Genomic DNA, 252,112 nt, shown 5'->3' with positions numbered 1-252,112 from the left:
AATCTATCCTGGGATTTGGAATTGTCCCAAAGTACAAGGGGCTTCCTGGCTTAGTGGATTTCCCTTCTGGAAATCTTCAAATCCCTGGCTTGATGGCCCCTTGTCAAGAATGTTGTGTAAGGGATGCACACTTAGGTACAGGTCAGCCTAGATGACCTTTGTCCTAACTTCCCATTCTAGTAGAATACCTTTCACATAGCATATTTTTAACTCTTTTTAGTTTTGTTCAGTCTTTTTCAGTTGTGTCTCCCTATTTGAGGCTTTCTTGGTAAAGGACAGGAGTAGTTTACTATTTCCTTTTCCAGTTCATTTTACAGATGAGGAAAATGAGGCAAGCAGGGTTATGTAACTTGCCCAGGGTCACACAGCTAGTAAGTGACTGCAGCCTGGTACTCTATCTACTTTACTAGCTAGTTGCCAGGCTGCTTATTGACTTTGAAGGGTTTAAGTTCTATGGCAACCATGATTCCAATGGACAGATGATAATTGTGTTATCCACGTGTTGGATTCAAGAAACAGATAGGAAAATACATTATTGAACATGAACATTATGAAAATGTATTTTGCTTGCCTAAGCATTTTTATTCTAAGAGTTTTGTTTTCCTTTTTTCCAATGGGAGGGAGATGAGAGGGAAAAATATCAGTGCTTACTAATTAAACAATTCAATTTAAAGTTAAATATAAAAAAAGTCTGTTGAATGACTGGATTGACTATAATAAGATTCTGTGATTCTGTGATTTCTGTGTTTCTTTGATACAACAGGATAAAACTCTTCTGGAATATACTCAAGCCATTTTCCTAAGTTCCATTGGAACCGTTGCTAATACTTGAGTAGCAGTGGCCTAAATATGTGAATTGTAGGGACAAGAGAGTATTTGCTTTGTGGAAGTCACCCAATTTTGTTAATTCATCCCTGGATATTACTAACAATGATAATTGTTAATTCATGTCTCCCAGGAACACATCTATCCTTTCCTCACTCTAATCTGGAGAAAATTATTTCCCCCTCTTTAGTAATTGAAAGTTAGGGACCTCTTTTTGATCTCTCTCATTTGGGAAGGAGTTACCTCAGAAGGTCATTCTCTCCTGAAATCCTCAATGGAATAAAGAAAATCTTTTTTTATGGGTAGGTTGAGCTAAATAAAAGTCTGAAATCACTTCCACGCTGTAACTCTCAGGAAATCTCTAGAGCTAAGGTCAGTACAAAAGAGAAATTATTCTAAAAGTCAGATTATTGAGATATGGAAGGCAAGGTCCAATGAAATATAGTTTTTTTAAAACTGGATCTAAAAAAACAAAAAAAAGCTATGATAGATGGAGCTCTTCTCAGCAGTTCAGAGATCTAAGACAGCCCTGGGAGACCTGTTATGGACAATGCCATCTACATCCGGAGGAAAAAACAACAATAAATTGGACCTGTGATTTCAGATCAGCAACTGTTCTGCCATTTATCATCGTGCATACAAGGTAAGTGATTTACAAATGGTCTGACTGGCTGTGTCAGATGCTTTTCCAAGAAAAAAGTATTACATCTAAAAAGAACCAGTAATTCAATGAATATAGTCAGAGGTGAAAGTTCACTTTCTGTGAACTGTATAAGGAAAAGAAGAAATGAGACTATAACACTCACTGTTTTAAGAGTGATAAAAAGAAAGAAGTCCCAGAACAAAGGACATTCAGGTCCAGGACAGTGGGGGTCAAAGGACATAGAAAGAAGTGTTACATTAGCTGATTGTTTAAAATAAGGATATTAAACCTATATATATGAAGTTGGGTCAGTTAGCTAGGCACAATAAAGCATGGAAAATGTGATCCTAAACTCCATTATGAATGTTAAACTTCTTCACCCACAGAGTGTTTCCCCAAGTGATGAACAGCCTAAGAGGATGTATAAAGGATTGGCAAGTGTGGACTTGGTTGGCATCTGTGGCTAGGGAAATTAATATTAATCAGTTAATTAATGAACAATTATCAAGTACCAACTGTGTGCCAGATGCTATACAAGATGCTGGGGATACAAAGAAATGAAACAATCCCTACCCTCAAGGAATTTTTTAACAATCTATTATGAAGGGCAACTAGGTTGGGCAGTAGATAGAGCACTGGCCCTGGAGTCAGGAGGACCTGAGTTCAAATATGACCTCAGACACTGAATTACCTAGTTGTGTGACTTGGAGCACAACCTCATTACCTTGCAAAAACAAAAAAAATCTATGATGAGTATATGGTATGCAAGGTATGCTATATTGGGGATACAATGACAAAAAAAAAATGACCCTGTCCATCTGGGTACAGTGAAGGGAAGAAAGCTTTTGCATACATACATATGCATACATGTCATTTAGGTGTGTTAAATATGAGCATATATGTCATAATATAATAAATGAAGAAGATAGGTCTAAGAACAACTTGGAAGAACTCAAGAATTCTGATCAATGAATGTAATGACCAACCATGGATCTGGAGAATCAATGACAACACATGATACCGTACTTCCCAACAGAGAGGCAATAGATTCAGGATGCATGGTCAGTGTGGGGATGTGTTTTGTTTGACTATGAATATTTGTTACAAGAGGTACGACTCAAACCCTATATGACATTGAGCAAGTCATCTAATTCTTCTGAATCTCTTATAGAACAGAGAAATAAAGACAGCTCCTCTCTCCCAGGGTTGTGAAGATCAAATGAGATAATCCATAATGCTATTTGCAAGCTTTCAGTGCTCATAATCAGGAGATGGCTCAGCCAGATTATGTGTGACTGACTTCATACTGATCAAAGGCACAGTCAAAAGCTACCTGTTGAGGCAGAACTTCGTTATAAGTTATCTTATATGACATTGGGAGCTGCTCATTTTTTTATATTGGCAATTTAATGAATAATATGTGAATATTGGAGTTCTCCATCTACAGTGGGATGTAGACCTGTCAAATTGTTTACTGAAGATGTAATTCTGCTAACAAAGGACTTCTATGAAAAAAAAATGATGACTTGGAGATGGGGAGAGACTGGAAGCAGGAAAAATCAATTAAAGGCTTTCAGACCAGACCAGATGAGAGGGGTTAGGGTTTAATGGTTCCAATGGAAATAGAAATGATAAAATAGATTGAAGAGAAACTGTAGAGAAAGGAGCAATTAGACTTGATACTAGATTGGATATAGAGGTTAAAATAGGACATAGTCAAAGATGGATTTGAGGTATTAATAGTAGAATCATCAATAGAAGTAGGGATGTTAGAAAGAAGGGCAGGTTTCGGGGAGGAAGATAATGAGTTTAGCTTCCAGGTTGAGTTAGAGGTGGATCTTTCAAATATGGATATCCAGCAAGAAATTTGGGAATGTGGGAATGGTGTTCAGTGGAAAGATTAAGTTTGAAGGTGTGGACCTGAACGTCATTTGTGTAGACTTGGTAATTAAAGGCATGATAGTGGACAGGGTCATCAAGGGAGGATAGAGAAAAGGGCTCGACTGACATTTGAGAGATAGGAGAAAGAAGAGTAACAGGTGAGGAAGGAAAAATAAGACAGATGAAGGAAACAATATGAGAATATCACGGAAATCTAGGGAGGAAAAAATATCAAAGAAGAATATTCCCTCACACATTCTTCAATGTGAGGGGAACCCTAGGGTTGTTGCCAGCTAAGGTGCTAGCATCTAATGTCCAGGAATATTAGAGGAAAACAACAAATCTGAAAAAGGAGGGAAACAGTAACTGACTGTGGCAAGTCACTTCTAATGACATCATAGTCTGTGTTCCTTTTATCCATTGTTTTCTTTCTTTAGGATGAATATTTCATTAGGGATCTGTACTGAATTGTAAAGCAATAGAATGATGGAATGCTCAGAGATAACCTCAGATCTCATCTAATCCAAGCCTTTTATTTTACAAATGAGAAAACTAAGGTCTCATTAACTATAAGTCAATATCATTATTATCTCATGTCCTAAATTTAAATAAAAATTATAGAAATGTACCTTTTGAGAAATCACGACACCAAGAAATTGTAAAAACTAATATAGATCTGTGAGAACAGATATATCTCTCCAAATAAAAGAGGGATGGGGTTAGAATATAATATACTTAATTAGATGAGGTCACCTACCATCTTAGGTTTTTGTTTAAATATTTAAAAACTACAATAACAAACAAAAGCAAAGGAGGGTTCAATCCTGGGGTGGGGTGATTGTGGGGGGGGTGATTTTGTGGGGAAAGTTTTTTCATTCTAGAAATGACTGTGACATAGAAATAAAAGACTACTGTCTGCTATGTGAAAACTTCAATTATTTGGGGTGATTTCTCAATAGCATGGGAATCCAATAAGGGCTAGGCCTGAAATGTGCTCCTACTCCCCTTTTACCTCAAAGAATGTTTAACTTTCTTCTAAGATAGGTTCAAGTTCCCCTTCAAGATGCTTTTCCTGACCACCCCCCATCATACCCCAGGCTACCAACTGCTAGTGTTCTCCCCTCCCCCAATGACTTTGCATTTACTTATCTATAGATGAAGTGAATGATAGCTCTTCATCTGGAGACGGTAATGCCATGCAGTCTGCCGTATTATTGTATGAAATGTGTAATCTAGCAGTTCCTGGTTGGCCCTTTGGTCTGTCCATGTATCTTGTTGGTTTCTGATTAACACCTTGGCTCCAAGTCCCAGTATCCTTGTCTGTGATATCCCTTTCATCCTTTTTGACACAATCACAGGGACCAAAGTACTAAAAAGGAGTTTCTGGGTCACAAGTGTTTTTTATGGTTTATATCTACCTCCAAGAGGAGTGCTCAAATTCACTCCTGCTCTGTGAATATTTTGTATGCTCTTATTTATGTGTTATTGATATATTGTTCAAACCCCCAAAGTTGAACCCCTTGAAAGTGGAGACTTATTTTTTATTTCAATGGGCAGCTAAGTGGTCCAGTTGATAGAGCACTGGCCTTGGGGTTAGGAAGCAGGTGTTTGAATCTGGCCTCAGACACTTGACACTAACTGTGTGACCTTGGGCAAGTCACTTAACCCTGATTGCCTTGTATCAGAGTCATCTCCAGTCATCCTGATTCATATCTGGTCACTGGTCCCAGATGGTTCTAGAGGAGAGAGTGAGGTTGGTGACTTGGCACAGTACCCTTTCACTCAACTCTAATTTACAAGCTTGTCATGGCATAACCTTCCTGGAGTCATGGTCTTCTTTGAAAATGAAGGACAGAGGGGTGACTAGGTGGCATAGTGGATAAAGCACCAGCCCTGGAGTCAGGAGTACCTGGGTTCAAATCTGGTCTCAGACACTTAATAATTACCTAGCTCTGTGGCCTTGGGCAAGCCACTTAAACCCGTTTGCCTTACAAAAAAAAAAACAAAAATGAAGGACAGGGGTGGCTAGATGGCACCGTGGATGGAGCACTGGCCCTGGAGTCAGGAGTACCTGAGTTCAAATCCAGCCTCAGACACTTAATAATTACCTAGCTGTGTAGCCTTGGGCAAGCCACTTAACCCCATTTGCCTTGCAAAAACCTTATCAAAAAAAAAAAGAAAAGAAAATGAAGGACAAAAAATATTATATCCATAACATAAGCATTTTTATAGCTACCATAAGACTTGGTATCTGAGGGGTACTTTATAAATGTTGTTGATTTATTGAAGAATTAATTTCAAATCCTGTCCTGACATTTGCTAGTATTGTAAGATAATTCACATTTATATAGAAATTAAGAATTACAAAAAAGCATTTTAAAATATTATCTAATTTGATCTTTACAACAATCCTGGGAAGTAAATATTATTATTCCCAATTTATAGTTGAAGTAACTGAGGCTGAGAAAGGATTGGTGACTTGCCCAGGGTCATGTAGCTAGGGTCATCATCCCAATTATAAGTCTAATACTCTGTCCACTGGGTCACTTAGCTTTGGTCATGGTTTGAGAATTGGAAAGGGCTTTTGAAGTCATCTAGATCAATACTCTACTTTTTATAGATAAGGAAACTGAGTCTGAGGGCATTAGAAGAATTCAAACCCAAGTCTTCTGAGAGCAGAATCAGAGCTCTTTCTACTTGCTAGTACTTCACTACTGGCTCTGCAATTCCCTCAACCTCTCTTTGAGCCTTAGTCTTCTCATATAAAAATCATCATTATCCTACAATTCTACTGATTTTGTGAGGCTCAAATGATAAAATGCCCATAAAATACTTTGCAGGCCTTGGAGGGCTAAATAAATGTCAGTTTTAATTATGATGATGATGATGTCAGGCCCTCTGGTTCAGAACATTCTGATTCTCCAAAGGATGCCTCTTTGCCTTCTGGTTGTGTCCAGTGCCGCTCCTGGCCCCTCATTAGAGAGGAGGGCCTCTGGAGAGTTGTAATCCCAAGATCTCTCTAAATGGATACTCTGGAATGAGAATCCCTGTTTATGAGGAGGAAATGTGAGACAGTAATAATTATTGCTCTTTGAATTGCAGTTTGACTCTGGGGTCAAAGGTAAATGAAGCTATATGCTTTACTTTTGATTATGGGAAGTAAAGAGTCCTTGGGGGCTCATTCCCAATTACAGTATATAAATGTTCAGTCTTTGTTCTGCCTCTCTAAACAGACTAGCCTAATGTTCATAGATTTGAATGGCTCTGATCATTTAAATAATTACTCTGAGGATTTGTGATCTCCTCATTGTGGATGCTTTCTCCACTGGTGCAGGTCATAACCCCTGTGCTGGATAGTTGGTCTTAAAAGGAGAATTTGAAGGGATCTCACAGCACATCTTGTTCATCACTCTCATCCTCCATGGGACAGAGTCTAGCATAAATGCAGAAAGCCTGGGGCAGCATCTCTCCATTCGGAAAACTGCAAACCTTTCTTCTATAGAACTGTAATTATTTTCTAAGGGACGTGTCTTAGAAAAACAGACTATGGAGTGTGGTTCTAGTCAGTCAATGACGGGTTAACAAAGAGACTCTATGATTGGCTGTGGAGGCACTTGAACAGGCTTATCATCTTCAGCTAGGATCTCTTTGCTTCATTTGATTCTGAGCAATCTCAGTGACAACTGTGTTCATAATATCAAATGAAAGTAATACTCAGAATTTTAAAATGTTGGGAGAGAAAATTGGGAGTCAGGGCCAAGGTCAATATTGCAGCATCCCAGAATCAATGTCCTGAAAAGATCTTTTAGAGGGGTTTGGGGTTCCCCTTCCAGTGAAAAACTAAGAGGAGAATTGATTCATCAGGGATGCTGCCTTTAGACATGAACTTGGTGGAACTAATACTATGTAGGAACCAAATTAAGTTGAGTCTACTCTACCCTAGAGACCAAAGTAGAATGGAGGAGAATATGCCCTGGAGATGTAGGGAGAAATATTTCTAATGTTTGTTCTGGCTAAGCAAATTGACTTTTGCAAAAACCAATTGATGTTCAGTGGTTTATTGAAATTGAGGAATAAATTAATTTCCTCTTACAATGGGGGTGGCAAAAACCTCTGGGTTCTCTGGTGATGGTACCAAGTACCCTATTTGACCTTGAGAGTGTGACACCAGAATACAAAAACTATTTATGATGAGGAAACCAACCTTATCATTGGTTCATCATTGCTTTGTTCAAAGTTCTTGAGTTGTTATTGTGCAAATTGTTCTCCTGATTCTGTGTTCTTCATTAGTGTATAGAAGCCTTCTCAGATTTCTCTGAACCCATTCCTTTCATTTTTCCTTGTATTATCATAGGCCATTGCAGTCATGACTATTATTTATTACTATAGCGTTCATTGTTATTAGTTCAGTGTCAGCATAGTACTTAAATCTAGAAGCTTAAAAAATAGCGACTGATTAAGCCATTCATTTGATACTACAAAAGAACTGCTTTAAATATTTTTTTATAGATGGGTCCTTTTCCTTTCTTTGATCTCTTTGGATTAGAGATTCAATAGTATCATTGAACCGAAATGTATGCATAATTTGAGCATGTTTCCAATTTATTTTCTGGAATGATCAGACCAGTTCATAGTTCTACCAATATTGTATTAACATGCCTGTTTTCTTATAGCTTCTCCAATATTTGCCATTTGCCTTTTCTGTCATCTTGTCAATGTAGTGGGTATGAAATAGAATTTCAGTGTTGCTTCAATTTAAATTTCTTTAATTAATGATTTGGAGAATTTTTCATTTTGAAAGTTTGGATTTCTTTGAAAACTGCTGTTTCTGCTTTTTTGGTCATTAGTAAATTGGGGAAAATTCTTAGGTACTTGCAGATGAGATCTTTATTAGAGATACTTGCTGCAAATCCCCCCTTAACCATTTCCTTTCTTAATTTTAGCTATATTGGTTTTATATGTGCAAAAATCTTTTTAAATTTTATATAATAAAAGTTGACTATTATATCTTCTGTGATCCTAAATATAATTTTCATCCTCACCTGCAATTCCCCCAACTTTTTTTTTTTTTTTTTTGCCAAACTATCACCATTGCTCTAGTTACACTCTTCACCCCATAAAGGAAAAAACTCCTAGGGAAATTCAAATCTTCTGAGTTACCCTATCACAATAAGGCCTGAGTTAATGGTTGAAAGGCCCTTTTCTCAGCAGTGGGACAGTTTGGATTAGAGAGTTAATTGACCTCAATTCCTCAAGCATTTCCAATCAGGATGCATCAATACTAGCCCCCATGTCCAGGTTCTCTGCTTTTTCTCTCTTCACAATTCTTAGTCCTTCTTGACCCAGATAAGAACCTGATATAAAAAAACATTAGATTTTACTGGTTTTGGTACAGTCACTTGTGGCTCTGTTGACCTATTTCCACTTTCCTGACAGTCCCTTCTTGTATGTATGGATTGATGGGCTTTCTCTATACTGAATCTGATTTGGTTTTCTCTCTGCTTCCTCTCACTGAAACTTGGAATCCAGAACCTGACCAAAAGCATTAAGAATCCTTCTCATTTTAACCCTTTGGTGAACCAGTTCAACTCTGCTCTGTCCTCTACTCTCAAACTCCTTGCTTCTCTTGTTACTTAGACCTTGTCCAACCTTAACTCAGACTTACCTCATCATCCACCTTCTCTACTCCTCATAAGGTCTGAAGGAGGTTATGTACCTTTGTTGACTGATCAACTAAAAATGTATCTCATCTGCTCTCAACTGGGCCCACATTGCATCAAGGTAATCCTTTTAACCACTACCTAATTGACTCTCCAACAAAAGTTATCCCAAACCTTCTCTTCTCTCCTTAACTCTCCCATAGAACCCCTCCCACTATCTTCTCAGTGATGTTGATTTTTGTCAAGATATAATGAGAGATGAACAAGGAATAAAGATATAAACCATTTTGAAGCCTAGAAAGAAAACTGAGCTGCTGAGATACCAGAAGCTCAAGAACTAGAGCTGGAGCCACCGTTGTAAATAAGCAACATATTATGAAAGAAGTGCCAATCTATAGAGTAGGGGTGGAGAAACTTTTTTTCTGCCAAGGGTCATTTGGATATTTATAACATCATTCTGGAGCAGCTAGATGGTGCAGTGGATAGAGCACTGACCCTGTGTCAGGAGGACCTGAGTTCAAATCCAACCTCAGACAGTAATTGCCTAGCTGTGTGACCTTGGGCAAGTCATTCAACCCCATTACCTTAAGTAAGTAAAAAATTTAAAAAAATTCATTTGAGGGCCATATAAAATTATCAACTTAAAAATTAGCCTACTATAATTGATCAAATATTGAATTAATTCTCTCCCCCAAAGCTCCTAGATTTATTGAGTTTCCATTCCCACCTTGCTGTGGTAAGGCCAGACAATCCCTGCTGTAGAGCAAGGAGAACAGGACTCTATGAGTAAACTCTAGAGTTCACTATCTTCCTCCTACATCCGGGTATTTACTGTTCTCCCACTCATCAAAGCTTGAAATTTTGGTGTCATCTCCTCACTAGCACTCAATAAGCAGATCCAATCTGATGTCATTTGTTTCTACCATCAAATATATTTTGTTTTTGGCTTCATAGCTTCACTTACACAACAACCACCTTGCTTTAGGACCTCACATCTCACACCTAGGCTATTATAACAGCTTTCTGCTCTCAAGTCTTTCCTCATATTCTACTCATCTGACAAAATGATTTTCCTAAAGCACAGTTTGACCAAATGAGATAAAATATAAGTGCTTTGAAAATCTTAAATAGTAAATAAATATTAGCTATGATTATGATGTCATTCTTAACAGCAGTAACTCCTTATTACTTCTAAAATCAAATAAAATCTACTATGTTTAGAATTTATAGCCCTTTAGAATCTTATCCTTTCCCACCATTTGAGTATTATTATACTTTATTTCCTCCTCTCCTACTCTTGCCCTACAATCCAGCTACAATAATATTATTGCTGTTCTTCATACAGGATACTTTATCATTTCCCTACTTTGCATCTTTTCACAGGCTTCCCCCCAACCTGGAATGTTCTCCCTTCCCACTTCTGCCTCTTAGATTCCATAACCTTCTTCAATGGAGATCTAAATAAAATCCTAACCTCTGCAAGAAAGCATTCTTTTCCCCTCCTAACTAGTTGAATTTTCCTTCTGAAATTAACTTCTACCTATTCTATGTATTCTATTTTATATATTCTATTTATATATATTTGTATATATTACTGAATTATTTACATGTTGCCTTCTCCATGTGAGTTTCTTAAGGTGACAGAAACCTTGTTTTTGCTTTTCTTTATATCTTCAATGTTTAGATTATGTAGATTATGACACATAGTGCTTAATACAGCTTTTTGACTGACTGAATGAATGAATTAGTGAATGACTTGGCCTAGGCAGAAACCAGTTGATAAAAAGTCTTGTGTTTTTGTTATGGAATTATTTATCGTTCTCCCATCCTTTGCTTCCATTCAATCTTCTCATTTTCTCAAGAGGAGAGATAAACTTGCTCTCCCTGTCTTTGTCTTTGAATTTGCCTTACTTTTTGTTCCAAAAGAAACTAGTTTCAGGGCAGCTAGGTGGCATAGTGGATCAAGCACCAGCCTTGGAGTCAGGAGTACCTGGGTTCAAAAATGGTCTCACACTTAATAATTACCTAGCTGTGTGGCCTTGGGCAAGCCACTTAACCCCATTTGCCTTGCAAAAACCTAAAAAAAAAAAAAGAAATTAGTTTCTTCAAGATAACATGGCTATTCATTGTGTTCCTGATTTGTGTGAGTAAATATAGTTGAGAAAGAAGCCGAAGATGAGAAAAGTAGGTTTTATATTGATATATGTGTGTATATACCTATATGTGTTTATGTATTTATACATGTAAGTATATATTGATTTTGAGCAAAAACCTTTAAGTTTTATGTAAACACAATTATTCTATCATATAATCCTTTTCTTTCCTCCTCTGATCATGAACTCCTTCCCTATACGATTCAGAAATGTATTTTCTTCCTTTCTCCTCTAATCTGTTTCCTGATATGATCTCCTGAAATTTCTCTCTCTGATCCTCTATCTCAAATAAATATTCATTATATATGTATATATGTAATTATATATATATATATATTTATATATATATATATATCCCTGTGCATATGTTGTTCCCCTTTCACACTAAGCCCTTACTTTCAAGAATATAAACTCCTTGAAAATAGCAATGATTTTGTTTTTGTGCCAGAATTCACAGCACAGTATCTGGCACATGAAAATTACTTAATAAATGATTGTGGAACAAAAGGAGTTAATTGGCTGTTCTGTTTGCTCTAAGGTTAGTGATGGTGGAGAGAACTTTCAACTCAACACAAATACTAATTGATCCTTTATAACCCTTTATGAAACTCCTTGGTTTTCCTTACATCATGCTTGTGGCAGTAAACAAGGCAACTTTATTATCCCATTTTACAGATGAGGAAACCAGACCTGAAAGGTTTAGTAACATAACCCCAGCTACATAGCTAGATGAGCCAGATCTGAGGAGCAAAATCGCTCCTGACACTCCATCCATCACCCCAACCATCTTTTCTTCATCAGAACATTATGGAGAAGTGACCAAGTTTTGTCTAAGCTTTATCAAGTCTCTGTCCCAATGAAGTTTACAATTTAGAAGAAGACTAAGAAACAAATGCTGTGATTTTGTTGCAAAAGAATAATTAAATAAAAAAAAGATGAAAAAAAGGTGTGCTTCCTGAAGTCCAAGGGGAGAAGAAGTTCTAAGGGGGTTGACTTCCAGTTGGGCTCTGCTGGTGCTCTTAACCTTTTTTGTGTCATGAACCCCTTTGAGAGTTTGGTGAAACCTAGCTTTGGGGAACCAGGTGGCACAGTGGATAGAATACAGGACTCTGGAGTCAGGAAGGTTCAGAAACTTACTAATTGTGTGACCCTGGGAAAGTCACTTATTCCAGTTTTCCTCATTTCCTCATCTGTAAAATGAGCTGGCGTAAGAAGGGATGGTACCTAAGTCTTGTCCTTGAGCCTTCTGTCCTTCCCCACCCCCTTGGAGGAAAGGATGGGTCAGTCTATCCTCTTGACTCTACTCACCAACCGTGTAACTTTCCAGTCACAATATCTCTTCCCATTTCATCCCCTATTTGAACATAAACTCCCTGAGAACAGGCCCTGTCTTGGCCTTTGTATTTCCAACCAGCACTCACTACACTGCTTGACCCCTGTAACATTTTAATAAATGTTTTTTATTCCTTGATTCTGAAGGTTAAAGCAAGAAACACAGTATTTCTGACAGACAGAGTAGGCTTTAATTAATGGTTGTTCGAATAAAATGTTTGTTGAGTCATGATTAGCCTGGGAAAGATTTCCTGGAAGATGTGGGTTGTCCTTTGTATTTTTCTTTCTCCAGGTGGTAGAAATGGGTAATAACAAGATAAGTTTATATATGACTTAATTCTCTCTCTCATTATTGCACTCCAGATCCTCCTACCCACCTCCAGCTACAAAAATAGCCCTGTTGAATCAGAAATAGATGGCAGGGCCTGCTCCTGTCCTTGGCTTGGTGATGCTAGGGCGCCATCTCGTGGGATAATACATTTTGATTCGACAAATTCATTTAAGAAACATATTTATCCAAAGTTCTATTCAGAGTGTAGTGAGTCCTCCTCAAGAAACTTATGGCTCAAAAGACGATAAGATACAAACAAAAATAACCATGAGATACACTTATTATTTGACTTAAGTCTCAAATACGCAAGACAAAGTGCTGTATGATTCTGAAAAGGAAGGCTATCACTGAGGAAAGAAGGGAGCAGAGAAGACAAAGGAGTAGGACTTTGAAAAACTAAGCAAAAATTTAGTAGGCAAAAATGGGAGGTGGGGAAAGGAAAGAGGGAGAGCAAAAGGAAAAGTGCATCTGATGGAAGGGGTAGTTGGAGTTCTGGGACATATTGGCTGGAGTATGGAGTTGGCAAAGGTAGAAAGGTAGGCTGTGTCTGGATTAAGGAGACCGTGAATATACAAGATGCAAAGTAGGAGGCAGGAATTACATATAGTGCAACCAAGTTTACAAAATACCACAGGTTGATGCTATTATTATATCCATTTTAAAGATAAATAACTGAGTCCAATGAGGTTAAGTGCTCCAGGTCACAGAACTTGTCTGAGACAGGATTTTAACTCAAGTCTTTCAGACTCAAAGTCTAGCACTTGCTATATTTCTCTTTTTGGCTGCAAAAAAGGGAAACAATGGAGATTTTTTAGTGTAGGAATGTTTCAGTATGACCAGATCTATGTTTATGAAAAAAAAAAGAGGGGAAAGGGAAAGCTTAACGTACAGAATGAAAGAATGAAATTTTATTAAAATCTGACTGGATGTAAAGCATTGTATATTTGAGCGTGTGTGTGTGTGTGTGTGTGTGTGTGTGTGTGTTTGTATGTGTGAGACGTGGCAGTTACATATGAATGTTAAAAGAAAACAAAAGTCACAGTTAATCTCAAAATTAGAAACTTGGGAGTCTGGAAAACTGATTTATGATCCCAAATAGTGAAGTTAATAGCAGGAAGTGGTTTAGGGACAAAGAAAAAAATGTGATTTTGTATGTTGTTTAGTTTTAGTTTCAAGTGAAATATCTAAGTAGATATAGGAGTTCTGAAGAAATCTAGAGAATTGTGAATCATCTGCATGGAGGTGGTAATTAGGTTTGTGGGAGTGAATGAGAGGATTAAGAAAGAAAGTTGTAAGAAATGCATTAGTTTCCTCAAACTGCTAAGGAAGAAAAGAGGAAGTTTAAAAAAACCGATTTAGAAAGCTATCATCCAGTCTTAGCATGGCCAGCTGTGATGACATACAGCTGAACCTTTTTTCTGATGTTAAGGACCTCTAACTCCCCAGGAGTCTTTCTTTCTTCCCATTACCATGAATCAGCACCAGTCCTCTTGGCCAGGCTCCTTCCTCCCTAACCCCTATGTCTGGTCCTGCTAGACATAGATAAGAATCCTATAAAAAGCCACCGATCTTCACATGTTTACTGAGGTGGTGCCCAATTCCACCAGGGCCCCAGAAGCCTATTTCCATCATTCTCCCAAACTGCCCTTTGTTTTGTGAATGTATCCTCTCAATAAACTGGATTGCTTTATTTTCTTGTTGTAAGTTCCACATTTCCTTGTCCCGAGTTTTGATATTTCAAATCTTCCTCGTTTGGCATTAAGACAAGAGTGATAGAGAAAAGAAGGTAGACAAGAGTCTTAATGAATAATCACATTAAGGAGCAAGATAGAGGATAAGTACACAACAAAGAAGAAAAAGGATTGTTGGAGAAGAACCAAGAAACTATGGACGATCTGAAGTCAAGGAAAAAGAATATTCAACAGTGGTCAACAGTGTCAAAACTATAGAGTATTTAAAGTAGAAGACTGAAAAATACCCACTAGATTTGATGATTAAGCTAAAGGAAATTTGAGATAACTATTTCAATACCATAGAATAGAGAAGAAGACTAGAGGCCAAAATGTTAGAGGTTAAAGAGTGGATAGTGAAGTTGAGGAAGTATTAAAAGCTAGGTAGTACAGTGGATAGAGCACCAGCCCTGGAAGTCAGGAGGACCCGAGTTCAAATTTGATCTCAGACACCTGATACTTACCCAGCTGTGTGACCTTAGGCAAGTCACTTAACCCCACTGCCATAAATAAAAAAAATTTTGAAGAAAGTTATAGTTCTTTATAGAAGTTTAGCAGTAAAGGAGAAAAGAAACAGGATTGTAGGTGGCTGGATGTGACTATGCAAAAAAAATGCAAGGGAATCCTTTTTTAAGGACTGAGAAGACCACATTATGTCTGTGGATAGAGAAGGAAAAAACCAGTGGAGAGAGAGAAAGGAAAGATGCATAAGAGAGAGCTAAACTCTGGATAAGGCAGAAGGCAATGAATTTAAGAATACAGGTAGAGAGGTTAGTCTTAGGGAAAGGGACATTTTTTTCTTTTGTGACTAGGGAAAAAGAGGAGAAAATGTGATATCATCTGTGAATTCAATCTGGTCCCCTGGAAACCAGACTTTCTTTTTCCTTTCTTTCTTTCTTTCTTTCTTTTTTTAGCAAGGCAATGGGGTAAAGTGATTTGCCCAAGGTCAGACAGCTAGGCAATTATTAAGTGTCTGAGGTCAAATTTGAACTCAGGTCCTCCTGACTCCAGGCCTGGTACTCTATCCACTATGCCACCTAGCTGCCCTGGAATCCAGACTTTCAACCTGAACTCTCCCTTTTCCCCAATTCCCACTCCTTTCTGTTTAGAGAGGGGAATAGTTATCAATCAACAATGCCTGGGCAGATAGGTGGCATAGTGGATAGAGCACTGGCCTTGGAGTCAGGAGGACAGGAGTTTAAATCCAGCCTCAAACACTTGGCGCTTACTAGCTGTGTGACCCTGGACAAGTCACTTAACCCTGACTGCCCCACATCCAGGGCCATCTCCAGTTATCCTAATTCATGTCTGACCACTGGACTCAGATGATTCTGGAGAAGAAATTGAGGCTGGTGACTTAGCACAGCCCCCCTCATTCAGATTCAATTCATATGCTTGTCATGGTATCAGTTCCCTGATGTGGTCTTCTTTGAAAATGAAGTACAAGGGGGGCGGCTAGGTGGTGTAGTGGATAAAGCACCGGCCTTGGAGTCAGGAGTACCTGGGTTCAAATATGGTCTCAGACATTTAATAATTACCTAGCTGTGTGGCCTTGGGCAAGCCACTTAACCCCATTTGCCTTGCAAAAACCTAAAAAAAAAAAAAATGAAGTACAAACATTATTATTAAATGCCTTTTATGTCCTGGGCAATGTGAAGGTAAAAGCAGGAAAAGACTTTGCCATCTAGAAAATTACCTTCTAGTTGGAGGAAACAATATGAACATACTGTACGTGAGTAGGTATATAGAGAAGAGAAATGAGGTGATTTGGGGAGGAAAGCTCATGAAAGGTTGTATCTAGAGGACAGCAATTGAGACTTGAAGAAGAGAAATAGAGGTTCTTAGAAAAGGAATGCATTTCAGACATGAGGGACAACTAATGCAAAGGTCCTGAGTTTGGAGACTGAATACTTCACAGGAGCACTAGGAAAAAAAGATCATTTTGCCTGAACTACAACTAAGAACATTCAGCAAATTTTAGCAATTAAATCGGGGGGGGGGGGGGGGGGGGGAAGCATGCTTTAACCTACTTTATTTATTTACTTATTTACTTATTTGGAGTTTTTGCAAGACAATGGAATTAACTGACTTGTCCAAGGTCACATAGCTAGGTAATTATTTAGTGTCTGAGGCCTGATTTGAACTTAGATGCTCCAGTCCAGGGCCAGTGCTCTATCCATTCGCCACCTAGCTTCCCCTTTAACATACTTTTAAAGTTTAATCTGTAATGTTAAAATTTTCTTCATAGTTTTCTTAAGTCCAGACACTCAACAAAGCAATAAATAAAACCCTGATTTGTAACATTTGCCAATTTCTGAGGTATAAATATCATACTGAAAATCTAACAACGTTTTTTCCTCAATTCCAGCTTAATCCAATTTGCCTCTAATCATTTAACATGCATGAAAGGAAGTAATGTGCAATAATGCTGGAAAGATTGGGTGGTTGGCTAGTATGTTGATTTGCATTGCTTATCTATACAACAGTTTATAATTTACCTAAGTGGACCTTTCAGTAGTCCTCTATGTAAAGTGATTTTTACATAACGAATTTGCCCCATCCAGTCATTTCACTTAGCTTATACACAAAAGCAAACATAAGATATACCTTTATCCAAGTCATAAAATGTGCTAAGATGCAGACATATTAAATATTGTACCATGATAATAAACAGAATTATGAAATGACAGGTAAATTTGATTTTAAATAATGCATGACACTGCAGTAAATTTAACATAAGTGTGCAGGATGTGGCCCCTTCCCTAAGCATTGCACCTAGCCTTTACTGCTGGTAGTTGACTTCAAGACTTTTTTTCTTAATGAAGCTTCTGTGGGAATGATGATGAGTGTTTGGTTTCCACAGGATGGTTAGTTAAAAATCTTACAGGAAGGGGCGGCTAGGTGGCATAGTGGATAGAACACCAGCCCTGGAGTCAGGAGTACCTGAGGTCAAATCCAGCCTCAGACACTTAATAATTACCTAGCTGTGTGGGCTTGGGCAAGCCACTTAACCTCATTTACCTTGCAAAAACCTAAAATATATATATTACAGGTATTCACCAGAACAAAGTTCTAGAGTTCTGAGTTATTGATTAGGCTAAAAGATATCAACCTATGTGCAGAAATGTGGGAGTAAAACAAAAGGGGAGATAAAAGAATTAACTCAGACCAATCACTAAGCTGGGAGAGGTCTTCTAACCTATATAAAGATGCCAGACCTGAGAATAGATCAAAGCCTGTTCTAACTAGTCACTGACCTAACACAAGTATTGACCTAGGGTCCCTAACCTTGCACAAGTGTGTTTGCATAATGAAGCCATTTCCATACACTCCCCCTTCTATGATTGAGACTTATCAGTATAACTTTTTTTTTTTTTAGATTGTACCTCCAATGATAAGGACCTATTAGGATGCAGCAGGGAAGGAAACCAAAGCCCTCCTCTATAAGACTGGACATTTTCAGAATTTGGGGCTTTTATCCACCAGGGGAAACTGTCTGTTCCTGGAGGAATGTAAATTAATTAATAAAAACTATTCAAGGGAAGCTAGGTGGCGTAGTGGATAAAGCACTGGCCTTGGAGGCAGGAGCACCTGGGTTCAAATCTGGTCTCAGACATTTAATAATTACCTAGCTGTGTGGTCTTGGGCAAAGCCACTTAACCCCATTTGCCTTGCAAAAACCTAAAAAAAAACCAAAACTATTCAATCACTCCAGGCTAAGTTTTTATTATTATCGACCATTTATAACACTTTTGAGAGATATTTGAATAGTGCCTATAATATTATCCTCAACTAGTCTTTGTTAAAATTCTTGGAGTATTTGGATCCATTTTTTCAATATAAGAACAAAATTCATTCAAATGATGAAATATTTCTGTTAATTCTCTACTATAGAGAGTGTGACTCCCATGGGCTGACTAAGATGTTCAAATATCAAATGTATGCTTGTTAAAAAGATTGTTTTATGGAGAACCACACAGGGCAAGTGCTCCTGGTGGTCAGAAAAAGCAATAAAAGAGTGATCTCAAGCAATCTTTTAAGAATTTTGAAATTTATTGTGTAACATGGGAGACACTGACATGGGACTGCTCAGTATGGTATGACCTTATCAGAGAAGGTTCTGTGCTCTATGAGCAAAGCAAAATTGAAGTAGCTCAAATGAAATGTGAGAATGAAAATTTAGAGAATTCACCCCAAATGTGCATGGACTATGTTAACCATAATTTCCTTAAGCTAAAGAAAATTAAACAGCAAAGTTCATTTTATAAATGAAGTTTAATTCTCTAGAATCTTACGAAAACCCATGGGTGGATAGCATCCTTGGAAATGCCAACAGCAACACTAAATGAATGATCAATATTTATAGAATTTTAACAAAGGATTATAAAATTTTGGTGGCCAACCAATCAGGTTACACATTTGTATATAAAGGCATCATTGATTATTATTCTCTAACCCATCCATAAGGTCTATTCCATATCAGAACTGACATAGATTCAATTAGCCCCAAACTACCGCCTGTTCTTCTGACATTATATTTTATGTTGTTATTAGATATGGTATGGACATATGAAATATTGGAGTTTCTTCCTTTCTAAAATGTCATAAGTATTTGTATTAATGTACTTAAAATTTATTCAGTTCTCATTTAGATAACCAGAGCAGATTCCTTCCTTCTCAGGATGGTCCTTAATTGCTTGTTTACACAGTTTTTGCAGTAAAACTTGGAGATGCAATTAGAGGGGCATTAGACTATTTCACACAGAAAGAGCCTCCTTTCAGATTTATAACTAGAGATACAGACTTTGTGGAGGGACAGAGGTGAACATTCCAAACTTACAGAACTCAGTTAGAGGTTGATAGAATAACTTTTGATCAGAAATATAGATCAGAAATATTTAATTCTAAATTAAAGAAAATCAGATTAGACAACTATTTATACCCCACATGTGGCTGGGCATTCCTAACTCCTATTGTTCTGATCAATCACAGATTGGACTGATTAGACACAGTGTAACATAGTGATGTTGAAGTAGGGGAAATATTGGACAGATATTTATAATCTATTCCCTCTGCACTGACCATTTTACATAATTGATCCTCCCCTCCCCTTTCACATTGTCCAAGTTATGAGATGAAGTCAATGTACATTTTGCCTCTTAGCAAGGACTCCATTCATCCTTGCCCAGACACAAAACCAGCCCCAATCAATAAAATAAGGGATCTCTGATTAGCCTTAAAGGATTAAGTCTTTGACCTACCTCCCTTCATCTACATATCCCTAATTATCTCATCTCTGCTCTCTGAGTTACTGTCCTCATCAATATACACCTAAATTACTCATCTTCCTGCCCCTTTAAAAGCTCACACATTCCTCAGCAGAGTTGCTCTTCTTCCTTTGGAGGGCAGCCCACTCTAGAAGAGCAAGCTTCCTCAAATAACATCTCACACTCTTATTACTACTTCTTTTTACTTTTTACTACTTCTCACCTGATCTTCCTTTGGGAGGTCAGTCTCCTCTAGGGGAATGTGATTCCCCAAGTAACTTTTCTTGCTTCCACACTTTTCCTTATTGTTCATTCTCTCCTGGTGGGTTATGTTGTCCATGCAGTGGTTGCTGCTGCTGCTGCCTTCCAACAGCCTTTACTTTTTTTTTCATCTTATGCACACACACACACACACACACATACACACACACACACTGATGATGATGATGTTTGTCTTTCATTTTTTAAAAATTTTTTAAAATTTAAGGCAATAGAGGGGGCAGCTAGATGGCACAGTGGATAGAGCACCAGTCCTGGAGTCAGAAGTATCTGAGTTCAAATCTGACCTCAGACACTTAATAATTACCTAGCTGTGTGGCCTTGAGCAAGCCACTTAACCCCATTTGCCTTGCAAAAAAAAAAAAAACCTAAAAAAAATTTAAGGCAATATAGGGTTAAGTGACTTGCCCAAGGTCATACAGCTAGGTAAATGTTAAGTGTCCAAGGCTGGATTTAAACTCAGGATCTCCTGACTTCAGGGCTGGCACCTAGCTGCCCCTTGTCCTTCATTCTTGAAGAATGCCATGATATCAGGGAAGTGATGCCATGATAAGTGCATGAATTGGATTTGAGTGAGGGGGTGCTGTGCTAAGTCACCAGCCTCACTTTCTCCTCAGGAGCCACATATGAATCAGGACAACTGGAGATGACCCTGGATCCAAGGTAATCAGAGTTAAGTGACTTGCCCAAGGTCCCACAGTTAGAGTCAAGTATCTGAGGCTGGATTTGAACTCCTGTCCTCCTGACTCCAACACCAGCTCTCTATCCACTGCATCATCTAACTGTCCATATATATCTCTCCAGTGACTCAATATATAACCACCCCCCCCAGCATCAGTGACATTTTGGTCCTCCTTGAGATGAAGTACAACAATCAACAACCAATTACTGGGGGTGGCTAGGTGGTACAGTGGATAGAGCACTGGCCTTGGAGTCAGGAGTAACTGGGTTCAAATCCAACCTCAGACACTTAATAATTACCTAGCCATATGGCCTTGGGCAAGCCACTTAACCCCATTGCCTTGAAAAATCTAAAAAAACAGAAAAACAAAAAACAACCAATTACTGTCACATTAGGAGTGAGTAATAATCAACTCCTCCACATAATTCTTATTGACTTCTAGCTCTAATTATTATGTTAATTTTACAGTATTATTACTCACCTCTAATGTTTCATCTTTGTCAAATCCACAGGAATGAACTATGGGCATTTTTTTTTCCAAATTCTTCATACATGTTTATGTTATATCTCCCCTTGCCTTAGCAATAATCTGGATTACATGGTAAATATTATAGGACTTCCAGAAATCTCTCAATGTTAAATCCTTATCTGTATCCATAGCTGCAATTGTCTGGGCATATGTAATGCTAGTGTCAGGGGGAAGGTTCACCATTTTTACATTGGAGAAGGTGGCCTGGAGCATTATCCAAAATAAGTAAAATCTAGAAAGGAATTCTGTTATCATTATAAAACTTCTTGACTTTGATTTCAGGAAGGAAGCAGGGCATAAAGCATTGTTCAAAGGTGATAAGGCTTATCTTTGTTTTAGGATTAGTGAAATAATATACAGATATCTCTTGCTGATTGCTTCCAATGATCTAGGATTTTCTAAGTGGTATATTAAGAACTGTTTTAATTTTCAAGTCCCAGTTGCATTTCCTCCAAGCAAAAGAGTAACTATTTTTTGAAGCTTTATGCCCTGGCACAGTTTTTTCCACCACTAAGATGTAGGTTCAAGATGGTATTATATGATAAAATAGGTCAGTTGTGTCTATATTAAAGCAAGTAGGAACTTTCATCTATTATTTTTTGCAGAAACTCTGGGAACTTCTTTACTATTTCAATTTCTGTAGCCTCTCCAGCTTGAAAATTGCACATTATGGAATCCTGCACAATATGGGATTCTGCACAATTTTAAAGTTGAAATTGGAATTAGAATTTCTTTCAGAATTCTTAGTTAAATTTATGTAATGTGAATTTACATAAAGCAAGAATTATGTATATATACACATACACACATATGGAGTATGTGTGTGTGTATATATATATATATATATATATACATACACATAAATATATGTGTATGCATAATTGGTTCTGGTCTGCTAATCATAATATAATGGAAAGACTGCCAATTGGCTTGGTAACCAGGACTGTGGTACCTCCAAAAAGACTTTAACCAATCCAAGTGAATCCCTTGCTCTAATGCTTCTTCTTTTCCAGGCTAGCTACCTATGAGGAGAGATGTGCCATAAAAAACTCTGGATGGGGAGACCCTCTAGGGTCTATTTTCTCAAGATAAGATCAAGGTGATCTATGAATACAGGCCTCCATTCTTTGCCTTCAGTCTTTCCTAGTTCAGATGAAGTGGGTATTGAAGGTAGCTATGTTGTGGGCATCTAAAATAAAAGCTTGTCCTTTATTTTTGAAGAAGGTCATGACAATCAGGGAGGTGTTCCCATGACAAACGTGAATTGGATTTAAGTGAGGGCCTCAGTTTCTCCTTCAGAACCATCTGGATTCAGTGGCCAGATATGAATCAGGATGACTAGAGATGGCTCTGAATGAGAGGCAGTCAAGGTTCCACAGCTAGTAAGAGTCACATGTCTGAAATCAATTCAAACTCTCTTCCTCCTGAATCCAAGACCAGTACTCTATAGTGAACAAGTTTATGCTGAGATTTGTTGGAAATCAATTGGTAAGGAGCAAAGTTCTGAATGATTTATTTGACTTAGACTAAATGGAAAGCAATCAAGGAGTTACAACTCATCTAATGGCCATGCCCCAACTCTGCTGTCAAGTCCTGTCAATTCAAACTTTAATTCTGCCTTCATAATATCTCTTATACATACATGCCTTTTCTCCTTTTATAAGCCCTCCTTGCCTCACTAAAGGACTATTACAATAGATGATTGTTTATTCTCTCTGCCTCAAGTCTCTCTATCTTTCACTGGGCTGTCAAATTGATATTCATAAAATCACAAAATACAAGTCTGTCCCCCCACCAATTACTCTATGATCCAGTGATATTTGTCTCTTTGCTCTTCCTCCCACAAAACTTCTGATTCTCAGCATTTTCATTGTCAGCATGTCCCCCCATGCCTTGAATTCTATTCCTTCTCATTTAGCTGTAAGTCCTGGTTAAAATTCCATGTTCTACAAGGTCTTTCACAAACCCCCTTAATGCTAAGACCTCCTTACCGATGATTATATCCAAACTTATCCTGTACATATTTTATTTGTACAGAGCTGTTTGTATGTTGACTTTCTCATTAGATTGTGACCTCCTTCCAGAGAACTCTCTTTTGTTTTTCCGTGTCTCTCCAGTGCTTAGTATAGTACTTTTTGTTTTGATTCTTGGGTGTGACCTTGGTGGGGCCAGTGCTTTGTAATTTGAGCCCACTCTCCTCCAGGACCAAGTGTGCACTGAAATGCTGAAGGGCAGATGTACTTCTGTTTTTATTACATCTGTGAAATTAGTATTCCTTTGTAAAAGTTAACTGATATTCATTTTAAAAAATGTAACTAGGGCACCACTCATTGGTTAACAGTCTGGAATGAGAATTTGAACCAATGAAAGTAAAATACTACCCTGATGCCTCAAGAATATCCTTAGAGCTCTGAGGCTGGAAGTATATAGCCAGCTCATGCTTCAAAAGTAAGTTCAAGAATGGGTACATAGATCTGTAGCAAGAGAGGGCTTCTCTTCAAGAGGTGGGATAGAAGTGGTTATAGAGGTAAAAAAAAGAAAATCAACAAAACTTTTTTTTTAATGCTCAGAAGAAAAAAGGTACAGAAGGGATACAAATAGAACAGTTTTATTATTACCTTATTTATTCATATGTATGTATGTATGCAGATATATATGTTACATACATGATTTCATTGTTCAGGCCATAGATGAAAGTTCTGGAAAAGGCAGTGAGAAGGCTGTCTTTGTACAACACTCCCCTCACAATAATAAACATAATGTTCAAGTCATGCTATCATGTATTTGATGATATAGTATTCTTCAATTACAAAGGACAACTTACCTATTTAGATAAATATACTTGTAGAAAATCATATACATAACAGTTCAGTTTCATTAAATACATATTTCTGTTCTTTGTATTCTGAAAGTGTTTTTTTGTTATGTGTGTGTGTGTGTGTGTGTGTTTGTGATTATCCAATAAAAAAGAAAAAAGTAAGACCAGGTTCTGAAGGAGTTTAAATGCCAACAGGGAGTTTATATTTAATCTTGGAGTTATTAGAATTTATCAAGTAAGACAGTGACATGCTCAGATTTCTGCTTTAGGAAAATCAATTTGGCAGTCATGTGAAACATAGATTGGAGAGGGGGAAAGCAAGAAGATCAAGTCAGAGTTGTCCCAATAATCCAGATAAGAGTGTTGAAGTTCTGAAGTAGGGTTGTATGTGAGTAGATAAAAAGGGACATAGAAGAATTATGTTGGGAGGCATTAATTTTTGTTTTGTTTTCTGAGGCAATGAGATTAAATGACTTGCTCAGAGTCTCACAGCTATTAATTATCAAGTGTCTAAGGCATATTTGAACTCAGGTCCTCCTGACTCCATGTCTGGTGCTCTAGTCACTGTACCACCTAACTACCTCTGAGACATTAATTTTTTAAACAATTTTATTTTCTGTTTCAAATTTTTTCTCTCCCTCCCCCTACACCCACAACCACTGAGGAGAGAAATTCAATACTCATTACACATATGAAATCATGGAAAACATTCTGAAAAAGAAAAATATATTTTAATTTGTATTGTAATTCCATCAGTTCTAAATCTAGGGGTGTATAGCATTTTTTTATCCCAAGTTCTTTGGAATTGTGATAGGTCAACTCTATTGATCAGTTACTAAGTCTTTCACTGTTGATTATCTTTACAATAATGCAAATACTTTGAATATTGTTCTCCTGGTTCTTCTGACTTCATTTTGTGTCAGGTAATATGTCTTCTAGGTTTTTCTCAATCCATGTTGAGGAAGTATTAATGAAAATTTGACAACTGAGTGTCTATGTGATGTGACTGAGATTGAGGAACTGAGTGTGACACTTAACTCCATCATTATAGTACACTTAGACAATTCAGGCTTTTACCATCTGCTAAAAGTTCCAAGGCTAGCCAGTTCAGAACTACTGCCTCATCTGTGATTCGATTGCCATTTCTTAAGTGAAAACCTCACTTTTTGTGTGTGTGTGTGTGTGTGTGTGTGTGTGTGTGTGAATATATTTCTGATTTTTAATCTTTTTAAAAAATGTATTTTATTTTTAAATTCCCCCCCCACCCCCGGCTTCATGCAGAAGCAAGTTTCAACATCTACTTCCAAAACCTTGAGTTCCAAATTCTCTCCCTTCCTCCAAGCTCACTTCCCCCACTGAAAAAAAAACAAGTTACTTGGTGTAGGTTAAAAATGAGTAGCCAGGGTGGCTAGCTAGGTGGAGCAGTGGATAGAGCACTGGCCCTGGAATCAGGTCCTGAGTTCAAATCTGACCTCAGACAATAATTACCTAGCTGTGTGGCCTTGGGCAAGATACTTAACCCCAATGCCTTGCAAAAAAAAAAAAACCTAAGAAAAATGAGTAGCCATGAAAAACATTACTACAATAGGCATGTTATAAAAGTAAACATAGCCTAACCACCCCCCCAACTCACAGAAAATGAGAAACCGCAAGAAAAATAAAGTGAGAAAAAAAGTTTGCTTCAGTCTGTATTAAGACACCACCAGCTCTGTCTTTGGGATGGAAATATTCTTTATCATAAATCCATCAGAGAAATCGCTTCAATATTTTTTTCCTGCCAGCTGATAGTGCTAGCTGTATTTTCCTCCATCCTATTCTCCTCCACCCTAATTTATTTTATTCTCTCTCTCTCCTTTCACTCTATCCCTCCTCAAAAGTGAGTTGTATCTGACTACCCTCTCTAACTCTTCCATCACCTACACCCTCCTTCCTCTCCCCCTGTCTCCTTTCTCTCATCCCTTTCCTTTCCCATTTTCCTTTAGGGTAAGATAGATTTCTATATCCAAAAGTGTGTGTATATTATTTCCTCTCTGAGCCACTTTTTTTTTAAGAAAGATTTTATTTATTTTGAGTTTTACAATTTTCCTCCCATTCTTACTTCCCTCCCCCCACTCCCCACAGAAGGCATTCTGTTAGTCTTTACATTGTTTCCATGGTATATATTGATCTAAGTTGAATGTGATGAGAAAGAAATCATATCCTTAAGAAAAGTAAAGTATGAGATAGTAACATTACATAATAAGATAACTCCCCCCCCCCAATTTAAAGGTAATAGTCTTTGGTCTTTGTTCAAAGTCCATAATTCTTTCTCTGGATACAGATGGTATTCTCCATTGCAGATAGCCCAAAATTGTGCCTGATTGTTGCACTGATGGAATGAGCAAGTCCATCAAGGTTGCTCATCACCCCCATGTTGCCGTTAGGTTGTATAATGTTTTTCTGGTTCTGCTTGTCTCACTCTGAGCCACTTCTAAGGAGAGTAAGCTCACTCATTCCTTCTCACCTTTCCCCTCTTCTACTCCAGTGCAAAAGTTTTTTCTTGCCTCTTTTTATGTGAAATAACTTATCCTATTCTACCTCTCTTTTCCCATTCTTATCCATTAACTCCATCTTTTTAATTATTATACCTTCAAATTCAAGTCCTTCCTGTGCCTTGTCTATATATGCTACTTCTAATTGCCCTTAGAAGTGAGAAGGTTCTCTCAATTAACAGAGCAGGTAGAAGGAGCTTTTATAGATGAAGCACAGTAGAAAGCTGAATTTGAAGATAAAATATGGTGTAAAAATGGAGTCAATAGAAAAATGGGAAATGTAATGGGAGAAAGAAAAAGGAGAGGGGGGAATAGGCCAAAATATTTCATATTATAAGATTTTTCTTTATTACAATGAGCTATTGCAATGATATGGAAGGGGGTAAGACAAGGGGGAATGAGGGAATCTTTGCTCTCATCAGAGGTGGCTAGGAGAGGAAACAGCATATATACTCAATGGGGTATAGACATCTGGAGTAAGAAGGAGAGGGGGGGATGGGGGAAGGGGTGGGGATGTGAATGATGGAGGAGAGGATGGACCATGGGGGGAGAGTGGTCAGATATAACATTTTATTTTTTACTTCTTGTAAGGGGCTGGGCTTGGAAGGCCTGTCCAGGACCATAGGGCCAGGTGGATTCTGGGCCTAAGGGGCAGTAGGGGGGCTCAGGGCCTCTTGGCCCCAGGACCAGGGATCTGTCTGTTGCGCCACTCAGCTACCCTACAGCAGAGTCAGAGTGAGAGGAGAGAGAAAATATAGTACATGGTAGTGGAGAAATATGAAAGGAGGGTGTTGCGATCAGCAATGGCAACGGTGGAAAAATATGGAAGTAACTTTTGTGAAGGACTTATCATAAAGAATGTTATCCACCCATGACAGAGTTGGTGGTGTTGGAACACAGACTGAAGCACATTTTTTATTATTATTATTATTTGGGGGGGTGCAGGGAAAATGGGCCTGGGTGGCCGGCCTAGGGCTGCAGAGCAGGGTGATCATTGGGTGTCTGAGACCGGATTTGGACCCGCAGGGTGATCCTTGGGTTTCTGAGACTGGATTTGGACCCCGGTGCTCCTGGCTCAAGGGCCAGTGCTCTGTCCGCCACCCGGACTCCCCTATTATTACTATTTTATTTTATTTGGGGTCTTTTTTTTCTTTTTTTGGTTTTTGCAGGGCAGTGGGGTTGGGGTGGCTTGCATGTCACACAGCTGGGTGATTGTTGGTTGTATGGGGCCAGATTTGGGCTCCAGTGCTCCTGGCCCCAGGGATGGTGCTCTGTCCACTGTGCCACCTGGCCAGACCTACAATTCTTTCTATTATTTTTTTTATTTTAATTTTAATTTTTTTCTCTCCCCTTTATCACTTAAGCGAGCCTATATTTTTTTGGGGGGAGGGGGTATTTTGTTTACTCTTAAACAAGAATATTTTATTAATGTGTAAAAACATTATTTGTACTAAATGAGAACCAATAAATATTAAATAAAAAAAGTGAGAAGGTTCATATGAGTTATCAGTATCATCTTCCCATGTAGGAATATAAGCAGTTTAACATCAAGTTCCTCCTGATTTGCCCTTTCCTTCCACCCTCTCTATGGTTCACCTGAGTCCTGTATTTGCAGGTCAAACTTTGTGTTCAGGTTTGGTCATTTCATCAGGAAATTTTGAAAGTCCTTTTTTCATTGAATGGCCATCTTTTGCCCTAAAAGAGTATGTTCGGTTTACTGGATGGTTGATTCTTGGTTGTAATCCAAGCTTTTTTGCCTTCCAGAATATCACATTGCAAGTCCTTATGAACACTTAAAGTAGAAGCTTCTAAATCTTAGATTATTCTGAATGTAGCTCCGTGATATTTTAATTGCTTCTTTTGGGCTGCTGATAATATTTTCCTTTTTTTAATTTTAATTTTTTATTTATTTAAGGCAATGGGGTTAAGTGACTTGCTCGAGATCACACAGCTAGGCAATTTTTTAGTGTCTGAGGTTGGATTTGAACTCACGTCCTCCTGACTCCTGGGCTGGTGCTCTAACCACTGCACCACATAGCTGCTCTGCTTACAATATTTTCTCCTAGACTTGGAAGTTCTGAAATTTGGCTATAATACTCCTGGTAGTTTTTATTTTGGGATCTCTTTCAGGAGGTGATTAGTGGATTCTTTCAATATCTACTTTGCACTCTGCTTTTAGGATATCAGGGTAATTTTCCTCGAGGATTTCTTGAAATAAGATGTTTAGGCTATTTTTTTGATCAAGACTTTCAGGTAGACCAATAATTTTAAAATTATGGTTTCTGGATCTGTTTTCTAGGTCAGTTGATTTTCCAATAAGATATTTCACATTTTCTTCTAGTTTTTCCATTTTTTTCACTTTTGTTTTACTGTTTCTTGATTTCTCCCAAAATCATTAGCTTCCCTTAGCTCCATTCTACATTTTAAGGAATTATTTTCTTCAGAGAGCTTTTGTATCTCCTTTTCTGTCTGGTCAATTTTGCTTTTTAAGGAATTCTTCTCCTCACTGGTTTTTTGGACTACTTTTTCCCTTTGACCCAAACTGGTCTTTAAGATATTATTTTCTTCAGTATTTTTTGTATCTCCTTCACCAAGCTCCTGACTTACTTTTCATGACTTTCCTGCACAGCTCTCATTCTCTTCCCAATTTTTCTTTTACTTCCCTTACTTGGTTTTCATAATCTGTTTTGAGCTCTTCTAAAGCCAGTTCATATTTTTCTTGGAGGCTTTGGATGAAAGAGCTTTGACTTTTATCTTCTGAGTGTGTAGTTTGATCCTCCATAGGACAAAGTAATTATCTATGGCTAAATTTTTTTTTCTTCGCTTGTTTGCTCATTTCCCCAGCCTATGACTTGATTTTAGCTCTTTGTTAAGGTGGGGCTCCACTTCCAGGGTGGGTGACAGTGTCTCAAATTTTTGAGGGTTTTTGCCGCTGTTTTCAGGTATACCACTCCCTCAGTCCTCCCAGGGATCTGCAAGTTCTGATTCCCTCCAGGGTCTTAGGATGACTCTCTTACCCTGTATTCTGGTCTGTGGATGACCACAAGCACTCCTTTCTGTCCTGGAACTGTGAGGAGAGTTCTGGCTCTGCTGTAGGCAGTATGCTGTATTGTGCAGCTCTGTTCCTTTTCCTTGGGACTGGGGCCCCAGAGTGATCTGGATCTGAGTATGGGTAAAGCAACAGACTCCTGCCTTAGCAATAGCAAAGAGACCTTTGTAATCTCACTGAAATCCCTTACTATCATGGGCTGAGCATTCTGGAAGTAGTGGCAGGTAGACTCCCTAGGACTGTTCCTGGTCTCCTGGTGCTGAGTCTGCACTGAGGTCTGAGCTGGATTGGGCTGTCCTCTCACTCTGATGTGGCAAGGTTTTCCTGCTGAGCTTCCCAATTGTCCTTAGCAATCCCTGGGCTAAGAGGTCTGGAAACCCCCCCCATTGACATGGACTCATGTGCCCCCCATGGACCTAGGTGCCCCATGGTCTGTTCCTGGATGGCCAGGGCTGGCTCACTCCAGCATGGCCTATGCTACAGGCCCTTTCTAATCTCAATGTAGTAGACCCTTCCCACTGATCTTCCCAGTTGTCTTGGACTGGAAAATTGTTTTATTCAAGTCTTTTTTTAGGGTTCTGCCACTCTAGTTAGAGACATTATTTAGAGGTATTTGGAGTGGCTTGGGCAAGAGCTCTGGTGAGTTCCTTTCTTTACTCCGTCAACTTGGTTCCACCTCTCCGATGCCAAACCTTACTTGTTTTGCAATCTCTCTTCATAGCCTCAGCCTCATCCAACTGAATCTCATTACTCCCTTATGGCTTTTCTTCCAGTTACCTAGGCTTGAAATTGAGGTATCATGCTTGACTCCTCAATTCCTCTCATCTTCCATATTCAATCTACTGCCAAGTCCTGTCATCCCTATAAAGGGATGTCACTTCAACAGTATACCTCTTTGTTCTACTCTTGGAAATTGAATTAGTCCTTGTGCAGACACCAATTCTTTTACTTTGCATTCTAGATCACAAACCTTTCTGGCAGACAGACTTTTGATCATTTCCTTCTCTCCGTTAACACTTTCACCAACTTGATGCAGGTTCTTCTTACCTTGAGCCTGGACAATTGTAACAGCATGCTGGTTGTTCTTCTTGCTTCAAGTCTCTCTAAGTTTCCTTGTATCCTCTACTCAGCTATCTTGCTAAAGCATAGGTCTGACTATGGCACTTCCCCCGGCCAGTAGCTACTTATTACTTCCAGAATCAAATATAAACTCTTATTTGTCCTTTAAAATCCTTTATGACCTGGCCCCTTCCTACCTTTTTAGTGTTCTAAATACTCTGGTCCCCTCTATATGCTCTATGAGTACTTTTTGCTGTTCTTGGAACAAAGTATTCCCATATCCCAGCTCTAGGCATCTTCACTAGCTGTCCTCCATGTGCAGAATTCTTTCTTTCCTTATCTCAGCATCCCAATTTCCTTTGCTTCCTTCAAGCCTTAGTTAAAATCTCACTTGCTATAAGATGCCTTTCCCTATCCCCTTAATATTTTTGTCCTTATGATTAGCTCCAATTTATCTTGTATATATCTTATTTATAGTTGTTTGTATGTTGTGTCTCACATCTCCTTGAGAGTAGGAACTATTCTTGCCTTTTGCTGTATACCCAGCACTAAGTAACTTGCCTACTACATAGGTTAATAAATGTTCATTGACTTGTCTTGCTTTTGCCTTCTGAAATTCAATCCCATTTCCTAAAATTAAAAATTTTAGCCTTCAATTTCTTCCTTTCATCCTTTTGTACTCAAGAACATCTAACCTTAAGGTTCTATCTGGGTTCTCTTTCCTCTTTAAAGCTCTCTAGGTGATTTCATTAACTTCCATACATTCAACTATCTCTAAGCAAATGATTCCCCACTACCCGTTCTTTCTTCTGAATTCTAATTCATTAATTGCCTGCCTATTATTTCCTCATCAATATCAACCTGCAAAATCAAACTCTACCTGTTCAAAACAAAATTTATTATAGTTTCCTCTCAACCCATCCTGCTCCCACATTCCCCCCTTTCTAGTGGGGGGTTATCATTTAGTCTTATTCACATGAGTTTGTACACTTGATTTCCTTGCCTTCTCAACTCATTATATGCCTACTATACATACAAGTTTTGGTTGTTACAAGGTCAAAACAAAAATAAGTTCTGCCTTGTTTACTTTCTACTAAGGGATATAAAATGTACATGGATAAGTAAATATAAGATAATTTGAGAAGAGAAAAAAAGATATGACATCTAAAGTGAGCCTTGAAGCTGAGAATTTTAAAAAAGGAGACAAGGGAATGCATTTCAGAAATGGATCCATAGATGGTGCAAAGTATGGCCTTTTCTCTCTCCTATACCTCCTCCCATCTAAGCAACTGCCTAAATTTCCTTTGTAATGAAGCACTTTTAAAAACCCATTATGTTTTATTATATTTCATTTATTTTGTTAAATATTTCCTAATTACATATGAATCTGATTGAATACATGCTCAGGATTATTGTGGATGGTGCCCATGGGTAGAATGTTTGATGCTTTTTTCAAAACCTTTCCATTTACTATAAATGATAGCTTAACAAATGGATGTGGTATTGGTTTTTGGAATATCTGTTTTTGGAAATTAACAGTTAAAACTGAAGAAAAGCTAGTAGTCTTTAGTTGGATGTTGGACCATATATAGAGTAAATGAGATAAGGGTCAAGGGTGACTCTGAATTTGTAAATTTAGATGCACTAGGAGGATTACTTAGCCTCAGCAGAATACATTTGATAAACATCAGGCTCCTATATGTGCAAAGCATTGTACTAGGCCTCTGGCAAAAATAAAAATCCCTTATTCTACTAGGGATGAGGGCCTATTGGGTTCCTCACTCAAACGGCCACCATTTTATTTAGGCCTAGATCACCTATTCTAACTATTTCAACATTTCTTCCCTCAAAAATATACCTTTCTCAGGTCTGAGCATGTCACTTCCTTGTTCAAAATAGTTCAGTATCCCTTGCTTCTAATATCACATATAAACTCCTTTGATTAGCTTTTTTTTTAGGTTTTTGCAAGGCAGTGGGGTTAAAGTGACTTGCCCAAGGCCACACAGCTAGGTAATTATTAAGTGTCTGAGACCAAATTTGAACCCAGGTACTCCTGACTCCAGGGCTGGTGCTTTATCCACTGTGCCATCTAGCTGCCCCTTGATTGGCTTTTAAAGTACTTTTAGGATCTAGGATTTATGATTCACCTACCCTTCCAGACCTATTAAACATTACTCTCCTTCTCTGGAATCCAGCCAAAGTGCTCTTTTTTCTTTATTCTGAATATTCTGAATCTTATTTCTGTACATCTTCCTTGGGGATCTCTGCTTTATTGAATACCTAGCTTCCAACAAGGCTCAGCTTATTTTTTTACCATACAAGACTTTTCTATAATCTTCTCTACCTCCTTCTTCCCCCAGTTACTTTTCCTTTATTTTGTATAAATTTTACATCTACTTCTATGTAGGGGACAAGCAATTTCATTTAAGTCTTTTCATCCCCAATAGTTAACATATGGTAGGCACTGAATGCTTGAATTGACTTACATACAAGTACACAGAGAAGCAAATAATCTCAAGATCAATTCTTTGAAGATTTCCATGAAGTGAGATGGAATTTTATTTCATATATAGTAGAAAGTCTGTGAATCAAGTCATTCAATATCAGTATGTTTTGGTTGTTGAGTCCTGTCCAGCTCTGTGACTCTATGGTCTTCTGTCCTTGAGGTTCGCTTGGCCTAGATATGGTAATTTACCATTCCTTTCTCCAGTTTTATGCAGGAAAGGGTTAAGTGATTTTTCCAGGGTCATACAGCTCTCATCTAAAGCTTAATTTGAACTTTTCCTGCCTCCCGCTTAGGGCTCTATCCACAGCACCACCTAGCTGCCTCCAGCACCAAAATGGCAAGCCTCTTTTTAGGCAGGTAGGATTCAAGTACAAAGAGTGACGTAATTCCTACTTCCAATTAAGCTATTAGAAATGCCACAAGTCTACTGGGCCACATCTTTCTATCTATCCATCCGTGCGTATAAACATATATATATATATATATATATATATTTATATACACATATCACATATACATATGACATATATTTATCATATATACATATGTATATACATATCATATATATATATATATACACAAATATACATGTGTGATGTCTCTCTGTAGCAGAGATACAAGCTGAATCAAATGAGGCCGGGAGGAGGCGGGGTGTGGGCGGGGCGGACGAGGAAGCGGCTGGGGGGGGGATGACGCGGGTTGGGGAGGAGGAAGATCACGAGTCCGGAAGCGAGGAGGGGGCGGTTGTAAGAGCGACCGCTGCGGGCCGGGCCAGGAATGATGACGTCATACCAGCGCCGGGAGTTTGAGTAGGAGGGAGGCAACTGGGGGGCGGAGCTTACTAAAGAGTTGCGGCGGAAGCCCCACCCTTTTCTAGTATCTGGCCGGAACAGGAAGTTTGACCTCCGCCAGGCGAGCATCAAAAAATGGCGTCCTCTTACACAGAGAACACTAAGGGAGCGGGGAGTAAGTGAAACTGTACGGTGTTCATCCGAATCGGCTCCCCGGATCCCTAAATCTAAGCGGAAGCGTTCCGCGCGCCGTGGACCACGTGGGGTCGTGACCGTGGCCGTTTCCGGCCTGGTGGAACCAGGGTGCGGTTGCAGACTGCGGGTTCAGGTGAGGGGGCGCTCCAGGGGTGCGAAGGTCAAAGGTTAGTCAGCCCTTGTTGGCGGGGACTCCTCAGACACACCATGACCCTCACCCCGGTTCCCCTCCGGTCTGTTCCCCGCATTATAGAACCGCACTGCGCACATTTTGATCCCGAGCCGGGGCTGAGATTCGGGTGCCCCTAAAACTGAGCCTTGGATTTCCCCAGGGGTCATAGTTACCCGAGGATGGAACCGGATGGGCCTTAGGGTCCGGCTGACTCGCCACTATCATTTTACAGACGGAGAAAGTGAAAGGGAAGTGACTGGCCCAAGGTCACCTGGGCCTCCACCTGCTTCCTTTCTATGCTAGTCAGGATCCTTTTTTCTCTTAAGGTTTCTTTTATTTATATGAACTTTATACAAACACGAACATTTCCATATAAGAGTACACAAAAAGGTTTGTATATTGCACTTCAAAATGTATTTTTAAAAAAAATCTATTAAGATGCTTTACGATTATATTATCTTCACAACAACCTTGGAAAGTAGCTATCATTTTTTCCATTTCTCACATGGAGAAATGGAGGAATACAGAGGTTAAGTTATTTGACTCAAGATTATATTAATAATTACCTGAGGCTGCATTCGAATTCACTTTTCTGTCTTCATTTGCAATGCTTTCATCATTGGGTCACTTAACTATCTTAAATATGATCTATTATTTTTTAAGTATATATTGAATTTTACTCAGACCGTTCATCATCACTGCTTCACTTGTCTGTGGTCCATTCTGAATTTGCTTTTGCCCCTTCTCTGTGGATATCCTTCCCCCCCCTTTTTTTTTTCAGGTTTTTGCAAGGCAACATTTGGGTTAAGTGACTTGCCCAAGACCACACAGCTAGGTAATAAGTGTCTGAGGCTGGATGAACTCAGGTCCTCCCTGACTCCAGGGTCTATCCACCTAGCTGACCCCCCCCCCCTTTTTAAATTACTAGTACTGCCTTTTTAATTTTTTCCTCTGCTGCATTCTATGAAAGTAAAATAAGTATAGCCAAGCAAAAAGGAACCATAAATTGACTGTTTGAAAATGTCTCAGTCTTTTGGAGTAAAGATTAGAAATTGTATTGATCATAGTTTTTAACTCATTTACATTTGTTTTTCTTTGCTATATTGTTACTGGACAAATTGTTTCCTTGGTGCTACTCTTCATCAATTTACATTGTTTAATATAATTCTTTCCAGCTTTATCCAGCTTTTATCTTTTCTTATGGTATAATAATATTCTGTTACCTTATGTTGTAGTATGTTCAGCCATTTCCCATTTGATTTGACACTTTATTTACAGTTTAATGCAACAATAAAAATGTATTACTATAAATACACACATGGGTTCCTTCCAATTTCTTTGATGTCTTTGGAATATATATATATGTGTGTGTGTGTATACAAATATGCATATACATATATATATATATACACATACATACAACATATACATATATTCCTGGAATTGGAATTACTGAGTCAAAAAGTCTTGATTTCCACACTAAAACTAGACAATGACAACCTTTTCTTTTGTTCTAAGGCAGGGTTGGGGAACCTTTTTTTCTGCCAAAGGGCAAAGCTTAAAAACTAGCCTGCTATTTTGATCAAACTTTTAATTACCCCCCCCCCCAAAAAAAGCTCCTAGATTTATTGAATTTTGAGTTTTGCTTGTGGTTGCCTTGGCAGTACCAGATCAAATTATTTTATGGGCCTTATCCAGACATTCCAGCCCCTGTAAGGAAAAGAAGGATAGATTTGGAGGAAGAAGATATAGGTTTTGGACCTGACTGCTACCAACCAGCTTTGTGATGTGTGGCAAGTCCCTTTGACTGTTTGGCTTCATTTTCTACATCTGTAAAAACGAACAGTTTTTGGGGCTTCTAGGTGGTGAAGTGGATAGAGCACTGGCCCTGGAGTCAGGAGGACCTGATTCAAATATGGCCTCAGACACATAATTACCAAGATGTGTGACCCTCGGCAAGTCATGTAACCCCATTGCCTTGCAAAATCAAAAAACAAACAAAAATGAACAGTTTGAATTTGAACTCTGGTCTCTGATCTCTAAATTTTTTGGGAGAGATATAGAATAGAATCTATTTTAGGTCTGCAATTCTATCTTGTCTGTCTCCCTCCTTCTCCCATCATACAGCTAGCAAGTCTTAAAATGCATCACCTGTTGGCTAGCCTCCTTGGTAATGAGCCATTCTACACTTGGCTACTATGGTTCCAAGGGGACGACAAATAATTAACACTTGTACTCAGAGCTATTCCAACTTGGTCAGTCATGTCATATCTTGTTCTCCCTCAGGCATAGCACTCAGGGTCACTTCTGCATCATGAGACATCATCATAGAATTTGAATGGAGCACCACAACTCACCTGTTGTTTCGTACTACCTTACACTGTCTTCTGGTTCAGTGTCATCTACATATTAGTATAATTTAAGGATAGGTAGTTTATATAAAATCAGGGCAAAGATGATCTGTTACTACTTTTATATTCTTTCTCATAGTTAAGCACTGAGTGTTTGAAAAATACATGTTGAATTAAATAGGAAAGGAGAGGAATCCAAGAGTTTAGGTGAAATGTTATATTCCTTTATTTAGACTGATATTTAAGCTAGCAGATTTAGGGAAGAGGGTTTGTAATCAAAAAGCTTTGAGTTTCTATGACAGATTTAAATCGGCTTTACTATGTAATCTACTTGGGAAAGAGGATGATACAAACAGGACACTTACAACCTCATTCCTCCTACCACTTTATATCTAGGATCATGGCTAACTGCGAACGTACTTTTATTGCCATCAAGCCAGATGGGGTCCAGAGGGGCCTGGTTGGAGAGATTGTTAAGCGCTTTGAACAGAAAGGATTCCATCTTGTTGGCTTAAAATTCATGAAAGTAAGTAGATCATTTCTTCTTTTAAGCAAAGGTACTGCTCTCTCATTTGGCATGTTGGATGGAACACTTTCCTCTGGAACAGGGGATGTTGGAGGGAATAAAGATTTGGACACAGGGTGAAGGGAGGCAGTGCAGATTATTTTTCACTTTTTGTGCTCTTATGGGAAAGGAACATTAGTTTCTTTGAGGTAGTGCTAGAAAGTGTTTGATAGCCTAATGTAATATCATGGTGTTTTAGGGTTGCCAAATAAAGATTGAGAGTTAGTGAAAGTGAATGAATTCATGTATATCCCTGGGATTTAAAACTGCTCAGTATTTGTTATAGAAGGCGTACAGATTAAATTTTTTCTCTTCCTAGAAAAATAGCAAGCATTGAGAGAGAGAGAGAGAGAGAGAGAGAGAGAGAGAAAGAGAGAGAGAGAGAGAGAGAGAGAGAGAGAGAGAGAGAGAGAGAGAGAGAGAGAGAGGATGGATAGACAGCCATAAGGGCTGGTTTAGTCTGGCCACATGGTACAAGGTCCCATGGTCCTAGGCTGGGAGCACATAGTCTAAGAAAGAGAGAGAGACAGAGACATAGACATCTTTGCAAGGTGAAGTTAGGGTCAAGAAGAGAAGAAGCAGGGCAGCTAGGTAGGAAAGTGGATAGAGCACCAGCCCTCGAATCAGGAGGAACTGAGCAGACACTTAAAAATTGCCTAGTTGTGTGACCTTGGGCAAGTCACTTAATCCTATTACCTTAAATAAATAAAATTAAAAAAAAAAAAAGAGAAAAGGGCAGCACTTGTCTTCCAGACAATTTAAATCCTTTTCTGTAGTGGGTGGTTCTTGGGGAACCAATAGCAAGCTTCCTACTGGTCCTTCCTGTCCCAAGGTGCCAGTATAAGCTTGACCAATCAAGGAGGTAGTACAAATTTTACATTTAACAGTGGAACAATAGGAATCAATTTACATCCTAGGAGCAGATCAGTTTCACTTTTGCAAAGTTTAACATTATAAAGGATTACAAAATTTGTTTCTTAATAGAAATACAAATTTCCTATATTTATAATTCCCTGCATCAATGGTGTGACACATATCTGGGAGCTTTTTTCCTAGTTGGTATCTGAATCTTTTTACCTTTGAAAAAAGTCCCGATAAGGTTGAAGGTTTCTTAATAAATCTCTCATTCTTCTAATCCCACATCCCCTGGCATGTTTGAGCTTATAATTTTTCTTTCAGAGGCAGAGTCCTGAATTATAGCCATAGTTGGGACTACAAAGAGGACATGGGTTCTGCCCTTAGGGAGCATCCACCCGTGAAAGTGAGATTTTTCAGCTTCGGTCTCCTCTATTTATTCTTTGGTGCAGATAAGTTGAGAAAGCATCATACCTCAAAAATATTCCAGTTATGACCCACCCATTCTAAAAATATGGAAGGAGAGAGACAAGGAGCTTGGAGCATCCACAAAGCAGGTTGGCAGCTTGATTGCTTAGGAGTTGACCATAACAGTCAATCCTAGATTTTATTCGATTACAAAATCTTTCTGGCTTTGTCTCTGGCTATTCCTCTTTGCTGTTGACAAATGATCAAGGAAATCAAATTAATTATAATATTGGTTTCTTCCTATAAAATAGTGATTTCTTTTCTGTCTCTAAAACTCTCTAGAACTTTTCTATGATTAACTCAATCTGGCAGTATTAAGTAGGAAGGAAAAAAAGAAGAAATGGCACTATATGCAACAATTCAATTCAATAAACATTGATTAAGCACTATGCTAAGGCTTAAATTACAAAACTAAAAAGAAATGAATAACCATTCCCTTCCATTAGCAACTGTATTTGGGACTTGACCTCATCTCTGAATCCTAAAATATCTGCCACGATTTTAAGGTGGGAATATTTTTAAGGTGCTTTGGATCACTTCAGGGCTTTGGTTCTCCTACTCTGTTCTTTGGTTCAGGCTTCTGAAGACCTTCTCAGAGAGCATTACATTGACTTGAAGGAACGCCCCTTCTATGCAGGCTTGATAAAGTACATGCACTCCGGGCCTGTGGTAGCCATGGTGAGTATTTGTAGGGACCGTTTGTGTAAACTGGGGATATCGGGAATAGATTGGGATGAACGAGGGTAAATTCTCACTCTTGGGACAACTTCCTATGGTGGACCAAATGCTGGACTTGGAGTCAGTGAAACTTGGGTTTGAATAACCCCTCTGACCCCCTGACATGTCTCTTGAGCATCAGTTTCTTCAGAGGATGGTGGTGATGTTAGTGGTGAAGGAGAAGGAATATTTTCTTTAGAGTCAGAACATCTTGGATTGAAATCCTAATTCTTCAAATCAAATGAGTGTCCTTGGGCCAAGTGACTTGACCCCTCCATATCTTTGTTTTCTTATCTGTAAAGATAGTTTTGGACTAGGGAACAAATATGTTCCCTTTTAGCCCTAAATCCATAGATTTGGTGCCACTATCACAGGGCTAAAATGAATGGAAATGTATGGCAAAATTGAAAGTTGGTTGTTATTTACCACCCTCACTTATAAATAGGGAACTCAATGGTCTTGAAGGATTCTCAGAGTTGGAGAGGAGCTGAATCCTTTAACCTGTTTCAGAGAATGCAGATCTGTCTGGAACTGAAAGCCTAGGATTTGAAGTCGAGAGGACACCTAAACTATGCTACAATATCCTGGTTGAACTCCACTTAGGTTTTCCTAAACATTTTTGAAACTTGTGTTTTTGGAGTCCTCTCTTCAGAGGAAGAGTGTTCTTGGAATTAGCAATCAGTGGGTCTTCCCCACTTAGTAATTTTCTCCCTTGACTTCTTCCTCTTTTTTTTCTCTGTGGAGGTCTGGGAAGGCCTGAATGTGGTAAAGACAGGTCGAATGATGCTAGGAGAGACCAACCCGGCAGATTCCAAACCAGGGACAATCCGAGGGGACTTCTGTATTCAAGTTGGCAGGTAGGTCTTGGTGCTTGTTGATCTTGTTAATCAGAGGGATTTGTGCTCCTTCAGCACCATTACAGCACCTGTACCCTTGTTGTATATTTAACTCTGTATTAGGTATTGGGTAGTAGATGTGGTAGCTGTGCAGAAAATAAAAGACCCTATTGTCAGCACCACAGAAAGCTCCCCAAACTCATCTGTTGTCCCATTGTAGTGATGATGTTTGAACCAGTCTTGTGGAAGTTTGTGATTTTAAAAAATAATAGTTGATAACTTTTATTTTTGGACTTTGGATCAGCTTAAATGGCTAGGTAAGTTTTAAATTACTAAAGAAAAAAAGAGTAATCTGACAATTTTCATAGCTTTGGAGGTGGGAGCCACTTGGAGTCATTTCTCAGTGACTTCTCCTAATACCCTGCCTTTTAACAAAGAAGTATGGTTATAGAAAACATGGCCCATTCTTGCCACACTATCATCTACTGCCTCTCCCCTGCAAGATTGCAGGCCTACTTCACAGCTGACCATTTTCTTTTGCATCTTGCTGGTAAAGGAATGAAGGGGCTGCAGGAATGAAATTCTGTGCTTTTTAATCCTTTTTTCATTACGAATATGACTGATTTCTTTCTTTCATGTCCTTTCCTTCCCAGGAATATTATTCATGGCAGTGATTCAGTGGAGAGTGCTGAGAAGGAGATCGGCTTATGGTTTCATCCTGATGAATTGGTTGATTACAAGAGCTGTGCCCAGCTGTGGATCTATGAATGATGTGGAGGAGGCATGTTGTGCTTTCTCCATTCCTGTAGGTGGGGAGGGGCAGGCTTTGGCTCTGCTTATTTCCAAGGGCTTCCATATGGACTGTGGAGACTTCTATGCTTGCTATTAACTTTGGTTGTACAATGTTTTATCCATCTGATCATATTAAAAGGTTTTTGGAGCTATTGTGTGTCATCTGTGGTTCTGAGAGAAAGGGGTGGGAGGATATTGATGTTTTTCAGCTTTCTTTTCTTTTAGTGTATTATTGGATTGGGTGAATTAATGGAGTGGTAGAAAGAATTGAGTAATCATTGATATTTAGCTTTGCTGCAATGGGGATATACAGAGATAATGGGGAATAAAGGTTGTGAGGGAGGGCCAATCTTTATCTTCTTTCATATGGTTGTGATGAAGATATAATTGTTTGATATAGGGAGGATATTTGCTGAAGTGATAGATGTTTCCCAAGAAGTTCTATTTTTCCCTGCTGGAGTAGGCAGGTTCTGTCAAGCTGAACCCTAATTACATTACAGCTTTGATGGTGCCAGTTATGACCTACCCACCTCTAAGAACTCAAGACTTTTCTCTGTTGTGACCAGTAAAATTATCTTTCTCAAGTAACTGTTCAAGTATAAGTCTGCATAAGATCTTTAGATCTTGAGCTGGAAGGGGTCTTAGGGGTCCCATCTAGCCCACTTTTTTTTGCAAGGCAGTGGGGTTAAGTGACTTGTCCAAGGTCACACAGCTAGGTAAGGATTGTGTATTGAGTCCTCCTGACTTCAGGGCTGATGCTTTATCCACTGGGCCACCTAGCTGCTCCTCAGGACAGTAACTGTATTTCTTTGTTAAAGTGACAGCACTGAGATTCAAACTCAGGTCTTATGACTTAGAAGTTGGCTCATTATTGCACCATGATGCTTCTTGGAGCAGGGGGAAGAGTGAATTTTAATTTTATCACTTTACTCCCTTACTGGACTTCTAGAGCTGGGGAGTGATGGAGTGATTTCTAAATGAGATTGCTCCCCCCTCCCCCCACCATCCTATCATTCTGTCTATAGTGGCATTTTGCCTGGTTTTAAACATAATATATATGCTCATAACTGATCATACACTAATGAAAATAAGCTTTAGCCAGTTACTGGTTGGCATTCATATTAACTGGTATGTCTAGTACTGAAAATTGTGCCAATTAGAACCTTTTTTTTTTTCTGTTAATGATAACCAGAATCCCTTTGATCCGTCCCCCCTTAGCTTAGCTGATGAATCTTTTTTTTGTGTATTTCTCTGTCCCTTGAATTTTGGAGCCCACTGGGGCTCCCCAGTGAATATCCCTTGTGCTTTGTTGTTCTTAGCTCTCACCCTTTCATTCCTGGTAGCTTCTATTGCTGTTCCTTTCCCCCTTTGTAACTTTGGAGAGTTGGCTGGGAAACAAGTTCAGGTAAACAGCTTAGGAGGCAGAAATGATGACCCCTCTCCATTTTGTCTGCCTGGCATATTTCAACAATCGAAGGTGCTTTTTGCATTGTAATTTGATATGATATTCAATTTATATATGATTTATATATTATAATTTGTATATATGATAATTTATCAAGGAAATACTGAGCAATATAATGTGGCATTCTCAAAGGTTGAGGCTTATTTTTTTATGTGTGCTATTTTGTTACTATCCCAAGTATACAGAAGGCACTTAAAATGCTTCTTGAGTAAATGAATGAAGGAGCATGTGCTATGAGGCTTGGTCTGGTGCTATAACTGAAGGAAGGAACATCAAAGGACAATAGGAGACCTGTCTCAATTGTATGTTACAACAATGCAAATGTTGTAATAATTTCTACCACAATGTAAACAACCTATAAATATAAACAAGATATACAATTGCATCAGTGTAAATACAACCCATACTGTGAAACGATGTGTATGTGCAGATGCATACATAAGCGTGTGTATCCCTATGTATATATTACTTTGCTAACTCATTTAGCATCATTTATCTTTTTGTGCTCTTTGTCATTTTTTATCGCATGCTAATCATCCACAGGTTTATTTATTCATTCCTCAGCAGAAGCAGACTTCCACTTATATACAAAATAATCCCTATTTTGAATCACTGAACCAGTCAGTAAACATCACCTGCCCATTGTGCCAGGCAGCATTATGCTAAGCCTTGTGACAGAGGTGCCCTTGAGAAACCCAGGTTTTCCTTTGGTGGCTATACCTGCTTCTAAGGAGCCTGGCAATAGGAGTAGTTTTAAGGAAGGACTCTGCATCAGTCTTTGTGGCCTAGCTTCTGAAGTTGGCTCAGTTTTAGAAAAAGTACAGGTGAAACTCCTTTCTTGATCCCTAGGAAAGCTATTGGGGCTCTTTCAGTGACCCTGTGGTTTCTCTGGGCTCCAAGCAGGAATCTCTCTGAAGGTGGGCTCAGACTTCCAGGAACTGGGAACAATGATCAAAAAATGTAGATCTGTGCTTAGAACTAGAAGAGGCCTCAGAATTTTAGCTCAAACCTCATTTTAAAGAGGAGCAAAACGACACGACAATCCCACCACTCTCTCCCCGTAGCTCCCCTTCTTTTTGGCAGGTTGTGATGTGGTGAAAAGTGATCTGGGTCTCTCTCTCTGCCTTGGGCCCAGTTATGAATTGTAGGGGAGACTCTCCTCAGAGACTTAGTTCCATGTGGGAAGTGAAGGAACTTTTAATTCTTTCCCACTCTACCTACCAATATTCAGCCGATCAATCAACAGGCATTTAACTCTTACCCCCAGCTGGGAATCCAAATGCTGGAGATCCAAAGGGGAAAGGAACAGAATTTAAGCGTTCTGAGGCGAGGATGGCTTTAATCACCATCCATCTGCTGACGATTTTCAAATCTACCTTGGTATCGCAGCCTCTCTGATGACCTCCCACCTCGCATCTCTAGCTGCTTTTCGGACATCTGGAACAGGATGTTTAGCTTAAATTCATTGGATCCAAAATGGACCACGGCTTTCCCCTCAACACTGCCCCTTCCTGCCTTCCCTGGTGCGTCCCCCAGCCCGCTGCCAACCTTAGGAGGCGCTTTCAGCCAGAACTCTCCGGGTCCTCATGGCCATGCGGGGCCCGGGCCCTCCTTCCCTCGGACGCCGCCACCCCCGGCCCCGGGACGAAAGCCCGCTCCTCGTGCGGAGGTCTCCGCAGCCCAGCCCAGCCCCTTCCTGCCCTCGGTCTTTGCCTGACTTTCGGGGCTTTTTTGGCAAGGCCACGAGAGCGGAGCGCGGCTCGCCTCTGCCGGAGCTGGGTCTGTCCCAGGACGGCTGCGGGGCTGGAGCCGCGCAGCCCCGGGTGCGTCGCTCCCCTCCCCCGGCCCGGCCCGGCCCGGCCCCGCCCCTGGGCGCGGCGGGGGCGGGCTCTGGGCTCCGGGCTCCGGGCTCCCCGCTGCGGCCTCTCTTCCCCCGCTCGGCTGCGAGGAGCAGACTCCGGACTCCGCCGCCGCCTTCTCTCCTGCTCTAGGCCGAGCTTCCCTGGTGAGCAGGGCCGGGCCCCGCGGCTGCGCCGCTCCTTCCCCCGGCCCGGCCCGGCCCGGCCCGGCCCGGGCGGCCCGCGGGAGCCGGGCGGGGGGAGGGAGGAAGGCCGGCCGAGCGCTCCGGGACAGCCACGTGGAGCCTGGCTGGGGGCCGGGAAGGCGGGGGGCGGGGGAGGGCGGCTGCGACCCCCCAGGGCCGGGCCCTCCTGACGCCCGCTCCCCCACGCAGGGCCATGGCCAACGCGGAGCGCACCTTCATCGCCATCAAGCCGGACGGCGTCCAGCGCGGCCTGGTCGGGGACATCATCAAACGTTTTGAGCAGAAGGGCTTCCGCCTCGTGGGCATGAAGCTGCTGAGGGTAAGGCCGCGCCGAGCCCCGGGCCTCCGTGCCACCGTGCCACCGCGGGGGGCCCCGGGCCTCCGTGCCACCGCGGGGGGCCCCGGGCGGGGCAGCGTCTCGGGAGGCCCCGGCCCCAGCGCCATCTTTCTGCCCCTCCGAGCGCCGGTTCTCGTCCCGGGGGGGGGGGGGGGCTCCCGCCCTGAATGGCGAACGCCCTTGGCCGAGGTGGCTGGCCACGAGGACCCCCCACCTCCAGCCTCCCCCCACCCTGGGCCTAGCCCCGGGTCCCAGGTGGGGCGAGTATGCCGAAGTAGTCGAATCCTTTGGGGTCTGGCCCGAGGTATGCGCTGGAAATGGCGCTGTGGAGAGCGTGCTGCCCGCGGCCACAAGCACCCGGGAGCTTGGCCCGGCCTTACAGAAGTTCGGGACTAGTCCAGATTGAACAAACTTGAGGCAATCTGTTACCACCTATACATAGCCGAACAGCTGTCCCACCTCTATCTCTGAAAGATTTAGGGAGAGGAATCTGGGCAGATCATTCCACTTTGATTTTCTTAACTTTCCAGATTTTCTTCCTTGGCAGTGATAAAATCTGCTTCTCTGTAATTTGCTTCTACTCAGGGATCAGGAGAGAAAGTTTAATCCAATACTCTTCCAAATGATAGCCCTTTAGATACTTAAAAGCAGTTAGGACCTAGTTCCTTGAATGAAATACATTTTTATTCATCTTGTTTAATGTTTACCAATTTCATGTAAAAATTTTTTAACATTCCTTTAAAAAAATTTTTGAATTTCAAATATTACCCTTCCCCTCCCCAAACCTTGAGAAGGCAAGCATTTTGATATTAATACTAGTGTGAACTCATGTAAAAAATTTCATTTTAGTCATGTTGCCTTGAATGATTTTTGGATGACCCCTTACAATCCTGGTTGTTTTTTGAACTACCAGATTTTGTCATGAAGAGTCACCTCTTCCTCTTTCCCCAGCTGATTTCAGAGTATAATAAAGGTAATTTGCTTACGTGCAAATGTTGAATTTGCCTGTTTTTAGAAAACACCTTATTGCTAAGCTTTCCATCTCCTTTTTTTCTCCCCTCTCAAACTTGGATAGAGAGACTTCAAGTTCTTCCTCTAGTAATCCCCCTCTCATGTACCCACAGGCTTCAGAGGAACATCTGAAACAGCACTATGTTGACCTGAAAGACAGACCATTTTTCCCTGGGCTTGTGAAATACATGAACTCAGGGCCTGTTGTAGCCATGGTAAGTATCTATTGTTTGGAGCCAAGTGTTACTGGATTACCATTTAGTTCCTAGGAATTTTGCTTCAGAACTCAATTTAGAATCTCTTGCTCTATGTTACTCCTCATTTGATTCAGTTACATTAATGAAGACTTAACAAGCACTTGATGGGGTGCAAAGACACTGGGGATTTAAGGCTACCAAGGATTGCTATTATTTAAATTTTTATATTTTTATTTTACAAGTGCTTATTCCCTTCCCAGTTGAACAATTAAAACTAAAATCATCTTTAAAAAATACATAAAGCAGTATAGCAAATTCACACATTGGCCATATCCAGCAATCCAACAATCCTTACATTTTAATAGCTAGTTAGCATTTCTGTAGTCCTTTAATGTTGGCAGACCACTTTAAAAATATTATTGCATTTGATCCTCAAAACAGCCCTGGGAGATGGGTGGTATCATTATAATTGAAGAAACTGAAGTACACAAGTTAAACAACTTGCCCAAGGACACATAGCTAGTGTCTGAGGCTGGATTAGAACTGGTATTTCTGACAATAGGACCAGCCCTCTGACCCACAATGCCACCTAGCTGTATTTGTTTACACTAATTTGGCAGTATGGGGGAAGCATGCTTCATCTTCTGGCCTCTGGAATCAAGTAAGGGATTGATAATTGAATCTTATTTTAGAAGGAAATACAAAGTTCCAGTAAGATCCATTTCCTGATGAAATAGAGCTTACAGTTAATTAGTAATATTTATCATTTTAGGGATGTAGCTAGTAAGGGTAATTGAATCTTAGGGAACCTTAGAGAAAGGGGAGAAGATGACAAAAAAGATCCAGTATTTTTCCTTGATAATTTTGAGTTTTAATTAAAACATCCTCTTGGGATGGCTAGGTGGCGCAGTGGATAGAGCACTGGCCCTGGAGTCAGGAGTACTTGAGTTCAAATGTGGCTTCAGACCCTTAATTAACTAGCTGTGTGGCCTTGGGTAAGCCACTTAGCCCCATTGCCTTGCAAAAACCTAAAAACAAAAAAACCCCACCAAAAATTATAGTCTTAAGAGGTACTAGTTAGGAAGGAAGAGAAAATGGAGGGCATAGTATGGAAGACTGCTTTTTCATCAGTTACTTCCCTCAAATGTGGGTCATGGAGTGAAAGGAAAAAGCAAAATGACATCTAGAGTGAAGGTTGTTACAGATTGGCCAAAGGTGGCACCTGCCTTACCCACAGAAATCAACCTAAGAAGACAGTTGGACTGAGCCAATCATATTTATGTTTTCTGAAGGTCTTGGACAGGGAAGTCTCTTGGATTGGGAGTTGGAACACCTGGATTCAGTTCCTAGTTTTCTGTATTTGTCATTTTATAATTCTCCTTTTCCCAAACTAGATAGAGAACTCATTGAGATAAGGAATTGGGAATTGTTTTAGTTTTCTTCTTTATAATTGTAATGTTGGAACAGGGTTGTTTACGCCAGGGACCACTCTGAATCATAACCAGTCAGAATATAAACTTAATGTGCATTTTTGCCTTGTCATGAAGGTCTGGGAGGGCTTGAATGTGGTGAAGACAGGCAGAGTGATGCTGGGGGAGACCAACCCAGCTGATTCCAAGCCAGGTACCATTCGTGGGGACTTCTGCATTCAAGTTGGCAGGTGAGTCCGAGGGAATTTTAAGGCCTTTGCTGAGGAGTAAAAGAATTCCATTGCCTTGCTTACATTTCTGTGAGAGAATGTATGTCCTTGGTGAAATCTGAAGGATGAAAACCTTTATAAAAAGCTGACAAAGCAGGCAGTGAATCCTTTTCCTCAGAGGCTGGGTAGAGTGATGGATAGAGCTGGCTTTGAAGCCTAAAATAGGTTTGAGTCCTATCTCTGACACAGATTGGTTTTATGACACTGGACCATTGCCCTGGTCAACAGAGTACTTAATAAGATTAAAAATTTGCAGAGGAGTTAGCAATTTACATTGAAAAAGAGGGAATTCTCTGTACTAATATAAAGTAAGTCCAGTCTATATCCCATCATCATTAAAAATTAATTGACATTTAAAAACCCCCAAAGATTTCCTTTAAGTAGTAACCTTTCCTGCTGCATTTAAAATAATCTAGTTTATAAAATTGAATTATGCAAAGGAACTGCTTAAACAGCAGTATGTTGGTTCTATTCTCTTAAGTGATAAGGGAGTTGGTGAGGATTCATATCCTGCTAGCTAGATCTGTGTCAAGGTAGGCCTTGCACTCCATAGATTCAGGGTTAGAAGGTCTGAGATAACATCCCTTCATTTATTAAGATTTGAGAAGGAGGAGTTTACTTGCATTGAGAATTTGGGGAGGGGAGAAGATTTAATTAGAGCAGTAAGGATGTTGTGGTAAGTATTATTGACAACCCAGGTAATCTAATCTGTACAGTTACCTGGGTGAACACACTTTAGTGTTGGTCACTACTTCTCCACTAAGCCATATGACTTCCCTGAATCATCAGGTCTTATTTGAGGGGTTCTGGAAAGAGTTGGTATTTTAAAACAGATTTTAATTGCTTGTTTACACATAGTAACATCTATTACTATTTCTTTAGGAACATCATTCATGGCAGTGATTCTGTAAAAAGTGCTGAGAAGGAGATCAGCTTGTGGTTTAAGCCTGAAGAGCTGGTTGATTATAAGTCTTGTGCTCATGACTGGATCTATGAATAAGGATTTTAAAAGTGGATGTAAACTGGACCTACTCCTTTTAGTAGATGTGGTATGCCTGTGAATATTGTTGTCACTGAGTGTGAGTGTGTATATGTATGTCTCCATCCCTGAATACAACATTTCATGCCAGGGAATTGAAAGGAATTGGAACCGTCATTTTCTACCCCTGTAACCTTGTTCAATAAAGCCTTGGAAATAAGGGGCAATTGTGTGGTTATTGAGTTAAAAACTTCTGGGATTTAAAGAAGTGAATTGAAACCATGAAACACTGCTTTCATGATAAAATAGTTGATTAAATCTATATAATTTAGAAAAATGTTTCATCTAGTGATTGCCGAAAATCTTTTGTAAAATAAAAATGAGGTAATAAGTTCTGTAAAGCTAATAGAGTTTATATTTTAACTAGCCTTGTTATAACTCTAATGTGAATGTTACCATTCATATCACAGACTTAAAGCAAGAGAAGAACTTAATAGTTTTACATATAGTAGTCTTCAAATTTTATAAGGAACAGGCCCAGTAAGTCAAGAAGCTTGTCACATAATAGGTTGGATTCACATGTGGGTCTTGCCATTTACTCTCCTAGGTTGTTTTCTTTTAACTTCAATTTGTACAATTAATATAGAGGTGCTCATCTATCACCTTCCTCCACTCACCTTTTAAGTATTTCTTTCATATTAAACTTGTTTTATTGCTCATCATACTTCACATATACAATGGTTTTCCAGTCTCACTCCTACTGTATTCTGGATAGGTTCCTTTCCTGATTACTGCTGCTATTGTGGTTCAGGCTCCCATTTATCTGGATTATTATAGTAGCTTGACTGGTCTGTTTCTAGGCTCTGCTCTTTGCAATCCATTGTTCACATAGCTACCAAATCACCTAAGTGATCATATCACCCACTAGTCAGTGATCTTAATTTACCTGCATTGATTTTTGTAGGGTCAGATGTAAAGTCTTTTTGTGTAATCGTAAGTTTGCTATTCAGTTGTACTGGCTGACTTGCTGTTGTTCCTTGCATGTGATATTTGCATTGGCTGTCCTATTTCTTATAATTTCTGGCTTTCTTCAAGATTGTTTAAATGCCCACTCATACACAGAAAGTTCCTATCCAGGGCTCCCTCTACTTCTCCATCTGTGGCTGCCAGAACCAAGCTGTTTGATTGGCTTGTGTGGAGATAGAAGAGCATCTGCCTGGCTGACTAATGATTTGATCTAGCACCTTCTGTGTCTTCTCATTTATTCTGGTTGGAATTTTATTTTTCCCTGATCTGAGCTCTTTGAGAGCAGAGATGGCCTTTTCTATTTGTATTCCCAAACTTAGTATAGGCACGCAATATTTTTTGGCATTTATGGATCTTGATTTATATGTCAATTTTAAATGACTAGAATGTAGTCTTGAGGATAGGGGCTGTTTTTTACTCTTTACAGTTACAATATTTAGCTTAATGCCTATGTTTAATTCACTAATAGCTAAGTGCAAAAGTCAAATAATCATTGTTAGCCAGAACATATGAGTTTAGAGAGCTTCACACAAAAAGATAAAATGAATTTGGATAAAGGGCCCACTCTAGGATAGTGGAAAGGGTAGTAAACAGGAGCTTCAACATCAGGAACCTGGCATAGAATCAAGACAGGCCTTACTGGGTTTAAACACCATCTCTTACAGTGGCTGATTGACTAGGCTGAGTGTAGCATGTGGGGGCTGACCACATGGCCTCTCTAGTTTCCCTTCTGCACACCTAGGATCAGGTGAACCGTTTTTCGATTCTTTCCCTTGTCAGAAGATGGGACTTTTCTCATGGGATTGTGAGGGTTGTGATATTTGTTAAGTGATGCAAATCTTAAAGGCCTACCAGAGTGTTTCCCAAGTTGGGTCTACTCCTAAATAACTGTAAATTACTGAGCAGAACCAGAGCAAGTTTTGGTGGCTTAGTATTTCTACAAAGATCCAACATTCTTTACAGGCTAATAGGATGAATGAGAACGAACACTCTTGAGACAGTAAACCCAGTCTGGCAGACAATTCATCAGGGGAACAGTTCAAAAACCAATTAAGATATATATAGGAAGCAGAAGTGGCTAATTAAATTTAAGTTATTATGTGGTAAAGCACTGCATTCTCTCTTCCCCATTATCAGAGATGAAAATATAACAGTGGAGAGATACTTATTTGCCATCATATCTTCAGCACACTGAGGTGGTCCATTTGGTACAAAGCATTAAAGCACTGTCATGTTCTGAAAATATTTCTGGGGGGAAAAATGCAACAAAAAAAGCCCAGTCCTCTGCCCTCAAGAAGCTTACATTCTACTGGGAATATAGAGAAGAAAGTACTTGAGCTAAGTCTTGAAAATTCTAGAATAGACTTGACTAGTAGGTAAGAAATTTCAATGATGAGGAAAGAAAGGGACATAGAGATGTTTGGAAACAGGAATTTTTTAAATGGGAGACATGAAGAAATGGTGATATTTTAAGGTAAAGAAAATTCCTAAGGGAGTTATGTGGAGTTTGAAATCTGGGAATCTCTAGTGGTCTAGAGAAACCAAAACACAGCAACCTCCCTCTGTACACTGAAGGAAGAGGGGCACTAGGTATGGAAGATACTGCATACACACAGGCATTGCTTAGTTTTAAGTTTAAAAAAAAATTATCTTCTCCCTATCTTGCCTCTTTCACTCACTTGAGAAAAAAATGCCTTTTTATAATCAAGACAAATTCCTGTGGGCATAGGAGCCCCCCCCCCCCCATCATTGGCCTTGTCCCAAAGTGTCTCATTTTTTTTTTTAGGTTTTTGCAAGGCAATAGGGTAAGTGGCTTGCCCAAGGTCATACAACTAGGTAATTATTAAGTGAGGCCAGATTTGAACTCGGGTACTCCTGACTGGGTCAAAGGGTATGCATAATTTGGTAACTAAGTATAGCTCTAATACATTGTTTTTTTAAAATGTTAAAAAACAGATCAAAATTCACTTCTCCATTACAAAAGAAAAATACAAGTTTGTAACCAAAGTTTTAAGCCAAATAACTTCCCTAATTTGGCCATATCAAAAATATCTTAATCTGCCCCCTGAGAAGAGGCCTTTTTGGTCAAGAGCTGGGTAGCCTGTTTCATCATGAGTTCTCTGGAATCTTGTTTGATTATTGTGTTGCTCAGAGTTCTTAAGACTTTCAAAGCTATTTGTCTTTAAAAAGTTGATACTAATCCATTTTACATGGCATCAATTTGGTTGTCTCCTCAGGTTTCCCTGAAACTGTTCCCTTTAATATATTTTATAACACAATAGTACTCTATCTCATGCAGCTATCATAATTTGTTCTGCCATTTCCCAACTGGGAGACACCTTTTAGATCTCTTTAGGGTATGCACAATTTGGTAATTTTTAGCATAGTTCCAGATTGCTTTCCAATTAACAATTATTTTATCTCTTCAACCACTCCTCCAATTAAGGGTGGGGGAGGGAATTAGAATTAGCATTTATAGAGCATTTTGCAATGGACCAGGCACTATTTTAGGTGCTTTACAGATAACTCATTTGAACCTGAAAACAATCTTGAGGGTAGGTGCTACTATGACCCACATTTTGTACTGATAATAATGTTTGTCTTTTGTTCTTGAAGACCACCATGACATCAGGAAGGTGATGCCATGACAAGAACATGAATTGGATTTGGGTGAAGGGGTGCTGTGCTAAGTCACCAACCTCAATTTTTCCTCCAGAGCCATTTGGATCCAGTGGCCAGATATGAAAGACAAAATATTTTGCATTGAGAAAACTGAGGAAGATAGGTCACAGTAACTTGCTTAAGGGTCATACAATTAAGCATCTGAGACTAGAATTGAAAAAAAAAACCCCAACCCTTACACAGCAAATTTACAAAGCCAAGAAAAACAAATTCATAATGTTCAAAAATTCATGTCTAATTCTGTCTTGGATGCCTCACCCCTCAGTAGCTCAGAGAGATGTTGATCATTGCTTTGATCAAGAGATTTCAGTTGTCTTATACTATGTGACTGTTATGGTTCTCTTGGTGCTGTTTATCTCATTGCCTCAGTTCACTCCTTTCCAGTTTTTCCTTAATCTATCCCTTTCATAATTTCCAATGGCACAGTAAGCATTCCTATTATATCCACACATAATCTTTTTTCTTTTCTAGGTTTTTGCAAGGCAAACGGGGTTAAGTGGCTTGCCCAAGGCCACACAGCTAGGTAATTATTAAGTGTCTGAGACTAGATTTGAACCCAGGTACTCCTGATTCCAGGGCTGGTGCTTTATCCAGTACGCCACCTTAGCCACCCCTCACACAATCTTTTGACCCCAATGATGTATACTCCCTTATTTGCCACAACAAAAAGAGCTGCTATAAATATTTTTGTATGGATCGAGTTTTTCTGTTTTTCTTCATTTTGGAATATAGCTCTAATAATTATTGCTTGGTCAAACATTTAATAACATTTCAGAAATTGTTTTAAATTGCACCTGTTTTGCCATAGTTTTTCTAAAATGTTATTCTCTTTTTGGTTATCTTTGAGGAACTGATGTGAGGTGGAATCTTGAAATTGCTTTAATTAGCATTTTTCTTAAAATTAGTGATTTGGAACACTTTTCATCTGTGATGGCTTGGTTTGGAATGCCTGTTCATATCCTTTGAATATCTGATTTGTATTCTTAGAAATCTGAATCAGTTTCTTATAAATCTTTTATCAGAGAAACTTGCTGCAAAGATTTGTTATTTTCCTTCTAGTTTAGCCCTATTGTGCCAAAGCTTTTCAATTTTAAATAATCAAAATCATCCATTTTTCTTTCTCTACTCGTTGGTTTTGAATGATTCACCTATCAACAGATCTTCAATTAAAATTCCTTCCTTGCTTCTATAATTTGTTTCTGATGTGAACTTTTATAATAATATAAGTAATGTGTCTCTTTAGTTATCGTGTATGGTGTATATGTGTGAAGTATTAACTTAAAATGAATTTTTGCCACAATCTTTTAAAAAAAACTAAAAATTTTTATTAGCAAATATCTGCTTTCTACCTACTAACTGCCCCCCCAGCCAGAATTGAGAACAACAATAAAATTCCCCCCAAATCTGTCCTAACATGTAGATAAAGCAAATTTTTGAAGTAGCCATGTCCAACTATATGTATGTTTTATTTTGCACTGTGTTCTTCCCTTCTCTTACCAGAAAGTGGGTAGCATATTTCATCATTGGTCTTCTGAAACCATGGTTGGTCTTTATGTTGATTAGAATTCCTAAACTTTCAAAGGTTTTATCTTTAAAATATTTTTACTGTATAAATTTTTCTCCTTGTTCTGATCACTTCACATCAGTTCATACAAATCTTCCTAGATGGTTTCTTTGAAAGCTTTGTAACCTCAAAGGTTTTCACCTCAAAAAAACAAAAACAAAAAAACTTGTAAATATTTTTTGTACATTCTTTTTCAGAGCTTTTTTTTGTACATTCTTAATTTGTTTTGCTAAGGAATAATCCCTCTCTTACTCTAATTTCCCCTAATCCTCTTTCCCTATTGAGTGAAATATTTCTATACCCAATTATGTGTATGCAAATTTTTCCCTCTGACCAGTTCAGATGAAGACTATCTCAGTTGCTCTGGCTTGCATTTATTTGTATATATGGATGTCAACTTGAAAACTCTTACTTAGGTGAAATAAATTTGCTTTCTGGTTGTGTTTCCTCTTTCCTAAGATTATCAAGGAAAAAAAAACAGCATCACTCTCAAACTCTAGATAATTAGACTCCCTCTATGACCCCAGGATAATCATCTTTTCCTTAAGCCCACCCTCCTGAAGTAATGCCAAGACTGCTGTTTCTACCTCAGTGCCATCTCTCATCCTTCTACTTGCACAATCACTATCATAGGACAGGTTTTTCATTGCTTCTCCCCTAGACTACCGCAAAGGTCTCCTACTTGGTCTTTTGTGCTTCAAGTTTTCTGCCACTCCAATCTAATCTCCACATAGTCACCAAGGTGGTTTTCTTCAAACCTAGATTTGATGATGCCACTTTTGTATTCAAATTCCAGGAGTTTGTTTTTCAGAGCCCTTCACACCCAGATTTTCCCACATTATGCATTGCTCCTTATCCTGCACACTATGGTCCAGGTGAATTGGCCTCCTTTGTTCCTCATATATTTCTTCATCTATCTTTTCTGAGTCTTTTTTACACTGACTATTCCCTGTGTTTGGAATGTATTCCCTAATTGCCTCCTCAAAAAAATTCTTTACTTTCTTAAAGACATAGGTCAAGCACCACCTTCTATAAGAAACCTTTTTTGATCTCAATTGCTAGTGCTGTCCATAATTACCTTCTATTTAGAATTCTGTATTCTCTTTAAATGTTTGTCAACTGACTGAACAGCCCTCTCTCTTAAACAAGGTAAAGGAATGAGATGTCTCAAAGCTGGGTTAAATAACTAAACATCTGCTGAGCTGGGGTAGTTGGTTTGGAGCATTGAGGATCAATACCGCCCCCCCACCATACAAATTGGTTTTGCCACATCCTTGGAAGTTCTTAAAATTTCCTGATACAATGAGTGATATATGGCTTTGAAAAGAACAAAAAAAATGGAAGTGCAAATAAATCACCTCTTGACAAAACTGTTGGGACAATGTGACACTGCTGTCCAAAGCTACATGAAACCAGAAACTGTTTTTGATGTGAAGACATTGTTAGTGGAAGTAAAACTGGCAATTTAAAAGAGTTTGCCTTGAACCAAGATTGCTTGCAGCAAAACAAGAAAACATTAATGTAAATAACTTAAATCTTTCACCCAGCAAAGCTTACTTTAACATTTTATTTTGTGTAAAAAAGGGCAAGTTTAGTGAATTATTTTCATCTTGTACACAAAGTTATAATTTTAATGCTTTTTCACATCCATGCTGAAAATCTGCTGCAATTTGGTAAAAATGAAAGGAACATAAATTTTTCCAAAAGCATTTTTCACTTAGTTATGTACACTTCATGAGAAAGTTTTAAACACTTTCCCACTGATCACACAATTACCAAGAAAATAAAAGATTAAATTTGTACAGATATTGATCTATATATCAAATACATACAGAAATGATGTAAAAACCCTATGTAGTTTACTTTGACCTCTGCCCCAAAGATCTACCCAGGGACAGATACTTTTTTTTTTGTATAAATGACTGTGGCTTTATTTAAAATATGAAAATTAAAGGAAGAAAACCCAGTTTAATCACAGTATTTAAAAATCCCTTCCCAATATTAAAGGATCATCACCAAATATATAGCACCATAATACAAATATTGATGGGAAAGGGTATTCACATCACATAGTAATAATAATAATAATAATAATAATAATTAAAACAAAACAAACAAACACTGAAACCCGTGTTAGTATCCGTAGAACAAGAAGTTGATAACAGCTTTAGCTTTCCTCATACACAGCAAGGAAAAGGTTAAAGAGTTTGAACTACCAAAAATTCCAACTTGGGGGAAAAAGAAAAAAACAACTCAATGTCAGCAGTACATTTTAAACTGTAAAGGAAAATGGGGCTATTAAAAGTTGTACTATTTAAGTTATGGCTAAGACATAAAATTTGTAAGCCTCATAAAGAGATGATTTTCTGATCATCTTAATAGGGGGACTACTCTTATGATCTCACAAAGCTCTTTGTCCCCTCCAACATTTGGTCTCAGTTTGAAACACTAAAAGCTGTACCTGCACTATCACTGATAACAAAAACGTGCCATTTGGATGGGAGATTCTAACCATTTAGTGTGCCTGGTTTAGCTTTAGAACTGGAAGCTGACAGTGTCTGGGCTACAAGTGAGCATTTTGATAACTACCTCTAGGACAGGTTGGCCTCAGATCTGACCTTCCTGCTTTACATCCTAATTCCCTGTAGACTCCCCAACCCCAGGCTGTACTGACCTCAAGATCTAAGTATTCAAGGGGATGGTGGGGTAAGCCACAAAACTTTGGCTTCTTATGCCCATATCAAGTGGGCTCAGAATCCTGAATTTGTCACTGAGCCTGAGGATTGATTTAAGACAACTGCTACCTTTCCTTTGGAAGTTTCCCAGTTCTCAGTTTTTATGGGAGGATTCTGCAAGTTAAAGATTTAGGAGGCATTCAAAGTACTATATTTGGATTAAGTCCTCCTCAACAATATTAGTTTAGGATGGGTAAGTGACCAGTAATTTGACAGCTGAATTCACATACATTTGACACATGAGAATCAACTAGTGTTGTTGATATGATCTACATGCCCCAAAAGGTCAGTATTAAGAAATGTTGACACTGGGGTTCCATACATTCCTATAAGATAAATTAACAAATTTTACTTCCAGTAGCAACTACAAAACCACGTTATTAACCCCTCTTGCATAGAATGAGGTAAACCTGTGCGTATTACCAATGTTATTATGTACCCAAAATTAGAGCAATATTTTAGAAAATAAATTGCTGGTTTTCAACTTTCTATGCACTTTTAAAAGTCAAACAAAAACTTACCTAAAATGGTCTCCTGGGGCTTTCTGTTAACATCTTTTAAGCTAGCATTCCATAGGTTGAAGGACTGTAGAGGTTAATCATGTTGATTATTTTCTAATTAGCCCTACCTACTACCTACCTATACTCCAGAGGAGATGGTCAGTATAGCACTCTGAAGGGGACAGGCTAAGGCCCAGAAGCACTTAGAGAACACACGCAGTTAATTCCTGAGAATTTAGTTAATGAACCTTACTGGTAAAAGCTACAACTCTATTTTTTCAGTCACAACTCAGTAGAAAGCTTAAAAATGCAGAGAGCACATGTTCCCCCTCCCACTACCCTTTTAAAAGAAGCCACATACAACTTTAAAACAAGGAATGTTTACATGGTCCAAATCAGTTGTTATTTTTGTTAAGAACTTGTTTTGGCTGTTGTGATATACAGTTTTTACAGTACATGGGAATTTCTAAGAGGATGAACACATTCCTTTTCAATCACTTAATAATTAAAGCAGAACTGGAATGATCCTGAAATTTAGACTTATTCTGGCTTTAGAAGATGCTCCATTTCTACTTTCTGGCTAATACAGAACACCTGGCTTTGGGGTGTGCTTATGATAAACATCATTTCATAGAATGAGAAAGGGGGAAATGTCAGAGAGGAAAGAATAAAATCTCTTGTTTCTTTTGTACTGGTGTTTTAGAAGAAAAAATTTAGGACAATCTTGCATTTTTTCCCCAACCCCACTTTGCCAAGAGAAAGATGCTATGCATAAGCTCATGTTAACCATTCCAGTTTAATTAACACGTAAGTGTTAAAATAATTTTCATCATTTCTAATTAAAAAGATAACTTATAAAAAGTATCTAGAGTTCTTCCAGTTTCATATAGAACTCCAAATAAATTTTCTTGAGTATTTTCTAGAATGAAAACATTTCTGTACAAACATTTAAAATGATCTGCAATAAAATGCCAACAACTCAAATTTGTCCCACCTTTCGTGATCTACATGGAGATGCTCCTTCCATGAGGGCATCGGTTGCATATTTCTGCAGCAGAGGAAGCTGGAGATGTGACTGGCATAGTTCTGAAGATTTCAGAATCTCCCAACTTGTACCAAAAAAGGTTCATTTGTAATGACAGTTCATTTGTATTTGCAACTATATCCTTCTTAAATCATTTCCTGCAATCCTGTTACTTAAACTTTAAATCTTACCAAAAAGTTAGAATTTCAGTTCTTGTTAACAATGCACAATAAATCCAAACTTGGAAAATATTACAAAATTCTTTCAAAAGCTTCAAATACAACACAAAAATGTCCATCTTTATAAATTGAAAAATTTTCCCCTGACTAAAATAGTTTCCCCACCCACCTCAAAAATCCAGAACTTAAATCTCTTCTATGGTTAGCAAAGTGACCCAGTAGAATTGTCCCCCTGTCCAGTTGGGTTGGTAATAAATCCGTCCTGCAGAAAGCTCCCCATTTCCCTGGTTTCTGAGTTGTCACCTCAGGGTTCTTGTTTGATGTAGTAGCTGGCAGAGCCATTGCTTTCCTGATCAGAAGCTCCTTGGAGGAAGCTGTATTCCTCTCCATCTAGCAACTCTTCCTTCAGTTGCAATGGAGTTACTACATTAAAAGAAAAAGAAAAAAGGAGACATACATACCTTATATAGTCATGCCTTTTATCCTCAATTCTAGCCAACTTTACAGGTAAGGAGGCTTCTTCAGCCCTTTAGTAACTTAAAAAATACTAAGTTATAAGTATGAGAATCAAGGTGATTATAGCAACCAAGATGATAAAGGAGATTAGCAGATAATGAAAAGTCATGCGAATATGAAGACAAAATACTTGGTGTTCTTCAGATGGTACTTTCTGTATAAGTATATGGCCATGGAATTTATTATTTGGATGATAGTCTTTATTCAATAAGCATTTATTTCATATAATAAACACTTTCTGAATAATGAAAATCTATATTTAAACATAAGAATTTTGTCAAGGATGAATGAAACAAGAACTATGAAGTGAATATTCTAAAAACTCTGGTGATTAAATAAATTAAATAGGTTTTACTGTGTATTATAATATCCCCAGGGGAACTCTAATGAACATTTCCTGAGTTATAATTTAGTGTCCATTTCTAAATAAGTGCAGCTACTTAAGACTTCCGAAAAGATAACTGGTGGCAGCAATAATATGAAAATTAGGTGAAATTGATGATGCCATAAAACAAGGTCTTTTTTTCAATGAAATGTTTTTGGGTAAAAATTGATTAATGATATTTTATTTTACATACACAGGCAGTCCCTAACTAATAAAGAAATATGTCTGTGTCTGTGTGTGTGTGTGTGTTTTAAATAAAAAGGCTACATGGCTACTAGGCCAGCCCATAAATGCTCATTTAACATATAATACAGAAGTTATAGTACTTGCCCTTGAGAGCAGGAAGATCCCAAGGTATGGGATGGGGAGGAGAAAAGGGGGAAAGAGGATAAGCAAGAAGGAAGAAAGGAGAAGTTTCATTTTCCATTTTCAAGGCAGAGTTGGCTTAGGCAAAGCAAAATTTGCAAAAATAACACCTGCCTTTGATTTAGTATTGTAGAATTAAGAATCTTGGAGATTATACATTAAGATTACCATACTCTAGGGTGGTTTCTATTTCTCCACATGTGTTTCCCCTTGTAAACCACCTAGAATTCAGTTCCATTTTACAGATGAAGATACTGAGACTTAGAGAATGTAAGTGACCTGCCCCAAATTACAAGCTAGTAAGCAGCAGAGCTGTCAGAATCTCCAGGCTTCAGATGCTCATGAGGACAAGGAGGCAGAAATAGGCTATGAAAAGATTCTACTTCTTTTGTGACCTTGGGCAAGTCCTAGGGTCTCCACATTTTCCTCCTCAAAGGCTAGATGGTCCATAAAGGGTCCCTTCCTGTTCTAGATTTATGGTCTTCCAAAAGCTCCTGATTCAGTGTTTTTCTTCATAGTGTGGCTGACTACCACATTCTAGGGTGGTTTTTTATTTCTGCACATGTGATTCCCCTTTATCCCCAAAGTGGACTACATTCCTACATCTCTATCCACCTCCTTCCTTGACAATGAAGCTTCCTATTCTTATGTATATAGCAAGTTTCAAGGAGGGGTTAGGAAGATGCAATCTTTAAGGAATTCTCAAAATCATAAAGTTGTGCTTTCCCACAGTAGCTTTAAAAACTGGCTACTTGCTAACTCAAATTAATTTTCATCATTGACACTTCAGGGGTAACAACGAAGTAAAACTATAGTCAATTATTCTGAGGGTGGGGCACTATAGTCATGTTTAGTCCAACTATGTCTGGAGCTGCTTCTTCCCCTAGGGCAGCTTCCTTAGGTTATTTTTACTTTTTTCTTTTTTTCTTTTTTGGTTTTTGGAGGGCAATGGGGGTAAGTGACTTGCCCAAGGTCACACAGCTAGGCAATTATCAAGTGCCTGAGGCTAAATATGAACTCAGGTGTTCCTGACTCCAGGGCCAGTGCTCTATCCACTACACCACCTACTTGCCCGTTATTTTTACTTGTAAAAACTTCCTCTAGTCTTCTGAAACCATGGCTTTTCTAAAAACTCCATGTTTACTCATGATATATTTCAAGTCAATCAGGAAGGCTGTATATGTGCCTGCTTGTGATTATCTATCATTTTAACTTTTTTATTCATAAGTAAAAAAACTGCCTATATGAAAAAAAGCTAAGAAAACTAATTTGCACATCTAAACTGGTCTTGAGAGAATGAAATCTGTTTTTCCAGAATGAAAGAATCCAATAGTCAACAAACTATTCAATATAAAAAAAGAAGGTGCATTTTTGCATTGTCAAAGTGTTTACTAACTACTATAAAAGACCGAGGTCAATTAAATATACTTAACTCCTTGATTTCCACGGTGAAATAATAATCATCTCTGACTTTTTACGTATTAATTAAAAAAATCTTTTGAAAGATGTTTCTGTTTAATTCCTTTCTTTTTGTATTTGCTTTGTAACAATGTTCATGTTCTTGGGCAGAAAGAGCTACATTAAAGCTAACCAAAGAATCTTCAAACACAGATGACAGATAAATTAAACCAGTCCTCATGTATTTTTCTTTCCTTCTTATCTTAAAAAGCATCATTGAGGTATGAGTGTTACTATGGGTAATAATAACAAGTATCCAACTGTTAACCTTCAAATCCAACACCCAAATAAGAGAAACATTTAAAGCATTTTGACTATACAAAAATAAAGCCCAGTGAAAATCAAAAATGGCCAAGTTTCATTAAAGGTGCAGTACCCACATTAAAAGGTCGATTAAACGAATTTTTTTTATATGATGACCAAATGAATGAGAAAAGTGTTACTGAAGCCTAGGTTACATTTACATTGATGTTTAAATATAAGGAAGATAAGTGGAGCAGCCACAGCATGTCCTGATGTTACCTACATTTGCAGACAACAGCAAAGTTTTGGTTTTCATTCTCCTACCTTCCCTATACATGAAAATGATATGCTTAAAAAAAGGAGTTGGCGACAATGATGATGACACATTCATTCAAGTGGAGCCTAGTTCAATATAAATTTCATCTATCTGGAATCAAAATATGTTAATTTGTTTTCATGAATTGTTTTTCTTCCTCAGTCTCTAACCTTAATTCCTAAGATGTTAAAACAGCTTTTGTAACTCAGTGAAGCTTTGTATACTTTAAAAAGAGGCAGCCTTAATATTACCTTGACACTAAATCCCTAACATTGCAGGAACTTATAAAACCAAATCACATTTTACCACAAAGTCCAGAGTTAGAAATTCTTCTAAGAAATCTTGTTAAACAAAAATATTCAGTTAAAAAAGCAGAGACCCTCAGGATTTGAGAAAGCCACAAAGCACAGCCCCAGAGCTCAATGGCTACTATGTCTATAGTCAGATATAGTTAATAACTCTATACTTATTTCATGTGTGTGTGTGAAAAGTACTTTTGCTAGGCCACCTAAAATTCCCAGAAGCACTCATTTTTAATACTTCAGGCTTGTTACAAATACAGAAGCCAAATTCAGTTTCCCTGGGCCAATGAAACAAGACAGAGTATTTAAAAAACACCTCTCAAAAAAAATGTCACTTACTTTCAACAAAGTTTCCAACCCCCAAGGTCAAAGACCATTCCAGATACTAATAATATATCACAAAATAAATAATTTTAGGAAGTTAGTTGTTCCAAAAGGTAAAAACAAACAAACAAACAAACAAACAAACAACAGAACAAGACATTTGGAAGGATTCTTCTACTAGGTAAGACAGATAATGTTCTTACAAATGCAAAACAGGTCACAGAAATTCTTTTAAATGGCAAGAAGATCTTGTAATAATTTTTGAAATGCATGGAAAGGACACTATGCAAACAATGGAAATGGAATGAGATGCATACCTAGGCTACAAAAATCACTGGGGATGTTAAAGGAAGGCAAATGACACTGAAGTTTTCATTTCCAAAGTAAGGAATGAGAAGGATTCGGAACCAGGCACTCAGTCCCATAAACTTAAGCTCTCAGCAAAAGAAGTGACCTTGAAAACAAATACAAAGTATTGTAATCTAAACCTAGTTGCAGAGATGACTGTCCAACCAATTATCTGAATGTTGAGCATCTCACCTAGACTTACAAGAGTTCATTCCAAAACATTCAGGTAAGGTGACTTGTTCTTCAATATTCAATAATTACCTTGTGTCAGCTCTTTTTGATTTAAGGAGAATCCAATCTTCTCAACAATCATCCTCCAAGCTTTAAAGCTTACCTCCTTTAGGCATGATCTTGGCCTACAAGAATTAAACTTATACCAAATGCCAACTCCTTATTTAACTGCTGATACTTGTGAAGGCACACCCACACCCACAGACACAAAGAAATACAATTACAAAATGCAATATAGCCTAGTTCATAAGTCATCTTCAAAGCTAACTTTGAAAAGACCAATTCTCCTCCAAACCTGACAGTTTCTTACTGGTCCCAACTATTACCAGCACCAAAAATAAACTCCAACCTCACAAGAGAGCTCCTTTCCAAGTCAATGTGATGCTATGAAATGCTATGGGTTTGTTAAATGAATTTTTACCTTTGGCCTTGGGTAATCAGATTTTTTTTTAATACACCCCACTTTTGCAGGAATTCAAATCCAACAAAAATCTACAATGTAAAATGTTCTGTAGTTTTGAATGAAATTATCAAATAGAGTTACACTAAAAATTCCTGCTTATCTTTTAGTTTAATTATTTAACATTGTGGCTCTACTCTGATCTAAAACTCTAAAATGGTTAAAACAAAACAAAAATTCTTCCCATATGATTTATCTAGTGAAGTAACTACCAAGCACTAATGAAAATGAATTTTTTAATTGAAAAGAAAAAAAATTAATGAGTCAGCATCTTTCATGCCAGACCATGCTTTGTTTCCCACCACCCTACCCAGTAAAATTACCATCTGTAGTACCTGAGGTGCTGATGTGACTAATTACCTGTTTTGAGGCTGGGACTGAACTCTCGGCTAGTGCTGGGAGGTGGGAAGGCCTCCGGGGCTGTCTGTGCTGGAAGGGTTCGATATGGAGGAGGAGTCAACTCTTCGTCACCAGAGAGGCTCCTCCGCACCCCACCTGTCATGGGCAGGCTCGACAAACTGACAGGCTTCTTCCCAACTGGCATCTTCCTTTCTAAACATTAAGTCAGACTAAAGTAAGCTTTTACTTACATGTGTGGTAAGAAAAGTGCATTAAATAAGTTGGAAAGTCTGTGGAGAACAGAGCACAAAGCTGGCACTCTGAAAACATGGGATTCTATATTCATTCTTTGGGAGTTTGAAAATCCCAGTTGTGAATCCTCAACCAGTTGAGAAAAAAAGCAAAATTTGAACTACAGAGAGCAATGATTGGGTTGGGAAAACAGCTGGTTCATTTCCTTTAACCAAGAAAAATCCTTAGACATATCTTGGAGAGAAAAACCTGCTAACAAGTGGGAGAGTCTTCTAAACCCTGCTTAGGGGCACTACTTCACACAAAATTCCAAGGAAAGTGCAACTGTTTGTTGTGAAATTCAGAATGTGACAGGATTTCAGAGATATAAAAGTACCTATGTTATTTTAAAAAAAACCCTTTCTTCATGAAGCATCTATGTTGAACTTGTTGTCCTGAAACTATTTCTAAGGTAAAAATTCTGATTGTATGCATATTCGGAAACAATCGAATTTCATCCCAATCACAAATGTATAATATCCTTCAGTTTTATTTTCAAACGGAAACATAAACTTTAAGACTTATTCAATGTCAACAAAAATGTTCCAGAATTTGATGCACACACATTTGAATTATTTAAAAACAAATAAAACAAAAAGAAAAGAAAAATGCCATCTATCTGGCAAGAAGGCAAGGCACAGACAGTCTATATAAGAGGTGTCAATCATGTAGCTCACAACATGCCTTAATGAGGCCAGAACCAGGCTAAAATATATTTGGGAAATATTTCACAAAATAAATAAAAGTAAACAAACAACAAAACATTAATAATATTGCATTTTAAAATTAAGTCAATATGTGGCCTGCATATTGAGGATCCTTTGTATGGTGTAATTTCTATTTCTATTTGTTTGACACCACCGATCTAAATGAATATAAGTAGCAATAGATTACTATATTGTGTGTGTGTGTGTGTGTGTGTATACACACACACACACACACACATATATATTTAAGTCACCAATGAAATTTTTCTTCCAGGTTTAAAATACCTCAGGTAAGAAGACCAAATATAGCCTATGTCTAAATAACCAGGGAAAAAGCCAAACCAAATCACTACTACTTAAAATGGCATTATAACCAATCTAAATATTAAGTTTCTACTGATTTCTTAATTGCTTCATTTCTTAATTCCATCCATTTGAAACTTCACTAATATCTGACCAAAAAATAAAATGAGACTTATTAACCACAGAAAACTAAGAAAACTACTAAGATTAGCACCACTAAAACAGCCAAAGACAAGGCATATAGAGTTAATGCCAATTTCCTTACTTTATAACCAGTGCAACCTAACTCAAAGATATTTTTGAGAATATATACCATAAACATCCTACAGAAGCCTACTGGTGGCATGCTATCCATTTTAGAAAACACTAGCTAACATGCATCCACAGTCATAGCAAGAACACATACATCCCCTGTGCACGATTTGGAAGGATTCTCCAACCTAGGTTTTTCCTATTTCAAAAGAAATAAGCATCATGGATGTTTAAGGAAAAATAATAGATGTTTTAGGAAAAAAAACAATTAAAGCTGAAGTACAAACCATATAACCAATACATAATTCTACTTGTACACAATGCAAACAAATCTAATTTAAAATTATCTCCACATATCATGTCTACTTCTAGTGGAATTCTGATTGCAAAACTTGTAGTGCTTTATTTGCCTTGGTTTATTTAGAACACCATCCTTTATTTTTTTTTAGATGGATCTTGGATCAGTTCTGTCATATCTGGCAATATAATCTGAAGTATCTGAGAAAGATTCCCTTTTTCTTTAACCATCACAGAGGTCTTCTCACAACAACCACAAGGAGATAATGGTCCTTTATGTTTCTTTTCCTCTCCATTTCTGAGGGAATATTTTATAGTTTTATAAAAGACATTATAAAATGAAGAGGAACTAAAATTCTAATAAAATAAAAATGTATTTTCTGCTAATAATTTTTTCCCAAATGTAGTGCTGTTATGAACCATTCTATTAAAAACATACTTATTAATGCTATCACTTCTCCGCAACAGAATCTTTTCCTCAAAGTCTACCTGAATCAATTGGTCTAAAACCACAATCACAAGATATATAAGGTGTAGGATTTGCAAGATTTGAGTTCCAAGTGTATATATCAGTTATAAAATATTCTCTAGCCTAGGAAATTAATCTAAAAAATAAAATTTTATGTAGCCATTGGCTGGAATCTAGTTCTACTTTGGAAGGAGAATTTCTAACATCAAAAATTTCAAAAGGATACAGTTAAGATAATCTTAGTTACAAACCTTTATGGTAAGTCTAGAGATTACAACTTTTATAATCTACCCATAGGTTCATATCTTCAATGGAATAATTTTTAATTAAGCTTCTTGGTTGATAGGGTCAGAATTGTCATTCTTATATGCTGTTATGGAAAAAGTTCTAGGTAAATGCTAGAACTGCCAAGTGTCAAGCTACAAATAATTTTGAGTTTGTCTGACAATTACAATAGTACCACAGAAGGAGGGACTTGAGGAAGGTTTCATGCTTTGGGGAAAAATTTGGTCTTTGGCCCCAAATATCTCTACAATGGCAAGAAGATGGAAGAGAAAGAATACTTTACTTCAAATGATCATTAGTGAATATTACATTAAAATTAAGAGAAAGAGGGCAAGAAGGCTTCTTTATATTACTTCCCAACTCTTGCCAGTTGATGAAAATGGTAACTTCTCATCTGAACATAAAGTAAAGCAACTGGAAAAAATTTGGATTTGACTTTCTATTCTAAATTTCATCTTCACTCTCAAAAAATAAATCTCTGAAGAATATGAACAAACTTGTCTCTTGGTATGACAATTGTGACAAGTCTGATGAATGAGAGAAAAAATCTATACATTCAAGTTAAATCCCTATAGGAAAAAGATTTAAAAACATTGTCAAACAGACCTGTCCAAAATTTCCACTGTGATGGCCAGTCTTTTCTAAAATAACCATTCTTTCACTGTTATGATGTATATTAACATGCATAAATTTGTTTGTTGGACAAGCAGCCTGTATTTCTGAACAACGGAATACTATTTTTAGACAGGATTTTGGTTATAGGCTAGATAAATTTATTATGCTCTGCCTCTATTGAAAAAACTAGTGTTTCTATTATAAAATAATTAGGAAAAATCTTGAATAGATTACTTAGAATTTTAAGTGTCATTCATGAAATCCTATCCAAATGCCTAAAAAATATTAAAGCAATCATCATCTTTTACCATGCAATATTAAAGAAAAAAATTACTTCCCTACAAATTGCAAAAAACCCCAAGGCACTTCTCATTTACTGAAAAAAGATTTGCCTTTTATGGCATACTGCACCTTTAAGCATAATACTTAATGTAAAATTTATCAACTTCAACGAGGAATGTTACTTTCCCTGAGAACACACACCGTTCACAATTTGTTAACAATGAAAAAGAAATGCATATTAACATTTGGTGACCCACTTTTCTTGTGTCCTTTGTATTGCTGTGACTTAGCCTTTTTCTTCTGCTTTGATGAACCTGATTGGCTCTCTCTTGATGCTGAAAAATGAAAGAAAATCTAGGTATTTACCCATGACTGCAACCATCATTTAAATGAACTGTACTTCATATTCTCTCAGATGAGAGAACATTCTTTACAATAAATGAATATCAAAGTTTAATAAATATGATTGAGGATACTAGGGAAAGCATGACTATTAAGAGATAATGCCCCTCCTTAAATATTCAACTATGACCTTAAATTCAGGGTTGCTATGGCACACTGCTGTTGAATCTGACAAAGGAAATTATGCCTCAGTCTTATAGCTTTATAATGTAGTTAAGGGTAAGCATAAAACATGTATTTCTGACAAGGTCCAGATTTAAAAAATAAAAAACCATGAAAAACATATCCTTGGTTAGTAAGTAACTCACTCTGTGGTGCTGGAGGTTGTAGCTGATATCCAGTTAACTGGCACCATCCAACAGGATAGAGGTCAGGAGACTCACAGTCAACCCACTGATCATATTCTTCTTCCCAACCATCAAAATGGATCCTCAATAGACGATGAATAATTCGAGTTACTGTGGCTACACAAACTAAACGTGGTTCCATGAGGTCTACAGCTTCTAATTTCATTCCCACACGAAATCCATGATTTGGGACATCCTGATAAGAAAAAGAACATTCTAGCTGATAGATGGGAAGAAGCCACAAGAAGACAATGAAGGACAGTAGAAAGACCCTTGGTCTTGGAACTGGAAGAATGGGTTCAAGTACTGCCTCCAGCACTTACACCAGCAGGGCAAATCATTTAAACTTTAAACCTCAGTTTTCCTTATTTGTTAGGAAAGAGCAAAATTTCCACTAGACCACATCCATAGGGATGTGGGTAGCAAATGAAACAGTATGTGAAAAGGGCCTTCAAGATATAAAATTTTATGTAAATGAGTTTTTTTAGAAGCATGAAGCAAAATGCTCGGCATTAGCCTGTTGATTTCAAATTCTATTCCAGTTCTAAATCTTAATAATTGGTTAATAAATATCTGTTGAATTGACTCAAATTAAAAAATCAAAGGTAATAAAAAAGGGAACTAAACTGGAATAATTTATACAAATATGGCCAGGATTTCTAGATGACTCTTTAATTCTAAATTAAGATGGTGAAGCATTTAAGTACTAGTTATGAAACTTTATGGAAAAGAAAAAGCTTTACAAGTAAGTAACTACAATTTCTTTTTACCTTATTAAACAACTTTACTGGTGCTGCAATGGAGCCAGTTTCCCTGAGGTAGTCAAACCATTTGAAAGGAAGTTTTGTATAACCTGAAAAATATAGCATTGTCCTAAGTGGAAACTCATTTTAAATTTCTGAAACATTAACAATGCAGATAAAAACTTTCTAAAAACAAATACACAACTTAGAGGTTTTGGGGAGAGGGGTCTTCTAAAACAACTTCAGACTCTGTCTCTTCTGCCTTTAATGAATTACTCTTCTTTGTTCTCCCTTAAATTATGAGGATTTTGTCTTCCTGGAAATAGACATTGGGGCCCAAACTGACTGGATGAAGGCTGACCTCAGACACTCTCATCTTTCCCAACTCTAGCATTACCTGAAGTTATAGATGTTGTCTCTCACACTTAGGCCTAGTTGAGTGAGGCTCTAGAGACTGTGGGATCATTTCTACATATGGTTTGTAGGGAGAAAAGGGAACATGGAAAACTTAGTCTTGTATTTTTTCCTCCCATTTAGTTTTCTTCCTTTTAGTTCTTAGGAGAATAGTTCATGAACTTGTTCTATGGCCACTTGTTTAGCTGAGACAGTCTGGCATCTTAAAAAGACATTTTAATGTTTAACGGAGTTTTCAAAGGAGAGGAAAAGTTGCCTTTAAGGCTTTAAGTTGCATGTTGTAAAAAATACTTCGTTACCTCTGGTACCAAATATCTGCTAAACTTGGTTTTCCCAATAGCATCTGGTACTATCAATTAATTCATGATATACATGGACCCACAATAAAATTTTCCATAATGCAGAGTTGCCCATTAAACTTTGCAACAGGTAGGTTTTTTGTATATTGTGTATGGATTTTAAAGCCAAAAACTGGATAAACTGCATATAAACACCAAAAAAAAATTGAGCAGAAAAAAGTGATAAAATATAATACAATATCAAAAATGTAATTTTAGGTTAAAATGAGATACCTCTGGGTGGAGTTAATTCAATCATGTTAATTTCACAGAAACCAACAGGGAAAATAGAAGGGGAGGTTGCATGATAACAAAACCAGTCAGATCCATCTGCTGCTTCTGATCCATCAATCCCAATCATAAGAAATCCATCTGCTAGCACCTTTGTGAATTAAAAGCCCAAATATTTGAAATTAGAAAATACTCTTAGGAATTCAAATTAAAAGAAGTGAATGTAGACTTCCCTTTCATTTAGAATTTTATTTAGTCTAATGGCAGAATCATTATAAAAGTGAAAAAAAAGGCTTAGCTTATACAGTTTTTTTAATGATTACTTAGCTATTTATATCTGATTACATATTCAGTGTCAGATCCTTTTAGAAGATTTTGAATTAGGCATGGAATGGGACGATAAAAATCTAGGAAACAGAGATGTAACACTTGCCGCAAGACCAGGGGCTGGACATCATAAGGACCAACTCTGACTATTTTACAATTTTTTCCTAGGATCAGTAATCAGGAATAAAAATCAAACTGCTTGTAAAACTGGATACACTGTGCAATATAACACTGGCATAATGTCCCTCTGTGGAACATCGTTTCAAAACAACAATCTTTCCAAAACAACAATCTTTCCAAAGTGCTGTAATGATGACCCATATTAAGGAAGTAAAACTCATACTGAAGTTATCTGGGTTAACATTAGTAGTCTCTTTTCCTAGTACAGATTCAGACATAAGGAAGTATGTGTAAACATTTCACTACAAATCTAATCAGCTTCTACTTTCTTCCCATAACCATATAGCACCAGTCAACACTCACTTATTATTTAAACTAATATTCATCATCTCACCTTTCTAATGGTTGCAACACATATTGCAGATAGATTGAGGGGATCTATAGCTTCCAATTTCATTCCTTCTTTGTACCATTCCCCACTCTGGTCTACTTCTTTTACCTAAAGGATTATAAGAAAGCACATCTATTATTATGCAAAAAGTACAGTGCAATATTTTGCAAGACAGTACCCATTAAAAAAAAAAAAGCTCACCAGAGAAGAGGTGAAATAGCTTCCTACCTACCTAACATTGTCGTTCAAACTTTCAATAGCATTAAAGGAACATATGAAAATAAGAGAGAATTTTAGGGCAATTATAATAGATTCATGATACCTATGTATTACAAAGTCTTATTCTTTGTAACTGACCATATAATAATTGTGATGTCCATTAATTTATGATTAATACCCACAACCCTCTTTCAAATCTAATTTACAAATGAGGGTTCTTATGAAAAATCTCTTACCTTAGCAAATAAATGTGGTGGTGTATCAAAATGTCCATCCTGTTTCTTAGTAATATCTACAAGGAAAAGTTACATACTAATCTGTCAGCATTTGAAAGATCAAAAACCACCTTTCTTTGAAAGTCTCAAAACCTTTATGGCACATGATGCTCTCAAACATGGCAAACACATGTCTTCCACATTTCAAAACTTCTCTTAAAAGACTCCTTTTCCCTGAAGAGAACATGTGCATATATTATTAAATAAACTAAGTTAATTTGAATGATGAGATTCTATAAGATAGAGAATTAGATTATCTAATTTTAGAAGTGCTAACAATGTGACTGATAAAATGCCTATCCAAATTTACTTCTAATAAAATGGGAAAGTGTTTAGTTTTTTTTTTTAAGATGAGCTGAAAGACTGAAGAATAAGGTAACGATCATTATTATTATGACTATGGACACATTTTATAACCAAGAGCCAGCAAACGGAGTCTAGGAAATTAATCAGTTAAGACATTATTATTCTGGTATAAACATTCATAAGATAAATTAGAAGCTGCTTAGATAATTAGAAGGCTATTTTAAATCTAAGACACTTTGAAAAGGAAAATATTTAAAGAGTTCCATTAATTCTCACTGATATTTGTAATAAAAAATCTTTATAAATATGCTCACCAGATCTTTTGAATCTATGACCTATACTTCGAGACCAACCAATATGATGAATCAGTGGACTATACATGTGGCACCAGAAGTCATCTGTTTTGTCTTCACTTTCTTCGTACACTAATCTTAATCTTCCTCCAATTACGCTTTCAACAATTGCAACCCGAGTGCGACATAGATGTGTCTTATCAACCACTTCTACCCTCATGGAAGGTTTGAAAGGATACTGCATACTTTCTGACACCTTTAAATCAAGGCAAGAAATAATTAAGCATTCATTTTAATTCAACAAACATCTATTAAATTTCTACTATATGCAAGAGACTGAGCTAGGTGCTGGATATTCAAAGATAACAAATAAATAAAACAGAGTCCTGAAGGAACTTACATTCTCCTCGTGTGAATATTGGTAGTATATGTTAATTTATTACTTCATTTTTTTAAAGCAAAAAATAACCAGAAAAAGAGATAGACTAGTCATGGACTAATAAGACAACTGGACAGTGACTGATATACTGATATTAAAGATATTAAAAAGAACCAGAAGATGACCTCCAGAATAGTAGATAGATTTTACAATCAATGGGATAAAAAGTTCCTATCCTCAAAGAGTTTACATTCTACTGGGAGAGATGCAACATGTAAAAAGGATATACTTGTATATGCCAAGTATGCATATGAGCATATAAACATTAAACATATAAGGATATACACATACACACATTTGGTGTACATACAAAATTAATACAAAGTGATGGGGGTGAGTAAATAAAAAAAGGCTTCTAGGTGAGCCTTCTTGGACTGAGCCTTGAAGATAGTTAGGGATTCCAAGAAGTAGAGGTGAGGTGAAGAAGGAAAGCACTGAGGAATGGCGGGGGGGGGGGGGGGGGGGGGGGGGGGGGGGGAAAGGAACAAGCTATGCAAAGGCATGAAATGAGGAGTGAGCTGTAAAGGTATGGTAATTAGTAGTAAATAAGTACAGTAATTTAGCTGAAGTATAAATGGCATAAACAGGTGTAACATGTAATCCATCTGGACAGACAGACTAACAACTATTTATGGAAAGACACCTGTATGATTTGCCCAAGAAAAGAGTTTGTGAATGGGTTTTAATCTGCATAGATGGAGGAGGTATCCAAGTATTAAAAAGGACGTACATTTCTTTCAAATGGTTTTTATGAACAATGTTTGATGAATTATAAAATCAGTTCATTTTGAGTTTAAACACATTTACATCAACAAAAAACTTTAGATTAACATGTCTTGAAAATCCCCAAATGCCTAAATTCAATTTTTAATTTTTTTTAAATTCTTAATATTTTAGTTAAAAGTATTTTACACAGGACAGGTTTACCTTTTGAGAGAAGTCAGGAGGAAGTGTTTTGGCACCAGTAAGTCGTTTCACTAGAAAAGCTTTCCAGTTTGTGTACTTGTGTTGAATGGCTAATGCAAAAGAAATAACCAGTCATAAGGCATATAATTGTTTTGTAATCAGACCACTTTGCTAAGGGGGGAAAAAAATCATGCCAACAGTACCAGATATATTCCAGAATTCAAGGCCTTAAAATTCGCATGTATATGAATGAATTAACAAAAGAAGCAGAGCAAAAATACCATCGTGGAAATTAACTTTTAATTAGATAGAAAAGAAGCAATACTATTCTTGGGGTTATTGCATATGAAGAGGTAGGAGGGCTATATTCACTTAAAATATTGTGAGATTAACAGTTCTTCTACTTTTACTTACTCCGAGGAGGAACAAGAGGTTTCCCACTGGCTGCACACCAGCCAACTGGATGGATATCAGACCCACATATGTTGCACCAAAAGTCCAGGCTGGAGTCACTTTCAAATCCTTCATATCTTAAAAGGGCATTATAACCTGAAAGAAATGAAGATGAAAAATGTTTAAAGGGAAAAAAAAAACTCCAATGTAGCAAATAAGATTTTACTAAGGAAAATAAAATATATTAACAAATTCAGGGAAAAATGCATTAATTTTTTTTATTCTTTGTTAAAAAAGATCTCTTTTTTGGGTCATCTTTCAATTTGTACCCAATTTGGGAGGGAGGGGGCAATACTATTCAAATGTCTATCACTTTATTTTTGAAGCAAGAAATGGGCTGCACACATTATTAAAATAATTTACTCAAAGTTATATTTTAAAGCAATTGTTAGTTTTCCTGGATGATTAGATCTATTATTTTGAAAAAATCAAAACAATGAAATTTTTAGCACTAGCAAATCTTAAGGTTATTTTTCCTTGTCACTTATTTATCTTTATGGTTAAGATGGGTCAATAATCTAATTTCTGTTCTATTAACTTTTGTCCCTGAAGTGAAGGTGATCGTTAAATAAGTTTAATTTAGTATTTAGGTTCTTAAAATAAAACTGATTTTATGACAGAAAGGCGATTTTCATACTTTCAGTTGTGAATCTCTGCATAGTGACTTTATGTTGTTAAACCAAATGGAAAAACATGAAAAAACTCTTATTTATCCAAAATTTTTAAGTGGCTATGATGTAAACAGTACTATGCAAAGGGTAGAGTTCCCATCTTTGTAGAGATGACAGCCTAGAAGAGGGATATGTATCTGTATAACATACACAAATAATCAGAATACATACTTTATGAAAATATAGGAAAAGTATCAATCCTGTGCTTCCAGGGTTGGGGGGGGGGGCGCTAGGTTGACTGACTGAAGGGATTAAGGAAAAGCTTGTCTAAACAGATGGCAAATGAAAAACTAGCTCCTTTAAAGGACAGGTAGGAATGCCATGGGTTGGACCAATGAGGGATAAAGGAGGAAAGCTGAAACATAGGAGATAGTTCAAGCAATTTCCCAGAAGAATAATATATAAATTTGACATCTATTTTTGGGTTTTAATTAGTTTGGTCTTTAAACATATTAAACATTTTTTATTTTAGGTTTTTTTCAAGGCAAATGGGGTTAAGTGGCTTGCCCAAGGCCACACAGCTAGGTAATTAAGAGTCTGAGACTGGATTTGAACCCAGGTACTCCTGACTCAAGGGCCAGTGCTTTATCCACTGTGCCACCTAGCCACCCCTCTTTAAACAGATCAAAAAGAAGATATAATTGACATTTCTTTAGGAAATAGCAAATAGCTCATGAACACAAAAACTCTCTGAACCAAAATGCTAGAGTCAAGAGAAGGCCATCTTTGTGAATTACAATATCTTCAATGGGGAAGATGGGCCTGGAGGACAATATGCAATCAATTATGTACAAATAAGATATTACCAGGAAATATTGGGGGTCATCTCATAGAAAAGATACTTGCATTAAGAGGTTTCAGGAAATGGGATTTTTGCTGGGACCTGAGGGAATCTAGGAAAAGGAGATATGAAGGGAAGAGACAATTCCATGCATAGAGGACAGTCAGTGAAAATTCCTGAAGCATCTTATGTAGGTAATTGTGAGGAGTGTCCTTGGAATAAAGAACAAATATAAGAAGACTGAAAAGATGGGTAAATAATTAAGGGAAAGGGCAGGTTATAAAGTGCTTTAAATGCCAAACAGGATTTTCTTTTGATCCTCGAGCTTACTGATCAGCAAGGTGACATCTGAACTTTAGAAAGATCACTTTGACAGGCAGAAGAAAGAATGGAGGGTGTAGTGAGATCAACCCTGAGGATACAATAATTCAGATGTGGGTTGTTAAGTGTTTGTAGTTCAAAGGAGAGAAGGTGAAAGATTCAAGAGATGTCATGAAGACAGAATAGACAGGACTTGGTAAATGACTGGATTCTGGAGGGTAAAATGTGAGGAGTGCAGGGAGGATGGTGGTGCCCTTGACAAAAAGCAGGAATTCAGGAATCAAGCAACCAATTAGCAAGCATTTATTAAGCACCTGCCCTATGCTAGATATGAATGTTTGTGTGCCTATTATATATTTTTGTATGTATTATAAATATACACACACAAACAATCTAAGGAGAAAAGAGCTGAGAGGAATGTGTTTGTGTGTGTGTGTGTGTGTGTGTGTGTGTGTGTGTGTGTGTGTGTGTAAGTGTAATTAAAGGAGGAGGAAGTGGTTTGAGAGGAAGGGTCAACACATAGGAGGGTGCTTAAAACTGTTCCTTAAAGGAAAAAAGGATTTTATAAAATAGAGGGTGAGGACTAAGTGCATCCAGACATATGGGGTTAGTTACTGCAAAGGCAGGGAAAAAGGAAAAGTGCAATGAACATAAAGAAGGGCAATTTGGATGGACTACAGAGTGTGGGAGGGAGCAATATCCACTGAGGCTAGAAAGATGGAGGGGGCCAAGGAAAGTGCTACAAAAGCTAAGGCAGTGGAATTTATATTTTGTTCTAGAGGAAACTGGGAACTAATGGAGTAAAGAAGTCACATGATCAAATCTGAGCTGAAGAAACATCACTTTAGCAGCACTTTGTAGGGAAGACTGGATTAAAGAGACAAATATTAGCAGCAGGAAGACCTATTAGAATGCCATTACAATAATGTAGATAAGAATAAGGCCTGCATAAGGTGTCAGATGTTAAGAGCTATTGTAGAGATAGGAATGACAAGACATAGCAAGATCATGAATCAATATGTAGGGTGAGGAAGAGTGAGAAGCTGAGGATAATAACAATGCTAAAAATTAGGAGAATGGAAGAATGATAGTGTCTTTAACAGAAATAGGGAAGTTTGGAAGATGGTAGGTTGGGGAAAAGATGAGTTCTATTCTGGGCATGTTAAGTTTGAGATCTCTATGGGACATCCAATTTGAAATGTCAAACACACAGCTGGTGATTTGGTATTGGAAGGGGGGGGGGAGGGAGGGAAGGAGGAAGAGAGATTTTGACTACATACAGAGCTCAATAAGTCATCAGCATAAAGATGATAGTTAATCACAGGCTAACTGATGTGGACACCAAAAAAGAATGTAGAGGTAGGTCGGCCTAGTACATAGCTTTGGGGCACATCCACAGTTGGGGGTAAGAGGTAGATGATGATCTATCCAGCAAAGAAAACAATTAGGAGATCACTGGTAACTTTATAGAGTAATTTAGTTGAGTGGTGAAATTGAAAACCAGACTGCTGAATGTTTAAAGGAAAGAGAGGAGGTGTGTATGGACAGCTTTTACTAGGAGTCTGAGAAAGAGTCTCAGGAAGGGGTGGCTAGGTGGCGCAGTGGATAGAGAGCACTGGCCTTGGAGTCAAGAGTACCTGAGTTCAAATCTGGCCTCAGACATCTAATAATTACCCAGCTGTGTGGTCTTGGGCAAGCCACTTAACCCCATTGCCTTGCAAAAACAAACAAACAAAAAGTCTCAGGAAGAGTTTGAGGCAATATTAGGACATGCTGAATGTTTCTTCAGGAAAGAGGAGTAGGCATGTTTAGAGGCAATGAGGGAGGAACCAATAGATAAATGAGTTTAAAATTTTAGAAGAGATGACTGAAATTACAATCTTCTGGAGAAGAGAAGGAGGAATGGGTTTAAGTATACCTGTAGAGGGACTAGTCTTGCTATGAATGTTTCCAGCATTGTCAGAAATTGGAGTAGAGAATGGTAGATGATAACAAGGGATTTTGAAATACAGAAGGGGTGAAGAGGGAGCTTAAAACAAAAGGCCTTAATTTTCTTAGTAAAGAGGCAAGATCCTCAGGTTGAGAGATAAGTGAGGAGGGGGATGCTTTAAGAAAGAAAAGGTTAGAAAACTTTCTATGAGAAGTGAGATACTGAGTTATTTAAAAGGATTATCTTGCTGGGGGGGGCCCAATTGAGGTCATTTAACATGCATTGAAAACCCATCTAATCATAATCAGTATGAGTGAATGATTTTCTCCAGCTCTAATAAGAAGTACAGTAATAGGAAAAAAAGAGATAAATCAAGAGAATCATGCAGGGCTGAAGTTTGTTAAGAGATAAGGATGCAAGGTTCAAGTGCAGGGGACACAGTAGAGATGAATTAGCTTATTCGAAGGTCAAGATTAGAAAGGCAGAAAAGGTGATCTCAGGGCAAGGGCAGTGATTTGAGAAGTACTAAGGTGGACAAACTGGAGGTAGAAAAGAAGGGAAAGAATAGAATGAGGCAAAGGTGGCTAGGTGGCGCAGTGGATAGAATGCTGGCCCTGGAGTCAGGGGTACCTGAGTTCAAATCCAGCCTCAATACACTTAATAATAGCTGTGTGGCCTTGGGCCACACTTAACCCCATTGCCTTGAAAAAAAAAAAGAGGGATGAGGCATAGAAAAAGATGGCTCTTTTTCTAAAGGTTACAGTTAGCTAGAAGAAAGACTGTGTGGATGAGAGAACATTATAGGTCTGAAGGAAATTGTGGAACTAGGAGGTCATGGAGTTTGAGGGAGACTCAATAGGAATGGTGAAATACACTAGTATAAAAGAAGGAGCTGGGAAGGAGAGGAAAACATTAAGCCAGGAGCTGAACTTCTTGGAAAAGGGGAGAGAATAAACTAGTAACAGGTTTACATAGCCACCATGATCTGGATTTGGTGTAAAATTTTAAATGAGTAAGTTTCAAAGGAAGGGAGGCTGCTGAGTGATAGAAATAAAAGAAGAATCTGGAAATGGCAGAGGGGGAGCTAGGAGTATTCTGACTGACTATCCCTTCCAGGACCAGTGTGTTAGGGGTAGAGCTTAGTGAGTGAAGACATAGCCAGTGACAGAGAGAATGATAGTGGTGGAAGTCAGATCTTAAATGAGATTTAGTAGATGAAAGGTCTCTAAGAGAAAGAATTCCAGAATGAAGGAAGATTTATTCATTATGGAATAGGAATTCTAGGGAGCCTGGTAGAAGGGGTAAGCAAGGTTGGAATGAGACAAAGATTGGGTAGGTCTAAGAAAGATGGGCAAGAGGGAACAAGAACATACATAGGAGCTGAGAAGAACCTGCTCTATTGTGCCTGTGGTTGAGTAAAACAGGGATAAGCAGAGAATCAGGTGATTGGAGATTTTTAGTTTTAGGGATCACGAGAAGTGGCAGAGGAATGTTATTGGCAGAAAAGAGCTGCCTGTTTCTTCTGAGTGGAAAGGATAAAGATAGGTATTGCTATAGTTGGATCATGCCTGGCATTATTACTATGGCAATGAGTATGGTATGTGGGCAGATACAGTAAGGAGCTAGGACTCAGTGGAACTGTAAGTTAAGGAAGAGTAGGAGATAGGTTATCTAGGTAATATAGGATATGGAAAGCCAATTCAAGGGCCCAGAATGCTAGGTGAGAAATTTTCAACTGGAAGACAGAGCAAAGGGAAACTCTAGGTTCTTAAGCAATGAAATGTTAGCATATTAATATATAATCTAATCAACTTCACAACCAAAAAATACATTATACACAGAGAACAATGAAAACAAATCAGTAAGTAACAAGGTAACGTTTCCTGTTCTTCCATCCTTCTGATCATTCCTTCCAACTAAACCAACTACCAAGTTGGTCAAAAATGTATACATAATTTAGATGGGTGATATCCTAAGCAAATTGGGGGAATAAGGAAAAAATTCTGTCAGATTAATGGATAAGGGAAGAATTTGTGATCAAACAAAAGACAGAAAGGATCATGGGAGGTAAAATTGATAACTTTATCACATGAAAATAAACAGTTTCGGGGTGGCTAGGTGGCGTAGTGGATAAAGCACTGGCCCTGGAGTCAGGAGTACCTGGGTTCAAATCCGGTCTCGGACACTTAATAGTTACCTAGCTGTGTGGCCTTGGGCAAGCCACTTAACCCCATTTGCCTTGCAAAAAAAAAAACCCTAAAAAAAAAAAAGAAAATAAACAGTTTTAGCACAAATAAGTCCAGTGCAGTCAAAATCAGGAGAAAGCAGGTAACTGGGAAAATTTTTCCCTTAGATTCTTTGATTAAAGCCTCAATTCTCAAGTATATAAGGGAACTGACTCAAGATTTATAAGACTCATTCTCCAAATGACAAAATGCCAAAGGCTATGAACAAGCAATTTTCAGAATAAAGAACCATCAAGTCATATGAAAAAATGTTCCAAATCACCAATAAAGAAATACATATCAAAACAGCTCTACATACCTACTGCATTAATTAACATGAGAGAAAAGGAAAATGATAAATTCTGGAAGTGATATGGAGCAAATTGGGACACTAATGCATTATTGATGCAATTGTGAACTAGTTCCCAAAGGCTACCAAACTGAGTATATCCTTTAACCCACTACTAGATCTTTATCTCTGAGATCAAAGAATAAGGGAAAGGACTTGTAAGTACAAAAATATTTGTAGCAGCTTTTTGTAGTGGTAAAGCATTGGAAATGGAGGGGATACTCATTATTTGGGGAATGGCTAAACAAGCTGTAGTTGTGTTTTATGATTGTGATGGAATACTATTATGCAATATGAAATGATGTGGAGAAAGGTTTCAGAAAAACCTGAGAAGACTTATATGAACTCAATCAAAATGAAATGAACAGGACTAGAACAACATTGGGCAAAGTAACAGCAATATTGGTAATGATGATCAACTGTGAAAGACTCAGCTATGCTGATCAATATAATCCACAATTTCAAAGGATTCATGTTGAAAAATGCAATCTCCCTCCAGAAAAAGGATAGATGAACTCTTGAGAGTGAAACATTTTTTCCACTTTATTTTTCTTGTATTTTTAATTTTGTGGGCAATATGGCCAATATTGTAATGCTTTGCATGATTTCACATGTATAATAGATATTATATTATTTGTCTTTTCAACAGCTGGGAAAGGAAATTTGGAACTCAAAAAAATGAAATATTAAAAAATGTTATGCAACTTTTTTGGGGGACATGGCTAATAGGGAATTTGTTTTCTCTAACTACACATGTTTGTAATGGGTTCTGGCTTTGTTTCTCAATATAGGGAGGGTAGGGTGGGGGGGGTTGGAAAGGCAAGAAGGTAGATTCTTAATGATTGAAAAAAATTCTATTAAAACAAAAGAAATATAATAATGCCACATAGGATAGTGGGAGGAGCACTGAATATGTGCTATCAGTAGACTAGACTTAAGATCAGGGTTCTTGAATCTGTCATGGATTATTTATGTGACTTTTAATGATTTCTTTGGTTCCTCAGTTTCCTCAGTTGCAAGAAGGTGAGGCTTAATAACTTGTGACTAACAAAATTATCTTGAGCAAATCAGTAACTCACAAAGTTTCCTTATCTAAAGATGGAGGAGGAATCGAAGAAGGGAATAGAGAGACAGAGAGAGAATATGTGTTGTGTTACTTGCCACAGCTGTGTGACCTGCTCCAGCTCTGTATATGAGTAGTTATAGAGGTGGAAGGTGGTGACAATGACCCAAGACTCAAGTTTGGCAAAGAATGTACACTGAAATGGGAGAAGATGACAGCTGGGGTCTAAAATGGATATCTAGAGGGTCAAGATAGTTAAGGCAGCTAAGTCAGAGCAGGAGCAGTGGTCTGAGAAACTGTTTTAGATGAGGAAGTATAGGTATAAGCAGGATGAGACATAGAGATGTAGGATAGTAGCTTATAGTTAGTTAATTGTTAATTAAATGAGCAAAATAGTTAATTGTTAGTTAAATGAGCAAAACACATTTTGGGGGTCACAATCTCTGTGAAAGTTTGAGACAATGAAGGGAGTCTAAAAAAATTCTCCAAGATGGCTATGTTCTATAACATTTTTTAAAAAAGGGTTATTTCATTTGAAAAGCTGAGTGATGATGAGTGAATTCCCTCTATTAATGCAGGATAGCAAGAATTCTTAGTCTTGAGTTTATCTCTGACTGAGGCTAAAGGACAATCCTTCTGATGTGTCAGAGCAAGGCCCTGATGTCTTTCTGACTTCAAATGAGTTACCCACTCTGCCTTTTTATATCAAACACATATGCATGTAACAAAGCTATAGTCAGCACATATTGACTTAATTCTATTTTTTCTACCTTGTGTTATTTAATGCAAAAACTTTTTAACATTTCTCTACAGATTCTTTTTATTTGTTTTTCTTATGGTGATGTAATAATTCAATATAAATAGGAGAAAGTACTCTATAAACCCCTATGTAAACTGAATTAACACAGTGGGTCTAGCTACTTTTTTAACTATGGAGCATTTTTTGTTGTTTTTTGCTATTGAACATTTACCACATATCTTTATACAGTACAACTCATAAAACAATTCCTTGGGATATATATTCCTTGTGTGTGATTTTTTTTTTTTTGGCAAGGCAATGGGGTTTAAGTGACTTGCCCAGGGTCACACAGGCAATTATTTAAGTGTCTGAGGCTGGATTTGAACTCAGGTACTCCGGACTTCAAGGCCAGTGCTCTATCCACTGTACCACCTAACTGTCCCCAGGGATATATATTCCTTTTTCTTAAGGTTTTTGCAAGGCAAATGGGGTTAAGTGACTTGTCCAAGGCCACACAGCTAGGTAATTATTAAGTGTCTGAGACCGGATTTGAACTCAGGTACTCCTGACTCCAGGGTCAGTGCTCTATCCATTGCGCCACCTAGCCACCCCAAGGGATATATATATTTCTAATCCTCTTTTCAGTCCTACTCCACTGACTCAATGCCACAAAGAGTAACCTTAGTTTCTCAAGTCCCTAATCTGGTAGGTCCTAGCATGATGAAAAACTGGTCTCAAACAAGGGTGTACTGGGAAATGTTCAATAACAAGCTCTCAAAAAAAAAAAATCCCCATGCACAATACATGTTGAAGTTGAATATTGTTAACATTTTTTGCCATCACTTTCTTTTGTCTAGTGAACAATAAATCTAGGCCTGATTTTGTCAAAATGCTTTTCAATTCTGATTTGCATACTCAGAATGAAAATAATAATTGACTTTTGGGAACTCATGAGAGCCTGGCTCCAGCACATAGTGGTACAAAACTCATCAAAGGTCTTAAAATTATATTTGGTTTTGAACAATTTTCCAAATGTCTATTTACTAAGCATTATTCTACTTCCGTAAAATGTTTATAAGTGACTGAATTATACATATGTCTACTAGAGATTGCCTATTTATTGTATTTATACATATATCAACACCTTCTAATTTCTAGAGGTTATTTTAGTTGTGATTTATTGTAAATATTTTCCAATCTGTTGCCTTTTTAGTCTAGAAGTATATGCTCTTACTTTAAGAAAACTGATCTGTTTTTATATTACTTTCTGATTATATCTCTTCCCCAGTGTCTAACCCAATAAGCTATCCCTTGAAATAAAAACTTTTAAAAGGCAGTTAAATAAACCTAACCAATGTATTAGCCAAGACTGACAGAATGGATAATATCCCACAACCCTCATCTTCTCCCTCTTCTTGCTTTTCTTTTAGCTGAGATTTATTGTTTTTCACTGTATGAGAAATTTTCAAGTAATGCAAACTTCCAACATTGTCCTCAATAATTTCTTCCTCTGATAGAAGAGAACAGTAAATCATTGTTTAAACAGTCCATTATGCTTTCTTCTAACCTTTAAATATATATATTTTTTATACTTAAACCATATAGCAGTGGGAGTTTTTATGAAATGTAGCATGAAACTAAAATTTTATTTTTTCCACATAAAATTGGTCCTCAAAACATGTGACTGATGATTTTATTCCTGTTGTTTAATTTCAAAGGATTCCTTTCCTTGATGCAAAATTTCAAAAGGCTTATTATAAAATATAAGCCACTATTTTTGGTGGATTTTCACAGGACAGTTCCTCTAAGATGGCAGTTTAAGCATGGCCTTCAAATATTGGTGCTCAATCAAAAAGGTTAGGTAGCACTAATCAATTTATCTCCACAACAAATCAACTTCATGCAATTCAATTCAATTGTGGTTTTATGCCTGAATTATAAGTGGTTTTCTCCATTCATCTTTCCTGCTTGGTTTGGTCTATCCCTTTTAATACTGTTTTAATTCATTTCAGGACACTGAGGCTACAACAATATTTGGGTTTCTTTCTGGAAGCTTTCTTCTCTTTAATTGTTCTATTACCCCATTTTTTTTTTTTTGCCTTGGGCTGTTTAAAAATCGTAACTGTAGAAAACATTTAGAAGACCACAAGGGCAAACATACTTAGTGGTTTACTTTTCCTACTTCCCCCTATTGGTTAAAACTTCTGTCTGCTCATTTTTTTTCCTTGTAATTTTAACCTGGGATAAATTAATGAAACAAAAGACAATTAAAAAAATGAATCTCAGTACTGTATGATAATTCTGCATTCATAATGTCAGACTGTAGGAAAAGGAGGCGGAAGACAGTGCCAAGAATCATGGTTTTTAGATATAAAATTAACTTAGTTGTTAATATCCTAAATTATTAGATCCTTGTTCAATGATCGAATGGACATTCTACTTATTAGAAGAATTAAGTCATATGAAATTTGACATTCTCAGTATAAATGAAACCAGATGACAAAGCTAAATTGAAGTTAAATGGAAGGATGGCTATTGAGTTCTTGGAGAGGAGAGTAAAAGAGCTGGTTTTATCATTCTAAATCATTATCATTTCATACAATTATTATCATTTCTTTAGACACTCCTGTATAGGACACTTGATACAGGTTTGCAATAAGACCACCATGAGAATAATTAAAGGGTATTGCCCTAATATTGCCTACAAAGGTTAGGGTAGTAGATAAATTCTACAAAAATTTGGCCAAGTTACATATATACCTTTAATAATTTAGTGACTTTAATGCAAATGTGGGTATGAAGGAAGGTGGTGACAAAACAATGGAAAATATGGTTTAGAGTAAGTAATAGGAGATGTTGAAGGTTTGTAGAAGTCTTACACTTCTATGCCATACATTTTCTCTTTGAGAAGAATTAGGAGGCACTGGAAATGAGAAGCAACAAATGACCTCACAAAAATGAAATTGAGTCTGTGTGGGAATCATTCTTCAATCACTGATTTATGTAGTTAGTTTTTTTTTTGGCAAGGCAATGGGGTTAAGTGGTCTGCCACAGGCCACACAGCTAGGTAATTACTAAGTGTCTGAGGCCGGATTTGAACTCAGGTATTCCTGATTCCAGGGCTGGTGCTCTATCCACTGTGCCACCTACCCGCCCCTTATGTACAGTTAGATCAACAAAGAAATATAATACTAGAATATAAGGAAAAGATATAATATATAATTCAATCAACTTCAACCTTACCTATTTAAACTGAAAAGATTAAAAACAGTTAATTATAAAGGACCATGACAACAATTATAATAATCATATTAGAAGTTTAAATCAAATACTAAGACAATATAAGGAATCTAGAAACTGCCTTAGTCAGTAATCTACTTGTCAAGAACTAGTATGGACTATAAGTCAATTTGTGAACTCTAATGGAGAATTATGGAAACTTATTAGCAATATTTCTCATAATATAGTGAGGGGCAGTAGGAAGAAACTTAAGTTTAAAGAAAGGTTGGTTAGAGACCTATCATATCATCACAAGGGATAAATATGATAAGGATGAAAATGGAAGGGTAACAGATAAAAATGAAAAAGAGCTACAAATCTATTTAAAACAGACTCTACCCCATTAGGCATAGTACTCAGATTACATTTGGACTCCCAACAATACAGTGTTGGATATATTACTAGAAGAAATGAAAATGGTACTGAAGAAAGCAAAATCAAAAATACAACATCTGAATTAGATCAGAGTCACAAAGTTCATGCTTCAGAAGACAAAATTTTGAAGGCACTGAGTTAATTATTTTCAACATTATATAAAAAAGGACAACAAGGATGTGGGGGAAATCCTCAGATACTATTATTTTAAAAAGGCAATCATGAAAACATGAATCACAACTGACTCCCTATACAAGAATTTCATGATACTCATGTACACATGCACTATGGGAATTTCTTCATGATAGGATAAGAAGAGAATAAGCAGAGAATTCACAAATGATTCTTCATAGCAGACTGCTTCACAAAAGTGACTTTACAATATAGAGAATACAAGATCATACTCTAAGAGTCTATTGGCTTTATGAAAGCATTTGCTTTCCTAAGAGGAAAATGCCTCCTTAGAGGTTCATTTCTATTAAGGTTGTTTCCAAAGTACATCTCAAAATCTTACAAAATACTTTGCCAGATATAGAGATAATTTTATTCAGCTACCTGTTCCATAACATTCAGTGAGGCACAGAACAAAGATGTATGGTTACCAACAATGTCTGCCACTATCACTGTATGGCTCTCGGCCATATATAGCACAGAGTTCAGCTTGAAGAGGTTCTCCAGATAATTTTGGTCTGCAGATAAAACCATGTTGACTATATCAAGTTTCGGAACACTTCAGAGCCTCCTAGGTGAAATTCATTAGCCAGAAGAATTTGGCTTAATCAACACTATTCACAAAGGCAAAATCAAGTAGATAGCTGTCAAAACCTTGTTCTGCAGTTGAATGGACAATTTATCAAACCATCCATCCATTTACGTAGTCAGCAATAAATATATTTGGGCTAGACACTGCAAATGGACAATGAATGGGGTCAAAAATGAAATAGGAAGGGGGAGAGAGCAGAATGAATTGTTTTGGGGAAATTGCATATAAGCTTCTGCCCATCTTTTTACACCAGTATTTTCCTGGTTGAGAGTCATGTAATACTACTAGCCTCTGAAATACTTGGGTTAAGAATCACCCAAAGATCAACAGAGAATGGGTGTAACAGGCTACAAAAAGCTACAAATTAGGCAGAATGACAAGATAAAATGATGTGATTAGTTACACACTGAAAGCAAGGAATAAATGATAGACAGTTTATGTGCTTCATTTTGAAGAAAACATGAAGCAGGCCCTTGCAAGTTGGGTGGACCCCCATATCATATTTATGGGAGGATAAGGTCAGGGGTTGTATAGGAAGGGAGGGAAGGCATGCATGGATTGTGATCAGTTTAACAGAAGGAAATATGTCCATGAATAAAATCCACATCCATTGGTATACTGTATTACTACATTTTTACTCTATGTAGAGTAAACTGACATGTACTGGCTTTGTGAACTGGGCAATTCATCTAATCTCTTAGTGTCCCAGGCACTTCTCCAAGACTATAAATTGCAGAGCAAGTTTGAATCTGCCTTGATAGAAGATGTTTCCTCCCTGCAAGTTCTCTACATCAATGAAATCATGTTAATACAAAAATCATACTTGTTTTTTTCAGCACTATGTTGAATATGAACAGTCATAGGGTCATATATTCTAATGCTTTTGTTTTTCAGAAGAGGAAATTGAGGTTCAGAAAAGGTAAATGGGATAGTTAGGTGGCACAATGGATAGAGCACTGGCTCTGGAGTCAGGAGGACCTGAGTTCAAATCTAGCCTCATACACTTATCACGATTAGCTGTGTAACCTTAGGTAACTCCATTGTCTGGAAAAACTAAAAGTGATAAAACTGAATGGATGCACCTTAAAGCTCTGTCAGAAAAAGTAACTTGTCTGAGGTAGTTAAATGTTCTCAGATTCAAAATCTAGTATTCTTTCACTATTCCCCTCCACGCCCCCCCATCATTCTCTTATCTGTTATAGACTTGGCAGATAAGATAGTTCTCTTTGATATCATTAATTCCTCTACCCCTGCCCTGGAATTTATAATGTCTCCTCTAGGAGCTTGACCTTTTGAAAATAGGCTAAGGAGGGGTTAATTTTTCCTTATCCACTGCCCACCCCATGCTTACTAAAATGCTCAAATGTATATTAATAAGTATGTATTAAATACTTATTGTGTATCAGGTATCAGATACCAAGCATTGGAGACACAAAAAAAGCCAGATCAAATCCTGCTCTCAAGGAGCTTACATTCTATCAGGGAAGGGAAGGAGAGATAACAGATAGATATAAGCAGGTACATATGCTTGTGGGAGGAAAGTAACTCTAGAGCAGAAGGCATTAAGAGCTGGGGGAATGGGGAAAAGCCCCCTCTAATATGTAGAGGTTTGAGGTGAGGCTCTGAAGGTAGTTAGAGTTTCTCAGAGGTGAAAGTGAAGAGGAAGAGCATCTCAATGATGGGGACAGAATCTTAAAAAAAAAACCCTTCATTTGAAGAAGCCCCTCAAGTAATCATCTTATAGTTATGTTCCCTTCCACATCTAAATTCTTAGAAAAATCTACTTAGCTTCTTGCCCTCATCTTTTCACCTCCCATTTCTCAATTTCTTTCAATCTGGCTTTCATCTCCATGATTAAATTGCAACAATTTCCCCTAAGGTCATTAATGATGTCTTTATTGTCCAATTCAATGGTCTTTTCTCAGTCCTTTTACTTAATTTTTAAATAGTAGCTGACAATGTTGACCACCTGCTCCTTCAAAGTTAATGTACCCAACCTGAGTTTCTCTTCCTACATATTTGATCTCTTTTTAGAGGATCAAAAGCCTTGTCTTGCTCTCTCTAGATGCATGTATTTCTGTCCTGGGCCTTTTCTTCTTCTGTCTTTATATTCCATCTTGTTGATCTAATCATTTCCCATAGACTCAATCATAACTTATATGAAGAGGATTTCCAAATCTATACATTTAACTTTCATTACTCCTCTAAACTCTAGTACTACATCATGGACTTCTGGAAATCCTCATTTTGCTCTCAATTTTAAAAGGCTGACTAGTCTAGTGTTTTTTATAAATAAACCGAATTTCAATATACTTTTGAATGTTACCACGGAAGTATTTCTATTTTTTTAAAAATAATCATGAGTACAGAATTAATTTTATCAAGTGCTTTTTGAGTGAAAAGATAGCTTTTGGGGAAGATTAACCTAACAGCAGGATAGATTAGTCAAGTGAATGAATTAGAAAGAAAAGACACTAATAGGAAGTTATCAAAATAAACTAGGTATGAAAACTCCAACCCAGAACTCCCTCCTTCCTCTGGGCTAATTTAGTTCTCAGTGTCTTTGTATGGGAATTTAATCATACACAATTTAATCATACCTTATATTCTGTTGTTGCTATTTTTTTGGATAAACCTTATTTTCCATACCAAATTTTAATCTTTATTTTATAACAAATCTATTTAATGACCAGTTTTGGGCAGTGGTATATTCAAACCTTTTAGATACTCTATAAAGACTAATTGAGGAGGTCTTTCCTCATAATTTATAATGGTTGTTTAAAAAAAAATCCAATAAAAAAACCCAACCCCACAACTAAAAATATATGTGTGAGGAAAGTACTTTATAAACACCAAAGTACTGTGTACATGTGAGTTATTAATCACATTAAATTTAAAAACTTAAAAAATTACTCTAAAACATTTAATGGAAGACATATTTATTATTCTGATATTTCATTTACAAGTTGTTTTTAACATTTGAAATTTATATTTTATACTTAACATTCATGTCCTATGGTAAGGCAAAGGAAATGAAAGTTTTCTACACTATTCTGCCATCTCCCCCTTCATTCAGACTCCTGTATATGTGTAATTCAGAGAGTTTATGAACCCTCTGGATTTGTGATCCTTAGACGTTTCACTGCTCCTTTACTGTTCATAATAATGGGATCTGAGGTATGGAGAGTTGTTCTTCATCCTACATTTCTACACCAGGAGTTTGTGAAAAATTTTGAATGAGAAAGGTAGGGGACTCAGACTAACTGGTTAGCTACAACTAATAATGGGAGCTCCTACTTTTGTATCTATCCAATAATATGATACTGCAGTACCAAGAGAATGGTATTAGTGGAAATGATAAGAATGGGACAAATCTGAGTAACACTGGGAAGGAAGAATTGACAGGACATGTTGACATGGACACTGCTATTGTTAACAATCCAAATCAGTTATATTAAGCAAATCAGCTACACAAATTTTTTAATATAGTCAGTTTTCATTATTCATTACAACTTCCCAAACCTCCATGTACCATAAAATTAAGCACCTATAAAATAATCTACTTATAGGTATCATTAACTTTTTTTGGTCAATTACTATGAAGGTTTTTCACCTGCTAATTTCACAATTCCAGCTATCCAGAAGACTTTGGTAGGTAGGTTGCAGTCTGTATTGGGAACTTCCACCCTCACATTTTCTGAGATATCACCCCAGCAGGTCCCCATGGGTGCCTGTCATGTAAAAAGTACCAAATTAGCACCTTATTATTAGCACTTAGCTTGGAATACAATCTTTATTTTTATTAACTGTCACAAAAATGGAAATATGCAAGAAATAACTAAGTAATTTTTTCTGAAAATTGAACCTCTTCTCTATTTTCCATAGAATTTTATTATTTATTTGATATTCCTATAAGTTATATAGTATTAGGGTTGAATTCAAGTTTAACAGAATTCAAAGAAGTTAAAATACACAAATGTCAGATTTCAGTATATTATCTTGGTAAAATACATAGAAAATAATATTTATAAAAGCAGAATTATAAAACCAATGTAGCTTTCATAAGACAGAGCTAATTTAAGATATTTGTTGCTATTGGTAATATACCTTTGAATGAATATATAATTTCAATTTAACAAAGAATAACAAGGAAAGTAATTCAAACTAGCAACCTGCCTTTTATGCATTAATGTCATTAAATTCAGTATTTAGGGCAATATACTTCAAGTTGGTAAGAGAAGGTAGATAAGAAAAGATGTGAAGAGTCAAGATATTTTTTCACCTCAGTATAAAATATTTCCACTTTTAAAGACTTATTCATAGAAGAAACTTTGTGAGAATGGGTAAAAGAGAAAGTGGCAGGAAATAAACAATTAAAGATAAAATGGCAGTTTTAGAGACCTATACTATAGTAAATTATTAGTTTAACCATTTGATATTATTTCTATCATGATTAATATAACAATTTACTGCAAGTCTCTATCAACAAAAGAAAAACTTTAAAACATCAGAAAATGGAAATCACCAAAAAATCTAAATGGCTTTGTCTACAGTAGGTGACTAACCTATATAGCAATATGATGACATTTTTCTAAAACCATTTACCATTACAGGCTACAAACAATGGTAATTATTATATATCCCCTCTATCACTTCAATCAGTCCCTATTAATTCAATAATTAAAGTTTATTTATAGTTTGTATACAGTGGTGTGTGAATTATTTGGGACAAGTGATATTTATATAGTTTCATCTTCTGATAGCAACAATCATATATGTGTGTCCACATCTAATGACACTAGGCTCATTCAGAACATCTGTCCATGACCAGTGGAGTTGATATGAAATATTTCCCAAGTATCTTGTGCCTCCTTTTCTTCATGTAATAGGGAGATAATACAGTGATATGGGAAAACAATAATTTAGATATGGTTTCATTCTGGGACAGCAAAAATCCTTTGTGTTTGGATATGTATGTCAGTATGCATGTGCATCCAATGACACTAGTCTGAGACTCAGAACAGACTGACCAAGATGAAACCAAATTAAACTAATTTTCCCCATTTTTTTTTATTAGTTTTCTGTTGGTTGAATGAAGGATCTCTTACTATTTACATGCGTTTCATTGCTTTCTTTGTTGTGCTTTTAGTTTCATGATTTTAAATTATGGTTATTACAATAAATGAAGATGCAAAAGTTTTAGCTCTTATAGAACACATTTCAAATGATTATTAGAGAAATTGCTGTGGCTATTGGTGTTGGGGGAAGTCAAGCATTTTAAGATAATTCAAGTCCAGTGGAAAAGAATAAAAAGAACCAAAACACAAAGGAAAACTGAAGTTGAAAATGATAAATCTTGCCAAGAATGCAGATTATCAATGCAAGAGAACCTAATTAATTCTCAGAAGACAAGTAAAGACCTTCAGAGGGGCCTAGAAACTGAAGGGGTTGTTCCTGATTCTTCTATGTGCAATGGAAAGAACAATGAGAAGACCAGTAGGGAAAACAAAGTTGCTAAAAGTTGCTATGAAACAAAAATGCTTGACATGAACAAGAAAAAAACAGTAGAAGACTGAAGACTGAAAAAAGGTAATATTTTTTCTATTGATTTGAAACTTTTCTCATTCAAAGCTACACCAAGTGTTGTTGGAAGTAGTTTATGTGATCCTATAAGATCTAGGACTCTCTATCAGACTATGTAAAACATCTGCCAATCTACTTCTAGTGGGTCTGAAAGGACTGCCCCCACTGAGGAAATGACAAACTCTGATAACTATATACTGAGAAGCACAGCCATCCCAAAGTGACAGAAATCCTCAAGTTGAGATGAAATACTACAGTATAACCTTTAACCATACTAAATACCATGAAAGACGGAGAAATATGTCCAAGAGATAGAAACATGCTTAAGTGGCCTGAGGACTCAACTTATTTAAACCCCATTGATAGGTAACCTATAGCCTATAATCAAGGCTAGATGTAGGAAAACAGACTATTTGCTACAAAGATATGTTTATTATTCCCTATGATGTATGGTTTCATGATGAAGAATTAGAGAATCATATCAAAATCTTATGAACTCAAGGTCATATCACGTAAAACAAGTGATTGCAGCAAAAAGAGGACATATTGCATGTTAAAATTTGTTTAAAGATGTAAAAACAGTTGCAAAGCATATATTATAAATCAATAAATGCAATTATTTTAATTTGTCCCATTTAATTTGCACACCACTGTAAGAGCTAACTAAATTAAGTGAGTTTTAGAAATACAGAAAACATTGAAAGTCTCTGTGAAGGTTAATGATAAGAACCATACTAAAATAATTTAAAACTTTGATGATAAAGAAAAGAATCAAGTAAGGTGAGGTAAATGTATCTATTTTGGGGCAAATCAACATAGGAAAATATAGGCAGAAGAATGAGTAACCAAAGGAATCGGAGATACAGGACACCTAACCAATTTGAACATCAGGCAGTAGACATTTATATAATCTTTCACTCTTTAGTAGACTCTCTTCTGACAGGCCAACAACTTGTATGTATGTAATACCATCTGTTCAAACCCTATCTTCTCAAGAGCCAAAGTATAAGAAAGAGCAATTTCAGATTTTAGGCAAAGAAAACATCAAGGAATACAGAACTAGTTTAAGGTCATAAACTAAAAGACAAAATCAATTATGGCTCCTCCTTCCCGGGGTAGCATGAAATATGCCTCAAAACATGGAGAATACAGAATATGTCAGCTATCATTGATTTTGGAGGGTAGATATGAACAGGTTCTCTAGTTGTGGGAAAATAAGTCAATCACCTTTTTTTTTTGCCTATTTATTAATTTATGCTAAATGCTGGAATCCTTATGTTCTGCTATCTTCCCCTACATCACTCTAGACTTTGAGGCTACCCCTATTGCCAGCAGGTATAATAAATTAGAAAATATAAAGGAAAATGTTTTATATAGATCTAAATTTATATAAAATACAGTCTCTATGATCTTATCAATATTAATCTACTTAAAGTAGATTAGGTGATAGTTAAATTTAAAAAACTAAGGGCACCCACATCTTTTTTTCTTAGGTGGATGGTACAGTAGGGGAAAGTGCATAAATCTTTGAATAGGATTTATATTTGTGTATATGAGGAGAAATGCACCAGCTGTATTTAACAGATAGGTTGTGGTTTAGGCTACTATACTGCTGGCATGTCCAAAACATGCGTGTACTATAGCTATGATTGTTTTATCTGTCAACTGAGAGGTTGATTAGAAAATTTTTTAAAATCAATTTTAATAATCTTTTAAATAAATAAAATGCCAATATTTTCATTTAAAAATGGTAATGATCTTCATTTTTCATGAGGATGTTACTTTTTGGTTCCTACAGTCTGGATTGGTATAGGAGAAAGTAGCAGAAAGTGACATTTGTTCTTGCCTGTAAGGTTGTGGTTCTGCTAGGCCCTCCTAAACCAATCCATATGACTGACTCTAAGAAAAAAAGAAAAATGGGAGAAAAAAAAGAGCACCACAATGTGGAATGTGCTCTATATATCAAAACAAACAGCTTATATATACATATATATGCACATATATGTAATATCAACATATACACATATATACATACATACATATATCTATATCTATATTTTATTTTTGTTAAAAATGAATATTCTTAAATGAGGAAGACTGAATGACCCAGGCCTTGATAGCCATCTTCATTCAAGTCATCGGTCTTCACTTGCTGGCAGGAGGGATAACTGAAGTCTGGATTGGCATAGTATGAACTAGCAGAACCGTAATTTACAGGTAACAACAAATTTACCTTCCAGACTCATGGCGAAGAGATCCACCTCAGGTGCCTCCCCAAACAAGGAAGATCTGGTTCACCACTTCCTGATCCAGGAACCACTCGTGTGGGTTAATCTGTGAGCGACTCTGTTTCCCTGCAAGGTAAGCTGCAATCAGGAAGGTCCTGTTGGACATGGCCCAAATCCAAATGCTAAGGGCCTCCCAACAACAACAAAAAAAATAATCCTTTTTCTTATCTGTAAGAAAATATTTTTGTGGAAAGTTCCCTTTCCCCAGACTTCTTTGTAAGTTCAGGAGTGTACTATAGCCAGGATTTCTAGAGATGTTTGGATCCTCAATTAAATGTATTAGATATATTGTACATAGGAATTGACCACACCCAAAAAGTCTACAAAGATTTGCTCTATATAGAGTGGTCAAAATAACACTGAAAATTGCATATAAATTCTTGGCATTGATGAATAAGATTTGAGGACAGTTGTTTAGCTTTGAAATCATATATCAATCTATCCCAACAGTGTTAAAGAGAAAATCTACACAAAAACTACCATGGCAGATACTTTCAAGATTCATTTTAAGAGATAATTATGTATTGGCATCTAGTGTAGGAACAGAAAGTATTGTTTTTCTATATAAAAAAAATTTCACAAGGGGGGGGAATAGTGATGATGATTAAAAAAATAAGAATATACATCTGAAACCACAGAAAGTGGAATGAGGAAACCATGATTTACAGGACAAATGAAATCCTTCTCTTTCTCTAAAAACTCACTCACCTTGCAATCTGACAATAGGTGTGTATTATGTGTGAAAAAGTTGTGGTAGAGAGGAAAAGAAATTGTCTGAGGTAGCAGCAAGATTAATAATTATAGAACACTATAACTAAGTTGCTAATAAACTGTCAAATAACCTTGGATAAACCATTTACTCATTCTGGGTCTCAGGTTCCTCAATGCTAAAACAAAATTTGATCGGTTGGCATCTAAGGTCCTTTCCAACTGTAAAATTTCATTAAAGTGTGATAGATGTGTATAAATTATGTATGATAGGTGCTTATATATGTTGATACACACACACACACACACAAATAAGCATAGGAAATTGACTACTGGTTTAAAAGGGAAAAATTCATTCCTTTTTATTTCAAAATATAAATGCTAATGAGGAATCTTGGAAATCACAGTAGCAAAGCTAAAAAATCATTTTAGAAAATGGAAGAGATCACATAAAAAGGAAATAGCAAAATATATGCATATGTATACATATGTTAATCTATATATGCAAAATACTGGTGATTTTCACAAGTGTAAATCAAACCTTTTCTTCCCAAAAGAGGTTTAGTTTATTCATTAACAGTAAGCTTTTTCCAACAGAAGACAGAACTATATTATGTCAAGAACCTTGGACCAGAAACTTGACAACTTGGTCTCAAAACCTGCCCAAGTGCCTTGCTAATAATAGAAGCTTTTCTAAGTCTTAGATTTCTCTTCTGTAGAATACCCAGTCTCAAGAGAGCTACTCTGATAGTGCTCCAACCTTTCTGTCTCTTCTACTTTTTTTGCTGATTTCTCACCGTCTTAATAAGTGCCATGGTAGGTGTCCACCAAAGTCCTTTCTTCAGCCTTCTCTTTGAATATTAGTCCCTCTGGTGATTTGATATATTTCTGTTGTTTCAGTTAATGCTTTTTTTTTTGTAGAGGATCCACTAATCTCTTATTTCCAAATGCCTGCTAGATTTCTATAGAGCTATATATATATTAGACACCTTGCACTTAAGATTTCTACAACAAAACTCATCACTTTCTTCTCAGAATTTGCCCTTTCTTTCATGATGGCACCATTATCTTTTCCAGTCACACAGACTCAAAACCTTAGAATCATCATTGATTCTTTCCTTGCTGCCTTTTAGCTGTCAAGTTCTCTGTCCTATGCCTTCTCTATCTGCCCCCACTCCTTTCCATTTCTATAGCCAAGTCCTCATTACTTCTCACCTAGACTATTCTATTAGCTCTTTCTATCCTCTCTACTCTGTCTTTTGTAAACACTACTCTTTGTCATCTTCCTTATGCATTGCTCTGATACTAATAATCCTCTGTTCTGAGACCTTTGTCTCCTAAACAAATTAAACTTTTCTATGTTATTTCAGACAACTCCATGATTTACTTCCAAACCTAGCCCCCCCCCCCACTTCATATTTTGTTGCTGTTATTTTAGTTGTGTCAGTTCTTTGTGATCCCATTTGAAGTTTTCTTGGCAAATATATTGGAGTGGTCTACCATTTCCTTCTCCAGTTAATTTTACAGATGAAGAAACTGAGGCAGTTAAGTAACTTGCTCAGTGTTACATAATAATAATAATAATAATAATAATAATAATAATAATAATAATAATAATAATAATATTTGTCCTTCACTTTCAAAGAAGACCATGACATCAGGAAGGTGATGCCACGACAAGCACATGAATTGCATTTGAGTGAGGGCGTCTTATACTAAGTGATCAGCCCCACTTTCCCCTCCAAAGCCATCTGGGTCCAATGGCCAGATATGAATCAGGTCAACTGGAAATGGTCCTGGATGCTAGGCAATCAGTTTTAAATAACTTGCCTAAGGTCATACAGCTAGTAAGGGTTAAGAACCTGAGGCTGGATTTGAATTCCTGTCCTTCTGACTCCAAGGCCAGTGCTCTATCCACTGCACCATCTAGCTCCCCCCCCCCCAAGAAAATTAATGCTACATAGCTAGGAAGTGTCTGAGGCCAGATTTAGACTCAGGAAGATTAACCTTTCAGAATCTAGGTCTGGCACACTTATCTAGGTGTCACTTAGCTGACCATTATCTAGCTAAATTGGGACTATCTCTACATTAGTACAATAATCTACTAATCTACCTTATCTCAACCTTATGCCTTTGCTTACAACAATTCTTATGTCTGAAACAGTTACCCTACCTTCATCACCCCCAATTTCTGATCCTTCAACTGCATTAAAGTGATTTTGCCTTCAAGTTTCTCAAGTATTTTCAAACTTCTCCTTTACACTTATATTTAGTTTTCATATATATCTTATCCCTGATTTGACTAAGTTCATAGGGACTGTCTTTTTCATAATTATATCACCAGCCTTTGTACACTGTTTAAGTGCATAAACACGATTAGCTGAATTTAATGACGTGAAAATATTTTATAAACTACAAAGGCCCATATTACTGTTATTGCAAAATAAAAGAAACCCTTATGTACATTTTTAAAAAAAATGTCTTTTCCTCTTAGTCTAACTGTAATCTGTCTAACTGTAATCTATCAGAAATGGTCTATTATTTTTAAATACTATGGAAAACATCATTCATTAGGAATCTATCATACATCTGAGAAGAAAGTGTCTGGATATGAAGTATTATTTTTGAATGCCCAAAAGCACTTTTGGATTCTTTTATATCACTTATTATATAATTATCTAATGGTGGTGGTGGTGGTGTATGTGTGTGTGTGTGTGTGTGTGTGTGTGTGTGTGTGTGTGTGTGTGTGAGATACCTTTCTAATGAGACAGTACCCTCCTCTGAAGGCAAGGACTATAATATTTTTATCTTCTTATCCCTCAATACTTGCAACTAATAAGCACTTAATTTCAAATGAACCTGAATATTAGGTAAGTCTGAAATGAACAAATAATCACCACTGCCTATCTGAAGATTTGGCATACATATTAGGTATCAAAAAAAAGACATATAAAAGGCCATTTTGGTTCAAAGTTTCTTAGATTATTTTCACAGAAGAGAAAGGAGAAGGAATAGCGCAACCAAAACATTTTTTTGGTCTCTTAAGCAATGGGATAACATCAATGAGGAAAAGAGACTTCAGTACATCTGGTGCCACTTACTTAAATGTTTACTAGAACATAAATCAGAAACATGTAAGCAAAAAAATCTGATTATATATGACTGCATTTCTCATGTATTTTGTGCTTTACCATTTTAACCAAGTCAACTATTTTCAAAAAAAATTTTATAGCATATAGATGCCTGGAATAGGGGCATGATAGCATCTTTTAAATAAAACAAGTCCTATCCTCAAATATTTTCTGAAAAAATATAGCTGAGATCAACCATCATTTTCTGTAATGCAGATATTCTGTGTGTGTGTGTGTGTGTGTGTGTGTGTGTGTATATATATATGTACATATATATATGTATATTTTTCTCTGTGTAAGATACCCTTGATTAAACTTAAATGATTTATAGAAGAACTCATGACTATCGAACACTTGCCACAGCACTGTTTTATGGGATTTTAATTTTAAGGGAACAACTAGTTTAAAGTATAATGGGATACTTGAAAAATATTGAGTTTCCTATTTGTTGAAGTCTTCAAGTAGAGTCTGGATGATGGTTAGTGATATTATAGAGAGGATTTTTGCTCAGATGGGTCGGACCAGATAGCCCTTAAGGTCACTTCCATCTCTTGAGATTCTATGACGCAATCCCTATATTTAGGTACCTAACTTTAAGCCATTTTGAGATGCAGGTTTTGTGCTCTGGAAAGCAAATTACAACCCAAAGGATAGTAAGATCATTATACTTCTAATTGCTAAAAAGGAAGATTATAAGGATCATCCCTCAAACTCCTAGATAAAAGACAAGATACATCAGACATTTTGAAGATAGCAGTCATAATATATACAGATTTACTAAAAAAAAAAATACATCTTCAGGTTGCTTGGGTTTAATAGTGAATAATATCACTGTCAAATAAAACTGCTCTTCTTGAATGGTAAGTGATAAATTACTTTATGGAATTTTAGTACTATCTAAACAAAGAAGATATATTTCAGTTAAACTCTTTTCATCAATGCTAATAGAAATGTAGATGGTATCAAGTATGTTTCAGGAAATTAAAGTGAAACAAGGAGTTTTTCTAAGAAAACATCACTAACTACTTTTTAATTAAATTAACATCAAATGTTCAAAAGAAAAAAAAAGAATGAATAGTGGAGGATTGAGGCAGAAGGAAGAACTGGGTTAAAAGAACAGATGGAAGACACTAGACCCTTACTCAGGTGGGAAAGGTCAGATTCCTCCAGTTGTAGTAGATCCTAGGAAGAGGTTTCTATTTGCTATAACCTCTGCTTCCTAAGAAGATGGGGTGCTCTATAGGGATCACTTCCTCAATAATCACCACTAGTCACCCTAAAAGACCTTATATTTTTACTTTCTATTTCTTCATTACAAATAAAAGGTTTAAAAATGCATATTCTGAATAAGTTAACTTACAACTTCATTCTCATAGAAGTAGAATCAGTCAATAAAGAAAGAGAAGAGTGAGGGCCATCAGGTCTTTCCTTGTGACAGGGGAAGTTAATGAAAACCTGAAGAGTGAGTCTAAGTGTTAAGATATTTTTATCCTTTTAACTCTAGCAACTCCATTTTATATAATAAAGGCTGTTTTTTGAAAAATGAATTCTGTTGTTTGAAAACAGGGAAAGTTCCAAAGTTCCTCTTCTCTACATTTCTTTAACCTGTTACATATCATCTTATTTGACTTCATGCAGTGGTGTATTTTCCTCACAAGAGTAGCATCGCATACTTCTAAAATAAACATTTCCCTGAGATCAAATATTTGATATTCCATTTAGGTCAGTTCAATTAGGTTATCTCTGCTTGGTATTCTAATTTTTGTCTCTACAGCCAAAGACCGGTGACTACAAATTCATAGCAGGGGAGAGTGATAAGCAAACTGTTGCTATTTACCTATTTTTAGTCAAAAATCTAAAATACTTTGTTTCTTAGAACTAGTAAAATTCTATTTAAACAAATTTGAAACTACATCAAAATGCTTTGTCAATTTAGAGGATGTAAAGTGAAATTCAAAGATTTGTTTAAAAGTGATATGCTTTTCCCTGTGAATGAGCATTAATTGTCAAGAGAATAAACAATGACTTTGGATTTCTAGGAGATGGATGGAACTGAAGGCTCTGTCCAAGACTATTGTACATATACAGATATCTGTGATTAAGCAAGTTTTAATGCTAACAGGATCAGCCTTAACAATCAAAAAGTCATAATTCAGGTAGGAGATAAACTAAAAGAAATATCGAGTATTTTTAAAAGAATATTCTTACAAATTAAGAATGTTCTTAAATCATAGTTGGAATTCTAAATTTAAAAAATGTCATATTATTTATCATCTTCATTATGTATTTACCAAGAATTAACTAGCACTGTGTTAAAATAGCATTAAACTATAGCTATAATTAATGAGAAAGTCTGGGAAGCTGCTATAAAGAGCTGGTTTTGGGGAATTAAATATTCTGCTGGCTTCCAAGAGACAGGGATGATGTGGCCTCCAAAATGGCCATTAACAAACTGCAAAACAGAAAACTTTTCAATTTAATTTTTACATATTTATAGAAAAGGATGACAGGGCAATTTCAATACTCTAATAGTCTATGAACTTAAAGAATCTTATTTAATGTTTTTATGTAAAATCTAACATTACAATATTATTAATAGAGCCAAATCTTCAGGACTCGTTGAATGAGAAGGGGAATTCTTTGCTTTCTCCATAATCGGGGTTCAAATATAGGAGTCCCCTCCATTAACAAATATGGCAAACATATGTATGGTGAAGACAAAAATTTCCATTATAATCTGCTAAAACAAAAGTTTGTTTTTGAAAAACAAACCAGTTAATTTCTCTATTTATGCTTCTTTAAGTGACAAAAGTACCAAATTTATACTCACATGCTTAAAACAGGTCACTGGAGCAGCTATAAAGCTATTGCTGTTGATGTAATTACCCCAGCTGAAGCCTTCCAAGGAGACTGCTGAGAAAAGAGGGAATTCAGGTTACAAAATAAAAACTTTAAATGCTCTCAGTTCCAGTAAAAGTTCATTGAAATGAAATATGAAGTGACATTAAAGTTGTTAGTTGTTAATTTAGACTGTGCAAGTTAACTACTCCACAAAGGTTACAAATATTCCTAAGAAAGCCAGTCAGTGCCACCCCACATGCGAGAGCAGTAATGACAGCTGCTCACGTCTCTGCACTGGAGCTTCCTGAGGGTGACAGGCACAGAAGAGCTGAACAGAAACATGCTCCAGAGGGCAAGGTGGCTCTCCTTGTTTTCTACTCTTGCCCCCAGTCTCAGGCAGCTAGGTGGCGCCATCATATGCAGAGTCAGGACCAGGAGCCAGGAAGGTGAGTTCAAATCCAGTCTCAGACACATACTAGCTGTGTGACCCTGGGCAAGTCACTTAACCTGTGTGCCCCAGTTTCCTTATCTGTGGAATGGGAATAATAATAGCACCTATGTCCCAGGGTTGTATGAGGATCAAGTGAGATAACAATTGTTATTACTTAGCACACTGCCCAGCACACAAAAACTATAAAATGCTAACTATTATTATTATTATTATTATTATTATTATTATTATTATTATTATTATTATTATTATTATTATCTCTAACCTTTTGTCCTCCTCCCCCAAGAATCTGCTCCAGGCTTTCTTCTACTCTGTAGCCCTCTAGGAGACTGGCATAAAAAGATAGTTAGGATTATAAAGAAAGCTTCTGGAATGATGATGTTGCTAGTTCAGTTAGGTTCCTCCCAAATCAGGTCTGGCCAGTCCTAGTTCAGTCTCCATCAAGTTCAACCCCTGGCTATTACCACATTACCTGACTTCGTCTTGGCCTGGCTCTGTAGGGTGGCTTGGTACTGAGCGTAAGCTGCTAGCTTTGCCACCAAAGGTTGCTTCTGAAGGACTTTTGCTTTCTTAGTGGGAGGTTTACCCTGAAACAAAAAGAGTTAAGTAAACAGAGTGACCTTTATTATTCCCCAATTAAGTCCCTGAAAAAAAAGATTACTACCTAGGTTGCTATTTAAACCTTGATGCTTTAGAAAACTATAAACTAGGGAAGCACAAGGAAATTTCAAGATGGGAAACTGGTAGGATGCAAAAAAATACACAATGTCAGACTGCCACAGGAATATATAGGTTAAAATATTTATTCATTAACTGTTTCATACACACACACACTCACACACAATTAAAACATCAATTTGTGGCAAAGCCTCATGTCCTTCCCATAGAAGACACAGCCATTCTTGCAGCTGTCACCCTTATTTGACAGAAGTTGGAAGGCAAGAACTGTAATGCCTCTTGTCTAAGGATGAAGGAACAAAGACAATTCAAGTCATGTGTAAAACGCAGAACAGGACAAATTGCTAGTCACTGAGAAGTAGACTAATTTCTTTGGGCAGTTGCAACAACTAATGAATATCTATGTGATGTATTTCCTGAAATTTGGGAGTTGAAATAATACTCAATTCCTCTGAAGAAAGAAGGCAAAAGTAACAATTAAGTGGAGTAAAGAAAATGTTGTTATGTAAATAACCAAGCAAGGACTGTGAATTCAAATGACACAGTCAAAAAAGTACTTTTAAAGTACTTTTTTTCTGTATTTGAGGTTAATTTTCTTCTAAAACTTGGAAGAATCCAGTAATGCAGTTCAATCTGACAAATGCAAGCACTGCTGAAAAGCAAAGATAATGGCAAAGTAAAACTAGCAGATAATCATGAAAAATTGCTTCCCTCCCCCCAAATCTGCAAAAACTTTTTTCTTTTATACTAAAAATAAGCACTTTCAAGTGCTATATGAGAAAAATTATCTAGTAATTTTCAATTAGATTCATTTGAAAGATATTCCTGAGGGTGACAGGCACAGAAGAGCTGAACAGTGAAGACAAAAATTTCCATTGAAAGACAGATATAACTTATTTCACTCACACAAATAATAAAAACATCATTTTAAGGCAGAGAAGGGATATTCCTTAGGAAGTCCTCATAATTTTTAACAAAATCACTTGATTAAGAAATAGGACATAAAATGAAAACAATTAATTGGCAGGAGAACATCCTTGGTGAATCATCATCAAATGAGCAAAAAAAAAAAAGCTATAAAAATGAAAGATTCTTAAGAATAAAAAAGTTTCTGTACCGTTACCTGAAGTCTTGCCAAAATGCTTGCCTTCTTGGAATTTGAGGAGTAACTTCTTGAACATGAAACACTGCAGAAACGCTTTGTTTTAGAATAAAAAGCATCTCGTACTCCAACCATTCCGCACATCTCACACGTGGCTAATTAAAAAAAAAGTTATCAGAAATACTCACAAAAAATTCAGTTTTTAACCCACAAAATTTAATCAGACTTATAAAGAACCAAAAGATAATGATCTCTTCACACTATTTTTTTTATCTTCCTACAAATTCCTTCTAGTGGGGATAAAAGCATTTGAAACAGATTTCAAGATGTTCAGAGAAGATAGGTTTGATTTCATGGCCAGAACTCTGGGTTGATTTTAGAAGCCCTGGTGAACAAAGACCTTGGGTTGCTGCATCTGTGAGCACTGGCATCCCACCAGGGTCAAGGTCCTAGTACAACTAAGACACATAATTGTGGGTGTGGTATGAGGATAAAAGTTCTGATTTCCAGGTGTTCAAAGTGGCAGCAAAATCCTGGTGATGACTGGGATGTTCTAATTGTTATTCTTCTTTTTGGTCACCTTTGCCAATCTGATGGTCATTTAGCTATTGACAATTTGGATAACATGTTTTGAGAACTACCTGTTCAAATCCTATGAATGAATGATTCTTATACATTTTTTTTTTAGGCTTTTTGCATGGCAATGGAGTTAAGTGGCTTGCCCAAGGCCACACGGCTAGGTAATTATGAAGTGTCTGAGGCTGGATTTGAACTCAGGTACTCTTGACTCCAGGGCCGGTGCTCTATCCACTGCGCCACCTAGCCGCCCGCTTCTTATACATTTGTATCAGTTCTCTATATCGTGAATATTAGACTTTTATCAGACACTTAATACAAATGTTTCTTCTCAGTTTATTATTTTCTCTTCTAATTTTTAGCTGAGACAGTTTTATTTATGCAAAATGTTTTGAATTTTAGTAATAAAAATTGTCATTTTTATATTGTCATTCCCTACAATCTCCATGGTATAAATACTCAACTCCTATCTATGGTTTTAAAAGTTATCTCCTGTTTAAAATTTTTTTTTCTAAATTTAAGGCAATGGGGTTAAGTGACTTGCCCAAGGTCACACAGCTAGCCTAGTGTTTGTTAGATTTGAACTCAAGTCCTCCTGATTCCTGGGTTCTATCCACTGCACCACCTATAGAAATAAGTTATTTATCTGTACCAATTTTCTATTTGAAAAACTTTTGTCAGGTGGTAAGTCCTTACCCCAGGAACTGGGGGTCTTTGGGTTTATTGAATACATGCTATTATATTTGTTTGCTAATCAGTTCAAGTGATAGACTTTGCTGTTTTTTATCCAGTACTAAAGAGTTTTAATTACCACTTTGTAGTAGTTTGAGATATGGTATTATTAGACCTCACATTTTTGCTCTCATTATTTCTCTTGAGATTTTTGACCTTTTGCTTCACTGTGCTTAATGAATTCCCCACTTCCTCCTCCACTCCCTTCAGTTCTATAAAGTAATCTGTTGGCAGTTTGATTAGTATGGCACTGATTAAGTATATTAACATAATACTACCATTTAAAAAATTATATTGGTATGATCCAATTATTTTGGATAGCCTGTTTCCGAAAAGTCTTTTGTATTTATATCCATATAGTTCCTATGTCTGCTTTAATAGGTGGATATTGAAATATTTTTGAATTTCTTTTTATTTTACTTCTTTTGGGCTAATAATATACAGAAAAGTTGATTTGTATATGTTTACTATATATATATCTTGATATTTTGCTGACATTAGTTTTAATTAATTTTGAGTTTAAATGCTAGGATTCTAAATAGACCAGTACTAAGCAAAAAGTGCTAATTTTGTTTCTTCTTTGCCTATGATTATTCCATCAATTTCTTTTAGGATTTTTGCTAATTTTTAAAGTCTTTCTGTAGATATTTATCAGGGATTCTGGTTGACAGTCTTCCTTCCGTTTTGCCTATAAGGTATTAAGACCATATTTGTATCATGGAAGGAATTTGATAAGTTCTTTTTCTATTTTTTGAAATAGTTTATTACAATTATTATAATAAAAAATGTTGCATTATAATTACTTAGTGTTTGAATGTTTGCTAGTATTCACTTGTACATATAGATGGTCTATAAGTTTTTATCTTTGGTAGATGATTTATGGCTTGCTTAATATATTTTTCTGAGATTTAGTTCTTTATATTCTCCATATCTTGTTTGGCTAATTGTTTATTTTAGATTTTAAAAATATTCTTTCATTTATCAATTTTGCAGAGCATGTAAGTGGGCAAAATAGTTTCTGACTTTTATATCTTCTCTGCATATTGGGAATTTTTTTCATTTTTGATACTGGATATTTGATTTTTTCTTTTTTAATATAACAAAATAATGGCTTAAATATTTTATTGTTTTTCAAAAAATAGTCCATAGTTATTTCTCAAGTGAACTTCCAAAAAATTTTAATTTTGTTAACCTCTTCTTTAATTTCTCAGATTTTATATGTTGGTATTTTGTCATTATTTTAGAATTTGTTGCTTTTCCATTTTTCTTAACTAAGAAATGTTCCACTGTTTCATTTAATTCTCTATTGATTCTCTCTTTTATTGATAAAAGTATTCAAGATGAAAAATTTCCCCTCAGGATTACATTGCCAGTATTTTTAAAATTGTGGCACACTGAGGTCTTCTAATTTGCTGCCATCAAAAGGTAGTGGCTGGTAGTCAGATGATAGGCATCTGAACAGTGCTGGGTGCAATAAGTAGGAGTCAAAAAACTATTTAACTTGCACTCCAATTTATGTGCATGCCACTCAATTCCAGGCAATACATTCTGAGGGTCACTGGAAATGAATAGGGTAGGTCAGGAGTTATATATGGGGCCAAAGTTTGCAGGTATATTATCTAACAGGCCTTTAGCATGCTAGTCTGGTAAGTCAGGGTACTTTGCTGGAACAGTTATCATTTATCTTGCTAATTTTAGGAGCAATTCAGGGTTGGACTGAAAATCCCTCTTGTCACATAAATGCAAAGTTCATCAGGTAGGCTTCTGGAAATAAGGAACAAAATTTCAAGCACAGGGGAATAGGTTTATAGCTTAGGCTATTACATTACATTACAGAGTTTTATTTTCCTTTTTCCTCCATGGGTCTTAGAAGAACAGGTGGGTCATATAACGATCTAGCTACTCACAGCATAAGCAAAACCCTCTTGATAGCAGGCTGGTACATTCTGTTGGCATATGAGTTAAGTTCTACTTACCTGTACACATTTCTCTGGGTCCAGAATGAAGGAAGGCTCTTTGATATTTGGTTATAAAGAAGGAAGTAGCTAGAGTCTTCTGAGGTAGGTCTGGAATTGGGTCTCACTGCAAAGTCACTGAATACTGAGGGCTGGCAAGGGCAAGGCCACCTATCTAGACTTGTCCTGAATGATTTTAGCAGAGACCTTCTGTAAAGGGTCCATGAGGTTCAACAAATCCAAGGGAGCTCAGTCAGTCAAAAAATATCCAATATGTATCAGGCATTGTGCCCAGTGGGGGGTGATGCAAAGAAAGGCAAGCAGTGCCCCTACTTTCAAGAAGCTCCCATGATACTGGAGAGACAACAATTAAATGACTTGGTTACCTACAAGATATACAGAGCACAGATGGAGGAGTAACCTCAGAGAAGGCAAGAACAATGGGGTAGACTGGGAACAGACTTTTGTAGATGTTGGAGTGGAGCTGAGTCCTGAAAGAAGCCTGGGAAACTAAGAGGCTGATGTGATTAGGAAAATATTCTAGCCATGGGGCAGTCAATATAAAGACACAGAGTTGGGAGATAGACTGTCATCTGCAAGGTAGAGCAGGCAGGCCAATGTCATTGGATTCAAGATTATGTGGAATTGAATGAAGTTTTCTATGGAAGAGGGCAGGTTGTAAAGAGCTTTAAGAGCGAAGCCAAACAATTCATATTTCACTGAGAAATGTCAAGGTAAAAAATGTAAAATTTGGCAATAGACTGAACAAGAGGATTGGTGATGATGAGTCAAAGATGATAGCTAGGATCAAACCTGGGTGATCAAGAGGATGGCAGTGCCCTTTGAGAGTAATAAGACAAGGGGAGGATTTTGGGGGAAAGATAACGAAATCTGTTTTAGACAATTTGAGTTTGAGATGTCTATGGGACATCTATAGCCAGATATCCAAAAGATAGTTGGTAATATGGCACAATAGTTCATCTGCTTGTAATTGATGAGATTATCTAGTAAAACAATACAGAGAGAGAAAGGGGTTCAGGAGAGAGCCTTAGGACTCATCCATGTGGGCAGGGCAGGGATGAGAAACCAGCTAAAGAGTTTGAGAAAAGGGGCTCAGACAGATAGGGGAAGAATCAGTAGAAAGCAGTACTATGAAAACCCAGAGAAGAATGAGTAATTAGGAGGCAAATAATATCAACAGTGTTAAATGCTACAAAGAGGTCAAGAAGGCTAAGGATTGAGAAAAGGCCATTACCTCTGGCTATCAAAGATCATTGGTAACTTTGTTGTTTTTTTTCTTAGATTTTGCAAGGCAATGGGATTAAGTGGCTTGCCCAAGGCCACACCACTAGGTAATTATTAAGTATCTGAGGTCGGATTTGAACCCAGGTACTCCTGACTCCAAGGCCGGTGCTCTATCCACTGTGCCACCTAGCCACCCCTCATTGGTAACTTTGGAGAGTGCAGTTTTAAGTTGAAAGAGAGTAAGGGAGGAAAGGAGGGCACTTAAAATATAGCTTTCTCAAGAAGTTTAGCCATTAAGTAAATCTGAGATCTGGAATGATACACAGTAGAGTATCAGTTTTCTCAGTCACCTTAATGAAGGATTTTTAAGGATGGGAGAGACATGTCATTTTTGTAGGCAGCAGGGAAAGCCTAAAGATAATAGAGTAGAAAATAGAATCTGCTCCTAGAACATGGGAAGGATGAAGTGAAGCTCTTGACTTAGGACTTGAAAAGGTTAGAGCACTCCTTTACCAAATTCCTCTCTTCTGGGGATGCTGAAATTGTCACCTATCTTATGTTCTGGTGGATCCTTGAACATCTGAAGTTCAGTCAGAAATCCTTACGAAGGTTCTTTGAGGGCTCACTAAAGCTGAATATGACTGAAAAGTTGTAAAAAATCTTTTTGTCGGCTTTTTGCAAAGTCTTAGATGTTTCTAAGTGTAGCCTAGCTTGAACTATGAAATCTGCAATTCCTTTATAAATGCCTGAAAATTTCTTAGTGGATTGAGGAGCCCATGTAGTTGTTAACAAAATTAGCTGTTCTTTTATGTGAAGCTTCCATCTGCCCAAAGAAGGCATTCACTTCAAATGCTCTTTCTTTGTGAGTTGTCACCTTGACTTGCAGTGTTGGGACAGAAAGAGTCAGTCCCTCCATTTCACTCCTACTCTTTTTTTTTTTAAATTTTTATTTTTATTTAAGGCAATGGGATTAAGTGACTTGCTCAAGGTCACATAGCTAGACAATTATTAAGTGTCAGACTTGAGATATGAACTCCTGACTCCAGGGAGGGCACTCTAACCTCTGCCCCACCCAGCTGCCCCCATTAGAAAATTTTTAAAGAGGTTTAAGAGAAATAAAAGGAATTCCATTTTTAAAAAGGCAAACAATAAAATTGAATAATAAAAATATGATAGCACAAATTTTATCACTTACCCATGCCAGATTTACCATCTGGGTATGTGTAAACCTGTCCATTATTCTTAATAATTGGGAGACTAGAGGGTAAGGGAGCAACTTCTTCTTCACTTTCATCAGAGCTGGAGCTGCTACTGGTGTCCTCACTGCAGCTATCATAACCGTCAAACATCCCGAATGAATCTCGCCGCTTCCTTTCAGAATGTGTAGAATGTTCAGTCTTAAAACAGAAACAAAACATCACTGCATTATAATTAATAAGAAATTAAACAGATCAAACTAAGTATTCTTGAGACTAAAATGGAGATCTTGGTAAAAGTAAATTTTAATTTTCAGTATTAGAAATGTAAAATTTTTTGTTCCTAAGTAGAACCCAGTCTTATCAGGTAGGAATTCTTAAGATATGAATCCAGTGCCACTATTTAGGCCCTAAAAAACAATAATAGTGATCATTCTATGAAATTTCTAAGGGTTTATTGGATAGATGAACAGTAAGGACACCATGATTATCCATGTTCAAATTTGGGATGTTCACCATTTCAAGTAAGCATTAACCTGAATTCAGACTCTTTGGTTTCATGGTTTACAATTATCTTTAATGCAAATAATGGCTAAAACTGCCCCTAGGGAAAAACTGTTCAAAAAAAAACTTAGCCTATACTATATAATAATAGATTAATATTGCAGATTCTTCTTCTATTGCACTTGATTCCTCAAACAATTTTAAAAAAATCACCCTAAACCATGAGCTATTATATTTTTATATGTCATAACCCATGTCTTTTCTTAGATTACCTTTTTGGGGGGGTTGGTCAGTTTTCTATAAGATAAAAATAATAGATGATTATGTCAACTATGCAGACAGGAAGTAGAGAAATGTTTGCTTAATCTTCTTAAAAACAACAAAACACGGCTGCTACTTCCCAGTGATCAACATTCCCTCTTTAACAAAAAAGTTCTGTTAAGAAAAACAAAACACACTGGCCATATGTGACGGAATATGCTTCATTATGAACCCTCTGCCAAGAAGCAGGAGAAATTCTTCAGTCTTGTGACCCTCTACTTCCATTTGGAGATGTTTACCAATTCCCCTTTAATCATGTTCAAAGATTCTACTAGGAATAAAAGTCAAGCCCCCGGTTTATGGTATGTAAATTCCACTTCTTTTCCTCTACATGAAAAAAAGGATGTTTGCCTTTAACACTGTGGACCTTTTCTACTCTCCATAATCATATTTGCCTGTTGTTCCAGTTTCCAAGTTTGATGGCCTGAATCACCACTGTAGCTAAAGGTTTTCTCTAACTACTTAACCTGGATGTCAATTTCCTATTAGTCTTTTCTGCTCCTTACTTTCCTGTTCAAAGATCATTCTTTCAATGACAGAGAAAAGAGAAGCAAAACCAAGGGTTAAGTAATTCTATTATCATTGTTGCCTCATCATCATCCATCCTCCCTTGCAATGGTCACATCCCTTTTTTGTGCCTCTTCTTTTTTCTAAAGATCTAACAAAATTCTTAACTAACCCCCAAACAACCATTCTATTCATTGTCCTCAGTCTTTTCCTATCAGTCTCAACCTATTTTGAGATTTACAGCTATTCTGAGATTGTACTTGGAAAACTAAGCTGATGAGCTTTCTATGATTCCACAACATATTTTGGGGGGAAATGCGGTGGGAACTTGTCAATTGATGAACATTTATTATGCATCCACAACAATCCAGGCACTGTGGTAAGATCTGGGATACAAAGAAATGCCCCAATAATCCTGGCTCTCAGGGATGTTAGAGTCTAATTAGACAAGTCTTTTTTTCCCCTCACTATATTTGTCTTCAAAATTTTTTTCTTCTTTAAGAGCTCTTCCTGTGCTGACCTTCCCATGAGATCCTACCAATTTTCACTAAACATTTTAAAATCTATTTTCCTAAAATACTGGGTCCATGCCAGTCTGTGCTTCAAAGTTCTCTCCTCTTCTATCCTAAATTCTAAATCACAATACAGTAGTAATTTCTCTCAAGTCTCTTCATTTCTATATCACTTCAGTCTTAAGACATCTGGCTGGCAAATCTTAGGAGTGTCTCTTTTCTTATCTCTGACAACAGCATACCTCTCTGACAAAAAACTGTCTCATATTCCTTAGAGCAAAGATCATGTTGAACAAGTCTCTCTTCCTCTGAATCCTTAATGGATCACCTCACCCCTGACAGTGCCATTGGCTGTATCATTGTTACTCAGGAGAAGCAACAGCTGTTTTCTCCTTAGAGGGGGAAGCACCTTTTCTTTGGAAAGATTTTCTTCATGTTGCCACTGAAAAACTGCTATCATCTGAAGAATGTGACAAAAACTTCCAAAACCAACTGTCTGTTTCAAATAACTGGAGGTTGGGGGATGATGAATGGGTAAATGGGTAGTTATCAAGTATAATTACAAAGTCCATTACTCAACAAATAGTTATACTTCTAATTGTAACAAGAGTCATTATCAAGTAATAAAACTAGTTAAAATATGAAAGATAAAATGTAGATGAGTAATGCCCTCAAAACTAGAAATTTTTAAAAGCACGTGCCAAAGGTTATAAAAGCAATTCCCAACAATTCAGTACCTAAATTGCTATTCTATAAGAACATCTCAGAGCTCCCTCTAAATGACTACTGTGAGGGAAATGGTACTTATAAAGCCATTTTGGTATGAAGCACTGTGCATAAATGAAATTTATTATTCATTAAATTCTAACTTTGACTTCTAACTTTGAATACTAGTTCTAAATGAGATTTAGAGTGGGATTATTAGCACTTAGATTTTGAGTAAGATTTTTGTTTTGTTTTGTTTTTGCAAGGCAGTGGGGTTAAATGACTTGCTCAAAGTTATATAGCTAGGCAGTTATTAAGTCTGAGGTTGGATCTGAACTCAGGTTCTCTTGACTCCAGGGCCAGTGCTCTATCCACTGCACCACCTAGCTGCCCCAGTAAAATATTTTTTAAACCTCTTTGAGCTTGATTCCTTGGTCCATAAGATGGGGGTCATAATAGAGTACTTACTCATCAGTAAATATTACTACCTTGTTTAAATGCAGAGATTATAGGCATGAAAAAATGATATTTTCTTTTTCTTTTTTAGGTTTTTGCAAGGCAAATGGGGTTAAGTGGCTTGCCCAAGGCCACACAGCTAAGTCATTATTAAGTGTCTGAGACTGGATTTGAACCCAGGTACTCCTGACTTCAGGGGCAGTGCTTTATCCACTGCGCCACCTAGCCACCCCATAAAAATGTTATTTTCTACCCTCAAGGAGCTAGGAGAGGGGAGAAGATGGGGATGAGATACATATATCTATCTATATCTACATACACATGATAGTATAAGTTAGAGCATGGTTAAAGGGAGATACTGGTATCAGAGATGAATAGAGGGTGTTGACTATTCAGAACTAGGGGAATGAGAGAAAGGATCATGGAAGATGCCTACAATCAGGTGATCCTTAGGGGAAATGAAAAATTCATGTGCATATACCACACTCTAGCTATGAAGGAGATTCAAATGGATGTAAGATCTTGTCAATTTGACATTCCCTCTATCGATAAAATCCTCCTTTGGGGGTTCCACATGAGGTTCTAGAGACATGTCTTGCTTTCTTTTGATGTTGTGAAAATAATAGTGATACACTTAAGTTACCTACAGGTTATTCTTCGTCTAAGACCAAGACCCTTTCTTAACCTAGTCAATGTATTCTGAATGATTACTTTTTTTATTCTGTCTTTACTTCCTTTCTGGAGATACACTGCAGTTTGCTCTTAACCACAGAGTGATACTTATTTTTAATTCTTCAAAAACTGTTTTGCTCCAGATATTGAAGAATACTTTGTAGAATATTCATATTAAAAAATTGGAGAGGCTTGGGGTCATTAAAGGAGCATCAAAATTTCCTAAAGACATCCTAGCTTACTCTTCTCTTCTTGTTCAATTCTGGGCCCAACTCATTGCTCATTTATATTAACTGTTCTGGGTAATCCATCGGAAGATAGTAACTTGAAAAATGAATGGCACTAGAATGAATTAGATTGAGATTGGAAAATTACAAGTGATTTAATTTGGCTAAATGTAGAGTGTATGTGAAGAAGAATAATGTAAGATAAGGTTGGGAAGGCATGTGGAAAGACTAGTGGATACTAAATTTTAAGCTACTGAATTTATTTTTGTCTTGTAGGTGATGTGAAGGTATTCAAGTTCTCTGGGAAAAGGGACGTGATTAAACTTAGGCATAAAGAAAATTAATTTAGTAGCTATGTGAGGATCACATATTGAATTGATTCCTTATGAGTGAACCTATGGGTGAATGTGAACAAGAGAGAAAGAGACTAGAAGCGGGGGGATACCAATCAGAAAGCTATTAGGATAGTTCAAATGAGAAGAAATTAAAGTCTGAATCCTGGAGGTGTCAATGGGAACACAAAAGTGAGAGATAAATGGGCAAGAAGGATTAGGTTGTGGCAACTGTATGAAAAATAAGGAAGAGTGAAGCAGGGGGAATGTTGCTATCATCATCAGAACTAGAGATATGAAGGGAAAGGACAAGTGTTTTGGAGAAAAAATGATGTGTTCAATTCTGGACGTATTAAGCTTAAATAACTAATGGTTTATGTACTAGATTTGTCCAATAGGCAGGTAGAAATTTAGATCAGGATTACAAATAAAAATCTAGGAGTCAATTGAAGAGATAAAAACTGAAGTAATGTAAACTGAAAAAGAAGAGGAACCACTTAAAAGCTTCAGAGCTAAGTCAAAGGATGTGACAAGTAGAAGAAAATAGCATTATGATAACTGAAAGAGGAAAATTTCAAAGAGGAGGAATCACTGTAGCAAATGCTTTAAGCTTAAGGTTGAGAAAAGTCACTGGAATTGACAATTAAGAGGCCAATGGGGACGCTGAAGGAAACAATTTCAAAAGACTGATAAAAATGGAAGCCAGAATAAATAATAACATGGAGGATGACAAGAAAAAGAGGAAGGCTTTAAAAAAAAAAGTAAGTGGAAAGTTGTGGGCATTTTTGTAAGGAGTAAACAAAGGGAGAGACTTGATGGAGAGAAAGGATGGTTAAGTTTTTAAACAGATGTTGATTAATTTCATATGTAAAATGAGAAATATGTTTCATGTCTTCTTGATGGGTGGGGAAGGGGTGAAGGGAGAGAATTTGGAATTGAAAATAAAATACTTACAAAAGGAACAGATGATGAGAAATGAGGGAGTTCATGTCAGACAGACTACATCTTCTCATTAAAGTAGAAACCAAGATGTGTTAGAGAGAAAAGGAGGAGGGAGAAGGGGAGTGAGACAGAGAAAGGAGGAAGATTTGGGGATTTTAGGAAAATGTGATTTAATTATGTTAAATGAAGATGATAGATCAAAAGATTAAATTATTGGGAGAATACAATGAGCTATGTTTACACACACACACACACACACAAACATAAAACTTCTGTAACTATTAAGTATATAATAAATATGAGATGATAAAACCATACTTTTAATTTTCTTTAGGATTTGTTTTCACAGTCATTCAATTAGAATGGAAAAGCATTAAGTGCTCACCTATGTCCCAAGTATTATATTAGGCACTGGGAACACAAAAAGAAAAACAAATTGGGAAATCACTGGAAAGGCATCAAATATAGTTGGTTTAGTTGATTTGAATTTTAGAGGGTAAGGCAGGTATGTGATCAGCCCAATAGGTCAATTTTCCATATTTCCTAGTAGTATGGGTAGGCCTTTTCTCACACATGCTTTATGAGAGAGTCATTGTTATGTCAGCAATAGCTATTATTATTGAAGCCATAAGTCCATCACTATGTTACAAATTCCCCCCTCAATGGAAAGGGTATCCTCTGTACTGCTCCACAATGCTATGAAATCCAGCTGTTAACTCCCCATTCTTTTTTCAGATTTGTGAGATTGCAATTATCAGGGAAGATGTTACAGATGTTAAAATGGAAAAGAATGGCTAATCTTAAGGAATTTATAGTCTAGTACAGGAAAAGAAATAGGGGATATGCTATTAAGGCAGCAAGGTGGTCCAAAGGCTAGAGTGCCAGCCAGACCTGAAGTCAGGAAGATACCTCTTCCCAAGTTCAAATTCAGCCTCAATAATCTTGGGCAAGTCCCTTAACCCTATTTGCCTCAGTTTTCTCATCTATAAAATGAACTAGAGCAGAAAACAGCACATCACTCCAGTGTCCTTGCCAAGAAAACTCTAAATGGGGTCACGATGAAAAATGTGACTAAAAATGACACAATAACAATATGCTAAGTATTAAGGTAGATATACAAAGTGCTAAGATAACTTGGAGGCAAGAAAGAGAGAATCCAGGAATGATTAGAAGGGTACGAGGAAATCCTCTAATGCTTCAAAGGATCTGAGGCTATCTAGTCTAATTTGCTCATTTTATAGACAAGGATGCTGGAGCCCATATAGGTTAACTGATTTGCCCAAGATAACCTCGAAAATAAATATCAGAGTTGTTTTGAACTCAATATTTGATTCAAGAGTCAGGGCACTTGATGGAAGAGGTAATACTTGGGCTCAGCATTTAAGTAAAGGAAGGATTTTAACAGGTAAAATCTGAGAAAACAGTATATTAACAACATGGGGGGGCAGTGTAAATGCATGGCATTAGAGAAAAGGACTCAGCAAATCAAAGGGAACTTTGTCAGTGTCACTAGGGTTTATGTGGAGTGATATCTTTGGTAAAACTACTTCAAACATTCTAAATTTCAATGAAAATAACCTTCAGCTAAAATGGAATGTCACTATTTAAATGCAATATTGCTGCTAAATTAAAACCTCCAGTGTTTTAAAATTGACTCCACAACAGCAATTGTATTTTTTGAAGAGTATATTTAAAGTCATCAAAAGGTCTTACTTTATACTGGCAAAAAATAAGGAACAGATTAAAGCTATCATAAATATTCATTTTAAAGGTTTTATTTCTCTATTATAATTTGCATCTAGATGAACCTTCTTACTAGAAAATTTACTAAAAGTGATAACAGCTACATACATATCACTATAAAATTTTCAGAGTGCTTAAATAAAATGAAGTAAGGGTGGAGGGTGTCCCCTTCCATTAACTGAGTGTCACCTATGCTAATCCTCTCTATAATGGATGGATATATGTATATGTATATGTATATGTATATGTATATGTATATGTATATGTATATGTATATGTATATGTATACCGCTGAAGGAAGAACTGTATCAATTGAGATATGGCCAAACCAGTTACAATATACGAATGTGATGGAATACTACTGTACTGTAAGAAATGATGAGGATTGTTTTAGAAAAAACTTGAGGAAACTTTAATGAGCTAATATAAAGTGAAATGAACAGAACTAGAAGAATTCATACAAATTACAATATTGTAAAGATAAGCAACCTTGAAAGAGTTCTGATTCACAATGGAAGCAGTCATAGTTTCCAAGTACTCATGATAAAATATGCTGCCCACCTCCAGACAGGTAAGGAACTCATGTAGAGTTAACTAAGCTTATTTTGGGGGGGACATGGTTAATGTGGGAATTTAATTTACTTGATCACACATAATTATAAAAGGTTTTATTTTTCTTGTTTTCTCAATTGGTAGAGATAGGAAGGAAAGAAACTGAAAATAAAATTGAACTAGCAAATACAATTCAATTCAGTAAGTATTCCGTAAGCAGCATCTATTATGAACTAAGCTAGGTGGTGGAATTACAAAAAGAACAATAAACAACAATCCTTGTCCTCCCAGAGCAGGAGTAAATAGATACAGAATATATACAAATGAAAAACAAATTTCTTTTAGTACTGGGGCTGAGGAAAGCAACCACAATTGAGGGGCACAGGTAGTAGTAAAAGAGCTGAATTTTGAAGGGAGTCTGGGACTTCAAGAGATGGAGATGAGGAAGGGCATGCTAGGAATGGGGAGCTAAAAAAGGCAGGGATGTGGGTGATGAAATGTTACTGATGGTGGGGTGGATGGTCTGGATGGATTGTAGAGTATGTAAAGAGAAATAATGTGAAATTAGCTTGGAAAGGCAACTTGGAGTCAGACAATGAACAGGTTTAAATTCAAACAGTACAATTTGTTTCTTATCTTAGAGCTAAAAGAGAACTCTGGAAGTTTCCTGAGTCAGTTATATGATCAGAATTGGGCTTAAAGATCACTGGTGCTGAAATTAGATTAGAGAGGGGAGAGAGCAAAAAAAGGGCTGTTAAAAGCATTCAGGAGAGAAGTGATAAAAGAAGTGTGGCTGTGGTGTGAGTACAGAAAAGGAAACAGATGCAAAAGATGTTAAGGAGGAAAAATCAATAATACCTGGCAAATGACTGGATATAAGAGAAGAGGGAATCAAGGGTTGAGGCTGATCTCATAATTGTAAACCTGGGTGAATGAATTATGTGGTATCCCTGACAGAAAAGCAAGAGGGTTGGAGAACTAGGGAGTTTGCTTGGTTCATGCTGAGTTGCCTTTGGCCTAAGAAAGAAATAACAGGAAATTATTGATGTGGGATTACAGTAGAAGAGAGAGAGAGATGAAGGCTGGATATGTAGTTCTAGAAGTCAAAAGAAGGCAGATTTAGAGGTGGAAGGGACCTTACCTTCAAGGTCATCTAGTCCAACTCCCTCATTTTTAAGATGAGGCAACTGAGGCCCAGAGAGATAAGGGGACTTGTTCAAGGTCACACAGGGAATAAGTAGCAGAGCCAGGATTTGAACGAAGGTTCTAACTCCACATCCAGCACTTTCTCCACTGCACCAAGCTGTGTAGTCTGCACAGAGATGATAATTGAACCCATGTGAGCTGATGAGATTTCTGATAGAGGGTACACAGGTAGAAAGAGCACACAGGACAGACACTAGGAACACACTTACAGAGAGGGGCTGGGAAATGGATGACACTCCCACAAAGAAGAAATATTACTATCCCTATTTTACAGTTGAAGATACTGAAGCTCAGAAAATTTAAATGACTTGTCATAGTTACTAAATATTGGGGGTGGGATTTGAACCAGGTCTCCAAGTCTGGCCCTCTATCCACTAAGCACCACTGCTTCCCAAGGGATTTAGTCTAGACAAAATCATATATGGGTAAAATAAATTCACAATTGTAATACAGGTAATAATTATGTTTCTTTTAACTATTAAATATGAAAAAGAATTTGTTAATTTACCATCAACCTATCTATAATAAAAGGAAATAGTATCTTCAATTATTGAAAATATTTGGCTCTGGAATTGGTTTCTGAACATGACAAATGATATAAAGGCATAATGTGAAGACCTTCCTCACATTAGCATTTGGGAAGCTGCTTAGTTTCTCAAGAATCTATTCCCCATTCTGTCACAGAGGTGGGAAAGTGTCAACTCTCAAATGAATATAAAAACCTCAGCTAAAGAAGAAATTTTTTGCTTATTCTTTCTGTCACATGTATGGTTGTACGAATAAGCATAAATTATGAGAGATACTATTAATGTCAAATATTAGGCCATGAGGTCTTGGGAGGCCATCCCCATCTCTTCCAGGCTCCCCTCATCAGAAAGTCTTCACTTTCATTTAACCTCAGTCAGTGCCTTGGGTGTCATCCCTACTACCACTTCTTTTAGCTTTGTTTTTCTTGCCCCTCTTCTCCAGGAGAAGTTAAATAAGGAAGACTTTTCTTGCCCCCAGACTCCTGGGAACATACTTTATTTAAAGAGTCCACACAGTAGGAAAAGAGAGAAAGAAAACAATAAAGAAAAAAGAAAAGACAGAAAGATTATAAGCAAAATAGAAAAAAGCTCAGAAGAGGACATGAATAAAATGATTATGTTATTACCTTGTTAAATTTATTATTTACTTAAAAGACTTCCATAGAACAAAGTTGCTGGCCTCACATAAAATTTTCTTAATTCTTCTTTAAATGTTCTTAAATTTGTATTTATTGATGACTAAGTTTATAATGAAAAAGTTATATATATATTTGTGAGTCATGTCTGGAGACACATTTGAACTCAGGGCCAGGGCTCTATTAAAAAAAATGTTTTTAAAAAACATTCCTAAGAGATCTAAGAGACTCCCTTTATGATCTCTATATTCCAGCAACCTAGAAATGTTCTTGTCTTGTCCCTTCTGTAAAACGAGAAAAATGGCATTTTAATCAGTCAATTTTAAATTCTACTAGTTGGGTCTTTCTGATAAGCTCAGGCCTTATTAGAAATAGTCCTTTTTACCTCCATGTCTGTAGGTTCCATCATCTGAGGACTGAAGCTCAGGGAGGCTAATTGTCTTCATAAGAAGGGCTATTTCCTATCTCTGATTCTTTTCTCATTCTAAGCAATGTGGCCTTGCTTTAGCTTCCCCCTCAAAGGACAAACTTAGTGGATAGACATGGCTACCCCCACTCAATCACTCACCTGTAGGACACACACACATATATACTTGCTACATCGTCCCTTTTCTCCCCATAGATACCCCCCTCAACCAACAAATCAATGAATACAGGACACCTTTCAAATACTTAGCCTTTAGTTTGTTTTAATCATCCATACCACAAAACGATGAATTAATGCTTGAGCTCCCTGGACCCAAGAAAAAGGAAGGGGGGAAAAGAGAGAAAAGGTAGCTCTTATAGAGTACAACTTAAAACAAAATAAAAACACTCCCATTATAAAGAGGAATGTTTATAGCAGTATCAACATATTTTCAACATTCCCAATGTCTGAGTGGATCATAGTTTATAGAAACATATAATACTGGCCTTGCCATATTGGTTCAAGAACATTTAGCTAAACCAACACCTCCTCAGTACAGTGAATAGTGACAATATTCTAAGAAAAATATTTAATATTACTTACGACCTATTTAAGAGGAAGCCATGCTATGAAACTGTGAAACAGCTTACAAAAGTCTAGGACAGAATTTTTGCCTCCAATTGAATAAGAGAACTTCAATTCAAGTTTCAGTTCTATTATAGATAAGTGACCTTGGATAAGTCATTAAATGTTTTCATCTTATTTTCCCAACTAAGGTGATAACTTGTTCTTATTGGGCAGGTTTTTGAGGACGGGGCTCTTAGTATATAGCATATATTTAAATGACTTATGTGAACATTATGAAATCAAATTAGATGATATAGGTGAAAATACAGCACATTAGGATGGGTGCTAGAAAACGATATTAAAAGTATGTCTGGAGTAATTCTCTGGGCAAGAGGATTCTTAATTATGCTAAGGCAGAAATTTAATAAAAACAGACTGCTAATCTTAGACCAAACACCAGTGTAGTGAAGGACGTGAACTTAGAACGAGAAGCTTTGGACTTATATCCTAATTGCTATGCTAGCAAAGCCTAGGTAAAGTGACCAGAGCTCTCTGGACTTGACAGTCTCAATTTGTAAAATGTGGGGTTTTTAGATCAGACAACCATGGCTAATAAGTAAAATAATAGTTTTATAAACAGTTTTATAAATTCCTAGTCACCTTTATAAATTCCTAGTCACCTTTTGTTACTATTCTTTGAGAGTCTAAAGGTCAATCATAGAGGAAATGATCTAAGTGAAAGAGCACTGGGTTGGGAGGGAGGAGGCCCACATTCTGGTTCTTTACCTCTCTGGGTTCAGGTTCTTCCTCTGAAAAATGAAGCGGTTCGACCTTCACACTTCCTTCTGGCTCTTATATTCTGAGACATTATGGCCTGTGTCAGGCATTGTCAGCAGCACAATCACACTCTCCTTGGCACTAACAAACTTATATAACTTCTTGGGGGGAAATTAGATTCTAGGCTCACAAAAAACCTACCATAGTGTGGGCATCTCGAGGGATGAAGAATGAGTCAACATTAGATGGGCAGGGAGGGGATGGAAGACACAGAGGAGAAAAGACAAGGGGGGAGAGCTGAGGAAGCATAAGGTGTTAAGTGGTTGGAAGCTGGATTTCTTTAGATTTTCTCCTGTATGTGACAATCTGACAGAAGTCTCCTAATAATGGATCAAAAAGTAAAGAGGTATTATTTGTTATCACTTTTGCTCAAGGAGGAGCTTCAGAAGAGTATGAAAGATATTGAATGTGAATAAAGAGTGAAGAAGTTTCTGGGTAAAGGGATTTAGATTTCTAGGTGAGGGCTTGAGATGCTGGTACAACAAGATCTTTCGTAAGAATCAGGGTAAAGAATGAATGCTTAACACAGGCCATATAGTCCATGAATGTAAGAGTCGGGAGGAAGCATGGAGCTAGAACCCCTTTATTTTTCAGAGAAAGAACCTGAGCCCCATTGCTAAAAGGCTTAGGAATCTGATCAGGAGGTCTTGAAATGAATGATGATGATGATGAAGCACTTATCAACTGCTTCCTTTGTGGCAGTCATTTATGCTAAATACAAGGGATTACAAATACAAGAAAAGCCAGATAGTCCATAACTAAATAAAGGGGAGCAAGAAGGAGGGGGGGTATGAGTAGCCGATTTGTTTAGAAATGGCTGACAAAGGGATTCAGAGGCCAGGTGCCTGGGAAGATAAGGAGAAAGCTCACTTTCCAGAGCTAAAGGAAGTACCAGGAGCAAAGTCAAAAGTTCTAGGGGAGAAGGAAGAAAAGAATAGTAGCTAGAGTGCAGGAGTGAGGAGAAGAGGGATGGAGAGAAACCGTCCACAAAGAACCTTTGAATACCATAAAAAACAAAAGATGTACCTTAAATTTTGAAGAGGGTGAGAGATTCATAATAAGAGGGATAGTAAGCACACTTATGGTCACATGACAGGGAAACAAAGTAGACTTGAAATCTTAACAAGAGGAGGTAGATTTGAACTATATAATCCATCAACAAGCATTTATTAAGAGTTTACTATGTGCCAGGCATTATATTAATAACTCTGAGGATACAAAGTAAAAATCACTTTCTCTGAAGAGGTTTACACTCCAATGGGAGAGACTATATATAAAAACCAGGTATATACAAGATATAAATAGTAAAAATGGAAGTAATCCTCAAAGGAAGACATTCATAGTAGGGAAGACTGGGAAAGGCCTCCTGAAGATGACCTTTGAGTCTTGAAGAAAGCCAGGAAAACAAGAAGGCAGTAACAAAGAGCTGGCCTTTATCTCTGGCACAGGGGACAAGTAATAAAGCATCACCAATTTCAGAGACGGAGTGTTGCATGAAGAAAACAAGGTGACTTGTTATCATCAGGTTCTAGAGTATGTGTAAAGTCTAAGACTTTAAGGAGGAAAGGAAAGGAGGAAAACAGGCTTAAATCTCAAACAAAGGGTTTTATGTCTCATCCCACCTGTGATAGGGAACCACTAGAATTTACTGAGGGAAATGAGGGTGGGATGGGGCAGACCTACTCTTCTTTTTTAATTTTTTCTCTTTTTTTTCCAGACCTACTCTTTAGGAAAATTACTTTGGCAGGCGAGTAGAGAATGACACTAGTAGGGAGAGACTTGAAGCATGGGAGACCCACCAACAGGCTATTCCTAGAAGCAGCACCAGGAGAGAATGGATAAAGCATGGGCCTAGGAACTGGAAGACCTGATTCAAATGCCTCAGATATTTAGTAGCTGTGTGACCCTGGGCCTCAGTTTCCTCAACTGTAAAACAGGGACAAGAATAGCACCCACACCCAAGGGCCATTGTGAGGATTGATGACAAAATATTTCTAAAGTCCTTAGTACAGTACCTGGCATATAATGCTTATGCCCTCCCCTCCCTATCCTCCTATTCCAATAGTTAAGGGTAAGGTGGTGAAGCCTTGCAGCAGGGTAGTAGCACTGTCAGAGGGACTGGGTGGGTGGGTGAAGAAGAAATACATAGGAGAGATGTTGTTAATCAGGGGTCCTTTCTACTAGACCATAGTGATAAATTCCTTTGTTCAAATCTAAGAACCCAAGGGGAAACAGGTTTGAGAAACTGCCAAATGACTGGGTAAAAGAAACGGAAGTAGTAAGCGGCTAGGATTATCCTAGAGAGACCTCCCAGGCAGAAAGAGAAAATGGAAGATGACTTCAGAAAGCAGATCACAAAACTAGGACAGGGCAATCTGAACTACCTAGATACCTGCTATAGCTCCCCCCCCCCCCCCCCCCCCCCCCCGGTAAAGAAGATTGCCTTGTTGATAATTTCTTCCTTCAGAAGGCAAAGAAGCAATTTTTAGATCTGTCTAACAAATAAGCAGACTGGGAAAGAAGAAATTAATATTCCAATTTGGTATTTGTAAAACTAGGAGGGGAACCCTGAGTAAAGTTTAGTGTATATTCTCGATTAGGGGAAAGCAGACATAGAAAAGTTCAGAGGAAAGATATGTTGGATCACCTCCCTTAAAATCAAAAAGGATTTGAATTAAAGAATAAACTTCTGTTTACATAAGCACAAGTGCCTATGGGACATCTAGTCTGAAGTGTCAAGTAGATGGTTGGTGATGGGAGACTAGAGCTCAGGAGAGAGACTGGGGATAGATATTTAGGCCTGGAAGTCATCTTTATAGAGGTGATAATCAAACCCCTGGAATCTGATAACGTTATCAAGAGAAAGACAACAGGCCCAGGAAAGAACCTTGGGATATACACTTACAGTTAGGAGGAAGTACATGAATGAGGATCCAGCAAAGGAGATGGAGAAAGACAGGCCAGACAGGTAGAAAAACCAAGAGAAAGTATTGTCACAAAAACCCAGACTGGAAATAGTATCCAGGAGGAAGAGGTCAACAATGTCAAATGTTGCTGAAAGGTCATGAATGAGAACTGAAATTGTGATAAGAGACAATATACAATTCAGAATTACTGAACTATTTTTTTCCTTCATCAAGGACAGTAGGAAGTATAGGAAAAAAAAGATTATTATAGAAATGAAACCCAAAACAAATGGTAAGACATTATTTCCTAACCATTCTCAGTAGTAGCAAGTCAATAGAATTTGCTGAATTATCTCTCAAGATACTAAAAGAACTGGCTGAGGTAAAAAACAAAGTATCTTCCTCCCCAAATCCATTCCTCTCCATAACTTCCTTTTTCTGTGAAGAGTACTACTATCTTTCTAATGCACCTGGGTTTGCAGTCTTAAGATTCACCCTCTAATCTTCATTCCCCCTTCATCGAATACATACCCTCAAATCCCTCTTTTCTTCTCACATAATCATTCTAGTTTATGCCTCCATCACCTTTCAGACAACTGAAATACCCTCTGAATTGGTCTATTCCTTCTTTAATTCTTCCTTTATCTATTGCCAAATAAATTTTTCTAAAGCACTGGTCTCTTATTCCTGCCCTGATCAATGACCTCCAGTTGGTCCCTATTGCTCCAAGGATCAAAACCAAAAATCTTTTGTTTGGCATCCATAGTCCTTTACAACCTGACCTGAACCTACCTTTCGGGTCATGTATAGTACTCTCTACCTTTCACAAACTCAATGGTCTGACAAAACTGGTCTTCTGGTTCATTCTTGAAGACAGACACTCAATTGATCAGAAATTCACTTCCCTCACCACCGGTCTGTCTGAATCCCTACTTCTCTTAAAATCCTTCTGTACCATTTGTTTTGTATATACTTATGTACAAGTTGCTTTCCAATAAGATGTTGAGGGCATTTTCATTTTTGTATCCTCAGTACTTGGTAGATAATAGACATTTATTAAATGTTTGTTAACTGAGAGGTAATGTGGTGGAGAAGAATTTTGAGCCTGGAGTCTGGAAGACCAGAGTTAAATCCAGCTTCTTTACATTGTACAATTTTGGGCAAACCACTTATCCTGTCTTCTTCTTCAGTTTTCTCATCTGTAAAACAGGAATTATAAAAGCACCCATCTAAAATAAAAGGGTAGTTGTAAGGTTCAAATGGCATCTTGGTAAAGTCCTTAGCACAGTACTTAACATAATATACTTCATAAATGCTTCTTTTGCATTGACATACTTCTTTCTAGGGAGATTTAGCTAGTTGGTATCTGAAGTGGAATTTAAACTCCAACTTCAGAGTTCTCTAGCCATGTTTTAGGGTAAAGTTCAGATTACAGTGAAGTCAGAGCTAAACTGTCAGTGCAAGAATATAAATTCATAGAAGGTAACCATCTAGTCAATGCCCTTATTTTTACAAAGAACAATTCAAAGTATACAGTTAATCAGCTATGGAGCTGCACAGTTCTTTTGGTCTCTAAACCAGTGGGGACTCCCTTTTGGCCAGTCCATTGCTGCCCAAATTGAATTTTACTTTATTTATGAAACTTGTATAAAGATTTTTAGTCCATTGTTTCTCATTTCTGGTGGGTTCCAACAAATAAAGGTAAAAATTTCCAAATTAAAAAAAATTCCCATAAATTAATTCCAGTCATATTTAAATGATTATTGCTAATTCCTACAATTGTAGGAGGTTTTCCAGTTATAGCAACAAAGTTAAACTAATATTTATGCCACTTTCATACTTTAATCCTTGTGATTAATATGAATTTTCTGGGTTTTACTGAAATAGCTCTCTAAATTTTAAATAAAAATACCAAATTTCAAAAGACTAGTCAAATATTTTACAGTTAAGAAAGTTGTGGAATAAATTGTTCTCTCCACTGAGGAATTCCTTTCATTTGCCATAGAGACTCGAATAGTTGTGACCACTGACCACTGGCCATTTCCAGTCCTGCCCATAAGTTATTGTCCAGGGGAACAACACCAAATTACACTTTTCCCTGGATGCCATTGAAGGCAGCCCAAGATCCTGTGCCATAAGTTCTGGGGATAGAAGTATAACTTTCTGCAAATGCTCCAGCCCAGACTACTCAGCAACCACAGCTGTTAAAAAAGGCCCCCAAAGGAAGGTTTCAACATCAAAGTCCTTGACACTAATATAATATTTATCAATGACAATGATGTTAAAGACACCTTGCCTTTTCTTTACCATTAAGATCCCTGGACCTTCTCATCTGATCTATAGCAGAAATGCCCTCTCTATGCAGTCTCCTCCATTAGAACATGAGCTCCTTGAGACTAGGGGCAGTATTTGCTTTCTATTTGTATCCTCAGGGCTTAATACTCTTTCATTCATTCATTCATTGAGCCACTCTTCATTTATATTACATGGAATTATTTCCCCCTAAATTAAAGCTGTTATTTGCTTTTAGACCAATGCAATTGTACTTTTATAATCAATATATAACCCAAGTGTAAGGGAAGAATACAAGTGAAACAGGACTTTCTGCATATGTATCAAACCTGTTTTTCTTGTCCAGTAAGTCAATTAAATTAAGTTCTCACAGTTCATCTGAAAAGTTATCTGGAAAATACCCTAGAACTCAACATTAGTTAAAATGGAGATATATATTAGAGATATATAGGATACAGAAAATTCCAAACTAGAAGCTTCTGTAGAAATACTCATTAAAAGATATCTTATTAAAAGTCAATTGTTAAAGTACTTGAAGCCTGTGAACATGGGCTTCTAAAAATAAAAAAGAAATGTTTCTTCTCTAAACAAGGTGGTAGTACAAACAGGGACAGATAAAAATAACCCTAGCATTGGAAGTTAAGCATTTAAAAAAAAAGTTGCAGTTTGAGCATGGGTAAATTTCACAGTAAATTTCAAATTTCCTACTTGCTAACTGGGGTTGAAGCAAGTGAAGGTGAGGGGGAATAGGTGTAAATGAGCCTAACAGAACCAGGGAGAAGCAGGAGCTGAAACACCAATATTTCCTCTAGCATATTACTTTGCAGATACCAAACATGTATGCACATGTTCAGATTTCTTTCACGCTTTCAAACTGGAAAGAGGAAAAAACTATTGAAGCATTCTATATAGCAGTTACCATCCCTAATTTGAGTGAAATGATTTACTGACTTTAGTTAGCACTGTTCACTAAGAGAAAATTCTTAAATAAAAACAATTAGAGCTCATTTTTGCCTGAATTAATATCTATGACAGTAAAATACTCTACCGTGCTTCCTGGAAGATCAAAAAACAATTCTGCAAAATACCCTTAACTTGTTGTTAAGTTGTTAAAAGACATTTTACAAATATTAAAATGGTGGGAGAAAGTGTTCAGGAGGGAAAAAGGTTTTAAAAATTTGTATTCTTACTCTTACTCTGAAGAACCTGGGCAGAGTCACATTAGAAAGCAGATTAGTTAGTTTCTTCTAAGGAGGATGGGCTTCTATGGAGGGCAGTATTTTTGTCCAGTCAGTCCCCTACCTGTGAATAGGATGGATTCCTTAGAGAGCAAAAAAAGACTAAGAAAAACGACTTAGGCAACATGTATTTGTGAACTGAGAGAATACACCTCAGAAGAGGATTGCACATTCTCTCCAGAGACTTTTTAGATTTCCCCATACAAAAATCGGTCTCCCTTGATCCGTGTGGAACCCAGGGGACCTTCCAAGTTTTCCATGAACTATCTCCGACTGCTTTTAGCGTCTTTCCTCTGGGGCTCTTCCCCAGGGCTGCCGTATGGAGCATGTTTGCACACAGCTGTTGGCACGCTCTGTCTTTGGAGCCCGCGCTTCCCGGAAGCTGAAGCGCTTCGGGCCGGCCCGGGTCCCGGCCCCGGTCCTGGCCCCGGTCCTGAGCCGGGGCCGGCACACAGTAGGCTCCTAACGTGTTCATTGGCTGACTGCTCCACTCCCCCTCACCGCGCGTTCCTTCACGCCAACTCGGTGGAATCTAGGTCAGCGGGAGGCGGAACTTCGACACGCGCGAACACCCAGGCGTGACAAGCCGCGGGGAGCCCCACACCCCGCTTCCCCACCCCACCCGGGAGGTGGGGGAGGCCCCGGGTCTGCGCCGCACTCCGCCCCCTGGCTCTGTTTCCACAACCACGTGCGACCCCGTCCCGCAGTCCCGGGTGGGGGGAGGGGAGGAGACGGCTCGCAGGCTGCGACCGACCGGGCGGACAACTTGGGCTCGGCCGTGGCAGTGCCCGGGCCCCGGCGCAGCCGCGGACGCCCACTTCGCCCAGGGTGGCTGCTTTCTGGGGAAGGGGGCGGCTCCGGGAAGCCGTTAACGGCCCCCGGGGCAGGCGGGAGGGGGGAGTTGAGGGGGCGGCGGGGCCGGGGCGGGGGGGACCCTCGCGGTCCGCCGCCCACCCAAGCCCGTCCGCTTCCACACAAAGCCGCCGCCGCCGCGTTCCGCTCTCACCAGATCCTTTGTGTTTTCCATCAGGGCCTCATGGGCAGAGGCGGGCTGTGCTCCCCAGGCCCGCCGAGCCCCCTCCCCGCGGCGGGGGCCGGCGCCTCTCCCCGGGACGGCAGCCGCGGGAGGGTTCCCGCCTCAACCCAGACTCGCCTCCGCAGCTCCGCTGACCCCCGAATTGTTCCCCCCCACCTCTTTAACTCGGGTGGCCCCAAGATATCAACAACATTAACATAGCCCTCCCTGCCCAGTGCGCCTGCGCCGTGACCCGTGGCCCGATTGGCCCACTTCCCCCTTGCCCTCCCTCTCTTCCTGCATTGGAGTCTCGGCAGGCGCCGTGTTCTCCCGGCGTTACCAACCTGGAGGGGGTTGGAGAGGCCCTACACTGACGTTAACCCGAGCAGCCAAACCAAGCCGAGCGTCGGGCATGAGGACGTTAAAAAACATTTACATATTGCTTTTTCTTGTAGATATCTGTTTTGTAACTCGGGTTCGCAGGAGGCGTCAATCACAACCATTTCGACATCATCCCCCCTACATCCGCTGGGATGAGGTCTTACCAAGGGAGTGTCACGTGGGGAGGGGCTCGCGAGGGGAGTGGGAGGTTACGTAGGAAGGGTGTCGGGTCACATGCAAAGGCACTAAGCGCTACCCATCGGCCTTCGCGGCGCCGGAAGCAGCGTCTCCGCCGAGCTTGCTTCCTGCGGTCCCGCTCACTCACACTCTCAGAGAGCCCGGGGCTGAGCCATGCCGCCCGACAGAAGCGTGGTGTCCAAGCGCGGCCGGGGCTGGAACCAAGGCGGCAGTCTGCGCCGGGGGCGCGGAGGGGTCCTGGGCCGGGGGCGCGGTCGGAGTCGAGAGGTCTCCAAGTCAGCCCGCTCGGGCCGGAAAAAGCCCTGTCCCCGGCCTGCCACCGGGGCCGGGGCCGGGGCCGGGGCCGCGGCCGCCTCCGCCTCCTCGGCCGACGAGCAGAGGCGGCTGCAGCAGCTGCACCGGCTGGCGCTGGGCGCCGACAGACCGGAGGCGGAGCGGTGCCTGGAGGAGCTGGTGTTCGGCGACGACGCTGTGGACGAGGAGGACCTGCTTCTGGGGCGGCTGCGGGGCCTCGGGGTGAGCCTGCCCGCCGCTAGCGCCTCGTGGAGCGGGTGGGGTGGGGGGAGGATGTCCCTGCAGAGGCCTCACTCCCCTCGGATCCCGACCCCGTGTGGGCTTGGTAAGCTCGGGCCCTGCCCGGCCCCCGCCCCTGCCTCAGATTCCCACACACGTGCAGGAAACTTGGCCCTCCCCTGGGATTTTGTTACAAACCATCTTTTCCTGACTCTTCCTTCTCCTTCCTCCCTGGAAGTGGGGGACCTCACCTTGCAGAGAACTTTCCTCTTTGCTCCTGTGCCTCCTTTCACAACGTTCAGATGTCCGTCTGCTCCCATAATCGCCATCATTTTTCCCTCCTAAGAGATATCCCTTGACCCGGCAACCCTCTGTAATTGCAACTTCCTTTGCTACTTCTACGACAGATTGCCTCTGTTACCCCCCACTCTAAATAATTTACATTTTTTCCCCCTAATGTCCTGCTGCTTTTAAACAACACCATGTTTCTCTCTTCCTTAAACCACTTGCTCAGACTATCCCTGCTACTGTATTGCCCTTTCTTGCCCTAGTCAGAATTAAGAAAGCTCTTATGGTTAGGCCATATGTGCTTCCATGTTGTGTTCTCTCTTCCCTCAAGTCTGTCCTCTGGATCTCATTATGCAGCTGAAATTCCACTCTCCAAAGTTACCAAAGACTATTGCTAACCTGATCTCTCTTTTTTTTTAAAGATTTTATTTGAGTTTTACAATCCCCCCCCCAACCTTCCCCCCCACCCTCCCATAGAAAGCAATTTGTCAGTCTTTATGTTTCCCTGTTGTTGATTGCTGATCTCTTTTTTTAATCCTCCTCGAATTCTGAAGGCTTTGAACCTGTTGATCTTCTATTTATTCATTCCTTTCTAGATTTTTTTTTATACTTGTCAGCTTTTTTTCTTCCTAACTGACACTGTTTAGCAGTACCAAGTATATATATATTTTTTCCGGTTTTTGCGAGGCAAATAGGGTTAAGTGGCTTGCCCAAGGCCACACAGCTAGGTAATGATTAAGTGTCTGAGGTCGGATTTGAACCCAGGTACTCCTGACTCTAAGGCCGGTGCTTTATTCACTGGGCCACCTAGCCACCTTCCTCAAGTATATAATTTGTCAAACGCTGCTCTATACCATTTCCTTTGGTGACCTCATCTTTTCTGGATTCAATCATCTTTACTATAAATAAATAAATACATTCTCAGATTTATTTATCCAGCCCCAAACCTCTCTTCCTGATCTCCATTCATTCTCTTATCATTGACTTACATTGGGACACTTCAAACTGGAAACAGAACTTTATTACCCCCCCCAACTTCTTACCTTTTTCAGATTTTTTCCTTAACTCCTTGTTTTCCTGGTCACTCAGTATTACAAACATAGTGTCATCCTCGACTCTTCCATCTTACCTTATGTATGCAATCTGTTAACAAATCTAGTCATTTCCATCTTCACAGCAAATCTTGTATATGTTTTCCTTTGTCTTCTCATTTCAGTAGTTTGCTGCTTGATCTCCCTGCCTCAGGTCTCTACTACAATCCATTATCTACTCAGCTACTAAATTGATTTTCCCAAAGAGCAGTTTAGAGTCTTAAAATGCACCCATCCCCTTTTCTCAGTAAACTCCCATTTATTATTACATAGAGGATGAAATGTTTGATATTTAAAATTCTTCACTACTTTCTTTTTATACTTCCATCTATTCTAGGACCCAGTGATGGAGTCCTTGTTTTGTTTTTTACATAAGCCACTCCATCTCTTGACTGTCCCCTATGCCAGGAATGGTTCCTCTCAGGTCTCCTGCAGTAGACCATACTTCGTCTCCCTTCCTTCCTCCCCCCTCCCCCCCTTTTTACTTTTCCACTTTGAATGTACAGCTCTTCTGTATATAGTTTGCATATTGTCTCTCTTTCCTAGACTGAACTTCTGGACTACAGGGCCCATGGTTTTGCCTTTTCTTATATTTCTGTTCTCTTCAGTGATACCTTAATCACCAAATCAGATTTTTTTTCTTAATCATCATTTTTCTTTACTTTTTAGCAGATTTGATATTACTGAATACCTTTTCTTTCTGAATACTTTGTCATTTTTATATTTTCATGATCTGCTCTCATTTTCTCCTTCCAATTTTTCTGGTCACTCCTCAGTTTCCTTAGCTGGATCATTATATCTTGCCTTCTAACTTGGGTATCCCCAAAGGTCTGACCTGGATCCTCTTCTCTATATACAGTCTTGAGTTCAGTTGTCTTTTTTTATGCAGATGACTCCCAAATATATCTAGGAATGCTTTCTTTGCTGAACTGTTTATTAGACATTTTGAACTGGAAATTCCACGAACATTTCAAACTCAGCATATCTGAAACAATCTTTTACACCCCCCCCAATCCATTTTACTTCTGAATTTCTGTTTCTTTTGATTTTCCCAACATTTTTTGGTCATCCATCTTCTCAACTTATATTCCTTCACTCAATATAGCCAGTCAGTTGTTAAATCTTGCTATTGCTACCTTCACAATATCTCTTGAATCTGTTTTCTTTACTCAAAACAGCTCCTATCCAAAACCTTATCATCTTCCTCCTGGAAAGTTACGTTCCTAATTGGTCTCCCTCAACTTTCCTCCTTTTTTCAATCCATCTTCCATGCAAATGTTAAAGTACAGGTCTGAACATATTTCCCTATTCAGTAAACTCCAGTGACTTTTACTGACACTAAGATCAAATATTCTTCCATCTTTATTCCATCCTTATTTAAGTTCTCTTTTAAGTTTTGTGAGTACATAATTATCAGTACAGTAGTAGTACATATGTATAAATTATAAATAAATAAATATACATGGTGGAAATGTATTGCAGTTTTTTAATCATTAGGGGGTGTATGATCAAAAATGTTTGGTGACCGTTGTTCTAGAAGATTCTGGAGGAGGCAGTTCAGAATATCTTGTGTAAGAAAGTACAGGGCATAGAGGTAGGAGGAACAGCAGATTGTTGGAAAGATCATAGTATGTAGTAGGTCTCAGTGAGGACTGCAGCCAGAGAGTGGGGGTGGGATATTAGAGGAAAACTAAATGGGAGAGGGAGAATGGGGTCAGATGATGGAATTTCATAAAGATTTGGCAGAGGAGTTTGGAGATTGCTTGCTCTTAAGATAGAGAAATTGGCATGAATAAATTGAGATCTGCAGAACCAGAGACAGGTAGCAGGACAGTTGGGAAACCAGTGAAGAGATTGACAATAGACTTGGCATGAGGTAGTCTAGCCTGGTCTAGAGTGGTGCCAGGTGGGCACCACTTGGGGAAAAATGGTGAGATTTGATGAAATTTTATGTAGGAGATGTGGTGGAAAGAAGCTAAGATGATTAACTTTTGACCCTAGGAGATGGATAGAACTTTAGTAATTGAGAAAGGAAATTAAGTATTACAATGGAAGGTCCTGTACTTTGAACAGAGTTGGATTCTGAGGATGTTAGTGGACTCCTTATGTCCTAAATCGTGGAATTGAGGGCAGGTAGAGTATTGTTTCCTTGGTGTATTTTGTATGATAGGTTTTTTCCTGAGCAAAGAATCGAGAATTAAAAAGTTTAGAATGAAGTGAACTCTGATGTGAACTATCCTAAGTCGTTATACGGCTAGAGAAGTGATATTGCAATGAATGTGGTGTCTTACTCTCCAATTAGATTGTAAACTTATTGAGATCAGGGTCCTATTTTCCTTTGTGCCTTTTCAAACAACTAGCGCAATGTGTAACACTCAAGCATTTATTGAATGAATTATCATATGTGAATGTTTTCAGTTGCTTAACCCCATCATTTTCCTTCCCTTTGTATTTCTTGGCAATTTTTGTCCATTGTCTTACTTTAATTAGTACTCACTTTTTGTTGTTTTCCTTGGTGATCTTTTGCTTTTTGCTTGCTGCTGACCTTCTCTCCTTGACAGTCCCATTTTTCTTTTCCTAACCAGGGACCTCTGCTGGTCTTCTTGAGCCTTTTCATTTTCTGCTGTTTCTCATAGAACTTTCTGTCATTGACATTCCATCCTTTATCTCATCAGTAGAGTTGGCACTCAAAGCATTCTACCACCCATTATAATAGAAAGGGAGAAGTTTAATTGAGACAATTTTTTGCATTTATTTTATTTTCCCTTTTTTATAGTTATTTTATACAAAGTTTTCTTCCCTTAAAAGAGCATAATGATGTATGTAGTATGTAGTAGAGGATTGTCCTTAAAGTCAGAAAGAAGGCCCTGGGCAAGTACCTTAACATCTCAGAAAGGCACCAACTTACATTGGCAGGTGGTTTCCTTATCACAGGATTACTTATACTGTACTAGTGAAATGACAGATCTAGTCCCTATATAGTCCCTGTTCTTTTTCTTTTATTAGATTGTAAATTGTTAGTTACCCAGACTTTTTTCTGGGAATTGGGAGTAGAGAGAGGGATAGATCATTGACTAGATGGAATTCCATTTATTTAGTGCTTATTATATACCAGGCACAGTGCCAAGTGGTATGTACACAAAGGCAAAAACAAAATACTTGACCCTTAAGGAGCTCAAATTCTAATATAAATGTCTGTACAAGATATATGGATTCAGAATAAATGGCAGATAATGTCAGAGGGAAGAGGCAGGAAGGAAGAATGTTAAATGTTTCTTGTAGAAAATGAGATTTAAGCTGAATTTTGAAGGAATTTAGGAAAGAGAGGTGACTAGGAGGAACATTCTAAGCATAGGGAACAACTAGTGAAGAATGCTGGGTTTGCAGATGGAGTGTCACATATGAACAGCAGCAAGAAGGCAGGTGTTGGGAGGAACAGCAACACCTAGAGTCCAGGGAGGGTAATTAAGTGTAAGAAAAAAGACTGGAAGAACCTAGATTAGGAAGGGTTTTTAATTGGCAACTTGTGAACTTTATGTTTGTTCCTGGAGTAATAGGAGCTGCTGGAGTTAATGAAGTAGGGGGCAACATGGTCAAGGCCTTTTATAACTTCATCTCAAAGTATTTTCTGTGCCTCTGAGAAGTTGGACTTACTCATTATCACATAAAAGTAATGTGTCAGTTCATAAACACCATAAAATCATTGAATCATAAATTTACAGATCAAGCAAATGAGGCCTAGGGAAATTAAATGATTTGCCTAATGTCTTAAGGTTAGAGCATCACAAGCCAGGTTTGAACCCATGGCCTTTGGTATACTGTACCATGATGTTTTCCTAATCCCCAAAGCTGGAGTTTTATCAACCATGCTAGGTTGCCTTTCACAGAAGATGACACATAATCAGTGCTAGTTAAATTTATTCTTGTTATACATTAGGATGGTATCCATGAAGACTCTAGTGACTCAGACATAGAAAATGAAGCAGATGATATTCCTTCCAAAAAGAAGCCAGCTTGGGTGGATACTGACGATGATGAGGAAGAGTAAGTTAAGAATATACATTCATTTCTGGAAATTGAAATTCTTTTTTACATAGATGAATTACTATTTGATATGTTAATTTTCCATGGGATAAAATATCTTTTATAAATCTTGTAATTATAACTATAATTATCAGATACTTAAAAAAATCTTTTTGTCATTTAGTCAATGAGAGCAAGTATGTGGAATCTAGGACCTTAAACAGCATTATGTTTCAAAAACCAAAGGCAACAAAAATGTTGAATTTTCAGATAATGCTGTTCTTTTTTTGTAGAATTGACATGATGCATCGATTTCGGAAAAATATGGTAAAAAATGCAAGAGAAAAGAAACTCTCAAAAGACAAACTTCAAAGGAGACTTAAAGAAGAGTAAGTATTTTTGTATGATTTACTTATTGTCTGTAATATTTTGAAACTTTCAATGTTTTGATGATAATGAAAGGTTATTGGCTATGTAAATCTTACTTTGAAGAGTGTATTTTAACTGCTAGAAATTGTATGTTCTGTAGAACATCAATGGTTAACCACAAAGTGTGTTAGAATTAGACGAGACTTGAGTTTCTATGCCAGATGACAAACTTTGATTTTGGACAGTGAGTTTGAACTCATTGGAGTCATACTCATTTTTCTAAATTGGTAAATGGAAGTAGTAACACTTAAGCGTATCTACCCAGTGTTGTTAGGAAAGTTCTTTGCAGATCTTAGAGCACTTGAGTAACTGAATTGTTGCCCTCAGAGGGCTCTATATTATTTATGACTCAAAAAGATACTTTTTGTTGGGATAGATTTTTTTTTCTATTGGCCACTGATCCCCAAGATCAATCAAAGGATTTACAAGTCAAAACTAATTTCACTTTTTTAGAGAGAAATATAAACACATATTACTTTTATTTTTTACATTTAAAAACAGCTATACAAATGACAATGAGAAGAGATTGTCTTACATTTTGGCTATCCTACAGTGTCTTAATATATTGTAGCATTGGAGATAACATGCTTGTGAATGAATGTGTTAGGAGAGACAGCAGGATGGGATAAAGCGGGAAGAGAGTAGGTGAACTATACAAAAGGAATAGAAACTAATGGAGAATCAGATACACAGAGGGGAAAAAACTTTCAGGAAGCAATATCACAAATATAGGACTTTTTAGTTGATATTTAAACTTTAACAACTGAAGAAATAAATAAGGTATGTGTCCTTATTTATTGGAAGGAATAAATAAGGTACGTGCCCTCATTTCATGAATGAAATTGTTAGGTTGGAGTTTCCTTCTCTTGTATCTTAAAAAATGTTCTCCACTTGTGGTTTACAAGTAACTTAAAGTTGGATATTTCAATGAAGAACAATTAGCAGATATGGGTTCCATTTATCCTTGCATTGTGAGGAATGATAGTTTTTTGAATTAATATCTCATTTTTTGATTAATTACCAAAAGAAGAAAAGAGAGGTTGAGGCTATTAACAAAAACCTATGAAATTCAAACACATTCTTCATCATATTTTGTTATTTATCAAGGGAAGATATCCTGTGTTGCAAGCCTCTTGGGCCGTTGGGGAAAGCCTATGAACCCCTTCTCAGAAGAATGATTTTAAATGCATAGCACTACAGTAGAGAGCTATTTACTGTGAAAAGTAATTATTAGAGAATTAAATGATACTCTAAGTTGTGTTAATGCAAACTATTTAGATTTGAAAATTGAAATGGGAATAAAACCCTGATGGATTAATTTCTTAAGCGGCAGGTTTTTTCCCATAGTAATGAAACATAGATTTTAATGAAACATAGGTTTTCATCCTCCAAAGACTTCTCTGTACTTCTACATTTAACTTAATGCTGTGCAAAGGATGTTAATTCTTGCAGTCTTGGTTGTTTTGACATAATAAAGAAAAATAGCAGATTAGTATGTTATTGAATAATAAAAAAATAGGTATATTTCAGAGTGTTTAAGTTTTTTTTAGGGTGAGGAATGAGTGAGCTACAGATTCATATTTTTGTAGAAATGATAAAGAAAAGAAGTCATACATCTAGAAATGACAAATCAGAAAGACTTCACTATAAATCCTGATTTTCATTTTGACAAGCAGTGTGATCTTTGGCAAATTACTTCATCTTTATGTCCCATAATGCTGTGCAAAGGATGTAGTTTCTGCAGTGTTGAATGTTTTGACATAATAAGGAAAAATAGCAAACCTAGTATGTTACCGAGTAATAAAAAATTAATAGGAGATATTTAGGGTGAGGAATGAGTGATTTACGGAGGAGTAATATTTTGGTAGAATAGATAAAGGAAAGAAGTCATACATCTAGAAATGACAATCAGAAGACTTCACTAAATCCTGGTAATCATTTTGACTAGCAGTGTGATTTTTGGCAAATTTCTTCATCTTTATGTCTCCTTTTTCTTTATAAAATTAAAAAGTTTAATTAACTAGTTTTCTAAAGTCATTTTCTAGCTCTCAGTTGTATAATATGTGTACTAATGATATTATGTGAGATATTAACAAGGATGATATTCTTGTTATAAACTCATGGAGTAGTTCACATCCTATATCCCTGTTTGTTATGTATTCTAGCAACCATAAAGTAGTTACCAAGAAAGTGTGCCTTTTGTTATTCTGTTTAGATTTCAGCATGCAATGGGTGGAACACCTGCCTGGGCAGAGATTAGCAGGAAGAAGATACATTCAGAAGGTAACCATTGTTTCTCTTTTTTTGGAGGGGGGAGAAATTTTGGGTATCATATTCATGAGGCCCAATACTATATTTTAGTTTTTAAAAAATACTTGTAGAAAGGCACAGTGCACTGTTGATTTGTATTGAGCAATACATTAGGGTTTGGGTTTTGTTTTTTTTTTTTGGTTGGTGATTTTTTTTTAATATAAATAACTTTCAAGTGGGTATACCTTCACCTTGTAGTTATACCTTATAGTGAAATTTTTTTTCCAAATTTTTTTTTAGGAGGACCTGAAATGTAATGGAGAAACACGTATAATTTGATTAGATTCATTTATCCTTTTCTTTCATGATCTTCTTGAATCTTGATTGTCATTTGAAAGTTTAAGAATTCAGTGTTAGCCATGTGAGTTTCAACTTAGTATCTTCTCTTTTTTTTTACTCTTGATTCATTCTGCCATTTAAATTTTTTTTAAAAAAGAAATATAGAAATTTGGGATAGTTGCAGTCAAGTATAACTTACTCATTGGGGAAAATAATCACCTGTGGACCTTGTTTGATTTATTTTCCCCTTTTCTTATTGAGTTCTTTTTTATATATGACAATTGTTAACATACATTTCCACATACAACAAACAGGAAAAAGGGTTATGTGGAAACCATGAATATATTACATACAGCTTTTTAAAAATTTATTTAATCTAATAGTACTAAAACTGTCCTTGTTGGTCTTACTCTTCTTTTGAACTTCCTGCTAAATTCTATTTAACAAAAAGGTCCATTAACACTTTTTTGTCTTTCAAGTTGTTTTCTTTAATATTATAGACAATTGTATATGTTATTTTTTTGGTTCTGTTCATTTCACTCAGGATCAGTTCACATGATTTTGCTCATGTTTCTCTTAATTTCTCCCTTTTATCACTTTTTATGTTTCAATAGTATTTAATTATATTTATGTAACTTAATTTATTTAATCATTCCTGATAGGGATTCACTTTATTTCTAATTCTTTTGTTACCTCAAAATACACTAATAAAAATATTTTTGCTTTTGAGTCCTTTTTCTTTTTATCTAATAATTCTGCATCAAAGTTTAGTAACTTTTTCATGTGTCTCTGCAAATTGCTTTCCAGAATGACTAACCATTCATAGCTTTACTAAACTGTGCAGCATTATGAATGTAGTCTCATAGCCCCTTTGACAATTGGTTTTTCCCTTTTTTTAATCTTTCTCAAGTGTGAACTAGAATTTCAATTGATTTAGTTTTCATTTCTCTTTTTATTAGTAATTTGTACATATTTTTCCTGTGGTTATTGATGAGTTTCTTTATTTTAGATGAAAGTGATGAGGATGAAGATGACCTCTTGAAAAGGACGGGAAATTTTATATCCACATCAGATTCTTTACCACATGGAATCCTGCAGGTAGGAGAGTGAATATTAATTTAATGTGCTTTTATGATCTCTGTACAAATCCCGCATAGTACCATAAGTTCTTAGTATCCTGAGCAAGTTCATGATGCATTCTAGTTCTTGAGTCTAGAGATATTCTTGGAATATTATTCCATCCTTGGGGATAGGGCACATTTTCTACCTATTTATCTTCATAAATATTTGTGGATTTTCTTTTTTTCACTTGAGGCTATGTAATTTTATTTTTTTTAATTTTTTAAAATTTATTTTGAATTTTGCAATTTTCCCCCTAATCTCACTTCCCTCCCCCGCCACTGCCACAGAAGGCAGTCTGTTCATCTTCACACTGTTTCCATAGTATACATTGATCTAAGTTGAATGTGATGAGAGAGAAATCATATCCTTAAGGAAAAAAAATAAAGTATAAGAGATAGCCAAAGTACATTATCAGAAAAATGGTTTGTTTTTTGGTCTTTGTTCAAACTCCACAATTTTTTCTCTGGATACAGATGGCATTCTACATCGCAGATACCCTAGAATTGTGCCTGATTGTTGCACTGATGGAATGAGCAAGTCCATTAAGGTTGATCATCACCCTCGTGTTGCTGTTAGGGTGTACAATGTTCTTCTGGTTCTGCTCATCTGGCCTCAGCATGAGTTCATGCAAATCCTTCCAGGCTTCCCTGAATTCCCATCCCTCTTGGTTTCTAATAGAATAATAGTGTTCCAAAACATACATATACCACAATTTGTTCAGCCATTCCTCAATTGATGGACATTCACTCAATTTCCAATTCTTTGCCACCACAAACAGGGCTGCTATGAATCTGTACAAGTGATGTCTTTGCCCTTTTTCATGATTTCTTCAGGGTTATAGACTCAATAGTGGTATTGCTGGATCAAAGGGTATGCACATTTTTAATTAGGCTATGTAATTTTAAAGGGATTGGACTTAGGAAGTACTATCGAGGTCCAGACATTTGGAGTTGAGAAACCTAGGTATTTTTTTTCTTGGATCTTTGTGATTCTAACTAAGGAATTTTTACTTTTCCTCTCAATAAAAAGGGAATTGTAGGGGAAAGAAAGAAGAGCAGAATTAAAACCAAATGCCAATATATGGATCAAATTTTCCTCCTCATATAAAAGTATTAGAGATTGTCTTAGCTTTTTCTCCCCATCTCCTCCTACTCCCAACACATATGGACACAATTTATAGAAGGAAGAAATCAAGCCCCAGAGCAGTTAAGACTTGCCTTAGGTCACACAGTTATTACCTGTTAGAAGAGCCAGGACTAGAATCCAGGTATCATTTTCAGTCTCTTGGATCTTTTCCACTCCACTTATCTATGCTCAAAAGATGTTTTATTCCTCTGAGCTAAAGAAGCCTTTATCCTTATAATTCAATCTAATAAATATTAAACTCAATATGATGATATGATATATAATATAAATTATATACATAATATGTAATGTACAATAATGTATAATTACAATATAGTAAACCTTAAACCCCTACTCTATGCAAAGGAGAATCAGTGTTGGAAATTAACCAGCTACTGATTTCTTCTCCTTATAAGTGTGTTAGACATGTCATGTTCATTTTGTTTCCCTTCTTCACAGATGAAGAGCTGCTTGAATGCAAATGCTGAACGTCCTTCTTCTGCTAAGATCTCATCAGTGCAGTTCCACCCTTGTGCTCAAGTTATTATGGTTGCTGGATTGGATAATGCTGTATCCCTGTTTCAGGCATGCATTCATTTTTATGGAGACTGAATGGTGGTAATGGCACAGGAACTACTTGTGCATGTGTTTAGGAGAAGAGGTGAGGACATTGTAATAACCAGAGGAATTGTTCTCCATTTTCTTGACAGGTTGATGGAGAAACAAATCCTAAAATCCAGAGCATCTATTTAGAACAATTTCCTGTCCATAGGGCCCGTTTCAGTGCCAATGGAGAAGAAGTGCTAGCCACAAGCAATCTGAGCAAGATACTTTATGTATATGACATGATGAGTGGAAATGTAATTCCTATTCATCAAGTAAGGGGTAAGGCTTTCAGAGAACAGTATTGCCATGTTTGTTTCTTTTGAGATTTTAGTGAATTTTATTAAGGTTTTTGTAACAACTATTCCTTAGGCTTCCTAAAATGTCCAGGGTGGTTAACTTGGTATTTTCAGTTGTTTCAAGTATACTGTTTGGTATTTAGCTACAAATTTGCACTATGTAGTTGAATCCATTTGATTTTCTGACTATTTTACTATTGAGAGACGTCACAGCATAAGTGGATAAAAAGCCATCGCTGATCTCAGTCTGGAAGATTTTTAATCAGGTTAGGTTTCTTATCTTATGCTGACTTTTTGATCCATGCAATACTTTGAGTTAGTTTACAAATCTGTATTTGTACTGGGAGTATTCTCAAGGAGTTATATATACCTTGATGAAATCACAGATTTGGACCATTAGATTAGTGCTCCGACATTTATTTCATCATTCTTCTGTTTAGATTGTTTCAAATTCTTTATAATTAAATATATTGCTATGAAAACCTTTAAAAACTAGAATTATAATATTTTTAGAACAACAATGAAATTGAGTCATAATGTGTCATTTTTTTTTCTGGCAAGACTAAGTCTTTTTTTTTAAATTTTTTTTTATTAAAGATATTATTTGAGTTTTACAATTTTCCCCCAATCTTGCTTTCCTCCCCCCACCCCCACCCCACAGATAGCACTCCTTCAGTCTTTACTTTGTTTCCATGTTGTACCTTGATCCAAATTGGGTGTGATGAGAGAGAAATCATATCCTTAAAGAGAACAGAATTCTCAGAGGTAACAAGATCAGACAATAAGATATCTGTTTTTTTTCCCCCCAAATTAAAGGGAATAGTCCTTGTACTTTGTTCAAACTCCACAGCTCCTTATCTGGATACAGATGGCACTCTCTTTTGCAGACAGCTCAAAATTGTTCCCAATTGTTGCACTGATGGAATGAGCAAGTCCTTCAAGGTTGAACATCACCCACATGTTGCTGTTAGGGTGTACAGTGTTTTTCTGGTTCTGCTCATCTCACTCAGCATCAGTTCATGCAAATCCCTCTAGGTTTCCCTGAAATCCCGTCCCTCCTGGTTTCTGATAGAACAATAGTGTTCTATGACATTCATATACCACAGTTTGCTAAGCCATTCCCCAATTGAAGGACATTTACTGGATTTCCAATTCTTTGCCACCACAAACAGGGCTGCTATAAATATTTTTGTACAAGTAATGTTTTTATCCCTTTTCCTCATCTCTTCAGGGCATAGACCCAGTAGTGGTATTGCTGGGTCAAAGGGTATGCACATTTTTGTTGCCCTTTGGGCATAGTTCCAAATAGCTCTCCAGAAGGGTTGGATGAGTTCACAGCTCCACCAACAGTGTAATAGTGTCCCAGATTTCCCACATCCCTTCCAACAATGATCATTATTATCCTTCCTGGTCATACTGGCCAATCTGAGAGGTGTGAGGTGGTACCTCAGAGAAGCTTTAATTTCCATTTCTCTAATAATTAATGATTTAGAGCATTTTTTCATATGGCTATGGATTGCTTTGATCTCCTCATCTGTAAATTGCCTTTGCATATCCTTTGACCATTTGTCATTTGGGGAATGGTTTTTTGTTCTCTGTATATTTTAGAAATGAGTCCTTTGTCAGAATCATTAATTGTAAAGATTGTTTCCCAATTTACTACTTTTCTTTTGCTCTTGATTACATAGGTTTTATCTGTGCAAAAGCTTTTTAATTTAATGTAATCGAAATCATCTAATTGGTTTTTGGTGATATTCTCCAACTCTTCCTTAGTCATAAACTGTTCCCCTTTCCATAGATCTGACAGGGAGACTAGTCCTTGATCTTCTAATTTGCTTATAGTATTGTTTTTTATGTCTATGTCCTGTAACCATTTGGATCTTATCTTGGTAAAGGGTGTGAGGTGTTGGTCTAATCTAAGTTTCTTCCATACTAACTTCCAATTATCCCAGCAGTTTTTATCAAAGAGGGAGTTTTTATCCCAATGGCTGGACTCTTTGGGTTTATCAAACAGCTGATTACTATAATCCTCTCCTGCTTTTACATCTAGTCTATTCCACTGGTCCACCACTCTATTTCTTAGCCAATATCAAACAGTTTTGATGACTGATGCTTTATAATATAATTTTAGCTCGGGTAGTGCTTAAGCCACCTTCGTTTGCATTTTTTTCATTAAGCTCCTGGCATTTCTTGACTTTTTATTTCCCCATATGAATTTACTTACAATTTTTTCTAACTCATTAAAGTAATGTTTTGGAATTTTGATTGGTAGGGCACTAAACAGATAGTTTAGTTTTGGTAGAATTGTCATTTTTATTATATTAGCTCTCACTATCCATGAGCAGTTGATATTTGCCCAGTTACTTAAATCTGATTTAGTTTATGTGAGAAGTGTTTTATAGTTGTTTTCAAAAAGATTCTGAGTCTGTCTTGGCAAATAAACTCCCAAATATTTTACACTGTCTGAGGTTACTTTGAATGGGATTTCTCTTTCTAGCTCTACCTGCTGTTTCTTGCTAGACATATATAGAAAAGTTGAGGATTTATGGGGGTTTATTTTATAACCTGGAACTTTGCTAAAATTGCTAATTGTTTCCAGTAGTTTTTAAGATGATTTCTTGGGATTCTCTAGGTAGACCATCATGTCATCTGCAAAGAGTGAGAGTTTTGTCTCTTCCTTCCCAATTCTAATTCCTTCAATTTCTTTTTCTTCTCTAATTGCTGATGCTAACATTTCTAATACAATATTGAATAGTAGTGGTGATAATGGGCACCCTTGTTTGACCCCCGATCTTATTGGGAATGCCTCTAGCCTCTCCCCCTTGAATATAATGCTTGTTGATGGTTTCAGATAGATACTGCTAATTATTTTAAGGAACAGTCTATTTATTCCTACACTCTCTAGTGTTTTTAATAGGAATGGATGCTGTATTTTGTCAAAAGCTTTTTCAGCATATATTGATATGATCATATGATTTCTGATAGGTTTGTTATTGATATAATTGAGTATATTAACAGTTTTCCTAATATTGAACCATCCCTGCATTCCTGGAATAAATCCTACTTGATCATAATGTATTATCCTAGTGATGACTTGTTGTAGTCATTTTGCTAAGATTTTATTTAGGATTTTTGCATCTATATTAATCAGGGAAATAGGTCTATAATTTTCTTTCTCTGTTTTAACTCTTCCTGGTTTAGGTAACAATATTGGTTTCATAGAAAGAGTTAGGCAGAGTTCCATCTTTCCCTGTTTTTCCAAAGAGTTTATATAGGATTGGAACCAATTGTTCCTTAAATGTTTGGTAGAATTCACTTGTGAATCCATCAGGCCCTGGAGATTTTTTTTAGAGAGTTCAATAATGCCTTGTTGAATTTCTTTTTCTGAGATAGGGTTGTTTAGGTATTTAATCTCTTCTTCATTTAACCTGGGCAATTTATATTTTTTTAAATATTCATCCATTTCACTTAGATTATCAAATTTATTGGCATAGAGTTGGGCAAAATAATTTTGAATTATTACTTTAATTTCCTCCTCATTGGTGGTGAGTTCACCTTTTTCATTTATAATACTAGCAATTTGGTTTTTCTTCTTTTTTTTTGATTAAAAATTGACCAGAGGTTTATCAATTTTAATTGTTTTTTTCATAATACCAACTTTTGGTTTTATTTATTAATTCAATAGGTTTTTTGCTTTTGATTTTATTAATTTCTTTAATTTTTAGAATTTCTAATTTGGTATTTGATTGGGGATTTTTGATTTGTTCTTTCTCTAATTTTTTTAGTTGCATGTGATTTCCTCTTTCTCCAATTTATTCATATAAGCATTTAGAGCTATAATATATCCCCTGATAGTTGCTTTGAATGAATCCCATAGGTTTTGGTATGTTGTTTCATTATTATCATTATCTAGGATAAAATGGTTAATTCTTTCTATAATTTGTTTTTTGGTCCATTTATTTTTTAAAATGAGGTTATTCAGTTTCCAATTTGCTCTGTGTCTATATCTCCTTGGCCCAGTATTGCATATGACTTTTATTGCATTGTGATCTGAGAAAGATGTATTCACTATTTCTGCCTTTCTGCAGTTGATCATTAGGTTTTTATGTCCTAGTACATGGTTAATTTTTGTATAAGTTCCATGTACTGCAGAGAAAAAGGTATATTCCTTTTCTATCCCCATTCAATCTAACAATCTATTTACCTCCTTAATTTCTTTCTTGTTTATTTTATGATTCAATTTATCTAGATCTAATAGCAGGAGGTTGAGGTCTCCCACTAGTAGAGTTTTGCTGTCTATATCTTCCTGTAGTTCTTTCAGCTTCTCCTCTAAGAATTGAGGTGCTGTCCCACTGGGTGCATATATATTCAATATTGAAATGACTTTATTGTCTATGGTACCTTTTAGGAGGATAAAGTTTCCTTCCTTATCTCTTTTAATGCTATCTCTTTTTGCTGCTGCTTTGTCTGAGATAAGGATTGCTACCCCTGCTTTTTTAACTTCAGCTGAAGCAAAATACATTTTACTCCAAACTTTTACCTTTACTCTATATGTATCTCTCTGCTTTAAAGGAATTTCTTGTGAGCAATACATTGTAGGATTCTGTTTTTTAATTCACTCTATTTGCTTACATTTTAAGGGTGAGTTCATCCCATTCACATTCAAGGTTATGATAGCTAATTCTTTATTGCCCTCTGTGCTATCTTCCCTCTGTTTGTATTTTCCCCCTCCTCCCCCCTTTTATCCATATTCCCCAGTATTTTGTTTTTGAATATCGCCCCCTTCAGTGTGTTTGCCCTCTTATATCACACCCTCCCCTTTCTTTCCCCTTTCCCTTTTTCCCTTTTCCCCTTCCCTTCCTTTTGTTATTTCCCCTTATTTCCCCCACTCCCCTTCCCTTTCTCTGTCCCCCCCTCCCTTTTTCCCCTTTTAATACTTGAAAAGTTAGACATTTTATAAGTTAACTGAGTATGTGTAGGTTGACTTTAAGCCCAATCTGATGAGAAGAAGATTCAGGCGCTTCTGCTCTGCTCCCTTCTTCTCCTCTATTACCATAGGTTTTTTGTACCTCTTAGTGTAATGAGATTTGTCCCATTCAATCCCCTCCCTCCTCCCGTCTCTTTACTGTCCCCCTTTTTAGGGAGGTAGTGTATTTTTTTAGATCATTCTATCTAGGTCATAGAAAATTCTGAGTGTCTGTTCCTTCTAGTTCAGTATATTCTATTGAATAGAGTCAAAATTCCTGAGAGTTATTAGAGTCTTTCTCCCAAGTGGGGTTAAACCAGTTACATCCCATTAGATAGCAGTCTCATGGATAGGTCATGGATGTCCATCATTTCTGGCTAGGTATATTCTCTCTGTTAGAGTTACATTTCTCAGGATTTATGAGTGCCCCCCCCCCCCCCCAATGCTGGAATATAGCCAGTTTCAATTTACTGGATTGCATTTTTTTCCTTTTACCGCCCCCTCCCCCTTTTTTTTAACCTTTTCATCTGTCTCTTTAACCTCCTGTTTGATGTTCAAATTTTCTGTTTAGCTCTGGTCCTTTCGTCAGAAATTTTTGGAATTCTTCCATTTCGTTAAATGTGCATCTTTTTCCCTGGAAGAGAAGGCTCAGCTTTGCAGGAAAGTAGATTCTTGGCTGCATTCCAAGCTCCCGTGCTCTTCGAAATATCTCGTTCCAGGCCCTTTGATCCCTTAAAGTTGATGCAGCCAGGTCCTGCATGATCCTTACTGTGGCTCCTTGATATTTAAATTGTTTCTTTCTGGTTGCTTGCAGGATTTTCTCTTTTATCTGATAGTTCTGGAGTTTGGCCACAACATTCCTTGGTGTTTTCCTTTTAGGATCTTTTTCTGGTGGGGATCGATGTACTCTTTCAATAACTACTTTGCCCTCCGATTCCATGATGTCAGAGCAGTTTTCCATCACTAGATCCTGTAATATTAAGTCCAGGCTTTTTTTCTCTTCAATGTTTAGAGGAAGTCCTATAATTTTCAGGTTGCCCCTCCTCGATCTATTTTCTCGAGGTCAGTGGTTTTGTTGATGAGGTATTTTACATTTGCTTCTATTTTTTCTATTTTTTGATTTTGTTTAACTGACTCTTGCTGTCTCATGGAGTCATTAATTTCTGTAGACTCTGTTCTTTTTTGGGGGGGAGGAGTTTTCTTCATTAACCTCTTGCAACTCCTTTTCCAATTGGTCAATTCTACTTTTGAAAGAGCTTTCCATTTGACCAATTGAGGTTTTGAGAGAATTAATTTCTTTTTGCATTTGCTCGTTTGAGGATCTGAGAGATTTATTCTCATTTTGTGTTTGTCCAATTATACTTTCTAAGGTTTTGTTTTCTTGTTGCAAGGTATTAATTGTCTCTCCCAAATTTTTAAGCTCCTTCCTTATTTCTTCGAGGAAGTCTTTCTGTGCTGGAGATCAGATTGTATTCTCCTCAGAGGTTCCAGGTCTCTCTGAGTTGGGGTCTTTCCCTTCCAGGAATTTTTCTATGGATCCACCTTCCCTCTGACCCTTCTTCATTATGCTAAGACCTTGAGTTGGAGGGGGCTGGTTCACCTGGGCTTGGGATCTCTAAAGGCTTTACTGAGTGCAGTTTCTCTGGCTGGCCAGTAGGAGGTGCTGGTTGCTTTCTCTGGAGTGTCTGTGACCTTGGTTGAGAGGCCTTCTCCCTCTGCTTGAGGGAGGGAATTGGAGCTATTGAATTCTTTAGCCTTCTATCAGTGGTGGGCTTCACATTGGCCTGAGGTCATTCCTCAGCTGGGCTGGTTCTTTTGCTCACCCACCTGGGCCTGAGCCAGAAGTAGTTTGCAATTGTTTGTTTTGGATGAGGCCTGGACTCAGTTTCTCAGACCCGAGGAGCCCAGGGATGGCTTCCCTGGGGACCCAAGCCCTACCCTTTGTACAGCCCCACCGCTGATCCAGCAGATATGGCTCTCAGCTCCTTCTGCCTTCTTATTTTCACTTCTGCTAGTTAGTTTCTGATTAGTATTACTTCAGCAAATTTATTTTCATTGTAATAGAATTGTATCGCATTCAGTCCTTGAAAGATAGTATTCAGGAAATGAAATCTTCTAACTGGACACAAAAATAGAAAAGGGGCAGAAATTATCATTGTTGTTTCAGTAAAATGTATATTAAATTAAAGGTCACTGAGAAAAGTAATAAAAATAAACTGAGCACTAAATAATGTGATTCTCAGAAAATTGATGGGTCAAAGAACAAATATCTATAAACATTTTTATTGACAAAAATGGGAAATAACAACACATCAGTGAACTGAGAACGCAACCTAAAATATTAGAAAACTAACAGATTTATAAACCTTATTTAAACAGCTGGAAAGAAATCCTGAAAATTTAGAAAACTGACAAAATTGAAAATAAAAAACTCATTGAATTATTAAATAAAACTAGTAGCCTTTTTTCCTGAAAAAACCTTTAGAGGAGAATCAAACTACTATTTTCAGAAATGGAAAAAAATTCATAACAAAGGAAGAAGGTTGTTGAAATTATTTTGTTCCAACTATATACCATTAAGGGGAAAGAAAAGGAAAGGGAATAAGCATTTATGTAGCAACCTATTCTGTGTTAGTCACACTAAACCACTGAGTACTTTTATACTTAAGTCATTTGATCTTCAGAACAATCTTGCAAGGTAGGTGCTATTATCCTTATTTTGCAGTTGGGGCAACTTAAGCAAATAGATTGACTTATTCAGGGCCACTAGTGAGTCTCTGAGGTCAAATCTGAACTCAAATCTTTCTGACTTTAGGTTCGCTATCCTATCCACTTTGCCTCTGGTGCCTAAAAGCTGAGAATTTTATGAAATATGAATGTTTACATATCAAAATTAAAAGAAAGAGAAATAAAGAATTTAAATAAACAAATTTCTGAATGATAAATGAATTTCCAAAGAAAAAAATTCCAGAATCATTTGGATTCATGAGTGAATTCTCCAATTCAAATATGAATTCCAATATTACATCAATAGTTTGCAAGAATAGTAAAGAAGGAATTCCACCAAATATTTGGTGCTCAAAAAAGAAGTCAATAAAATTGCTACATTCTTTACAGTGAAAACACCTTTTTTGTTCAGTCTTAAATCTGTTTGAGAGTTGATTCCTTGTCTGACTTTAGTGCTTTCCTATTTTGTCTTGGCTTTTGAAACTACTATGTTGCTGTTTTGTCCATATCTTAGATATCCCTTTCTCTGATCTTTGCTTATTCTTTGCAGTAGTTGTCTCTTGCTTCTTACTCTTGACTCCTCACTACAGGTGAGATGGTGCAGTTTCCATTATAGCTCAGTGGAGTGTTCTGACTCCGGAGCCACACAGCACACTAAGATCATTTTCTAATGATCTTCTTACACTATGATGTTGACTTCTGTATCATTCAGAAAGTAGAGCCAACTTTTATTTAACTTGGAAAATTACTGAAGTCTTTGAAAGGGAGTTCTATTGGGGTGGTGTAGAAGTATGGGGGGGGGAGAACCTTTGTTGTTGTTCCTTAGCCACCTCCTTAGAGCAAGGGCAGTTAAGGCATGGGTCATTGTGAGCTTATTTTGTCCAATTAGAGTAGGATTGATAATTTCTTAGACAAATTTTTTATTTATGGGGAAGGGGTTTATAGAGCTTGAGAAGAGGCTTGACTCTTTGATGTGGGTTGTTTTTCTCAGACCTCAACCTTTTCTTCATCATAAACCATGGAGGTTTGAGTATATTCAATGGAGACTGTCATATCTCCATTCTGTACTATTTTTCTGCCTCAGGATATGAGACACAGCTGATTAGATCCTGTGACACACCTGTGTGCAGACTCCTTTAAGAGTGATTCCCTCCTTGTGTTGCTGCCTCAGTCTGTAGTGAACTCAGTTGACAAAGGTCAGAGACTATACTAGATTTTTCTCCAAAATCAAAGAGTATATAGCAGTTATATCATGTTGATCCTTCTTTCACATGGCAAGGTTGTAGAAGTGTCCTTTGTTCTTTACGTTTGCTTTTCAGTATTCTGGAACTTCTGCTTTGCTCAGCATCCCATAACTGTTTTACTTACAAGACCTCAGGTATTGTTTCCATGTGTGTTAATTCATTTGGAATGCTGGCTGATCCATTTCAGTCTTTCAGCATTTTTCCTCCTTTTTGGAAGGTACTTTTAAAACTTTAAATGTAAATTATTACCTAAAGAGAATAGTAGTTGGCACAGTAGGTGCCAACATAGAAGTGATACATTGAAGGACTTGGGAAGAGGGCAGGGATACCCTGTAGCCCATGTAACTGTCTGCTTCTGTTCCTGACAGAGTAAGCTTGTGTAATGTTGCAGGGGACTAATCTCTGGTTGCTTTTAAAAACCCTGGGGGCATTCTTTGAAGCTCACCGAGCCTGTCTTGCACACTTTTGCAGTCCAACTCTATACAGTTTGATGGCCTTTTTAAACTGTTGTCCTGTGAGCTTAGAAAGACTTTAAGTAATTAATAACCAATAACTTGATTGAAATGATTAGTCCTTCTTGAATTCATTTGTTCCTTTTTTAAGGTTTAAAGGAGAAATTTGTCAGAAACTTTGAAGTATCTCCAGATGGATCCTTTTTGCTGTTAAATGGTTCTTCAGGATATTTTCATCTACTGTCAATGAAGGTGACTTTTTTGCTAATTCTTTTTTTTCCTCTCTTGTATCCCAATCTGGGACTGTTAAACATTCCCAGATTGTTCTACACTTGACCCTGGGCTCTTAAGTAAGGAAGCCTAGACCACTGAAAAAATCTGAATTCTTAGGGAAGGATAATCTTTTTTTTTTTTAAGTTTTTGCAAGGTTAATGGGGTTAAGTGGCTTGCCCAAGACCACACAGGCTGGATTTGAACTCAGGTACTCCTGACTGCAGGGCCAGTGCTCTATCCACTGCCCCACCTAGCCACCCCGCCAGATAATCTTCAAAATAGAGAAGAGCAAAAGAGAAAATGGCCATATGAAAAATAGGTTATTTTTAGACTACATAATGGAATCCTGAAAAAAAATTTTAATTCCTATTTATCTTTTAGACGAAAGAACTGATTGGCAGTGTGAAAATAAATGGAAAAGCAGCATCATCAACTTTCTCATCAGATAGCAGAAAGATATATACCAGCTCTGGTAAGTTTGATGACTAATAGAACGGTATGAATGTGTTCATTAAAATCTTTGTATTTCAAAAAACTTTAAAATTTTATTTCTGTTTTCTTGAATTTTCATTTCTTGCTAGTTTTAAACTTCAGATCTTGATTTATTCAAACTTTACCCCTTTTTATCTTTTTTTCCAGGTAGTAGTAATAAATTTATTATGGTATTATCTTAATTTTTATGGAAAGATTTGCTATGTGAAAGTTTATGAGGATGTCACATATTGCTGTAATTTTTATAGTGGTATATAGGCTATATAAATAGCATCTATTAAGAGAATGTTGAATTATAAGAAGCAGTTTATATCAGACTTCTTGAAACAAATGTAAAATTATTGGTTATGTTTTTTTCAGCCTGTTCTAACATTTTGAATTTTCTTCTTTATTATTAGGAAAATGTGATTTGAAATGTCTAAGTTTGTGAAGTAGAATGCACTTATTAGTTATCCAGGGGAAAGGAATGCTGAAGGTTTTTATAGAATTTATTTCATAAAGATTTGCAGCTAGGGTGTTTTGATGTTGCATAAGAAAAAGTATCACTATTAGTAAAAGCTTTTTGGTTTCATTTTGAATACCATACTCAGGACCTATCAAGGAATTTACTTTGTAAAGGATGTTTTTTACTTATATGAACCCAGTGAATGACCTGAGCTTTGTTATTGTAGGGAGTCATTCCTTGAGACCAGTTTCATCTCTAAACCTTTAGAGGCCTTAATATGGTGTCCCCAGCCAGTGGTATTTATCACCTTGTGAAAAGATTAATGAACTGGTCCTTTTTTTTTTTTCAGTAGAGTTTCAGTCTTTAGCACTTCTTTTAGGACTGAGGTTCTTAAACCTTTTTTGTGTCATGTTCTCCTTTTTAATCATCTGATGAAACCTAACCATCCATTTTCAGAATCCTTTGCTGTATCCTCTGAAATTATAGGTGTACTAAGGTACTCTCGCTCTATATCCCCTTCTCTTCCTTGTTCCCTATTTTCTCTCTCCCTCTTCCCTCCTTCACTTGGTGTTCTCAGCTCCCATTGATTTAACTAACTACTCTATACTTATTATTTTCAGATCTTCCTATCCTGCCAAGCCTTCTTTCCGGCTTACAGTCTTGCTGTTGGCTATTCAGCTAACTTTCTGAGAAGAACTGCATGTCCTGTCCAGCATACATCTTATACTCATCATATCTGAAAGAGAACTTGCTATCTTTCCCCCAGTACTCCCCTTTCCCAAGCCACCTTCCTATTACTGTAGAAGGCAGTAACATCCTCCCAGTTCCTCAGACTCACAATTTAGGAGTCACCTGGAATTTCTTACTGTTCTCCTTGGCCTTGAAGATATCCAATGCATGACCAAGTCCTGTTGACTTGATTTTTGCAACATCTCGAATATTCTGGCCACCACTTCTAGGGCAGGCCCTCCTCCCTCACACTCAGACTATTGCAGTGTTGTTCCCTAAAGAGCAACTCTGATTATATAACCTTCCTACTCAGTAAACTCTGGTAGCTCTCTGACACTTTCAGGTTTAAATACAAAATCCTCTACTTGGTTTCAAAGCTTTTTGTAACCTAGCCACTTTCTACCTTTCCAGTCTTACATCTTAGTCCTGCCTTGTACTCTTCTACCAGTAGTAACATTGGCCTCCTAGCTGTCTTATGAAAGAGACTCACCAGTCTTCAGTTCTGGAATTTTCTCTAACTGTCCCCCAGGCCTGGAATGCTCTCTCTCCTCTTCTCTATTACTGGCTTTATATCCCAACTAAAATCCCATTTTCTATAGGAAGCCTTTCCCCTCCCTCGTAATTCTAGTGCCTTCCTTCTATTAATCATTTCCTATTTCCTGGTTGTATGAGAAAAGCACTATGTAATCCTAAATATATATATAAGTATACTAGAGGAAAAAAATGTATTTTATGCTAATATCTGAGAAATGACAATTGTCTCTATATGTTCATATATAAATCAGGGCTTTAAATACTAAATTTGTTAATTCCTAAAAGTTTGATAAGCATTCTTTCATTTTCTCTAAACTAGACCCCAAAATTAACTCTGTTGTTGTGTCCTGCCTTTTGCCTCAGGCCACTGCTAAACCTGACATGCCAGCACTTCCCTTTCAGATAAAAATATAAGCTATCTAGCATTATCATTAATTAATGTAAAGTGCTAAGATGCTACAACCTTTATGTAAGCAATCTCAAAATAGCAGTGAACTCTTATTATATGCTGTTTTAAGAAGTTCCCATTTTTAGAGTTAGCATAGTGCTTTACTAGGCTAGGGACATACAGAGGCAAAAGCAATGCAGACCTTGTCCTCAGAGAACTTTTATCGTACAGGGGACAGAAAGTAGCAACATGCATAAGTTTAATACTTAAGAAAAAGAAGGGGTCAAACAAAAAGCTCCAGAAATGTTTGGCTTAGTAGATAGCATCATAAATGGGAATTTTGTGAAAATAGTGTAGGAACTGAGTCTGAAAGGGAAGTGCAGGCATGGTGATGGCTTGAGGCAGAAGGCAGGACACAAGAACAGAGTTAATTTTGGGGTCTAGTTTAGAGAAAATGAAAGAATGCTTATCAAACTTAATAGGAATTAGCAAATTTAGCACTTAAAGCTCTGATTTATTATCTAAAAACCTAATACATGAAATATAACTTTCTTTATCACTGACCTAGGCTTAATTTGAGGTGAAAACTGCCTCCTTTAGCTGTCATAATGTCCTGGGTAGTGCTTACTATATGTGTCCCTGGTAACTCCTCTAAGACTCCAAGGACAGATGAGTTTATTTGATTTAGGATTATAAAATTGTAATATTACCTTTCTCCTTTTGTTCTGTCATTCAGTGGATGGTGAAGTTTACATTTGGGATGTGAATAGTAGAAAGTGCCTGAACAAATTTACTGATGAAGGGTGTTTGCGTGGATTAAGCATTGCTGTGTCTAGAAATGGACAATATGTTGCTTGTGGGTGAGTAAAAAAGGTTGTAGCATCTTAGCACTTTACATTAATTAATGATAATATTAGCTGTCTTAAGTGCAGGGTATGTGTTTTTCATAGAATTAATTCAAAATGCTGTATTGATAACCTAAATTCAGATATACTTTTTGCTTATTATCATGACAACTGTCTTAATTTTAGTGTTTCTATTGCAGCTCTTGAAAATGCAGGGTGATCTTAAAATTATATTTTGTTTTATAATTTAAGTAAGTTTTGCCATGTTCCAGTGTTTGTATAACTATTTTTATCCTTCTGCTGCTGGAGGAGGAATTTTGTAGTGGAGTACCTAGGAATGGATCATTGTTCTTATGGTTATTTAACATTTTTAATGCTTTTTTGAATGAAGATTTATATGACTTGCTTATCAAATTTGCAGATGGCTCTAGACTTAGATGGGGTTTTAACACATTGGTTGACAGAGTCTCATTCCAAAGAGATTTTGATAGACTAGAATGGACTGAGAAAATCATCTTTTATAACAAGACACTTTTTCTCAAGTAACATAAATTTTGTTTTTCTTATCACTTTGAAGCATTTTTTCATTATTTAAGTTTTCCTTCACTTGACTATTCTTTTCTTTTTTCCTTCCCATTATCTCTTTCCAATTTATACTTTTTTTTCTGTATTAAAAGCAATTTTTTTTCCCACAAAAAAGTATACATAATGGAAAGAACATTAGATTTGGAGACAGAAAACTCAAGTTCTCTTAACTTTGTCACTTGTATCCTCTCAACCTTAGGAAACTCATTGCTTCTTGGAACATCACTTTCTTCATCAGGAAGATAAGAATAGAATACTCACTCTGTTTTCAGGGTCTGGGTAAGGGGTTTAGTCATCAACTGGCAAATGTTTATATAAGCACTTAACTTTAATCCAGGCTCTCTGCTTATAATTGGAGAAGACTTTATACAGAAGAGAAACTGAAAATCAGGTTGGGAGTAGGGTGGTATATAAGCAGAGGCATGGTGGTTAAATCTGGAGAACAAGGTTTGGTTGTTCTGTGAACTTTCCCCAGAATGGAGGTTACAGGAAGAATTTAACCTATGGGAGAATAAATGAGTTGGTTTGCTGTCGAATCTTAAGAATTCTGAATGATGTTTATAGATTAAAAAGTAGTTATTACTCATATAGTAGTATTATATAAAAAAAATCCAGTTTTATAAGAATTATATTTTTACACCTAAAAGGAACTTGAGAGAACATCAAGTTTTATCCCCTCATTTTGCAAATAGGAAACTGAGGTTCAAAGCAGTTGAATGATTTGCCTAGCGATATTTTTTTTTTTCACAAAGGCTGGTCTAGAACTCACATTTCCTGTCGCCCAATCTTATGTTTTTTGCATTTTTACATGTAGTCATCCCAGAAATTGATTGTCTCTTAATTAGTGAGTTCCCATAGGGCACTTAAAAAGTGCCCAGATTTGCCCCCCCCCAACCAGTAAGCTAATTTAGAACAGTTTTTCACAATCCATCTCTTCATGAAAATAATATTTCAGTGGCTGACACCTTTTCAGCACCTTTTGCTGTTGTCTTGATGCTGGTGTGAGAATATACTATATACTATGTAAGTAGGATAAAGGTTTATTCACATAAGGCAGTGTTTGAAACATCTAAAGTTAGCTTGGATTATCCATATTACCTGGACATGTTTTTTTTTTCAGATCTTAAAACGAAACTATATTTTAATAAGACAGATAGCATTATTTATTGGAAGAATAGAGACTGGAAATCAGGTCTTTATAGTGGTCTTTGCCCTGCCACTCACAAACTGGAATCTTGCAAATCAGCTAACTTATTTCTTTGTGCCTTCCTTTCCTCATCTATAAAATAGATATTAAAGGATTTTCCCTTAGTCTGGTCATTATAAAGATGAAAGGGTAAATGTGAAAACCCTTCATGATACACTGAAGGGAAACTATTATTGATATCATGTTATTTTTGATTGCCAGCTTGGAACTCTCTTGGCTGTTCTGAGAGAGTCAGTTTTTCCTTCTTTCCATTCATTTAGTGGATAGATCTCAGCCCTTTACTGAGAGGATTGAGGCTGTCCTTCTGTCTAGTCTCAGGAAAAATGTCTCTCCTCTAAAGCTAGCTATTCTAGTTAAGCTTTTTTCCTATTCTATCCCTTCCTGTTTCCTGAGGATTGTGTTTTCCTACTTATCATCTCTCTGTAGCATCCTTTATTTATTTATTTTTAGGTTTTTGCAAGGCAAATGGGGTTAAGTGGCTTGCCCAAGGCCACACAGCTAGGTAATTATTAAAGTGTCTGAGACCGGATTTGAACCCAGGTACTCCTGACTCCAAGGCCAGTGCTTTATCCACTACGCCACCTAGCTTCCCCTTATAGCATCCTTTATCTGTTTTTTTTCCTCCACTCTTAACCTATGCTTTCAAACTTGGTAATTTGGTGAATCTTTTCATGTGGTTTGTTAACTTGGATTTCTTCTTTTGAGAATTATTTATTTACATAACTATTGTCTCTTACTCTTACACATGCATACATATCAATTCCTTATATATCTTGCAAGACAGATCTTTATTAGAATACATTGTTGAAGTTTATTTTTTAACCAATTAACTTTTCTCTTTAAATTCTTTTGGTTTGTGTAAAATATTTTCAATTTATGTAATCAAAATTATCCATTTTTAATGATGAAGGAATGAATGAAAGCATTTTTTGAATGCATGCATATTTGCTTTCATAGAAAATAGAAAAACCAAATGTAGATAGTCTCTGTAAGACTCTTATACCCTAACAGGTGGGTGACAGTACATCAATACCAGGAGAATGATGGCCAGGCCAGAGAGAGGTGATTTGATAGATGGCACAGTAGATAAGAGTATTGAGTTTCGAGTCAGGAAAATTCATTTTTTGAGTTCAAATCTGACTTCAATTACTTAATAGTTGTGTGATCTCTATAACATTCTTAACCCAAATGCAACACATTCAGAGTCCTTGTTCTATTTGTTGCCAAATGGGAGACAGCAGCATTATTTGGAGCCAGGGCTTGTTAATAGTGTAGAGGATAGAGTGCAAGGCCTGGAGTCAGGAAGACCTCAGTTCAGATGTGTTCTCAGACACCTCATAGCTGGATGACCCTGGGCAAGTTACTTAACCTCTGTCTACCTCAGTTTCCTTAGTCATAAAAGCATAACAGCACCTACCTCTAAGAGATGTGAAATATGAGATAATGTAAAACACAAAGTAATATTTCTAAGTTCTGCTTCTCTACTTTTCTTAGTTGGTATTTGAATCTCTTTAATATCTAAGAATCTTTGGGTGAATTATTTGGTCTCCTTGGGCCTCAGTGTCTTCCTGTTACTTGTGTTCCTTTTGAGCTGTTGTAATATCCTGAACAAACCTCTTTTCTTTTCATTAAGGACCTTCCATCTGGAAAATCAGGCATTTTCTGATAACCAGTTGTTTCCTTTTTTACTACTGTTTGTTACTTTTTCTTTGCTCAATTCTTTTAGGTGGAGACAAATATATTTTTTATCTGTGGACAGTGGGTTTTATTTGAGAAACTATATCCAAATTCATATGAAACTTTTCTTTTCCGTAAGTTATCCTAACATCTCACCCTATAATTCTTATTAGCTTATTAACTTTGTCTTCTTTTTTTTTGCATCATCATAGTTATCCCCAGTATTCCTGTCATCCTCCTCTGAGAAAGCCATTCCATATACAAAGTATTTTTTTTTTAGGTTTTTGCAAAGCAAATGGGGTTAAGTGGCTTGCCCAAGGCCACAAAGCTAGGTAATTATTAAATATCAGACTGGATTTGAACCCAGGTACTCCTGGCTCCAAGGCCGGTGCTTTATCCACTACGCCACCTAGCTGCCCCTACAAAGTATTTTTTTAAAGAGTAAAAAAAAATGACAATTGATTTATTGAAAAAGTCCAAAAACATGTGCAATATAACAAGTGTGAACCTTTCACCTCTATGAAGTGGTAGTTTGACGGTATTCTTTAATATTTGTTTGTTTAAGCTATGCTTGGTCTTTATAATTTTATAACATTTACTTTTGAATTTTTGATGTGGGCTTATTTTAAATTTCCACTTAAACTACTGTGGTTATTGATATTTTGTTGGCTCTGCTTGCCAGTTTATGTATGTGTATTTCTTTCCATAGTTCTCTGAATTTCTACTCTATTTTTTTCTTGGAGTTTGTTTTATTATAGAAATATTGTTTTATTATAATAAATATTGTATTTATTTAGGAATTATTACTTAGAAATGAGAAAAAGGATTTATTTTGCAGGATTAAACTTTGCTGAAACTATTGATGGTAATAGTATTTTTGTTGATTCCCTGAGGTCTTCTAATCAGCCAGTAGGCCAATGCTTAATACTTTAATAACTTTGGCATCTCTATGCAGAATGATTTAAAGTGGGAGTGACTTGAGGCAAGGAGAACAGTTAAGAAGCCAGTGCAGTAGTCTAGGTGAGAGGTCATGAAGTTATCAATTAGGGTTGATGGGTCTATTAGTAGAATGTCTCAGATGTAAGAGAAATTGTGATATAAATGGCAAGATATTGCAACTGTTTGGCTATATGGAGTGAGGGAGAATGAGAACTGGAGCAGTAATACCAATGTTATGAACCCTTGGGACACAGAAGGTGTTGTTTTTGAAAGAAAAGGAGAATTTGAGAGGAAGAGACAATGTTTTGGACATGTTAAGTTAGACATAGCTCATATACATACATATATACACACATACACATAACATATACATACATATATATATATAAAATATACACATGTTATGTGTATGTGTCTATGTTTAGGGGAGAACAGAGCCTCTGACAGATTGAAAAAGACTGAATGAGAAAAGAGAATGGAGGCTTGGAGCATTGGTAGCTTTATTTTGGAATTTGACTGAAAAAGGGAGGGGAGATAAGGATAGCTTGAGAGAATGATAGGAAGGCTTTTTCATGGTGGTAGAAACTTGGGCATGTTTGAAGACAGCAAGAAAGGAAGTAGTCATCAGTTACATCAGGGAAGTTTATTAGAGGAAATAGCAAGATATAAGATGTAGAAGGTCTGGTCTTGGCAGGGGAGAGCTCACCTATTATCAAATGTAGGGAGAAGGGTGAGGTCAGGGAATTTTTAGATGAAAAAAGGAAAAGAGGGATATTATCAAATGATCCCAATTCAATAAAGTAAAAGGTGAGCTGCTCAGCTGAAAATGGTAGAGGGGGGATAGGAGAAAGATTTATGTAGCTTCTGTGGATGAGATAGGGAATCAGTTAGTGAAGAATAAAAGCAGTGTTTTGATATTAGGGCCCAGTTGAGACTAAATAACACGGAATTCATAATATACCCTGTCAGCTTGGTTATATGATATCTTCTGGGTATATTATGTAATGCATGAGTGGGTGTGGAAGAAAAAGGTAGTCAAATAATTAAGAACTCGGGTTTGGCACAGGATAAGTGATTCCTGGACAAGAGGATGAGGGAATTCAAGAGCAGAGTATGGTGTGGTCCTGAGTTGCTTAACTCTGCGTTTTGTTATTTTATAATAGACCAAATTAATATCTTTTTTCATTCTCATACTCAATGAATGTGTTAAAATATAGGGTTATCTGACTGGACAAGAGGATGAGGTGATTCCAGAACAGAGTATGGTCTTGAATTGCTTGACTCTAGGTTTTGAGGTTATATAATATGCCAAATTAAAATATTTTTTCCTTTTCATAATCAATGAATGTATTAAAATATGGAGTTATTTCTTCCATTTTTCTTTTTAGGTGTTTTTTGTTTTTTTTGTTTTTTTTTTTTTAGCAAGGCAGTGGGGTTAAGTGGCTTGCCCAAGGCCACACAGCTAGGTAATTATTAAATGTCTGAGGCCAGATTTGAACTCTGGTACTCCTGACTCCAGAGCCAGTGCTCTATCCACTGTGCCACCTGGCTGCCCCATCTCTTCCATTTTTGAACTTGATCATCAAAAGAACATTTGTTTGAGGTCTTAACTGTGTGGCTAATTTAGTTGAATTTTGTAAAACTAACATTTAATAATACTTACCGTCTAAGACTATAAATTGGTGTTTGAATATGTTTGAAAAACTCCTACTTACTCAAAGTTTCTTGATGACAATTTCCATTTCCATCCATTTGTGCTCATATAGGTTGTGAAAATTCTTATCATGTTTTTCTGGATAGTCTGAGTCTGATATTTGCTTTCTTTTTTCTTTCTTAGTTCCAGTTCTGGTGTGGTAAATATCTATAACCAAGATACTTGTATCCAAGAGACGAACCCGAAGCCAGTAAAAGCCATTATGAATTTGGTTACTGGAGTTACTTCTATGGCTTTCAATCCTACCACAGAAATTCTAGCTATAGCTTCTAATGAAGCAAGTGAAGCTGCTAGATTGGTAACTTTCTTAATAATCTTTTCTTTTTAGTGTTGATAATAGCTTTAATCTAAATTGATGGTTTTAAAAGGAGATTGGAAAAGAAAATATTGATTTTTATAAAAAGAAATATGAATACATACTTAGTATATCTCTTGGCCATCTCATGATAACATAAAATATGTAAAACTGCACTCTGCACCAGGCCCTGGGCCTGACACATAATAGATATAATAAATGGTTATTGAGTAATTTGGAAAAAAGGTCTTTGTCAGGAGACTTCCCAGGTTGGACTTAGTACTCACGTATGTCAGATGTCAGGATCAATTTTTTTATCTAAGCTGCATATTTAAGTGATTTTTCCCGCTTTAAAAAAATTAATACCATTTTGTCATTCTCTGTCTTGAAATTCTTTGAGGGTTTTTAACACTTCAAGTATATAAGTGAAATATAAAACTCACACTTTCTTCCTTCAGTTTCCTTCCCTAATTTATTATTTTTGAGATCTGTGGTCTTAGGAGGGTGAAGGGAAATTACTATATTGGTAGCTTTTAGAAAGTTAAATTCATTATGGAAAATAATATATTTTGATATCATCACATCATTTTTCTAACAGTTGGAGAAGGATAAAAGCTCAATTCTGCTTTTAAAGAAAATCTTGTTTCAGGAATTTGTATTGTTCTCTAGCATTTAGCCAACCTTTTGTTGTTTTAATGGTAGCAAATTTTTTCAGGAAACTTTGGGATCTAATGTTCACTGAATATATTCTGAAAGAAATATAGTAATTCTACCTGCTTTTCCTTAGTGGTCATGAAAAAGTACTGGTTTCTGACTGTGGAAATATGCTATATGACATTTATTTTTAAAATGGTTATTTTAACATTCGCTGTATTATTAGTTAATGCCTAATGAAAAGAAACCAAGAATGGTAGTGTCCTAAGTATCAGTGAAAGAATGTTAAAGAAGTCAGTTGTTGGACCCCATTATATAAAATCACTTTAAAATGTTGCAAACTCTTCTGTTATTTTCCTACATGGTAATTTATATAATTCTAAGTCAAAAGAAGAACTAGAAGTGTCATTATTTGGGACTTGGTATATTGAACAGGGAAGTGTACTGTAGAAGTTTTTCATCATTTATTTTGTGTGCATCCACATATAACTTCATTTGTGGCCTTCTGACTCTGGAACACCTGATTGTTTGGGTAACAGCAGTGTTAGAATGAAAAGGAACTTTCCTGAATCATAATCATCAAAGCTCTATCAGTATCCCTTTAATTAAATCTACAATTACAGCTTTTAATTTGAGGCTTGTAATGGACTCGGGGCAGAGTAGTACCATAGATTTCTATTTAAAGAAAGTAATTAGCTTCAGACAAGTTATATTAATACAAGTGGTTGCATTGAAGGATGTCACAAGTGGTTGTTACTAAAATGATCAGGAATCTTTAAAGATGTTTTGAATGGTTAGAGTCCAAAAAATCCACAACAGGAAGAAAACACTTTAAAAATAATTAAAATCATTTATTAAATGAGCCAATTTGATGCTTATACTTTTGGTCAGAAGGAGCAAGTTTTAGCACTAAAAAAAAGATGATTCTCCCACTCTCCACAAATCTCCAACATCAAAAAAAAAAATAACGCCCAAACATGGGTAAATGACTTGTGAATAGAATGTGGCCAAGAAGTCTAGCTTCTTCACTTCCTAGTTTAGAAGAGAAGTCATTTCAGTGTCCTGGATCTCAGAGTCCAGGACTTCAGAACCCTGGAACACTGATCCTTTCTACTGTATCTATTGACCCAACAAAGCACAGACCATGGCAAAAATTTACTAAAACTTTCTCTGACCTTGTACTTCAGTTTTTAACTTTGAGGAACCCCCAGTCTTTACTCCTACTTTGATACTTAAAATGTGTTAGTTGGAAAGTTATATAAATTCAAATTGGAGTTGATCTTTGTTCTTAAAATGAGAAGTGAAGCAAGTGATCAAAAATCTCAGTTCTTGAAGAATTCATTCAGATCAGGTGGAGTGGAACTGTCTATTTTCTTTTTCAAAAGGCTTATAGAAAATAGTTTTAGAGCTATGGTGCATCAGGTATAATTGATATATTGCTTGCCTCTAATGGGTAAGTAGGAGCTAGATAAAGGAAGAGAATTTGGAACTCAAGACTTTTAAAAAATAAATGTTAAAATATATTTTAAAAAAGAAAGGTAATGTAGTATAAGCCATTTGATTGTTAGATGGTATGTCTGATGGAAGCAAAGCAAATTAATAAAAAATTTTGTCATTTGACTCCCATGATAGATTGTTAATCCCAGTCTGTTTTTTTCCCCCCTTTTACACTCTTCTTGGTTGGCATCTGCTTAGAGAAAGTTCAACTAATTTTGCTTGTATCAGAAGCAAAACATAATTAGGGAAGCAAATCTCCTAACTTCCCCCCATCCTATAATACATCCCCAAACAAAATACAAATCATTTTTGCATTATCTATCTTCATTAGCTCTCATTAGCATGTGAACTCTGGTAGTTGATTGTTTTTATAAAATGCTCAAGGAATCTGGAGAGAAAATAAAGTTTAAGAACTCAAGCAAGAGTCAAATTTGAATCAGTACCAACTTCTTTATGCATCCAAACCCTATAAGCATGAAATTTAGCTTTAACAACATTCTCTGCAGGGAAAACCATAGAGTTAAAATTAAGTAAACATGTCTAATGTAAACATTCCTTATAAATTCTTTACATTTTTTATATTAACTCGATCTAATAAATATCTGAGCAGAGTTCAAGTAAACTAAACTGTATTGCTTTAAATAAATGTATTTTATCTAGCACTAGACTGAAGATAACCTTGACTTGATAGTGTGCATCTTATCTAATCTATGTGTAGCCTATTATATTAAACAAAAACCAACAAACAGTCAAGGGAAATTACTGAATAAAATTTGTGTATATGTTTGTTTATACCCACTTATCTCTGAACTTAGTTGTTCAAGTGTGTGTCTCTGATTCCATTGTGGAGGGAGGGGTAGATAATACAGATACAGAAGATATTACAGATGAGGCCATGACAGAAAATAAGATTTGGCTGCTGGGGATAACTTTTGTAACTCATCCTTGCCTCTCTTGTGGTAATAGGGAAAAACATAAATATTTGTTTTGTCATTGGATACCTCTGATTCTTGTGACCTATCTTAATCTTGAGGCTAAAAAAGGTGTTTCATATTTTACAAATCAAGTTAATTGGATGAGAGACTATCTTGAAAGACTCCATGTGAATTATATTGGCATTTCTGTCATGGAGAAAAGTTATTTCCATAGTATTAGTCTCTGTTAGCAGCTAGCATTCTTGTAGCAAATTGGTCTGTTAGGTGATTCCTCATCATCATTTGTCATCACATTTCACGTGATAATTCTCTCAGGAAATTCTTGTTGGATTTGAATTGAGTTTCATGACATAAAGGCATTGATAGATAAATACTGTTGACTCACCTCTGTTCTCTGTATTCTGGTATTGATTAAGAGAGTAGTAAGCATAATTTTAAGGGTATTTAAATTCTTAGAATTTAAAGTTGGCTTAGCTGTGTTACACTATGAATCAAATAACACCCAAATCTAGTTTTAATGTAGGAACATTGCTACATTTGGAGTACTTTTTGTAATGTGAGGTTTAATCCCAACTTTTTAGCCAATATAGGAAGACTAAATGCTATTAAAATTGAAAAACTTTTTCACTTCTTGCTGTTATTAAGGTAATTTAATTTTTTCTTGCAGGTTCATCTACCTTCCTGTACAGTATTCTTAAACTTTCCTATGAATAGAATTAAGCAGATTTCCCTCACTCAAACATTGGACTTCTCTCCCAGAAGTGGATATTTTGCATTGGGAAACAACAAGGGCAAAGCATTATTGTATAGGTAGGTATTACTTTAAAAGGCTTAAAGATGTTCTTTTTGCACACTGCATTTGAGAGGTTGTGTTGTATTCAGATTATGAGACTGGACTTTAACTGTGTGCTAAACCATGCTATACTTTTTAATGTTTCTGTCATTTGTTTACTTTTTAATATTTTTTGTTTTTGTGGGGTAGTGGGCTTAAGTGACTTGCCCAAAGGTCATACAGCTAGTAGATATCAAGTGTCTGAGTCTGGATTTGAACTCAGTTCCTCCTGACTTCAGGGCTGTTACTCTATCCACTGCACTACCTAGCTGCCCAGTGTCAATCATTTATGAAAGGAAATCAGTATACAAAAAGGAGTGGAAGCTATGACTTGAGTGCTTGGGAAATGTTTCCAAAGTAGCCCACAAAGGCAAAGTGATAGATGAGTGATAGATCCCAAACCTCTCATGAGAGGGCTCTGGCAATTTATTAGCTGTTACCTTTCACTCAAAATGTATACTTACGATTCACACATTGACCTGCTAAGCCATGTTCAAAACAACCTGAAACATAAAGTGGTGTGTTATAGATTCCTTTGTAAGTTAGTTGGTGATAAGTGTTAAAAGAAGGACTTGAATCCCCAACATCTACATTCCTTTTAACCCCAATTTGTAATAAAACTCTCTTTTTAGAGGTTTGCAGGAGGACTTTATTTGACTTTATTTCTTCAGTTATCATGTACTTTGCACTGTAGGTATTTGAGTCCATATCCCTTGGCTTGCTCCATTAGGTCAAGGACTATGTCTTATCTAAACCTTGTGAGCTTATCTAGAGCTTATCACAATGTTCTGTACACAATGGGTATTTAATAATTATTTTATAAAGTTGACCTGAACATGTAATGCTCTGTAAAAATTGAGTTTACTTGCATGTATAAAGCCTTAATGATGGCTAATTTCAAGGGGAATGGAAACTTGTATGCCTCAGCCTATTTTATGCTTCCCACATATATTAGCTAGAAACTCAAGAATAAACCAGGTTTAATTGCCTGAAGGTCAGAAGACATAGTCTTCAGAGAAAACTAAATAGCTTTCACCAGAGCATCTATGATGAATATAGCCTTCTTTCTTCATTCCTGGACAATTAAAAAAAACAAAACCAAAATATATATACCTCAGGCATTTGAATCTCATCATAATTTGATTCTGCTTAATATTTCCTTTCATTTTCTTTCCATTCTATTTTTTTAAAGCTTTTTTTTTTGCAAGGTGACAGGGTTAAGTGATGTGCTTAAGGTCATACAGTTAAGTAATTATTGTGTCTGAGGCTGGACTTGAACTCAGGTCTTCCTGTCTCCAGGGCCAGTGCTCTATTCATTGCACCACCTAGCTGCCCCTTACTCTTCATTCTAGACAAATTGACCTATATACTATTACTCATATGTTGTATACTTTGCTCATTCCTGTACTTTCTTACCTTTGCCTCTTAGAATCTCAAGTTTCCTTCAGAGCTTGGCTCATATGAGGCCTTCCCTGATCCTCTCCTCCCCCTCTATTGTTGTTTCCCCTTCCACTTCAAATGTATCAACATTTTTATATTTTGTATTCAATTTACATGTGTGTATCTTTCCCCTATGTAAACTACATGAAAGCAGGAGCCTTTCCTTCTTCTCCTTTAATAAATGCTTATTGTTAAATCGATTGTAGAATGAATCTTCAAATAATCTGCAACTCTGGAAGTTAAAAAAAGGAAGACTTTTAAGAGGATGGAATATAGAAGATTGTAATGTAGTTTATTTTTGTAATTCTTTTTTGGGGGGTTTTCTTTTTGCAAGGCAGTGAGGTTAAGTGACTTGCCCAAGCTCACACAGCTTAGATAATTATTGTCTGAGGCCAAATTTGAACTCAGGTACTCCTGACTCCAGGGCTGGTGTTCTATCTATCCACTGCACCACCTAGCTGCCCCTGTTGTAATTCTTAAGAGAAAAAGCTAGTCTAGAAAAATCAGTCATCCCATAACTTTGATTCCAAAATGAAATATTTTTAAATATCTTGTTGAGACAGAAAAAATAGAAAGAAAAAACTATGAACCAATATCCCTAATGAACATTTTCTGATAATGAATAATATCCCTTAAAACATTTTAATAATGTTGCTTTATATAGATTATATAGACAATAATAATAAAATATTAGCAAATAAGCTAAAACAACATTATATATGATGATTAGGTTTATACAAGGAATCAGAATGATTCAACATAAGTAAAATTATATAAGTATGTGTGTTTGTAACATACATGCCATATTACTGATACAATTAAAAAAACAAAACTTCTATAAATATTGAAGACTTTTTTTAGCAAAATCTAGCTCATATCTGTAAAAAACTAGCAATCATTGGCACAAATGAATCATTTCTTAATACAGTAAATAGTATTTATCTACATTCTAGAGTAAAACATTATATGTAATAGAGAAAAATTATAGGTTTTTCCACAAAAATTAATGACAAAGCAAGAATGATGCCCATTATCAACACCACTATTTTAATAGTACTAGAATTATAGCTATAGCAATAAGACCAGCAAAAGAAATTGAAATAATCATAATCAAAGAGGAAACAAAATTATCTTTTTTTTCCTTAATGGGTGATAGGATGATATATTTGGAGAACACTAGAAAGTCAACTAAAAATTTTACTGAAATAATAACTTTAGCACTTTGGTAGAGTATAGGATATATCTACATATATACTAGTACTGGCTTATGAGATAAAGAAATCAAAGAAGGAAGAAAAAGATTTATCAGTACAAAAACATTTATAGCAGCTCTTTTCATAGTAACCTTGAAATGGAAACTTAAAGGGCATTGTATTATTGAATGACTAAACAAATTGTAGTATATGAATGTAATACAATATTATTGTGTCATAAGAAATGATGAAGTGGACAATTTCAAAGGAAACTGGGAAGATCTTTATGAAACTGATTATAAAAGCATAATGAGTAGAGCTAGGATAACAGTTTATACAGTGATAATGTAGAGAATCAATTTTGAAGAATTGTAGCACTCCAGTTTTCATAATAGTAAATACACCTTATTTCCCTGCAAGATGTAGTGATTTTAAGATGTAGAAAGAGATAAATACTTTTTTGGGACATGCCTAATTTGAGAATTCATTTTCCTGAACTTCTGGGTAAATGTAATGAGAATTTTTTCAATTTTGAAGGAAAATATTTTTTCTTGGTATGGTGTATGGGGAAGATAGTGGGAGAACCAGATTAGTTTTAAAATGCTTTAAAATTATAAAACAGCAAGAACTTCAGAATGCTGACCATTCAGTGATCAAGCATGAGTTCAAAACAATGAAGGGGGGCGGCTAGGTGGTGCAGTGGATAGAGCACCGGCTCTGGAGTCAGGAGTACCTGAGTTCAAATCTGGCCTCAGACATTTAATAATTACCTAGCTGTGTGCTTGGGCAAGTCACTTAACTCCATTTGCCTTGCAAAAACCTAAAAAAATTTAAAAAAAAACCCTAAAGGAGGACGCATACATTTTTGGAGTATTTGAATTGGTTTTATGGAATATATGAGTTATGAATTGATAGATTTGTGGGAGGGATTTTAAGAAAAATGGAAATGGGTGTGATGGTAGTGGGAGAGATAAATTATTTAAAAAAGAATATTTTTTTACTTGGAAAAATATCTTAGGAAACAGAATGCCATCTTGTTAGCAAAGGCTTGGTGGATTTATTGCCTTCTCAGCATTTTTTTTTAGCCTTTGTCTATTTTTCCATAGTTTCTGTTAAGTAATAAACTATAACCTTTTCCTATAGAAATTGAAATTGTCATTGATTTGAAATGCAGGGTACAAAGTTTTCTATACTAAAGCTCTATTATATATTTTGAATTCCTGTGGCATTATTGTCACCATAGTAGACCTTCTTCCAATTTTCATTGTCTAATTTTCCCATCTATGGAAATCTGGACTAGGTTCCAAGTGACTTAAATCCTCAGGTAGTATGCTGAAAATTTTGCTTAGAGTTCTTTTGTGAAAAAAGAATGAATTCTATCCAAGCACCATGGAAAATTTATGAGTTCTTATCGGCACATGAATTGTAATACTTTGTGAAATGGCTAAATGGTTCTCTACTCTTTTTTAGGTTGCACCATTATTCAGATTTCTGAGAAGGGAGGAAGATTGTTGCAGGTAAGAGTCCTTTTTCTTAACTCTCTAAAGTCATGTTCACTGTCATGAATGGGCCTAACGTCATATTCACTGTCATGAATTCTATGACAAAAGGATTTGAACTCTTTGATGGATAGTTGTGAACTTGTGGGGTGCATTCCATCTCCATTTGTGAGGATCTACTTATTTGTGCATAGAGGAAGTAGAGGAGGGGAGGGTGACCTTGGAACAGTCCATTGGAAGTCACCTGCATATCATCTGGTTTGGGCATGGACTAGCTTTACTCTCTCTGGACTCTTGTTTTCCTCCTTTGTGAAATGGAGTAATGGTCCTTTTGACTTCACTACCTTGTCAGGTTCTTCTGAATGAACTACTTACAACATCCAGATTACTTACAGCATCACATTCAGTGATAAGTGTGATACTTTAAGAGGATGTTAATACAATAATGATAGCTGACACTGATATAGCACCTGCTGGGTGCCAGCCACTGTTCTAAACTCTTTACAATTCTTATCTCACTTGATCCTCTGGGAGGGAGGTGGCAATCTTTTGGCCACTCAAACTCTTCTGAATACTTGTGACTTTCCCAGGATCACTCAGTTAATAAAAATCTGAGGCCCGGTTTGACTTCAGCCTTGCTTGACTCCAGACTTACCAGCTGGATGCTGGAGTTGTGGAGTAGAATGCATATCATATGAGGAATTTTTTTTTTTTGGAGGTGTTTTTTTTTTGCAAGGCGCTAGGGTTAAGTGACTTGCCCAAGGCCACACAGCTAGGTAATTATGAAATATCTGAGGCCAAATTTGAACTCGGGTACTCCTGACTCTAGGGCCGGTGCTCTATCCACTGTGCCTCTTAGCTAACCCTATATGAAGAATTGTTGAAGGAATTAAGGGCATTTAGTTTGTAAGACTAGGTGCCCTCTTCAGAATTTTGAGAAATTACAGGTCTGTGTAACTCCAGAGGGCAGAATAAGAATTGATGGACATTCAGTAGAAGGAAAGCCTTGTTGGTCATTAAAGCTATTTTAACAATGGATCAGGTTCAGATTGAGCACATTGTCACTGGTGCTATTTGTGCACAAAGCTATGCTGCTCCTTGTCAGGAGAGGCAGTGTAGGGTTATGGAAAGCTTGAGTTTGGAGCTTTGGGAAAATTAGCAGTAGTGAAATGAGAGTAGTGGATTATATGATTTCTCTGAGCTCTTCCAATTCTTTGACCTGAGCTGCATAACTAGTGCAGGTCATCTTATCTTCCTGACTGGGTCTTAGTGTCTTCTATACAAGGACCACTGAGGTCCCTCCTGCTGTACATCTGGGTTTCTAAGATTGAGCATATTGTCCTGGAAAGAAAGAGCCCTGGATTTGAAGGTACAGAATTTTGGCTCAAATCCTGACTTTGTTGCTTCTTACCTGTGCAATTTTGGAGAAGTTCTTTCATTCTCCAGCTCTTTTTCCTTATCTGTAAAAAGGAGGAGAAATCTAAGATCTTTTCCAGTTTGAAATTTTATGAATTTAAACTGATGCTGTATGAAGTATTATATTAGGAATCTGTAGCCAGTTACAGTGGACAATCCTTAAAGGTCTCTTATTTGATTCTATAAATGATGGGATGTATTACTGAAAGGTGATCAGCATGTTTCTGTGGCAACTTGTGTTTTGATTGGATAAAATCAAAATGTTATTATGAACAATGGAGGAATTACACAGGTAATAATTAGCACTGGTATGTAGAGCATAGCGTTCATAAGAAGTAATAAAAATGTAAATAGTGTAAAAATTTGAGGATATTGAAGTTCTCAACCTTTTTGATTTGAATAGCTTTGGATGCTCACAGATCACTAGTGCCTTGTTGTTTCCCCTTTAAAAGTAACAGTCTATTCAGGGAAAGGCAGTATATTGATCCCCACAGCTGATATTAAAAGTCATCATTTGATTCAGTTTAAAACATTTGTTAAACATTTAGTCTGGATTTAAATAGTCACTTCCATCAAGGAATTTATAATCTATTGGGGTGGTTTAACATGCACCTTGGTAGTGTGTGACAAATGTGACAGAGTTTAGAGCAGGAAATCATGAATCTAATCCTAAGAAAATGTGAGGAAAAGAGACATTTTGATCTGGAAATATTAGGGAAAGGTTCTAGAGGGAGCTGCTTGCCACCTGAACTGACTTGAAGAAGGAGAAAGATTGCATGGACACTTTGCATCTCTGGCACTGGGGGTGAGGAGTGACTGTTCCCCAGGACATGACTAGAAGCACCAATGAACTAGCTGCCAGGGGAGAAAGCACAGTAGTGGCTCTGCTGGGGTGGGTGAGGACTGGTTCTTTGGGGATTAGTGGGCTACTTTAAAGCTGGGAGAGCTCCAAATAAAGGAGTGGTGGGTCTCATTAGAAAGTTTTCTAGAAGAGGATATGAATTAATGTTCATCCTGCCTATGCTGCACTGTCATAGTTTGTTTGTTGATCACCAACATAAATTAATTTGCCGTCATCTCTTTTTTTTTCCTCAGATCCAGTTAAACTACAAAAGAAGCTCTTGCTGATATCTTTTTTTACTGTATTTTCTAAATGTATGTTAATAAATGGAAGATAAGTTAATAAACCAGCTGTGCTTGTTTTACCACAGTGTTGTCTTAATAATCTTAGTGACTTAGTCTACAGATGAGTGGTTTTCCCCCCTCTACTAATTTTAATGTTTTCCTTTTAAATCTCTTAAATGTAGGAGAATGGTTCTAATCTCACTATACAGTTAGCCCTGTATTTTCCTTTCTTTTTGAATGATTACTATTACTCAAGACCCCTAGTCCAGCCCCCTTTCTCTCAGAAGATGACCTCACCTCTTATTTTACTGTGGAGATTGAGGCCATCTATCATGAGCTTCCTCATTTCCCATATACCACACCTCTAAGATTCTGCTCCTCTTCTGCCTATCACCTTTTATTTCAGTTTTATTGGATGAAGTAGCCCTCTTGCTTAACTCTTCATCATCTTCCCTCACATTTCCCTAGGAATCTAGCTCCATGTATCATTTTCTATTCTCTTTTTATCTTCATTTCTCCCTCTCTGCTGGCCCTTTTTCTTCTGCTTATAATATATTCAGGGTTTCTACATTAAAAATAAAAACCTCCTGGGCTCAGACATTTTCTCACATTGGTAACCTCTCACCCTTTGTAGTGTGGTGTCTCTTACTGTGGTATGCTATTGAAACTGTATTCACCTTTAATTACCAAATCCAGTAACCTTTTCCTAGTTCTCTTTCTACTTGCCATTTTGGCATTGAGTACTTTGGCCTCTTGGGTTCTGTGATACTGTTCTTTACTTGGTAATCCTGTCCTCTAGTTGTTGTTTTTGTTTTTTGTTTTTTGTTTTTTTGCAGGGTAGTGGGGTTAAGTGACTTGTCCAAGGTTACACAGCTAGGTAATTATTAAGTGTCTGAGGCTGAATTTGAACTCAGGTCTTCCTGACTCCAGGGCTGGTGCTCTATCCACTGTGCCACCTAGCTGCACCCCCCATCCTCTAGTTTCAATCATGACTTCTTTGTATGACTCTTAAGGTCTCTATGCTTAGTTTTTTCCCTTAGCCTCCAGGCTTAAATCTTTAATTTCTTGTTAGGTTTCTCTATCTAGATGTCCCATAAATATCTCAAACTCAGCAGATTCACAACTAAACTCATCGTCTCTTCTTTCTCTGTGAAACAATCCCAACCTTTCTATTTTTGGTGATGTCACCTATGCATGGAATAGAAGTTATACTTGAGTCTTCCCTTTTCCTCCAACTTCTCATCTCCCTTTTTACCTTTCTATCTCCACACAGATTTTATTGTTAAGTCCTACCAATTCTATCTGATAGCATCTTATGGATTTCTGGCATCATTTATATTTCTTGCCACTCCCAGTAGGCCCAGCAGTACCTTTCACCATATTTATCTCCCTTTACCTCTCATATTATGTATTAGTATCTTCTTTATTATTTTTATGGCTTCTGGTCTCTCAGATCTGTCATACAAACTGCCACCACCAAATTTTGGGCACTATAGCCTGATCAAGTCACTTCTCTTCTTAAAATCTTTCAGTCTTTTCCCCACCAGCTATAGAATGGAACTTCAGCTCTGCCCAGAAGATTGCTCTTCACACAGTCTGCCTTAGACTTTCATTTCCAATCTTGTTTGACATTATTTGCTTTTATATAGTCTACTTGCCAACTAAATTTGATGTGATATTTTCTTATCTTTCCTTGTCATTTCTCTCCTCTAAACATTTGTACAAGTTATCTCCCCATTCCTTGAATATGCATTTCCCCCCCTTCTAAATGTTAATATAAGTTATCTGCATATTTATACATATATATGTATATGTATATGTATATGTATATGTATGTGTATATATATATATATATATTCAAGGAATGGGGAGATAGCTTGTACAAGTATTACTTCCTGAGGAAGTCCATTCCATTATGGGGTAACTCCACTTTAGGATAACTTAGGGGTAACTTGATATTTTTACTTCTATTGAGCTTATGTGCTTTGGTTTACCACCCAGAGCCAACTAAGCAGAGCAAGTCTTCACCAGCTCTTTAACATGATGGCCTTTCAGATGTTAGACAATAGCTATAACTCAACATCTCCCCTAATCTCTAGATTAATATCCCCGTTTTGTTTAACTTTGCCTTATATGATGTGATCTTGAGGCTCTTACAGGTCACCCACTCTGGATGCACTCCAGCTTATGAAATAATCTTCCTAAAATGTGGACCTGCAACCTGAAAACAGCTCTGACCATGAGTACCAGCATACCATTAGGCTGAACGTTGCCGCTTTCTCTTACCATATGATATAGCCACCTTTTGGGATCCATTTAGAGTGCTTAGTTTTTCCAATGCTTTCAGAAAAGAGGAATGAATAATTTTAAGTCTTTACTATTGTACATAAAGCACTGTGCTGCAAGAGACAGACATTTAGCATTAGGAAAACACAATTAGGAAAACTGAACAGTAGTGAATTTTTTATTTGTTGCATATCTGTTCCCATCACTTTCCCCTCCTTCCTCTCCTCCCTTTCTGGACTGTCTTCTGTGACCAAAATTCTGAAAGATTTGCATACTCTCTAATAGACTTCCCATGTTATTTCCCTGTTAGGTGGCTAGAGGGCAGCATTGGACTGCATTTGGCTGCATAGCTGCTTGGATGTGGATGGGATTTTCTCCTACCGCTTTTTCCTTAGAGGGAGCTAAATGATCTTTCATTTCTGGGATGGTCAACTACTAGTATATTTGCCTTTGTCCTGTGTCCTTACTAAAACCCTGGAAACATTTGTCCACAATTTTCTGTTTATCAACAATTTACAATCTCAGGAAATCAAGGTCATGAAAGGCCTCTTTATTTTTTACTGAAAATGTAGAAAGGGGAGTTAAACTTTACTCTCTTCACTTTAGAATGGAAATAGCACAATTTATGAAAAGAGACTGAGTGGTACATGTTACCATTACCCTCCCAACAGAAGCTTTCCTAATCTAATCAAAAATCTTTTTAAAATGGGGGTGAGGACTGCATGAACATTTATCATCTGCTGTCTGGCTTTCACTATGCTTAACACTTGGCAAATATCTCAGATCCTTACAATCCTGGGAGGTAGGTGCTATTATTGTTATTATTATTAATTATTCCTATTTTATTGGTGAGGAAGCTGAGGTACCCAGTGGCTAAGTGATTAAGTGAGAATCTCACAGCTAGTAAATTGCTGAGACTGGATTTGAATTCAGCTCTTCCTGATTCCAGACCACCACTCCATTCACTATATGACCTAGTTGCCTCATAAGGAATTTTATCTTATTTCTAGGTTTGGTAATGGGCCACAACAAAAATTTTATTTATCAAAAACATAGTTGGAAGGAATCTTAGAGGCCATCAAATCCAGCCCCCTCATTTTACAGAAGATAGGTTTGGTATCTTAGCTATAGGTTATACCAGCAAGTGAGTGTCCAAAGGGGGAATTTGACCCCAGATCTTTTTTTATTACAAGTTCAGTGTGCTATCCACCTCCGGTCCCCTTTCAAATAGTCTTTATTTCTTTTTCAAATGGGGAGGTGAAATGACTGATTCCTGTACTTTGTACCACCAGCAGTGGTGATGGATTTGATTCAGCTATATTTTCTATATTGCTCTGCTTCCTGACCAATGACAAGATGATTAATGGGGAAGTGGTGCAGTTTGAAGGCATGGCTGAAGTAAAACTTCAATTTGAACATTTTGACTGCTGAAAAGACCTTGATCTATGATATCTGCAGACTTTTCTTTTTAGTCTAGGATCTGATCATTGTTGGAGCATTCAAACTACAAAGGGGTCAGATCTGAGATCTTGTTAAGATCTGGGTGCTATAGTGAATAAAGTCAGAAAGAACTGAGGTTAAAACTTGCCTAACCACACAACCCTGGACAGACTATTTAACCTCCCCTGGCTTCATTTTCTTCATCTGTAAAATGAGGTTTGATGCCATACTTTTCAACTCTAAATTTATGAACCTTTGAAATCAAATGCAGCTGAAACAGCATATCCTCTCAGTTTTGGGGTAACCATCCTACAGCATGAAATAGCAATTACACTTATTCCCTCCATAGCGAGACTTTACTCATTGAGGTTTTGCTAGTTAAGAAATTAAATGGGATTTGGGGAGACTTTAGCTGAAATTGTAGATAAAAAAAGTTTAGAAATTCAGAAATTAAGTAAAATATATGTATAGTATATCAACCTAAATTTTACAATAAGGTACTGTAAACACCCCATAAAAGAAAAATAAATTCAGCTATCTTCTCTGGTATGAAGAGAGGGTCAAAACATTTTCCACAGATTTTATTTCCCATGAAGTGGAAGGGATAACTACATTTTTGTTTCATCATGAGACATAGAAAAGCACCCAGACTCAAAAATTCAGATCTTTCATGGATCATATTCAATCTTTCCAACAAATAGTTTGAAGCACTGCTGTTTGACTTGAGGTTTCATGTCAGGAACCATATTGTAGATGAAGAGACCCGTGTCTTAACTAGATTTTAAATTTCTTCTTTCCATCTAATGAAATATCAATGTTGGGAAGCTCCTCCCCTCCCCTATTCCTTCTCCCCCCCCCAAAAGCAATTAGCCAACCAATCAAACAAAAAGAACAGTTGTATACATCTTTTGTACGAAGACCAACTTAGCTCTCTTTTCGTTGCTAAAAATTTGGCCACAAGAGTGTTGGACTTAGGAACTGCGGTAATTCATAGAAGATTAATAAGGTGAAGGGGTATGTGTGATTCACATCAGAGGAGAGCCCCTGCCAATCCAATGACATTCTTTTAATCTTTTTTTGCAAGGCAATGGGGTTAAGTGACTTGCCCAAGGTCACACAGCTAAGTAAGTATTAAATATCAGACTGGATTTGAACTTAGGTCTTCCTAACTCCAGCACCAACTGGCTGCCCCTGTAATGACAAATTTTTTTTAGTTGTTTTTGGGGTTTTTTTGCAAGGCAATGGGTTTAAGTGGCTTGCCCAAGGCCACACAGCTAGGTAATTATTAAGTGTCTGAGGCTGGATTTGAACTCAGGGCCTCCTGACTCCAGGCCTGGTGCTCTATCCACTGCACCACCTAGCTGCCCCAACAAATTCTTAAGAGTAGGCAAGAAGATCCTCTGATGCCCTCTCGCATCTGAAAAGGGAGAGACTGGAGCTTGAAAGATCAGGTAGCCTACTATTTGGGCAAGAATGTAGTATGTGGAAATGGAAATGTTGAAGGGCAATGTCTTTTAAGACAAGGGCAGTGGGGTGTAATGTATTGAAAGTGCAAGATTTGTAGTCTGGGGTCTTTAGTGATCATGGATGAGATTTAACCTTTTTGGGCCTCAGTTTCCTCTATAAAATAGTTATGATAACAGCATTTATATGGTGCTTTAAGGTTTGCAGAATGCTATACAAATATTATTTTAATCACAAAATCTCAGTGGTTAAGTGCTATTTTTTGTTGTTCAATCATTTCCAGTTGTGATGGATGCTGTTGTGATGCTATTGGGTTTTTTTTTTTATAAATGAAGAACTGAGATAGACAAAGGTTAAGTGCCTTGCCCAGGATCACACAGCCAGTCACTCTCTGAGGCCACAAGTATCTGCAGAATACTAATTATAAAAAGAACTAACTGGGGCAGCTAGATGTCGAAGTGGTTAGTGCCTCAGCCCTAGAGTTAGGAAGACCTGAGTTCAAAATTTGACCTCAGACTCTTGATACTTATTAGCTATGTGACCTTGGGCAAGTCACTTAAACCAATTACACCCCCCCTAAAAAATCCCTACAAAAAATCCCCCCCAAAAACAAATAAAAAGAACATCAGGATACCAAACTTGACCTGAGACCATTTCTATCTAAATACACCCTATTCAAAAATATGAGAATGAGGTAATAATAACTATTATTATTATTTCAATTATCTCTCAACTTTAGAGACTTTCTAAGTCCAGTGGCAGGACAAAAGTCATGATAATGACTATGGCCACAGAGAGAGTGATTGACCTTGGTCTTTCTAAAGACTCCAAGACAAAATAATGGCAGCTAGGTGGGGCAATGGATAGGCCCTGGAGTCAGGAAGTTATCTTTGTGATCTCAGACATTTATTAGCTATGTGACCTTGAGCAAGTCATGTAACCCTGTTTACCTCAGTTTCCTTATCTGTAAAATGAGTTGCAGAAGAAAATGTCAAACCAGTCCAATATCTTTGCCAAAAAAAACCCCAAATGGGGTCACAAAGAGACTGAAAATGACTCCAGCCCTGGAGTCAGGAGTAACAGAGTTCAAATTTAGCCTCAGACACTTATTTACCCAGCTGTGTGGCCTTGGGTAAGCCACTTAACTCCATTTGCCTTGCAAAAAACCTAAAACAAAACCTAAAAAAAGAAAATAACTGAATAGATTTTGCATAGACTGACACTCACAAGATAACTTTTGTGTTTGTATTCCCAGTGCTTCCCACAGTGCTTGGCTCATGTTAAGTACTTAGTAACTACCTTTGCCTTCATTGCATTAATTCATTCATTTGTACTATTTATCAAATTGCAATCTATTCCTTAAATGTTTAAACATGTGATTTACATTTTGTCAGAGAGGGTTTTCTGAATCTACTGATATAATCATGTAATTTTATTATTTTGTTATTAATATGATTTATTATGTTTATAGTTTTCCTAATATTGAACCAACCTTGTATGCCTATTATAAAACCAGCCTAGTCATAGTGTAGCATTTTTTAATGAATTGTAACATTCAGTATCTTTTCATTGCTATCTTTAGATATATTAGTCTATTGCCTCCTTTCTTGGCTTTGACTCTTTCTGGTTTAGGCTATCTACAGTATATTTGGCTTACAGAAAGAGTTTGCTAGGATCTCTTTCTTTCTCTGCAAAAATTTAAGTAATATTGAAATTAATTTTAATGTTTGATAGAATGCTTGATAGAATTTTAAATGTGTGATAAAATTCATTTGTCAATTCATCTGTTCTTGAGACTTATTTTCTTTTACAATTCAATTTAACTTACTCAATTTCTCTTTTTTGCATTTTAATTATCTATTTCTCAATATGTTAATTTAGATGTCTACTCTGGATTTTTGTGAATGTTAATCCATTTCATTTATCAGTTTTGTTGGCAAAATATTAAAGAAAATAGTTTTGACAATTTTCTAATATTTTTCTTTTCATTTGTTTGAAATTTCCTTTAAAATTTTTTATAATGGCAATTTGATTTTCTTTTTGAAAAATCATATCAACTAATGGTTGTTTTCTTAGATTTTTCTGAAAAACTAGTTACTAATTTGGTCTATTCAATTTTTTTAGTATTTCTTTTATTGTTAGAGATTTTGCAATTCATTGTTTTTCTGATTTTTAGTTTGATACTCAATTTATTAATTTTTCCTTTTTGAGATAGTTTTAGCCCTTTACAGATAAATCTAGCTAAGAGATACACAAGGCAAAGCTTAAATAGTACTTTGTCTATCTCTATATACACCATTGCTGGATGCCCTAGGATGATTCCATCCTTAAACTGAACCTCTGTATTATAAGAAGACCCAGCCTCATTGCTCACTCTCCACCGCTAGTCTGCTTGACCTCTACATCCTAGGGATTATGATAACCTTGTCAATTATTTGATAGTTAACACCCATGCTTCCCTCATCCCAGTTGTTCTTAACTCATTGTACTGACCTCATTCTCCATCTGCCTTTGCCTGCTCCCTTATTCCAATTTCCCTCCACCCAACCCTCCTGTCCATCCCACTCTAAAACTATTTGATCAGAATACTTGCTCCATAGATTAGAAATTTGTTTTTATCTTAAACTTTTTTCTTTCTCACTCTGGTAGTGCAAGGGATAGAGAATGAAACCTGCAGTCAGAAAACCTTTAAATCTAGCCTCAAACATTTACTAGCTTGTGACCTTGGCCAAGTCACTTCTCTCTTCTGCAGTTTTCTCATCTGTAAAATGTAGATAATAGCAATTCCCTCAGTTCTTGTGAGAATAAAATGAGATATCTGTAAAATGTTTAGTAAGCTTTAAAGTAATTGCTAGAACTTCTTCCATCACTTTATACTTGCTGAACCTGGCTGTCTCCCAGGTTTCCTTTTCTGCCCTTTCCAGTTGGGCTTGTACTTTTACTCACAACTCCTCTCTCCCTTACTTCTGGGATTGGTATGTGTTTTGCTCTCCATAACCACTTACTCTACTCCCTCAACCACCATCGTTCATTAACTTCTCCTTTGAGGTTCATTTAATCCATATTTGTCACCTAATCAAGATTCTGGTAGCAACCAATCACCTTTCTTCCTCAACAAGGTCAGTGTCTCATTTACAATCTTTCCTCTCCTCCTTTTGCCTTCCTAGTTTCTGTAGTTCTTCTAACACTAATTTCCTAGTTCCTCATTTTATTTATCCATGATTTCACTTAGTTTCTAGTATTTCAATATAATTAGTGGGTTTTTTTTTTCCATTTACCCATATTTTCAGCCTCTCACTTCTTTACTTGGAATTTTGTGATTAGGTTGATACATGCTAGTACTCTTGGACTGGTTGGGTAGGCCTTGCTTGGTAGTGTGGATCCTTCTCTTATTGTTTCTCTGGATAGGGTAACTGGTATTGGGTTCCTTATTTTAATTTGAACCCTGGTTTCTGGCAATCTACTAATAATCCATTGTGAGTTCTGGCATCAGTTTCTCTCTGTCTTGCATGATTTCCAAGTAGGAGTTGGTTCTTTCACCTGCTTATCTTAGACTAACTGCATAGTATCTCCTTCTCCAAGGAAGGAACAGAATTGTTCTTGTTTTCCTGCTGTGATTTACAGTGTTCTGAAGAACACATGACTAGGTTCTTTCTATCTTTTCAAAGACTTAATGTATCTGGTACTTTCCCCAGCTTCTGTCCTTAGAGGCCATGTCCAGGATTTAACTTTTTATGCTGGCATGTTTTTGCCTCCCTGTTGAGAACATCCATTGACTTCAGTTATGTTTTCAGGACCTTGTACTTGCTTCCTTTGTGTGGTTCCTCTATTGCATTTGCCTCTTTCTCTCTCATTTATCTGAATTTCCATTGGCTTCCTTGATATGATCTTTCTACTAACTTCCACTGGCTTTTGGCTATAATTTTTTTTTAAACATTTCATCCACTACTACCGCTATTACTTATTTTCAAACTCTACTCCATTTCTTCTCTGTTTTCAGATTTTCCTTGATATCTTTTTTAAGTGAAGCTTAAGAAGTAAGGAGTGACCTCACTGCTTAGCCTATATTATACTTAACTGGGCCATCCTTCAAAAAGAATATTAGCTTCTTTTTTTTTTTTTTTTTGCAAGGCAAATGGAGTTAAGTGGCTTGCCCAAGGCCACACAGCTAGGTAATTATTAAGTGTCTGAGACCAGGTTTGAAGCCAGGTACTCCTGACTCCAAGGCTGGTGCTTTATCTACTACGCCACCTAGCCACCCCAAGAATATTAGCTTTTTGAGGAAAGTGTTGGTTCTTTTTGTTTCTGTCTCTAGTACCTTCCTTCTGTAGTAGCAGTAGTAGCAGTAGCAGCAGCAACAGTATTAGTGGTAGTGTTAGCAGTAGTAGTAGTAGTAGTAACAGCAGCAGAAGCAGCCACTACTATCAGCAGAGTATTGACAAAGAAGATGCTTGACAAAATAGTTGGTGTCTTTTCTCCTCTCAGCTTTTTTTTTTTTGCTATAATGTCAGTCTCTGTGAGTGTCAATATCCTTAGAAGTCTGTGAATGAAGTCACATTTTACTCACAGAATTGTATGCCGACCCTGAAATGATTATTAAAGAGGAAAACCCCTGAGGCCTTATTTGAATTTCATAATTAACTGTGAGCTTTTAAAAACTCCAGTCACATAAAAGCTACATGTGGGTTTTGGTTTTTTAAATCATAAAAGGAGTAGGTTATTTGTGAACTACAAAGCTATATTTCTCATTCTCTCTCTCTCTCTCTCTCTCTCTCTCTCTCTCTCTCTCTCTCTCTCTCCCTCCCTCCCTCTCCCTCTCCCTTCTCTTTCTATCCCTCTCTGAGTCTTTCTCTTTTCCCTTCCTTCCTTCCTTCCTTCCTTCCTTCCTTCCTTCCTTCCTTCCTTCCTTCCTTCCTTCCTAACTTCCTTCATTCCTTTCTCTCTCTTTCTTCTCCTGCACTCTCTCCTCTACCTCTATTTCTTCCTATCTCTTCCAAAAGTCACTGCTTTGCATACTATTCCATCTTTTTTTTAAGTGATTAATTTAAAGTGATAGCAGACCTCTAGATTCAAATCTTATACTTTCTGTGTGACTTTGGGAAAATCACTTCATTTTATCAGACTCCAATTTCTTATTTATTAAAATGGATGGGTTGGACTAGATGTCTTTGAAGACACTTTGTAGGTCAAAATTGATAGAGACAGTTTGGGGGGTAGAGGATAGAGAGCGGGCCACTGTGTAGGAAGACATGGGTTCATGGAACTGCCTCTGATTCATCCTAGCTGTATGACATAAGTCACTTAAGCTCTTTTTAAAATTTTTTTATTTATTTTATTTAAGGCAATGGGGTTAAGTGACTTGCCCAAGGTCACATAGCTAGACAATTATTGTGTCTGAGGCTGGATTTGAACTCAGGTACTCCTGACTCCAGGGCTGGTGCTCTATCCACTGAGCTACCTAGCTGCCCCCCACTTAACCTCTTTTTGCTTACTATGCAGCTTCCTAACATTAAAAGTTGCAGAAAAGAGGAATTTCCTTTCTTGAGAGTTTTTCACATCAATGAAATCACAGGTCAAATCCATATCTCCTAGCAGCTTTTCTTAAATATTTTTCATGTTGGGGGAGGTAGGAACCCCACTGTTAGAATTAGCTGAATAACTGGTAAAACAAATTCCAGAGAAGAAGTAGTTTGGGAAATGGCATTTAACTTCTCTTAGTTCAATGGCCTCATCATTAACTTGATAGTAAATATATTAAATAACATAGTTTTCTTTGGTTGCTCTTTAGTTTTTTTGATTTGTTTCTTTTACATATACATTGAGATTATTATTCAATACTGACTCTTACATCCCCCACCCCAAATTGTCCTTAGAACAAATAATCAATAATCAATCAATATTTATCAAATTCCTATTATGTGCTAGGTACTATACTAAGCCCTGGGATACAAAAGAGACAAAAGACATTGTTATTCTCAAGGAACTTGCTTTGGTTAAATAAAAGCAAATCAATACATCGTTTGTAGTGACACATTCTACAACTCTAACCCACTATTTGTTGACAAGGGATCCTTCACCATTAGTCTTCTGGATTTGATAGGTTATTTCATTAATCTAGTATAACTTTTCTTTACATCATCTTGACCATTCTGGATGGCATTCTTTTGGTTTTGCTTATTTTACCCTGCATCAATTCATATAAAATTTTTAGAATCTCTCTGAATTTTTCATATATGTTTTTCCTTTTTGTTTAATTATTTTTTGTGATCTCTTTTAAAAGGAGTCTTGCCATTTCATTTTCCAGCTCATTTTACAAATGAGGGAACTGAGTCAAACAGGTTTAAATGACTTACCCAGGGTCACACAGCTTGGAAGTGTCTGAGGCCATATTTGAACTCCGATCTTCCTGACTCCAGGCTCATCACTCTCTCCATCTACCTGCCCATGTCATTTCTTTTAACATGATAATATTCTCTTACATTAATATCACAATTTGTTTAGCTGTTCTCTAATAAAAGCCCACTTTTCTTTTTTCTTTTTCTTTTTTTGCAAAGCAGTGAGGTTAAGACTTGCCCAAGGTCACACAACTAGGTAATTTTTTAAATTTAATTTTTTATTTTTATTTAAGGCAATGGGGCTAGGTGACTTACTCAAGGTCACACAGCTAGGCAATTATTAAGTGTCTGAGGTCAGATTTGAGCTCAAGTCCTCCTGACTCCAGAGCCAGTGCTCTATCCACCTCACCACTTAGCTGCCCTCCCCAATCCACTTTTCCTCCAGTTTTTTTTTTTTTTTTGTTATTGCAAAAGAAGCTTGCTATAAATACTTTGGTATATCAAGTCAACAAGCACCTCTTAACCACATTTACTATGTGGCATGGGTTTTGCTAGGGGTGGGCTCACAAACAATGTATAAAAACCAATTCTTGCAAGGGCAGCTAGGTCGAGTTTAGAGGGCTGAACCTGGAGTCAGGAGGGCCTGAGTTCAAATCCAATCTCAAGCATTCCAGCTTTGTGACCCTGGGCAAGTTACTTAGCCTAGATTTCCTCCAAAAACCCCAAACAAAACAATCCTTGCTCTGGAAGATACTATCTAAGGAGAGTTAACATGCACATAACTTTGTAATTATACACAGGACAAAATTCTAGCCTTAAGGGGGATCTGAAAGGCTTCTTTTTCTTAAAATTTTATTTTTTTCCCAGTTACATGCAAAGGTAGTTTCAACATTCATCCATTTGTAAGTTTATGAATTCCTCAATTTTCTACCATCCTCCATTCCTTCCTATCTCCCCATGGCAGCAAACAGTCTGGTAAAAGTTGTGTAATTATTTAACATATTTCTGTATTTGTCATGTGAAAGAGGAATTAAAACTATGGAGGGAAAAGCCACGAGGAAACAAAAAACAAAAGAAATATAAAAAAGAATGTAATATGCTTTGCTCTGCATTCAGATTCTATAATGTTGTTTGCTGATGTAGATGTCATTCTAGAAGACTTCTTGAAGAAGGTGGGATTTTTTGTGAGACTTGAAGGAAGCCAGGAGGCAGAGATGAGAGAGAGAGAGAGAGACAGACAGACAGACAGACAGACAATTATTACTGGGCCCCTTCCATTTAGTTTCTGGAAGGAGACCTTCATCCTTCAGTCAGAAGAAGGGGGTCCAGGAATAGAAGATTACTTTGGAGGTGTGATTTTCAGGGCCAAAGTGACTGAAAGCAGCAGAACCTATAAGATATCTATTTCAGTTGGAGGGGAAGAAGGGGGTCCATTATGGACTATGTAGTTCCTATGTGTGTGAACAGAAGGAGAGATGTGGTGGGGATAGAATCAATGGGATTTAGATTAGTGAGTGAGTGAGTGAGTGGAAAGTGTAGGATGATTCTGAGGCTATGAACCTAGGAGACTGAAAGGATGAAGGCCTCCTTCCAGAAACTCTGTTTAAGGAAGTGGCCCAGGACTACTTAGCTTTTCATTTCTCATCAGACTGTAATGTCCAAAATTGGGACATTTTCACTGGTTGCCCCCCACACCTGGAACTCTCACTCTCTCTTCTCATCTCTGCTCAAGTCTCACAAAAAATCCCACCTTCTACAATAGAAATAGGGAATTTAGGAATGGAAGCTGATTTAATGTGAGGAAAGACAATGAATTTCATTTTGCTGATATACTGATCCTGATGGGGCATTCACATAGAGATATATTTGGTGTTGTGGTAAGAGATTTGGAAGACTTCTGTTTAGAAGATAGTAGACCAAAGAAAAATAGTGTAATGTCAAAAGAGAAGAGGGCTCAGGATGGAACTCATATTTTGTGTATATGAGAGATTGGAGAGAAGAGAAAAGAATAGGAAGGGAGGGAGAAGGAGAGGGGAAGTTAGGAAAAGAGAAAAGGAATGGAAAGCAAAGGCGAGGGAGAGAGGGCATGAGGAGGAGGGAGAGAGAATTATTTAACAAAGAAAATTTAGAAATTAAGAGTCAGTTTCATGTGCCTCTTATGTCTTCCTTTTCCACTAAACATCAACACATCTGTTTCTTCAATAGATTATTGTATGGCACAGTCTCTAGTTCTGTCATTATTTTAGTTGCCTTCCTCTGGACCCACTCTGGCTTGCCAATGATATGGGAGAGATTCAACTGTCTTTTTATAATCATGGTGAACAGGAATTAACTTGAAAGAAGAAGGAAAAAAAGATGATCCTTTAGATGACTTGGTAATCTTGAGAGTCCCCATTAAAGGTGACTTCAACATTGTCCTCCATCTGGCAGGGCATGCACACTTAGCCTCTCACTCTGCCATGGTTTCCTCATCTATAAAATGGAATTAATAATAAAATATATCTCCCCAAGTTCTGAGGTTTTGAGGTGAAAAGGAAATCAGTTTTTATTGATTACTTTGGTTTATTTTTAGTTTGATTATAGGATTAGGCTTCCTTCTTTAGGAAGAGCTAGCCCTAAAGGCCAAGCAAGACCAACAGTCTAGTTTGCCCATTTGAATAGATTGTAGCAGGTAATTTAGAAAAATAAAATAATCATAAGATTATAAGATTTTTCAAATGGTTAGGTCTGCCTTTCCAACAGGAAGGCATATTGACCAAAAGTCAAATTCCTCTTCCTGGTTAGCCAGATATTAAATTAAACCCCATTTTCTTTAAGCTAGACTATAAACTGAAAAGTGAACTCTGCTATGGAAGATGGGGAAGATATGTGTGTAACATCTAACCACTGACCAAAAGTTCTGTTTTCCCAGTACACTTAAAATTTTTTTTATATATTTTATTTATATATTTATATATTTTATATATTTAAGGCGATGGGATTAAAGGACTTTCCCAAAGCCACACAGCCAGGCAATTATTAAGTGTCTGTGACACTTAGCTGCCCCTCCAGTATGCTTTAAAGTTACAGAAGGTATTACCTGGAACAAAGGATGTCTGGTTTAGGATTAAGAAAGTCAGGGAGCTGCTAACTAGTCAGATGACCTGCTTTTTCCAATTGAATTATGCTCAAAAAATGTTTCTATTATTTTTCCAATTCCTCTTTTTTGTTATAAAAATCATCTCTGTAAATCACTCCTTGTCACTGACCTCTGAAGAGTCAGGTGATCTGGTTTAATATGCAAATACTAGCATTGCAAATTAAATCATAAATGGCTTGTTAACTTTGTCCTCAGTTTCTTTTTTATTTTAGATAATTTTGACAGAGAATCAAATGAGATAATATTTATAAAGTGCTTAGAACAATGCTTGATATCTCCAATGGGTTCCTCATTACCTTGCAAGAAAAAAAAGAATTGGAGACAACTAAATAACAGCAAGTAATATATGTGTATGTATGTGTATGAAATTTTATTTATTTATTTTTTGCATTTCAATAGCTTAATAAGTACCTGGTCCCCTTCCCCTGCTTTCTTTTTAATCTTCTGCATTTTATTCTATGCTTTTAATAACATTCTTCTGGCAAGGAGTTCATAGGCTTTGCCAAAATGCCAGAGGATTACATGATACAAAAAAGTTTTTCTGGGTTTGAGGTTCTTAGAATATTAGATACAAACCCTCCCATTTTATAGAAGAAACTGCGATTCAGAGAGAAGTAACTTGCTAAAGGTCATCTAGCTAGTTATCAACAAATCTAGGTCTAGAATCACTGTCTACTTATAATATTTAGCCTCTCAATAGGGCCCAGTTGTTAAGTCCTTCGTTACACTTTTCCTTTGAGAGCTTCAGTATGATTTATGGTTAGAGCAGCAGACTTTAAAACAGAAAGACTTGGACTTTCTAGATAGATTCCTGTAAACAACTTTCTCGACTTCTCTGAACCTCAGTTTCCCTATTTTTAAATTATTTTTTAATTTATTTAAGGCAGTGGGGTTAAGTGACTTGCCCAAGGTCATACAGCTAGGCAATTATTAAGTGTCTGAGGTCGGATTTGAACTCAGGCACTCCTGACTCCAGGGCCAGTGCTCTATCCACTGTGCCACCCAGCTGCCCCAGTTTCCCTATTTTTGACTACATCTGACTTGTGCCAGTCTCCTGTTAGTTTATACTTGATACTGGAATGAATGAGACTTTGTAGTTTATTCAACATTTAACAAAAGGAGATTTACTGAGCCATAACAAGAGAAAGAGCTTGAATAAGGAGTATGTACTTATTAACATACCCTAGATTGATTGAGTTAAACAAAACTCCTTGGCCTCTGAGTTACCCACTGGTAGTTTTACAGTCAAGCCTCAGAACATGTATAGAGTTCTTTGTGATTGATTGGTGCTTAAGAGACCACTGAGTGGTATCAATAGACTGGACCTTAGACTTCTTTGATAATCAAGATTTGAGGATAGTTTCAATACCTTTTAGGAAAAAAAACTGACTAATTTTCATGGGGGTTGGCTCCTACAGCACTCCCCATCTGTAAAATGGAGATAATAATGGCATACAATAATCCCTATCTTATAGCAATATTGCAGGAACCAATGAAATAAAGAATTTTTAAAATTCCCAACTCTTTTATAAGTCTTGTAATTAATTTTTGGTTTATGTAAGTCTTGTAATTATTAAAATATCAGTTGCTATTATTTCTTGTTTGTTTTTGTTAAGGTAGGACCAGAGAAGAGGATCTATTTTCTAGAACTTTTTTATCTGATAAGGCAATGGGGTTAAGTGGACTTGCCCAAGGCCACACAGCTAGGTAATTAAGTGTCTGAGGTAGTATTTGAACTCAGGTTCTCCTGACTTCAGGGTCGGTGCTCTATCCACTGCACCATCTAGCTGCCCCTCTAAAACGGGTTTTGTCTCCTCCAGAGAGTGAATGACAATTCCTTTCTCCCCTCCCCCACCCAATATAATTGCCAGTTGTTTTGATTATTTTATTTCTTCCTTGAGTTAAACCTTTCCAGTGGTCTGGCTTGGCAGAGTGGAAGTCAGGACAGTCTCTTCTGGTATGTAAGGGACACTAGAGTCATTAAATTATTCCTGCTTAACTTGAAATTGCTTCTGCAGTTCCTATTAGCAGTTGCTTGGCCACCATGAGTAGATGCTCCATCTCCCCAAACCAGACTTGCAGTCTTGCTTCCTTATGTCTGGATTTCACTCCTGATATCCCTGACTTCTTTCTAGTCTCTGTTAAAGTCTCACCTTCTATGAGGAAACCTCTCCTGATCCCCTTCATGCTATTCTCCTCTTATTTCTTTCAACTTTATCAGGTCTATATTTCTTGTTTAGTTATTTTCATGTCTCCCCCATTTAGACTGTGAGCACCCTAGGAGCAGGGATTGTATTTTTGCCTTTCTTTGTGTTTCTAACATATGAGCTGGCACTTAATAAGTATTTATCAATTGATGATGCCTGGTGAGAACAGGCATAGTGAGAGTGGAGTGGTAGAGAACCATTGGGAGGAGAACTGTTGGCAAAAGAGCAATGAAGGATTAATACTAACTTGGAAGTATGAGCACTAGCCTTCTCCTTTGCTGGGTCCCCATCCAAGGTAAGTCATAGGGACTTTACAGTTTCTTGGAGAGAGGGACTTACCAAGGCTAGTATAATGGTTGTTTTGACTTGCAATAAATTTTGATTTGAGAATTTTCTATGTAATTTACTGTAGAAATAAAACATATTTGAAACCTTGCCAGTCTATATGTTTATAAGGTGAGATAAGGGAAGTTTCAGATGTTAAAGTTTTCATGTTCTAACTGAATGGGTATAAGAGAAAGCCTCAGACACTGATACTTACTAGCTGTGTGACCTTGGGCAAGTCATTTAGTCCCATTGCCTCATTAAAAAAAAACCAAACCAAAATTGAACCCAAAAGATAAGTGAGGTTTCTAAATTACATCTAGGTACTTTTTGTTAAGAGGGAACCTCTGGGGGTGGCTAGATGGTGTAGTAGATAGAGCACCAGCCCTGGAATCAGGAGTTCCTGAGTTCAAATCTGGCCTCAGACACTGTGTGGTATTGGGCAAGCCACTTAACCCCATTGCCTTGCAAAAAAACCTAAAAAAAAAAAAAGAGGGAACCTCTGACCCAGGAATTCTAATTCTCACATTCTATCCTCAAAATAATTCTGTGAGGTAGACTAGATAAGCATCATTATTTCTATCTTCTGAATAATGAAACAGGTTTCCAGAAATGAACGGATTTGTCCGAGGTTCCCCAGAAAGTAGAGACATTGGAATTACACCCCAGATGTCTCTCTTTCTTCCTCATTATCATCAATCAATTACTCAGTCTATTAATAAATATTTATTAGGCATCTAATAAGCAGCAGGCATTATACTAAATGCTGGGAATATAAAAAGGGATAAAGGATAGTCCCAACCTTCAAGCAGTTTACATGAGGAGACTGAAAGGGAACCTAGAAATGATTGAATCCAACTCCTTCATTCTACAGATGAAGATACTGAGGCCCTGGCAGGAGAAGCAAATGGTACACACTGCATTAGTGGCAGAGTTGGGATTAGAGTCAGGATGTTTTGACTAAGAATCCAGCACTATCTCTACCATAGCACAATGTTATAAAACCCTATTTTCCCTCAGAGAGGATCTCAAACAGTTTTTTCCAGGGCTGTGTTCAGCTCTCGTTGCCCCCCTTTCCTCCTCTGTTGTTCTTTTCTCTCTTAGAATTCTGCTGGGGCAGTTTCCAGGAAGAACAAGGAACAAACCACTGGTGGTCTTCTGAAAGACTTTCTATGGGAGGGTCAAGAAGAGGACAGCTGTCGGGCAGCTGGTTTGTTCTCTCCATGATGCTGCTGTCTATGAATTCCCATCAACTGGGAAATGCCTTTGACAGTTATAAATTGTGGTAAATTACTCTGAGATCCTCCAGGTTGAAATAAAACCTATCTTATGTTTATGCATTTTGAAATGGTAGTATGATTTAATTCTCATAATAGATATTCTGAAATACATGATGCCACTGAAAGATATTAATGAATTTTTACAGGGTTGCATTTCACACAAAGGATAACTTCTCAAGGGAGATTTCCAGGCTCCTAGTTCTTTAATATATATCATGGAGAACATTTCATTCCACAGCAGGAAAAGATTTGCTTTCATCATTCTCCCAGGATGACACTTTTGTAGGGGTTGATGCTGGTGGTCTCTCTTTCTCTTATCAGTGAAGTTGGAATTTTTTATTGAAATTAGACCTCCGGAGGCATTTCTATTTAATGAATTGACACAGGAAGCTATCTAGCAGGGGGATAGGATGAAGCTGCTTTTAATTCACCTACCTTTAGAATATTTTGTTATATTTTAATTCATATTTTTTCAGGAGCTAGGTCATGTAGGTGAGAAAGCTCTGGGCCTGGAGTCAGGAAAACCTCAGTTTAAATTCAGTTTTAGATACTTTATGGTTATGTGACCCCTGGTCAAGTCACTCATCCTCTCTCTGCCTCAGGTTCCTCAACTGTAAAATGTTGTATAGTCATGAGGAAATTGCTTTGCAAACCTTAATGTGCCACAGAAATGCTAGTGAGGATAAAATGAGATAATATTTCTAAAGTATTGCTATATAAATGCTAGCTATTATTACTTCAATATACAAAGTGTGATGTTTGTCCTCTGGTCTCAAAGAAGACCAAGACATCAGGTAGGACTTATTCATGAGATGCATATGAATTGGATTTGAATGGGGGGGGGGTGCCAGCCTCACTTTCTTTTCCAGAGTCATCTGGGTTCAGTGGCCAGATATGAATCAGGACCACTGGAGATAGCCTTGGATGTGAGACAATCAGGGTTAAGAGACATACCCAAGGTCACACAGCTAGTAAGTATCTGAGTCTGAATTTGAATTTAGGTCCTCCTTACTTCAGACTAGGTGCTTTACTCACTGTGTCACCTTAAAAAATTATTGAAAAGAGGGGCAGCTCGGTGGCGCAGTGGATAAAGCACCAGCCCTGGAGTCAAGGGGTACCTGGGTTCAAATCCAGTCTCAAACACTTAATAATTACCTAGCTGTGTGGCCTTGGGCAAGCCACTTAACCCCATTTGCCTTACAAAAACCTAAAAAAAATTATTGAAAAGAAAAACAGAGTATAGTAGAAGTAGCCAAATAGTAGTTCAGTGGTACAGTGGAGAGAGCTCTGGGCCCTGGAGTCAAGGAAGATCTGAGTTCAAATGTGGCCTCAATGGAGTCACAAAGAGTCAGGTCCGACTGAGCATCAAAAAGAAGTAGCAAAGAGTAGTAGACAGATGAAGTTAGAGTTAGGAAGACCTAGTTTAAAAGTCTACTTCTGGGGGTAGCTAAGTGGTGCAGTGGATAAAGCACTGGCCCTGAAGCCAGGAGTACCTGGGTTCAAATCCTGTCTCAGACACTTAGTAATTACCTAGCTGTGTGGTCTTGGACAAGCCACTTAACCTCATTTGCCTTGCAAAAACCTAAACAAAACAAAACAAAAAAGTCCACCTCTGATCCTTATTAGCTGTGTGACCCTAGGCAAACTATCTAACTTCTCACTGTTTCAATTAATTCCCAGGGATTTAAATATTATTATTATTATTAATAATAATAATTTCAACAGTGACAATAATTTTTGTTCAGTCATTTTTCAATCATGTCCTAGTCCATCCTATTCCAAACTCCAGACCCAGCTGCTTTGTCCACTTTGCTACATAACTTCCCTAACAACAATAGAACTAACATTTATTTAGCAAAGAACTTAACAAATATTTCATATAATCCTTACAACAATACTGAGAAGAAGATACTATTATTATCACCATTTTACAGATAATAAAACTGAGACAGAGGAAAGTTAAATGACTTTCCCAGGGTCACACACCTAATATTTGAGGTCACATTTGAACACAAGTTTTCCTGATTGGGCTGCCTAACTGCTTCATCTGTTACTAATAATAGATGGCTTCATTGTGGAAGGAGTTCCCACTATGAAAGATAGTTTTCTTGATACTTTCTAGATGGGCAAGTCACATGCCATCCATTAAATGGGGCATAATAATATTTGCACTATCTACTTTTTATAATTATAAGAAAATTGCTTCGTAAACCTTGTGCTACAGAAATGTCATACATGTATATACCCTCCAAGACAGAGAAGAAAAGGAAGACTGTTTGACAAGGTCCTCTTGCTTATGAAATTGTGATGTCTGGCAATCAGCTCTACATTCTGCTGTGTGTGTGGCAATGAAACCACTCAAACATGTTTATTGCTTTGTAATTTTATTTTTTGATTGCTTTATTGGCTGCATATTTCTAGTTTAATGATGAAGAAATAATGAGGGTTCTTGGAATTCTTCACTGCTTTAGGAATTGGTTGATTCTGATGAATGGAGCCAGGGCTTGACCTTGTGAATTCCCTCTAAATGGCTAATGACCTTTTACACATCACGATAGGTTGTTATGATGGGGATAATGACTGGGGAAGGAGGACCAGGGAAAATGAATAAAATTCCTTTAGTGTCCATCAGTTTGTTGAAAACTGGAAACAAGGAGTCTATGAGACCAAATTAGAAGTCCAAATTAGACCCATGTTTGAATTGAATTGAAGTAATTTGAATTATCCTGCTTGTGGTTTAGGAGGGATACTCTCCACAGAGCAGCCTGGGTCTTGGTAGAATTGTCATGGGGTTTAAGAGTTCCTGATTGCTGTTCTCCCTTGCCTAAATTCTAGACAATTCAATGATTTTCATCAGGGTGGGACCTATTGCAACCTTTCTACAATTTATTGGAGAATCTTTTTGAGCTTGATGTTGATGAAGATGAAGAAGTTGATTATGATGGTAGTGATGTATCACTTTGCAGAGAATTTGATAAGAAGTCTTTCAGAAATTATTTAGGCTGCTTTGGATGGACATACTGTTATGGGCTTGCAATCAAGTTCAACTCTTTCTAGCTTATAGGATCTAACAGAGCTTGTATAGGCTCTGTGGGTATATGCATTGAAAATTTGGGCTAACCACATGTTATTATACTAAAAATGCAGGTGTGAGTGAGGGAAGTCCCTATCATGTCAATCAATCGATAAGCACTTACTGTTATATGCAGCTAGGTGACTCCTGGGCAGAAGTCAGCAAATTTTATTTTTCTGAGTTCAAATCTGGTCTGAGACACTTCCTTGCTTTGTGATCCTGGGCAAGTCACTTCACCTTGTTTGCCTCAGATTCCTTATCTGTAAAATGAACTAGAGAAGGAAATGGCAAACCACTCTAAGATCTTTGCCAAGAAAACCCCAGATGGGGTCACCAAAGTCAGACACAACTGAAAAATGACTGAACAAAAAGACTTCCATTGTGTTAAGTGTTTGGCATATGAAGAAAGGCAAAAACAGTCCCTTCTCAAGGAGCTCACATTATAAAGGGCAAGGTAATATTCAATAAACTAGGTACCTACATACATTTACAGTGTAAATAGAACCTAATCTCACAGGTAAGACATTAGTGTGAGAGGGGACCCGGAAAGACTTCCTGTAGAAGGTGGGATTTGAATTAAATCCTGATTGAGGGTTGGAAGCAGAAGGCAGAGGTGAAGAGGAGAATTCCAGACATGGAGAACAACCAGTATAGAGGGAGTTGGGAGATGGGATAGCTTGAGTGAAGAATAGTAAGGAGATGGACCCTAGAATATATTGAGAGTGAAAAGTGTAAGAAGATTGGTAAGGTAGAAAGGACCCAGCTTTAAGGCTCTAAAAGACAACCAGAGGATTTTATAATTTGATCCATAAGGTAATAGGGAGTTATTGGAGTTTGTTGAGGGGTGGAAGGGAAGGGAGAGACAGTCATTTACTATTCAGGTAGAACTGCAGTTCCATATCTCTCTCTCAAGAAACTTTATTTCTATGCATTTTCAGATCTAATATCCCATTTTATCCTCAAAGCATTTTTGTGTAGTGAATATATGACACCAATTATTTTCTCTTTTTTTATAAACAGGGAAAGTGAAGTGGGTAGTGGTGAGTAACTGAGGACACACAATAAGTTAGTGGGGAGTAAAAGTCAGAATTCAAGAGTCCTGATTTCAAGACCATAAATAATTTTTGCAGGTTCAAGCTTATTGGCTTTGTTCATGTAGCCTAGGAAGTTCTTTTCTATTTAGTTTCATTTGTGAAGATCTGCAGGATCTGGGAAAATGATTTGCAGAGGGTGACTGGATAGAGCTAATTTTTGTCCCAGTGTCCTGATTGATGAATGTTTCACATATTTATGACACTTGATCAAGCTCTAGCCATGTTTCACTTGACCCCATGCCATCTTCTTTCTTGTCATCTTGTCTTACCATCATACTGCCTTCATCCTCCCTATGTCCAATTCTAGAACCATACGTAGTCAAACCAATGTGTGAACTGATCTTTGAAATGGTATTGTCAGTCTGATTACTCACCATCTCAGAAACTTTCCAAACCACCATACCCCATCTGGCCACCACTTTTCTATTTTATGTTGTCTTCTTCTTCTTCTTTTTTTTTGCAAGGTGAACGGGGTTAAGTGGCTTGCCCAAGGCCACACAGCTAGGTAATTATTAAGTGTCTGAGACCAGATTTGAACCCAGGTACTCCTGACTCCAGGGCCGGTGCTTTATCCACTATGCCACCTAGCCACCCCTTGTCTTCTTCTAATAGAATATAATCTCCTTGAGGTCAGAGATTGTCTACATTTGTTTTTCCAACCTAGTTTTTAACACAGTGTTTGGCATAATCAAGCATTTCTATTCATTTTGTTGTTTAAGTCGTTTTTCAATCATGTCCAATTCTTTGTGACCCTAGTTGGAGTTTTCTAGTCAAAGATACTGGAATGGTTTGTCAAGTAGTTGTCCAGATGAGGACATTTTCAGATGAGGAAACTGAGGCAAGCAGGGTCACAGGATTTGCTCAGGGTCACAGTTAGTGACTGAGGTCAGATTAAATTTACAAAATTAGTCTTCCTGACTCCAGGACAGACATTCTATCCACTGTGTTATCTTGCTGCCTCTCCCCCCAATTTATTCATGCCTGGCCCCAAGTATAGAGAGCAACTAATAATGAAACTTCTTCATTTCAGTGTTCTTTTTAGAGAATGTCTTCTTTTCTTACTGTTTCCTGGTAGTATATGGTAATCTAGGGAAAAATATTGAATTTGAGGTCCCAGTGAGGCACCAAATTGAAATATATGGCACACAATTGGAAATATGGAAGAGAAATCAGCACCAGAGATGTAGATTTTGGAGTCATTTTTCATAGAGCTGAAATTTTGTGACTAGATGAGGTCAGAAAGGAGGAGGGTGTGGAGAGGGCAGAAAAGAGGGCTAAGGACAAAAATGCTAAGAGGCAGGAAAAAGCAAGCAGAGAGGCAGGAGGAAAACAAGGGTTGTATCAATAGTTTCATGGAAACCAAAGGAGGAGGCTGTGTAAGAGAAGCATCAGGCAACGCAGGGAAATGTCTTGGTTTGCCTGTGAATTGGATTTAAATGAGGTAGAGTAGCACAAAATTGTCCACCTCACTCCCTCCCCTGGTCACTGGAGTATAAGGGCAAGACAAAAAAACTCAGGACTGCCTAATAAGCTTATTGAAAGCAGAGATGTTTCACTTTTTTTCTTTATATCTCCCAGTAGGTATTGATTGATTTTTTTATAGTAGGCATTTATTAAAGCTTGTTAATTGATTATGATGAATAAAACACAAATTCATTTAAAAGCATAACTAAAATCACAATAACGTTTTGTCATACATTGTCTTAATAGATATTATAGTTCAATTACAATCATGGTAGTGGTGGGAGTCTGCAAAATTGTTTGTTGTTCAAAAAAAAGGTGAGCTTTTATTCAAAGAATCACAGTCTTTCAGAGTTGGAAAAGATAACATGGGTCATCTAGTCAGATCCAAAGCTGGAATCAAGTCAAGAAGCATTTATTAAGTAGCTGGACACTGTGATATGTGATGGGGATGTAAAGGAAGGCAAATGTTTGAATTCTTATTAATGGTGGGGAGAGAGGCAGCTAGGTGGTACGGTGGATAGAATATCAGCCCTGGAGTCAGGAGGCCCTGAATTCAAATCCAGCCATGCTTAAATAGCTGTATGACCTTGGACAAGTCACTTAAACCCGGTTGCCTCAAATCCAGGGCCAACTCCAGTTGTTCTGATTCCTATCTGGCTCCTGGACCCAGATGACTCTGGAGGAGAAAGTAAGACTGGTGACTTAGCACAGCACCTCCTCACTCAAATCCAATTCACATGCTTGTCATGGCATCACTTCCCTGATGTCATGGTAGTCTTCTTTGAGAATGAAGGACAAACATTGGGGGAAGGGGAATAAATTATATAAACAACTATATACAATATATATATGTATATATATATATATATATATATATATACAGGGCAAGTTGTAGAGAAACTCAGAAAGAAGATATTAAGTCCTGAGGGACCAGGAGTTTTCTTGCAGAAGATAGTATTTTAGGTGAGATCTGAAGAAAATTAGGGGAAACAGGAGCCAGAGATGAGGATGGGGAACTTTACTCCCCTTCCTTCCTTCCTTCCTTCCTTCCTTCCTTCCTTCCTTCCTTCCTTCCTTCCTTCCTTCCTTCCTTCCTTCCTTCCTTCCTTCCTTCCTTCCTCCCTCCCTCCCTCCCTCCCTTGAAAATTAGTAATAATAATAATAATAATAATAATAATAATAACACAAATTTCTATAGTACTTTATGATTCATATACCACTTTCTTCACAACAACCTCAGGAGGCAGATTATGCTAATATTATTAGCTCTAATTTTTATATGGAAGAAGACTGAAGTTCAGAGAAGTTAAACAAATGACTTGGTCAGGGTCAGACTTGGTCAGACTCTCCTTTAATGCCCACCACTCTTGCCTTACTATAGTGTCAGATTTAGAACCGAAAGTTATATCTAATCCAAACAAACTAGGCCCAGAGAGGTTAAGGGACTGACTCTCTAAGGACACATAGGTAGTTAAGTGATAGAACTAGACAATGAACTTGGGTCTTCTGTTTCTAAATCCTGGACTCTTCCCATTGTACCATGTTGCTTCCCCTTACTGCTAAAGATGAATTAGGAGCTTTAAGGAAAGTAATCATGTTTTCGTAGCAATTATGCACATAAAATAATCAAGGAACAAAGGAATTAGCAAACTCTTTAAGTTATATCCCAAACCTCATTCCTGACATTTACTTGAAAATATTAAGTACCGGCAATGTAAATCACTAGAGTGGCTGAGCAGTCTCTACAGCAAAGCTTAACGATGCTTATAAATCCTATAGCCCCGTCTGGTGCCTGTCTGCCAGGCTGTGGAGCTAAGTTGATGTTTGTGAAATCTTAAGTGGTTAATTACACATGACAAAGACTGGATCAGGAATTCAATCCATCTTTTTCTTTTATCACTCAGGATGACCAGTAATCATTTTGAATAATTAGCAGAATCACTCTTTACAAGATGTCTTCTTTCCCTAGGAAAGGAATCTTCGTCTTGTTCCTCCCAGTTTTGCTTCATCTTTACATGCAATAATTAACTAAAAAAAGAAGCTTAGGAATCAACAGTAATGCCACAAAGGGAGTACCAACTCCCTTCCATCTTCCCTTGAGCTGCCATACATAGCCTATCTCAACTTCTTCCCAGAGATGATGACTGTGCCTGATCTCAGAGGGCTAAGGGATAAGTAGCTATTAAAATGTAGGCAAAATATCAGGGAGAAATTAATGAAGTTACAATGGACTCATCAGGCAGTATGTAATCTCACTGTGAAGGAGTCCCATTAGAGATGGAGAATATCTTGGCAGGGATTTACAATGGCCACAAATGTCAGTGTCAATTATATGCCTAACATTGAAGAATTGCTGAGAACTGAAATTTCCCTTATGAATTCCCGCCAAGGTACTGGGCAATCCAAAATGAATTCCAAACTCAACCAGGGGTAGGACAAGTAGGCTTTGTTCAAAAATAAAAGCAAAGTCAGATGTCAGAACAAGGGTGGGGCTCTTCAAAAGGATGAGCAGTGGGGGTAGTTGGAATCAGCTCCTTCAAAATGCTTCCATGTCCATCACTAAAGAATAACTGCTGGGTCCACAGAGTCCAGAGTACTGTAACCAGGCTCCTCCCTAAGGGACTCATACTTTTTCTTTTTCTTTTCCTTTAATTTTAATTTTGAATTTTTTATAATTTTCCTCCTAATCTTGCTTTCCTCCCCCCCCACCCCCACAGTCTTTACATTTCCATAGTATACATTGATCTAAATTGAATGTGTTGATAGAGAAATCATATCCCTAAGGAAGAAAAATAAAATATTATGCTTGATTTTGCACTAATAGAATGGGCAAGTCCATCAAGGTTGGTCATCACCCCCATATTGCTGCCAGGGGTGTACAATGTTCCTCTCATTCTGCTCATCTAGCTCAGCATCAGTGCATGCAAATCTTTCCAGGCTTCCCTGAATTCCCATCCCTCCTGGTTTCTAATACAACAACAGTGTTTCATGACATACATATACCACAGTTCACTGAGCCATTCCCCAATTGAAGGACATTTACGTTAATTTCTAATTCTTTGCCACCACAAACAGGACTGCTATGAATATTTTTGTACAGGTGTTTTTTTTTATCTTACTAAAACATTCTTGTTTAAGAGTAAACATAATACCCCCTCCCTCCAAAAATATAGACCCTCATGAGAAATAAAGTAAAGGAAAGGGGGAAAAATGTGTTTCAGTCCATGTTCTGATACCATCAGCTCTGTTTTGAGTGGATCACATTCTTTTTTTTCTCCCCCCCCACTTTTTATGTTTGTACAAATGATATCTTTTTATACTTTATTAAAATATTCTTGTTTAAGAGTAACCATAATACCCCTCCCCCCAAAAATATAGACCTTCATGAGCAATGAAGTAAAGGAAAGGGGGAAAAAATTAAAATTAAAATGAAAAAAATAGTAATGGGGCAGCTAAGTGGCACAGTGGACAGTGCACTGGCTCTGGCATTAGGAGAGACTGAGCCCAAATCTGGCCCCAGACACCCAACAATCACCCCACTGTGTGACCCTGGGAAAGCCACTAAAACCCCACTGCCCTGTAACCCCCCCAAAACCAAAATAAAACAAAATGATGATGATGATGATAATAATAGTAGTAGTAGTAGGGGCAGCCAGGTAGTACAGTGGACAGAGCACTAGCCCCGGTGTCAGGAGCACCCAAGTCCAAATCAGCCTCAGACACCCAACAATCACCCAGCTTTGCCACCCAACCCCATCCTCCCCACAATACCCCCCCATAATGATGATGATGATGATAATAATAATAATAATAATAATAATAAATATGCTTCAGTCTGTGTTCCAATACCACCAGCTCTGTTGCAGGTAGATCATATTCTTTAGGATAAGTCCATCATAAAAGCTACTTCCATAATTTTCCACTGTTGTCATCGCTGATTGCAACTCCCTCCATTCGTACTTCCCCACTACCATACACTATATTTTCTCTCTCCTTTCACTCTGTCCCTCTTAAATGTGCTGTAAGGTAGCTGAGTGGCACAGCAGACTAATCCCCAGCCCTGGGACCAAGAGGCCTCGAGTCCACATAAGGCCCAGCAACCACCCGGCCCTGTGGTCCCAGAGAGGCCACCCAATCCCAGCCCCTTGCAAGAAGTAAAAGAGAAAATGTATTATATCTGACCACTCTCCCCCATGGTCCACCCTCTTCTCCATCACTCACACCCCCCCATCCCCCATCCCCCTTCTCTCCTTATTCTAGATGTCTATACCCCATTGAGTATATATGCTGTTTCCTCTCTGAGCCACCTCTGATGAGAGTGAAGGTTCCTTCATTCCCCCTCACCTTCCCCCTTCCATACCATTACAATAGCTCATTGTAATAAAAAAATCTTATTATATGAATTATCTTAGTCTATTCTACCTCTCCTTTCTCTTACTCCCATTACAGTTCCCTTTTAGCCATTGACTCCATTTTTACAATATATCATATCTTCAAATTCAGCTCTCTCCTGTGCTTCATCTATAAAAGCTCCTTCTACCTGCTCTATTAAATGAGAAGTTTCTTATGAGTATTATTAGTATCATTTTTCTATGCTGGAATACATGTAGTTCATCATCAAGTCCCTCATATTTTATCCTTATCCTCCACTCTCTATACTTCACCTGAGTCCTGTATTTGAAGATCAAACTTTCTGTTCAGTTCTGGCCATTTTAACAGGAACATTTGAAATTCCCTTGGTCATTGAAAGTCCATCTTTTTCCCTGGAAGAGGACATTCAGTTTTGCTGGGTAGTTGATTCTTGGTTGCATTCTGAGCACTTTTGTCTTCCAGAATATTATATTCCAAGCCTTACAAGCCTTTAATGTAGTTACTGCTAAGTCCTGTGTGATCCTGACTGCAGCTCCATGATATTTGAATTGTGTCCTTCTGGCTGCTTGTAATATTTTCTCTTTGACTTGGGAGTTCTGGAACTTGGATAAAATATTCCTGGGGGTTGTTTTTCTTTGGATCTCTTTCCAGGAGAGATTGGTGGATTCTCTCAATTTCTATTTTGCCCTCTGCTTTTAGAATATCTGAGCAATTTTCCTGTAGGAATTCTTTAAAAATGATGTCAAGGCTCTTTACCTGATCATGACTTTCAGGTATCCCAATAATTTTTAAATTATCTTTCCTGAACCTGTTTTCCAGATCAGTTGTTTTTTCAATGAGATATTTCATATTTTCTTCTAATTTTTCATTCTTTTGGTTTTGAAGTATTGTGTCCTGACTTCTTGTAAAGTCAGCAGCTTCCTTTAGCTCCATTCTACATCTGAAGGATTTGTTTTCCTCAGAGAGCTTTCTTATCTCTTTTTCCATCTGGTCAATTCTGCTTTTTAAAGCATTTTTCTCCTCAATAACTTTTTGAACTGTTTTATCCATTTGGCTGAAGCTGGTTTTTAATATACTATTTTCTTCAGCATTTTTTTGGATCTCCTTGACTAAGCTGCTGAGTTCTTTTTCATATTTGTCCTGCATCTCTCTCATTTCTTTTCCCAATTTTTCTTCTATCTCCCTCACTTGATTTTCAAAATCTTTTTTGAGCTCTGTTGCTGCCCGAGCCCAATTTCCATTTTTCTTGGAGTCTTTAGGTGCAGGAGCTTGGACTTCCTTATCTTCTGACTGAGTATTTTGATCCTTCTTGGGGCCATAGACAATGCATTTCTCAATGTTGTTCCTCTTTTTTCTCTCTTTACTCATTTCTCCAGCCTGCACCTAGTCTTGGGATGCTTCCTGAACTTTTGTGTATTATTGGGACACCCGCTTTGGGTTTTTTTTTTGGGGGGTACACCCCACTGGGACCTTTATTCCTCCAAGGCCTGTGCTTTGATATGTAGATGACCATAGGCACTCTCCTCTGCCCTGGACCTGTGAGGAAGAGCCCTGCAATATTAGTATGGAAGGCTAAACTGCAACCTGGATCTAAGTGTGGGCAAACAGAAGAGTCCTGCCCCAGGGAGAGCAAAGAGAGTTCTGCCATCTCCCCTGATCCTCTTACCATCTGTGGGCTGTGTTCTGGAGGTTCAGGCTGGTTTCCCCCGATTCTCACTGCAGGTTCTGCAGTCAGTGCTTCTCATTCCACACTCATTCTGGTGTAGCAGAGGTCTCTCATGGCACCTTCAAGCTGTTGCTGGTGATCCCTGGGCTGGACTGGGCTGGGCTGAGCTGGACTGAGCGGCCATAGCTTTTTTCCAATTCCTGGTCTTGGTGAAACACCTTTCCCTCAGACCTTCTAAGTTATCAGCCTTTCTTTGGGTTCTGCCCCTCTAAATTTTGGCTAGAGTCATAATTTTTTGACTTTTCAGAGTTTTGGGGGGAAGGAGTTTCGGGGAAATACTGCCTTCATGCTCCATCTTGGCTCTGCCCGACTCATGCTGTTTCAATCATCAGTCAATTGAGGTGAAACCCTGTGGTGCATTCTCTTAACATTCCCCTCCAAATAATTTTAAAATAATGCCTCAAATCAAATTTTAAGGTGGTAGAGCTAACAAAAGATCAGTATGAGATATTTTCTGGTCTAAGAAAACTTAAAGAAAGAGGTCAGCAGGAGAAGTCTGTTGACACTAGGGTGGAAACCTGACCAGAGCCCACTCATTCAGTGGAGGCAACAATGGCAGCAGCAGCATCAATTTTGGAATATCTCAGCCCAGAAGCAGTAAGGGTATAGAATAATTGGTCAAAAAAATGATTACAGGAAACTCTTTACTGGTAGTAGGTACAGCTGGTGCCAATTGGCAATTCTATTGCCCATACACAGTTCTGGGTTTCAGTTTCAGGTTGGAGAAGAGCACTGGTGATCTGATACAAGCTAGCAGGGGTCCTTGTCAGAGCTCTAAAGCAAATAGCAGTGCTAGTACTTCTGCCTGCAGGGAACCAGGAGCTCTTCCTGGTTAAAGACCAGAGTCAAGTATAAAAGACATGACCTTGGAAGCACCGAAAACTTGCAGACCTCCAAACTATTTCTGAAAAATAGCAGCTTGAAAAAGTCAGAAACTTGGGACAGTGTCTCCCTACTCCCCAGGTTAGTAGAACCCAATTTTAAGCAGAGCCCAAATCCAAGAAATAGACTGAAAAAAATGAGCAAATTATAAAAAATGACTTTGGCCATCAAAAGCTATTTCAGTTTCAGGTAAGACCAAGACATCAACTCAGAAGAAGATAACAAAGTGAAAACAGTTATTACAGAACCCTAAAAGAAAAATACTAATTGGATTTAAACTCAACAAGAATTCCTGGAAGAGGGGCAACTAGGTGGTACAATGGATAGGGTACCATCCCTGGAGTCAGGAGGACTTGAATTTAAATCTGTCTCAGACACTTAATACTTAGCTGTGTGGCCTTGGGCAAGTCACTTAACCCCATTGCCTTGCAAAAACCAAAAAAAATTCCTAGAAGAGTTAAAGAAAGAGATAAAAGTGGTAGAGGAAAAATTGGGAAAGGAAATGAGATGATGCAGGAAAATTATGAAAAGAGAATTAACAACCTAGTAAAAATATGTATAAAAATACTGAAAAAATAACACCTTAAAAAACAGAATTAATCAAATGAGAGAAACAAAAATTCACTACAGAGAACTCTTTAAAATGCAGGCTAGGCTATCATAACATAACATAACATAACATAACATAACATAACATAACATAACATAACATAACATAACATAACATAACCTAATAACAACATAATATAACATAACAGCATAAATTCAAAAGGAGATACAAAATTTTATTGCAGAAAATAATTCCTTGAAAATTGGGTAAGTAGAAGCTAATGACTCTATGAGACAGCAAAAAAAAAAAAATAAAGCAAGACAAAAGAATGGAAAAATAGAAGAAAATGTGAAACATTTCATTTGAAAAACAATTGATGTGAAAAAATAAATCCAGGAGAGATAATTTAATGATTATTGAATTACCTGAAAGCCTACATGATCAAAGGGCCTACTAGAATCTCCTTTCAAGAAATTATATTAGATCTTAGCTATCTTAGATACAGAGAGTAAAACAGAAATTGAAAGATCCAAAATCAAAATGAAAACTCCCAGGAATAGTCAAATTTGAGACCTCTCAGGTGAAAGAGAAAAATATTTCAAGGAGCCAGAAAGAAACAATTCAAATGTAGTGGATCCAAAGCCAGAATCACAAAAGATTTAGCAGCTCTGTGTTAAAGGACTGGAGGACTTGGAATAGGATATTCTAGAAGGCAAAGGAGCTAGAATTATAATCTAGGATAGCTTATTCAGCAAAACTGAGTGTAATCCTTCTGGGGAGGAGGGAATAGCTATTCAATGAAAAAAAGAGTACTTTTAAACATTCCTGATAAAAAGATCAGAACTGAAAAGAAAAATCTGACATTTAAACAGAAGACTCAATAGAAGCAAAAAAAGCTAAATATGAAAGAATAATTATAAGGTACACAATAAAATTAAACTTCTTATATTCCTATATGGGAAGCTAATACATGTAACTTCTAAAACCTTTATCATTATTAGGGCAGTTAATAGGAGTATACATAGACAAGGCACATGGGTATGAGTCAGTTACATTGGAATGATCTCCAAAAAAAATGAAGAGGTGAGAAAGAGGGATGCATTAGAAGAAGGGGGAGGAATAGGTAAAATAGGGGAATTTTTCTCACCTCAAAGAGGTACGCAAGATAGAGCTTTCACAATGGAGGAAAAATGAGAGAAAAAGGACAATTTTTGAACTTAATTCTCATTGAAAGTGATTCAAAGAGAGAAGTTTACACACACACTCAGTTATGTATGGAAATGTAACTTACCCAATGGGGAAATAGAAGAGGAAGTAAATAAGAAAAAGAGAAGGGATGATAAAAGGGAGGGCAGATTAAGGGAGGCAGTTTAGAAGCAAAATAGATTTTTGACAGAGAGAGAGACAGTGAGATAGAGCAAAAGAGAGAGACATAAAGAGAGACAGTGAAAGATAGATACACATACCCAAAGAGACAGAGGCAGAGACAGAGACAGAGAGAAAGAAGAAGAGAGGGAGAGGGAGACACAGAAGAAAATAGAATGGAAGGAAATACATAGTTAATAATAATAACTACTGTAAATATGAATGAGGTGAATTCACCAATGAAATGAAAACACAGAGCAGAATGAATTAGAAATCAGAATTCAACAATATGTTGTTTACAAGAGACACATTTAAAACAGAGAGACACACAGAGTTAAAGGGTTGGAGCAGAATCTAAAATGCTTTAGCAAAGGTAGGAATCATGATCTCAGATAAAGCAAAAATAAAAGTAGAAATAATTAAAAGAAAAGCTACAGTATAGAGGTACTATAATCAATAAGTAATATAAAAAATTTTATAGCAAGTTTCTCTATAAAGGCCTTATTTCTCAGATAAGGAACTAAATAAGGAACTGAGTCAAATTTATAAAAATGAGTCATTTTCTAGTTGACAAGTAGTCATTCAGTATGGACAGGTAGTTTTCAGAAGAAGTCAAAGCAATCTTTAATCATATAAAAATGTTCTAAATAACAAATGATTAGGGAAATGCAAATAAAAACAACTTTGAGGTACTACCTCACACCTATCAGATTGGCTAATACGACAGAAAAAGAAAATGATAAATGTAGGAGGGAACGTGGAAAAACTGGGACACTAAAGCACTGTTAGTAGAGTTGAGAACTGTTCCAACCATTCTGGAGAGCAATTTGGAATTATACCCAAAGGGCTATACCATTCGATCCAACTTTAGTAGGTCTATATCCCAAATAGATCATAAAAAAGAGAAAAGGATCCACATGTATAAAAATATTTATAGCAGTTCTTTTTGTGGTGGCAAAGAGTTGGAACTGATGGGATGCTTATCAATTGAGGAATAGCTAAACAAATTGTGGTACATGAATGTGATGGAATACTATTGTTTTCTAAGAAAACATGAACAGTCTCTGAGGTACCACCTCACGCACCCCTCAGACTGGCCAATATGACCAGAAATGATCATTGTTGGAAGGGTTGTGGGAAATCTGGGACACTATTACATTGTTGGTGGAGCTGTGAACTCATCCAACCTTTTTGGAGAGAAATTTGGAACTATACCCAAAGGGCAACAAAAATGTGTTATGTCCTTTGATCCAGCAATACCACTACTGGGTCTATACCCTGAAGAGATGATGAAAAAGGGTAAAAACATCCCTTGTACAAAAATATTCATAGCAGCTCTGTTTGTGGTGGCAAAGAATTGGAAATCAAGTAAATGTCCTTCAAGGGGAATGGCTTAGCAAACTGTGGTATATATATGTCATGGAACACTACTGTTCTATTAGAAACCAGGAGGGACGGGAATTCAGGGAAGCCTGGAGGGATTTGCATGAACTGATGCTGAGTGAGATGAGCAGAACCAGAAAAACACTGTACACCCTAACATGGGGTGATGATCAACCTTGATGGACTCGCTCATTCCATCAGGGCAGCAATCAGGGACAAATTGGGGCTCTCTGCAATGGAGAATACCATCTGTATCCAGAGAAACAACTGTGGAGTTTGAACAAAGTCCAAGGACTATTTCCTTTAATTTAGAAAAAACCTGATATGTTATTGCCTGGTCTTGTTATCTCTTATACTTTATGTTTCTTCCTTAAGGATATGATTTCTCTCTCATCACGCTCAATTTGGATCAATGTACATCAAGGAAACAATGTAAAGACTGACAGATTGCTTTCTGTGGGGGACTGGAGGAGGGAAGTAAGATTAAGGGGAAAAAGGAGGGAAGTAAGATTAAGGGAAAAATTGTACAACTCAAAATAAATAAATCTTTAATAAAAAAAGAAAACGAGCAGGTGGACCTCAGAAAAACTTGGAAAGACTTGCATGAACTGATGCTGAATGAAGTGAGAATAACCAGGAGAATATTATACACAGCAGCAACAACATTGTGTGATGATTAACTGTGATAGACTTAGTTCTTTTCAACAATACAGTGACCAAAGACAATTCCAAAAGACTTGTGATGGAAAATACCATTCACATCAGAGAAAGAATATGAGGTCTGAATGCAGACCAAAGTATACTATTTTCTTTTTTTTTTCTTTTTAGTTTTTTTTTTTTTTTTTTTGGTAAGGCAATGGAGTTAAATGGCTTGCCCAAGGCCTCACAGCTAGGTAATTATTAAGTGTCTGAGGTCGGATTTGCAAAGTATGCTATTTTAACTTAAATTTTTTTGTTTTTCCTTTCTCATGGTTTTTTAGTTTTAGTTTTTGTTTTTTGTAAGGCAAATGGGGTTAAGTGGCTTGCCCAAGGCCACACAGGTAATTATTAAGTGTCTGAGGCTGGATTTGAACTCAGGTACTCCTGACTCCAGGTCCAGTGCTCTATCCACTGCGCCACCTAGCCACCCTGTCTCATGGTTTTTTAATTTATGTTCTGACTCTCTCATGACATGACTAATATGGAAATATGATTCACGTGATTGTACATGTCTAGCCTATATCAGATCACTTGCTGTCTTGGGGAGGGGGAAGAGAAGGGAAGAAGGGAGAAAAATGTGGAACTCAAAATTTTACAAAAGAATGAATGTTGAGCACTGGCCCTGGAGTCAGGAGTACCTGGGTTCAAATCCTGTCTCAGACACTTAATAATTACCTAGCTGTGTGGCCTTGGGCAAGCCACTTAACCTCATTTGCCTTGCAAAAACCTAAAAAACAAAAGCAGACAAACAAAAAAGAATAAATGTTGAAACTTATCTTTACATTTATTTGGAAAAAATTAAAGAAAAAAGGAAAAAAGAAAAAATCCTAGAGGGGACAAGGGAAAAATATGTACACTAATGTGCTAGTGGTATAGTGAACTGGTCCAACCATTCTGGAGGAAACTTTGGAACTGTGTTCAAAGCACTATAAAACTGTTTATACCTTTTGACACAGTAATACAACTACTATCTCTGTATCCCAAAAAGATTAGAGAAGAAGAAAAAGGATCTATTCATACAAAAATATTTATAGTAATTCTTTTTATGGTGGGCAAGAGTTGGAAATTGATAGGATGCTCATCAATTGGGGAATGGTTAAGCAAAATTGTGGCATATGATTGTGATGGAGTGCTATTGTGCTAAAGGAAATGATAGGACTATAAGAAAAGAAGGTGTCAAAAAAACCCAGCATGAAACTATATGAACTGATGTTAAGTGAAGAGAGAACTGGAAGATCATTAGGTATAGTAACAGCAATATTGTAAAGATGATCAACTGTGAAAGACTTAGCTACTCTGATCAATGCATTGATCAAAGACAGTTTCAAAGGCCTCATCATGAAAAAATGCTATGCACTTCCAGAGGGAGAACTGATGAACTCTGAGAGAAAACTGAAGTATGTTTTTCTCATTTCCTTATATTTTTTGTTTTTCTGAAAAATATGGCTTAAAAGGAATTATGTTTCACATGATTTCACATGTGCAATATATTATTTGCCTTCTCTTTGATTTTTCTTTGCCTTCATCAGAGTTCATCATGGTGGGGGCAGAACATAGACATTGATGATGATGTTGTGGCTTTTCCTTCAAGTGGAAATCTCATTGTCCTGAACCTGTTCACTCCTTTTGGTAAGCATACTAGCCCTTTTCTCACACCAGGAAGTGAGCAGTTTGATCTTTAAAGGGTTGCTCAGATACCCAGGGAGCTGCCCAATCTCACTTCTGTTTCCAGTGAGGAAATGACCCTAGGGCCTGGGCCACCTGTGTGCAGGGTTGTGACTACAACTTTCAGTGTATCTGTACCTGCTGCTTCTTCAGTTGCCTGTCACCACAGGACTTTGAGATAGGAATAGTAAAATGGTATGGGTGATATCTTTTGAGTTGTGTGTAAATGAATTTAAGTGAGGGAGAGTTAATCAAAGTTATTAGTCTCTTCCTTCCAAAGTCATCATTGTCCAGTGACAAGACATAATCAATCGAGAAAACTGGTGATGACTCTAGATGCAATGAGAGACCTTGTCATTTTTGATGTCTAACCAAGCTCTAAGCATTCTACAATGCTTGTTTCAGCTGCTTTTATGCCTGTTGAAATGCATTGTTCTTAACTGCCCATTCCACAAGTGGAAGACTTCACATGCTTGGTGTAGATGCTCCCCTCCTCCCCAACCCAATGATGGGTTTGAGACCCCTCAGTTATCGTCAATCTGGTTTAGTCTGCCTGCTGAAATGGTTTATTGGGGTCTGACTGCATAACATGCTACAGTTTCTTGGAGATACAAGTTGAGAGTTAGATGGCTCACATCAAAGGTGGAAAGCAGCCCTGAAAAGGTAGTAGTTCTCACACCAGAGTTACTAGTCTTCCTTGAACATATCTTACTCTCCCTAATTCTGGGTGACTTTAATGCTAGAGTAGGCTCAGTCTATCACATATGGCAGGGAGTCCTTAGGAGGAATGGAATTGGAAACAGCAACAGCAATGGTTACTTTCTACTGAAGACTTGCACATCTCATGACCTTCTCATGACAAACATTGTCTTCTGTTTACCTAAATGCAAAACAACTTCCTGATTGTACTCTCACAGCAAGTATTGGCATCTAATAGACTATATGATTGTAAGGAGAAAAGACAGAATGTGAGAGTGATAAAGATGATGTGTGACACAGAGTGCTGGACTGATCATAGCCTCATCCTCTCCAGGCTAAATATTCAATCAAAGTGGTTGCCCCAAGGCAAAATGACTACCAGAAGAATTAATGTCAAGAAATTAAAATGTTTCTATGAGCAAAATCTTGCTAACTTGGAGTGAAAGTTGAGCCAACACACAATTGGCAATAGTGGAGCAGAAAAAGAGTAGTAACCTTAAAGAGATTTGATGTACAGTCCTGCATTTGCTCATCTGAGTCAGAATACTCGCAAATAGCAAGACTGATTTGATAAAAAATGATGGGGAAATACAGAAGCTACTAAATGAAAAACAAGAACTCCATAGTATTTATTAGCAGGTTAACTCATCCATTTCCAAGAAGGTAACATTTATTTCCATTAAAAGTGACATCTTTTTTTTGTTGTTTTTTTGTCCAACAATGGAATTAAGTGACTTGCCCAAGGTCACACAGCTAGGAAATTATTGTCTGAGACTGAATTTGAACTCAGGTCCCCCTGACTCCAGGGTTGGTGCTCTATACATTGCACCATGTAGCTTCCCCTATTTCCATCAAAAGTAAAGTACAATTGAAGCTTAGAAAAATGTAGAATTCTTGCCTCAGTAAGATGGCAGATGAAATTCAGCTTTATGTAGATCCAATCCAATCCAAAGTGTTTTTATGATACCCTGAAGGCAATTTGTGGGCCAAAAATATATGGTGCATCTCATCTACTCAGTACTGATGGACCCACATTGTTTAGTGATTGGGACCTGATCCCAGAGAGATAGGCTAAACACTTTCATAGTTTTCTTAACAAACCATCATCAATCAATGCAGAAGCCACTGACCACTTACCTCAAGTTGAAATCAACCCCTCCTGAAAAGGAGATTTTGAGTGCCATTATGTTCCTTTCATGTGGCAAAGCACCTGGTGCTGATTCTATTCCAGCTGAAATTTACAAAGTTTGGGGGGGGGGGTGTCCAATGCTCATGCAAAAGCTGAATGACATTTTCTAGGTTATATGACATTAAGAGATTGTCCCCTAGGAATTCAAGGATGTCTCCATTGTCTATCTCTATAAAGGTAAAGGGACTAGCTTGTCCTGTGATAATCATAGGGGTGTTTCTCTTTTAATCATTGCTAGTAAGATTACTAGAATCCTTCTCAATAGGCTGTTCCTTCATCTGGAAGATAGTCACCTTCCTGAGAGCCAATGTGGCTTCAGAAAGAGTGAGGAATAGTCAATATGTTGTCTGGTGCTTGACAACTCCAGGAACAAATGCCAGGAACAGAACAGAGGACTGTATACAATGTTTGTAGGTCTGACCAAGGTGTTTGATATCATTGGTCATGAGGGCTTATGGAATATTTTGTCAAAGATGCTCTTGTGATTTCCCCAGTCGCCAATGGAGTGAAACAAGGTTGTGTCCTTGCTCCCATGCTTTTTCACATGATGTTTTAAGCCATGTTATCAAATGCCTTCACTGAGGATGAACACAGCATCAAGGTCAGCTACCACACTGATGGTAAATTCTTCAACTTTGAAAGGGTTCAAGCCAAGAACAAAGTGGAGAGAGTTTTGGTGGTATATGATTTTCTGTTTGCAGATGATTGTGCATCTCTGCCTTTGAGGCTGAGATGGAGCTAAGTATAGATTGATTCTGTGCTGATTGAGCTAACTTTGGTCTTACAATTAACACCAAGAAAACATCAGTCAGCACCACACCATACATATGTGGAACCATTAATTACAACAAATGGAGAAGTTTGAGTACTGTGGACAAGTTCCTTTATCTTGGGATGTATACATTGATAATGAGGTTGACACACACACATTGACAGAGTTAACTCAATGTTTGGAAGACTCCAAAAGAAAGTGTGGGAGAGAAGAGATATTATTAGTTTGACTACAAAACTGAAGATCTTCAGAGCCATTGGGCTGACCTCATTGCTATATGCCTGTGAAACATGGACAATCTACCAGCATTATGCTAGGACACTGAATTGGTACCATTTAAATTGTCTTTGAAAAATTCTGATGATCATCTGGCAGGAGACACTGAAGTCCTTTCTCAAGCTAAACTGCCAAGCATTTAAACTGGATTGGAATGTTTCAAAGGCCAGGCATTCGCTTGCCAAAAAAGACTATTTTATGGAGAACTCACAAAAGGCAAGTGCTCACAAGGGGGTGAGAAGAATTGATAGTAGGACACACTGAAGATCTTTCTTAAGAACTTTAGAATAGATTGTGCACATGGGAGACACTGACACAGGACCTCCCAGTATGGCATGTCCTCATCAGAGAGGATGATGTGCTCTATGACCAAGGCGGAATGGAAATAGTACCCATCCCAGGTGCTCACATGAACTATTTGTGCCCCACCTATGGTGGAGCATTCTGAGCTCATATTGGTCTCATCAGTCACAGTCGCAGACATTGTAATTCATCTCTAACATAGTGATGTCATTTTGGTCTTTAATAATGAAGGACAAGAACCAACCAAGCCTGTCTTCTCACTGGATGTATGTGGAAAGATAGGAAGGAGGGAGAGAATTTGGAATTAAAATTTTTAAAAGCAAAGAATGTTAAAAATAAATAAATAAATAGGGGGGGGTAGCCAGGTGGCACAGTAGATAGAGCACTGGCCCTGGAGTCAGGAAGAACTGAATTCAAATCTGACCTCAGAGACTTAAAACTTACTTAGTTGTGTGATCTTGGGCAAGTTTCTTGACCCCATTGCCTTGAAAAAAAGGAAAAAATAAATAATAAATTAAAATGCAAAAAATAAAATCAGTGAGTCAACAAACATTTGCTATTTGACAGATTTTAAACTTCTAAACTCTGGGAATACAAAGAGGCAAAAACACAGTTACTCTATCAAGGAACTTTCATTAAACTAAGGGAGATAGCAGGCAATTATGCATATGCAAGACATATACAGTGTAAATGAAATATAATTTTAGAAGGACTGGAGTTGAAGGTGAGATTTGAGCTGAGTCTTAAAGAATTCCAGTAAAGTTAGAATTTAAGGAACAAGAACATTCTTGGCATGGGGAATAAACAGTATTTTATGTGTAGAGTACGGAGATACTAATGTTGGTTTTAATGTTTGTCCTTCATTTTGAAGAAGACCACAACATCAGGTTGGTAATGCCATGACAAGCAGGTGAATTGAATTTGAGTGAGGGGGATTGTGTTAAGTCACCAACCTCACTTTCTCCTCCAGATTTCATCTGGGTCCATTGACTAGATATGAATCAGGATGACTGGAGATGGCTCTGGCAGTGAGGCAATTAGGGTTAAGTGACTTGCCCAAGGTCACTAGTGAGAGTCAAGTGTCTGAGGCCAAATTTGAACTCCCACCTTCCTGATTCCAAGACCAGTGCCCTGTCCACCACACCACTTAAGGAATAGAAAGAAGACCAATATTACTGGGTCCTAAGCTACATAGATGAGAGAGAAGAAGTCAGGAAAGATAGGAAGGGGCCAAATTGAAAAGGGTTTGAAAATTCAAATAGAGAATTTTATACAAGCTAAAAGGGTCTCAGCTGCCCAGAATTCAAGCCACAGAGGCCATACACTAATCCAGTGTATTTTGTTCATCAGAGAGTCTGACTCTTTGAAAATTTCCAGTTTCATCATAGATTAGAAATAGTAAATTGGAAGAGGAAAGATAGAATAGTCATTCATTGATTATTCTCAGTGTTCTCTACTATCAGTGGAAAATAGGTAAAATAAAAAGTGGACAAAAGTACCTAAAAAGTCCCAGCATTATTAGGGTCATATAACTAAGGACAAACAAACACATCCACATCAACAGATCTGAGGACATTAATGAATTATGATTCAATTCAACAAATATTTATTAAGATCTCCCATAGGCAAAGAACTGTACCAGGGGCTGGGCATACAAGGACAAACATGAAGCAGTCCTTTCCATTGAGTTTAAATTATAAAAAATGTACAAATTAATATAATGCAATTTCAAGAGAATGACAGTGTTAATAACTGAGACAGGAATGGGAGGAGGATAAGAAAAGTCTTGTGGAGGAAATGGTGCTTGACCAGTGCTTGAAGGAAGCCAGGGAATCCTGTGAGACATTTCATTTATAGGGTAACACTTGTCAGAGATAAAGAGTCAGGGATGGGACATCATGCATAGGGAATAGCTATGGAGTTTTCCAGGTAGGGAGAATATATAAAGTAGAATACAATGAATTAATCTGGCAGCTAGGTGTTGAGTGGATAGAATGCCAGACCTGGGGTCAGGAAGAAAAGTCCAAATCCAACCTTAGACACTCACTTGCTCTGTAACCCTAAGCAAGTCATTTAACCCTATTTGTCCCAGTTTTCTCATCTGTAAAAGGAACTGGAGAAGGAAATGACAAATCACTTCAGTATCTTTGCCAAGAAAACCACATATGGGATTATGAAGAATTAGACACAACTGAAACAACTGAACAACAACAACAACAGCAAAAATGAAATAAGTTGGAAAAGATACAATAAGGATGACTTTGAAGTTTTAAGAAAAGGTTAAATGTTCTGCATCAAATGTTTTAAAAATAAAAGGGCATGGTTGACTCAGAAGTCCCACTCCCAGAAAGGTCACAATCACCCCAAAATATTCATCACAGTGCTTTTTGTGATAGTAAAGTATTGAAAACAAAGTATGTTCCTTAGCCTGAAGGGCTAAACAGATTGTAGTTTATCATTGTAATGGAATATAACTATTTTGTCAGAGCTAAGGCATGTCAAATCTTCAGAGAATAAGGCATGGGAAGATTTATGTGAACTGATGCAGACTAAAATAAGGAGAATGATACATAATGACCTTTCCTCCCTTTTTCCCTCTCTTTCCTTCCTTTCTTCCTTCCTTCCTTCCTTCCTTCCTTCCTTCCTTCCTTCCTTCCTTCCTTCCTTCCTTCCTTCCTTCCTTCCTTCCTTCCTTCCTTCCTTCCTTTCTTCTTTTCGTTCTCTCCTCCCTGAGACCAAGAACCCCAAGAAGAGATGCAATTTCTAGACTAGATCATGGGTCCTGCTTTCAACACCTTACTTCCTTTCTTATTATGGATAATAATAATGTCTACCATTTATATAATGCTTTAAGGTATGCAAAACATTGTGCATGTCATCTCATTTGGTCCTTGCAGCAACTCTATGAGATAGGCACTACTATTAGCCCCATTTTATTGATGAGGAGACTGAGGTAGACAAAGGTTAAATGACTTGCTCAAGGTCATTCATATGAAGGAGGATTTAAACTCAGGTCTTTTTAAACTCCAAGTCCAGCTACTCTCCCTACCTGCCTAGGTGAAAGTACTAGACATATCTGTTACTACCAACACCAACTGCAAATTAATTGCTATAAGTGAGCAAACCTCTGGGAATAGTATTGCCCCTGAAATCACTGGCACTGCATCTATTCCAGTCTTCCCAGTCACCATCCAGGAACAATCCTTATGGATGGGAATTGGTGGCTGCCTCTTCAAATGCTTCAATGTCTACCTCCTCAGGAACAGCTACTGGAGACTTGAAAAAAGAGAACCTGTGCCTCCAAAGTTTTTGGCACTGTTAAATGCTTTAACATCAGAAAAAGATATGTTTTTATTAATGGAAATTAAATTAAAGAAGATACATTACTTTCTGCTTTTCTACTGCACCCTAAGGACTACTGAACTTTTCTATCTCATCTGTAGCTGAAATCTCCTTTAATGCTGTCTTGCCTTATTAAGATGTGAGCTTCTTGAGAACAGGAACTGTGTTGCTTTTCTATTTCTATCTTCAGGATTTGACACTATGTGCTTTCCACATAGTAAGAGTTAATAAATTCTTTTTCATTCATTCATTTATTCATTCATTTGCTGACATATGTGGTTGATGTATTAGTTAATTTTACACAACTGCTCCCTCCTCCCTTTCTTTTCTTTCTTCTTCTTTTTTTTTTTTTTGGCAAGGAAGTAGGATTAGGTGACTTGCCCAAGGTCATAAAGCTAGGTAATTATTAAGTGTCTGAGGTCAAATTTGAACTCAGGTCCTCCTGACTCTAGGGCTGGTGCTCTATCTACTGTGCCACCAAGCTGCCCCCCACCTTTCTCTTTTTAATCTTTATTACAGGAAATGGTCCATTGTGTAGAAAGATATCAAAAATGAATGTGATAAAAAAAAGCAGCAATAATTTCAATATATCAATTAGTTGTACTGATTTTTTCTTATTCTTTTTGGTCTTTAAAAGTGCTTATTTTTAAATATGAGATAACTGGAAGGGAGAATGGGAGAGATCCTGGGGAAAACTATGATTATGTAAAAAGCAAAGGTCATCAATAAAAATTTATTTTTTAAAAAGCTATTAATAAAAAAGTTAACTAAAAAGAAGATAGGGAAATTGTTAAAAGCATGTTATCTATAAATTTACACTGCACTTTCATAACAATAATCTAATAAATTACACTTCTTATCATCATTTTACTGATGAGGAAACTGAGAGTTGGAGAGGTGATATCCATGGTCACATAGTAAAAATCAGAGACAAAATTTGAACTGGGTTCTTTCTGACTACAAATCTGACTGCCTACTTGTTACTCTATGTTATTTAACAGGAGCCTGAAAGATCCTCTAGGGAGGGAATTCTTAACTTTTATGTGTTTATGCTAATGATTCTCAAATCTACTTTTTCTGTCCCAATCTCTCTCCTAACTTCCAATCTGCTTTGCAGACATTTCAAACTATATGTCCTTAAACTAAACATGTCCAACAGAGAACTCATTACCTTTTTGCCTTAAACCTTCACCTATTTTCCCTATCATTGCAAGGGAAACACTGTCTTACCAGTCTCTTAGGCTTGCAAACTAGGTGTCATTCGGATTCTTCACTATTTTCGGCACCCCCCCCCCTTGCCCCCCCCCCCCCCCCCGCCTCCCATATCCAAACTGTTGTCAAGGCTTATTGATTTCACTTTACTACATCTCTTGAATGTTCCCCCTTTTCTCTTCTGACATTGACACCACTCTAATGCAGAGCCTTATCACCTCCTGCTTTGATTACTGCAATAACATTTTGGGAGACCATCTTGAGGATATCAGTGGAGCATTCCGGCTGTCTGCCTGTCATCTCTTACTCTTGCTACATGAAACTGTAGGTTACATGTCAACCCACCTTATCTCTGGGTCACAGCGTTGCTTCCCTTCTATTTTTCTTAACTTCTTTATTGGTTTTATGTTGCAATCTGTTTACATCCACTGTGGGCCTCACCATTATTAAGCTCCTTTTTAGTTCTTTGGGGGCAGTGGTGTCTTATCTACTGTTGTCTTAATAGCAATTCTGACAAAGTATTAGGAATTATAGCAAGTTAGCATTTAAATAACATTTTAAGGTTTGCAAAGTATTTTACATAAAATGTCATCTGCCCTGGGGGTACCTGCTATTATTCTTCCCATTTTATGGATGAAGAAAACTGAGGCACTGAGAAGTTAAGTGACTTGCCCAGGTTCACACCGCTCCTTCAATTTCTGAGGGAGGATTTAAACTGAGGTCTTCCTGACTCTGTGTTCAAAGCTCTATCTGCCTCATCACTTAGTATTAAAATTATGTAAAATAGTATTAAAAATATTGCCTTTAGAGGCAGGTAGGTGGCACAGTGGATAGAGCACTGGCCCTGGAGTCAGAAGGACCTGAGTTCAAATCCTGCCTCAGACAATTAATAATTACCTAGCTGTGTGACCTTGGGCAAGTTACTTAAACCCATTGCCTTAAATATATATAATTTTTTAAATTGCCTTTATAGGATGTTTGGAGTCAATAAAAAGATGTTGCAATTTTCTGAAAGCAATCCAACCCCATCTCTTCCTTTTCAACATCTATATATCTATATCTATATCTATATCTATATGTATGTATGCACACATATGCATATATGCATGTCTACATAATTTAAGTGCATACATATAATATTTATTTGATCTACCTTTCTATCATCTATCATCTATCATCTGCCTTGGGAAGAATAAAAGATCTAAAATCCTATTGCTTGTACTAGCAAATACTAGGTGCTTAATATATCCTTATTAAATGAATGAATGAATTTCAGAAGGAGATTTTTTTGGAGAGAAACTCAGAGTCTGAGTATGTAGGTAATTGGAATTGGTGCAGGGAGAGCAGATGATAGAGAAGCATGAAGTTTAAGATGGTTGGATGTATTCTCCATCTTGGAATGGAGGGTGAATTCGATTGAGGAAAAATATTTCCTCCTTCCTTATCCTTTGATATTTCACAAACAGGCCACTCCACCTCTCAACTTCAGAAATTTTCTTTGGCTATCTTCCTTGCCTGAAATGCTTTCCCTCCTCACCTCTGCCTTATGGTTTCCCTGATTTCCTTCAAGTCTCAGCTAAAATTTCACTTTCTATAGGAAGTCTTCCCTTTCTAAACCTTCCTAATTCCAGTACCTTTGCTCATCTATTCCCTATTTATGCTATATATAACCTGTTTCCATATATTTGATTTCTCAGCTTGTGAATGCCTTAAAGATAGGCACTGGGTTTTTTGTTTTTTTTGTTTTGTTGTCTTTTTGTATACCCAGAGCATAGCACATACCTAGTACCTTGTTAATATTTGTTTATTAACTGTTGATTGATTGACTGATATCAGAGTTGTAACATCAGAGTTGCATCAGAGGGATATTTTTCTGGGAAGGGTGGTAAGGCTTCCCTATTAGCTCCCAGCTCTGGAAGAAACAATTTTTGAGACAGCAAATCTATTAAAGATGAGGCAGTAAGAATTTTTTTTATCTATCTTATATGTCAAAAAATAGGACATTATCTCCAAGCACCATTCACTTGCCCTCAGAGTCATACTTGTTCATATGTTATTTTTCCTCTCTCTCCTAGACCACATAAAAGACAGACACCAAGTAGTCAACTCAGTTATTCATGAGTAGATTATCCATTGAATGAACTAAAGTACAGTTGCTTTTTAGTGGTAGTCTAGGTCCCCTCTTTAATTCAATTATCTTTCCCATTGTTCATTGCTGTGTTCAGTGGAAGCATGTGGTCCAAACTTTCAACCTCCCTTTTTTTTCTTTCTTTTTTTTTAAATTTTTCAAGGCAATGGGGTTAAGTGTCTTGCCCAAGTACACATGGCTGGGTAATTATTAAGTGTCTAAGGCCAAATTTGAACTCAGGTACTCCTGACTCCAGGGCCAGTGCTCTATCCACTGTGCCACCTAGCTGCCCCTCAACCTCCTTTTTTTTTTTTTTTTATTATTTAATACCTGTAATTTGGCCTCTATTAAAATTGGCCTCTGAAACAGTACTAAAGACCACCTAGTTGCCAAATCATAAAATCATCTGGTCCAACCTGCTCATTTTACAGGCAAAGGAACTAAAGCCCAGAGAGGTGTGGAAACATGTACAAGGTAAAGTAGCGAGTTAATGATCCAGCACTCTTCCCTCAGACATTTTTTTCTCTTTGACCTCTCTGTAGTGCTACTGACTACCCACTCCTAAAAATGCTCTTCTTATGACCTTGATGACTCTCCATTATCCTTTTCTGTCTTTAACCTCTTTGATTATTCTTGCTTCCTTTTCCTCTTCTTATTTCTTAACTATAGGTACACTCCAAAATTTGGGTTTTAGTTTTCTCTTCTTTCTCTACTATCCCTTATGCCAATAAAAGCAGTTTAATTAGTGCTTTTTATTTTTACACTATGATAATTTCTGAAAAATCCTGTCTTTCCACCTCTTCTTTACTATTTCTTTTTTTCAAGTTATTATTGGTTGTTCAATTACTCAGAATTCAGCTGTCTTTCAGTGTAATTTTTGCTTACAATAATGTAAGTCATTGTATGTATTCTTCTGGTTCTGCTAATTCCACTTTGGTTCAGTTTTTACAAATCTTCCTGATTTCTCTTAATTCCTCATTATTTATTTTATAATAATATTCCATATATGTCCTAGTTATTTAAAAAGCCTTTCCTCTATTGCTGGGTACTGCTTCATTTCCAGTTTTCTTTATCCCAGGATTACTGTTATATATATTTTGACATATGTTGGACCTTTACTGGTTTTTAACCCCCTTGGTATATGCTCCAGAGTGATATTACTGAATCAAAGTGTATAGATAATTTAGTTACCTTTCTTTTAAAATTTTAAATTAATATTTAGAAAAATAGAACCAGTTCACAGACCCACCAACAGAATAACTGTATGTTGGTCTTCTCATAAATCTTAGAATGCTATTTCCATTTTTCTGTCATATTTTCCATTTTTTAGGATATGACGTAAAAACTCAGATCTGTTTTAATTTGCATTTCTTTTATTATTAGCAATTTGGAAAATATTTTCAAATAGTCATTCAGAATTCAAAATTCTTCTTTTGAAACTTGTTGATATCTTTTGACCACTTAATTTGGTCTTATATTTTTGTGTAAGTTTTCTATATATCTTTGTACTCATACTTTTATATAGAATATTTGATAGAAATATTTGATGCAATTATCTTTCCCACTCTGCAGCTTCTCTTCTTATTTTCCCTTTATTGATTTGATTTGTATCCCAGCATTTAAGATAGGGCCATTTGCAAAAGACTCTCTTTATTGGCTGAGATGGATAACTTGATTGTAATCATATGGAACAGAGCTGACAGAACTTGGGAGAAGAAAGACATTCTTTATGTTTTCTGCTTGAGAGTGGACACACATGGTTTCAGACCTTCTTTGGGGAGAAATATGGAGAGAGACTTTGGGAATGACAGATTACTCCTATACATGTCTATTATTTCCCAAAGTCTTTTCTCATTCTCTTTGTTTTTTTTTTTTCCTGAAAAAGATCTGGAACTACATGTGGCATTCCTTGAAGCAGAAAGTAAAAAAAGAATGTCCCTTTTCTGCCATGTTCTTCCAACACCTCTGCCCCTCTTGTGGGCTCATAGCAGAGTTATACTCTTCTCCATCAATGAGGAAAGTCTTAATTAAATAACCCAGGCTTGAAGGCTTTTGTTATTAATCTCTAAACAGATAAAATCCATTGAAATTAGGAATACTGCATTTCAAATGGACTAAACAAAAATGATGATTCATTCAGGTAAAACTAATGGATATAGTTTTTAAATGATACAGAATTTAAAAAGGAGTATTTATTCATGGAATTGATAAAAATTAAGAAAAGGTCAAAGAAACAAGAGTGAACAGACAGATGAGTTTGTCTCCACTGGAATATAGGTCCTTTTTTTCTCAATGTTTTCCAACATTGTCTAGTTCTGACAATCATTCTTCAGAAACTGATACAACCACATTTGTACCTTACCTACCTCACTATCTTAGCAAGAGGGATGAACAGAATGGAGACAAGACATTTATGTACTCTAGATGAGGTCTGAACATTGCAGCACCCAGATCTGGAAGATTGTGTCCCCTTTGGTTTTTTCCCCCTGGATGGGCAAGTAGGATTCACCTTAACACAAAATGGAAGTCTTCATGCTGTTGAAGGAGAATTCACTAGTACTAAATATTAATGCATTTAATAAGAGTAACCTTGAAAAGTCTCAGATTTACAGTTAGAGGAGACCATCATCAAGTTCAGCCATTTGGTTTTATACATGAAGAAACTGAAGCTGAGAGAAATTAAGTAAGTTGTCCAGATTTATACAACCAATAAGTAACTGAGGCAGATTTTTAACCAGGTCTTCCTACTTCATATCCAGAACTCTGTTTTTCCATACTGTCTCTCTCTAGATGTACATTCACGAAGTCTACTCCTCTGGGTAATTACTTAGAAGCATCATAGTAGATTCTGTTCTTTCCTGGAATCAGGAACATTTGAGTTCAAAGCTTGCAAATGACACTAGTGGTGTTACAATGAGCTAGTGTGGCCCTTTCTGAGTCTTTCTCCTTATCTGTAATACAATGATAATGATATATTAAAGTGCCTGTTTTGAAGCTCAGATGAATGAATGAAGGTAAGGCACTTTGGAAACTTCTAAAATTCTACATAAATGTTATTTATTAATTTATCTTGTTTGAGGGTAAGATGAATATTTCTTTTATAGATGGAAATTTGGAATCCCAGTGAAGTAAGGTGACCATTCAATAGTCCGTCAATAGCCAGGCAATAAACATTTATTTAGCATCTTCTATATACCAGATATTTGCAGTAATGCACAACCTAACAAGTCACACTATCACATTACCCTTCCCTAAGGGAAAGGGAAAAGAACAACTATACACCAGATCCTTGACAATATCATTTCATTTGATCCTCAAAACAAGCATGGGAGGTATTTACTATTATGATTCCCATTTTACAGTTGAGGAAGCCAAATTGTCAAATGAATTGTCAAATGAATTACTCAAGGTCACACAGCTAGTAAATGTCTGAGACTGGATTTGAACTCAGGTCTTCCTGATTCCAGAACCAGTGCTTTATCTATTGGGCCACCTCACTGTAAGTAACTGTCTTCTGGGATCACAATACAAATGAAATCAATGGGTCAACTAGGTGTTGCTGTGAATAGAACATAGGGCTTGGAATCAGGAAGACCTGAATTCAAATTCAGCCTTAGGCACTTACTAGCTGTGTGACTCTGGACAAGTCACTTAATACTATTTGCCTCAGTTTCCTCATCCATAAAATAAACTGGAGAAGAAAATGGCAAAGCACTTCCCAAGAAAACCTCAAATGGGGTCATGGAAATTTAGATACAACTGAAACAATTTAACAAGACAGCTCAAATATGTTGCTGTCTGCCAGACTGAATTCAAACCTCCTGCCCCCAATTCAACTCCAATGAGGTTTAGTGATCAAACTGGAAACTTAGCCCAGGAAGACCTAACTTCCAGTTTCCTCCTTTGTACCTGCTTCGTGCCAAAACATTTCATACCAGGTCCACTGGGGAAAAACAGCAACAATCTGATTTGGGGTGATAGAGGAGGGTGGAGAAGCAGCAGGTGGTCAGTTCTTTATTAAGTATTTGTGGAAATGATTCTGAGGTTTTTCCCACTTGGGATGGTTTAGTTATCCTGGATGAAAGACCAAAGGACATGAAGCCTGAGCTTTGATGCCTCCTGCAGAATATTAATAACTACATCTACTTTCTCAGGTTGTCTCCATAGAAAGACGGTAGATGAAGGTAGGATGGGTAGAGGCAGGTTTGCTGTTGCAGGCTGAATGTGAATAAAAAACAACTGCTTCCTAATGAGAGAGAACCTCTTGCCTCTGTTACTTCTAGGATCAATGAACTAGATTATAAAACACAATTTCTTTTATTAGAAGATGTCTGATTCCTTTTCCTCTCCTCCCTCTATTAGAAAAAAAAATAAACCCCAATTCTGCCTTCTCGTTTAACCTTGTCTTTCTACATCCATAGCCTAGATAGAATAAAAATGAACTGTGCCTGGCATGTTTTCTGTCTTACTCTAGGAGACGTAGGAAATGGACCAGCATGCATAGTGCTGGGGAGAGCTACCCTCATTTTCTGGTTACTTTAATACTAGAATCTCTTACCTCTGAATTCCATGATCAACCATGATGCCAAAGGACCAGTGATGAAGAATGAGTGCTACCTATCTTAGGTGATAAACAGTATGGAGAATGAAACACATTTTTGGACACAGCCAATGTAAGAATTTGCTTTGGTATGACTATGACTATCTGAAACAAGGCCTTTCTTTTTGTTTTTCTTTTTCCATTGAGGGGAAGAAGGTGAAAGGGAGAACATATAAATGCCTGACAATTACTTTTTTTTAAAGCTAACTCAGCAATATCTAACTCCCTGCTCATTCCCCCTCCTCTCCCACTTTTGTAACCTTGTCTTGAAAGACTGGGAAGGAGATTTCTAGAATTCCTTCCTACTATGACTTCTTTATCATGCAAGCAATAAGTCATTACTAAGTATCTTTTAGTTTACTTTGTTCCAGTCACAGTGCTAGGGGCAGAAACACATACACAAAAATATGTATCTTAAATGGTATGGGAATGGCAACTTGTATGTATCCAAGTATTCAGATAGCAGCTAGGTAACAGAGTGGACTTGGAGTCAGGAAGACTCTTCCTGAGTTCAAATCTAGCCTCTGATACTTATTAGCTGTATGGCCCTGGGCAAATTACTTAACCCTGTTTGGCTCAGTTCTTCATCTGTAAAATGATCTGGAGAAGGAAATGACAAACCAGTCCAGCAATTTTTCCAAGAAGACCCCAAATGGAAATAGATACAAAGAATCAGACATAACTTAAACAGCTGAACAATAACAAAAGTGACCTGCCACTGACACTGGGTATTTCTGCCCTATAGGAGCTTATTAGATTAATGGAGGAGACAGTAAGTATGTATGTATAGAGATGCAAGGAGATTTTGTGAAGAAGACACTAATGACTGAGGAAATGAAGGAAGGTTTCATGTAGGAGTGGATGTTTAAGCTGATTTTTATTATAAATACTTAAAATGTTTTTATTTATTTAAAGCAGTGGGGTTAAGTGACTTGCCCAAGGTCACACAGCTAGGTCATTATTAAGTGTCTGAGGTCAAATTTGAACTCAGGTCCTCCTGACTCCAGGGCTGGTGCTTTATCAACTGCACCACCTAGCTGCCCTCCTAAACTGATTCTTGAATGAAATCAGGGATTATAAGAGAAGCCAAGTGACCACTTTGTAAACACAACAAAAGAATAGAGGAAGTCAGGGGACTGTAACTAGTCATCCTGGCTTTTGGGGAAGGAGGATGATGTTCATCCAAAATAATTCTAGTCAATTCTTTCAAGACCCTGGGCACCCCTACTCCTGAGGGGAGAACTCCATTTGAGTGACTTGGGATAACACGCACAAGAAGAACACACTCAGATTTAAATGCTCCTTACTTGATTATGGATCAGAAACTTTCCATATGTCCTTTCATTGGAATTATAAGGAAAATGGTCTTACAGCCATAGGAACCTAAGTAAGGTCTTTGCCAGGCAAATTTACATACAAATGTTTCACAATAACAAGAACTAACATTTCTATAGTGCTTTAAGGTTTTCAAAGTGATTTATAAATATTATCTACACTGATTTTCCCAACGACACTATGTAGTAGATTATAATATTGTTTCCATTTTAAAGATGAGGAAACTGAGGCTAAGAGAAGGTAAATGACTTGCCAGAGTCACATAGCTAATAAACATCTAAGAGAGAATTTGCTTTAAGTTGTTCCTGGTTCCAAGTTCAGTGCTCTAAGTCCACTACACTGTCCATTAGAATTATATAGTGTCTTATTTTCAAGAACTGAATCTCTGCAAGTAGATTATAAACTCCTTGAGAGTAGAAAAGAGGAGATACTACTTTTTAATTAGTGTTCTCCTGGACCCAGAAGAGATGCTTAACAGTTGGTTATTGAAGGAAAGAGAATAGCGATGGGTTACTCAGGTACTTATTACAACATAGAACAAGGTATGAAGCTAGCTATGAAAATTAAAGACAATTTAGGGACCTATCTGGGCAACAATAGAAGTCAAGTGAATGTAGAAAAACCCCCAAAGAATAAAGATGTAGGTAGTTTTTTTGGAAAAAGGCAAAAGACCACTTTTGGAAAGCATAGTTTTTTTTCTCTCTAATGACATGAGTTTTAAGATATTTTTAAAATATAACAACAAAGACACTGTCCCATTAGTTCTGTCAATAGTTAAGTCACTTTTAATCATTTTTGCCTAATCAGAAAATAAGCAGTGTATAAAGGAAAACATCTTGCAACAGAGTACAAAGCCATCCTGTGGCTTAGTGTTAGCAGCTCTCAATGAAATAGAAGGAATGTCATTTAAGCATAGGTTTGGCTCCATGGGAGGTGGAACAGGGGTCTTGGTCTCTGGCTAAGGGTTGTTTATTGTATCCCTTCCCTACCCATTTCCACCAAGATTTCTTGAGTGGTAGTTTCATTGATAAAGATTGACTACTATTCAGTACTGCTCAAGTGATAGAATTTAAAGGAAGAGACAAATTTTATGTGTAGAAGTACCCCTGAGATTGTCTGTTTTCTTTACCTAATCAGGTGCACTGGACACAGAGTAAGCCTTTTTGCTAAAGGAGTCAATGAGGAGCCTATGTCTTACTCACTCTCAAATATCTTTGTTGGTTTTCACTGACTGATTTTGCTGAGTTGTACCCCTCCCCTTATCTCCCTCTAAACTGATCCAAACCATCGTTGTGGTCAACTATTCCTGGGAAACATCCTGCTTCTATGTCCACATGTTCTTGGAAAATATTGTCTATTCTTTTCTCCAACCCCTTTCTGAACCTTCCTTTGTGGCTTAGAAATTCCATACCTTTGAGTTACCTTGACCATGTATACTCCCTACCATCATTATACTTTAAGTCATACCCACTTTTCCCTGGTGGACACTGTATATACTTATGGGAGAGGCCATAACAGATTTGCAGAGGAAATACTTTATAGATTTTGCCATGCCATTTGAGTGAATACTTTTAAAATTAAGTAAATTAATGTACTAATTATTGGGGTAAGCAGGTCATTGGGAGCTTTTGAATAGTTTTCTTTAAGATGAGACATTTAGATGGCACAGTACTGAATAGAGTGCCAGGCCTGGAGTCAGGAACTCATCTTCCTGAATTCAACTCTGACCTCAGACAAATACTAGCTGATGTGATCCTGGGCAAGTCACTTAACCCTGTTTGCCTTAGTTCCTCATGTGTAAAATGAGCAGGAGAGGATGGCAAACCATCTAGTATCTTTGTCAAGAAAATCCCAAATGAGGTCACAAAAAGTCAGACAAGATTGAAAAACAACCAAACGAAAAACTGAGAGGTTAGTTAACCACAGGACACCCCTAGAACCCTGAAAGGAGGAGTAATCTTCCTCCTGGAGACTCAACCAGTGTAAATTAAGGAAATGTTCCCATAAGGAATACAACAAATCTTAAAAGTATTGAACTATGAAGCATTTTGCATGATCACTAAGCATTTATTTTACCTTCCTCTCAGCTCTGTACTGTCAGAACAAAGTCCTCAAGGTTCATATCTTTTAGCAAGCAGTATAATGGGATGGGATTATCTTCTTGGATCATCTTCTAATAAGAAACATTGTAGTCCCTGCAGTAAAAAACTTGTAACCAGCATCAAATAAGAGATCTTATCTTTGAGACTTCTAAGATAGTCATCAAGATTGCAAACCTCCATTTCAGCATCCCTGATAGGTCTATGTTCAGAGAGAAAAAACCCCCCACCAAGTAGAAGAAGCAGCTAAAGATTGAGAACAAGTCTCATTTTCATCTTCTTGGGGACAGTCTTTAACTCTTGGAAGGAAGGGACAACTCTCAGTGTATGCGTCTCTCTTGCAGTGTCAAGATACATGTTGATTGAGAGAAGAGGAGGAAGAGTATGAGCATTTGTCAACAGGGCAAAATGTAGACCTGTCCAAACTGGATAGATAGCAGGAATGTTTTATTAGGAGGGAAAATCAAATCATTAGTGCTCTAATATAGGAGCTCACAGTCAAGGAAAGACAGGAGAGATTTACACTTGAACCAGTTTGCCTAAATCCTTCAGTTAGGACAAAATCATAGTTGGTTGGACAGCTCCATTCAAATCTGTCTACCAGGCACCTGTTGGGACCATGTCTTTTAGTGACGGTTGCAGTTCAATAATGTCCCCAAACCCTGATGGGGTCAAAACCATAGGAACATAGTCTATACTGTGTTGGTTATGTCTTTAAAGTTGAGCTTTAAAGATATTTCTTCCTTCAAGGAAGGGAGAGACAAAACAGGCACAGGGAGATAGGAAAGTGGTCTTGTCAAGCCTTTCATACTTCAAGCAATGCTAACCAGTTTCCCTAGAAAGGTCAGTGAATGATATCATCAACACCATCATCACCATCATCACCATCATCACCACCACCACCACCACCACCATCATCATCATCATCATCATCACCATCATCATCATCATCATCATCAAGATTTATATAACACTTTAAGGTTTTTTGCATTGAAACAGTTTAAATCCCTGGCCATATGCCTGCTAAATTATGACCCTGTTTTGAGAAACATTAAAACTATAGGATCAAGCTGCTATGGCATCTCCAGAGCAACTTTAGTTCTTTGCTTTTGGAACATAAATGAGAGATAGAATGGGAAGGACAACACTGATGACTTCACCATGTGACCGGGGTTCACTTTGCCCCAGTATCTGATCACTACTATAAGGAAGAAAACTAGGGCAACATTTTCTAAGAAACCACCCCTCCTCCTGTCTGCCATGTGTAATGTCTTTTGGAATTTTTCATCTTACTTTTGAAATCAGTTCTTTTGGCATCAATCTCCAAGCCAGCATTTATTAATCATCTAATATGTATCAAGTATTGTTCTGGGTGCTAGGAATACAAGGATAAAAATGAAACAAACTCTATCCTCAAGAACTTGCATTTTATCAGGTAACGTAACATATGTATATATAAATGTATTCAAAGTATATACAAAATAAAATACAAGGTCATTTGGGGAAAGAGGAGAATCACTAGCAACTAGTAGAGGTGGTTGTGGTGGGGGAGGAAGGGGGACATGAAAAGGTACAGTGGAAGCATCTTCTCCATCGTTCCCTGCCCCATTCTGTTCCCAGGGGTGGCCTTGGCAGTTGCAATAAGAAATTCATGTGTTACTGTGCTACTGTTTAGAGAGATTCATATTTTTACAGCAATATAACCCATTTTACCTTTATAGTAATTGTTTTGGAATAAGAAGTAATCATCCAGGACTGACCACCTTGCTTTACTAAAGCGCTCCTTTCTCACTCCTGGCAAATTGCTTTGAGAATTGAACAGAGCCCTGCTCAATCATGTGGAATATCCATTCCGAAGGATGCCGTGGAAATAGATCTATGTTATACTTGCCAGAGTCATGCTTTCTTCTTTTTTCCCCAAAGATAAAATGGTGAGTGCTTGCTTCATTCCACACTCCCATGGTCATGAGACTGGGCTCATTAAATCCAGGAACAGGGGAGGGGAGTAGGGTATGAGGGTGGTACAGGCTTTTTAGAAATTTGCAATAACAAACTGTGAAGTTATAGGATCCTGTCCAGAGATAAATCTCTGGTTGGAAAATTATCCATTTTTTTTGGGGGGGGGATGAGAAAATCTTGGTTTAAATCTAACCTCTGATACTTATTACCTGAATGGTCATGGGCAAGTTGTTTGACCTGTCTGAGCCTCAGTTTTCCTCATCCATAAAATTAAGTTCTCTTCCATTGCTAAATTCATGATCCTATGGTACTATGAAATTAGGTGGTGCAATGGAAAGAGCAATGGCCCTGGAGTCAGGAGGACCTGAGTTCAAATTTGACCTCAGACACTTGTGTGACCTTGGGCAAATGACCTAACCCCACTGACTTCCAAAAATAATAATAAAAAGAAAATAGCTTATCAGATATCAAAATGGATAAGACTTGAGGGATTGGAGAGGGTAAGAGGGAGAGAGGGGGGAAAAAACAGAAGGACAGAGCCAGAAAAACAGAGGAAGGCAGAGATAGAGAAAGAAATAGAAATAGACATCAAGAGACAAAAAGAATGAAAGAAAAAGACACAATGGGAGAGAAACAGAGAGAGAGAGACGTTGAGAGTGAATGACAATGCAAATGGGGGAAAAAGGAGACAGAAAAGGGAGGGGAGAGGATGTTTGAGAAGGTGGAGAGAAGAGGGAATGTGCTGGTCGGGAGAGGGAGCATGCCTCAGGAAAGTATGTTTTGCTTTTTTTCCTCTCACTTTTATGCCTCTCAATGTTTCTATGATCCATGAGCCTTGCTTCAGGGGAACCATTTTCTTCAATGAAATTTTATGGGCTGCTATGAAATTTTCTTTTAAAGATTTCACCAAGTAATGTAAAGGAAGCCAAACAAGACCCTACAACCTATTGATTTCAGGCTTCCCACCAAGTTGTTATTAGTTAGGTTAGCTGGGGATATTGTCTGAGAACAAGCATGTGGGATTTAATTTCCTTCTGGTGAGTACACATACTCATCATGCCTACTGTCCTTGAACTTTAGAGTCCTCTACTGACCTATGGCATATTCTGTTTCTGAGCCAAACCCTAGAAGGACCTGTCCCTTTGACCTTCTCCTAGGGTAGACCTTATTGCCACCCTCCCTGTGAAGTATGGGATATGTCCTCTCCCAGTATGACTTGAGCTTTCCTTTGACTGCTTTCACCCTGCAACTGAATTTGCCTTAGACAAAAGAATTTCTAGTTAATGACTCTGGGTTCCTATAACCTTCAGTTACGACAAAAATCATAGCTGGGCTGGAGAGTTCCATCCAAATCTGCCTACCAAGCACCTGTTGAAACCATGTCTTTTTGTGATGATGCTCCAGTTTAGCCTGATGAGGCCAGAGCCATAGGTAAATTGTAGGCTGCATGTATTCAGTGGACTGCATGTCTGATACCTCCAGATCTGAAAGCAAGATTTGCTGTTTAAAGACAAGTGAGAGTAAATTCTGCATGATGTTCTTTCATGGCCTTGGCCATAGCCATGGAGCATATTGAAGGTAATGTGGTCAAAGTTCATCATTATGGAGAATATTGAGGATAAGTGGTCAAAGTTCACCAGCTGAATGAATGAATGAAAAAGCATTTTTAAGTGCTAACTATAGGTAAAACACTGAGGATATAAAAAGAAAAGCAAGATTATCCTTGCTCTCAAGGAATTGACATCTAATGGAGAAGACACATGTAGAAAGTGTCAGTTACAAGTCAGATGGAGTGGGAGAAGAATGATGAAGGGATGAAGAGACCAGAAGAAACTGGAGGTTGGGGCATCTAAATGTATATATTTACTCATTGTTTTTTCTTGACATCCTGTTACTTGAATGATTTAAAACTAATGCAAAATGAACCTGGACTTCACTTCTTCTTATTTCTTTCTTAGACCTTATATCAGTATTGAATTTTGACTTTACTTCTACTTCAGACACTTCTTCATCCTCTGATTCTTTAGCCTCACAATTTGTCTTCTTGGTTCTTGTTCTTGGCTTGTTTTCACTCCAGTTCTAACCTCTCAATGCACACTTCTTGTAAACAATCTTTGTTTCCTTCTTTCCCCATCCTCTAAATTTCCCAACTTCAAGATCAGTATCAAATTTCATTAAGTCTCTGATACTAATGGACTTTATCTCTACCTCCTAGGGAAGAATAGAATAATTTTTTGATGTTTACAGCAGGGGATGCTTGTGAGCAATTCAGGTGAGCTGTCACCGAACTTAGGAAAGGGGTGAATGATAGAAATACTGGGTTCCATATCATAGAAGCAAAGCTATTCCCCCTCCCCCCACAAAGGCAAGGAAATTTCCCAGTAGATTTGATTGGTTTAGAGAGTTAAGACTTCAGCTTTCGAATTGGCATACCAGTTGTCTAAAGGCATTATAGAGAACAGTCTATGAAGAGTCTATGAGAACTCAGTGCCTCTCTAATATAGTGGGTGGATGAACCATTGCCATCACCATGCCTTGTTGTCCAATTGTTTTTCTGAGAAAAGAAAAGTGGCATTGCCAAGAAGTAGAAGTTTCTGAGTTTCTGGTTCAATTCTGTTCTCACGGGTTGACTCTCACTGCCCAGTCATGAATTCCTGACTTTATCCTTATGTCTACTATTGTCTCTTTATTATAGCATGTTACATCTACAGTTATTGATGATTTCCCTGGCTATTAATATTTTTTGTCTTTCCTCATGTTTGTTCCCCCTTCTCCTCTGCCCCCAGCCATCATATTCATAAATCCTTATAAGATAGTGGATATCTTTTTTGTCTTTGTTTTTACATGGTAAATTCTTCAAGTCTCAGTTATCTCTATTATAAAAGGCATTTTAGGAGTATTTGTTTTATTTAACTCACATGGTTGTGATTTTCTTTGTTATCTTGACCTGGTTTGTCAAGAATATGTACAGAATTTGGTGACTTTCTGGGCATGGTTCCAAAATGCTTTCCAGAATGGCTAGACCAATTCCCAGTTCTACCAAGAGAGCACTAATGTACATGTTTTCTTCAAGACCTTCAACACTTGACATTTTTCTTTTTTGTTATCCTTGCCAATGTGATAGATACAATGCAGAATCTCAAATTTGCTTAAATTTGCATTACTTTAATTATTAGTTATTTAGAATATTTTAAAATATTATTGTTGATAGCTTTTCTTTCATCAAAAACTGTCTGGTTTATATCCTTTGATTATTTTCCTATTGGGGAATGATTCTTAGTCTTATAAATTTAATCTTATTTATCTTGTATAAGATATCAGAGAAACTTGCTAATGTTTTCCTGAGTTACTCATTTCTCTTCCTCATTAGATTTATTCTAAAATTTTTTAATTTTACGAAATCAAAATAAACCTTTTTTGTATGATCCTTTCTCTCATTTTTCTTTCCTTTCACATATATCAGAAAGATAATTTCTTCCTTGTTCTTCTAATTTTTTTTGATGAGACCTTTTATTGCTGGTATATAAACTTTTAAGTAAGTATCTCAATCCATTTGGAGCCCATAACAGCCATGCTTTACTCTCCAGACTTTGCTATTATGCCTTGTTGCTTTTTCCTTCTGCTTTTGTAGAACATTTGTCCTATTAGTGTATTCCTCCTAAAATCTTCTTTTTTAAGGAAGGGTCTAGATCAATTATACTTCACTCTTTGGTCTTTGACCCCCCTCCCCCAATTAAGGTTCCCTTTTCTCTCTCCCCTTTTATCCTCCTTTTTTTTTTTTCTGTGTCGTCTCCTCCATTCAAATCCTTGAATGTAAGGATAGCTTTTTGCCTGCATTTGTATCTCTAGTGCCTAGGACATAAATACTTGCTGATTTGATTTGTCTTGGTGTATAGTATGTCATTGGTCTAAACCTAATTTCTACAAATTGTAATCCAATTTTCCTAGGAGTTTTCCTCAAATTGTGAGACATTTCCTCTTGGATCTTTGGTTTTATTGAATACTATGTTACTGTATTTGTTAACTTTTGAATGCTATATATACCCAAATTGTTTCACTGATTGGTCTTTCTCTTTTAAACAAGCACAAAATATTATTATTATTATTATTATTATTATTATTATTATTATTATTATTACTTTGCAGCAGAGTTTTAAATCTGGTACTGATAGACTCCCTTCCTTCCTACTTTATTTTTTCATTACTATCCTTGAAACTCTTGACTTTTCATTCCTCTATATAAATTTTGTTATTATTTTTTCTAGTTCTATAAAAGGTTCCATTGGTAGTTTGATAATATGACATTGAATACATAAATTATTTTTAGTTAGTATTGTCATAATATCAATGCACAATGAATACTCCAGTTTTTTAGGCCTATATTTCTGACAACTATTTCTGTAGTTGGATTCATATAGTTCTGAATGAATCTTGGTAGATAGACTCTCAAATTCTTTATTATTTTCTGGTTGTTTTGAATGGAGTGTCTTTTTCTAGTTCTATCTTTTTTGTTTTTGCATAAAAATACTGATAATTTATGTGGATTTATCTTATATTCTACAATATTGTTGAAGTTAATACAATCAAATTTTAGTTGACTCTCTAGGATTCTTTAGACATACAATCATATCTACAAAAAGCAATCATTTTGTTTCACCTTTGCCTCTATTTATTCCCTCAATTTCTTTTTTCTTGTGTTACTGCTGTAGCCGGAACATATAAGACTATGTTAAACAGTAGTACTGACAGTGAATCTAGTTTATTTTGTTATTACTACATACTCTGTCCTCTAGTTATACCCCTTTGCTGCCTCAGTGTAAAGGATTTCTGGTTGACAATAACAGTCATATGGATACTTTAGTATTGCCATTTTACAGATGAGGAAACTGAGGCTGAAAAAGTTAATTAACTTGCCCAAAGGTCTTAAACAGTTAAGTATCTGGAGGCAAGATTTGAACTCAGGTCTTCCTGACTCCAGGCTAAGTACTCAGTCCATAGTACCACCTAGCTGCTTGTTTAGACAAGTAAAAGTAATATTTTCTTTTGTGTTTGTGATCACTTTAGAGATAGTCATTTTCTTGGAGAAAACAGCCAAAATTCTTATGGGGGAAACTAGCTGAAGAGCAAGGTTAGTCTTAAAGATCAGGTTTAAAAACACACATACCTTTGTAGCAATGTCAAATGTGGCAGATTGTCTTGAACTCTTTAAAATAGAGTGGTCTTAGAGTCCTATTATATAGTAGCTTAAAATTGCACTAGGTTTTCTGGGACATCCTTTACTTGGACTATCCTTATTTTCTCCAAGTTAGAAACTTGTTTGACTTGAGGTAATGTTTTTTGTTTGCTCCATAAGCTTTTCAAATTTTATGATCCTTGGGTTTCAATTCAAATTTCTGATTTTGACCATATCTATTACCATCACTGGCCCTTCTGTTTGGCATGTCTATCTCTGATAAATGATCCTGGATACATCATAACTGATTCTGGAATCTTCCTAAGAAGAGGCTGCTTGCTTATTCACACCCTCCAGAAACTTCATCCTGTGCCCTAGGGTTCCTCATGCCCAGAGCTTGAGTTATCTCATTCCCATTCCCAATTTCAAGTTGATACTGGAGAAATGATAGAAAGAGCAATAGATTTAAAGTGGTAAAACCTGGGTTTGAATCTTTTTTTTTAGAAAGTTTTTATTTATTTTGAGTTTTGCAATTTTCCCCCCATTCTTTCTTCCCTCCCCCACCCCCCACAGAGGGCATTCTATTAGTCTTTACATTGTTTCCATGGTATACATTGATCTCAGTTGAATGTGATGAGAGAATATCCTTAAGGAAGAAAGATGAAGTATGAAATAGCAAAATTACATAATAAGATAACTTTTTTTTTTTCTAATTTGAAGGTAATAGTCTTTGGTCTTTGTTCAAAGTCCACAATTCTTTCTCTGGATACAGATGGTATTCTCCATTGCAGATAGCCCAAAATTGTCTCCTTGGTCTTTGTTCAAACTCCACAGTTGTTTCTCTGGATACAGATGGTATTCTCCATTGCAGACAGCCCAAAATTGTCCCTGATTATTGCACTGATGGAATGAGCAAGTCCATCAAGGTTGATCATTGTCCCCATGTTGCTGTTAGGGTGTACAGTGTTTTTCTAGTTCTGCTCATCTCACACAGCATCAGTTCATGCAAATCCCTCTAGGCTTCCCTGAATTCCCATCCCTCCTGGTTTCTAATAGAACAATAGTGTTCCATGACACACATATACCACAGTTTGTTAAGCCATTCCCCAATTGAAGGACATTCACTCAATTTCCAAATTTTTGCGACCACTAACAGGGCTGCTATAAATGTTTTTATACAAGTGGTGTTTTTACCCTTTTTTAATCATCTCTTCAGGGTATAGACCTGGTAGTGCTATTGCTGGATCAAAGGACATGCACATTTTTGTTGCCCTTTGGGTAATCCCAGATTGCTATCTAGAAAGATTGAATGAGTTCACAGCCTAGGTTTGAATCTTGATTGTTCCTCTCTGTATGAATGAGGATTTTTTCTTCCTAGGCTTCAGTTTCCTTGCCTTAGAAAAGGGGGGCTAGATCCTTTGTAAGACCCTTCCATAACTAAATCCTATGATTCTATCAACATTACACTTTGGGATATTGCATATATTACAAGTTCTCTTCCTCAAGAATATGGCAAGCTTAGTACTGTAATAATACTACCATGCCAAAGCACACAGCTTAATCAAGTATCATGGTGTGGTAACCAATCATGTCAAAGATAAGAACAAAACCAGAGACAAAAAATATCTAAAAATTCATTTGTATTCATGATATCTCTGGTCTCTCCTTTTCCTCTCACCCTCATCACCAAAGATGAGGTGGGAAATAAATGGAAACCCGATTCCAACTGGTCAGTATAATATCTTCCTAGCAGATAAATAAAAGCTTTGATGGACTTTGAGGTTTGGATTAACAGAGATTTGGAGCTGTCCAGGGTCTGCTTGTACAAATTCTCCATGTCTGTGGTGACTTGACTGAGCAGCTAGGTGGTACAATAGATAGAGCACTGGCCTTGGAGTCAGGAGGATGGAGTTTGATTCCTGTCTCAGATACAACATTTAATAGTTCTGTGAGCTTGGGTAAGTCATTTAACCCTGCTTACCTCAAAACCAGAGCTATATCCAGTCATCCTGATTCATATCTGGCCACTGGACCCAGATGGTTTTGGAGGAAGAAGTGAGACTGGTGACTTAGCACTCAAATCCAATCCATGTACTTGTCATGGCAACATTTGATGTCATGATCTTCTTTGAGACTGAAGGACATATCGATTTGACTGTGGGTCCACTCCTTTCATTTCCTTGTTATCTTTTACCATGGGGCAAAACTCAAAACTCTATTGCTGTTTATTTTAATTCAGGAAGTTGGCAAAGATTAAGATGAAGAAAACATTCTTTTTTAAGGCAGCCAAAGTTGAGCTGCTTGGATTAGCTCCCAGGATTTCTGGTCTAAATATCAAAATCATTAAAGCAGATGAATGAACATAATAGTAGTCTAGTGGTAAAAATATAGTTATAAACCCTATTGAAAATGAAGAAAAAATAGAGGGGGAAAGGAAGCACTTGAAAGATAGAAAGAATTATATCTCCTAAGAGGTACAATTTCTAGTCCAAACCAGTTTACCAAATTTGGGAAATCTCTTAAGGTAAGAAAAGTGATAGAATTAGAAATCAAAGTGAACTTAAAGGTCATTTAGTCTAACCTCTTTATTTTATAATTGAGGAAACTGAACCTAGACTGACAAACTTACTGATGAAACTTTCTAAGGTCACATAAAGCCAGAATTCAAACTCTCAGGCTCTGTGACCCCATATCCAGGACTATTTCTACAAAACCATATTGCTCCCCAGCAAATTCATCTCATCCCTTGAGTGAAATCTGGAAAAGCAGTGTGGTACAGTGGAACAAACTCAGAATTTGGAGTCAGAGGGAATAGGTTCAAATCCCAATTCTAGTTCTTAAATGACCATTGTCAAATCACTCATCCTTTCTGGGTCTCAGAATCCTTAATTGTAAAATGATAGATTTGAACTCAAGGATCATTATTAACATCCCTCCTAAGCCCAAAACTATTATGTTATGTGGGAATAATAATAATATATTATGATATAGTAATAGTAGCTAGCATTTATTTTGTCCTAATGGTTTGTAAAATGTTGTATAGCTGTTACCTCATCTTATCCTCACAAGAAGTCTAGAACACAGGTGCTATTATTATTCCCATTTTTATAGTTGAGAAAACTGAGGCTGAGAGAGAGGTTAAAAGTCTTGCCTAGGATCACAGGCTAATAAATGTCTGAGGCTAAATTTGAATAAAGTTGGCTGAAGTTGTGGTTCCAAAGCTAAGAACCTGGAATCTAGGGAAAGTTCAGATTTCATGTTAAGAGAATCAGTCAAGCAAGCAATAAGTCTTTACTAAGCACCTACTGCGTGCCAGAAGTGGTGCGAGCTATCACATCCAAATAAAAAAAATGAAACAAGGCCTATTTTAAGGAATTGGAAGGTCCCTTAGAGATCATTTAGTTTTACCTATCCTTAAGTGGAAATTCCCACTTCAATATTTATTGGATCACAAATCAAGAACTGGAAGGAACAGGGAGTGGTCATCCAGCACAACTCTCTTATTTTACAGGTGAGGAAACAGGTTGAGAATGGGTGTCTTAACCAGTCACACCTGTGTCTGAAGCAGATTTTTGGACTCAGATCTCCCTTACTCTACATCCAGTGCCTTTTTCAGAGGATCTCGAAGTTTAAGACAGACCATCTTCTAAGACTAGCAGCCCATTCCATTTTTGGACCACCCTGGCCATTGGATAATTTTTCTTTGGAATAAGCCTAAATCATTTCCCATCAAATTTATGCCATTACTTCCAGTTCTGCCCTTTGTGGCTAAGCAGAACAAATCTAATCTTTCTTCCACACAGCCTTTCAAAAACTTGATGATGCTTATCATATCTCTCTTAATCTTTTCTTTTGCAGATTAAATATACCCAGTTCCTTTAGCTGATCTTCTAACCTTCTTGCAAGATGATCTCAATTTCCTTCCTCTTAGTGGTCCCACTTTTTTTGGACTCTCTACTCATCAATGTTTTTCTTAAATTTGGCAGCATCCAATTTGTGCTCTAACCAGAGCATAGGACCAGGGAACTTAATCTACATTGGTCTGGTAGCCATGTTTTTTTAATTCATGGATTAATAATTACATGTTGGTATATGGTGAGTTTTTTAAGAACTATATAAATACCCAGGAATGACCCAACTGGGAAAAATTTTGCAACTATCTCCATTAGGCTCTAGCAGTGAGTTTCATTTGTTGGGTCACAGTACAAAAATCTTCCTTGAAGTCAAAACTATCAAATAGGCCATTAAGTAGACAATGTGCACAATTTGCAAATGCTGTTAATGCTATTCTAGCTCCCTCTGGCTTGGGCTTGGGATGTAGGAAGTGAGAAAGAGGATGGACAGAAGCTAGTTTTGACCTGTCATTATAAAAAAAAAAACCTGCTTTTACCTGCAGGGTTTGATAGCCAGGTGGGAAGAAATGATGGCAATTAATTTTCACAGCAAAAAAATAGTTCTGCTAATTGAAAACATCAAAAACATTGAGGTTTACATAAATGTTCAGCTCTGTTTATTTTCTCTAATTTGTTTTTCAGCATTCAATAGGAAGTTAATGAGTTCCGGTTTCTGCTTCTTTCCTATTTATAGATATTAAGGACGGGTGGGTTCTCTCTGTAGGGAGTGTATATGCTCTGTCTAGGCTGCATTATAATCAGGGGACAGTTACTAGCCATATATGACTTCCAGCCACAAATCCCAGTCCTTAACTCAGAGAAAGCTTTGAAGAGTTGTGGCATCTGGGACCCTTCTGTTGTTGTTTTTTCCTCAACTGTAATTTTTTTTTGGGGGGCAGTTCTTCATTTTGGCAAATACAGAGCTTAAAAATAGCCTTGTTGTCTATAGTGCTGTGTGAGAGAGGGAAACAGCTAGTCTATATTACCATGGAAGGGAAGCTGTGTTTCTGCCAGTTGCATTTTTTTGGGGGGGACAATAATAATGGTAAAAATGAATATTTATGAAGTACTTTAAGATTTGTAAAGTACTGACCTAGGAAGTAGATCCTATAAATATAATTGTTCCTATTTTACAGATAAAGATAAAGGCTCAGGTAAGGTAATTGACCTGACTAAATTTGAATAGCCAGTGATAACTTTATATAGCACTGTAAGGATTTGCAAAGTCAGAGTCTAATTCTAAATCTATTATCATAAATAGAAATGATGATAATAATAAAAATAGTAATAGTAATATCTAATATCTATCTATAATTTTAAGGTTTGTAAAGATCTTTACAGATAACTTATTTTATCCTTAACAGTGTTATGAGTTACTATTCCCATTTTACAGATAAGAAAACAGAGGCTGAGAGACTTGCTCAGGATTATACAGATAGTGGTTGATTGAAACTCAGTTCTTTCTGACTCTGCCATGCTATCCACTATGCCATCTTTGCCTATCAGGCATCTAGTAAGAAATTAAGTAAACCAGTAAATTTTGAATTCTGATATGTGCTGACCTCAAGTTCTGTACTTTCCATTTTTGTGATTATCTTAGTCATTTCCTTCCAAAATTTTGTTACGGAATCCTTGAAAACTGCCAGAGAACTCCCCCCTTTCCTTGACATTGTGAGGGTACCACTGGACCATGCTATCTGGTTGTCTATCTGTTGTTTATTACATGTTTAGTTCATCACCTTTTACTGCCATTCAGTTCCTTGAAAATAACTTTAACTCCTAGTCTTTTTGGGGATTCCTCATTGGTTATACATTGCAACCTCCTTATACCACCATGTGACTCTTTAATCTCCTCTGTGTGAAGTTCATCTTTAGTTCTTTCAAGGAAGTGAAGCTGTATTTCTCACTAATATAGAGAAACTACAGTAGAAAGTTATAATTAAAAAGACAGGCCCTTGCTTTCATGGGAAGCTTGGAATCAGTAAAGGAATTTTGCAATTTTCTGATGGCAATTCAGCCTATTCTTCTCTTGCTTAACTTAATGCTCAATTTATTGGCTACAACCTGTTCTTCTGTGTGGGAGATAAATAACAAATGGGAAATTTTGTCCATCCAGTGCTTGCTGAAATCTAGATTATAGACATTCTCCCCTCACTATCTTTTTTTGTGTAGAAACAGGTCAGTCTCCTTTAAGTAATTCCAAATCTCTTGTAGAAGACTCTGCAGCAGTCTGGGGCTTGATACAATTAGTATAATGTCATCCAGAAACTTGAGCATCTGGAGGACCCTACCATCCTCAGGAAATTCTACTTCCTATACAGGAATCCTTTCTTGATTCTTTCCAATAACTAGTACCCTCCTTCCTTCTCTAAACTAATGAATTATTTATTTTTGTCTCTAAACTTTGGGGCTGCTAGGTGGCCCAGTGGATAGAGCATTGGGTTTGAAATCAGGAAGATTCAGCTTTATGAGCTCAAATCTGACCTCAGACACTTACTATGTGATCTTGGGCAAGTCATTTAACCCTGTTTACCTCAATTCCTCAGCTGGAGAAGAAAATAAAAACTACTCTAGTATCTCTGCCAAGAAAACCCAAAATGGGGTCATGGAGGGCTGGACATGATTGAAAAATGACTTAAAAACAAATTATATATATATATATATATACATATATATATATGTATATATATATATGTATATATATATATATATATATACATGTTATTTTCCCATGTAGAATATAAATTCCTTGGATGCAGGAACTGTTTCATTTTTTGTTTTAGTAGTAAATGCAAATAACAGGTTCCTCTTGGGCTGCTCTATCTAGAGCTTACACCATGGAATGCAGAATCTGTGTCCTGGACACTTCTGAGAGAAATGTGTTCAGCTTTGAATGGTTCAATGCTTCAGAAGGACATATCAAACCCTGGGAAGTTCCGTGATTTCAATACTCTCAGACATAGTGGAGTAGGATTTTGTAAAAGGATCCAGATCTGCTTATTCTCTCTTCTGTCTTCTCTCTTCAACATATGGTTACTAACTTTTTCTCTTTGTTTATCTTTGTCTCTCTTTGGAACTCCTTGGTGATGTGTGGGAGAGCTGTATACCTTACTTCCAACCCAGAGGAAATAGCATACTGCTCACACATGGAAACTGGCATATGCCTTCTAAGTGAGCTTGAGATTATTTCCTCTTTGACTGTGTTTCTTGGAGGAGAAGATAACTTCCATTGGGAAGAAGAGCACTTTAATCTGTTTACCTGAAGATATGGATTTTGAGGGAGATAGTTCTGCAGGACATTCTTCAATTTGTTGGAGCTGGTTATATTCTTATCCAAGAAGCACTGAAGTAGCTCTAGGGGACACCTTTAAGAGTGCTGTCTGAGGGGCCCAAAAGTTCTCAACCACTTGAACTCACAAGATTGCCTCAAAGACTGAAAATGTCCATCTAAGGACAGCTGTTTGGTCACCTGTGCTTGGGAAAAACCACACATACACACATACACAAACACACAAATACAGAATCAAAGAGAAAGTAGTCTCAAATTCACCAAGATGAAATGTCTATTCATCAGTTCTGCAAAATGCTCTAGGTTGGGTATTTTAAACATCAAATTTTTACAAGAGTACATCATTATTTAAAAGTTACTGCTTCTTGCTTAAGACTTTGTCAGGCTACCCTTATGAGTCTTTTGTGTTAAGCATTCTATTTATGTGGAGAAATAAGAACTGTGAAACCACTTAATTTACATGATACAAAGAGTATATTTTAACTTTCTTCATTTGGAGAGCTCCTAGACATGAGCCCGGCTTCAGTGTCAAGTGATCCTCCAAGGGGCTATGAGATGGAGGGTTCAAAGATCCCAAGACTACAAGAAATTAATTTGATTCCTCTCTTTAGGGGCCACGGTCTTCCCAGAACTGAATCCAGGCCACTTTTGTGGGACTAGAACTAGAAAGAACCCTTTAATAGGAGAGGGAGAAGGTAAGTGTGCAGATACCCCTCTCTCTAGTAGTAGCTCTGTGTGTATCTATATATGCAGCATCTAACACAATGCTGAACACATGATAGGTGTTTGATAAATGCTTGTTGATTAATTGATTGTTTCAAGAATTCATGATTTTATCTATATGCATGCTCCATGCATGTTATGCAGATCACAGTTTTTCTTTGATATGATTACTGGATAGTTCAGAAGTTTGTTCTTCAGTTGTTTCAGTCTCAGCTGACTTTTCATAATGCCATTTGGGTTTTTCTTGGAAGAGATACTAGAGTGGTTTGTTCCACTCTGAGGCAAATTGAGATAGGTGACTTGCCCAGGTCACACAAATAGCAATTATCTGAGGTTGAATTTGAACTCAAATCTTCCTGATTCTAGGCTTGGTGCTTTATCCAAAATTGGGTATTTTGCACAAGTTAGCCACAGCTAATTCAGTGAATATTTATTAAGTGGCTTCTACCAGCTAGATGCTCTGCCAGAATATAGTATTAAAAAAACAAAAGTGAAAATAATCCCTTCCTTTGAAAGAGCTTGTATTTGGGGTATGCAGGAGACAGCTGATTGTTAAATTTTCCATGTAAGTTTTTATCCCTTGGAAATTGGCAAATGCTACAAATTGGCACTTGATTTGTTGTTTTTCCTGATTTTTTAAACTTAAGAAAGTGACAGAGGACATGTTAATAATGAAGAATAAGCTTAAAGTACACACACACACACACACACACACACACACACACACACACACATATTTGGCAAGGCAATGGGTTTAAGTGGCTTGCCCAAGACCACACAGCTAGGTAATTATTAAGTGTCTGGGCCGGATTTGAACTCAGGTACTCCTGACTCCAGGGCCGGTGCTCTAGCCACTGCACCACCTAGCTGCCCCTTTTAAAGTACATTGTAAATACATTTCTACCTTGAAAAGTCAGTTGTTAAATATTTACCAACAGACTCTTGCTTTTACTTTATTGGAGAGATACAATATATACATAAATATATAAATACAAATACATTTAAAGTAGTTATTATATATGTACACACATATATTTTGAAGGAGAATGCTAACAACTGGAGGGGGGGAATCACAAAAGGCTTTATGTAGGAGGTGGAATTTTTACATGTCTTTGAATGGAACTTGGGATTCCATGACAGCATTTTATACATGGATGGGACTAGGCATTTTTATAGGACCTACTATATGGCAGACACTGGCCTAAGTGGCTTTTACAATATTATTTCATTTGATTTTTACAACAGCTATACAAAGTAAGTACTATTCTTATCCTCATTTTACAGTTGAATAAACTGAGGCAAATAGAGATTAAAGTGATTTGTCCAGGGGTCACATAACTAGTAAGTATCTGAGGCATTATTGTAACTCATATCTTTCTGATTCCAGGACCGGATTTCTAGCCACTGTGACACCAGCTGTATGGGTCAGGGGCAGGGGTAGGGACAGGAAAGAATGGGGGTGGGGTGGAGAGGGAAAACTGCCTGTGAAAAGGTTTGAAAATACTTATTGATTGAGGGATACAGAAAGACAGAAAACAAACTAATTTGACCACAGGAAAATAATTAATGTGAAGTAAGCTTTTGCAAGCTTATTGAGGCTGATCATCAGAATACAGACTTTCTGCACAGACAGTCCATTTTTGGCCCCCAACTTGAAACTTTGTTAGGCTAACAGGTATGTGAAGTAGAAAATATTTAGGTTAGTCAGTAGATGACTGGTCACCTCTGTTTGCTGACCCCTATCCTAGTGAGTGTAGCTTCATTCTTCCCCAGGTCTTCCTTCTGTTCTTTTTTGAGCACAAAGACACTCTAGTCACTCTCTTGGGAAGTCAACTTTTTAAATTGTCAAGAGAATAAAAAATAGAAAAGGATCTAAAATATCTAAAGTGATTACCTTGAAAGACTATTCCTAGGTCATTTGCAAACTTCCCCCACCAGAAATAGCTAAGTTCATTTTTTCCTTAAGGTCAGTTAAGATTTGTGTTTGTTTTCTTTGCTTTTTTTGAAACTAGAAAAATAAGAATCAATAAAAATTCTTTTTTGTATAGCTCCAAGCACCCATGTTTAAAAGGTCCCAGCAGTTGTAAAATTGATCTCTTTTCCTTCTGGACTGTGTTGTTCAGTCTTGTCTTACTCCTTATTACTGTTCTTGAGGTCTTCTTGTCAAAGGTATTGAAGTGATTTGCCATGTCCTTTTTCTGGATCATTTTACAGATGAGGGAACTGTGGGAAATAGGGTTAAGTGATTTGCTTAGGGTCACAGAGCTTGTGTCTGAGGCTAGCTTTGAACTCATGAAGATGGATCTACTTGATTCCTAGCCCAATGTTCTATCCATTATACCACCTAGCTACCCTTCCTTCTGGGACAGTTCCTATTATCTCTCTCACTTTGCCACTATTGCAAAAACATTCAAACACACAAATTAGAAAACAACCTCCCCCCCTTTTTTCTGCTACAATCAGGGTTTGGGAAAATAGTGCATTTCTCATGAGGAAGAGAACACAAGTAGAAGTGAAGCAAAGGGCAAGAAAGTACAGATTTGCTAGATCTGTTTTTAGCACTCTGAGCAGTGGCTTGAAGCCTGCTGTGTCTGTTCCAAATGATTCAGCTTCAGACTTTTCCTTAGTATTTCCATTCTTGCTCCCCTTCCTGTTCAATTTTTCCCCCCAGTTCCAGTCTGCTTCCTTCTGTCTCTTATACTCCTCTGTTTCACATTCCAGCTCTACTCTCTCAGTCCTACTTTTTTTCGTGAGACTTTTCCTATGTCCCTTAGAATTGTGTTCTGCTAAAGATCTGATTCAGATTATTATTATGCTTTACACTTGTAAATCATATGACATTTACAAAAAGTAAAAAGGCAGCTAAGTGATGCAATGGATAAAGCACCAGGTTTGGAGTCAGGAAGACCTGAATTCCAATTCAACCCCAGTTACTTACTAGCTGTGTGACCCTGGGCAAGTCATTTAACTCTGTTTACTCTGCTGTAAAATGACCTGGAGAAGGAAATGGCATATCACTCCAGTATCTTTGTCAAGAAAACTACTAAAGCAGTAATGAAGAACTAGACATGTCTGGGAAACAACAAAAAAAGTTTATTTTACAGAAGAAAGAATAAGAAAGGAGAAAGGAAAAGTAAACTCAACAGTAACATAAAGAATAAGAAAGAAGAATAAGCATAAGTAAGAAAGAAAAACTAAATTTACTTAATAGAAGCAAAGAAAGAATGTATAGCAAGCTTAGGGCCTTATTTTCGGTAAGCACAGTCCCTTTCATCTCCCTTGACTAAAAAAAAATCTGTCCAGAAGGGTATATTGACTCAATTGACAGTGGATCATCCTTCACATCTGAGGGACTATGAATTCTCCTGATGGAGTCCCAAATGAGTGAGCTTTTTAAAAATACCTTAAGCAACTAAGAAGCTGCCTCAAGGGCTTTAGGCCTGGACCAATCAAATCTTGGCAGAGGGGTGGTTGGACTCTGACTTTTAGGGAAAAAATCAGTCCAGTCTAACTGGCAGTGACTCTGGTAGATTTACTATCACAGATTGAATATAGTTGGGGCATTTTTCAGTCATGTTCAACTCTTCACAACCCCATTTGGGATTTTCGTGACAAAGTTACTAGAGTACTTTTCCATTTCCTTCTCCAGCTCATTTTATAGATGAGGAAACTGAGGCAAACAGATTTAGGTGACTTGCCCAGGGTCACACAGCTAGTAAGTGTCTGAGTCTGAATTTGAACTCAGGAAGATGAGCCTTCCTAACTTCAGGTCCAGTGTTCTATCCACTGTACTACCTACCTGCCCCAGTGGAATAGTTTTGCTTTTTAATTACAGTCTCATGGTTCTCTGGGAGCTCAAATAGATAATTGTTGGGGAATTTCTGTCTCTCAATGGACACAGACTACACAAATAGACTATTGCATCAGTTTTGGTAGGAAATGTCAAGCCCTTTTTAAACTTTAAAAAGGAAAAGGGAGAGGGAAAGCTACTTGGACATCATTTAGAATGTATACTGAAAGAAGAATAGTTTTTGGACACCCAGAATTTCATAGGAAAGAAAAATCCAAGAAAGGTTCCAATAATAAAACCCATCCTCTTGGTTGTCTATACACAAGTGGACAAAATATAAACAACCACCATGAGGAGGTAGAGGTTCTAATGCAAGGAGGCCAAGTTGACCTCACAGGCCTCACTAAGACTTAGTGGGATGAAATCCATGAGTGGAATGTGGCTAAATGTGGAAAGGCATGCCTTATTCAAATAAAACAGATAAATGAAGGTGGAGTGGCATAGCATAGAACATTATAAAGATCTACTCAAATGTGGAAATCTGAGAATCAGAGAGGAGTCTGCCTAGGGGAGAGGATTTTAGGGAAAGAGTAGAGAAAGAAACAGAAAAGATTTTGTTACCTGGACTGAAAGGTGAAATGAATAAAACTATCATATCATGTTAATCATTTATATTGAGACTGAAGTATACTGAAACCTCCATTTTTTTTTCAGGAAAATTGCTGCTTATCCTGTACTTGTGAAGTTGATTTTTTGAATCCAAGTGTAAAACTTGACAATTATCTCTGAAATGAACCTCATGTCCTTCATTAGATTCAGCCTAATTTTCTGTTCCAGAGGTGTCAAAGGCATGACCCACAGGCTGCATAAACCCAGAATACTCCCAAATGTGATCTGAACCAGATTAAAATGCAATTGGAAAACATTTAACAAATTAAATAAAAATATAATAACATTACATTTTAAAACTAAGACAATATATGGCCTACATGTATGGATTATTGATTCCCATTTCTATATGAGTTAGACACCACTGTTGTAGTCTATCAAGATTTTTTTGAATTCTGATAGTCATTCAAAATTATTAGCTATCCCTCCTATGTTTCCTTATCTGCAAATAAGATAAGTATACCATCCCTGCCTTTATCTGAGTCATTGATAAAAATGTTATTCATCCCAAATTGACTTCATTGGAATCTATTGCCAAGTTGACATTGAAACATTAATGACTTTTCTTGAGTGTGAACATTCAACAAATATTTAGTCCATCTAATTTAGTTTTTTTTTTTTTGCAAGGCACATGGAGCTAAGTGGCTTGCCCAAGGCCACACAGCTAGGTAATTATTAAGTGTCTGAGACCGGATTTGAACCCAGGTACTCCTGACTCCAGGGCTGGTGCTCTATCCACTACGCCACCTAGCTGCCCCCATCTAATTTATTATAATCTAATTTCAAATCCCTTTATCATTTCCACAGAAATAAAATGATACTCTATCAATGTTTTGCTGCAATGTCATATACTGAGAATAGCAATCAAGATAGCTTGATTGGCTGTGGTATATGCATGTCATGGAATACCATTGTTCTATTAGAAACCAGGAGGGATGGGAATTCGAGGAAGCCTGGAGAGATTTCCATGAACTGCTGCTGAGTGAGATGAGCAGAACCAGAAAAACACTGTATACCCTAACAACATCATGGGGGCGATGATCAACTTTGATGGACTTGCTCACTCCATCAGTGCAACAATCAGGGACAATTTGGGGCTGTCTGCAGTGGAGAATACCATCTGTATCCAGAGAAAGAACTGTGGAGTTTGAACAAAGATCAAGGACTATTAACTTTAATTTAGGGAAAAAACCTGATAACTTATTGTCTGATCTTGTTATTTCTTATACTTTATGTTTCTTCCTTAAGGATATGATTTCTCTCTCATCACATTCAATTTGGATCAATGTATACCATGGAAACAATGTAAAGACTGGGGGGAAGGAAGTAAGATTAGGGGGAAAATTGTAAAACTCAAAATAAATATAATCTTAAAAAAATAGTTTGGGGCAGCTAGGTGGCACGGTGGATAGAGCACCAGCCCTGGAATCAGGAGTACCTGAGTTCAAATCCAACCTCAGACACTTAATAATTACCTAGCTGTGTGGCCTTGGGCAAGCTGTGTAACACCATTGCCTTGCCAAAAAAAAAAAACAAACCTTAAAAAAAAGATAGTTTGATTGGAATATAGAATGTGTGAAGGGGAGCATTATGCATATAATCAGGAAAGAAGGATCAGTTGGGGCCAAATTGTGAGGATTTAAAAAATTAATCAAACAAGTTTGTAGTTTAATTTAGGGGCAATAGGGAGCCATTGAAGCATCTTGATCAGGTAGTGATATAGTGAAATTTGTATTTTAAGAACATCACTTTGGCAGCTACATGAAGCATGGATTGGAGGGGACAGAGATTGGAAATATGAAAACTGAATGGAAGGCTCTTCCAGTAGTCCAGAGGAGAAGGGATAATGGCTGAATTGGGATGATGGCTTTTATGTTGTATTCTCTGTTCTGTGAGCTTCAGAACAGGGCTGTCTTTTACCTTTTCTTTGTTTCCTTAAGCATTTAGCATATAGTTCTTGGTACAGAGTAGGCACTTAATAAATGCTCATTGGCTATTAACTTGCTTGTATGAATATAGTGAAGTTAATGGATGTAAGAGATGTTGAGGAGTTATAATGGATAAGATTTGGTAACTGATTGGTTATGGGAGGAGGGGTTTGGTGGGAGGGAAGGGCTGAGGAGGACTTCTACATTATGTGCCTAGGTAATTGAAAATATGGTAGTGCCCTCTATAAAAACTGAGAATAAGAAATAGAAGTGAGTTTAGAGGGAAAAATGAGCTTCGTTTAAATTAGGTTATTTGAGATTTCTACTTGGAGGTATCTGGATGGTATATCTATGTGGAGATGTCAACTAGGTAGTTGTAATGTACTCCTCTGTTAAGCATTTGAGACCCTTCACAAATTAACCCCAACTGATCTTTCTATAGTTATTATACATTTCTCCTCTTTTGAGACAATCTAATCTATCCAAATTGGTTTTCTCTCTGTTTCTAACTCATGGCTATCTCCCATTTCTGCAAATTGTCACGACCACCCTGGTACCCTCTTCTTATCAGCCAACCCAGCCCATGTCAGAATTATACTCTTCTCATGTTTACTTCAAAGAATACCTTTTTTCCTTCAAGATATAGCCCAAGCAGCAGTCTCCACCCTCAGATCTCTCCCCATATTGGTTCATCCTCTTTACATCTGTTAAGTGTTTTTTCCTTAATGAACTTAATGAACTCCAGTGACTCCCTGTTGCCTCTAGGATAAAATATAAAGGTATCAATTTAGCTTTTAAAAGTTCTTCCTCACTTGGCTCCAAACTAACTTTTTAATTTAATTATATATTGTTTTCCTTCTTATTTTCTACCATCCAGAAAAATTGGCCTTCTCTAAGTTCCTTACACATGATATTCTACCTTCCAGTTATCACCTCTTTCAGAGCTGTCCATCATGTTTGGAACTGATTTTCTCTTCATGTTGGCTAATTAGAATCTCTCTCTTCCTTTAAGGCTCAGTTCAGCTACATGAAGCCTTTCTTGATCCTCCCCACCTGATATTGGTGACCTTCTTCCAAAATAACCTAAATTTAGTAATTTGTATTTATTCACTTTATATTTATTTTGTTTATATACAAATATGTTGTATCCCCCATTAGAATGGAGGATGTAGTATGACTTGTTTTATTCTTTGTCTCTGAATAACCAGCTTCTATCACAGAGCCTGGCACATAGTAATTGTTTAATAAATGCTTGTTGGCTGATTGACTGGTAACATCTATTCTCTTTGCTTCAGTCTCATGCTTACTACTCTAATTTAGTCATCATCAAATCTCATTTGGACTGTTGCATGGCCTATGTGTCATTCTCCTAAAAAAGCTTCAATGGCTCCATATTGCCTATTAAAACAAATAAACATTTTCCCATATAGGAGTTAAAATTCTTCACCTAACCTCAATAAACTTTTACAGTATTATTATATTATATTATGTCATATTACATTATATTGTATTGTATTATACTGCATCACAATGCATTGTATCATTTTGTAATGTGTTATACTATATTATATTATATTATATTATATTATATTATATATCACTTCCCTTCCTTCACTCTATGGTTCAGTCAAACTGTTCTTCACAATAACATTTTGTCTCTTCTCTCTCTTTTTTTTATGAGCTGTCTCCCAAGTATGGAATTCATTTTCTCCTAATTTCTCTTTTAGAATTCCTTATTTCCTTCAAAAGTTTGTTCAGTCACTTCCTTCTACATAAAACCTTTCTTGATTCCCCCTAACTTTATTCACTTTTTATTTCTCTTGTATAGATTTTGAATATATTTATCAACCCCAGTTAAAATAATCCCTCTCACAGAGATTTTGTATACAATTTCTGCAACTTGAAGAAAACACAGATCTTGGGGAGTAACAATTAACTCTCATTCTTTAAGGAGTCTTGTGAAACACTGAGAGAGGGCTTTTTCCTTAAGAGATTGCTACAATCAACTACTTTTGGAGAATGACACTGAGAGGGACTTGGGGAATTAACTGTCATCTTGGAAGAGTCTGAAGAGACACTTTGGGAGAACTGAGTTTGTCATTCAGAAAGGAACTTAACTGAGTTTAACTGTCTTTCATTCCTGATGAGAAGTAGAAAAAAATAACTCATTCAATAAATGAAGACATTCTGTAAATTCGAGGTGAACTGAAAGTGTAAATGTTATTCTGAGTTGAACTAAGCCAAATTTTGTCTATCTTTTTTAGCATCTCTCTCAAATTTGCCGTCTTCTCTCCTCTGATACTGCGAATTCATCATCTCTCCCATGGACTATAACAATAGACTGTGGGTTCATCTCCCTTTCACAAATCTCCCCCAAATCTCACCTCATCATGTCCATGATGCATCTAGATGCCAAAGTCATTTTCCTAAAGCCCAGGTTGAATCTTGTCACCTCCCTAATTAATAACTCTACTAGTTTCCTATTATCTCCATTATCAAATGTAAAATCCTCTTTGGATTTCAAAACCCTTTGCAACCTGGTCCTTTTTTACCTTTCCAGTCTTTTTACATTCTACTTTCCTCCAAGTGACACTGGATTCCTTGGTGTTCCTCACACAAGTCACTCCATCTCCAGTATATGCATTTTCAGCAACTTTTATGGGTGGAATGCTTTCCCTCCTCCTCTCCACACCCTGATTTCTCTGATTTCCTTTCAAGTCTCAGCTTATAGCATATTTTAGCTTTCCTGGTCCCACTTAATGCTTTTGAAATTGCTTCTAATTTACCTTGGATATTTCTTGTTTTTACATAAGTGTTTGCATGTTATCTCCATCATTATTATGTGAGCTCCTTGAGGGCAGGGACTAATTTTCTCCCCTTTATTTGTATCCCTATCATTTAGTCATAGAGACTGATACATAGTGAATAGTAAATCCTTGTTGATTTGACTTCTGAGGAGAGAGGGAATGTGATTTCTGAGAACTGAGTAAAAGATCATTCTGAGAGAAACTTGTTTCAGAGTCAGCTACATTCTAAAGAGAAGTGAATTGTGATTTCTATATTTTGGAGGAAGCAGTGGTTTGCAGTCATTGATGTGAGCACTCACACCAACTACTTTCTTCCTCTTCTTTTCCAGAACATAGGGTTGACTCTTGCGATCTCAGAGTTGATACATTGTTTAAATATTTATCTGGATCTTTGTATGATTTGTTTTTTTCCAATAAATTATATGAACTGTGTCAATGGTGTTTGTTTAAGTATATGAGTTCCAAATTTGAGACTGAAGGAGAAGAGAGCTTATAGGCAAAGAAATTTCTCCATATTTACTGGAATGGAGAGTTGAAGCTAATTAATGAGAGAGATTTTTCTTTTAAGTTATTTCTGAGATAGTTTTAGATTAGTTGATAAAAATTACTTGTCTTTGAACCCAGTGAGAGACAAGTAATTTTTATGATAACATGTCAATAGAAGCTGAAGGGTAGAGACATGATGTATATGTTCTGGACAGTACCCAAGAAGTATTTCTCACACTCTGCATCACATATATACCCTATACATGTAGGTTCTTGCACATATAGTTAGTAAAGTCTACTACATTTATAATAATGCTGCTTTCCCATTAGAATTTTTTAAAATAATTTTTTAAAATTTAAGGCAATGGGGTTAAGTGACTTGCCCAAGGTCACACAGTGAGGCAATTATTAAGTGTCTGAGGCCAGATTTGAATTCAGGTACTCTAACTCCAGGGTTGGTGCTTTATTCTCTGTGCTACCCAGCTGCCACTCCCCCCATAGAATTTAAACTCTTTTGGGTGGGTAGGAATTCTTTCAATTTTGTCTTAGTATCTCCATAACCTAGTTCACTGCCTTGCACAGAGCAGGTACTTAGTAAAGACTTTTGATTGATAACGTCTTCCTTTTTCTTTTTTTCTCTTTTCATTTTTTTCTTGTTCATCCCTATTTTATCAGGTCCAGAGATACTTTGACTTGCTTGCCTTTGTGTACACATTTGAGCATTCACCATATAGTGCTGCCTCATACCACAGACACTGCTTAGTTTCTTGCCAGCTTCATCTTTCCTGCCCTTATTGCTGTTCCTGGTCCCTGGTAGAGTGCCTAGGTTCACCTCAAAAGCCATTCCCCCTTCAAGACCTATTCTGACCTGATATATCTATTTCTGGAGTCCCCTCACCCCCAAAATACTTTGTGTATGTATGCACACACACAGATATATCCACATACATATATTCTCCATCTTTTCTTTCCCACTATAGAATAGGCACCCTTAAGGAAAGGAAAGTTTCACTTTTGCCTTTTATCTTTAGTACCTTGCAAAGTCCTCCAGACACATAACAGACATTTAATAATACTTATTTAATATTATTTCAAAGTTCATGCTTTCAAAGATACTTTCAAGTTGTTAATCAGCGTTTCAAAGCTGAGTCTGGTCATTACTTGTGATATCACAAACCATCACTGTGTGGTGAAAAGAGTGGAAAGGCAACAAGGTAAAGTGAATAGAAAGCTGGTCTTGAAGTCAAGAAGACCTCGATTCAAGTGTTGCCTCAGCTGTGTGCTGGTGGCATGATCCCAAGCAAGTCACTTAACCTCTCGGTTAAAGATTGTTGCCACTGGCAGTACTCCAGGGATTGGACTTCACTAGGAAACCTCATGACTAAGAAACTCATCATCCTGTTAAATTGCATCTCATTAGTATACTGGTATTCTTTGCCCTTCTGATTGGAGGACCGGAGGGAAAAACCTTTCCAAAGCCTCCAAGGGACATAGTCTAATGTTTTTATTTTGCAGTGGAAGAAACTGAGGCTCATTGTCAACTCATTGAAAGGAGGGATTCTCTCTCTCTCTTTTTATTCCAGGACTTAACCCTGGCACATAATAGGTTCTTAATATATGGTTGTTGGTTTTTTTTGACTGACTGATCAACAATTCTCTAACACTATAACTTGCAAAGTAGTTGCTAATTTATACTAGTAGAGGAATTTCTCTCTGGGGAGCTTCCTATGCCAATGATATCACAAGTCTAGTCTGAATAAATAAAAAAAGGACTTTGGCATTAGAAACCCTAAGCTCAAATCTCAGCTTTGCTTTTCCAGCTGTCTTAGTCATTTTGAAAAAAAGTCATTTAAAAACTCTGTGCCTCAGTTTTCTCCTCATTAAGATGTGGAATCAAGATTCTATCTCTATTAGACTTTTTTGTTTTTGTTCAGGCATTTCATTCAGGTCCAACTCTTTCTCCAGTTTATTTACATTCTCCAGATGAAGAAGCTAAAATAGTTAATGTTGTCACTTGCCTAGGGTCACACAGTTAGCAAGTTCTGAGGTAAGATTTGAACTTAGAAAGATGAGTCTTACCGACTGGCATTCTGTGTTCCACCTAGCTGCCTCTACTAAACCTTAGTGCTTTTAGATAGTTGTCATTTCTACAAGGGATTCTGGGTATCTTAGATACTGCATTCCTGACAGATTCTGGGAAAGTTTGTTGCTTCTGGGGAGAACAATAGAATACTTATGTAATCTTATGTGTAGCATACTACTATCAATTTTTCATTAATATTTTACTTTTTTCTCTGAGTATTACAAAGACCTCTACAAAACTGCTAATCTTCAGTGGTTTGGTTCTTAATGAATCCATTAATTCTGTGAGCAGTTGTATAGATTCATCAATC

At 37.1% G+C, this 252,112-nt stretch overlaps 4 protein-coding genes across 18 annotated transcripts; 3 read left to right on the top strand and 1 right to left on the bottom strand.

The window, feature by feature from the left end:
* Nucleotides 1-34,178: 34,178 nt before the first annotated feature.
* NME1 (NME/NM23 nucleoside diphosphate kinase 1) lies at nt 34,179-41,191 on the top strand. 2 transcript variants are annotated; one of them, XM_074223705.1, is made up of 5 exons: nt 34,179-34,428; nt 37,181-37,310; nt 39,249-39,350; nt 40,134-40,246; nt 40,879-41,191. In XM_074223705.1, the coding sequence occupies exons 2-5, from the start codon at nt 37,185-37,187 to the stop codon at nt 40,994-40,996; spliced, it is 459 nt and encodes a 152-aa protein (XP_074079806.1). In that variant the 5' UTR covers nt 34,179-34,428; nt 37,181-37,184; the 3' UTR covers nt 40,997-41,191. The 2 variants fall into 2 exon arrangements, with proteins under 2 accessions (XP_074079806.1, XP_074079805.1); XM_074223704.1 differs by having other exon boundaries at nt 34,180-34,394; nt 40,879-41,190.
* A 3,207-nt stretch (nt 41,192-44,398) lies between these two features.
* On the top strand, nt 44,399-48,970 carry LOC141513661 (nucleoside diphosphate kinase B). The gene is made up of 5 exons (XM_074223703.1): nt 44,399-44,487; nt 44,716-44,845; nt 45,988-46,089; nt 47,619-47,731; nt 48,653-48,970. Exons 2-5 carry the CDS (start codon nt 44,720-44,722, stop codon nt 48,768-48,770), a joined length of 459 nt encoding a protein of 152 aa, XP_074079804.1. The 5' UTR covers nt 44,399-44,487; nt 44,716-44,719; the 3' UTR covers nt 48,771-48,970.
* Nucleotides 48,241-127,779, bottom strand: MBTD1 (mbt domain containing 1). 13 transcript variants are annotated; one of them, XM_074223694.1, is made up of 19 exons: nt 127,528-127,778; nt 126,474-126,585; nt 117,049-117,219; nt 108,434-108,635; nt 102,746-102,885; nt 101,423-101,537; nt 100,489-100,571; nt 89,562-89,679; nt 73,414-73,548; nt 73,021-73,109; nt 71,676-71,910; nt 71,017-71,072; nt 70,565-70,669; nt 69,727-69,874; nt 68,768-68,850; nt 67,959-68,193; nt 67,506-67,583; nt 63,769-63,960; nt 48,243-58,882 (listed from the first exon to the last, which is right to left on the bottom strand). In XM_074223694.1, the coding sequence occupies exons 3-19, from the start codon at nt 117,058-117,060 to the stop codon at nt 58,764-58,766; spliced, it is 2,145 nt and encodes a 714-aa protein (XP_074079795.1). In that variant the 5' UTR covers nt 117,061-117,219; nt 126,474-126,585; nt 127,528-127,778; the 3' UTR covers nt 48,243-58,763. The 13 variants fall into 13 exon arrangements, 10 of the variants coding, with proteins under 10 accessions (XP_074079801.1, XP_074079795.1, XP_074079798.1 ...); XR_012475850.1 differs by lacking the exons at nt 117,049-117,219; nt 126,474-126,585 and adding exons at nt 62,687-62,823; nt 62,910-63,073 and having other exon boundaries at nt 58,798-58,882; nt 127,528-127,779; XR_012475851.1 differs by lacking the exons at nt 117,049-117,219; nt 126,474-126,585 and adding exons at nt 62,687-62,823; nt 62,979-63,073 and having other exon boundaries at nt 58,798-58,882; nt 127,528-127,779.
* A 391-nt stretch (nt 127,780-128,170) lies between these two features.
* On the top strand, nt 128,171-170,383 carry UTP18 (UTP18 small subunit processome component). 2 transcript variants are annotated; one of them, XM_074223701.1, is made up of 14 exons: nt 128,171-128,631; nt 133,945-134,051; nt 134,324-134,419; nt 136,675-136,742; nt 138,058-138,146; nt 139,755-139,880; nt 140,006-140,180; nt 149,738-149,838; nt 150,241-150,331; nt 153,184-153,307; nt 159,538-159,712; nt 163,463-163,605; nt 167,731-167,777; nt 170,271-170,383. In XM_074223701.1, the coding sequence occupies exons 1-13, from the start codon at nt 128,269-128,271 to the stop codon at nt 167,753-167,755; spliced, it is 1,683 nt and encodes a 560-aa protein (XP_074079802.1). In that variant the 5' UTR covers nt 128,171-128,268; the 3' UTR covers nt 167,756-167,777; nt 170,271-170,383. The 2 variants fall into 2 exon arrangements, with proteins under 2 accessions (XP_074079802.1, XP_074079803.1); XM_074223702.1 differs by lacking the exon at nt 128,171-128,631 and adding an exon at nt 131,729-132,923.
* Nucleotides 170,384-252,112: the final 81,729 nt, after the last annotated feature.

The sequence above is a fragment of the Macrotis lagotis genome, chromosome 2 (assembly GCF_037893015.1).
Source record: "Macrotis lagotis isolate mMagLag1 chromosome 2, bilby.v1.9.chrom.fasta, whole genome shotgun sequence".
NCBI classification, from domain to species: Eukaryota; Metazoa; Chordata; class Mammalia; order Peramelemorphia; family Peramelidae; genus Macrotis; species Macrotis lagotis.
This window is presented reverse-complemented; position numbering and strand designations above follow the sequence as displayed.

Bases quoted from the DNA above. Each gene is read 5' to 3' on its own strand.
- NME1 (XM_074223705.1), top strand. From the start codon at position 37,185: ATGGCTAACTGCGAACGTACTTTTATTGCCATCAAGCCAGATGGGGTC. The intron at 37,311-39,248 runs GTAAGTAGATCA...TCTTTGGTTCAG, and splicing joins TTGGCTTAAAATTCATGAAA to GCTTCTGAAGACCTTCTCAG. The intron at 39,351-40,133 runs GTGAGTATTTGT...TTCTCTGTGGAG, and splicing joins CCGGGCCTGTGGTAGCCATG to GTCTGGGAAGGCCTGAATGT.
- LOC141513661 (XM_074223703.1), top strand. From the start codon at position 44,720: ATGGCCAACGCGGAGCGCACCTTCATCGCCATCAAGCCGGACGGCGTC. The intron at 44,846-45,987 runs GTAAGGCCGCGC...ATGTACCCACAG, and splicing joins TGGGCATGAAGCTGCTGAGG to GCTTCAGAGGAACATCTGAA. The intron at 46,090-47,618 runs GTAAGTATCTAT...CTTGTCATGAAG, and splicing joins CAGGGCCTGTTGTAGCCATG to GTCTGGGAGGGCTTGAATGT.
- MBTD1 (XM_074223691.1), bottom strand. From the start codon at position 127,548: ATGGAAAACACAAAGGATCTG. The intron at 100,572-101,422 runs GTAATGTGGTAA...CTCTTTTCTCAG, and splicing joins CCAGGCCAAGACGAAGTCAG to CAGTCTCCTTGGAAGGCTTC. The intron at 58,883-63,768 runs GTAATTAGTCAC...CTTTTAATGTAG, and splicing joins CAGTCCCAGCCTCAAAACAG to TAACTCCATTGCAACTGAAG.
- UTP18 (XM_074223701.1), top strand. From the start codon at position 128,269: ATGCCGCCCGACAGAAGCGTGGTGTCCAAGCGCGGCCGGGGCTGGAAC. The intron at 138,147-139,754 runs GTAGGAGAGTGA...CCTTCTTCACAG, and splicing joins TACCACATGGAATCCTGCAG to ATGAAGAGCTGCTTGAATGC. The intron at 159,713-163,462 runs GTAACTTTCTTA...TTTTTCTTGCAG, and splicing joins CAAGTGAAGCTGCTAGATTG to GTTCATCTACCTTCCTGTAC.